This window comes from Jaculus jaculus, chromosome X (genome assembly GCF_020740685.1).
Source record: "Jaculus jaculus isolate mJacJac1 chromosome X, mJacJac1.mat.Y.cur, whole genome shotgun sequence".
Classification (NCBI taxonomy): Eukaryota; Metazoa; Chordata; class Mammalia; order Rodentia; family Dipodidae; genus Jaculus; species Jaculus jaculus.
Genome location: NC_059125.1, coordinates 148,557,687 through 148,787,080, shown reverse-complemented (window position 1 = coordinate 148,787,080; position 229,394 = coordinate 148,557,687). Strand labels below are relative to the sequence as shown.

The 229,394-nt window shown below is 44.5% G+C and overlaps 1 protein-coding gene and 1 non-coding gene across 4 annotated transcripts; both read right to left on the bottom strand.

Moving 5' to 3' along the window:
* Window positions 1-22,748: 22,748 nt before the first annotated feature.
* Mtm1 (myotubularin 1) lies at window positions 22,749-151,789 on the bottom strand. 3 transcript variants are annotated; one of them, XM_004668928.2, is made up of 15 exons: window positions 151,724-151,789; window positions 126,346-126,418; window positions 124,119-124,191; window positions 122,193-122,287; window positions 95,916-96,026; window positions 91,458-91,559; window positions 63,613-63,696; window positions 61,300-61,449; window positions 56,335-56,523; window positions 52,475-52,660; window positions 46,942-47,148; window positions 45,079-45,171; window positions 44,300-44,413; window positions 33,645-33,821; window positions 22,749-24,066 (listed from the first exon to the last, which is right to left on the bottom strand). In XM_004668928.2, the coding sequence occupies exons 2-15, from the start codon at window positions 126,406-126,408 to the stop codon at window positions 23,899-23,901; spliced, it is 1,812 nt and encodes a 603-aa protein (XP_004668985.1). In that variant the 5' UTR covers window positions 126,409-126,418; window positions 151,724-151,789; the 3' UTR covers window positions 22,749-23,898. The 3 variants fall into 3 exon arrangements, with proteins under 3 accessions (XP_004668985.1, XP_044996949.1, XP_044996950.1); XM_045141014.1 differs by having other exon boundaries at window positions 22,749-24,063; XM_045141015.1 differs by lacking the exons at window positions 122,193-122,287; window positions 151,724-151,789 and having other exon boundaries at window positions 126,346-126,358.
* A 68,189-nt stretch (window positions 151,790-219,978) lies between these two features.
* LOC123456844 lies at window positions 219,979-220,082 on the bottom strand. The gene has a single exon (XR_006634721.1). It is a non-coding gene; the product is annotated as a U6 spliceosomal RNA (small nuclear RNA).
* Window positions 220,083-229,394: the final 9,312 nt, after the last annotated feature.

The window sequence follows — 229,394 nt, the reverse complement described above, 5'->3', positions numbered from 1 at the left end:
ACCATCATAAGAGGAGGAAAAGATCATGACATCAAAATAAAAGAGAGACTGATTGAGATGAGGAGCGGATATGATGGAGAATGGAGTTTCAAAGGGGAAAGTGGCGGGGTGGGGGGAGGGTATTACCATGGGATATTTTTTATAATCATGGAAAATGTTAATAAAAATTGAGAAAAAAGTAAAAAAGCATTGTAAGTGGAAAAAGAGCAGCTAGTGGGAGGAAAGAATTTATTTTGACTTATAGTCTTGAAGGGAAACTTCATGGCAGGGGAAACCATGGCATAAGCAGAGGCTGGGCATCACATCTTACTACAGAAGCTGGCAGGAAGAGGAGTGAGCTAACTCTGGTAAGAGAGAGCTCTTGGACTATAAGCACCCCAAACCTTCTCCCCAGTAACATCTCTCCTCCAGTAAGGCTTCACCTCCCAAATTGTCACCAGCTGGGGACCGAGCATGGTGATACACACCTGTATCCCAGCACTCAGGAGGCAGAGGTAGGAGGATCGTCAGTTCTGTGCCAGCCTGGACTGCATTCATAGTGAAATCCTGTGTGGGAAACACATGTGCACACACACACACACACACACACACACACACACACACACACACACACACACTTTCTCTTCTAGTGTTTCTTCAGTGCCCTCTTCTGATAAGACTCCACATTGTGCCAGCTGTCAAGGGAGAAATACCAAGCCTTATTACCTTACTATCAGAGAACCCTTAAGTATCAGCATAATGCTAAATGAGAAAAGGAAGGGCTCTCTGATAGTGGCGTAATAAGGTGAAGAGTAAAGACATTCACTTTTAGGATTAGAAGTTACACTAAGGTCATCACGTTTCTTTACATATTCAGTCCACATTCCACTTGATGGTTGACTTTTCTCTGTAGGATTCTATTAGACACTGCCTGCACAGTGGAGAGGCAAATAAAATTTCATTTTAACAAGTTTAGTCAGGCATGGTGGTGCACACCTTTAATCCCAGCACTGGGGAGGCTGAGGTAGGAGGATCATCATGAATTCGAGGCTACCCTGAGACTAGATAGTGAATTCCAGGTCAGCCTGGGCTACAGAGAGACCCTACATCAAAAAAAAAGTTTAAACTACATTTTTAATATGCTTCTGTCCAAAAGCTCCATGAATACAAGAAGATTTTGCTATGACCTCTACTTAGCGTTGCATTCTGCTCAAGAGGTAGATATTGTCTAAAGCAACCGCGTATAAGCACTTGGTGCTGGACTGGGCACACCAAAGGATAGTTTTAAAATTATTAATGATTTTAAAAGTTTAGGTTTTGGAAAAATTGGGTCCAAAGTTCCAAGTTCTAGCTGCATTCTCAACAGCACGCAGTGTGAGTGTGGTGCACGGGTCACAGGTTATGGGTCAACATCAGTATATCATGAACTCCAGTTCACAACTTATACTGGAGTTCACTCTTTGTGTTGCATACTTCCGTGGGATTTGAAAAACGCCTGATGACGTGTATCTTCATTTACAGTATCACACAGAGAAGTTTCACTGCCCGAAATAAGCCACGTGATCCCATACTCCTCTTATCCTGCCTCCCTCCTCTATCTCCATACTTCCTTCTGTCTCTTCTCCCATTCTTCGTCCCTGACTACCTTTTCAACTTCTTTCTTTTCCTTTCTCTATAGTTTTTTACAAATTTTTGTTCATTTTTATTTATTTATTTGAGAGTGACAGAGAGAGAGGAGAGAGAATGGGCGTGCCAGGGCTTTCAGCCACTGCAAACAAACTCCAGACATGTGTGTCCCCTTGTGCATCTGGCTAACGTGGGTCTTGGGGAATTGAGCCTCGAACCAGGGTCCTTAGGCTTCACAGGCAAGCACTTAACTGCTAAGCCATCTCTCCAGCCCCATAGCCCATTTTCTGATTGGCTTGTTTGATTCCTTATTATTTAACTTTTTGAGTTCTTTGTATATCCTAGATATTAATCCTCTATCAGATATATAGCTGGCGAAGATTTTTTCCCATTCTGTAGGTTGCCTCTTTGCTTTTTTCACTGTGTCCTTTGCAGTGCAAAATCTTTGTAATTTCATGAGGTCCCAGTGATTAATCTGTGGTTTAATTGCCTGAGCAATTGGGGTTGTATTCAGAAAATATTTGCCAAGACCAATATGTTGAAGGGTTTCCCCTACTTTTTCCTCTAGCAGTTTCAGAGTTTCAGGTCTGATGTTAAGGTCTTTAATCCATTTGGACTTAATTCTTGTGCATGGAGAGGAGAAGAATCTGTTTTCATCCTTCTACAGATATATATCCAGTTTTTCCAACACCATTTGCTGAAGAGGCTGTCTTTTCTTTTTTCTTTTTTTGTTTTTTTGAGGTAGGGTCTCACTCTGGTCCAGGCTGACCTGGAATTAACTTTGTCATCTCAGGGTGGCCTTGAACTCATGGCAATCCTCCTACCTCTGCCTCCCAAGTGCTGGGATTAAAGGCGTGCGCCACCACACCCGGCTCGAGGCTGTCTTTTCTCCAATGAGTATTTTTGGCATTCTTATCGAATATCAGGTGGCTATAGCTACCTGAACTTACATCTGTGTCCTCTATTCTGTTCCACTGATCTACATGTCTGTTTTTGTGCCAGTACCATGCTGTTTTTGTTACTATGGCTCTGTAGTATAGGTTAAAATCAGGTATGGTGATACCACCAGCCTTATTTTTGTTGCTCAGTATTATTTTAGATATTCAAGGTTTTTTGTGACTCCAAATGAATTTTTGGATTGTTTTTTCTATATCCATGAAGAATGCCTTTGGAATTTTGATAGGGATTGCATTAAATGTGTAGATTGCTTTTGGTAAGATTGCCATTTTCACAATATTGATTCTTCTAATACAGGAACAAGGGATGTTTCTCCACTTTCTAGTGTCTTCTGCAATTTCTCGCTTGAGTGTTTTAAAGTTCTCATTGTAGAGATTCTTTACTTTCTTGGTTAGGTTTATTACAAGGTACTTTATTTATTTTTTTTTTGATGCAATTGTGAATGGGAGTGATTCTTTGATTTCATCCTCTGTGTTCTTGTTGTTAGCATATATGAAGGCTACTGATTTCTGTGTATTTATTTTGTATCCTGCTACATGGCTGTAGGTTTTGATCAGCTCTAACAGTTTGCTAGTAGAGTCTTTAGGGTCCTTTATGTATAGAATCATATCATCTGCAAATAATGATAACTTGATCTCTTCCTTTCCAATTTGTATCCCTTTTATGTATGTCTCTTGCCTTATTGCTATGGCTAAGACTTCCAAAACTATATTAAATAAAAGTGGGGACAGTGGACACCCTTGTCTTGTTCCTGATTTTAGTGGAAAAGCTTCCAGTTTTTCCCCGTTTAGTAATATGTTGGCTGTAGGCTTGTCATGAATAGCTTTTATTATATTGAGATATGTTCCTTCTATTCCCAGTCTCTGTAGTACTTTTATCATGAAGGGATGTTGGATTTTGTCAAACGCTTTCTCTGCGTCTAATGAGATGATCATGTGATTTTTGTCCTTCAACCCATTTATATAATGTATTACGTTTATAGATTTGCGTATATTGAACCATCCCTGCATCTCTGGGATAAAGCCTACTTGGTCAGGGTGAATGATCTTTTTGATATATTCTTGTATTCTGTTTGCCAATATTTTGTTGAGAATTTTTGCATCTATGTTCATGAGGGAGATTGGTCTGTAATTTTCTTTCTTTTTTTTTTTTAAAAATTTTATTTATTTATTTATTTGAGAGCGACAGACACAAAGAGAAAGACAGTAGAGGGAGAGAGAGAGAATGGGCGCGCCAGGGCTTCCAGCCTCTGCAAACGAACTCCAGACGCGTGCGCCCCCTCGTGCATCTGGCTAACGTGGGACCTGGGGAACCAAGCCTCGAACCGGGGTCCTTAGGCATCACAGGCAAGCGCTTAACAGCTACGCCATCTCTCCAGCCTTGTAATTTTCTTTTATTGTTCTATCTTTGCCTGGTTTTGTTATCAGGGTGATGCTGGCCTCATAAAAGGAGTTTGGTAGAATTCTTTCTTTTTCTATTTCCTGGAAAAGCTTAAGAAGCAATGGTGTTAGCTCTTCCTTGAAGGTCTGGTAAAATTTAGCAGTGAATCCATCTGGGCCTAGGCTTTTTTGAGTTGGGAGATTATTGATAACTGTTCAGATCTCCATGCTTGTTATAGGTCTATTTAAGTGATTAATCTCATCTTGATTTAATTTAGGTAGGTCATATAAATCAAGGAACTAATCCATTTCTTTCAGATTTTCATACTTTGTGGAGTACATGCTTTTATAGTATGTCCCTATGATTTTTTTTTAAGTTTCTCTGGAATCTGTTGTGATGTTGCCATTTTCATCTCTGATTTTATTAATTTGTGTCTCTTCTCTCTTTCTTTTGGTCAGATTTGCTAAGGGTTTATCAATCTTGTTTACCTTTCAAAGAACCAAGTCTTTGTTTAATTAACTCTTTGGATTATTATTTTTTTTTGTTGTTGTTGTTTCTATTTCATTAATTTCTGCCCTAATCCGTATTATTTCTTCCCATCTACTGATTTTTGGTTTGCCTTGTTCTTCTTTTTCCAAGGATTTAAGGTGAAGCATTAGGTCGTTTACTTGCAACATTTCTAATTTCTTAATATAGGCACTTAAGGCTATAAATTTACCTCTTAGAATTGCCTTCATTGTGTCCCAGAGATTTTGGTATGTTGTGTTCTCATTATCATTTGACTCTATAAATGTTTGATTTCCTTCTTGATTTCTTCATTGACCCATTCATCATTCAGTAGTGTATTGTTTAGTTTCCATGATTTTGTGTATGCTCTATAGCCTTTCTTGCTACTGATTTGTAGTTTAAATCCATTGTGGTCAGATAGAATGCAAGGAATTATTTCAATTTTCCTGAATTTGTTAAGATTTGCTTTGTGTCCTAATATATAGTCTATTTTATAGAATGTTCCATGTGCTGCTGAAAAGAATATATATTCTGCAGCATTTGGATGAACTGCCTGTATATATCTGTTTGGTCCATTCCTTCTATGACCTCATTTAGTACAGATGCCTCTCTGTTTTTTTTTTTTTCCCCAGGGATTACCTGTCAGTTGATGAGTGTGGGGTGTTAAAGTCACCCACCACCACTGTGTTTGGTGTTATCTGTGACCTTAGTTCTAATAGTGTTTGTTTGATGAATTTGGGAGCCCCCATGTTAGGTGCATATATGTTTAGGATTGTAATGTCCTCCTGTTGGAATGTGCCCTTAATCAATATAAAGTGACCTTCCTTATCTTTCTTGACTATCATTGGACTGAAGTTTACCTTGTCAGATGTTAGGATAGCAACCCCTGCTTGATTTCTAGGCCCATTTGCTTGAAACACTGGTTTCCAACCTTTCACCCTAAGATAATGTCTATCCTTTGTAGAAAGGTGAGTTTCTTGGAGACAACAAATTGTAGGATCCTGCTTTTTAACCCAGTCTGCAAACCTATGTCTTTTGGTTGGGGAATTGAGGCCGTTGATATTAAGAGATATTATTGAAAGGTGTGTATTTATGTTTGCCTTTTTTTTTTTTTTTGTGGTTCTGGTTCTACCTTTGCTGTCTTGTGTTAATTACTATTTGAGTATTTCTTGTTTTTTTCCAGGTTCCCTATATGTGTGCTTTTCCTTTTCTTCAGAATGGAGGATTCTATCAAGTATTTTCTATACAGCTGGTTTTGTCTTCAAATACTCCTTTAACCTGCTTTTGTCATGGAATGTCCTTATTTTTCCGTCTATTTGAATGGATAGCTTTGCAGGATAAAGTAACCTTGGTTGACCGTTGTTATCTTTCAGAACTTGGAATACATCACTCCAAGCCCTTCTGGCTTTTCAAGTTTTTTTTTGAATAATCTGCTGTAATCCTGATGGGCTTGCCTTTGTAGGTAACTTGATTTTTCTCTCTAACTGCTTTCAACATTTTTTCTTTGGTTTGTGTGTTTGGTAGTTTGATTAAAATATGGCAAGAAGAGGTTCTTTCCAGGTTTTGCCTGGCTGGAGTTCTAAAGGCTTCCTGTATCTGCATTGGCACCTCTTTCCCAATTTGAGGGAAGTTTTCTTCTGTGATTTTGTTGAAGACGCCTACTATGCCTTTGGAGTGGAATTCTTCTCCTTCTACTCTGCCCTGAATTCTTATATTTGATCTTTTCATAGTGTCCCGAATATCTTGAAATTCCCACTCATACTTTTCTATAAGTTTGTCTTTCTCTTTGTTGGACTGTATTAGATCTGCCACCTGGTCTTCTAGCTTAGATATTCTGTCCTCTCCTTCATCCATTCTACTGGTGAGATTTTCTATAGAGTTTTTTATTTCATTAACAGAGTTCTTCATTGCTAGTAATTCTGACTGGTTTTTCTTTATTATTTCTATTTCCTTATTTATGTCTTGTATTGCCTTCTTTATTTCATTAAATTGGTGTCCTGCATCTTCTTTGATTTCCTCTTTGATTCCTTTGATTTGTTCTTTGACTTCTTTGAACATATTTACAATCATTCTTTTGAAATCTTTCTCAGGCATTTCCTCGAAGTTGTTCTCACTGGGGGTCATTTCTGATGCATTAATACTTTTAGGTGGATTTATATTTTCTTGTTTTTTAGTGTTTCTTGTGTTATAATGTATATATTTTTGCATCTTGGATTAAGTTAATGCTTGGATTTTCTAACTTGCTGGGTATTCGTTGTTGTATCAAGTGATTTGATGTTATATATCTTCAGGGTAGAAGCTTAAGGTGTTAGGTGTGGCTCTTAAGGCTCTCAGAGTATCTACAAAGGTGTTCCTAGGGGTTGAGTTTCCCTGCTATGGGAGTATTCAAGTAGGCTGAGTGGAATAAAATATAGATAGATTCTAAAATTTAACTAAACATTGTACACATTCAGTCAAAAACAGCTGCGAGTATTTATGCAAGAGTAGTTATTATAACAACCACATCCTCTATCAACAAAGAGGATAAGATTTCTGGTCTGTTGAGGGATCCAAGTCAGCTTGTGACCAAGTGAGACCCTTCCCTGGTGCAATCCCAATTACCTTTTTGGATGATTTTGGTCTCAGTCAAGTTGCTCGCTGGGTCGTTGGTCTGCTGTTCTGATTTCTGGAGCTGGGCACTGGCTTTTCCTGCGGGGAAAGCCTAGCCTGGCAACTGTGGCCCTGCAGATTGGCATCCCTGCTGCTGGAACTGCTACTGCTGCTGCTGAAGCTGCCGCTGCTGGATCTGTTGTCTCTGCTGCTAATGCTGCCACTGCTGGATCTGTTGCCACTGCTGCTGAAGCTGCTGCTGCTGCTGTAGCTTCCACTGCTGGATCTGCCACTGCTGCCACTGAAGCTGCTGCTACTCGACCCGCCGCTGCTGGGGGCGCTGTTGCCAGTGCCAGAGCCTCTGATGTTGCTGTCGGACTCTGCTCCTGCTTGGTTCCTGCTGTCGGCTCAAGTTGGCGTGGCCGGGTCCTGGGACCAGTGCTCTGTTCGCTGGGGCTGGGCACAGGGGGTGTGGGAGTGTTTGTTTTTAACTATCTGTTTCGGTTAAAAAATTATTAAACTCTATGGTTCTGTTTCCAATGTTTTCAAACACAGGTGATAAAAATTTCTAGGTTAAATGAGTTAGTCTATAAATCAATTGGTACTGTTTTCAAGACTGGTGACAGGTTCTGCCTGTGTTTATAAATGTTAAATATTTAAAATGTGAGATATTTATAAGTATTAGATATTTAAAATATGAGATATGTCTACTTTCTATACCTCATATATAAGGCTTATACTACCATAGTACAAATAAAATTTTAAAGATAGAACAATCAGACTCTCAAGTCTCAATTACAAAAACAAAAGGGGGAATCCTTACCCCCACACTACCAACTAAAAAAGGCATTATTTACCCTAAATATTTTAAATTTTTCTGAAGAAAATAAAAAATTATCCCCTTTCAAAAACATTGGTCCTCATCCGTTACCTACAGTTCTATCTGGGTAAGATGGAGGGACCTATTGACTGGGGCCTGGAGCTGGCTTTGCCTCTGATCTGTGCCTCCCCAGCTGCTTGCAGTACAGTTGCCCATATGACCTTAAAAAATTGCTCAGCCACCTTCCCCATCCCTGTCCAGCTTTCCCCAATGTTTCCTCTGGAACTTGCATTTGGGCCCTGCCTTCCCCTAATAATTCCAGTATACATGTGGTATACATTCATCCTTCCTTTTGTACTTTTAACACAACTGAGTCCAGTGCTCAACACTTCCCACCTTCTGGAATGGTTTATGTTTGTGGAGGCGGGATGGCCTATGACTTTCTGCCCACCAATTGGACAGGCCTTTGTGCCCCAGCCACCTTAATTCCAGATGTAGATATCATTCCTGGAAATGAGGCCCTCCCTATGCCCTCTTTCGATTATATCAGAGGGAGACCTATCTCCAACAACAGCTACATTCCCTGGCTGAGGTAGTCCTACAAAACAGGAGGGGACTAGACCTAATAATGGCCAAAAAGCGAGGCATATGCTTGTTTTTACAGGAAAAATTCTGCTTTTACACCAATAAATCAGAAATCGTCCAGGACAAGATTAAGAGGCTCCAGGAGAACCTGGAGAAGAGATGGTGGGACCTCCAGGACAGCCCACTGTGGATGGGTTTACATGGCTTCTTACCCTACCTCCTCCCTCTACGTGGGCCCCTCCTCCTTCTCCTTCTCACTGTCGGGCCTTGTGTAATTAACAAAAGTACAGAATTCATTCACCAGTGGCTAGAGACAACAAAACTCCATCAGGTTGAGATTCATTACCACAGGATGGCAACTCAGGAATTACGTTCCTCAGATGACCCACTGCCACCTCCTCTGCCCTCCATGTGACCAATGATGGGTAAGATCTCAGACTGACTGAGACAACCTAAGACAGGCCATGGAGTGGGTTCTCAGCGAGCTAAACACATGGTACCCAGTGATGGGTAAGATCCCCAGAAGGGGACAACCTAAGACAGGGGCCATGGTGACTAATGCTCTTACAAAAACAAAAGGGGAGATGTTGGGCCTTGAGAGGCCTGGGTGTGAGGCCTAGTGGAACTTCCTGAGCCTAGCTGAAGTTTGGCATCCTGTCTCTGGCCAGCTAGGACTCAGTAAGACACCTAATGGCTTCTTGCCTGCTTCTTCCATGCAGGAGTTGGAATTATCATTTCAATAGTCACTATTTACTATTGGCCCTTACCTCTCCCCCCATCCTAGAATCCCTGCCTTCGTTCCCTTATATAGGCAACTGCTTATTATATAGGCAACTGCTTGTAACAATAAAGGAAGTTCCTGCTTCAACAAGACTCCCAACTCAGTGTGGTTTTTCTCCGGTGACTAGGAGAGGTTCTGAGTTGTCTGACATCCAACCTCTTCCTCAACCCATTGGGAGGAACCAGCAGACCTGGTCCCTCCCCAACACTCTCTACCAACCAGGGAGGAGCCTGGCACTTATTCCCAGAGAAACACACCCTCCGGGCCCTGCTCCCTCACATTTCAGACATCCTCATTACAATAAGCTCACCACTTGGAAGTGAGGGGGTGAACCTGAAAAAAATTGCTCAGTTTGTACAAGAACAACTCAGGTTGGTACCTGGCCATGCCTCAGCCATCTTTGTGGATTGGATAAATCTGACCCTTTTTCTAAAGACAGCCAATTCTCTAACCTAGGGTGATAGCTTAACACTATACACATTGAAGCCACAGTAAGATGCTTGGCCACACCCATGTATTATAAGCCATTTTTTAGAGGCAGAACTCTCTAGGCCAGGCTGATGAGGAACTTTCTCTATAGCCCTGGGTGGCCTTGACCTCTATGGGATCCTTTGACCTGTTCTTTCTACTGTTTAGTTATAGCCGTAAGGAACAAGCCCTGTGCTCAGATGTGCACAGCAGCATTGTTGGTATCAATTTAAAGCAACAAGCTGAAAATAAGTATCCATCTACAGTGAACAAGTAAGTTATGTTTATTCTCACAACCGAATAATGCACTCAGTGTAAGTGTTCAGGCCACAGCAGTCATCACATGGATGTATTTTTCTAGAATGTTTATAGAAGTCAAAACCAAAGAACATATACAATATTATTCCAGTCATAAGTTCAAAAGAAAACTAAGGCTTGTTTGGGGGTGTATAGATGAGAAAACAGTAATGAAAAGCAAAGAAACCATCATTAAAGAAAAGACTGATGAATAGAAGAATCTTCTCATTCGTTAGAAGGGACACAATGTGTAGGAAATCCAAAGGTAGCTGGTAGTTCTGGATTGCAGTGTCCCAGGCCTGGCAGAAGATAGATGACAGGTACTCAGGAGCCAGTTCTGCACTGTTTGGGGGGCCATATATGAAAGATGTGTTTCAGGGCAGCAATGCTGGAGACATAAAGGCCTGTTTGAGGCTACTATGGTTAGCCAGCTAGAAGACTGACCTGGAGGAGAGACAACTATTGTTGCAGATTCAAAAAAATAATAATAATAATCAGGCATTTGTGACTGGAAAGAGGAAGTCGGATGCTAGCTTGTCCATTTTCCTCAAGATATAACATTTCAGAGCCCTTTAGTTTTTCAGTTAACAACAGGGGTTCTCAGCCTCTAATAGTCTTGTGGTTACTGAGTGACCAGCAGTACCATGTTTGGAAATGGCAAATGTCATCAAAGAATCAAATAGGAACAAAACCAGGGAGGTGGATGGTATTGCCCATGTAGTTGGAGAAAAGTGATGAGCACCAACTCCAGATTTAAAGTGGCAGCCCCAGGGAGAAAAGACCCAGAATGAGATGGGGAAGGGAGAACAGAGGTAAATCATTGCATGGTGGAAGGTAAGAAAGATCATTGCAGCTAGGCATGGTGGCACTCGGGAGGCAGAGTGTGGTGGTTTGATTCAGGTGTCCCCCATAAACTTAGGTGTTGTGAATGCTAGCTCCCCAGCTGATGGATATTTGGGAATTAATGCCTCCTGGAGGGAGTGTATTGTTGGGAGTGGGCTTATGGGTATTAAAGCCAGTTTCCCCATGCCAGTGTTTGGCACACCCTCCTGTTGCTGTGGTCCATCTTCTGTTGGCCAGGGGGTGATGTCCACCCTTTGCTCATGCCATCGTTTCCCCTGCCATCGTGAAGCTTCCCCTCGAGCCTGTAAGCCAAAATAAACCTCTTTTTCCCAGAAGCTACTCTTGGTTGGGTGATTTCTACCAGCAATGTGAACCGGACTGCAACACAGAGGTAGGAGGATTGTTGTGAGTTTGAGGCCAGCCTGAGACTACATAGTGAATTCCAGGTCAGCCTAGGCTAGACAGAGACCCTACCTCGAAAAAAAAGAAAATGACAATTTTTGGGCTGGAGAGATGGCTTAGCAGTTAAGGCACTTGCCTGTGAAGCCTAAGAACCCATGTTCAACTCTCCATTTCCCATGTAAGCCAGACGCACAATGTGACACAAGTGTGCAAGGTCACACATGGACACAAGGGGGCGCACGTGTCTGAAGTTCAATTACAGTGGCTGGAAGCCCTGGCATACCAATTCTCTCTCTTTCTTCATCTCTTGCTCTCATGTTAAAAAAGCCAGTCTGTTGGGCTTGCCTCAAAATAAAAAATACAAATTAAAGCTGGGCATGGTTGCACACACCTTTAATCCCAGCACTCGGGAGGCACAGGTAGGAGGAGCACTGTGAGTTCGAGGGCACCCTGAGACTACATAGTGAATTCCAGGTCAGCCTGAGCCAGAGTGAGACCCTACTTCGAAAAACAACAATTTTTTTTTTTAATTTTAAAAATGATAATTTTTAAATGGGGGCAAAAAGACATATATGATGGAAATAGAAGGGGGAGGATATTTATGGAGAGAAAACGGGAAGAGGGAGTGTGGGAAGAGGAGGGGATGGAAATCAGCCAAAACAAATGATATTCGAAGATATGAGAACTGAAGATTACTTCCTTAAGAAAAGGATCTAAGGGCTGGGGAGATGGCTTAGCAGTTAAGCGCTTGCCTGTGAAGCCTAAGGACCCTGGTTTGAGGCTTGATTCCCCAGGACCCATGTTATCCAGATGTACAAGGGGGTGCGTGCATCTGGCGTTCCTTTGCAGTGGCTGGAGGCCCTGGCACGCCCATTCTCTATCTCTTCCTCTCTCTCTTGCTCTCTCTTTCTCTCCCGCTCTCAAATAAATAAAAATAAACAACAACAATAAAAAAGAATCTTAAAATAAAGGATCCAAGTACAGTGGTGGTTACAACTAATTAATCACAACTAGTTACTGGTTTTGTGGGCTGTAGATACCTCAGTGGCTAAATGTGCTGGTTTGCAAAGACTGCTGGCTTGAGTTCAGTCCCCAGCACCTCTGTGAAGCTGGATGTGAGGTGTTTCACTCCATACTGTGATGGTGGAGGCAGAGCCAGGAGAATTGGAAGCTTGTAGGCCATACCCGTTTACAATGCCAAGAGGCCCTGTCCCATAGAAAGTGTGGCACAGATAGCTCAAGGTTGTTGTCCTCTAACTTCCATAGGCACACTGTGATACACACCCATACATATATGCAAAAAAGCTGAGTTGCTGGAGAGAGAGTTCAGTTGTTAAAGTGCTTGCCTGCAAAGCCTAAGGATATGGGTTTGATTCCCCAGTACCCATGTAAAGCCAGATGCACAAGGGGGCACATGCATCTGCAGTTCATTTGCAAATGTCATAAACTGCAGTGGCTAGAGGCCCTGGCTTGCCCCCACCCCTCTCCTTTCCACTTTCATAAATAAATGATTTTTTTAACTTTAAAAAATGAAGCAAGGGATGAAGAGATGGTTTAGTGGTTGAGCGCTTGCCTGTGAAGCCTAAGGACCCTGGTTAGAGGCTCAATTCTCCAGTACCCACATTAGCCAGATGCACAGGGGTTGCACACATCTGGAGTTTGTTTGCAGTGGCTGGAGGCCACTCTTCTCTTCTCTTCTCTTCTCTTCTCTTCTCTTCTCTTCTCTTCTCTTCTCTTCTCTTCTCTTCTCTTCTCTTCTCTTCTCCTCTCCTCTCCTCTCCTCTCCTCTCCTCTCCTCTCCTCTCCTCTCCTCCTCCTCCTCCTCCTCTCCCTCTCTCTCTCTCTCTCTCTCTCTCTCTCTCTCTGCCTCTTTCTCTCTGTGTCTGTCACTCTCAAATAAATAAATAAAAATAAAAATAAATGAACCAAGTACTTGCCTTTGGAGTTCTAATGAATTAAAGGACAAAAACTAGTCCAGTCAGTCTTAACAGCAGGAAGCCCCTCAGGGTATGTGTGAGAGCAATTTTCATTGATGCAGAAGCCAAATAGTTGTGAATTAAAAGCCCTGGTCAGGAGTCTAGGTCAAGTGACTAAGAAAGCACAAGGCCAAAGGAGCACACAAATTGCGAACCTTCTTTAACAGCACTAAGTTGCAAGGAGCTACAGTGGCCCTTGTTCCAGCCCCCAGGACTAATGAGGCCAGAAGACGAAGAAGCGAGAACACTAGCTCCACTTCCTGCTGCTGTCATCACTCAACAAGTCTCTGTGAGTTCTCACTTTCCCTGTTCCTCCTTTCCCCTTTCTGTCATCTTTGATCCACTGTTCTCTGATCCCCCTATTGTTTCACTTGCCACGCTTGGTTGAAATTCCATGTTGTGTCTTTCTCCCTCACAATGTGTGAAGGCTATAATGCCTTTTTGTCTGCTTCTTGCCCAACAGGGTAACTGGAACATAGTATACATATGATGTGGAATACGAGGAGCCAAGAGGATGACTCAGTGAGGGGTAGATAAGTGTAGGCTGCTCATGGGTGTGTGTGTGTGTGTGTGTGTGTGTGCAAAAGATGGCCTTCAATATTGTAGCAGACAGCTTCAGGTTCACTGAGATGAGCTTCCAGATCAGGCACAGTTATGGAGGAAGGGATATTTATTGAAGCTTACAGAACCAGGGGAAGTTCCATGATGGCAGAAGAAGCTGGCCTGCCTTCACAGGACCAAGCAGAGAGAGAGAGAGAAGTACAAGCCCAAAAGCCAAAAGCCACACAGCATACTTCAGGAACTACAGCTAGGTACACTTTGCAGACCTTTAGATTGAAATCTGAAACCCACCACCACACCTTAAGATCCACCCAGTGACACTGCCTCCAGCCAGGTGGCTGCAGTTGCAAACTACAAACAATAAAAAACGGAATATATTAGTGGCCATCTATTCAAACTACCACAAATATTAACCTTAGGAATGCTAGGGGTTTTGTTTTGTTTTGTTTTGTTTTTGAGATAGGGCCTCTCATTGACATGAAGTTCACCAATAAAGCTAGATCAGTTGGCTAATAAGCTCCAGGGATCCACCTGCTTCCACCTCCCAGCACTGAGATTCCATGTATTCCCCTCCATACCTGTCAACTTTACTTGGGTTCTGGAGATTGAACTCAAGTTCTCATGCTTGTGAAGCAAACACTTTACCAATTGAGTTACTTCCCCAGCCCTTTGGCTAGAATTACCTATAAAGAATGGGGAGAGAGAAGCTGGAGATTATACCAAGAGGTTGGACCTTTGGGAAGAAGAAATGTGTTTGTGGCCCTATATTGAGAGGAAAAAGCCAGTAGAGAGCAAGAAAATCACACAGAGCAATGAGTGCTATTGTCTGATGGAGCAGACCACCACAGTGTGGCCAAGCCAAGTAGCACAGGCCAAGAGGAAATACTGTGGGTTCCTGCAGTGGACCCAGTGTAGCTCCAAATGTCCTTGAAATGGGAAGAATGAGCACTGTGCTGGCTTTGAGATTGGAGGAGCCAAGAGGCAGGAACATTATTTGACAACCCATGATTTTGGCTTAAGCTTGATAGTTATTGATTTTATGTACCACAGAAACTTTTATTGACATAAAACAATTTTATATTTTACCCATGATTTAAATCTGATAAAGTTTAAGTAAGCTATCCTAACATATACCAGGAAGATGAAAGTTATCATTACTGAAATTAAATCACTTAAACCTAAGTGATTAAACCTAGTTATGACCATTCAATAGAATTTGCATAAATAAGACAGAAGCTATTTTTAAAGTTACAATGTTTTTAGGTATGAGTACATCACCTTAGGAAAATAACCACTTCTATGTGAGCCTTTATCTTAGGAATAGTCAAAACCTTGAAGAAAAGAGGAACCTAATTTACTTTACTGAGAGAGTCTTTTGTTAAATTTTTTTTTTTATTTGAGAGAGACAGACAGAGAAAGAAAGAAGGCCACTGCAAACGAACTCCAGATGCGTGCGCCCCTTGTGTATCTGGCTAACGTGGGTACTGGAGAATCAAGCCTTGAACTGGGGTCCTCAGTCTTCACAGGCAAGAGCTTAACCACTAAGCAATCTCTCCAGCCCTTCTGAGAGTCTTAAAGCCAGTTTTATAATCCTAAAATCATAACAAATTAGCATCAGTGACCTGTTAGTGAGGTCTTATCATAAGACTCAGTTTCTCTATTGATTAAAACCTTGGCATCAGGTAAACATTAGATTTAATACAATTAAATGTTTTAATGAAGGGGCCCTTTTCCTGATATACACATTAGGTAAGTCTGATGCTTATCTTATGTAAGGAGTTTGTAATCTGGTCAAATACCTTGACTCAGGTGACCTATTTAACATTTTGTCTAGTGAGAAATTTTATCTAACAGATGTGACTTTAGGTGTTTAAAAGAGAAGAACTAAAGAGAACCACAGTTACATGTTGTACTCCTTTTTCTTTGTCAGAGACAATTGGCCATTTTGTCTTTAGTCAGAGTCTGGGGGACACATGGCTTAAGCTTGCATGGGGTCTGAGATAAAGGGGGTTCCATACATTTTTTTAGAGTCCAGCTTTCCATGAATTTAAGTAGCATATGTTGGAAAGCAAGAGCAAAATGAAATTACAGAGCAGAGAGAAAACCATCCTGACATTTCTTATCCTATTCTGAAGTTGTTTGTTTTTACATAGAAAATTTACCCATTTGTTTATGTTTAACCTGGTTAGACCTCTACTTACATTTGTACTTATGACTTTGTGACCCACCTAGCATAGGCATCATCTGTGGTCTAATGTATGATGAATTTAGATCAAGACTATGTCCCTATATAAAACTTTTAGAGTATTCTTAAGAGTCTGTAAATAGTTGAAAAATCTTTGACTTTAGTCATGGCATTTAGTTTTAGCCTGAAAATTCGTTCCTACATATGCACATCAGTCCATTATAAATTTAACCTTGATTAAACTCTCTGAGCCTGGGCAGCAGGATGCAGCCAGCCCTTATGCCAGTAGCCCAGTTCCAACAAAGTCCTCTGAAGTCTTTCCTTTCCCTTAGAAAGCTCATAAGACGAGTCTTAAAGTTCAATGCTGTCTGCACTTAGCATTCTTAGATTCTCATCAGAATAGTCCATAAAATTTGGCTTACCAGTCCAGAAGAAACCTTCAGTCGTAAGCACCCAGTCCATGCCTATTCCTCCAAAACAAAGGTTCCAAAAGACTAACATCCACATGGTCAGGTTTACCTCAGTCCACTTCTCGGTACCAAGTTCTGGATTAGACAGGTTCAGGTTTGCTGAGATAAACTTCCACACCAGGTACAGTTATGGAGGAAGGGATATTTATTGAAGCTTACAGACCCAGGGGAAGTTCCATAATGGCAGAAAACATTGGCCTGCATTTACGGGAATAAGGAGAGAGAGAGAGAGAGAGGTGGGGGGGGGGAAGCACAAGCCTAAAGGTCAAAAGCCACACAGTGTGTCCAGTAGGGACATATGACCCGCTCAGAAATAAAGCCACAGATGTAGCTTGCTGGGGAACCAAAAGTGAAAGGAAAGAGAAAGAGAATAAAGAGATGTTGACAAGCAAGTACAGGTTACAGAAGCAAAGTTTAGTGCATTAAATATGAAGACTGCTTCATAATTTATGAGGGTATGCTCACCGGCAAATGTACACTGATTGACCTCCTCAACAAGAATGCCTCACATGGGGCACAAGTCTGTCGGATTCCCAGAGATCCCCGATGGGCACCAGATGCCCGGATCCTCTCCGGCAAGTAGGTAGTGCTGAGGAGTGACCAGGCCCACTGGTTCTTACCAAGGGGTTGAGGAAGAAGGGATGGCCGTCGGACGATGCAGAACCTCTCCTAGACACTGGAGAAAAACCACACTGAGTCTGGAGTCTGGTCGAAGCAGGAACTCGCTTTATTGCTACAAACGGTTGCCTATATAATGCTGGGAATGAAGGCGGGGATTATAAGATGGGGAAGAGGTGAGGGCCAATAGTAAACTGTGAATATTGAATTGATAACTCAATTTCCTGAGTGGAAGTAGCAGGCAAGAAGCCTAGCTGAACCTACATGGCCAGAGACAGGTCGCCAAACTTTAGCTAAGCTCAGGAAGGTCTGCTAGGCCTCACTCCCAGGCCTCACAATGGACACAATAAGAGAGAGCAAGAAAGTAGCCTTTAATTGGCTGGAGGAGGACAGCCTCGGAAAGAGCCAAGCCAGCTAATACATAAGGAGAGTCTGCCTCAAATCTCAAATATTCAGAGATTAGAAAATAATCAAGAACCATTGAGAAACACTGGCGTGGACTGCTCCATTACCCTTGTGGCGGGTGATAATTAAGGGTCACACTTTCTGAAAAGTGGAGGGATACTGGACCATGATTAATGACAGAGAGCCTGACAACTCCAGGACTTATAAGAAGCAGAGTTTTCTCTCCACCCAATGACAGAGGCGGGAGGACTCTTGCTTGTGGGTTGAAAGACACTCAGGTAGGTTCTTTAATTGCTTCTTGACGGGTTTTGAATAGGAATTGATATCCTTACCTTGGAACCAAAAAAAATGCCTAGGTCCATGAGACAGGTGATGGCAAAGGAGGCCATCTCTCTTCATAAACAAATGTGGCACCCATTTTGATTCCCTCACCCACCTAAGGGCAAAGAAAAGTATTCGACTTATTGAAGTGTGAGAGAGAAAGAGAAGAGAAAGGGACAAATAGAAGGAATGGACAGAGCACATGCCCTAGACCAAATAAGTGACAACACGTGCATCCCAGGGATTGGAAACGGGGTCCTTTGGCTTCAGAGTCAAAGGCTCTAACCACAAAGCCACTTCCCAGTCCAATGCCTCCTTACCCTTCTCCCTTCCTTTTCCCAGCTAGGCTTGAATTCTAGCACCGGGTGACCTGGGCGGAATTCAGGATGTAGCCACAGGGTGGCTGCAATGGCACGCTCATCCTTTCATCTCTGCTGGCCGTAAAGGTGCCTGCCGTGACTTCAAGCTCCACGTGTTCATGAGAGTCAACTGCTCCGATCATTGAAAAGCAGAGATCAAATGAAAACCATGCAAGATGGGTCAAAGGTTACCAGCAGGCCTAGATGTTTGTCCTTCAACTGGGATACCCTAGAAAGAAATATGTCTGTGGGTTCCATTGGACCCAAAGACATTGCTATCATTTTCTGGCAAGTAAAGCTCTCATTCCAGTGCAATATACAAGCACCTGTTTGGAAAACTGGAGGCGCTTGGGCGCAGTGTCCTCTACAATGTCACCATAAAGCATAGTCACTCCTGCTCGTTGGCTCGTGTGGTGTGTTAAGTACTTACCGTATTTTCCTGGATACCTGCGAACGTTCCTCAGTGAGCGAGGGGCACGTCCGCGATTTTCCAAGACATACCCTACTGGTTCTTCATTCCACCTGCACCCATGGTCGGGTCACGATGGATCCCGGGAGCCTGCGCGTGTGTACACAAGCCCGCAGAGCACGCGTTTGCACCCCGACACTCCCAATTCTTTCTGGCCTGGCTTCAGCAATTTTGCCCTGGGCCTATAAGGCATAAAGCATGGCGATGCTTGCATATGCGTCTTACGTCACTCATGTTTTCTTGGCCCTTTCGCACTCGGGCGACTCCTGTGTGTCTGCTGCCTCAAAGAGACGTCGGTCCTCCTGCTGGACAGGGGCTCAGGACTCACTGGTGGTGCCTCACTTCACCGGTAGGCCGTGCGTGTCCCGTGCGGATGTGACCACTTAGGTCACGTGTGTGGCAGGGCCCCCCTTTCCCTAGCACGCAGAGAGTCCCTGCATCTCGGGGGCCTTCTCTTTGACCGAAAAGCTCCCGATTCCCTAACCTAGGGTGAGAGCGAAGCTAGGTTAGGGAATCGGCTCTCTTCAGAAAAAGGGTCAGATTGATCCAGTCCACAAAGATGGCTGACGCGCGGCCATGTGGCGGCCCGAGGCCTTCTCGTTCGCATGGAGCAATTTTTTCGGGTTCAGCCCCTCACTTCCTAGGGGTGAGCCTACTGTGATGGGGACGTGGGCAATGTGAGGGAGCAGGGCCCTGAGGGTGTGTTTCTGTGGGAATAAGAGAGCTCCGGCCGGTATCCTTGAATTGGCTGAAGGGGGAGCGCGTCCGCGGCTGCCAAGCCAGCCGGCAGGCCAGGAGGGCCCGCCTCCCATGTCAACCATCCCGAGAGCCGAAAGCCGTCGAGAACGCCTGAGTCCACCTCCGTGGACTGCTCGCCTACCCTTGCGCTGGGGATGATTATGTGTCCCCTCTCCTGGAAGGTGCAGGCATGCTGGTCCAGGTGTCCTGAGAGAGAGCGAGCCTGACAGGTGCAGGACTTATGAGGAGCGGAGTTTTCTCTCCAGCCAATGACAGAGGCGGGAGGACTCTTGCTTGTGGTTTGAATGGCACTCAGGCAGGTTCTTGAATTCCTTCGTGACTGGTTTTGAGTGGGAATTGATTTGCTTGCCTTGTGTCCGCCTACAATTCCTAGGTCCACGTGACAGGTGCTGGCCAAGCAGGCCCTCTCTCTCCAGAAACGTGTTTTGAGCACATTATCATACCCTCGCATCCCCTAAAAATTATTTTCCCCTTGTAATTATGAAGTAGAAAGAGAGAGAGAGAGAAGATGAAAGGACATATATAGGGAATGTACATACCATGCCCCCTGTCCCACAAGAATGCCCCCTTTTGTAATGGGCTTGTGGGTGTTCTGTTTCTGTATGTCCGAGGGCTTTGAACTGGTGTACTTTGGCTTTAGAGTCAACAGGTGTAACCACTAATCCTTTTTCTGGTTCCTATGGTTTTTGTGCCTTTTTTTCTTTTCTCTTTCTTTTTCCATGTAGCTTTAGTTCCATTACCAGGTGACCTGGAATTCAGGATGTTGCCACAGGCTGGCTGCAATGTCATGGTAATCCTTTTATCTCTGCTGGCAGTAAGGGTGTCTGCCATGAGTTCAAGCTCCTTGTCTCAACGATACTCAACTCTTCTGATCATTGAAAACCACAGATGAAATGAAAAATATGCAAGATGGGTCAAAGGTTATAATCAGACCTAAATGTGTGCCCTTTAACAATGATACTCTAGAATTAACTATGTATATGACTTCCGTTTGACCCAAAGACATTCGTAGCATTTTCGGGCAAGTAAAGATGTCATTCCAGTGCAATACATAATAACCTGTTTTGAATCCTGAAGACGCTGGGTGCAGTGTCATCTGCAGTGTCACCACAAAGCATAGTCATACCTGCTCTTTTTCTTCCATGTCACATGGGAATTTTTCATGATTTTGAGGAGCAAGTGAGGCCACTACAAATTGTAACTGTTTTTCTAGTGGACCGTGTGTTATGTATGTATTGTATTTTTCTTGACAACTGTGAACTTTCCTCAATGAAGGAGGGGCATGTCCGTGATTTTCCAAGACTTACCCTTCTGGTCCTTCATTCCATCTGCATCCATTGTGGGGTCAGGATGGTTCTTGAGAGCCTGCGAAAGGCTACCCCAACCCTCCGAATACACGTTTGGACCCTGTAACTCCCAATTCTTTCTTACCTGTCTTCAGCAATTTTGAGCTGGACCTGCCTATAAGGCATAAAGAATGGCGATACTTGCGTATTGGTTTTACGTTACTCATATTTTCTTTCCTCTTTCGATCTCGGGTGACTCCTGTGTGTCTAGTGCCTCAAACAGACATTGGTCCTCCTGCTAGAAAGGGGCTCAGGACACAATGGTAGTGTCTCACTTCACCTGTAAGCTCTGCATGTCCCATGCAAATGTGACCACTTAAGTCACATGTGTGTCAGGGGCCTCCTTTCCCTAGCACCCAGAGATTCCCTGGATTGTCATGGCATTCTTTTTGACCTAAAACTCCTTATTCTCTAACCTACACCTTGTCCTTATTGATAGATGTGACTGAATTCCTATAATTTTGCCTACATAGACTCTTTAAGTATTCTTTATTTTTTTTTTAAGTTTTGAGAGGCAGGCAGAGAGGCAGATAGAGAAAACTAGCACACCAGGGGTGCAGCCACTGCAGATGAATTCTAGACGCATGTACCAACTTGTGCATCTGGGTTTTATATGTGTGCTGCGAAATCAAAGCCAGGTTCTTAGGCCTTGCAGGCAAGCATTTTAACTGATGAACCATCTCTGCAGCCCTCTTTAAACATTTTCTACATACTTATAGCATACAATGTTTTTGATATATACATGGTGAAATAAATGCTTATTATATTCAATCCTATCATTTCATAGTCCCTTTTTGACAAAATCTAAAATCTACTAGCAAAACAAGTTCAAATAGATTATCATTAAATATGGTCCTCATAATAAAATATACATTGGAATTCTGGATTTTGCCATTCTCTGTAGTTTGTAAAATTTTTGTTTTTATTTTTACTGTACTGCATGTTGATTTAAAGCTCTAGAATATTTCTGAGTTTCCACAGCTAGGGGTCTCCTTTAATGATCTGAAGAGTTTATGCATCATAACCTCTTCATTGACTAGACTCAGGTATCCTGTGAAGGTGAGGAAGTGCTTCCTGCCCTCCAATTCAGCTGTACATATGAGGTAAGCTGGCATCATCCACCTTTTACTGAAGTCTCTATGTCTAAAGCAATATTGTTAATTGACTGGATTTGTCAACGAACAGTAAATTTAGCTGGCCATTTACCAGTCAAAATGGAAACAAGAGCTGTAAAGATTGCTCAGTGGTTAAAGGCACTTGCTTGTAAAGCCTGATGGCCCAGGTTTGATTCCTCAGTACCCACATAAAGTCAGATGCATAAAGTGGCGCATGTATCAGGAGTTTGTAGTGGTTGCAGGCTCTGGTGCACCCATTTGTCTCTCAAGTAAAACGAAAGTAAAAAAATAACATTAAAAAATTGGAAGCAAGCTGGATATTGCGGCACATGCCTGTAATTCCAGTCCTTGGGAGGTAGCAGCAGGTAGACCAGGAGTTCAAGGTCATCTAATGCATAGTGAGTTTGTGGCCAGCCTGAACTATGAGAGACCCTGCCACAAGCAAGCAAGCAAACAGTCATACCAGGCACATGGAATAGAGCCACAGTGAAGAATAAGCAAATCAGATGGGCACCATACACATCTGAAATATAATCACAATTATATCCATGAACATAAGTGTTAGGTTTTAGATAATATATTTATTACAGCAGGTCTTTAATCATTATTGCCATGAAAATGTTTTCATGGATTTTCACAAAAATTGTTGAACTATTAGTATTAGCTTTTTAAAATGAAGTAACAGTTTGTTAATTTATGAAATATTTACAGTGTTTACAAAAAGCAAGAGTATCTAATAAAATTTTCATACATACAAAATCCATACATTATGCTACTATATTTGAGATGTCTTATTTTGTAGACTATGACATAAAATAATTTACAAAGATATATTTAATCTCTCTTAATTCATTGAAAACAAACCATATTAGCTATAAATAGTTCTTTACAAATCATTGTAAAACATATTAATTGCTTTATCTCTATAGCTTTAGCTTTTACAAATATACTTACTAAATGAATTAGTTCAGATATCAAATAGAACTGTCCATTTAAAATTTCATTTCATATTACAAAACAAAATGAAATGAAATAAAAAACCTGAAAAACAAACTGCCCAGTACTTCAAGTAAAAATTTGTAGAACCAGTTTTTATGCACGCTTGTGGGGGAGGAAAACCCAGCATCATTTAAACTGAGATATAGAAACAAAACACTTTCAAGATCACACTAAAAAATGTACAACTGGGACATTTACTTCAAAGAAGGGTGCTGTAGCCATACCTCAGACATCCCAGATGGGGATCCTACAATTGGCAGGTAAGCTGCACTGACTAGAGCCCTACTTGCGACTACATTCACCGAAGCAGCAGAATGGCCCTGACACCCATACACAGTGCTATACATGGGTCTGCCACAACCGTAGTATGATTCAGAATGTTAGACAAGCTCCAAAGCTCTTAGAAAGTAGAACCAGTAAGTTAAGGAGTAAGGTCAAATTGAACCGGGCCTTAACAGTTTTTAATATAAAAATATGCTTCTCTTGAAAATAATGGGGAACCTTTCATTTTCACAATTTCAAAATAATGAAAAGGCCATTTATACAGCTACTTTTCCTTATGTCACCACTTAGGATGGTAAAAGTTGGCAGTTATTTAAACGCCCTGCATTTGGATTATGCTGAGGAAGCCGAGTGCAATTTGGCTTGTGGCAGTAATCCCCATCTTTCACGTTTGGGTTCATTTTAGATATTCCAAAGCATTGTTATAAGCAGCCAGAGGAAAATCCATTTCACAAACATATTTCCCCCTCGGATTTAAAATAACATTCTGAGGAAGCCCACAAAACACATACTGTGTATGTAGCATTTCTACAGAGGTAAATTCAATTTCATCTTTCCAAAGTGCCTTTTTTGAAAGGTGCCAGGATTTTCCAGAACCTCCTCTTGGCTCCTTCTGATCACAATGCAGACACTGTGGGTTTCTTGTAATATGTATTACAGAAGGCACATATTCAAGAGGCTAAGACAATGTTAGTTTAACTTCTATATGGAGGTGGATGTTTGAATCTACTTTGTATAGATACCCAGAATGAAAGTCAACTATTTCATTTCTTCAGAGCTCAAAGTGCCAGGGGTCCCTTCAGAAGTGAGTCTGCACATGGGACATCATCTGTGAAGGGCTGGAAGGGGAAGTGGGCGGATCAGAAAGCTTGGCCGAGTTGGCGAGCTGCAGTTCCTCCAACCTCTTTATGTAATCATCCCTCAAGGCCAAGAGCTCCATGTAGCGCTGCTCCACTGGATTTGGCTGCTGGAACAAATCACAGAGGTGAGTTATGTTTTACACCAGCCACATCCCCAACGTCTGCCACAGCTGGAGCTTCAGACTCAACCCTCTTATGAAGGATTAACAGAAGTGCTTACGTTCTTCGCATATTGTACCATTGATCTATGGGGAAAAGTGGTCTAAGTACTAGAATACACAGCTAACTGGCCACTGAGAAATGACTACTACACACATTTGGTCATATGCGTAACTTCCTTTCAGTTATTACCAACTTTAGACAAAGCTCCAGGTCCTGGGTTATTGTGCCCATGCCCTCTTTTGAAGACTCTGAAGGACAACTCTTCTCAAGTTTGCATGGGGCCACCCTTCCTATGTACATTTGTGACAATTTACCTACAGTGAATATTAAGAAACAAAATACAGTATGTGGGAGCTGAAGAGATGGCTCAGTAAGAGTGCTTGCTGTGCAAGCAAGAGGCCCTGAGTTCGATCCCCTCATCCACATAAAAAGCTGGGCATGCATGCCTGTAACCCTAGTGCTACAGAGGGAGCAGAGATGGGAGAAGCACTGGACCTCCCTGGTCAGCCAGTCTGACCTAGAAATATAGCTCCAGGTTCAGTGAGAGACTCCATCTTAAGGGAGTTTTCAGATGAGCTGCCAAGGAGGACACTCAATGTTCTCCTGTGCTCTGCGTGGGGCATGTGTGGGATGTGTGTGCATTTGAACATACACCATAATAATACCACATACACCACACTCAGACCACATACAAATGTAAATAAATAAATAAATAAATATTACACATAGTATACATTACCTTATGCCCTGTTAACTTTACATCAGTAGTACCATTCTGTATTTATCATGGTATTTGACCCAACATTCTTGAATTCTATACCTACTGAATCCTACTCATGGAATAAGTGGCCCATCCACCTCCATGCTGACGATTTGCAGCCATTTCTCGGTTCCTCAATGGTACCTTCAGTGCTCTCCCGGCTGTTCTTGTAGGCATATACTCATGTGCACAACTATTTCTCTGAGGACACTTCTTAGGCTCAGAGTCCCTGAGAGGTGGACAGACAACACCACATTCTGCCAATGGCCCTTGAGGCCGGGCCATGACCTCAGGCTCCCATCAGTGATCCCTAGAATTTCTTGTCACTCTATATCACTGAAACTTTGGGGCTTAAAGTTGTTTTTAGCCAAGTTGTGGGCAAAAAAACAAAAAACAAAAAACACCCAACTATATTATGATACATCGTGGTAGTCTGAGACTACACTGCTCTGCCAGCCATTTTTCCATGCACTTATTGGCCATTTAACAAACACCCGAGAGCAGCATCTCCAACAGCCTCTGGCATGGGTATCAATTCTGAGTTTTCCCTTTACAACTTAACCTTCTGGGTCTCTAGAAACCTCTCTGTAAGATATGGAAAACCCTATCTCAGGCCTTACACAGCACTGCTCTGAGAGTGAAGTGAGTCTGTTTCATGGCAGTCTTTCTGAGTGATAAGTGGGGCACTGATGTTGGTCTAAAGACAGAAGTCAAGCTGCAGCAGAACAGGATCCTCCACAGCATGCTTTAAATTTTCTTTAAAAAACATTTTTATTTATTTGCAAGCAGAGAGATATAGGAGAGAGAAGACAGACAGAGAGAATGGGTGGGCCAGGGCCTGCAGCTACTGCAAAGATGTATGAGCTACTTTGTGCATCTGGCTTTACTTGGAACTGAACTCAGATTTTTAGGCTTTGAAGGCAAGTGCCTTAATGGCTGAGCCATTTCTCCAGCCCCATTTTATAAGTTTTTATACCAAAATTATCAACCACACAGTACACATACCTTAAAATGTTCAGCTCAAAGAATCTCTACTGGAGTATATAACGTGGGCAATTACTACCCCAGTCAAGATATACAACCAAAGAGCTTCACAAGAAATTAATGTTCCAAAACCACCAAGGGACAGCTTTCTAGGAAGCTTGAGCAACATATGAAAATAGTAAGAAACAAACAAACGAAAGAAAGCCTATGCAAGTGTCTTCTTTCAGCACATGCAGTAGCTTCCAGAACTGTCCTGCAATCCACCTGCAAAACCTATGAGTGAACGCAAGAAGCTGCTGAAAATCACGCACTGGTGGAGAAGGCTGGATCCCACTTAAGTGTCCAGTCCCGATCAGCGGCAGACACTCACTGGGCTGAGTGAACAGAGAGGATGAGCTGAGGACCTGCGTTCACGTCTCTGTTGACTGCAGACGCTATGGATGCAACATGAGCGCTTTGTGCTCCTGCATTCACGACTTCCCCACCATGGTGTACTGTATGCCCACAAAAATTGTGAGCCAAAAGCATCTCTTCCTTTATTTAATTGCTTGTATCATGTATTTTTTTGTCATAGCAAAACAGTCATAGTTTCTGAGTAGTTGTATCTTTTTTGAGCCTTTTTAATAAAGTTAACTTTATTTTATTTATTTATTTGAAATTGGGGGAACACAGAGAGAGACAGAGACAGAGACAGAGAGAGACAGACAGACACTAGGTACTCCCGGGCCTCCAGCCACTGCAAATGAACTCCAGATGCATGTGCCACAATGTGCATCTACGTAGGACCTGGAGAATCGCACCTGGGTCCTTACACTTTGCAGGCATGCACCTTAACCGGTAAGCCATCTCCCCAGCCCAGTTGTATGTTTTTTGAAGGGGACAAGGAGATACTACTGAACTCACTGCAGGCCAAGGAATGAATCAGCTAAGGGTATGTGCACATGTGACCACTCACACATTGCTATGGGGCTGTTGTGTTCAATTTTACTTGTGTTGTAAGGATCCATGGGTTTGCACAGTATCTTCTAGTCCTCTTCTTCCCATAGCCACTGCTATTTTATTTTATTTATTTTTATTTTTATTTTTCTGAGGTAGGGTCTCACTCTAGCTCAGGCTGACCTGGAATTCACTATGTAGTCTCAGGTCCTACCTCTGCCTCCCGAGTGCTGGGATTAAAGGCGTGCGCCACCACGCCGGGCTCGCCACTGCTATTTTAGAGGGCGATACTGCGGTGTGAGGATCTCAGATCACAATCACTTAGTACAGCTCAGTAAGATTCACTGCTTGGGCTTTCTGTCTTCAACTGAGGGGTCAGCTTCTCTTCAAGGGACTCAGAATCAGTGAACTAGAAACCTAAGTTCATGATGTGAATCTTCCAGCAGGGGGAGACAGACAAACAACAAATGCAGCAATCCTTTGAACTGAAGGCCAGAAAGGGATGAAAAGGAAGAGGGAGAGCAAGGAAAGGTGGTGGATAGGTGGGGTGTTGCTTGCACTCTGACTTGGGTTTACGGAGTGAGGCACACTAAAGAAAGAGGTGACTGCAGGGGGAGGAGGCATGAGGGAGGTGAAGGAAGACAAGGGCTGAAGCAGTGTAGGAGCTGTTGAGACTGCGAGAGAAGAGTAAGGGGCAGAAGGGGGGCCATGCACGGCCTCAGGAGGCACTGTAAATAAGGTCTGGGTCTTGGTCTGGGGGACATGAGCAGCTCCCTGGTCAGCAGGTAGTAGAGAAGTGGTGTAGTAGGATGGTTACTTACAAGGACTGCTGTGGCTATTGCGTTGAGCTCAGACTCAAAGGACACAAGGAGTCCATCTAGAAGTCTCCAGCCATCCTAAAGTGGTGGCAGGAATATGCTGAGGTGTGCTCAGACTCAGTGTTATGTTTGGGTAGCCCAGTGGGTTCTTATGACACACTGGATATGAGGTGGAAGAGCCAAAGGAGCCAAAGGTGACTCTAAGATTTCTGCCTACAGTACCAGGATGTAGAGCAGGAGAGGTGGCTGGGAGAGGAATCTTAGGAGCTCTGTCTACAGTACCAGGATGTAGAGCAAGAGAGGTGGCTGGGAGAGGAATCTTAGGAGCTCGGTCTACAGTACCAGGATGGAGAGCAGGAGAGGTGGCTGGGAGAGGAATCTTAGGAGTTCTGTCTACAGTACCAGGATGGAGAGCAGGAGAGGTGGCTGGGAGAGGACTCTTAGGAGTTCTGTCTACAGTACCAGGATGGAGAGCAGGAGAGGTGGCTGGGAGAGGAATCTTAGGAGCTCTGTCTACAGTACCAGGATGGAGAGCAGGAGAGGTGGCTGGGAGAGGAATCTTAGGAGCTCTGTCTACAGTGCCAGGATGGAGAGCAGGAGAGGTGGCTGGGAGAGGAATCTTAGGAGCTCTGTCTACAGTACCAGGATGGAGAGCAGGAGAGGTGGCTGGGAGAGGAATCTTAGGAGCTCTGTCTACAGTACCAGGATGGAGAGCAGGAGAGGTGGCTGGGAGAGGAATCTTAGGAGCTCTGTCTACAGTACCAGGATGGAGAGCAGGAGAGGTGGCTGGGAGAGGAATCTTAGGAGCTCTGTCTACAGTACCAGGATGGAGAGCAGGAGAGGTAGCTGGGAGAGGAATCTTAGGAGCTCTGTCTGGGCACATCAAGTTTAAAAAAAATTTTTTTTTTTGGTTTTTCGAGGTAGGGTCTCACTCTAGCCCAGGCTAACCTAAAATTCACTCTGTGTTCTCAGGGTGGCCTAGAACTCATGGTGATCATCCTATCTCTGCTTCCCAAATGCTGGGATTAAAGGCATGTGCCACTATGCCTGGCTAAAAAAGTATTTTGATTTGAGAAAGAGAAAGAAAAGAGGCAGATAGTGTGAGTATGACCACTATAAATGAACTCCATATGCATGGGCCACTTTGTGTATCTGGCTGTTCATGGGTATTGGGAACTCAAATTCCAGCCATCAGGCTTTGCAAAGAAGTGCCTTTAACTACTGAGCCATCTCTCCAGCCCACACTTCAAGTTTAATTTTGGGTCCTAATACCATTTCCTGGATGAGCAGTCTAGTTTTCTCCGTGTTTTGATTATTCTTAAATTATCTCTCTTCCATATGAATACTAAAATTTAGAATCAGTTTGGATATTAGAACTGGCATGTGCAATTAGATAAGATAAAGGAATCAGAGGCAATGATTGTTTGTGTAGTGCCATGACTGTATAATTAGAAAACTTGGGGTTTTGAAATTATTAGACATCAAAAAAAGATAAAAAAACAACTAGAAATAAAAAGGATAGTTCAGCTAAGTAAAAAGTATAAGACATATAGGAGTCATCAACTTATAGATGAACAAAAATCACTGAAGGGATATAACAGAAGACTTCATTTGTAACAGCATGTCACAACAAAAATGATAAGAGGGGCTGGAGGGCTGGCTCAGTGGTTAAGGCGCTTTCCTGCAAAGCCTAACAACTTAAGTTCAGTGCCCCAGTACCCATGTAAAACTAGATGCACAAAGTGGCACATACATCTGATATTCGTTTGCAGAGGCTGGAGGCCCTGGTGGGTCTATTCTCTGTCTGTTTCCTTGTATCTCTTTCTGCTCGCAATAAACAAACAAACAAACAAATAAAGTTAAAAAAAAATGAGACAGACAATGTAAAATGAAGCCCAGTGATTTACATGGGAAATGAGCTGTGAAGTTGGTTGTGCTGTCTCAACATGGGACACAGTACAAGTAATAGCATTTTAAGCCTCAAATGTTTTTCATATTCATATGCCTTTGAACTTTTCTACCAGAAGTGACTTAAATACCGTACAGGTCAGACTGCTAATATTTGACCAGCCCTGTTCTCATCCTTTACTTCCTGAGTTTTATGCCCTAGCAAGGATCGATGGACTTTGCTTTTAAGAACACACTAACCCTGCTTTCATCAAGATTAGCTGCTCATTGTGAGGAGGGGCAGTATGTGCTTGCGGATTGTTCAACACCAACAGCATACCACTACGCCATGGATACTGTAGGTGCCCAGTACATATCTGCACACTTTTGAGGTCACACAGGTGAGTGACAGTTTCACTTTAGGAGGTGAAGTCCATTCTACATGACTTGCTGCCAATCTCCCTAGGAAATCCTGCTCAACATAAGCAGGTCTTCACAACCAGCTTCATCCCTGCACACTGCACCCCTCAGCTTACATTACTGGGATGCCTGGTGGGCAGACCCCACCTCTTCCTAATCTCTGTATCCCCCCAGTGCTGGGCCATAGAAAGCAGTCCTTACTGTTCTGTAGATGGCCACATAAAGTGTACACATGAAAACTACATTCAGAAAACCCACATGCTATAAATGCCAACAGATCATAATATAGAACAGTAAGAGCCCCTATTAAACATGAGCATCCATTGGCTTTGGTGTTTAAGGTGCTTGTCTGCAAAGCCAAAGGACCCAGGTTCAATTCCCTAGGACCCACGTTAGCCAGATGCACAAGGTGGCACATGCGTCAGAAGTTTGTTTGCAGAGGCTGGAGGCCTTGGCGTGCCCATTCTCTCTATCTCCCCATCTTCCTCTCTGTCAAATAAAGTAAAATAAAAAACATTTTTAAAAAGTCAAAAAAAAGTAGACTGGGGAACATCTAACTTTAGTCCCAACACCTGAGTTAAATGTCTGCAAATTCTGCCTCATGGTAAATGTGTGGTGGAAGAACAGGCGTATCAGACCGGGCGATGAGTGACCTGACCCCAGGCATTACGTTAGCTGGAGCCCCACGTGTTACAGTTGAATACTTTGGATATCTGGCTTTGTGTATGTAGCACGTGTCTCTGGAACTCTGGAAGGGTTAGAGAATGTCCAGGTAAGAGCTGGTAAACGCATGTCCATAGTGACTCATGCATCCCACCCTCATGTGCACTGTGCCATCACAGCCATTGATAAATAACATAACCTCTCTTCCAGGGTTCTCCATGAATCTAGTATAGAAAACAGCAAGGGAGCAGGGCGTGGTGGTGCATGCCTTTAATCTCAGCATTCGGGAGGTTAAGGCAGAAGGATCCCTGTGAGTTCGAGGCCAGCCTAGGACTACAGAGTGAGTTCTAGGTTATAGAATGAGACACACCCTACCTCGAACCCCTCCCCCCCAAAAAGAAAGAAAGACCTCAAGAAAACTGCAAAGACTCCTCCTTGTAATAAAGTGGGAAGAACCTTATTACTGGAGCCAGAGGATCATGCGTCTGAATCTCATTCTTAGAATATCCTCTGTGTGAGCCTGTGCCTGGATATGTTTTTGGATCTGTCTAAGCCTTAGTTTACATGTGCTTCAATAAGCCTTATCTGGTGATATCTGTAGCACTTATGTGTTTTAAAATAAAATATTTTATTTATTCAAAAAAATGAGCATCCATGTTTTTCCCTGTTTCACTTCCCTAAGCCATAGAATGAGGGATAAACATAATGTAGAAAGTTCCTTCAAACTTGACTTGTCAGCTCAGACAGACAGAACTAACCACACAGAAAATCCCCAAACCAAATGAGTTGTCACAAATCAATATTACTAGTCAAAAATAAATTGCTTGAAATTCCTTGAACTTCAAGAATCTCTCCAAATACAAATGCATGAGAGGAGACTGCTGAATCTGTACAGAAACTGTTGACACTCCATCAGCCCATGTTTAAAACTGTGGCAATTACAGGAAAGGCTTACTTTACAAGACACAGTGCTCATTTATGAGATGCATACATTCACCCATAAGAGCACATAGATGAATACTGCTTCATTTTGGGGTGTGCGTGCACATGTACATGGCCTGTGCACACACATGTGGACACCAGAGGAAGATGTAAGCTATGTTCTACTCTAGTGTTCTCCCTGAGCCCCTTATTTCCTTTAGATAGTTCTCTCACTTAACCCAGACTTTGCACCAATTTTCTTTTTTTTTAAATATATATATATAATTTTATTTGCTTATTTGTCAGAGAAAGAGGAGGAGAGAGAGAAAGTATAGGCGCACCAGGGTCTCCAGCCACTGTAAAGGAACTCCAGACACATGTGCCCCCTTGTGCATCTGGATAATGTGGATCCTGGGGAATTGAACCTGGGTCCCTTGGCTTTGCAGGCAAACGACTTAACCACTAAGCCATCCCTCCAGCCCCCAATTTTCATTTAGACTGGCTAATCACGGAATGCTAGTGACCCTCTTGCTCAACCTACCGTCAGTACTGGGGTTATCACATGTTCACTCATCCCCAGCTGTTTATACGGGTGCTGGGGTTTGAGCTCAGGTTCTCATGCTTGTGCAGCAAGCACTCTTACCCACTGAGTCATCTCCCCAGACCCACATCTTTTGAATCAGAGTCTCACCATGTAGTCCTGGCTGGCCTGAGACTTGCTATGCAAACCGGGTTGGCCTAAACCTTGCAGTGATCCCCCTACCACGGACTCCCCTGGCTTGTAAGATATTTCTTAATTGGAAAAGATATGTATAAGCCTGGCAACATTCCCACTTGCTTTTTTACTTGATATTCTACATGCCAGAGTCACTGTTAATTCCTGCCTGTGCTTCTCAAACCCCCAACGAAACAAGTGAGTGTTCTCAAGCCCCGCAACCTGTCACTTTCCAAAAGAGGATGCTAGCTGGACGTGGCAATTCCCCACAAGAAAGAAGGCACCTAGGATGGCGAGCACAGGGGCTTGTGCGTCTGAGATCCACAGGGCAGCCCCGGGCTGACAGCTGAGGCTCTCAGGAGGCTACCCTGAGAGAACAGAAGGTAAGCACCCATTAAGCAACACTTTACAGAGAGCCACCACAAACACCGAGTATTTACAAGGCTCAGAACCATCAGTGCATGGAGCCCGTCACACATACCCTGGTTTCCTTCTGCTGGTGTTTTTTTTTTTAATAGAGGTAGGGTCTCACTGTGGTCCAGGCTGACCTGGAATTCACTCTGCATTCTCAGGGTGGCCTCAAACTCACGGCAATCCTCCTACCTCTGCCTCCCAAGTGCTGGGATTAAAGGTGCGCTTCACCAAGCCTGGCTTCCTTCCGGTTTTCAGTGAAGGTGGAAGAATGGAAAGCCATTTACTAAATGTGGAATTTGTCATTTCAGCAATCTGTTTCCACTTTTGACTGCCTGACAGAGCTGTTATCTTTCTTTTAGATGCAGAGACTTCAGAAGACAGCACTGACGCCAGCTCGCCATGTTTATGTGCCTGTTTCCTCAGTCCGACCGACTGTTGGTGTAGATCAGCGATACAGTAAAGAATGTTCCCTTCGGTTTCTTTTTCTTTTCTTTTCTTTTCTTTTCTTTTCTTTTCTTTTCTTTTCTTTTCTTTTTTTTTTTTTTTTTTGAGACAGGACCTCATGTATCCCAAGGTGGCCTCAAATTTACAATGTAGCTGAGGCTGGCCTTGAACTCCTGCTTCTGCCTCCCAAGTGCTAGGTGTATCACTACCCCAGGCAAGTGTGTAGAGATCTTTCTACTGTCTTTGTGAGGCACACCACCGCTTCAGGTAAGTAAAGGAAACCCCTGGCTATGGCAACTAAGAAACTTTCTAGAGCTTCAAATCAGCTTACTTTATAGTAGAAAATTACAGCATTCAACTGGCAGAGGGATTTAGCTTAAAAACACATGGTACAGTGATTCAAAATAAGTTAAAATTAGGGTTTTGGTTAAAAGAGAGTCATGTTTTTCCTCAAAATGTAAAAGAAAATAAAAAACAAAAAAAATCATACCAAATATTTCATTAGCACAGATGTAAGCATTTGGTTGACATGGCTGTCTTCCACAGGGCAACTGTACTTACTTGTTGCTTGATTCTGGGATTCCATCGAATGTAGTAATTCACCCAGAGTTCCAAGTGGCGCATACTGGCAACAGGATATAAAACTCGATTGATCTCTTTTGTATAAAAGGGGTTTTTGAAACTTTCTTTATTGCTGTTAATCAGCGACCATACAGAAACTGTTCTTTCCGTGACTTTCTACAGAGGGAGAGAGAAAGCAAGCTAGGTAAACACATGCAGCCATCCTGTAGCCCTTGGCAATATAATTCAACTCACTTGAATGACACATTTACATTATCTTTCGTAATAGCTGGAATGCATCATGGGCCACAGCCATTTACAGATATTTGCATAGATAATGGCCTCACTGGCGAGCCACTATTTACGCTAGAAGATGGGGTGGGGGACAAGATGGAATGCCATTAAATGCAATTTACTGACCGAATAAGACTACTCCCAGCCACAAAACATTATGAGCAGGTGGGGTTGTGTTCTCTTTTTAATGCAGCAAAAAGAAAAAGGAGGAGGTTCCATGGACTTTTTGGATTTGTTATAAATGTGAAATTTTAACCTGTGTCTACTTGATAGCAGGCATTTAGATATAGCTATTTTAATCAACTACCCAGATGTTCAATTTACATCAGAGAAACATCCAGATACTTGAAAACATCTGGATAATTGGCTGTACCAACTTTTCAGTTTTTAACTGGTCTCCATGATCTCATAAAATATTCATACTTTCATTGTTTTTAACTGTAGCTTTTTTCCAAATTTCAATCACAAACCAAGGAAAAACTGAAGCTGAGAAAATTTTAAAAGTACAAGAATCAGGACTGGAGCGATGGCTTAGTAGTTAAGGCACTTGCCTGAAAACCAAAGAACCCAGGTTTGACTCCCCAGGACCCATGTAAGCCATATGCACAATGTAGCACATGTGTCTGGAGCTTGGTTGCAGTGGTTGGAAGCCCTGGCGTGCCCAAACTCTGTCTGTCTCTTTCTCTTTCTAATAAATAAAAGATTAAAAAAATACGAAAAGTAAAAGAATTAAAACTACCTAAGGTGGAATTTAAATGAGTTCCATAAAGAGAAAAAAATATCTGACACTAAAAGCAGAAAACAATGCTCAGAACAAATAACAAAGACATTTTAACATATCTGATCTCATTGATCTCATGTGAATGATTAAGGATAGCACCAGTTTTCCTTCTTTTTTTTAAAGTATATATTTTATGGGGGTGGGGAGAGAATGGGCACATCATGGTGTCCAGCCACTGCAAAAACACTCTGGACACATGCACTACCTTGTGCATCTGGCTTATGTGGGTACTAGGGAATTAAACCTGGGTCGTTAGGCTTCGCAGGCAAGGGCCTTAACCACTAAGCCATTTCTCCAGCCCCAGCCTGTCTTCTTTTAAAGTTGCCTTATAAAGTTCATTTGTACCACTTGGGGGCCAAATCCATACTTCATTGTTTATTTGCACATTTAAACATTTTTTATACATGTACATAGTTTTAGGAGTCAAACAGTTTGACAGTTACAAAAATAGAGCAGTCTCTCACCTCTCCCCAGAAACAACTGTATGATCCCCCCCTTCCCCGCCCAGCTCTTCAGAGGTATAGCTGACATTTATTTCAGGCATACAACATGTTTTTATGGTTAACTTGTTATTTTTAAAATACTGACTGATAGAGACAGACTCTTGCTACATTGCCAGGAGTACAGGTGAGTCCCATTACAGTATGACAACATATTTTGATATATGTATAAATTGTAAATAACTACCACAATCAAGCTAAAGAACCTCATGTAATCGCCACATTTTTAATGTGTGTATGGGCATGCACGTGCCACAGTGCACATATAGGTCAGAGGACAACCTTGGGGTGTTTGTCCTTTTCTTCCACTTTTTTCGTGACAGGGGTCCCTTGTTTTGTTTTGGCTACTTTATGTGTACCAGTCTAACTGGCCTGAGAACTTCCAAATTCTCTTGGCTCCACCTCCCATTGTCCCCAGATTTATGTGGGTACTGGGGAGTTGAACATGAGCTGGCAGGCTTGAGAGTAAGCACCTTTCATCATTGAGCAATCTCTCCCATACGAGTTGCCATTTTCTGAAGGAAGAACATTTGAGATCCATTTAATCAATTTCAATTACAAACTAAATCATAACTGTACTTATAATGCGGCATATTGGGGAATTTATTACTTTTCTTGCTGCTGAGACAAACTGCTGACAAGATGCAACTTAAGGGAGGAAAGACTAATTTGGGCTCAGCCTGAAGAGACAGTCCATCACGGCGAGGAGGGTTTGGTGCTGGGTGCCGCTATGGCAGTAGTGAGGAACAGCTGGTTAAGTCATCGCAGCATTCAAGAGAACAGACCAGAATCAGGGCCAGGCTGTCAACATTAAGGCCCATCGCCAGTGACTCACTTCCTCCAGCTAGGCATCACTCTCTAAAGGGTCCATAGCTTTCCAAAATGGCACTACCATCTGGGAAACGAATGTTCAAACACACGAACCTATAGTGGTCATTTCCTACTCAAACTTTACAGGTCTCCAGGACTGAAGGGGTGTGCCTTCTGACCACCCACTCTTCTTCTGCCCACCCCCAGCAGTTACTCCTTTTACTCTCCATTACTGTAAATTCAACTTCTTTTTAGGTTGTACACAGAAGTAAGACTATATTCAATTGTCCGTCTGTAACTGACATTCCACTCAGCATACTGCCCTCTGGCTCCATGTTACCTGCAATAGTAACAGTTCATTCTTTTTCATTTTGAGGCAGGGTCGCACTGTAGCCTAGGCTGACCTGAAACCCACTCTGTAGCCCCCAGGCTGGCCTTGAATGTGTGACCTTTTATTATTTATTTATTTGGTTTTTCGAGGTAGGGTCTCACTCTGGCCCAGGCTGACCTGGAGTCTGCTATGTAGTCTCAGGGTGGCCTCAAACTCATGGCGATCCTCCTACGTCTGCTTCCCGAGTGCTGGGATTAAAGGCGTGCGCCACCACGCCTGGCAAATGTGTGACTTTTTAAAAGGCTAAATACACAATAGTGGCCTGTCTGCTCTGGGGGAAACCAACTGCTCTAATTGGACTGAAGGCCTGCTCTATGGGAGGGAACATGTGCCTGGTACTGAAAACCTAATCAAAAGCCTATGGCAGGGAAGGCCATGAGTCTTAGGGGTTTAAAGCCTACTCTTGCCTGGATAAATGCATATATTACTCTCACCAAACTGCCCTGAAAGCACCACACTTAATGTTCATATTCATGTATTAATGCTACTCTCACTTCTGGTTAGAGAAGCTTCTCTTTTCAGATGGTGATGACCACTGGGATGACCCAAAAGGCAACACAGTGCTGAGAAGAAGGGATGGAGGAGTGTCCAGCACTGAAGCATCTCTATCACACCCTCCAAGGCTCAGGGTCCATTGAGGAAGAGGTGGCAGAAAGAATGTAAGAGCCAAAGGAAGGGCACCACTCCTTACATGCAACTGTCCAGACAGAAACTGACCTCGATATCCAAGACCTCACAGTGCCTAGCAGTACCCACACAAGACCTTCATAATAGGAGAAAAAGATGATGACATCAGATTAAAACAGAGACTAATGGAGACAGGGAGGGGATATGACGGAGAGCAGAGTTATAAAGGGGAAGGTGGGGGAGGGAAATATCATGGTTTATTGTCTGAAAGTATAGAAGTTTTCAATAAAAAGTATATATTAAAAAAGGCTAAATGCAATTCATTACACAAAGGAGTATATCACATTTACTTTATCTGTTTATCTGTCATTTAAGTTAGTCCTTCCTATCTATAGTCTGGGCTAGTGAGTAGTGTGACATGGATTTTGATTTTCTTCTTCTTTCTTATAGTTCCCATGACTGAATGGAGGGCCTCCAAAGGCTCTACCACAGAGCTTGATGCCTGCTTATTTATTTACTTATTAATTCAATTTTGGAGACAAGGTCTCATATAGCAAAGCTGGCTTCAATTCCTGATCCTCCTGCCTCTACCTTCCAAGTGTTTGGATTTCAGGTGTGTGCCACCATGTCTGGCCCCAGTTCATTTTTCAAGTTATTTTAGTTTTGTTTTTTGAGACATAGTCTTGCTAAGTTACCCAGGCTAGCCCTAAATTCACTCTTTACTCCAGGCAGTTTTTTTTTCTCTAAATTTAATTTTTTTAATCTTTTGTTTTTGAGGCAGGGTTTCACTATAGTGCAGTCTGACCTGGAATTCACTCTGTAGCTTCAGGTTGGCCATAATCTTCCTACCTCAGCCTCTGGGTGCTGGGATTAAAGGTGTGTGCTATCATGCCTGGCTCATTTTTCAAACATTTTATTAACATTTTTCATACATACACAATGTATTTTGATCTTAGTCCCTTCCCATGACTTGCATTGGCTTCTTCTTCTTTTCAACTAGCCCCTCTTCTATTTTGCTGTCGTTTTTGAGATAATATTCATATATATATATATATTAATATCTTTGTTTTTATTTGTGAGCAGAGAGAAAAGAAAGACCGAGATAATGGGTCCACCAGAGCCTCCAGCTGCTGCAAACGAACTCTAAATACATGCATTACGTTGTGCATATGGCTTTATGTGGGTATTGTGGAATGGAATCTGGGTCGTTAGGCTTTGCAGGTAAGCACGTTAACTGCTGAGCCATCTCACCATCCCCTTGTTTTATATTTTTATTGAGAATTTTAATGCATTAACATACTGTAACTTGATCATATTCCTGTCCCATTACTTTGTTTTCCCCTCACTTTCCCCTACCCTTATTCCCCTGAACACCTCCATTTTCCAAGTAGTCCTTCGGTTTTTTTTTTTTTTTTTTTTTTCTGAGGTAGGGTCTCGCTTGCTCTAGTCCAAGCTGACCTGGAATTCACTATGTAGTCTCAGGGGGCCTCAAACTCATAGTGATCCTCCTACCTCTGCCTCCCAGAGTGCTGGGATTAAAGGCGTGCGCCACCACGCCTGGCACTTAGTCCATCTGTTTTGATGTTTCATTCTTTTTGGCTTTTTTGCCCTGTGTCCTCTATGTTAATATGTTGATGGGCTCAAAATTGCACAGGTCTTGTGAGGGTAATACCCACCACTGTGAGGTCAGTAACACACCAGTCAATTCATGTGTGGATGACAATGCCCCAAAGTACTCCTTCCTACCCTGTGGCTCTTACAATCTTTCCACCCCCTCTTCCACAATGTTCCCTGAACCTTGGAGGGCTTGACAGATATATCTCCTTTCATGTTGAGTTCTTGACAGCCTTTTATTTTCTGCTTTTTGGAGTTGGAAGTCTCCTCAGTGTCTCTACCACCATCTCTGTAGAGAAGCTTCTCTGGGTTGCAGTGAGAATAGCACTAATGGTCCTTGTCACCTCTGCTGGCTGCACAGTCCCCGCGTCCTGATCGACGTTGCAGAGATGACTCATCTGGTGCTAAGCAATGGGCTTTCTCTTCTTGTCACCTTGATGTGTTTTGGGTTTCCCCAGTATTCACTGCCAAGGCAGTCTCTTGCCTCAACCTTCTAAGTACGTGGGATTACAAGTCTGTGCCTGCAGCCTAGTAGTGGGATTGCTGGATCATACAGTAGTTCTATTTGTGATACCTTGAGGAACTTCCACACTATCTTCCATAATGTCTGAACCAACTTGTGCTTTTTTTGTAATTTTTTTGAGAGAGGGAGGGAGGGGGGAGAGAGAGTTGGTACACTAGGGCCTCTAGACACTGCAATCGAACTCCAGGCACATGCACCACCTTGTGAGCATGAGCGGCCTTGGGCATTTGTGTCACCTTTTGGAATCTGGAGAGTAGAACATGGGTCCTTAGGCTTTGCAAGCAAGCGCCTTAACCGCCAAGCCATCTTTCCACACCCCCCCCAACTTGTGTTTCTAACTGATTTCTTTGGTACTTATCACAGCTGGGACGTTGTAGGCATTAACCACTGATATCGTCATAAGTGAGATGTCTGTTTCCTCCCGCTCTTGCCACTCCACAAGCTTTCTTTCTGGTACATGTCCTCCATCTACGGCAGACGCTGATTATCTCAGTGGGTAGAAGTTGGGTTCCGATGACTAAGCACATGCTATTTATAGCTGAGCTATGCAGTCTCGGTTTTGTGATTACTTTCCTATTCCTGCACAATTTTTTAAATTTCCCCTTGATTTCATGACTATATTTTGCTTCCTATTCTTGGTATTTACTAGCTCAACCCCATGCTCTTCCCATCAGTGTTTCAAACATCCCTCAAGTCAGAGGGCTCCATGCTGCACAGGTGGCTTCTGGGCCTTATGCCCAGTCTCATGTAGGACCCCTTCTCTGCCTTCCTCTGTATGGGTGCCCTCCCTATGGTAATCCTGCTCTCTTCAGCCACTACCAGAGAAGGGTACAGTGGAGGAGGGTCATCATTCTTGATGCCAAGCATGTGTGAGAAATCTCTGTCTTTAGTATTTTAATTTTTGAATGAGGAGAGAGAATAGATAGTGAAAGACAGAGAATGGGCATACTAGGATCTCCAGCCACTGAAAACAAACTTCAGATGCATGCATCTAGCACATCTGGCATTACGTGGGTACTGGGGAATCAAACCTGAGTCTTTAGGCTTCCCAGGCAAGCACCGTAACTGCTGATCCATCCCTCTAGCCTGAGATCTTTGTTTTTGCCTGTGGTGGTTTGATTCAAGTGTCCCCCATAAACTTAGGTGTTCTGAATGCTAGGTTCCCAGCTGATGGAGATCTGGGAACTAACACCTGCTGGAGGTGGTGTATTGTTCAGGGCGGGCTTATGGGTGTTATAGCCAGTTTCCCCTTGCCAGTGTTTGGCACATTCTCCTACTGCTATTGTCCACCTGATGTTGGCCAGGGGGTGATGTCCACCCTTTCCTCATGCCATCGTTTTCCCCTGCCATTGTGGAGATTCCCCTCGAACCTGTAAGCCAAAATAAACCTCTTTTTTTTTTATCCCACAAGCTGCTCTTGGTTGGGTGATTTCTACCAGGAATGTGAACCTGATTGCAACATTGCCTTCATGTTTAGTTGGCAGTTTTGTAGCTATAGAAAGCTGGCTTGTAGCATTTTCCTTTAAAATTCTCAATATCCTCTTCTACTGACTTCTAACTTCCAATAGTGATATGGAAGCATCCAAAGCTTTCCCGATTTCTGTTTCTTTCAAAAAACTGGTTGAGTACAACCCCAATTGCTCAGGCAATAAAACCACAGATTAATCACTGGGACCTCATGAAATTACAAAGATTTTGCACTGCAAAGGACAGTGCAAAAAGCTAAGAGGCAACCTACAGAATGGGAAAAAATCTTCGCCAGCTATATATCTGATAGAGGATTAATATCTAGGATATACAAAGAACTCAAAAAGTTAAATAATAAGGAATCAAACAAGCCAATCAAAAATGGGCTATGGAGCTAAATAGAGCATTCTCAAAGGAAGAGATACGAATGGCATATAAGCATCTAAAAAAATGTTCTATATCACTAGTCATCAGGGAAATGCAGATTAAAACTACATTGAGATTCCATCTCACTCCTGTCAGATTGGCCACCATCATGAAAACAAATGATCATAAATGTTGGCGGGGATATGGAAAAACAGGAACCCTTCTACACTGCTGGTGGGAATGCAATCTTGTCCAGCCATTGTGGAAAACAGTGTGGAGGTTCCTAAAACAGCTAGAGATTGATCTACCATATGACCCAGCTATAGCACTCCTAGGCATATATCCAAAGGACTCATCTCATTTCCTTAGAAGTACATGCTCAACCATGTTTATTGCTGCTCAATTTATAACAGCTGGGAAATGGAACCAGCCTAGATGTCCCTCAACTGATGAGTGGATAATGAAGATGTGGCACATTTATACAATGGAGTTCTACTCAGCGGTAAAGAAAAATGAAGTTATGAAATTTGCAGAAAAATGGATGGACCTGGAAAGTATTATACTAAGTGAGGTAACCCAGGCCCAGAAAGCCAAGCACCACATGTTCTCTCTCATATGTGGATCCTAGCTACAGATGATTGGGCTTCTGTGTGAGAAGGAAAATACTTAGTAGCAGAGGCCAGTAAGTTAAAAAGGAGACATAAAGGGAAGAGAAAGGAAGGGAGGAGGGTACTTAATAGGTTGATATTGTGTATATGTAAGTACAATGATTGAGATGGGGAGGTAATATGATGGAGAATGGAATTTCAAAGGGGAAAGTGTCAGGGGGGAGGGAGGGAATTACCATGGCATTTTTTTTATAATCATGGAAAATGTTAATAAAAAATTAAAAATAAAAAAAAAGAAAAAAGACATTCTTCTGGCCAAGATGGCGACCGCCTAGCTGCACTCCAGATACCAAGGGGAAAAAAAAAAAGATAGATGCAGATCCTAAGAAGAGAGCTGCCCCAACATACCTCAAAAGGGGCCCAACTGAAACTAAGGACAACTGGCGAAACAAGTAAGGGTGATGTTTTCCTGTGAACCGGATACCAGCACAAAGAGGAAGGAGACCAACGCAGAGAAAAATCAACTCCTACCAAATCAGAGAGCCAGAGCCTCAGAGGCCCCAAACACCTCAGCACTGAAGCAGACCAAAAATGAAGCCAACATGGCTCAGGGAAATTTTGCAGAAGAGGGGGCGGAAAGAATGTCAGAGTCACATGTTGGGTCATGATTTGCAGAGACATTTATCATACCAATAACTGGGGGCTAACTCCACAATGCATGACCCATTTTCATCAACAAGGAGGGTCCAATGGGAGGGGGTAGATCACAGATGAGCCTAAACAATGGTACCAAACTGCCTGTATTTACTGAAAAGGAAACTAATAAATTAAATTAAAAAAAAAAAAGAATTAAGCCAAAAAAAAAAAAACAAAACTGGTTGAGTATTTCTCATCTAACATACTTGGGCCCAGAAGTACTTTGTATTTAAAATTTTTTGTTCAGATTTTGGAATATTTGTGTACACACACACACACACACACACACACACACACACAGTGGGGATAAAATTCATTTATCTATGTCTTACACATATAGCTTGATTTTAATTTGAGACTATATTTTAATGAGCCTGCATTTTCATTTTGCTTTCTTTTTTTTTAAAATTTTTTATTTATTTATTTGAGAGCGACAGACACAGAGAGAAAGACAGATAGAGGGAGAGAGAGAGAATGGGCGCGCCAGGGCTTCCAGCCTCTGCAAACGAACTCCAGACGCGTGCGCCCCCTTGTGCATCTGGCTAACGTGGGACCTGGGGAACCGAGCCTCGAACCGGGGTCCTTAGGCTTCACAGGCAAGCGCTTAACCACTAAGCCATCTCTCCAGCCCATCATTTTGCTTTCTTTTGAGATAGGCTCTTACTATGTAGCCTTGCCTGGCTTCAAACTCACAATCCTGCTTGTGTTTCCCAAATGCTGTGATTACAGGTATAACTAACGGATATGGTTCCCTTTGTGAGTTATTTTGAATACATAATCTAGACATGAAATATCTGGGGCATACATGAATTCTATATTTTATCTTTTGAGGAACTATCAAGCAATTTTTTACATCAGTCATACCGTTTCTATCCCCATTAGCAATTAATGAGCGTTCTATTTCTTCCCATTTCTATTTCACCAGCAGAGATATGATCCTACCTGGATGAAAGGAACTTGGGTCCCACAGCTGTAGGAGTTCCCTAGCTGTTATCCTTTCCTCAGAAGCAGCTTCTGCCAGCATCCTTAGCTCCAGAGTGGGACGAAAGGGAGCTGACTGGCTGATTCTGAACACACCTCTAGGCCATCTTCTTATTTTAAAAACTATTTTACTTATTGACTGATTTATGAGAGAAAGGGAGAAAGAGAGAGAGAGAATGGGTGTGGAAGGGTCTCTAACTGCTGGAAATGAACTCCAAATGCATGCATCACCTTGGGCATCTGGCTTTATGTGGGTATCGGGGAATAGAACGTGGGTCGGGAGGCTTTGTAGGCAAGTACCTTAGCCCCGGAGCCACGTTTCCAGGCCTGTGCCATCTTCTCTTCCCACTTGCTTCCTCCTAATCACCTGGCTGAGTTCATCGTGGAGCAGCCGTGGTCTGTGAAGCAGAACGAGCTGCGTCATGGCTTCTCTACCACTGCTTTGAGATTCGGTTTGCTCCAGTTGAATTATTTGCCACTTATCTTCCAGCTTTCTAGTTTCTAAAATGTTGTGGCTGCGTCCATTTTCTCTTTTCTCCCCTGTTCTCACAGGTGTGTGACCTTTATAAAATCCCCTTTACCAGCAGTTTTATGAAATTTCATGAGGAAGAACTTGCATATTTTTAAATCATTCCTACTACTTGAGGGCAAAAAAAAATCAGTGCTTTACAAGCTCCCATCTTTTTCTTATTGCTCAGCATACTAGACTCACTTTGGCAAATACACACACACACACACACACACACACACACACACCCCGGACTAGTAGGGGCCAGGCAGATGGTTCAGCAGTTAACAATGCTTGCTTTCAAAGCCTTTGGCCTGGGTGTGATTCCCTAGTACCCATATAAAGCCAGATGCACAAAGTGGCACAGGCACCTGGAGTTAGTCTGCAGCAGTGGCAAGAGGCCCTGGCCTGCCCATGGTCAGCCAGCCTCTCTTTCTCTCAACTAACTAAATAACAGTATTTTCAAGGAAGATCAGCAGTTTTGCTCACCTGTCTTTCTCGCATGGCTTCACAGTTGAATAAGAAAGTACCGAATCGGCAACTATACAGATGATCCAAGACTGTAATCAAAAAGCGCTCATTGAACTCAAAAGCTGTAGGGAACTAGACAGAAATGAGAAAGCACAGCGTGAAAACTGGGGCCTCATCTTTCATGGAACTCAAAAGATGCATGGCAGAGTGGGTTCCAGGACTAGGAACTTAGGGCATATTATGATTCACTTTAAGTTTTTTAAAAATATACATACTCATTTGCACACATGTGCATATGTACTGCAGCAAAAATGAGAGAGATGCATGGATGGATGTTAGGAGTGACTAAATGCTGCCATGCCGGACAGCTCAGGAAGGCCAGCAAAGGGTTCTGGTCTACACACACCAGAGCTTATATTTTTGGCATTATCATAGACTGAAATGCTTTAAGAAGTGTCAAGTCAAGAGACCAGTATTCTGGGCTCTCCTGGCCATCCAGGTTCGTGTCATTATTTCAAGTGTGTCCAGGAGAGTGTGTCTGAAAACAACTCCATGTTGTCAGTTCTGCTGACCTCTCCTTAGCAGAGATCACTCTGTTAAGAAACTCAATTTTGTAAACTTTCTGATGGAAAATCCCAGGCAGAAGTAGTGGTAAAATAAAAAATGAATCCCTGTGTGCAACAATGATTCACACATCTTGTTTCATCTCTGTTTCTGTCCTGCATCACTTTGGGGAAAATTTTCAGCTAACGCAATACTTAAGCACTGATTGTCCTTCTAGCCCACAGACCCCTTACCTGCTTTGACATCTGCCACACGCAGTCAATGAACTGGAGAAAAATAGGAGAGCGGTCAGCATCAGCATGGTTTTTATCCCCGTGACCTATTCTCTGGAATGAATTGATGGAGACGACTTGTTTTAATTCACGGATACAAAACCAGAGAAGCAAATAACCTACAAAATGTCACAGTACAACTCCGCAACCTGTCCTCTAAATGCCAAGTTTCTCAGATAGTAAGCTGTATGTGTTTCCATAGAAATACAGATAAATATAGATGATTTCAGAATAATGGAAATTATATAAGCTTTTGGGGCTAGGGGTGCTGCTCAGTGAATAGGGTGCTTGCCTAGCATGCAGGAAGCCCTGCCCTGGGTTTGACTCCTAGCACTGCAGAAACACATCCTTAATTCCAGTACTCAGGAAGTAGAGGCAGGAGGATCCGAAATTGAAGGCCATCTTCAACTAACAGTTTGAGGACAGTCTGAGCTACATGAGACTGTCTCAAAATATATACTTATACATACATACGTATAAATGAACTTTTATGAAAAATTGTGAGAATCAGCAAAGTGTCATCCTCCTACGTGATTGCTGGAATCTGAGGTTCCAGTACAGTAAGTAGCTCTTCCAGCGATGAGGGGACTAACCCCAAAGCTGTAAGACCAGCAGTCACTGGTCATTACCTCCTTTTCAGCCAGGCGTGGTGGCGCACACCTTTAATCCCAGCACTGGGGAGGCAGAGGTAGGAGGATCACTGAGAGCTCGAGACTACATAGTGAATTCCAGGTCAGCTTGAACCAAAGTGAGACCCTACCACGAAAAACCAAAAAAGACCCCTTCTTTTCTTTTAAAGACCAGACAAATCCCAACCCTCACAATATATTCATTTACTAAGCAGGGGTCTTCTATTTGACACTGTTAGTCACACCATTTACAAAATGTGGATGAAGCCCACAGCTGCCCAACAATGATTCTGAAAGTTGGATCTATGATCCTTAGTAAGGATGACCAAGACACTGATTTAAAAACGTTTATCCAAAGAGCACTGGGGAAAAAGACCCAAGAGTATGGACTTTAGCCGGCTCTCTTAATGATTTTGAAAATGCGTTATCAGAGAATAAAAATCCTCACATAAAAGCTTGGCATTTCTAGAAAATACATTTGTCCCTGACAGCTACAATATTAGCTCAGAGAGAACTATTGGCTTGTCTTCCTTGGTTTAGGAAATTTCAAGTTGACCATTTTTCCCCACCCCTTCCAAAACAAAGTTTTGCTTTGTACCCCAGGCTGGTCTGGAACTCATGGTGTAGCTCATGAACTCACAGCAATCCTCCTGTCTCAGCTTCCTGAATTCTGGAGTTATTAAGTGTGTGCCGCCACACACAACTTTAATTCACATGTACAGATTCTACTACTTTTTTGAGACCAGATCTCACTCTATCCCAGGCTGTCGCCCCTGTGCTGGTCTTAAAGGCGTGCACCACCAAGGCTGGCCAGATGACCACTTTCCAGTGAAACTACACACCATGCAGCTGTGTAAGCAGCTGCCTGCCTGACAAGAATGTCATTAGTCCAAGGCATGACACATCCCCAGAACAGTGAAGTTGCAGTGACTGACACTGTTGATTTTTTTGGTTTTTCAAGGTAGGGTCTCAATGTAGCCCAGGCTGACCTGGAATTCACTATGGAGTCTCAGGGTGGCCTCGAACTCATGGTGATCCTCCTACCTCTGCCTCCCAAGTGCTGGGATTAAAGGCGCACACCGCCACGCCCGGCTCTGCTCTTACGATTTTTCATGTCAGTACTGAATGTGCAGTTTGGAAACTCATTTTTTTTTTATTCTAAATGACAGCCACCACAGCTCTAGTGTTTACTTACAGATGCAAATTTATGTCCAAAACTTATCCACTCTTTTTGGACTAGTATTTCGAAGCCCTCAATGCTCCTGTAGAAGCTGTCCAGCATCAGCATGGCCAGGGACGTGAGCTGAGCAGTCCTGTCCCATCCGTCGCTGCAGTGCACGAGCACCGAGCTCTTCCCTGAAGACACCTTGTCGGCCACCTGGATGGCTCCTGTCAGAACGAGCTGGACGAAGGAGACAGGTAAGTAGTAGAGAGCACTGATACTACTGGAATGTGAAAATATGGCTTTAAACCTAGTCAAAGTTAAAGACAAAATCCAACAGAGAGAGAAAACTAGAACAGGAACCTCTGTCTTCAGAGATCCCCTTTGGATGTGCCAAGCTGTTCAAAAGCAAAAGCTGGGCTGGAAGGATGGCTTAGCGGTTAAGGTGCTTGCCTGCAAAGGCAAAGGACCCTGGTTCAATTCCCTAGGACCCATGTTAGCCAGATGCACAAGGGGGCACATGTGTCTGGAGTTTGTTTGCAGTAGCTGGAAGCCCTGGTGCACCCATCCTTCCTCCCTCCCTCTTCCTCTCTTTCTGACTTTAACAAAAGAAAAAGAAAAAGCCAACTGCAGTGCAGTTTTCAGGATCCAGGCATTTAGAGAACTATTTGTAACCATAGAACTCAGGTGTTTACTCACCACAACATTTACCTGGGAAAACTGGCAGTTTGATTAGATTTAGTAATTTCTACAACTGTGCAACTGTCACCACAATCCATTTGTAGAGTACTCATGTCAACCAAAACCTTAGTATGTGCCACTGGTGGTCACTTTCTGCTTCGAGCCTCAGCTTCTGGAAGCCACTGGTTTGCTTTCTGTCTCTACTGGACCCTTACTGTATATACCTAGAATCATGTACTTCATGGCCTCCTGGGCCTGGCTTCTTTCACTTGGTGTTATGTTGTCAAGGTCCCTCCATATTGGAGATTGGGTCATTTTTTCCCATTGAGTGGACTGTTACTTATCCATTTACAGCTGATAAGACATTTGGTGGGTTCTAGTATAAGTTGAATGCAAACAGTAATCCTGTGATTTTTTTTGCATACATATTTTGAAGGGATGTAACATTTTCCTTTCTCTTGGGCAAACATCTATAAGTAAAATGGCTGAATTAAAGCCGGGCATAGTGGCGCACACCTTTAATCCCAGCATTCGGGAGGCAGAGGTAGGGATATTTCCGTGAGTTCAAGGCCACCCTGAGACTCCATAGTGAATTCCAGGTCAGCCTGGGCTAGAGTGAGACCCTACCTCGAAAAAACAAACAAACAAAATGGCTGAATTATGTGGCAAATGTATGTTTAATTTTTTATGTTTGTCTGCATGTGTATGTGCATACTTGAGTATGGGGGATGGTCAACATGCATTCACGTACCTATGTGTATGGAGGCTAGAGGATAGCCTCTGGCATTATTCCTCAAGTTCTGTCTCCTCCTACTTCTGCCTCCTGAGTGCTGGGATGAAAGGTGTGCGCCACCATGCCCGGCTTGTTTACTTCTTTTGGAGATAGGGTCTCACACTAGCCTAGAGCTAGCCAAGTAGCCTAGACTGGCCAGCCAGTGACATCCAGGGATCCACCTGAGTCTGTCTTCCTAGAACCAGGATAATAAGCATACACCACCATGCCCACCTTTTGTACATGGAGGCTGGGATCAAACTCAGGTCCTCAAGCTTGCACAAGTACTTTACTAACTGGGCTTTCTCTCCAGCAGTGAATGCTTAATTCTAAAGGAAACCTGCAAACTGTTTTCAGAAATGGCTATTACTACCTCACATTCCTAGCAGTAGTATATAGGAGGGCCCATAGTTTCCTGTGCTTATTAGCTATCTACATATATTTCATCATTTTGAGTTGATTTTTTTTTTGAGGTAGGGTCTCACTCTAGCCCAGGCTGACCTGGAATTCACTATGGAGTCTCAGGGTGGCCTCGAACTCACGGCGATCCTGCTACCTCTGCCTCCTGAGTGCTGGGATTAAAGGCGTGCGCCACCATGCCTGGCTGAGTTGATATTTTTAAAAAAGTTTTATTCCATGCAGCTTCCAAAATTTGAACAGCTATGCTATAAGACACCTATTTTGGTCATTTTAACTAATAAAAGGAAAAGTCAAGGTACATAAACAATCTGACATATAAAAAAGATTTAAGTATTTTTTCATAAATAACCACGAGAGAGAAGCAGACAATGGACTGCTAAGAAGAAAAGGTTAGAAGACCTAGGTATGGCAGGCCCTCAAATCCTTGTGCAAAACCCAGTGCTCCTGAGATGACTAGGGCAGGTTACGCCTTGAGGCATGCTCAGTATTCTCAATGGGACCCTGTTCTGTCAGAAGAGAGGGCTGTTGAGAAGCAGTATTCACATCCTAGATCACTGTAGCCCAAGTGAATGAGGACAACATCCACCTCAGACACTTCCTTAACAATGAAAAGGATTCAATTTCAGTCAATTACTTTAGAAAATATTAGTGGTTTTCCCATTGAGTATGAATCCTCACAATCATGCTGACAGGAATAGTTGTAATGATCTAATGCAACTAAATCAGACTTTCAAACTCACATCACTGAAAGCAAGTAATCTGATAGGCCTGTGACAGAGGGCAAGGAAGGGCAGACCGCACACGGAGGCGCAGTGGTGGTTCAGAGCACTCCCTAGATCTAGGGACTAATGTCTTAGTACTTTGTAGCTATGCATGCTCATGAATGGTACCTCTACCTTCCCATCTTGGCCTAACAGGCAATCCATTAAGTTCTTTTTTTGTTTATTTGAGGTAGGGTCTCACTGTAGCCCAGGTTGACCTGGAATTGACTCTGTATTCTCAGGGTGGCCTCAAACTCACGGAGATCCTCCTACCTTTGCCTCCCAAGTGCTTGGATTAAAAGCGTGCACCACCATTCCTGGCTTAAGTCCTTTTTTTAAAAAAAAATTATTTAAGTGAGAGAGACAGAGAAAGAGAGAGAGAGAAAAATAATCAGATAGAGAATGGGTGCTCCAGGGCCTATAGCCACTGCAAACAAGCTCCAGATGCATGCGCCACCTTGTGCATCTGGCTTTACATGGGTCCTGGGGAATCAAACTTGAGGTGTTAGGCTTTGCAGGCAAGTGCCTCAACCTCTAAGCTGTATCTCCAGCCCCTCCAATAAGTTCTGACAGTAAGCAGATGCTCAATGAATACTAGCTGCTGGATGTCTGTCGTCCACACAACACAGTACAGTGTCACCTTACAATAGGAAGGAGGACACTGGGGAAGAGTGGCTGAAGAGGACTAGTAAGAAGCATTAGCTCCACACACCATACAACTCTGTCCTCACCATGGTGGGGCTTTGTCAGGTCTGGCAAGCTTCTGGCTACAAAGGGCTTTTTCTGGTTCCTCATACCCAGTGGTAGGACTGTTTTTCACCAGCAACTAATGGTCACACTCCAACACCATCAACAGTTCCCACAGGACTATAAGTTGGAGGGGGAGGCTGACTAATGGTCACCAGAGATAGCCAAGTTCTAACAGCTGGATCCTGTGAACATAATCATTCACAGAAGCAAGAACTTTGCATATATGGTCAAGCTAATAATTGGAAATTATTGGATTTTTAGACAGATGGGCCCCAATTACATGAACCCTGCTAAGGAGGAGGCAGGACAGTGTGACCACAGAGGCAGAGGTTACAGTGACGCAGTCATGGACCAAGAAATGCCAATGGCCGGGAGAAGCTGGAAGAGACAAGAACAGATCTTCCTGATGATTTACCAAGCAAGCACAGTCCAACTGTCCATCCGGTCTATAAGGCCATCTCGAGGCCACACACATCTCTTCTCCTTTGGTTCAATGGCTTGGATTTAACTGCTGTGTGAGAAGCTCTGAGGTGGCTGTTGTTACATATGCCCAGGAGGGCTCCTCAGTCTTCTCACAACAATGACAGTTTCTTTCATTGCTTTTGTATCCTCCTCAATACAAACAAAATCCTAAAACCTGATGGGGGACTTTTAGAACACCTCCTATGTTCCTTCTGCACTTCACGTTTTTCAGGTGCCCTTGCTTCCTAGTTTCCTCACATGTCTGCACACACCTGAGCCACCAAACAAGATGGACTTTCAACCAGTCTCCCTTCTTTCTTTCGGACTCAGAGTAAGAGCTGCCCCAGCTTCCTGTTTCTCTGCTACACATGGTCTCTTTCAATATGAACAAACAGCATTCTACTTTACATGCTGAAGTAACATATTCACTGGAAAAAGGGAGCAAGCAAAAGAAGAAAGAAGAAAATAAAAGTTATTACAGTTCTATTACTCAGAAATAATAGCTAAGATGTTAGCAGATATCTTTCTAAAATCCCCTGTATGCAAACATCTTTCCTAACTGAGCAATTCTTCATGTTATTCGACATCACATTATGAGATCATTTTATTTCTTAAAAATATTTATTTATGTATTTATTTCAGAGTGGGGGTCAGACAGAGAATAAGTATGGGTATACCAGAGCCTCCTGCCACTGCAAACAAATTCCAGATACATGCACCACCTTGTGCATCTGGCGTCATGTGGGTACTGGGGAATCAAATGCAGGCCATCAGGCTTTGCCGGCAAGTGCTTAACTGCTGAGCCATCTCTCCAGTCCTATGGAGGTCTTTCTAAATAATTGCACAACTATAGAGATACAACTTTCCTTGTACATTTAGGTAATTTCCAATATCTTTCATTATTATAAAAATTCTAGTATATGCAAATTTTCAGAACTTGGTGATTATCTCCTTTAAAAACACCTAAATCAATTTCTTCTATGTACAAAATAAACTGAAGCTTCCCTAGACTTGAAAAGCCCTTCTCACAATCACGGGATACTCAACTCTCTCCTCCTTTATTTAAGTTTTCAAAGTAATAGTCTCGATTTCCTTAACTCTCACTTGCATGCTACTGCTAGGCACTCTTGGAAGCCCTGAGTCCTCTGGGACTTCCTCACACAGTTCTTCCAAACATCACTGACTTTCTGCCTAGGCTTTTTTGGCATTCCAACATGTTCTTTTGATCTCTGGATTTCTCTTGCATCTCCTTCACTCTGTTCCACTGCTGCCCTCCTACGCTGAATGAAAAACGGCCAGGTGCCATCCAAGTCCTGTGCTCTTCTCCCTACAGGTACAAGTCCATGAAGCATACCCCCAGCAATGGCTATTTAATGACATGGGCAACTACTCAATAAACCTGCACAGAACTATTTACTGTGGACAAGATTAAGAGATACAGCTGGGCAAACTCTGAAAATAAGCCAGCATGACATTGTAAAATCTTTAATTCAGTTAAACAAATTATTTAAACATATATAAAGCTGTCAAATACAGTCTTCTACTACAAATAGTTTCTCTTCCAGTATTCAATTTTTAAATATTTAAAGAAAGAATTCCATTTCAAGGAACAAGTACTTTCTTTTATACATAAAAATATTATATATATATATATATATACATATATATATATATATATATATATATATATACATACACATATATATTTAAATATACTTGCCTTGATATGTTCTAACCAATGAGTAGACTCCAAACTGGACAGCCAATGAGATTCTTCTACATTGGGATAGACAATGTCTTTCACCTTTTTTAAAGATTCACGCATGACATGAATATTATGAATGTCTAAGAAAGAGAGTTCGGCATTATGATATGCATCATCACTTTCATATCCTCCTCCTGTTGCCTGAGAAACAACAAGATTACAAACAGTCAGTTGGGTTTTCTATTTTATCAGTAACTTACCAAACTATTTCACAAGCCCCTATAATTTAAATAATTGATGTGACTTGACTTCCCATACAACACTAAGCCTCAACACTGGTCATACTTTCAGCTAGAAGAAAAAGTCAGGAATGCTGGCAATTTCCTGGGGCAGAGGACCTCTGAATTCACAAGACAAAAATTTCCTTCCAGATGTTCCATTATTACTGGCTCTTCTACATCTGGAAAGGCAAGAGCAGGTTCTCAAAGGTCTTCTTTCTCTCTCAGTCTCTGGGGAGGGGAGAGGCAGCAACCCTGATTTGGTAGTAGGCACCCCAGTTTTGCAAGGCACTCACATAGCACATAATGCTATAGAGGAAAACAAGTCCTGGAGTCAGGCCGACTCAGGCCCAATAGATCAGTTTCAGTGTCTCCTCTCTATGTGATCTGGGACAAGGCACTTAACTAAGTCTCAGCACCAATGTCCTTGCCTGTAAAATGGGATCTACTCCCTAGTCTCACAGGATAAAAGGAGCCAGAAAACATTAAAACAGCTAACATCAGTCACCATTTGATAAGCCCTAATGATGTCTTCCTTTATAAATTTTATATTTCACAGTGATGCTGCAAGATAGATCTAGTCACATTTTACAAATGAGAGGCCAGAAAATAAGGAGATGGGGTTTAGCCATTCCAAAGCCATGTAAGGAATAAGGGAATTTAAGTATACTTTAATTTTAATGCCCTAAACTTTTATACTTTATCATAACTAGCGTTCTGCTATGAAAACATCAAGAAGAGAGTGCCATACATTGTGGACCCTCAGAGAAGGGAGAAAGATAGTCACCACTTACTGTAGAATGCACAAATCCCCCATCCCCGTGCTAGGCATGGAACCCAGAGCCCCACCCATCCAGAGCATGTGCTCCATCCAGCACAGGTGCATTGAGAGCACTCGCTCAAAGCTTCACACGGCCTTAGGAAGAGGGAAGTGCGACACCTGCCTGGGCTGAACAGGAAGCTGATGGCCTAGGGAACATGCATCATCCCGACAGCACGCATCTCCTTTTCCTGCGTGTCACGGGACAGGAACAGAGCCTTGTAGCTAGGGTTGGAAGAGCCCAAACAGCCAGTGTTTGTTTGTTTGTTTGTTTGTTTTCCTGGCTTTAGTCACTGAGGTTTCCTGTGATGGAAGTAAAACTATCACAGCACTTAACCTCAAATCTGGAGACCTATGCAGCAAGCCACAGGCCGCAGTCTGCAGGGACGCTACGTGAGAAAGCAGATTGAGGCACCAGTATTTCTTTCGAGCTTGCTTTAGATAGCATCAGCACTGAAGTTATAGTAAATGTTCCATTTGCTGTTGATACTGTTGTGTATGCATGTGCACACATGTGTGGAGGCCAGAGGCTGTGTGTTTGTGCATGTATGTGGAGGCCAGAGGCTAAGGGTGTGTGTAATGTGTGTGTGGAGGTTAACATCAGTTAGCTTCCTTAATCCTTCTCTGACTCGTTTTAGTGATAGTGCCTGAGGCAGGGGCTCATTGAACCCAGACCTTACTGATTCAGCGAGTCTAGCTAGCCAGCTTGCCCCAGGGATCCCTGTCTCTGCCTCCCGAGCATGAGGTTACTGGCGGGATGCCATGCCCACCTGGCATTTACGTGGGTGGTGGGATCCCACCCAGTCATCTCCCCAAGCCCAGCTGTTGGTGCTTGTTAAAGACAGAGTCTCACACTGAAGCCCAGGCTGGCACTGAGCTCCCAGCAGTCAGGCAGGAGCCACCGCTCCCATCTTCCCTTTGCTCGTTTTAAAGAGACATTTCTTTCTGCTTGCCCACACCTTGGGGAAGGCCAGAGGTACTGCTGTCTGCCTGCCAATCATTTCTGCCAACCGCAGGCGCAGGCGGGGAGGCGAGGGTTCTTCTGTTTTGCTAGATCTGCGAACCTATACTGTGATGACACATTCACCCTCCCACAGGCAGATGGCCTGCTGTTCTGCATGTGTGGCTGTTACATAATTACGGGGATTTGAGGAGGTGCTTGACACTGAGGCTCCTTTCATAAATAACCGAAAATGACATGTAAAAAACAAAAGGAAAAATACATGTTTTGACCAGTGCCAGTTTTGGGCAAAACCAGACGTTAACACAGTTCCACTTTAATTCAGCACACTGTACTGTCACAAAAATAGAAGCTGCCTGGTGCCAGAGCTCACCAACCCCTGGGTTCTGTTTGTTTAACTCAAAATGATGTCATGTTGCTAGTTACATCTGGGCTTGTGGGTTTCTAAATATCCACATGGGAGCAACAATTAGGGGCAAAAAGAACAGAAGTCAGAAAGGATGAAAATCAATTAGTCAGGCACAGACTGAGCCCCCACCAAAGTTCAATGTCTCCATCTCTGGTTGCTTTTGAAGTCTTCTCTGGTTACTTTTCTTCCACCGAAGCGAGTGGCCCACATTGCTAGTGTGATGTAAAGGCGACAAAGAGAGGGACGCAGCCAGGCTGGGTGCCCTCCTCTCCCTCCTGAGGGCTGCAGATACAGGCCGACTGCTAACATGTCACAACGACATGGGAGAACTGTACTGCCAAAATGAGCTTTAGAGTTCCTATAATGAAGGTATTCATTTCACACCTTTTAATATTTTAAGATATTCTCTCAAAATACTTCATTTTAATGCTACATTATCTATTTCAGGCTAAATAAGTACATGAAAATATTATGTCTTATATTTGTGTTCACTCTGAATTATATATGAAGGAAAATGGGTTCCAAATATATACAATTAATGACAACACTCCAAGATGTTTAGATTTAACTTCCTAAATATTTTCCTTACATTCCTAATAGACTTATCAGTTTAACTTCATGAGTTTTACATGTATGTTTGAAATTATTCCTAAGCAAAACCCCATTATGGTACCTAAGAGATCATCTGAGAGCAGGCAGGGGCAGGGACAGGGGCAGGATTGAGTATGTACGACCGAGAAGCCAGGAGCAGACGGTGACGAGCTCCGGCCCACGTGCACCACAGCTGAGCACCGTCGGCAGGCGGGCTGCATACGGGTTCCACCTCCGAAACGGCTGCCTGTATCTGGGCTGCTTCCCGGATTGCCTTGCTTTCAGGTTTTCATCCTCGGTTCTGAATAATTGAAGATGTCAGATAACTGCCCTTGGATGAGCAAAGCATTAAGGATGACGGAATTTAAGCCTATAGCTGAAGAGAATGAATATGAAAGGCAGAGTCTAGGAGGGAGCAACTCGGGCCAGGCTCACCATGAGCCTTTGGAAACTACCCTGCTAATGACGGGAGAACCAGGACTAACAAAGAGGAAAGGCACGTGTTGCAGCTCTTTCCTATAATCTCGGTAACTGAGAGGCTGAGGCAGGATGATTTCCATGAGTTCCAGACCAGCCCAGGGTACACAGTGAGACCAGGTCTTAACCCCACCCCTACACGGAGAAATCAAAGAGAAGGAAGGCTAGGTCTATATTGATGGCGGGGGGCAGAACCCATGTAAATACTGAGTGGGTGTGGCATGTCACTTGTTTGCAAACATAATTAATTGAAAATTAAAAATCACTCCACATGTTAATATATATCCACTGCACTCCATATATAAACTAGGCTTCCAGCACAACACTGCATCCGCTCACCTTGTTGGCCACTGCGTTTACACTGGGTCTTGCATCATAGATTGTGAGCTTAGAGAGTTGTCTGTTAGTCTCCCTGATCACATCCAGATATTTCTCATCATCTTTGTTTCGCTTGCCACTCATACCGACAAGAGGCTGACTGCAACGCACAATGACCGTCTTGTTTTCCGGGTGGATCCATGACAGCACCTAGGGTTATAGTCCACAAGGATTGAGCCATTAAGTCTCCAGACAACCCCTGTAACTAAAATAATAAAGCACAGGCAATCATGATGAAATGAAAGAGAATAGCTGTTCACTTGGCAATTTTCACTGTGTGACCAGAAAACCATGTTTAACACTTACAACTACTCAAAAATGATCAAAATAGACAGTTGCTCTACCAGGCTTTTCTTAATGGGCACTATGAATCAATGCGTACCTCAAGAAAGGTCCATCACTTAAAGGAAACCAAAAGCTTCTGGTGTTATTTTAATTCAGTAGTTCGCACCGGATTTGTTATCCTATGGGAACACCTTGAATGACAGCTGGGGGGCAAGGGAAATCATCTGTGACACAGCCTCTGCCATCCCATTTCTCCCGCGGACTCAAATCTAATGTAACACAGGAGAAAGAAAACACAAGATCTTGGCCTGCCAAGAGAGCTGCTATACTTCACCGCGAAGCGAGGAGCTGCACAGCCTGTGATAGCTTCCCTGGCCCTTTCCTCAGAATGCGTCTTCTACGGCTGGTCCCCAGTCGAGCTCACATGGCACCCGGCCTCCCCGCTCGCCTGCTGCACATGGGAGCAGAAAGGGAGCCGCTAATGCAGCGTCATGGTACCATGGTAGCCCACAGCTGCCTGCGCACCACGGCCGCTGACCGGCTCAGTGGAAGCCAAAGCCTCAGTAAAGCTTAGGAGAGCGAGGGCGAGACGCAGCATCTAGCGGCGGCATCTAGTGCTCGTTAGCACAGCTGGGTCACCTCGGTGGACAATACTCCTTGGTATTTCAAAATAGCTGCTAGAGAGAATCTGGAGTGCTCCCGACACAAGCAAGTGAAAAATATCTGAAGTGACAGAGAGGCCACTTAGCCTGATCCAAGCAGTGCGTATCATATAAATGAAACGTACTGAAGTTTCACACTGTGCTCCATGCATATGTGCGACACAGAGTTGCATAACTGTTGTGGCCAATTAAAAGAAGCGGGGTGTGTGTGAAGAAAACACGGGAGCTGGGGCAGCGTGCCATGGGTAAGTAACAGTATAGGCTCTCTCCCCAGGCACTGACCTCATGGCCTCTGTGGCTAAACTCTGCTCACAGGTCAGGAGGGGAGAACCACAATGACCTCAGGTGGCTGCTGGAAGGACCAAAGGAACAACGCAGATGTGGGCTTGTGTTAGCTTCTAGAGGCAGGACCCAAAGCCAGGAAAATGAGACCCCAAAGTGATGAAATGCATATAAGAGGAGGAAAAAACCCCACCCATTTGCGCACACTTAATATAAGCCCAAATACTTTGACGTCACTGTAGCCACTCCTGTATGATGGCAAATGACAAACATTGATGTTTATAGAGATGTGTTTATTATGACATTCAGCTTCTGAGAAAAAAAAATCCTATGATAATGAGGATGCACATGCATTCTCACCCATTCTATTTTTTTTCTCACCTATTCTAGACACCAAACACCACAGCAGCCCCAAAGGTCCAAAGGCTCAGACCTCAGGAAGCCCTGGAAAAGGTACTGACCTGCCCCAAAACTTAACCTTGAAATCTGCAGTGTGGGCACCAGACCTGCCTACCTGCCCACCCTCCTTGCCTCAAGAGTGATTAAAAAAAAAAAAAAAACGGGCTGGAGAGCTGGCTTAGCAGTTAAGCGCTTGCCTGTGAAGCCTGAAGACCCCAGTTCGAGTCTCGATTCCCTAGGACCAACGTTAGCCAGATGCACAAGGGGGCACTCGCATCTGGAGTTCATTTGCAGAGGCTGGAGGCCCTGGTGCGCCCATTCTCTCTGCCTCTTTCTCTCTCTATCACTCTCAAATAAATAAATAAACATAAACAAAAAAAAATTAAAAGAAACTCCATGAGATCACCTTTCAGAAAGCAAAATGCTACATATAGGAGAGGTTTACTGTTTGAGAAAGACCTCATCACATTTTAAATTTAAATGAGGCCACAGTGAAGATACTGCCTTCTGCTGGTGCCTGACTTCCACTGGAGCTCTCCTCTCAGCCTGCATGGCAGGAAAAGCCACAGCCGCTTCCCCTCCTAAACGATCCTTGTTAGAGGGGATGGTCTGGCTGTCACAGAGCTGAATTGGTTCAAGTAATGGTACTATTTTCCATGACTGCTATTAAAAAGACATTATATTCCTGTAGAAAAGTTTTCAATAACTAAAAAAGTAATAATATTGAGAATCCATAAGTAATTAGGATGTATATACAAACTAAGTCAGGTAAAAATGTTTATCATCATCTTGTTTATAATAGCAAAAGATTAAGAAGAATCTAGCTATGTCCCCTAGAAAACCAGTATAACCACGGCACGTGTACACACTAGCACAACACTTGCACATTATTTCATTACCCACGAGTGTATGTACAAAAGAACTAGATGTTTCTTACCATCCAGTCATAGTTTTCTGTTTTTGCACAAACTACCCAACACTCAAGTTTCACATAAATGACACACATCTTTTCTGTAAGAAAACTGAGACTTCACTGTCCAGCCTCACGCGGTCAGAAGGCACATCTTATTTGGCTTCATAATGTCTATGAGTAGGTCATTATAAATACACAGAGGTCAGAGATAGCCAGAAGTTCTTTTTCACAGCATGACAAATAAATTGGTGGCCTCACAAAAGGAGGAGGATGCATAACATGACTAGGTAAAAAGTTAAGAAATTCTATTGCTCTACAATGGATTGTCATTCTTTTTTGTTGTTTTTAAACTTGATTTGCAAGCAGAGAGAAGAAATGGGCACACCATGGTCTCTTGCCACTGAGAACAAACTGCAGAGTTATATGCCCCTTGGTGTACCTTGCTTTCTGTGGGTACTGGGGCACTGAGCCTGGGCCATCAGGTTTTTTTTTTTTTTTTTTTTGAGTTAGGGTTTCATTCCAGCCCAGGTTGACCTGGAATTCATATGTAGTCTTAGGCTGGCCTTGAATTCACAGAAATCCTCCTGCCTTTGCCTCCTGAGTGCTGGAAGTAAAGGTGTGCACCACCACTCCCAACTAGTCAGGCTTTTTAAAAAAATTTATTTATTTATTTATTTATTTATTTGAGAGCAACAGACACAGAGAGAAAGACAGATAGAGGAAGAGAGAGAGAATGGGCGCGCCAGGGCTTCCAGCCTCTGCAAACGAACTCCAGACGCGTGCGCCCCCTTGTGCATCTGGCTAACGTGGGACCTGGGGAACCAAGCCTTGAACCGGGGTCCTTAGGCTTCACAGGCAAGCGCTTAATCACTAAGCCATCTCTCCAGCCCTAGTCAGGCTTTTTAAGGAAGTGCCTTTAACCACTGTTCATCTCTCCAGTCCAAGGATTCTTATTTTTGAAGAAATGCAGGGACTACTACATCAAGATGGCAGACTGAGGTTTGTGGTCAGGCTCAGTCTCATTTCTCCTCCTTCATCACATGCCATGAAACACACACGCTTTTGCCACAGCAGATGCTCAATGAATACTGAGCAGACAGTGCACCAAACCCACGCATTTTGCCATAGTCCAGCTCTTCCTTAGGCAAGGCACACTAGCAAGCAAGTGGCTAGAACAGGAGTACAGTTGGTGGCTCTGTCACAGAAAAACATGCCCAGTAGAGCACAAGGAACTCTAGCTTCACAAACAAGTTATAATCTAATAAAATGAGCCAAACAACACATTTTCAAGTACGATGTATAACATGAGGATATGAATAGATACTACTAATCAGAGAAGCAAGAGAATTTAAAACGTGACAATGCATCTTCAGCTGATAAGAATACATAGGTTTCTTACAAACATCCTTTTAAGGTCAAAAATGTATACACTTGGAAGTTAAAGACAAGGTGACATTAAATCTCAATTTCTTCAATATTTGTTTTCTTTTAAATCTTACTGATTTGAAACAAAATCTGATGTATTATTCCAGCCCTTGAGAATTAACAAAGGAGAAAAAAATCTCAATTTTTAGTCAATAAAATTTATGTGCAGAGTAGAAAGTATGACATGTCCCTAAATATTTATCAATTAAAAAGGAACTTTGTGGGCTGGAGAGATGCTTTAGCAATTAAGCTTCTTGCCTGCAAAGCCTAAGGAACCAGGTTTGATTCCCCTGTACCCACATAAGCGAGATGCAGAAGGTGGCACATGTGTCTGGATTTAGTTTGCACTGCCTGGAGTCCCTGGTGTGCCCATTCTCTCTATTTGCCTCTCCCCCCCCCCCGAATAAAGAAAGAAAATATTTTTAAAAAAGTTAAAAAACAGAAAAGGAACTTTGTAAGGCAGGTTCGATGGCATGGCAGGCATAAGGCCTGGAATAATGCATACTTGACTCCAGTTCAATAAGGGTATTGAAACAGCTTGAGAACAGGGCAAAGATAAGTACATCCTAGACATGGTGAGGGAATGTAAAAGCTCGCCCTTAACACTAACAACAGCAGTGTCTTCTTTGCAACACAATTTCTTACATTGTCAAGACCCTGTGGTATGACAAAGAGCCTCTTCTCTTTCCTTCAGGTCTCTGGCTTGTGATGTGACACCTTCACTGGCGCCCACTCTCATTAGCTCTTTAGCAGCCTTCCTTCTGGCCCTGGCTTCTGAGCTCTCGGACGGCAGCTGCTACTTTGGCTTCTCCTGTTTCCCAAAGTGCTTTGCTCCCTGAAGACCTCTGATAATTATTGGTCAGAATGAAATTTCAACAAGAATGCTTCTCTAAATTCCGCGACTACTGTTTGTTTTTGTTTGTTTGTTTTTCCCAGAGCAGTGGGTCACATGGTACTCACAGGAATTCGATTTCGGGATCTGAAAGCTGCAACTCTCCTAAGATCCTCATCTGATGCCCGATAGGGAACCACCAGAAGAGCAGGGTACGTGTCACAGAGTTCATAGCACTTATTAATGAAAGTTATCCTCCAGTGGTGATTGGGCAGGCCCTGCAGGACAAAAGGAAGTTCAAGTGAGCATAGCAAACTTCCCTGCAATGCCAGGGGCCTCTTTCTTCCTTCTAGCATTATGTGCACATGCTTCTTGGACCACAGCATAATGGTCACCTACCTATTCACAATCAAAATGTCAGAGCAATAATCCAGACAATGTGAGAACATGGACAGAACACCAGCATTGTCCACAGCTCTACCTATCTTCTGTAACTCTATCTTCTTCTGAATATAGAGCTTCCTTTGTTTTGAGTCAGCACATTCCTCATTCTTTGTACAGTACAGCTAAACCCAAGTTCCTCTCCCTCCTATGCCAAAGTACGATGAGCAATGTCAACCTGAGTCTACTCGAGGGCAGGAAAGAGAGCTGGCAGCCTCCTCTCCCTGCTCCAACCAGAGAGGATGCTGCAGTCTGCTCCCAAGGGGAAAGAAGATAGGCTCATGAAAAAAAAACCACTGACTGAGGTCAAGGAAACCCCTCAGGGGAGGCTCATTTCGCCACCTCTGATCACTTGTTTAAACCAAGTAGCTGGGGAGCCCCAATCACACTACAGGTGCTCTGAGAAGCAGAGACATTCACATTTCTAACAGACTGCTACTATGACAGGGAGACAAGGCAGACATCCCCCATTTTTATCATCTGCCCATAAAACTGCCTGCAGTCTAGACAAGATCCAGAGGTGGTGGAACATTCTCTCCCCACACTCACAAATGCACAAGACACACATGAACGTGAGCTAGGTGGGTGCTTGCTTAGGGGACAGACATTGTACCTTTGCTTCAGGTTGGCCCTATGTACCATGGACCAAACAGATGTTGAGTCTGATGCTGAGTCCAAATAGAGAGTTTTAAGTCCCATCAGAAAGTTATAAGAAAAAAAGATTGAATATAATGGCAGTCTAAAACAAAATAACTTTAACTGTTCATATGTGCATGCAATCATAAGAACTCAAAATTGAAGCCAACCAGGTTTGTGGCAACGGACAAGGGAGCTAGGGAAGTCTTCTCAAGCCCAGGGATCTGGGATCTTTCTATTCACTCCCATTCCACCCAGCAGCTAGGCTTGAATTGATTCTCAAGGCTCAAACAGTATTTTTCAATTATTTTAAGAGCATGGTAAGAGGAAATATGAAAAATGCCATGCAAAACTCCTAGCTGTCCCACAGATTTGGTTGTAGCAGAGGCCAAATCATGGCTCTTGCTACAAGATATGTCGGCTTGCCTGTGATATTCCACACAAGAATTCAAGAGGAGATCTTTGTCCCTGAAAGTCATAATCAACGTCCTGCTTTTATTATAACAAGTAAACATGTGGGTGAGGACTACGTGAAAGCAACAAAGGCAATAATGATATACATGCATCACTGTGTTTGTGGATATCACTGGTGTAGGGAGGCTTGCATGTGTAAGTTTACTATAAACTAATGAAAAGGCCAGGACCAAACCTTTTGTGTGTTAGTGGGACTTAAAGTCCATCTAAGCATTTTCAGCGCTTTGCTTTTGATTAAGCTACATTAACTTGGTAAATTGTACTGGTGAAGCAGTTTGCGATAGTGCATTTCATAAAAGAAAGAAATTAGTGGACGTTAAAGTCCAATTCTTCTTTTATGTTTGCAGGTCTTGGGGTGGTTTATGGGTGTAGTACTATACTAAGTTGAGCCTCTACATTTATAGTTTATTTTGATGCTTGTTTTGGGGGTTTGGCAAGTTAATCCGATAAACAGTTAAATAAGAACATTATTATAGGAAAATAGTTTCAACTCATTTGAACCAGTAATTCAGAAGGAGTATAGTTTAAATCTAATGGTCAGTAATATTTAAGCTCCCATACACATTGACAGCAAAGTGATATGTAGAGGTTTGGCTTTTCTAGACACTAAATATTTCATAAAGATCAAAAAAATGATGTTCCTTGTATATAGGGAAGGAAACAGAACTTGGCCAATTCACTTTCAATGCAGTTGGAAGAGAGCTACCAAATGCGCTTGTAAGTTACACAGTGCTAGGATTAGCTCTACTTCACAAAAGGTGGATGCTACACAGCCACTAAACCACCTGAAGAGTGGACGTGACTGGTTTTCAGGAAGCACGACCAACGACCTATCATCCCTATGCATGTGTGAGTCAACACATACCAGATGGCACTGTCCATTGACTTACCTGCCTTCTGTATTCGTCCACTGGATTATAAACAGTCCACCCATCCACGTTAAACTTCTCTTCATTTAAAAATGCAAATAATGGCTAGAAAAGGCAAAAGCAAGAAGTTGAATTCAGTGTAAAGCAATTCTATAAATAGCAAGTCCTTTCAGTTTTCACAAAAGAAATTTCACCAGATTTGCTGACCATGAAATTGCAACTGAAACCAAGACAACAAAGCAACAACCATGGAAAATACAGGCCAGCTTCATACTAACTTCTATTTTTAGGAATAACTACTTTTGAACCCTCAAAATTTTCTGTGACTACAAATGTCTCATTTTTTTAAAGATGAAGCCCCCCCCCAAAAAAAAACAAAGCAAAACAAAACAGATTTCTAGTATCATCTGATCATGTTTTTTTGGGGGGGGAGGTTTCAAGGCAAGGTCTCACTCTAGCCCAGGCTGACCTGGAATTCACTCTGCATTCTCAGGGTGGCCTTGAACTCATGGACCTTTTCCTCCCAAATGCTGGGATTAAAGGCATGCGCCACCACACCTGGCTCATCTGATCAGTTTTAAAGCCAGTTAAAGCAAAAAGAAATTTAGGAATGATTACTAAACAGTACACCTGTCTCAAGAGAGTACCGTGACATGTTTAGCTACTTAAAGAGAGATGGGATGTTAGAAAACCCTTAATTAACTGTGCTCTGTGAATTCTGAATCAATGTGCTGGCCTCTGAAATGACAGGGCTCTGCTCTCTCAAGACACTATTGGTAAATTTCCCAGCTTCAAATGCCATCTGTTCCCCAGTGACCACTGCAACTCGGAGCTCTGGAAATGGCTCTCAAGATGCCAACTCCATGGCTCTGCAAGGAACTGAGAGGTATGGGGGAGGGGCGCCCTACTTTGAGGCTAATGCACCTCAAAGCAAACCTCTGGCTCCACCCTCGGCACCACACACGCTTCCCAGTGTTCTCAGTGCAGCCAGCGCAAGCTCCACCCTTCTAGTTGACCACGTGGATGCCTGCCAGCAGTGATGTGACTTGACATGGTGTGTGTCTTTACTATTGGCCCTTCCACATTGCACTTCCTAGACTGCCATCTCCATGCAGGCAGACACTCGTCTTGTGTGTGTCTTTTACACCCAGTAACTACAACAGTGCCTGGCTGTGCTTGGGAAAACACTTATTTGTTGCTGGAATGGCAGTGTGAAACCCTTGAGCCTCTGTCCACCCTGGAAATACTATGGATGGGAGCTTCTTGGTGTCTCCCTCGCCATCCCCTTTCTTCTGCTGCTACTATGAATACTAGTGTACCTTCCCCCCGAATTACAGGCTATTTCTGTAAAAAGCTTTACTTTGGACCAGGTTTTCTATATTTGAATGGCAAGAGAGTTAGGGTCAAAACTAATCACAAATATCCTGGAAAGCACAAATATCCTGTCTCTTGAACTTCCCCTTAGCCAATCACAAGTCTGGAGGTGCTAGGGTCAAGTGCTGTATTCTCCAATGCACTTCATAGCAGGTGGTCATGACACTGAGCACCTAAGTAATTCACCGAGGCTCCAGCCTGCCACGGAACCTAGGGTAAGGCTTAATTAGCCACTGTGGTGGGAAAAAATGAGGTCTGCTAACTGGAGTTAACCTTGGACTTTTGGTGAAAACAAAGCTAGTTTGTTTGGCACACTTCTCTATCCAGAAGCACGAAGTCTGGCACACTGCCCTTTCTGGGTGACAGAGACTCTGAACATCTGATACTACACTGGTCAGGTCCTAAATGTTATGCTGGCGACGCTGCTAGAGATGGCAGGAGGGGCCTGGGGAGATGGTTCAGTGGGTCAAGTTCTTGCAGGGCATGGTGGCACACTCCTTTAATCCCAGCAGTAGTAGGAGGATCGCTGTGAGTTTGAGGCCAGCCTGAGGCTACATAGTGAATTCCAGGTCAGCCTGGGCTAGAGTGAAACTCTACATCGAACTCCTCCCATCCCCCCAAAAAAGCCAGAAGTTCTGGCAGGGTTCTGTAATCCCAGCACAATGGTGCTGGTTGTGAGATGGGATGTAGAGACGGGAGAATTTCCTGGAAGCTTGTGCCAAGGGCAGCAAAACCCAGCAGAGTGAGAATACAGAGCAAGAAACTCTGTCTGAAATGAGACAGGTAAAGACCGACCCAAAAGTTGTCCCGACTTCCATATGCATGCCATGATACACATGCATGCACGTGCATGCTCACACACACATGCACACACACAAATGGCAGACAGGTAGCGTGAGACGTAAGGGTGTACGGTTACTGGCTTGAGAAGAAAGCATAGAATTTGCCTTTGTTTTTTTTTCTTAATTTTTTTTTGTTCATTTTTATTTATTATTTGAGAGTGACAGAGAGAGAAAGAGGCAGATATACATAGAGAGAGATGGGCATGCCAGGGCCTCCAGCCACTGCAAACAAGTTCCAGGTGTGTGCGCCCCCTTATGCACCTGGCTAACGTGGGTCCTGGGGAATCAAGCCTCAAACCGGGGTCCTTAGGCTTCACAGGCAAGTGCCTAACTGCTAAGCCATCTCTCCAGCCCAGTTTTCTTTCTTTTTTAAAAAAATTAATTAATTTAAGAGGGAGGGAAGGGAGAGGAAGAGAGGAAGTTGAGTATGGGCATACCAGTGCCTCGTGCTTTTGCAAATGAACTCCAGACACATGTGCCCTTTTGTGAGGCTGGCTTTACGTGGCTACTGGGAAGCTGAACCAAGGCTTTGCAAGCAAGTGCCTTTAATAGCTGAGCTATCTCTCTAGCCCAGAATTTGCCTTCTGAAAGTAAGCTCCTAAACTCGGAGAAATTGAGTTCCTTTGCTTTTACATCTTCGAATCTTTCCCATGAAACACAGTGAATGTGGAAGCCTTTGACAAACTGCAGCCAAGATAAAGCCTCCTCTACAGTAAAGTCAACTGAAGTCATGCCCAATGCTCACCACGCCAGCAGAACTCTCATGGTAAACTACTATTTCTCCATTGCTGATAGCAAATGAAAATTGCTTATAAGTGTACACGTACAAGCTGTGATCATGACACTAAAGCTCCATGGTCCAAATGAAAATGATGTCTCTAACATGCCTGACTGAAGAGAGCTTATGCTCAAGCAGCATTAAATATGTTTTTAGTATTTTTATTTACTTAATTACCAGGAGAAAGAGAGAAAAAACTATGAATGGGAATGGACAGACCAGGCTCTCTTGCCACTTGAAACAAACTCCAGATGTATGTTCCACTTTGTGCATCTAGCTTTACGTGGGTACTGGGCAACTGAACCTGGGCCAGCAGGCTTTGGAAGTAAAAACCTTTAACTAATGAGCCATCTCCTCAGGCCCATTAAATGTTTTTATGTCATCAGTTTGAGACTGAGACATTTGTCCCCATGACAGCTATACATCAGGTGGCCTTTCTCACAGAATCACTTTTTATTTATTTATTTATTTATTTATTTATTTATTTATTTATTTATTGTTTATTTGAGAGAGAAAGAAACAGGGAGATAGAGAGAATGGGTGTACCAGGGACTCCAGCCACTGCAAAAAATACTCCAGATACATGACTATCTTGTGCATCTGGCTTATAGGAGTACTGGGGAACTGAACCTGGGCAAATGCCTTAACTGCTAAGCCATCTTTCCAGCTCCAAAATCACTTCTACAATGACATCTTACATCGAGAATTAGGTCTAGAAGGAAGAAATGAACTATTACTCTTTACCCCTGAAACATGCCAATGACACTCTGATGGCAGGAATAGCTCTTCATTTACTCTCTTAAATATTTTTTTATTTACGCAAAGAGAGAGAGAGGGTGGGGGAGAGAGAGGGAGAATATGAATGAATACGAATGCCAGGGCCTCTAGCCGCTGCAAATGAACTCCAGACGCGTGCACCACTATGTGCATCTGGCTTATGTGGGTTCTGGGGAAATCAAACCTGGGTCCTTAGGCTTCAAAGCCAAGTACCTTAACTGCTAAGCCATCTCTTCAGGCCCTTTTAATTTGCTCTTGATATATGAGCCAGACTCATACTCCAGATTTTTTTGAAAAACAAAACAAAACAAAACAAAATTTTGGCTCATGTAACTATTAGGTATTTCTCATCATGACTACCATAGAGACACATCATACTGCATCACAGTTCAGGGTGGAACACAGTAGGGCCTGAAACTACCATTTCACCGTCCAAACTAATCATTTTAGAATTGTAGGAAAACGGGTTTTTCAAAAACATTACTAGCTAGAACAAGTGCTTCATACACCACTTGGCTCAAATGAAGTAAGCATTCTCAAAGAATAAATGCTAGTAGTATTTAAAGTGGAATGTACCCGGACTTACTTTTCAAATATTTGAATTTTTCTTTTATTTTTCCTTAAAATTTTAGATAAGAGGGAAAAAGCAAGCATCTCACAACATAAGAAATCAGCAGTGTAACATCAAGGTGGGTCATTATAAAAACCAAAGCAAACACTAAGCATGCATTAAGGCTAACTAGATCCATATACCTGCACATCATTCCTCAAAGGTTCAAAGTTCACTACAAGTGCTAACTTATCACCAGTCCACCTCAAGCTCCATCTGAAAACTGCTTGGACCTGAATGAAGGTCATGAGTTATCTGTCCTAAGGTTTTCACCTGTCATTTATTTTCTCTTCCAGACATTACATTTTTAAGGCTTTGAGTGTTTCAGTACTTAATTAGTGGGCTGATATTTCTAAATAAAAGTGTGGAGGGTCCATTTGGACTCTGTGTCTTTGGGAAGTGGAGTCCCATGGAGGGAACCTAACAGGATGGTCCTAGATAGAGCGGTTTTCATCGCAATCCCAAGCAGAGAGGGCCGTCTGTTCCGTGGGTGCAAGCGACGCCTGCTCTGAGATTTGCCGGACTCCCCAGTGAGGAGGAGGTCGCTCCCTGGACTAATCCCAACTCTTTGCCTATTCAAAGCTCAAGGAGGAGCCAACCTTAGCGGTCAGTTGCTGGTCAGTGTGTTCTCTGTGCTTTCCTTTTGGAAAGTGGCTTTTCCCTACCTAGAGCTCAGTCTCAGAATCACAGTGGGCTTGGGCAGTTTTCCTATCAAGATGCCTACATCCCATCCCATCACCCACCATGAACCAAAATCCCTAGGGGGTGCCTTCCTCCTGCTCTGGTCCTAGAAGGGCATGAAGAATACAGAAGATCCTTGAGGAATCTGTAGTCAAGCTCCTTGAGAAGTTGTTTTACTTTTTACATTAATTTTGATACAATCATAGACTCAGAGGAAGTTGCAAGGAAATGTGAACGGAGAGCCAATGCAGCCTTCAGCCAGTCCCCCCCCCAACATGTCATTACCTTCCTGATTTAAATAGAGCGCTGGGACACAGATCCCAGAAGAGTCACTTTCCAAGGCCCTCCCTGGCTCCTCCCGTGAGCACACTTGCCCTTGTTTTGCTCTATCTTAATACTTGAACACTTCGGCAGCTCTGATATCTCCTAGAGTTAAGAGAGATGCACGGAGACTGGAAAATAGCAATCCTGTGCACTTTTTTTCCAGATTAAAAATAGCATGATGTAACATTTGGAAAATGTTAAAGGACAAAGTTAGATGAAAATCTCTGATTTCACACTAAGCATAAAACCAGCTCTGACATAGGGAATTTAACTTGTCCTTTTAAGTTAGCTACATTTAGCACTGTTATGTCTTGGGGGGGGGCAAAACAACAACAGATCACATGGGGGCAGGGAGACTGCTCCCTGGGTAAAGTTCTTGCCACAAAAGCCTAAGAATCTAAGTTCTGATCCCCAGCGTCCCCAGAAAAGCTGGGAGCGGTGCGATATGCCTGCAATACCAGTGTTGGATAGGTGGAGACAGAAGGACCCCCAATGCTTGTGGACTACCTTGTTTCATTAAATTGGTGAGTTCCAGGCTCAAATACCCTGTTCCAATAAGGTGCAGGATGACTGAAGAAGACACCTGATATCAAACACACATGCATACCTCCACACATATGTGCACACATATGAACACGCATACATACATGCAAGCACACCACACACATGAGAGGAAAAAAACTAATTCTTCACCTAATCAGTCACTGTTTTTAAATGATACCTATGTAAAGATACACTGGATTTTTGAAAAAAAAAAAACAATTTAAGCTAGCATGCAAAGTAACGGGTTTCATCATGAAATTTTCATACCTGCATGCTATTATTTTAGATGATTGGATTTTAAAACCTTACTGAAACCTATAAATGTCAGGTGAGTTTCCTTTGAAGAGGGAAGTCATCTGCCACTGACTCAGGATTCCTCCAATTCATGGCAACCCTCCTGCCTCTATTTCCCAAGTGCTAGAGCAATGGGTGTGTGTGGCCACCATGCTTGGCTGCTGACTTTTTGTTTCATTTGCACAGGAATTCAAGGGATTTTTTTTTCTAATTTAATTTATGGAATTCTTCTCAATTAAAGACATCCATGAAAACTTTGGATGTGCCTTTTAAAGGCACACCAGTACACTCTTCCTCCTCCCTCATGCTTTAGATAACACTTAAGAAACAAGGGGCCCTCAGATAAGAAAACAATGCTTGCATGAAAGTTTGGGGGAGTCTCCAAATTTAAAGAGCCATAGGAGATATTGAAATTTGACAAAGTCTAATTTTTTTTTTTTAGTTTTTCAAGGTAGGGTCTCACTTTGGCTCAGGCTGACCTGGAATTCACTATGTAGTCTCAGGGTGGCCTCGAACTCACAGCGATCCTCCTATCTCTGCCTCCCAAGCGCTGGGATTAAAGGCGTGCGCCACCACGCCCGGCGACAAAGTCTAATTTTAACACTTCAATATTGGATATGCTTTCAGTGGAAGTATGTTGTATCACTGGACATAGTAAGTTCATGGAAAGTAGTTTGATGCAGTTATTAAAAAAAAAATAACCCTGATAAATGTTTTATAGGTCAAAAAGCAGCTAGTGCATAATTTAGCACTTAGGCTTCATTTACATAAATAATTCATACCCTATTTCTACCTATGGCTTCATCCATAATTCTGGGCAAAGGAGCTTAATAGTCCTGATCATAATATTCTTAGGAATATACCTATTTACTTATTCAGAGAGGGAGTGCAGGAGTACATTTGAAATGTCATTTGATACCACTCTTTACAACTTGCCCACAATCACAATCATTTAAAGGCTGACATTTTTCAGGGTTCATCCTCTGAACGTTCTTGTCTTGTAATTCTCTCTCCTGCCAATTGTGACCACATTTGTGAAAATGCCACTGATCATATCCAGGCCAACCAAACACATCTGGCAGGTCAGGTCTGTGGACTCAACTGCCTCCGAGGCCTCCGTAACTGGCTGTCCCAAGGCACTTATGACTTAGCAGATCCCTAGCAGAGCTTGCCACCTCCTCTTCACTGTATCTCACACCTCAGTCACCAAGGAGGCTATCCAGGCTGGGTTCTTACCTATCTATCATCCTTCCACCCTGTCTTTACCCACTCACCAAATACAACTGACTTAGATCATTCAGAAACCCCCTTTCTCCTGCCCTGCCCACTGCCCCATTTTATCACAGACCAAGTGACTAACAAAGTCCCTGCAATGGTCTCTGTCCTCTGATTCTTCCCCCTCACCTACCCACCCTGCGTACTGTGGCCCATGTCATCTGTTATGTTCCTGCTTTTAAATAGTTCTCCTTGCCTTCAGATACAGAGAAACTTCTTGATGGGACAGGTTCTGTAAGTGCTGACTTGCCTTGTCCTACTGCTGTGCCACCTCTCACTACCACCCACACATGCCCTGTGCCCTGAACAACAAAGCCCACGAGGGTCAGTGTGACTGACTGCTTTACATTGCACATGCTCCTTCATGGTCTGGTCAGTACTCCTGTTTGCTTCTCAGGACTCGCCTCCTCCAGGAAGCCTTCCTTTACTTGCCCCATGCATTCTATGTATCAGAAAAAGGTGCTCCTGGGCAGGAGAGATGGCTTAGAGGTTAATCACTTGCCTGTGAAGCCTAAGGATCCCGGTTCGAGGCTCTATTCCCCAGGACCCACGTTAGCCAGATTCACAAGGGGGCGCACGCGTCTGGAGTTCGTTTGCAGTGGCTGGAGGCCCTGACATTCCCTCTCTCTCTCTGTCTCTCTGCCTCTTTCTCTGTATGTCGCTCTCAAATAAGTAAATAAAAATAAACAAAAAATTTAAAAAAAGAAAAAGAAATAGATGCTCATTTGGGACAGAGGGTGAGGATCAGCTCTAGCTCCCCAGGTGTTGTATTCAGGTTCACATTGCTGGTAGAAATCACCCAAAAAAGAGCAGCTTGTGGGTAAAAGAGGTTTGTTTTGGCTTACAGGCTCTAGAGGAAGCTCCATGATGGCAGGGGAATAAGATGGCATGAGCAGAGGGTGGACATCACCCCCTGGCCAACATAAGGTGGATAATAGCAACAGAAGAGCATGCCAAATACTGGCAAGGGGAAACTGGCTTTAACAACCATAAGCGTGCCCCCAATAATACACTGCCTCCAGCAGGCATTAATTTCCAAATCTCCATTGGGACCTAGCATTCAGAACATCTGAGTTTATGGAGAACACCTGGATCAAACCCTCATACCAGGCCTCACCACCATAAAGGCATTCTAGGAAAAAAGAGGAGCAAGAATAGGGTGGCTCCCTCAGACAGAGAAACATAAAACTCCATCAGTTACAAGCTGGGCGTGGGAAACGCATCTGCAATTCCTGCACTTAGTAGGTGGAGGCAGGAGGATCATGAGGTCAAGGACAACCTCGGCTGCACAGAATGTTTGAGGCTAGCCTGGGTGACATGAGACCCTGACTCCCTCCACTCTCACTCCCAGAAAACAAAACCAAACAAAAACCAAAACACGCCTTCAACAGTTCAAACAGTGTTGGGCTGGGGATGTAGCTCGGTGGCATGTCACTTATCTAACACACACAAGGCCCTGGTTGCATCCCTAGCACTGCCAGATCATACACTGAGGGGAGAGACAGTGTTGCTGGCGTACGAACAGAAAACAAACCCAAACTGACTGGGAAAGAACCGGGCAGGGGAACTAAGGATGTATGCATTTCCTGGCAGCCAACTGGTCAATGGCAGTTTTGCAATGACATGGATTCGTGTGTATATTTTAACCCCATATCAATTCTCAACTGTCAAATACTTATAAGAAATCACAAAGTCTTGGAGGAACATGTGATGACTCTTTTATAGCCCTGACTGGGGAAGCCTTTCCTAAGAGGGTTACAAGCTCCAGAAGTTATGAATGGAACACATACAGAAGAGAGCTGCCATCAGAGGCCTGAGAGGCTGTCCATAGGAAGGCCTGCTAAGGGAAGGTGCCCACCATTCCCCAACTGACCATAGTGCTTCCTGCATAAACAGTGTGCCTTGTCCTGAGCCCCTTGCCCTGATCTCTTCCTTGGGAGTGTGGTGTTTGCTACTTGCTGGGCAGTGGGTACCTATGTATCCAGCTCCCGATAAAAAGCGTAACTGAGTTCCTGGGTAGATTCCTTGTTGGTAACACCTTAGATATTTTGCTATAATGTGTTGTGTGGAGACGTACTTCTCATAGGACTCCATGGGATGCTTATGCCTAAAGTGCCCTGACTTTGCTCCATCCATCTCTCCTCTTGGCTGGTTTGGTCTGTGCTCTTGGGCTGTAATAAACCACACCTGTGACAACAACCATATGTTGAGGCCTAGGGGTCCTCCTACTCAGTCAATGCATCTGGCAGGTAGTCTTAGGGACCCCCTAATACAACCACTAAATTCCACCACATATTTAAACTTCCCCATAGCAAAACAACCACAAGTACAGTCCAAGGTGGTTGGCTGCTGAGAATCTTGAAGTTGTACAAGGTCACAGGGGAAAAGATTTGCAAGTCATATTGTAAGTCACTATAGCTATTACACAAGGAGGACCTGTGATTAACAAGGAAAAGACCAGAAAGAAAAACAGGGCTGTTGGTCAAGTGCTTGCCTTCCATGAGGACCTGAGTTTGATCCCCAGAACCCACATAAAAATAAAACTGCCAGGCAAGGTCATATGTTTGTAATCCCAGTGCTGGAGAGCCAGAGACAAGAGGATCCCTGGGGCTTACTGGTCAGAAAGTCTAGCTTAATCGGTAAGTTCCAAGCCAATATGAGAACCTGTCTTCAAAAGAGATGGCTCAGTGATTACAGGTACTTGCCTGCAAAGCCCACTGGCCCAGATTTTATTTCCTAGTACCCACGTAAAGCCAGATGCACAAAATGCTGTATGCGTGTGTAGTTCATTTGCAGCCGCAAGAGGCCCTGGTGCAGCCATACTCATACCCACCATCTTCCCCCTGTGCTCGCAAATAAATAAATATTAAAAATAAACATAAAAGAAGCAGAAGATAGAATAGAAATACAAATAACTCATATCCGAAGCTACTCAAGTTCCCTCAAGATACATACATACAAAATAAATCTACATTTTTTTTACCCATTAAACTGGCAAAGATCAAAAAGTTAGATAACATATACTAATAAAACTGTCAATAAGTTTTTACAGAGTTAGAAGATACTGAGTTGGTATTGTAGTGACCTCCCAATTTGCTAACCTTTGGAACCTTTGTAATGTTACCACATATTGCAAAGAGGAGCTGAGGTTCTAAATGGAATTATGACTGCTAACAGGTAGCTTTAAAACGGGAAGTGTCCTGGGTTGTATGGGCCATAGCGGGCTCAGAGGAGAAGAGGGAAGCTGAGGAGAAGGAAGGGGAGGAGCAAGAGAAATGTAACATGAGAAGGATGCAGCCACTGTCTCTGGCTCTGAAGTGGGAGGAAGGGCCGACAGGACAAGGAACAAAGGCAGCCTCTAGACACCCAAAACACAAGGAACAAGCTTTTCTTCAGAGTCTCCAGAAGGAACGAAGCCCTAGACACCTTAATTTAGTTCAGATGTATTTTTTGAGTTCTGATCTCTATAAATATAATATTAGTGTTTTAGGGTCACTTAGCCTGGTGTAGTTTGTCATAGTAGCAATAGGTAAATAATACACTGGGGAGTCTGCCTAGGAACAGGTACTGTGACCACAGCATAAATTGTTACATTTGCTATCAAGGGGATTTAGCACTAACAGCAATTCAACTTCAAAGTGATTAGCTTAAGAGGCACAAGAACCCACAGAAAGGAATTTGCATGCAGGGCTATTCACTACAGTATTTATATTACATCCTAAGTACCTATCAAGAAAGAACTAGATAAATTACATCAGGGTCAGCAGAAGAGTGGAGAAGCCCATTCACTAGGGAATCTCTATTGGTACGGAAAAGTTCATCACACTAACCTTAGGGCCAAAGGGGCAAGATCTAAGTAAATTGTCTATACAGATTGAGCACTCCTAATCTGAAAATCCAAATCCAAATCCTAAAAACTCCAAAACCTGAAATACTTTTACATACTTTTACATACTATTTACATATGTTTTGAGTTTTGGAGCATTTCAGACTTCAGATCAGAAAAGCAGCAAAATCTAAAGCAAAGTCCTTCATCCCAAGCATTCTGGATAAGGGCTCTTCACGACCCATAGAAACAGAATATCCTTCTTTAAATTGATTTTTGGCACACACGTGTGTGTATAGAGTATCATGGTGTGTAATGTATGTATATGTACATACAGATGCATGTCCTAGGATTGGAGATGTGCACCCGATTGTTTATGTGCATGTTGGAAAATTGAATTCTGATGGGTTAAGGCTCTCTCGGGTCCTCATGCTAACACAGGAAGTGCTCTTATCTGCTAAGCCATCTCCCCTACCCCAGAATTTTTTTTGATGGTCTGGTTGCTAATGATTCCTATTTATTCATTCTATTTACATTATTACATTCACTGGCTCAGTATTTGCTGAGGCCCAGGTAAACAGGGCATTAATGGGAGAAATTCCCCAAAGGAACGAGGTGAAGACCACACAGCTGGGGATCATTTCGAGAGGAAGGCACAGTGGGCAGACAGAACACTGGGCTTACTTCCTAACAGACAGGTCTAGGGGATGCTGACGGTGTTGAAGCTAAGCTGGAAGGATAAGATCAATCTAGACAATGTAACAGTAATGATGATAACAAAAAGGCCAAGAGATAACCAAGCTCTGAGAGTAAAACATAGCCACTGGCAAAATTAATCTCAGTCTCACTGCAAGAATATGGGAGGGTAAAAAAGAAATACAGAGACCTGGGGCCACCCTGTGGAGGAGGCAGCAGTTTACATTCACATTGACAGAGGGGCAGAAGTCTTCGGGGCAAGGGAACGAGACCACCAGGGCTGCACCTGGGCAGCATGAACTGACGGCAGGTCGATGTGCAGGTGGCAAGGGGATAAAAGAGAGGTAGTAATAGACAGGACAGAGCACACTTTGCAAGAGAAGGGAGGAAGGTCTCCACAAGTCAGGCTGGCGAGCAAGGACCCCGTGGATTAGGAAACATGAATGCAATGGTAAATCTTTGGTTGTCGTCTTGACAGGATTTAAAAGCACCATGGAAGCAGATCTCTGGTCATGTCTGTGAGGGAGTTTCTAGACTGTGTAGGCTGAGGTGGGAGAGCCTGCCGGGGCAGCAGTGTTCTGTGGGCCAGGGTCCAGGGTGGTGGAAGGAGGGGAGGCTTGGCTTGGCTTGGCAGCAGCCCTCCTGGCTCTCTGCCTCACTGTGGACTGAATGCATGCAGCTGTGAGGGACTGCAAGCCGACCCGGAAAGCTGACGTGAACCTTCCTCTCCTAAATGGAGAATTTTCTCCAGCAATAGAAAGTAGCCACTGCAATTAAGGAACAAAGAAAGTTCTCACAGCATTGATTTTAGACGTGAAATGAGTAACAGGAGGAAGAGAGGATGGCATTATACAGGACCAAGGAACACAGGGGTGGTACATTTTTTTTTTTTCAGGGAGAGAGAGAGAATGGGTGCGCCAGGGCTTCCAGCCTCTGCAAACGAACTCCAGACGCGTGCGCCCCCTTGTGCATCTGGCTAACGTGGGACCTGGGGAACCGAGCCTCGAACCGGGGTCCTTAGGCTTCACAGGCAAGCGCTTAACTGCTCAGCCATCTCTCCAGCCCAGGGGTGGTACATTTTGAGAGATATGAGAGAACCATTTTAAACAAGCATTTAGGAGTCACTGAAAGCTACTTAGGAGCAATGGGAAAATATGATGCTATAAACTTGCAAATCCTGCTTAGAAAGGCAACGTTGGTACATAGCAAAAGATTATCAAGCAAACAGGAGAACAACTTTTCAAAAAAAATTCATATTTTGATGGAAGAAGGCAGCAGAGGAGAGAGCAAAGTAGACAGCGCAAGAAAGAAAGCAAGAGATCTACATCTTAGAAGCTGCAGGGAAAGTTAAATTTCAAGAAGAGGAGAGGTATCTGCAAATGCGATGGTCTACCTGGATGGTATCATGAAACTTCGGCTGAAACACCCCCAAAACTAAATCCAACAGAAGCAGTTTTTTAAATGCACTAATGGGGCTGGAAAGATGGCTTAGCCATTAAGGCGCTTGCCTATGAAACCCAAAGATCCCGGTTCGATTCTCTAGAACCCATGTAAGCCAAATACACAAGGGGGCACATGCGTCTGGAGTTCGTTTACAGTAGCTGAAGGCCCCAGTGTGCCCATTCTCTCCCTCTCTCTTTCTCTGTATCAAATAAGCAAAATATATTTTTAAATGCACTAATGAGCCTATGAGGGAGGAATAAGTACCTAGAAATCCCAAAGTAGCTGCCAGCATAAATACTTTGGAGCATCCACAGTTTCCATGGCTTCTAGGGGTACAGGACATGGGACACAAAGTTTTGCACCCACCCAAGATGGAGTCCGATTGGAAGACTTCTTCAAGGAAGCCTGGTTTTCCCAGTGCTACCACACACGCAGAGAGCAAATGGGAAATTACCACCTATGGGCTCCTGGAGAGTTCCCTTGCCTGGACTATGGGTGCTGAGTTAGTGGAAGGGATAAATCTCTACCTCATTCCCACTGGGAATCCACAGCCACAGACCATCCTTTTAAAAGTTTCTCGCCCAGGGATGGAGAGATGGCTTAGCGGTTAAGCGCTTGCCTGTCAGGCCTAAGGACCCCCGTTTGAGGCTCGATTCTCCAGGACCCTCGTTAGCCAGATGCGCAAGGGGCACTCACGTCTGGAGTTCCTTTGCAGTGGCTAGAGGCCCTGGCGTGCCCATTCTCTTATCTGTCTATCTGCCTCTTTCTCTCTCTGTCGGTTGCTCTCAAATTAAAAAAAAAAAAAAAAGTTTCTAGCCCAATCATACCAGGTACCCAAAACATCAAGTGGAGAATTAATTCATAATCTTTCCAAGACGCTCGGCCGAAGCAAACCAAGTCCTTAATGCTGGCAGCCTCAGAGTACTCCCTCCACAGGTAACATACCAAACACACCAGGTGCCTAAACTCTAAGCCAGCCTTTTTACAGAAAAGCAACCAAAGGCTTCGTGTGTTGCAATTGTCAGACAGCTACTATATGCTACACTTATGTGCTTAAACACATTAAAGATGGGATGGAAAATATGAGTCAAGAGGAAGAGATTATAAATACTGGCCAAACAAATCTGAAAGAGAATCAAATCAAACTTCCATCACTGAAAAACTAGAACAATGGAAAGAAAATCACAGCAGATAAAAACCACCTGTGCCTGAAGTAGAAGCTAAAAGTAGAATGACCCAATCTGTATCTCAGAAGTCAAGGACATGTCTTCCCAACTAATATTTTTTATTTTATTTTGTTGGGTTTTTTCTTTGAGGTAGGGTCTCATTCTAGCCTAGGCTGACCTGGTATTCACTCTGTAGTCGCAGGGTGGCCTTGAACTCACGGAGCTCCTCCTACCTCTGCCTACCGAGTGCTGGGATGAAAGGTGTGTGTCACCACGCCCAGCTCCAGCTATTATTTTTGTGTGGTGTGTGGTATGTGGTATGTGTGGTGCACACACATGCATGTGTTGATGTGATGCCTTGTGTGCTCACCTATGGTGCCCAGAGATAAGTGTTGGGTGTCCCCTACATCTCTCACACATCTATTTTTTCCCCTATGACAGACTTACTGATCCTGGAGCTTGTCCTTTGAGAGCTCTAATGATTCTCCTATCTCCACTCCCTATGTGATTGGTTGTTCCTGTGGGTTCTAGAGATTCAAACTTGAGTGGTCCTTTCAAATAGTGTGTACAGGAAGTGCATATAACAGCTCAGCCATCTCTCCAGCTCCAACTGAGACTCTTTATGTTTTATAAATACTCTTTTATAACAGCTACTTGTGGTGCTTTGAATATAATACCCCACATAGGCACCTGTGTTTGAACTCTTGGTTCCCAGCAGAGTGGTGCTAGGGGAGGCTGTGAAACTTTTAGGAGATAGAGCCTTGCTGAAGGAAGTGTGACAACGGGCGCGGGCAAGCCTTAAGGTGTTATAACAGTCCTACTGACTGTTCTCCTTCTACATCCTCCATGCAGATCTGCCAACATAATGCTGGCTTCCTGCTCCTGCCATGCCCCCACCCAGGCCACCACCATGATGGACACCACCCTCTGGAACTGTAAGCTGAAATAAATTCTTCCCTAAGCTGTTTCTGTTCAGATATTTTCTCCCAGCAATGATGAAAGTAACTGATACAATACTCATTACCAAGACGACACAACTCTGGAAAGGGAAGGGGTAGCTGGAGTGAAATGAGTACACAGTTGAAGGGGAGAAAGACCTAAAAGGCTTCTAGGTTTTCTAACTTCACTTTCAAAAAATAGTTCTGCTTGGGCTGGAACGATGGCTTAATGGTTAAGGCACTTGCCTGCAAGCCTAAGGACCCAGATTTGATTCCCCAGGACCTGCGTAAGCCAGATGCACAGTGGCACATGTGTCTGGAGTTCATTTGCAGTGGCTGGAGGCCCTAGTGCACCCATTCTATCTGCTTTGCCGACCCCCCCCCCCCGCCTCAGATAAAATAAATAAACCAAATATAAAAAAGTTCCACTTGAGTAGGAGGGCCATAGGTGTGACGACCCTGAAGTGAGTGGATGCTGATGAGGCTTACGTGGGTGAGGAATTCAGTGCTTCTGAACACACAGCAATGCTGCGGGGGGGGGGGGTGCAACAAGTTGGGACACCAATTCCAGGAGACAAGCAGTGCGGAGAATGACCCAGCGCGATACAAGGGTTAGGGTATATGGCAGTAGATAGGGAAAAGATCAAAGCAAAGGAAGGACCAAGTCTTGGAGGAATGAAGAAGAAATACTAAAAAGCACTTTTAGGTCCTCAGCCAATTTTATTGTTTGTTCAAGAAAAAATAGTGGCAAAAAAAAACAACCTAGAAAACTCAGATATACTTTACAGTATTTAAGCAACATCTAGGATGCATATGTGTGGGGGCTCTTCTAAGTTCCCTCAGAAAATGAAATATTTCCTTTTATCTGTTGATTCTGTAATCAGCCTACAAAGTAAGGGTCCACTAAATTTTGCTTCATTAAAAATTTGAATTTAAAAGTACTTATCTATTTCTGAGTTGAGAACAATGGCAGAGAAGAAAAATCTTCATGTGAATTTCCTACCCATGGAATCAGTTGTCTCTCAAATGATCAAACCTCACTGTGTGAATTCTCTATCCATGGGATCAGTTATGTCCCTGAAATGATCAAAACTCCTCCTATGAATTCCCTACCCATGGATCAGTTATGGCTCTCAAATGATCAAACCTCACCATGTGAATTCCCTACCCATGGGATCTGTTATGGCTCTCAAACCATCAAAACTCCCGTGGGTTAATTCCATACTCATGGGATCAATTATGTCTTCAAATGATCATATCTCCATGTGTTAATTCTCTACCCATGAGATCAGTTATGTCTGTCAAATGATCATATCTCCCTGTGTGAATTCCCTACCCATGGGATCAGTTATGGCTCTCAAATGATCATATTTCCTATTGTGAATTCTCTACCCATGGGATCATTTGTGCCCCTCAAATGATCACGAGGATGCGCACATGTATAACTCACTTCACTAATTTTAATCATTGCTTAAAAATGAAACTTTATTTGACAAAATCCAACATCCCTTCATGATAAAAGTCCTACAGAGACTGGGAATAGAAGGAACATATCTCAATATAATAAAGGCTATTTATGACAAGCCTACAGCCAACATATTACTAAATGGGGAAAAACTGGAAGCTTTTCCACTAAAATCAGGAACAAGACAAGGGTGTCCACTGTCCCCACTTTTATTTAATATAGTTTTGGAAGTCTTAGCCATAGCAATAAGGCAAGAGACACACATAAAAGGGATACAAATTGGAAAGGAAGAAATCAAGTTATCATTATTTGCAGATGACATGATTCTATACATAAAGGACCCTAGAGACTCTACTAGCAAGCTGTTAGAGCTGATCAAAACCTACAGCAATGTAGCAGGTTACAAAATAAATACACAGAAATCAGTAGCCTTCATATATGCTAACAACAAACACACAGAGGATGAAATCAGAGAATCACTCCCATTCAAAATTGCATCAAAAAAAATAAAATACCTTGGAATAAACCTAACCAAGGAAGTAAAGAATCTATACAATGAGAACTTTAAAACACTCAAGCGAGAAAATGCAGAAGACACTAGAAAGTGGAGAAACATCCCTTGTTCCTGGATTGGAAGAATCAATATTGTGAAAATGGCAATCTTACCTAAAGCAATCTACACATTTAATGCAATCCCTATCAAAATTCCAAAGGCTTTCTTCATGGAAATAGAAAAAACAATCCAAAAATTCATTTGGAATCACAAAAAACCTCGAATATCTAAAATAATACTGAGCAACAAAAAAGAGGCTGGTGGTATCACCATACCTGATTTTAACCTATACTACAGAGCCATAGTAACAAAAACAGCATGGTACTGGCACAAAAACAGACATGTAGATCAGTGGAACAGAATAGAGGACCCAGATGTAAGCCCAAGTAGCTATAGCCACCTGATATTCGATAAAAATGCCAAAAATACTCATTGGAGAAGAGACAGCCTCTTCAGCAAATGGTGTTTTGAAAACTGGATAAATATCTGCAGAAGGATGAAAATAGATTCTTCTCTCTCGCCATGCACAAGAATTAAGTCCAAATGGATTAAAGACCTTAACATCAGACCGGAAACTTTGAAACTGCTAGAGGAAAAAGTAGGGGAAACCCTTCAACATATTGGTCTTGGCAAAGACTTTCTGAATACAACCCCAATTGCTCAGGCAATAAAACCACAGATTAACCACTGGGACCTAATGAAATTACAAAGATTTTGCACCGCAAAGGACACAGTGAAAAAAGCAAAGAGGCAACCTACAGAATGGGAAAAAAATCTTCGCCAGCTATATATCTGATAGAGGATTAATATCTAGGATATACAAAGAACTCAAAAAGTTAAATAATAAGGAATCAAACAAGCCAATCAAAAAATGGGCTATGGAGCTAAATAGAGAGTTCTCAAAGGAAGAAATACGAATGGCATATAAGCATCTAAAAAAATGTTCTACGTCACTAGTCATCAGGGAAATGCAGATTAAAACTACATTGAGATTCCATCTCACTCCTGTCAGATTGGCCACCATCATGAAAACAAATGATCATAAATGTTGGCGGGGATGTGGAAAAAAAAGGAACCCTTCTTCACTGCTGGTGGGAATGCAATCTGGTCCAGCCATTGTGGAAAACAGTGTGGAGGTTCTTAAAACAGCTAGAGATTGATTTACCATATGACCCAGCTATAGCGCTCCTAGGCATATATCCAAAGGACTCATCTCATTTCCTTAGAAGTACATGCTCAACCATGTTTATTGCTGCTCAATTTATAATAGCTGGGAAATGGAACCAGCCTAGATGTCCCTCAACAGATGAGTGGATAATGAAGATGTGGTACATTTATACAATGGAGTTCTACTCAGCGGTAAAGAAAAATGAAGTTATGAAATTTGCAGAAAAATGGATGGACCTGGAAAGTATTATACTAAGTCAGGTAACCCAGGCCCAGAAAGCCAAGCGCCACATGTTCTCTCTCATATGGGGATCCTAGCTACAGATGACTGGGCTTCTGCGTGAGAATGAAAATACTTAGTAGCAGAGGCCAGTAAGTTGAAAAGGAGACATAAAGGGTGGAGAAAGGAAGGGAGGAGGATACTTAATAGGTTGATATTGTATATATGTAATTACAAGGATTGTAATGGGGAGGTAATATGATGGAGAATGGAATTTCAAACGGGAAAGTGTGGGGGTGGGGAGGGAGGGAATTACCATGGGATATATTTTATAATCATGAAAAATGTTAATAAAAATTAAAAAAAAAATGAAACTTTGTGTACATGATGTATCCATATGAAGTTTTGTTTTTGAGCCATGGTCTCATTCTAGCTTAGGCTGACCTGGGACTCAAGGCTAGACTGGCCTTTAACTCATAATCATCTTCCTATCTCAGCTTTCTGAATGCTAGGATGAAAGGTGTGTGCCACCTACCACATTTGGTACAGATAGATAGATAGATAGATAGATAGATAGATAGATAGATAGACAGACTGACCATCGATAAATCTATCACCATCTTTATAAGTCAGCATATTTGGAATAGGACATGAGTCAGAAATCATCTGGGGCTTAGGCCACATGACAAGGTTTGATATAATCAAATTCAGGCAACAATAGATGAGCCACAACACATGATGAATCTATACAAAGTTTCTACCTAATAATAAAAAGAGGAAAAATAAATGAGCCTAATTTGATCATATCCCATTGCACACACTGCTTTCCATAAGTATATATAATTACTATGTGTAAACTGAAAATACAATTTGTATTTCAAAAAGCTATGGGGGGGCCTACAGGGATTGCTTAGAGGTTAAGGCATATGCCTGCAAAGCCAAAGGACCCTGGTTCAATTCCCCAGGACCCACGTTAGCCAGATGCACAAGGGGGCACACGTGTCTGGAGTTCGTCTGCAGTGGCTGGAGGTCCTGGTGTACCCATTCTCTCTCTTTCTCTCTCCCTCTTTCTCTGTCAAATAAATGAATGAATATATACATTTATTTATTTTTTAAAAAGCTATGGGCTAGGGAGAAGGTTCAGAATTTTAAAGGCGCTTGATTGCAAAGCCTGCCAGCTAGGGCTCAATTACCCACCTAAAGCCAAATAAAGGGGCAGATGTGTCTGGAGATGGCTTGCAGTATCAGAAGGCCATGGAATAACCATATTCATTTTTTCTCTGTCTCAAATAAATACAAATGTTTTTAAAAGAGGCTCTGGCATACTCATCCTCTCTCTCAACTAAATAAAATATTTTTAAAAGAAAGAACAAGCTAGGCAAGGTGGCTAGCATGCTCTGAGTTCTCACAGCCAGTACATGCCACAGTGTAGGGCATATGGTGGGCTGGAACAGTACCATCACTGCTCTCTTCATTGGTTACTGTGTCTAGGTTGACCACAAGGGGAAGGGTGACCCCCAACTTTAAGAACAGGCTTCAACAATGAAGCTTATCAAGGAGAGAGTTGGGCTTTCCACTTATCTGACCCTAAAATTTTTAGAACATCTTCCTTGAAGAGCTACAGCTTCGTAAAGAGTTGTTAGCTCCAGGTAAGTATGAGACGGGTGGGGACCACCTGACCATGCAGCTGCTCTGTGTGTGTGTGTGTGTGCATGCGTGCGCACACGTGTGTGTACGTGTGCGTGCAGCAGATGTTACAGGTGTTAGCACATCCTCCCTCATCCAGCGTTCCAGAAGTTATTCATCAAGCTTCCAACCATTCATCAGAGAATTTTAAGTGCTCAGAGACTGGCTGAAGATGGTGTGGAACATGACTGATATAAACAAAATAAAATCTCAATTAAAATGATTTTTAAAATTCTTGTTTACATACTGAGTATGCCCATAACTAATTAAAAAATTTCTTCGCTTGGAGGCTGAGAAGTTGGGGGGAGAGAACATATGCTTGCTATGAACCGTCTCACACTGAAATCTACCAAAATCAATGTTGACTTTGTGTAGATCTATTTGCCCATTTATTTTTCCCAGTATATTTTGATAGAGCTTTTCATTTTATAAGCACATTGTGAGGGCTGGAGAGATGGTATAGCGGTTAAGCGTTTGCCTGTGAAGCCTAAGGACCCCAGTTCGAGGCTCAGTTCCCCAGGCCCCACGTTAGCCAGATGCACAAGGGGGCGCACGCGTCTGGAGTTCGTTTGCAGAGGCTGGAAGCCCTGGCGCGCCCATTCTCTCTCTCTCCCTCTATCTGTCTTTCTCTCTGTGTCTGTTGCTCTCAAATTAATTAATTAATTAATTAATTAATTAAAAATTTAAACACATTGTGAGTTACCAAAGTTTCATAAAAAGAAGGCAAGAGGACATAAGCAGTAGAGACTATGAAAACCCAAGGCAATGACCAGTGGGGCCAGGCTGTGGATGTCCAGAAGGCCCTATTTAAAGGCACTGCTCCCCTCCTTGGTGGCAGTGTGTCGCACTATGCTTGCCACAGCAAAAGCTGGGCAGGCCTGCGGCCTCTCTCCTGAAATGCAAGCTGGTCAGTGCAACTCTCCTCCCCTGTGCTTACTTCAACAGACACAAGATGGTCAGATGTCCCACTGTTCCAAACCCAAACAAAAGCTGCAAAGTCAAGACATCCACCAGCCCATAGAGAAACAAACAAAAAATTCTGTGATGCTCAAGCTTCGTGTCACAAAACCTGGGAAGTGCAGAGCGAGCCATGCTCCCCTGAAAGCAGGAAGCTGGTGCAGGCTCAGAAAATGCAGAGAGAAAAATGGAAGCGATTTTGTGAGGATTTTTTTCATTACATAGTATACTTTCCCATATTCTGCATTTCTAGCTCCCATACTTTCTGTACTAATCCTGTGAAGACCTGCAGTGCATCCTTTAGCAAAGTACAACCCATCGCTTGTGTTAATACTGCGAATCTTTATATAGCATCTTTCTGTTAAGGGCTTAAAGTTCACCACATATTAGCACAATGCCTTTATTAAAGTCTGGGGGGAATGTGTTGTGCTAACCATCCTTATTCCTTCCACCTGCTGGGAAAATGGTGGGCTAATAACAGAACAGCTAACATTTATTGGGCACTTACTGAGTGCCAGGCAGTGTTATAAGCACTTTACATTTAATCTTCACAAGAACCCTATGGAGCAGGGACAGTTATTATCCCATTATGTATGAGAAAACTAAAGCATATAAATATTATGTGAATGCCTAGGTCACCAAGCAGAGAAGGGCCTCAACCAGATTCTGACATAAGTCATTTACCTCCATATCCCATGCCAGTTATGCCATACAGAAAGGGTTCTGCAAACAAGACCCCTTTCAGGTCTCCCCATCAGTAGCTGCTATGAGCCCCAGTATGTACATCTTGGGACTCACTTCTTCCTTCTAGCTCTAGACTTCCCTTATATAGGTATGCATCCTTTGAATTTATACATAAGCTCAAAACCCTCACTTAAGTTTCAGGAAAATCCATAGATGCCTATAGTCCTAGCGATAGAATTGAGCTGGGCGTGGTGTCACATGCTTTTAATCCCAGCACTAGGGAGACAGAGGTAGGAGGATGACTGTGAATTGAAGGCCAGCCTGAGCTACAGTGAGACCCTACCTCAAAAAAACTGAGTTTATTGATGCTGACCTTAACTTATCCTGTACCCATCTGAACACTACCTATATATTCTTTCATTACCTAAACGGTGTTTTTCAAACTTTCGGGGTTGTGATGAAGAGTAAACAGTGAGCTGGCACACTAGGACCCAGACACAGCCACAGACACACCCCTGGGAAAAACTGCATCATCCAACCGTCCTTACTCGTGCATGGATCACACTCTTCAGAGTTTCTATTCTGTTTCATCTACAGGGAGGGGCTGTTTCGCAAATAGCGTGATGATTTTATGACACGGGGAATGACTATATAGTTTTAGGTGGGAGTCTAATAAACTATTTCTGACTTTTCCGTCTGAGAACGAAACCCACCAAGCAATAAAGGAACTCCGTGGAAGCACTGTGCCGCTGAATGGGCGTTACGCTCCCGATGAGCGGGTTCTGCAGTGCTGTCGGGCTTTGTTCATGGGTACACAACTCAGTTTCTGCCTTAAACTGACTACCACAACATAAGAAGGGTTACAAAGTGCTTAGAGAACTACTGTCTACCTACAACTAACTAGTGTTGGGCTTCATGTGATTTGTGAGAATGCAGCACAATGTCTAGTGTTTGGAAAGCAAAGATAAAACAAGAAAAGGAATGTCTTGGCAGAAAAGGAAAGTGTTATCTAAAAAGCACGCGCAGACATAATATAGGAACAATCGAGTTCACGGTTTGGGGCGGTCTCTGTGCTGCTCAAGTTGAGCAAGTTGGGTGGTAAAAATACTAATGGGCACAGGAAGCAAAAGAGAGCCAAACTGCTGTTCTGAAGTAAGCAAGCCCACTCACAGTTGATCCATGATGCTGCCGGCTTTGCAGGCCCGCTCTCTCGTCCTCTGGACACGGTTACCCGCATACGACAGCAAGTTTACCTCAGACCCCCAGTGGTGATAAAAGAGAATCTGCACTGGTTTAACAGTTTTGCTATTATTATTATCAGAGTGCTGTTTGTGATGCAGGAGCCCTTTGTCTTGCTCACTGTAATCGGGCTTAGATTTCACTTCCAGGAAATCCCTTTTTGGCACACTCTTACATTCCCCACTGTGGCAGTTTGGAAACTTTCCTTTCCTCCCTGTCTCACAGGAGTAATTATCCCTTCTCCTTTCCAAAACTGCCCGACAAATGGGGCTTGAGCCCTTCCCCTCTGCTTTCTCCAGGATCCTATTCTAGAAAAGATCCTGTTCTCTTGTGTGAAAAGCTAATTTCCTTTCGCTGTCCACAGGTATAGTCATTTACTTTTCTCAAATGCTAAAGGAGAAAAAAAACATTCGTCCCTGGATGTGGCTTCGACTCCATTTTCTTTTTTCTTTCTTTTTTTTTTTTTTTTTTTTTACTTTTAACCATCTAGCCTTCCTTTAAACTCCTACAAACTGGATGATGTCCCCTCCACACTGAGATCATTTTCCTGACTTTATAAAAGCTCAACAAGCTCACAGCAGGCACTGGCAGAGGCACTGGGCATACAAAGATAATGAAAGAAGGCTTCTCCTCCCTTCCCTTTTCTTCCACCTGTTTCCCCAAAGGAAATCCTTTTCTGACTTCCTTGCTCTGTCAACAGCACCCCACCCTTCTCATCAATTGAGAAGAAAGGCAAATTCATCCCTCGTCCCCATCCCTTTGAACCACACTTCTGCTCAGTCTGTGGAATCTCTTGTCCAGCCCTCTCCACTCACGCCCGGGTCTTTGGCGCATCTCCCCGCCGTCACTGGCTGTCCTCCGCAGCCTGCTGTGCATAGGGCTGTCTACATCAGATCACGTCCTTCGGCACCCTCAGCAGGACTCTGTTGCTTCCTAAGGCCCAAGTTCTCCATCGGATGACCCCAAATCTCCTCCCTTGCTGCCAGCTTTCCCTCCTCTGAGTTGAGGGTCAGGGCTTGCCTCTGATGTGAAACCCACCTCTTCTGCCTGCCTGGCCCATTGGAAACTATATCCATCCTTCAAGGCTCAACACTAATCAACTCCATGCAGGCTTTTCCAACCTCGAGGTTGAGAGCAGGACTAGACTTAGAAGCGTGGAGCAAATGAAGCCATCGCGGCACCACGGATAACATGAGCATGCAGAGGGGTGAGGGGGACACTCACAGCACGTTTTCACTGAAAGAAGAGGTGGAGGCAAGGTCAAGGTGATGCAAGGACTGAGAAGCTGAGGCTTGAAGGAAGGAGTTTAATTCTACTGACTACTTGGCAGAGAGCAAATTGAATGAATATGGAAAGGAGACACTGGATTTGGCCAGGAGAAGGACAAGCACTCCAGGGAGCTAGCAATAAAGCCGGATAATGGCATGGGCTGGAGGAATGGAGAAGGTGGAGATGAAGATAGGCTCCAATAATTGTTCCAGAAATCTGGCTTTCAAGTAACAGATATAATAACAGTTTAAGGACAAAGTTGGCCCAACACTTTGTTTTGAAGGGAACAAACCCTAAAAGAGACAGATGATGTCAAAGAAAGGATGATGTCAAAGGATGGCTGGTCACTCAAGATTTTTTAAATGATACATAAGGGCCTCATCTTCCCCAAATCTGCTGTGAATTGTTCCTTAAATTTTGGATAATGGAGAATCAGATATGCATAAACCAAGATAAAATGCATTTCACTCTCACATTCATAATAATGTTAAACTACTCAGCAGCAAATAACCTGATGTGATGCTCACACAAGTGCAGTAGTGATACACAGGCCTGGTAGGAAACCAACTGCTCTTGATTTGAGCTAACTGATCTGCTCAGTGGAATGGATCCCAAAGTTAGAGCTGGAAATCAAGTCAGAAACCCATCTAACATACAAAGGTTACCCCATTTATCTGGTACTAACTTCTTTCTCTTTTGGAGAATCTGCTTCTCTTTTTCAGATGAATGCAGATCCTAAGGAGAGAGCACCCCCATCACACCTCAAAAGGGGCCCAGCTGAAACTAAGAATAAGTGGTAAACAAGCAAGAGTGCTGCTGTCTTGGTGAACCTGGTACCAGCACCAAGGGTGAAGAAGATTGGCACAGAGAACACTCAACTCCTATCAAACCAGACATCCAGAGACACAGAGGCTCCCAAGACCTCATCACTGAAGCAGACCTAAAATGAACCCAACATGGTTCAGGGAAATTTACGGAAGGGGGGCAGAAAGAATGTCAGAGCCACATATTGGGTCATGATACACAGAGACATTGCTTCTTACTCATAACTGATGGCTAACTCCACAATGCATGACCCATATTCCCCTACAAGGAGAGTCCCTGTGGAAGGGGGAAGGACAGGGAGGAGGCTAATGATGGTACCAACTTGACTGTATACACTGAGTACAAAATTAATTTTAAAAAAGTTTTAAAAAATTTCTTCTTTGGGCTGGAGAGATGGATTAGTGGCTAAGGCACTAGTCTGTGAAGCTTAAGGACCCAGGTTCAATTCCTCAGTGCCCATGTAAGCCAGATACACAAAGTGGCACATGCGTCTAGAGTTGGTCTGCAGTGGCTGGAGGTTCTGGTTCTGCCTCTCTGTCTCTCCAAATAATAAATAAAATATATTTAAAAAAAACGCTTCTTTATCCTAATAAAGTTAAAAAACATTCAATATATGTAATAATTTAAATCACACATTTAATCAGAAATGTAGAAAACAGGATCAATGGTATGGTTGCTAAGCATTTCTTTTCATCTGTGACCAAGAGCAGTCTATAAAGTACCCATCACGATCCTAATGGCCACAGCACGTGAAAAAGGCTCTTCCTTTCTACCACATGTAAAAGTCCTGCAACTCAAACAACTGTGGGGAGATCCACACAGAGAAAAGCCTTGCCTCAAGAGAAAACAAAACACTCACACACACACACACACACACGAAAACCCTCAGACCTTTATTGCAAAAAATACCATGACAATAACCAGAAAGGAAGACGAACTTAATTCAAGACAGCTCTTCTACTGTATCCCTCTTTCCACACTCAGTTCAGCCTGTGGCATCATACCCTCTACCAAAGGAAAGCTGTTTACATAAGGAAGTTTTCCCTTGGGTAAAGTGCTTGCTGTGTAAAGAAGACCTGAGTTCAGATAACCAGAACCCACATAAAGTCTGGGGGTGGTGGATTCCATCTCGTGTCTGTAATTCCAGTGCTTAGGGAGGCAGGGACAAGCACTTGTTGGATAGCTTGTCTAGCTGAATCAGTAAACTCTGAGTTCAATGAGAAGCCCCGTCTCAATAAGTAAGATGGAGAGTAACTGAGACACACACCTGCACGTGTGAGCCCACATGCACGTCCATGCATGCACAGCGCACACACAAGAAAGAACTTTCGTTGAAAGTCAACCAGAGGAGGAGAAGGGAAAGAAGGCACAATCAAGGCATGGCAGGAAGAAAGCAGGGCACGGTGGTGCTCACCTGCAACCCCAGCACTGAGGAGGTGGTGGCAGGAGGACCCTGAGCTTAAGGCCAACCTGTGCTACATAATGACTTCCTGGCCAGCCTGGGCTATATAGTAAGCCACTGCCCTCTCTACCCAAAAGATCAAGAAAGACTTTGAAGAGTGATCCTCATGGAAAGATGTAGCTCAGTCATGTGATAAAAGTAACTTATCCCAACAGGCTGGTGAAAAGGAAGAAAACAATTTGGTTGATATAAAATTGATTAAGTTATAGATGACTACGAATGAAAGGCCTAATAGGTCCATCCTGCAAATACGTACTAAATGCTACCAAATGACATTTGAAATGTTCCTTTTTGACAAAGTGATCCTGCCCTGTTGAGTTGATGGCTGTGATGCCTCTACAGCATGTCTGTATTGTAGAAGTGCATTTGCTTAAATGGCATTTCGAATCAGAGGATCTGTTCCTGTTTACAAATGGAGCCCTGCGCCTGGCACACATTGCTAGGGTTCAAATGAAAAACAGCGTGCTCCAGGAAGAGACCTCTTGGCACTGTGCTAAGCCACCCCATCTTCTCATTGTCCCAGCATGTGTTTGGAAGGGCCAGGGAGCACCAGAAGCTTTTGGGCGCATGCAGGGCTCCCGCCAGCCTCCTGCTCGCCCCAGGCCAGTAGCGGGAAGACCCAGTGCCTCTGGAAGGGACTAAATGATACTTAAGCTGTGCCACACAAGGAAACGTGAAGGCAGTGATAAATGAAAGCAGCCCAGCCCATGGGCAACCCTCAGAGACGCAGCCCTCAAGAACCATCCAGTGCTTAAGAGAAGCCAAACTTCACCTGGTTGTGTGCCAGAGGAAAGGCGTGTCTTGTGAGGATCTCAAACATGTCTCTTCTGCTGTGGCCTTCCTGCTTCAAGGCGAACCTCAGATTCCGCATATCCTGGAGTCAAAGACAAAGTTGAGGGTTCAGGCTCTCAAGTCAAGTCATATTAACTAGTAAAAAAAAAAAAATCTCTGTTCAAGTAAGGGAGAAGATTCACTTACCTAAAAGGGCAATTAAATCTAGACTAGCAGGAAAATTGCTTTCTTTCATATGATATTTTGAAATCTCTAGTTAATATATCTCCTGAAAATAATCCCACTGTAGCCATGAAAGTGAAGAAAAAGTAACTAGTAACCAGAAAAGACACAGCTAATAATGATTCAGTAAGAAGAAAAAACAAACATTTCTTTGCATGTTATCTGTGTCTATCTTCACTGGATTCCAAGGTTTGGTCAATTATAAGGCTGTATTTTAGTCATATACCTTTTCAAATAGTACCTGCTATCATGTATTATTTCAACACTATTAAACAAATCATTAAAATACAAATGCTTGGGCTGGAGGGATGGCTTAGCGGTTAAGGCACTAGCTTGCAAAGCTAAAGGACCCAGGTTCGATTCCCCAGAACCCACATAAGCCAGATGCACAAGGTGGTGAGTTCATTTGCTGTGGCTGAAGACCCTGACATGCCCATTCTCTCTCTCTCTCTCTTTCTTTGCCTCTTTCTCTCTCAAATATCAATTTACACACACATACACATACACACATATAAATATAAATATATAAAATACAAATGCTCTCTCCCTATACTCCCATACAAGCCATGTAAGTAATAAACTTTTACTATTCTATGTTTCTTTCACAAAGTTCATTAATGTGCTCCCTACTAGATGTAACTTTACTTTCAGGAATGATAAATTAATGATCAAAACCAGATTTTAATGGTAGCTTTCAATACACATGTCTTTAATAGGCAAGAAAGACTTAAACTGAATTAAAATGAAATAAGGTTTTCTAATGCCTATTTGTATTATAGTATTCCACCTTATTTTTAAGATGAGGGATATTTTAGGTTGCCTCTTTCAAACAATCAACTATAGACCCAAGAACTATCACAGAAGTGAGCTAGACTCAATGCCTGCCCTCCTGCATATCACAATATTCACATTCTTCATTCCAAAAGGTAAGTGAAGTAGGAAAAAAAGACTATAATGTCTTTCATGAGCGACCTGTGATTGGTCACTCTGTATACAGATGGCATCTACTAAGCCTTGCCAGCTCCAGGATTCTATACTTTCTCTTTTGCTTGTTGAAGTTTTGTGGGGTGAGGATGGAAGCTCAGGCCTCACACATGCCACGTGAGCACTCTATCCCTGAGCTTTGAAACCTCCAGTTCAATAACCCATTTACATCAGGTCCCAGAGATACTGGGGTTTTAGTTGTTGGTCATGATACAATGGTATTATCAAGTGAAAGAAAAGCCCCAATCGCTGGGATTAGATAATGAACAGGCTTTACAAGCAGTCACAGGTACAACACTGGACAGCTGCAGACTGTGAGCACTCAAGAACCTAACAGCCAGGGGTCACTGGTAACTCCGAAGCATCATTCTCATAACCACCTTGCCAGTAATGAGGCTGTTTTCAAACAAATATTTATCACCATCCACTGTGATTCAAGTATGTGCATTTTGTGTGGCAAGGCACCACTGATTTCAAGAAACATTCTGGTTTTTGATTCAGATGTAAAGAATATTTTTGTGTTTTGCATGTGTGTGTACATGTGTTTATGCTTGTTTTCATGTATGTCCATGTGGTAGCCAGAGGTCAATATCTTAATTTTGGAAACAGAGCCTTGTACTAGAACTTGGAGGTCACGGATTTGGCTAGACAAGTTAGCCAGCAAGACACAGGGACCCTCCTGTCTCCTCCTTCCCAGCACTGGCATTACAAGCACAGACACACACCATCATGGCCAGTTTTCACATGAGTTCTGGGAATCTTAACGTAGGTCCTCATGCTTACATGCTCATAGTCCCTTTTGCAAGTGAGCCATCTTATTTCTTGCCAGCAAGAAACTTGAAATGGAAAAGGCAAAGGCCTCACAGGCAGTAGATCATCAAATCTGTAACGGCAACAGGTGTAGACACTAACTGGCAGACTGATGGTCTCCTCTGGGTTTGACTCATCAGGAAAGGGTGCCTGGCAAAGACCCTTTTGTTGTGAAAGTCTCCCCATCAATTTCTCAGCGATTATCAACTGCCTTTGCAGTACTAATTCTAAAGTGTGACTGCCCATTTCAAAATACCACACTGTCTTTAAACAGAGTATGTGGGAGTGAGGACAAAGAGAGAGAAGGCCCTGAGGCAGTAGAGTTTTGATTTCTTTTTACAGATGCTTTGTGGTCCACAGGTGCCGGCATGGGGCCTACAGGGAATTAATTCCATATCCACAGCTACCTCCTCTCATGCTGCCACTCGAGGTCCTGTGCTGAGAGCCATCTGTAAACATGCTACTGGAAGGCAGGGCCACCCCCTCCCCCATGCACGGCTGTGTGAGGAGGAAAGCGCAGGGGCACTGTGATGGCTGACAGCACGCGCGAGCACAAGGATGGCACGCAGAACGGCTCGGGTTCCATCCGGGTTCTTCTGCTGGCTCCTCAGCCACGCCCAGGCCAGCTGTGTCACTTCGTGAAGACCTCATCTCCCTGGCCACACAGAATGAAAGGCTTGGCCTGGCCAGGGCTCAGGAAACTTTGGCCCAGGTCACTGTGTGTATAGTCCCGAAGTCAAGAATTCTATTTTAGGGCTGGGGAAATGGCTCAGTGGGTAAATCTTCTGCTATGTAAGTCTGATAAGCTGAGTTCAGATCCCTAGAAGCCATATAAAGCCAGATGTATAACACAGGTGTCTACATCCCTAGCACACCTACAGGGAGAAGGGAGGTGGAGACAGGAGAGTCCTAGTGCTTCCCTGGCACACACAGCTGGGAACAAGAGACACTTCCTCAAAATTAGGTCACAGGTGGGAACGTACAATATAGGTTGTCCTCTAACTTTCACACATGTGCTGTGGCACACATGCACCCACCACATTCACACATGAACATATACATGATACATATGCACCCAATAAAAATTCTGAAATTTAAAAATCTCTTTTTTAACACTTGAAATGCCCAAACACAAAGGAGAATATGTAATGTGTCCACAGTCTAAAATATTTGACAATGGGCCCTTTACAGAGAAAACTCGCTGACCCCTGACTAACATGATGGCTGACAAGTCACGTGGGACACTTGAGAAAAGTATTGTAACCTTGATCTTGCCCTTCAGATATTACCTTACAGTTGGATATGGGATAGCACTTAGAGATCTACATTTTTCAAAAGTTTCCCAGATGATCTTGAGGTATATGTAGGTTTGAGAAGTATACGTGTGTGTGTGTGTGTGTGTGTGTGTGTGTGTGTGTGTGTGTGTGTGTAGTTCTTCTAATACTCAATGCCTAGAAAGCAGAAGACTATTGTTTACAGTGTGGTTAGCTCATCATACTTGGAGTTTGTATTTGCACTCACTGGGCCACCTTAGCAAAGCTCCCTAACTCTTCTGAGCCTCAGGCTCCCTGTCTACACTCAGTCCCTTTCAGAGAGTCATGCTGAATGCAGAATACAAGCCCCTATGTGCATTCAGATGGACACACATGTTCCATAAATGGCTACCATAATAACTGGCGAAAGTTTATTACTATGAGCTGTTTTTCCCATTCACCATACTAAAGCAAGAAACTTGTCCACTACTGCAGAAAATGAAGCGAAACATACAAAGGCTATTGCAGGCAAGGATATGTCCTGTCCAGATGAGGGAAAGGTCTCTTCTACTCTTCTTTCCTTTCACAGTATGAAGGTGTCTAGCTAGTGATATATGATACCATAAAGAGCTCTAAGAATAGTCCTACCCTGTGATTCAACCATTCTACTCCTGAGAACTTACAGCTGTCACTCAACAAGAGGGAGGAACTATGTGCGTGAAGATGTTTGGTGGAGCCAGGGGCGGCTAGCAGGGAGATTATCAGCCCACTCAGTGGAACAGGTGCACAGCTAGTAAGACAAATACGGTATCTTGACCACTGGAAGAAGACTGAGAGAAATTCTACGTGTTGATTATGGAACTTCCCCTGGATCTGTACGCTTCAATAAATCCCTTCCTCCATAAAAAAAAAGAAAGAATTTTTGTCTATGAAGTTCTCTTCTGACTCAGTAAAGCTAATTAAATGGTCCTGACAAGAGTGGGTCCCCTCCCTGTGTGGGAAATTTTTCCCAAGGCACTTTGAAATGCCAAACCATAAGGGAAGAAGAATTTCTAGGACTTGAGGTTAACAAGAGATTCTGAGTTATGTTAAGGTCACATTAACTTTCTACTATCATTCAACATCAATGTATTTTTTTTCTTTGTGCAAGAAACTACTAAATCTCTTACTTTACAAGTAATATCTAGACCATAGGAATTTTCGCCTCTACTTGTCGCGCCTCCCATTTTTTCAATTCTTGAGATCACACCCAGAGGAACATCAAGTATTAGAGCAGAATCCTGTAAAGGACAAAAGCACAAACGTCAGTATTTCTGTCAGCATAATGAAAACATCAGAAACATGGAAAAATGACCATAAACTTTCAAGTTGCTTAGCTCTTTTACTGCGTTATGAGCAAGAGCAGGATATAGATCACACACGAAAGAGAAAGCATTGGAACAGTCATGTAAGCAGTCAAGAAGCACCCCAACACATTTTGCCTTGTGCAAGGCCTAGGGGACAGAGCTTTGAATTTCGGAGGCCTGGGGATGCACCGCCTCAGCCAGGAGCTTCTCTCCTGCAAGGTACTGCCTCCCAGCCAGTTCCTTCCCTGTTCTTCAAACACTTCCTCTACGTTGGGGTCCCAGGCTTTTTTCTCAAAGTATTCTTTTGCCTCGAATGAGCTATGTCTCCTACCTATCAAAATTCTCCACATGGCTTCTAAAGCCGTGTTTCCCAATTAGGTCGATCAAGAACACCTTCTTCCCTTAAGGAGGCACTTAGGTCAGCCTCTGCCTAGTCCTCCTGCTTCTCTTTATCGTGTGACCACAAATTGACTCTTATTTCCCCATTAGAAGCCAAGCACGTGGAAGGGGTCCCAAAGCAGAGGGGCGCATGCACAGCAATGCTTCTCCAGTGCCAGCTAGCCAAGGTTGGGTGCGAGGAGCCCGTAGGACGCTGACATGATGGAATGACGTTGGGGAAGTAGCACCCAGTCCTTACAAGATAATCACAGCAGCTGCCACATGCAGATACCTCACCCGCGCCACATGGGCCATTCTTTAACATATTTTATTTTTATTAATTTATTTATTTGACAGAGAAAGAGGAAGAAAGAGAGAATGAATGGGCATGCTAGGGCCTCCAGCCACTACAGAGGACCTCCAGACACATGTGCCCCCTTGTGCAGCTGGGTAACGTGGGTCCTGGGGAATCGAACCTGCATCCTTGGGCTTTACAGGTGAACTCCTTAACCGCCAAGCCATCCCTCCAGCCCCACACGAGTCCTTCTTGAACAGGCCACTCTCTTGTGTTATCCTCACAGCCATCCCAGGTCATGTGGGAATTGGGATTTAGAGAGGCTTCAGTCTCTTGCTTAGGAAAATGGAGCAGGGCCGGGATTCAAGCCAAAAACCAAAAGGGCACACACCAGAGCTCTAAAACCAGTTCTACCCAGTACCCGACCATTTCACTCCTGTGAACTTACAGCTGTCTTCAACACAAAGGAAAAATTATGTGTATGTGGATGCCCAGTGGAGCCAGAGGCGGCTAGCATGGAGGAGACTTTTGGTGAACTCAGTTAGCAAGACAATCATGGTACCTGGAGAAATCAGTGTTATGTGGAAAAGGCAACTCTCAAAACGCACTGTGACTCTAATAACATAAAACATATGCTACATGGATGAAAGTATTGAAGGACAAGGCTTTTTAACCTCAAGTACACTTAATGGTGTGCTTGATGGCTGGCAATAAGGAATAAAATTGGTTCTTCTTTTAGCTATAATATTTTATTTTTATTTAAGAGACAGAGTGAGTGAGAGGGAGTGTGTGGGTGTTCTAGGAGCTCTTGTCACTGAAAACAAATTCCAGACACATGTGTAACTTTGTGAAATTGTCTTTACGTGGGCACTGGGGAATTAAACCCTGGCCAGCAGGCTTTGCAAGCAAGCAACTTTCACCACTGACCCATCTCTTCAGCCCAAGGAGAGTTTTTATGAGTAGTTCAATGCTTGTTCTTTGAAAATATCCTTTTGTGGGGTACAAAGTAAGAAGTCCTCCTTTATAAAAAAACTTTTTTTTTTAAGCTGGATGTTACAGTTTAAATAATGGCCCCCAATATATTCAGTTTTTTATTTGTTTGTAGTTTGCATCTGCAGCCACCTGGAGGTGGTTTGACTGAGTGGATCTTAAGGTGTGGTGGTGTTTTGAGATCTCAATCTAAACATATGCTAATGGATGGAGGCCAGGAGAGAGTCAGTCCCCAGACAGTCAGCGCATCTAGAAGGTGCTACATGGGCGACTGGGGGAAATGACCAATATCAGTCCAAGCAATTCATGGTCCAACCTACATAGCAGCAAATAACCTGTTGTGATGTCCACACAAGTGCAACAGTGGCACACAGCCATGGTGGGGAACCAACTGCTCTTGATTCGGCTAACTAACCCCCTCAGTGGTATGGGACCCATAGCTGGAACTGGGAAACAGGTCAGAACCATATCCAAACATAAACCCACTCTCCAATATCAAGTTACCATCAATCATGGGCTACAAGAGGGCCTACACCTATTAAACTCTCTATAAAAAAAGTAAGGGTTATCTCATTTGACCTGGTGCTAACTTACTCTCCGTTGGAGAATCTGCTTCTCTTTTTCAGATAGATGCAGATCCTAAGGAGAGAGCCACCCCATCATACCTCAAAAGGGCCCTGGCTGAAACTAAGGAAAATTGGTGAAACAAGTAAGGGTGCTGTTTTCCTGATGAACTGGATACCAGCACAAGGGGGAAGGAGACCAACACAGAGAATAATCAACTCCTACCAAATCAGACAGCCAGAGCCCCAGAGGCCCCCAACACCTCAGCACTGAAGCAGACCAACAATGAACCCAACATGGCTCAGGGAAATTTTGCAGAAGAGGGGGCGGAAAGAATGTCAGAGTCACATGTTGGGTCATGATATACAGAGACATTTATCAAACCAATAACTGTGGGCTAACCCCACAATGCACGACCCATATACCTCAACAAGGAGGGGCCAATGGGGAGGGGGTAGGTCATGGATGAGCCTAATAATGGTACCAAACTGTCTGTACTTGCAGAATAGAAAACTAATTTTAAAAAATAATAATAAAGTGATAAAAAAATAAACAAAAATTTTTTTAAAAAAATTTAAAAAATGTGAAAAAAAAAAGATATGCTAAGTGTGCCTAGCTGGAGTTCCTGAAGTGTGCGGTGGCTTTTGGCTTTAGGCTTGTGCTTCTCTCTCCACTTGGACCTGTGAAGGCAGGCCAACTTTTTCTGCCATTATGGAACTTCCCTTGGGTCTGTAAGCTTCAATAAATATCCCTTCCTCCATAACTGTGCCTGGTCTGGAAGTTTATCTCAGCAAACCTGAAGTTGTCTGCTACACTGGGCATGGTGGCACATACCTTTGATCCCAGCACTCAAGAGATAGATGTAGGAGGATCATTATGAGTTTGAGGCCACCCTTAGACTACATAGTGAATTCCAGGTCAACTTGGGCTAGAACAAAACCTAACCACAAAATAACAAAAAAAAATGTTTTAATTTTTTTTTTTGAGAGACAGCAATAAAAAGAAAGAGAATGTATGTGTGGACACACATGACAAGGCCTCTTGCCACTGTAAACAAACTCCAGATGCATGCACCATGTTGTGTGTCTGGCTTAGGGTGGGTCCTGGAAAATCAAACCTGGGCCAGTAGGCATTGTAAGCAAATGCCTTTAATCACTGAACCATCCCCTGGCCCATTAGGTCCTTCTCCTTAAAACACAATAAAGGAACTAAATATTCCTTCAAAAAATTCAATTTATGTCATGAGTTACCCAGAAATTCAAAAAGTATAAGACTGGTTACACTCATGCCATGGAACTGAGGATATATGTAAGCTATCTGGAAAAATTTTAGGGCCACTAACCAGAATAACTAAAACCAATCTCATAAAGTCATATGCTGTGTGATTTCATTTATGTATCATGTCTTTGTTGTGCACATGTATGTGTGTATGTTCAGGTGTGTGAGTGTATATGCACACATGCCAGGGCATGCACGTGGAGGTCAAAAGACAACTTTGGGGTGTTGGTCATTACTTTCCCCTTGTTTGAAGGAGGGTCCCCTATTGTCTACTGTGATGCGTTTGCCAGGCTGGCGGGCCTGCAAGCCTCTATGCAAATCTTCTCTCGGCTTCTCTTCTCAAGCCCGGTGCACGCTAGAGTGACAGCCACTAGCACTACAGCATCTGGCTTTTTATTTTTAAAAATGTTTTATTTATTTATTTGAGAGAGAGAGAGAGAGAGAGAGAGATAGAGAGAGAGAGAGAGAGAGGGAGGGAGGGAGGGAGGGAGGGAGAGAAAGAGACAGGGAGAGAGAATGGGCGCACCAGGGCCTCCAGCCACTGCAAATGAACTCCAGATGCATGCGCCCCTTGTGCATCTGGCTGACGTGGGTCCTGGGGAACCGAGCCGGGATCCTTTGGCTTTGCAGGCAAGCGCCTTAACCACTAAGCCATCTCTCCAGCCCGGCATTTAAGTGGGCTCTGAGGATCCCGACTCAGGTACTCAAGCCTGCATGACAAATGCTTTCTCCACTCAATCACCTCCCTAGCCCACCTTCCTTTTTGATTTGTTTGTCTGAAACAGGGTCTCAGCTTGTTGTCCAAGTTAGTCTTGACCTGAGACTACAAGCATGCACCCCACAGATGACTATGTAACATTCTTGAAATGGTGAAACAGTAGAGAAGGAGCAGAGAGAAGTGGATGTCAGACGAGGGGAGGAGAGGATAAGGATGAAAGAGTTCTTTTGTGGTGATGTAATAGCTCCAAAAGGTCACTGTTGAGGAAGGTCACTTGGCATCCAATGCCACAGAAGGTACATATTAAAACATCAAAAATGAATATGTAAAAACACTGGTGGCTGCTGAGATAGCTCAGTTGGTAAATTATGTGTGGTGAAAGAATGAAGACTTGAGTTTGATCTTCAGAAGCAATTTTTTTTTTTTAAGTCAGGCATGATGGCATAAATTTGTGATCCTAGTGTTGGGAGTTGGAGAAAGCAGGAGCTGTGGGGCTTGTTGGCCAACCAGGAGAGCCTAGTCACTGAGCTGCAGGTCTAGTGAGACCCGTTCTCAAAAAGAGGTGGACAAGCAGAGCGTGGTGGCGCACGCCTTTAATCCCAGCACTCGGTAGGCAGAGGTAGGAGGCTTGCCGTGAGTTCGAGGCCAGCCTGAGACTAAATAGTAAATTCAAGGTCAGCCTGAGCTAGAGTGAAACCCTACCTCGAAAAACTTTTTTAAAAAAGGGGGGGAGGTGGACAATACCTGAGAAATGATACTTGAAGTTATACTCTGGTTGCCGCATGCCCATGCCTATACACTTTCACTTCTTTGTATGTGAACGTGCGCACGCACGCGCACACACACACACACACACACAAATATATATAAACTAGTAATATCCAAGTGCTGCTTAACTTTATTGTGTCAAGCAACTTTCTGGCTGATAAAGCACTGCACTTATTGCGGGTAGCTGAAAGATAGGTACACAAGACCACTGTGTTCTGTTTGCACAAGTCCTTATAAGTTTGAAAACAAAGTCAAAAACTTCAAGTACAGATATCATGTAGAGGGAAAATGTCCATGGTCTTAACATGGACAAAACTGGTTCAAATCGGAGTTTGTTGTTTGTTAGCTGAAGGACTCAGACAACTCACTGCTCTCTGTTGGCCACAGTTTCATGTACAGCCGTGAACATTTGAGACAATGATTTAAAGGACCTGGCCCAGTGCCTAGTGATGGTAGCCAGAGAACAATGGACATTATTATAATCATTATCAATATCATGATCCTAAAGAAAAGCTTGGAATTTGGAGGACGTTGAGTGTGCTCTGCAAACACAGCCATCAGTATGCTTAAGCAAGCATCTGACACCTATCAGCAGGCATTCTGGCTGTTGCTATGGGCCGAGCCACGACATATCACCACATCACTGAAATCAAATGCCCAGAGAAACCCACTACTTAGTAACATATATTGCTGAACTTTGCAATGTATTTCCTTCTCTCTTTGGCCTAGTTATTTAAAAACCATATTATCAGGCAGTGTGTTATTATGCTGAGATTTTACTGCAATTTCTGAGAGAACCTGTTAAGTGTATTCTTAAGTGTGAAACTTACACCTAAGTCCATATACTAGATGCTGTATGAAAAGTCTGACACTGTACTATGAAAATGGAAGAAGTACTTTAAAAAGTGGGCAAAGGAGGGCTGGAGAGAAGGCTCAGCAGTAAAGGCACTTATTGCAGTTAGGTTCACATGGCTGGTAGAAATCACCTGACCAAGAGCAGCTTGTGGGATAAAAAAGAGGTTTACTTTGGCTTACAAGCTCGAGGGGAAGCTCCACGTTGGCAGGGAAAATAATGGAATGAGCAAAGGGTGGACATCACCCCCTGGCCAACATAAGGAGGACAATAGCAATAGGAGAGTGTGCCAAACACTGGCTGTAACACCCATAAGACCACCCCAACAATACACTGCCTCCAGGAGGTGTTAATTCCCAAATCTCCATCAGCTGGGAACCTAGCATTCAGAACAACTAAGTTAATGGGTGACACCTGAATCAAACCACCACAGTACTTGTCTGCAAAGCCTAATGACTCAGGTTAGATTCCCCAGTACCCATGTAAAGTCAGATGCACAAAGTGGCACATAATCTGGAGTTTGTTTACTGCAGTGGCTAGAGGCCCTGGTGCATCCATATTCATTCTCTCTCTCTCTTCCCCCTTGCAAATAAATGAAATACTTTTAAGGTGGGCAGGCAGGGCACACACCTTTAATACCAGCACTCAGGAGGCAGAGGTAAGAGGATCACCAAGAGTTCAAGGCCACCCTGAGACTACATAGTAAACTCCAGGTCAGCCTGGGCTAGAGTGAGACCCTACCTCAAAAAACAGAAAAACAAAGAACAAAACAAACGAACAAAAAAAAAGTGGGCAGAACAGAAGCCATAGATTGTTATTGGAAAAATTTCAGGGCCGGGGGTTGGATACCTTGCAGCAAGTTGTCCACCCCCAAAATTACAGGCTATTACCAAGGCTCTTGGTTGCCCATAAGAACTAGATGGCAAAACCCTACTGCTGAAGACTCCACATGCTTGGGCTTCAGGTCACACAGAAATCAAGCTGGACCTGAGCTAGAAGCCTTCTCTCCTGTTGACGAGCCATCAGGATACTGGAAAGACCTATGCAGCCTATTGGGGGAGAAGTCATTAACAGTGTTAACTAGCAGTGGATCCTGTAAGCTTTATGGATGGCCAGGCAGGGCAAATGTACCAACTGGTTCAATAGTGGAATGTTTGTTATAGGGGAAAACCTACTGCTCTCTGACTGGACTTGAGACCTGCTCCGGGGGAGGGAATATGTGTTTGGTACTGACTTGGTACTCACTGTCAAAAGACGTCTATAGTTAGGGAGATCATAAGCCCTACAGGGAAAACTTCTACAGTTGTCTGGCTAAATGGATCCATTATGGCCACCAAACCGCCCTGTGAATATTGATGTTTATACGCACATATTAATGCTACTCTCACTTAGGGTTAGAGAAGCTTCTCTTTTTCACATGGCAGTGATCACTGGGGAGCCTCAAAACTCAAAATGCTGAGAAGTGACAGTGGAGTGTTCAGCACTAAGTGAGACATCTCTGTCCCACCCTCCAAGGCTCGGGGACCACTAGGGAAGAGGAGGCAGAAGGAATGTGAGTGCCAAAGGCAGGACTGCTTACAGCGCTGTCCTCCAGACACAGAATGGCCTGGCTAGCCATGACCTCGCAGCGCTGACACTGCCTACACAAGACCATCACAACAGGAAGAAAAACTGACAGCATCAAAATAGAAGAGGGACAGGCATGGTAACCCACCTTTAATCCCAGGAGGCAGAGGTAGAAGGATCACTGTGAGTTCGAGGCCACCCCGAGGCTACATAGTGAATTCCTGGTCAGCCTGGGCTAGAGTGAGACCCTACGTTGAAAAAAGAAATAGAAGAGAGATGAGTTGGAAAGAAAGAAATCAGTGGAGGGGTTTTAGGAAGGGAAAGGGGGGTGGAAATGAAGGAATTGTGATTATAGTGTATTGTCTATATTTATGGAAGTTGTTAATAAAAACTTCTTTTTAAAAATATTTTTATTTGGGCTGGGGAAATGGCTTAGTGGTTAAGGTGTTTGCCTGCAAAGCCTTAGGACCCCGGATTAATTCCCCAGGACCCAGGTAAGCCAGATGCACAAGGGGGCGCATGTGTCTGGAATTCGTTTGCAGTGGCTGGAGACCCTGGCATGCCCATTCTCTCTCCCTCTCTGCCTATTTCTCTCTTTCAACTCAATAAATAAATTATTTATATATATATATATATATATATATATATATATATATATATATATACACACACACACACACACATACATATATATATAAAATATCTTATTTATTTATTTATTTATAAGCAGAGAGAGAAAACTGAGATAAAGAGAGAATAGGCACATCAGGACTTCCAACTACTGCAAACTTCAGGTACATGTGCCACATTGTGCATCCATCTTTATGTGGGTACATCTTATGTGGGGATGTGCATACATCTTATGTGGGGAATTGAAACCAGGTCATCATGCTTTGCGGGCAAGCACCTTAACCACTTAGCCATCTCTCTAGCCCAATAAGCATTTTTTAAGGGCTGGAGAGCTAGTTTAATGGTCAAGGCACTTGCTGGCAAAGCCAAAGGATCCAGGTTTGATTCCACAGCACCTATGTAAAGCCAGATGCACAAAATTTCACATGCATCTGGACCCTATTTGCAGTGGCTAGAGGCCCTGGCACACCCATTCTCATCCTTTCTCTGCACCCCCCACCCCATCTGCCTCTTTCTCTCTCATAAATAAATATATAACAAATAAATACATATTTAAAAAAGATTTTTAGGCTGAGTATGGTGGCTTACTCCATTAATCATAGTACTCAGGAGGCAGAGGCAGGCGGATCACTGTGAGTTCAAGGCCAGCCTGGGACTACAAAGTGTGTTCCAGGTCAGCCTGAACTAGACTGAGACTAACTCATAAAGATCAAAAAAGGGGCTGGAGATAGATGGCTTAGCAGTTAAGGCACTTGCTGGCAAAGCCAAAGGACCCAGGTTCGATTCATCAGTATCCATGTAAAAGTCAAATCCACAAGGTGGTGCATGCATCTGGAGTTTGTTTGTAATGGCTAGAGGCCCTGGAATTCCCATTCTGCTCACCCCAACCTGGTCAAATAAGTAAATAAAATAAAAAAAATAACGACCAAAAAGTTTTTTTTTTTTGAGGGGAAGGATTTATTTATTTACTTTATTCATTTACTTGTCTATTGTGTGGCTGGTTTTTGAAGACAGGGTCTCTCTGTAGCCTGGAACACACTCTATATCCCAGGCTAGCCTCAAAGTCAGTGTGACCCGCCCATGCCAGCCTCCCATGTGCTGGGCTCACAGGTGTGCACCTCCATGCCCAGCTATGACAGGAGACACTGCTGCTCTCTGTTCCATATAGATGAAATTCTACAGAGCAGGCCAACACTAAGCAGTTGAAAGTGGGGCAGTGAGAAGCAGCAGGCAGCTTCTGACTACAGGCTAATGAGGCTGTTTGCCATGTTCTTCCTGAAAGACATGTTCTCGATCTGATAATTCAGCAGGCCTAACAGGAAGACCCAAGAATAGGAAAATCAGCCAAACTCTCTGGAAACCTGAGTCATCACTAACTAAATATCATTAAATATTGAAAGCATCTCAAAGGTCCGTTCTAACTGACAACTCTGTGCCTCTCTACCTCTAAGTATCCAAAATCGTCATTGAGAAAGAAGCAAAAACAGCACATCATTCTCCCTCTTGTGTATGCTTAGTAACAGGAATGGAACTGGGTCCTGTGAAGATCAACTACAGAGTCAGTCATCTGTATCTCGGGGCCTTATCTGAGAGATAAGACACAGGTGACAACGTAACATGATGCCACGTGGCATAAGCAGCATCCCCAGAGCAGAATGGGAGGTCCAAGAAGGGCAAGCTGTACCTTACTGCTGAACCTTGGGAAAGACCCGTGGCAATGGCCTCATTGAAGGATGGAATGGCAGTGGTTGGAGGTTGGCCTTTCAGAAACACCTCACAGTTGCCATCATGTGAGAAAGCCCAGGGCTTCTGAGAAAACCCAAGTGGCCCAGGTTTAAGAGCAGGCACACAGAATTCCCGGGGGAGCAGGGGCCAGGGCTGGCTCAAGGTGAGAAGAGGAGTACTGTGACCCACTGATGCCTCGAGCAGCATGGAGCACTGTGGGCTAGCAAGAAGAGGGCCACCCGTAATCCTCAGCGTCACAGAAGCAAACGCTTGAGTGCAAGTGAGGAACTAGACAGTGTGAGGGCAGAGAAGGTTGAGGGAGATGACAGAGGAGGAGCCAAAGATGACCGAGTTCGGCCCAGATCTCTGGGGTGGGCTATGGCATCGGCACCAAATGATGTGAAGAAGGCTGGCAGGGGTTAGAGAAAAGATGAACAAAGACGACATTAGATGCACTGGTTTAACCATACGGTAAATACTGCCCTACTGCAGACATTCAGACGTGAGCTGCAAATACAGACCTGAGAGGGACCTGCAAGAAGGCTCATATTCAGACAAGCCAGACCAAAGCCAAAAAACCACGTCCTCCCCTTCACAAGTTTCTTATCATGGTGGCAGGTACACTGTAACCACAGTTGCCAAAGCTGCAAAGCTAGGTATCATCTTTAACAATCTTGTCTCTGTTACCCTCAGTCAACTTTATTCCAGTTCTGCCCGAAGCTCCTCTGGACCACTGTACCAGCCACTGTACTGGTGCCAGTGCACCCAATATTGCTCGCCTTGGGACCTGCCTTGACAGAGCAGCCAGAGCCGTGCCCCAGAAAAGCATCGTGGAAGCCATCATTCTGCTTACTCTCTTTCAGAAGTTTCTCATCGCTGAACTCTGAAACTCCAAAATCTTTAAAAAATATTTTTGTTAATTTATTTATTTGAGAGAGAGAAAGAGAGGAGAATGGGCATACCAGGCCCTCTAGCCACTGCAAACATGCATGTGTCACTTTGGGCATGTAGCTTTATGTCAGTCCTAGAGAATCAAACCTGGGTCCTTTGGCTTTGTAGGCAAGAGCCTTAACCACTAAGCCATCCCTCCAGCCCTCAAAACCTTTTGCGGGGAGTTCTTCCCGGTAGGGTCTTGCTCTAGCCCAGGCTGACCTGGATTTCATTCTGTAACCCACAGTAACCCTCCTACCTCTGCTCCTCATATGCTGGAATTAAAGGCATGAACCACCACACCTGGCTTCCTTAAAATTCTATTTTTTAACTTTTTGGTTTTGCAAGGTAGGGTCTTACTTTAGCTCAGGCTGACCTGGAATTCACTATGTAGTCTCAGGGTGGCCTCAAACTCACAGCAAGCCTTCCACTTCTGCCTCCCAAGGGCTGAGTTTAAAGGCATGTGCCACACCTCACTGTCCTCAAAATATTTTTAAAAATCTTTTCATTGGGCTGGAGGGATTGCTTAGCGGTTAAGGTGCTTGTCTGCAAAGCCAAGGGACCCAGATTCAATTCCCCAGTACCCATGTAAGCCAGATGTAGAAGGGAGCACATGCATCTGGAGTTCATTTGGAGTGGCTAGAGGCCCTGGTGCACCCATTCTCTATCTCCTCTTTCTCTCTCTCTCTGTCTCTCTGCTTGCAAATAAATAAATGAAATGAAAATTTTAAAAATCTTTTTCATTTTATTTAAAAGTAGGGAAAGAGAGAGAGTAAATGAGCTTGCCAGGGCCTCTTGCTACCACAAACAGACTTCCTGATGCCTGAGCCACTTTGCATATCTAGCTTTGTGTTGGTACCAAAGAATTGAACCCAGGGTGTCAGGTTTAGCAAGCAAGTGCCTTTAACCACTGTGCCATCTCTCCAGCCCTGAAAACGCAAATTCTGAGGGCGCTGAAGAAGAAGACGTTGATCAATACATACAAATTTTCAGTTAGGTGAAGGAAGACATTCAGACCTATTGTATAGCATGGGGACTGCAGTCAGTACCAGCACACTGGCCTCCTGCAAAGTGGTTAAGAGAGCAGATCCAAACTGCACTATGGAGTGAGACGTGGCTCAAAACTAACTGAGGAACTCAAATCCAAGACCTAGGTTACCCGACCACACCCACCTCTGCTGTCTTATCTGTTGCCCATTCCCAACCCCATCACCCCGCCATCTTTCCATGCTCCTTGCGACAGCAGGTCCTTCCACACGCTGCTCTCACATCTCCTCTGCCCTCCCTAGCCCTTCCGGCCTCTCATTTCAGTCTTCAGACCACAGGCCAAGCAACATCTTTTCTGGACATGCCCCAGGCACCTCAGACTCCTGCACACCTGCATTATGCACAGGAGCACTTGATCACAGCTTGGTATTTGTAATTCATTCACTTTTCCCTCCTGCCCCATCATTGGGTTTTTTTTGTTGTTTGTTTGGTTGGTTTTTGGTCTTTTTGGTTTTTCGAGATAGGGTCTGACTCCAGCCCAGGCTGACCTGGAATTCACTATGTAGTCTCAGGGTGGCCTTGAACTCATGGCGATCCTCCTACCTCTGCCACCCCAGTGCTGGGATTAAAGGTGAGCACCATCACGCCCGGCCCTCACTTCTTTTTCAGCTGTCAATTGCTTCCAATTCTGTGGCTTGATTCCCATTTTTTCCTTTTTCACACGTAAGAAATTTGAGGGCCCATGGTGTGCCAGGCACTGTGTCACTTGACACTCCTCAAAAGGCAAAAGTCAGCTATGGAGACGAGCCAAAACTGCAGAGTGAAGGGCGAGGAAGGAGGAGGGCCCACTATGAACCACCTCAGGGAACCGACAAAGCTGAGACTCAACTGCAGCCTTCGGAGCTCAGCAGAGAGCAGCAGTTTCCATAGTGAACAGAAGGAGTCCAAGGGCAGGAAGCGGAAGCAGCATGTTGGGACTAATACTTAAAGAAATATGGCAAAGAAGAGGAGGAAAACAGGCAAGAGTAAGAAAATGTTGTAAAAGAAAGAGATGTGAGTAGTTTTGCACAGTGACGGGAGTGTGAAAATGATGAAACTCACCAATGTGGCACACAGAGAGACTGGCCACATGCCAAGACTGCAGAGTAGGTGAAGGGACGAGGGTAAGAAAGAGTCAAGAGGAGAGATTCACTTGGGAAAAGAGGCATGTATGGGAATGAAAAAAAAAAAAAAACATGGGCAAACCAGATTCGCCTGGGTAGGCAGAGGGCAACTGACAGGGTCTCAGAGAGGCTGACATCAACAGAATAGGAGACAAATCAACTAGAGTACGGAGTGCGCTGTGTGGGGAAGCGGCTCAGCGGTTCAAAGTGCTTGCTTACGAAGCCTGTTGGCTCAGGTTCAATTCCGCAGTACCTACATTTGATGGTTAAGGTGCTGTCAACTTGATCTGTTTAGTAATCCACACACATCCCTTTCGGGTGGGTCCCCAAGGTAGCTTCCAGGAGAATTATCTGAAGGAGGAAGTCCTTCCCCCAGAGCAGGGGCCCTGCTCAGAGGGGACTTCATATAAGGAAGCTCTGGGTGAAAAGAATTCCTTCTTCCTTCCTTCCACTTGGCTGTCGGAGCTGCTTGCTGCCTTCCAGCATGGATTGAAGACCTGTGTGGACTGAAGACCAGCGTCAACTGAAGACCCACGTGGATTGAAACCCAGCGGCTCCTCAGGAAGCCTCCAGGCCTTTGATGGTCCACCTGATGTTGGCCAGGGTATGATGTCCACCCTCTTCACACGCTGTCATTTTACCTGCCATAGTGGAGCTTTCCCCTCAAACCTGTAAGCCAAAATAAACTTCTTTTTTCCCCCACAAGCTGCTCTCAGTTGGGTGATTTCTACCAGCAATGCGAACCTGACTGCAACACTACATAATGCCAGATGCACAAAGTGGCACATGCATCTGGAGTTCATTTGTAGTGGTAAGAGGCCCTGGCATATCCTTCTCATATTCATATTCTCTCTCCTCCCCTCAAATAAATAAACTGAAATACTTTAAGGGGTTGAAGACATGGCTCAGAAGACTAAGTTCAAGGACAGAGGCTAGGGAGATGGCTTGGCGGATAAGAACACTTGCTGCACAAGTATGAGGACCTGAGTTTGATCCCCAGCACCCACATAAAAAGTCGGCTGTGGTTGCACACACCTGTAGTCCCAACACTGAGAGAGGCTGAGATGGGAGGGTCATTAGGGCTCCCTGGTCAGCCACTCTAACAAAATAATTGTAACAACAACGAAGATGACAATGCATGAACTCCAGGAAGAGTGAAAGACCCTGGTTCAAGGAAAGAAGATAGAAGAGCAACAGAGGAGAACATCTGACAGTCTCCTTTGGCTTCTGCACACCTCCACATGTATGCACACATGTACATATGACACACACACACACACACACACACACACACACACACACCACATAGTAAATACATACATATACAATAAAAGATCAAGGATCTTTTATCTATCGCCTTGATACACAGTGCGTTCAAGGTCACCCTAGACTACATAACACATTGTCTCAAAAAGCCAAAAAGGCCAGGCATGGTGGCGCATGCCTTTAATATTAGCACTTGGGAAGCAGAGGTAGGAGGACTGCTGTGAGTTCAAGTCCAGCCTTGGACTGGAGAGTGAGTTTCAGGTCAGCCTGGGCTAAAGTGAGAACATACCTTGAAAAGACCAAAAAAAAAAAAATTAAAGGCAAAAAGGGAGAAAAGAGTATGGAATAGGAGAAAGATGAGTCACTAAGGTGGTAAGGGTGTGACAAGAAGTCAATCTGTAAACCTGAACATGATTTGGTAAATCTATGACAAGACTTCCAACACCAGGACTCAGCAACCTACAGATCTGGTCAATAGCCTGGAAGAAGGAGCAAGAGAGTGCTGGCTGCTAACAGCCCCAGGGATTCATGCATGCTAGGCAAGTGTTCTACTACTGACTCACCCATACCCTGAGTACTCTGAAATCAAGAGGAATATATATGTTTTTGAAGCCAGGTCTCATACTAGCCTGGGCTTCCTTGGAATTCACTCTGTAGCTCCAGGCTGGCCTTGAACTCATACTGATTCTCCTACCTCAGCCTCCTGACGTTGGGGTTAGAGGAGTGTGCCACCACACATGGCTCCAAAAGGGATTTGTGAACCTGAAAATGGCATTCACTTTGTAGTAGCAAGAGGGCATGACATGAGACTGCAGAAAAAAAATATCCATACAGGTCAAGAACTCCTTATCCAAAATGCTCGGGGCCAGAAGGGATCCCAATTTGGAAGTGGTGTGGTTTTGTGATATCTGTATAAATTTTATTGGTTGAGTATCCACAATCTGAGAACCCAGAACGTGAATTACTCCAAAATCCAAATATTTCTGAGCTTCATGTTGGATCCCAGAATGTTTTACATCTTAGATTTGAGATATGCAATCTATAGCTGTAGATGATCACATTTGTGGACCACTAGGATGTTTATTATTATACCCTGTTCACCATTGCTTTTCAGCCTTTAAAATGAAAAGAGGTACCAGGTGTGATGGCTCATACCTATAATCTCCGCATTTGAAGGCTGTGGTTGGAGGATTGCTGCAAATTCTAAGGCTACATAGTGAGCCCCAGGTCAATCTTAACTATAGTGAGAGACCCTGTCTCAAAAAAGAAGGTGAATAACAATAAACAGGGCTGGAGAGATGGCTTCATGATTAAGACGTTTGCCTGAGAAGCCTAAGGACCCAGGTTGGATACCCTAGTACTCACATAAACCAGAGGCACAGGGCAGCACAAGCGACTGGAGTTCATTTGCAGTGGCTGGAGGCCCTGGCTATACCTATTCTCTCTCTGTCTGTCTGTCTGTCTGTCTGTCTCTCTCTCTCTCTCTCTAATAAATAACCAAAATGTTAAAAAAAAAAAAAACTAAGCTAATCAAAGAAAAGGTGTCACAAATTTCACTGGAACAAAGAACTTTTTGAAAAATATTTTATTTTTATTTGAGTGAAAAAGGGCAGGAGGGGGAAGGGAGGGAGGGAGGGAGGATGAATATGGATGCACCAGGGCCTCCAGCTGCTGTTAACAAACTCCAGACACACCCACTACCTTGTGCATCTGGTTTCTGTGGATCCTGGGGAATGGAATCTGGGTACTATGGCTTTGTAGACAAGCACCTTACCAATAATCAATCTTCCAGCCCCAAAGAACTTTTAAAAAGGATAATTTTGGAGATTTGAATAGTTTGCACTTAAAAGTGCTTTTTTGCAAAGCCTGCTAACCCTGGTTCGATTCCCCAGCACCACATAAAGCCAGATGGGGGAATTGTTTGCAGAAGCAAGAGAGCCTGGTATATACAAGTGTGTGTGCGCGCACACACACATTCAAATATGTTTTTAAAGGCCAATCTTAGGCTGGAGGGATGGCTTGTCAGTTAAGATGCTTGCTTGCAAGGACAAAGGAGCCGGGTTTAACTCTCCAGGTCACACATAAGCCAGATGCACAAGGTGGCACATGCAGAGTTCATTTGCAGTGGCTAAAGGCCCTGGTGTGCCCATTCTCTATCTGCCTCTCTCTCTCAAATAAATAAAATAAAGACTAAAAGAAAAGGTCAATCTTAACCCTTCGGCGCAGTTTTGGAAGAGAAAAATATTGGAGGAATCACTTTTTGCTTATGCTTACAACGAAATGGGCTGCACTTTCCTCTAGGTAATGATATGCATTTAACTTAAAAAAGCCAATAACAGGGTTGGAGAGGTTGCTCAGTGGTTAAAGCCTCTTGCTTGCAAAGCCTGATGACCTGAGTTCAATTTTCCAGTATCCACATAAAGCCAGATGTACAAAGTGGCATATGAATCTAGAGTTCATTTGCAGTTGCAGGAGGCCCTGGCACACCCATATTTTCTGAATGTCTATCTGTCTGTCTGTCTCTCTCAAATAAATACGTTTTAAAAAATGAAACGCCAACAGCGGGAGGTAACTTTTGCACACCCTCCTTGGGACACCAGAGCTTACAACTTCAATGGCAGCTAAGGAGAGAGATAAAAGAACCCAAGAAGGTAAAGCAGACAGACTACATGGTCCTAGGTTCATGGAAGTGCCGCTGCTGACAGTGAGCTACTCTGTGCTCTGCTTATATTGAAGTTCACCAAAAGAACCACAGAACTGAACAGGATTCAAGGATCTTTAGGTAACAATTAGCAGAAAGAGCTGATTCACTGAGCCCCTGGGTGGTAGCTTACACCTTTAATTCTAGCCCTAGGGAAGCTGAGGTTGGAGGATCACCATGAGTTCAAGGCCCAGCCTGGGTCAGCATGAGTCTTTGCCTTCAATCCACCTAATGGTCGCCCCCACCCCGCAAAAAAAAAAAAAAAGCTGGGTGTGATGGCACATGCCTTTACTCCCAGCAGTTGGGAGGCAGAGGTAGGAGGATTGTCATGAGTTCAAGGCCATCCTGACACTGCATAGTGAATTCCAGGCCAGCCTGGACTAGAGTGAACCCCTACCTGGCAAAACAAATAAACAAACAGAAAAACAATGTAAGACAGACAGAAAGGAAGAGAGGGAAGGAAAGAGGGAAAAATAAAGGAAGAAAGAACCTATTTACTAGTCAGGAGCAGTGGTACGTAACAACTTCCACTCCCTTCCCTGGTGTTCAACTGCTAGCCTTTGTCAGGACTCAGTTCAAGCCCCACCCCCTTTGTCGCTGGGGGGGGTAGTTCAGGGCCAGCCTGGGCTACATGATAAGGCCTCCCATATTAAAAAAGAAGAAAGAAAGAATTGGATCACTATGGTAGCATATTTTCGAGAAAAGCCATGGCAGAGATGTCCCCTTGATCTAACCACGGAAAAAAGTGCTGACTTAGCAGACGACAAGCACTGTCTACCCAACACGCGTCTCGTATCGCCAGCAGTCTTAACCTTGAGCCAAACTCCTCTGCCACGGGTAACGATCTGCTCATTGGGAGGCCTCCTTCAGTTTCTAACTCATCTCTGCTCTTCTTTTCTAGTTTCAAAAAGAACGGGGGATGTCTTTGAGTAGGAACTACCACCTTTCCAACAGCAGTCATTCCTGGTGTAAAGGGGGAAGAAGGGACAGGATTTCTTCAACTGGGCGGTAGATCTTTATAAATGTTCCACAGGAAACACTTCATGACAATGTTTAGATGGGCTGGGGGTCAGGGTGGGGACAGGGTGGGATGGACGTGTGTTTGCGTGGAAGAAGGCCTGAAGAGTAGCATGGGTCTGGTTTAGGAGCAGTGATGGGAGGTCAGGAGAGTCAGTGTGGGGTGGGATGGGTACACAGGAGACAGAAGGCAAAGAGGCATACTAGGAAGATACTAGGTGCAGCTTGTGGGCCCTATGCTTCCAGCTGAGGCATCTGCAAAGGCAGAGCTCTGAGCAAGGGACTGAGAAGACGGCAAGGATAGCTTAGAAAGCTAGAAAGAGGGCAGTGAGGGATTGTGATGGCTCAGGGACCAAGTCTGGTGAGAAGCCCACCCAGAGGGTAAGGCACTGGACTAGAACTGATGGGACAACTCTGAGGACGGGAAAAGAGAAAGGGAACCAGGATGCACAGGTTCTTCCTGGTGAAAGAATGGAAATGGCTCCTTGAGGAAAATCAAGACCACCCAATGAAGGACTTGGGGGAGGGCAGGGAGTTAAATAACGTCATCGTGGCCATGCCTCCGAGTTCTCGGGTGGAAAGTCGAGGGATATCCACCAGGCAGTAAGATGGCAGAACTGGGTGCTCAAGAAGAGGTCAACACAGCAGAAGAGGGGCAGCAAATGAACCCACGGAGGCTCTGCTTGGACCTGCTCACTAGGCTCTGACAGGCAAATGAATGGAAAGGGACCAGGAAATCTTATGGAATGTTGTCAACACAGAATTCTGTCTGTAGAGAGGTGACTGAGGGCACTGTGGCGAGGACACACGACGGGGCTTCGTGAGTCCTAGGAGCTGCTGTCTACTGTGAGGATGGCAGGGGCAGACTGGACTCCCTTCTCACAAAAAGTCTGCTCAAGGCCACCAGTCACCCCAGCATCCCTGTCCTCTCCTCACCCACACTACCTTACTACTGCATCGCTCCTTCTCGCAGCCCTCCCTGCGATCCTGTTCTCCTCAGGCTCCTGCCACGGCCTCCTCGCAGGACAGGAGCTCGCGCTGGGCCTCAGGTCGCAGTGTTTTCTCCTCTGGCTCGCCGTTCTCTCCACACTGTGGACAGGGGTTCCTGTCGCTGAGGTTTTTCAACTGAGCCCATGTTCCTTTCTAGACTAGACACTATTCCCAGAGAATCCCATGGACTAGATGGTTTTTGTTAGGTCAGGACAAAAATGGAGTCAGAGCAGGAGGGTGACAGAGACACAAGGAAGCGGGTCATCCACGTTCCTCAAGGAACCACCTGGCCATCATCCCTTCCTGGCCTAACAACGGCCCAGGTCCAGGTTTCCTGCCCCCTTATCTCTCAGGACACCTGGTCACTGTCCTGGTCTCACACCCTAGCTATCTGAAATGTCGCCTTCCCCCAACTGAAGAGCCCTATACAGCCTGCAGTCTGTGATCTCGAAGTTGACGGTGCTCTGCTCTCGAGAGTCAGTCCTGGCAGCTCGCGTTTTCCCCAAGAAAAGCTTCCACCTTTGCCTCAGAGTGGTCTCCGTGCTCTTGCTCACTCCCAAACCTTACAGTTGTCACTATCTTCAATAGGCTATTAACCTCAGCCAGCCTTGTTTCCAACTGAGTCAGAACCGTTTCTACCTCAAAGCTGTACAGTCCTAAGACCACTGGGCTTTACCTACAACACACGCCCTTCTCCTATAACACCTTTTTCAATGGTATCTCTGGTTCCTCAAAAAAAAAAAAAAAAACCAAAACTGTGCGAGTACTCTCAGATTCTCCCAAATGCTCATGGTAGCTTCCTTCTTCCTATCTACACCACAGCTTCATTTGACTCTTCTTATGTACCTGGAAACTGAGGTCACCTGGCTCCCAGTGGCTCTTCCTGTCTCTAGTCTCCCCGCCCCCAGCTCATCACCCGTGCTGCAGCAGGCATTCTGGGTCTGAAAAGCACATGTGGAGGGATAGGCTGCCATACAGCATGCACACTGCTCAAGTAGGACTTCTTTTTTATTTTTTTGGTTTTTCGAGGTAGGTCTCACTGTAGCCCAGGCTGACCTGGAATTCACTATGGAGTCTCAGGGTGGCCTAGAACTCACGGCGATCCTCCTACCTCTGCCTCCCGAGTGCTGGGGATAAAGGCGTGCGCCACCATGCCCGGCTCTCAAGTAAGACTTCTGAGCTCAAGGCTCCCTCTTCTTGCAGCCTTACCTCCTTCTGGCCCCACCCCTCCCTGCTTGGCCCTATCCCACAGATCACTGAATCACCTCCAGCACAGATGCCTGTACATTGCCACAGAAAAGCACCACATGGCTATGAGAACCCTCTATCTGCCAGGCCCCTCCTACCCTCCTGTCAACTGCTAGCCATTTGTCAGACTCTGTTCAAACCCCTCTAAAACATTCTATGACTTATTACACTGGGGTAACCACCTGCGCCCTTATCACCTCAGCATTGTGAATACCACTGTGGGCTATGTCACATTTCACCCAGTCACCCTTCTTGAGATCTCATGAGGAAAGCTGTGGATTATTCACCTATCTTAGCAGTAGATTCACCATGGTGCACAGAGAATAGTTCTACATTGAAGACCTGGGTGTGTGAATGAAAAAGAGGTTAAGTTGCCTTTCTCATCCACTGTGGCGTCTGAATCCAACGTGTTTCTGCCTGAAAATGTGGGAGCAGTCTTCTCTGTGCTAGTATCCTGGTTAAACAATGTCACATGCCTACAGCCACCCCGATGTGGTCACATTATTAACCTACTATTAACCTACCGCCAAGCTCCTTGACACCCTCACGGTTGAAAGTTAGCTAAGGGACTTCTGAACTCCAGAGCTAAAGGTATTCTGTGGTCAAATCACTGAGGCCTGTGCCAAGGTCTTTGCTCTTTGGGGAGCTCCAGCAATACAGGAACCTGGGTCCACTCACTAAATGCACTTTTCCTGAGTGCCTGCTGTCTCTGGATGCTATGCAAGTGAGGCTGCAAGGATCAAAAGGACTCAGCATTTGCTAAGGACACAGACACAGCAGCAAGCCATGAGGCAGAATTCATTCATTGGCTGAGCATTTTCACTGCCCCAGGCTTCATGCTGAGACTGGGAACACTGCAAGCAAGCAGAGGAGAAACAAGACAAACCAAAAATACCAGAGTACACCAAAGAAAGACTGGCCATGGAAGAAGGGTATTGTATCAGAAGCAGCAATAGTGGTGGGGGAGGTGGACAGATGGCTCAGTAGGTCTATTTCCCTATACCCATGTAAAGCCAGATGCTCAAAGAGGTATATGCACCTGGGGTGCATTTGCAGTGTCTGGAGACCCTGGTGTGTCCATTCTCTCTGTCTCTCTCTTTCCCTCCCTCTCTCTGCTTGCAAATAAATAAATAAAAAGTCAGCAGCCTGGGATTACAGAGTGAGCTCCAGGTCAGCCTGGGCTAGAGACCCTATCTCAAACAAAACAAAACAAAACAAAAACAGAAAGAGGGCTGGAGAGATGGCTTAGTGGTTAAGCGCTTGCCTGTGAAGCCTAAGGACCCCGGTTCGAGGCTCGGTTCCCCAGGTCCCACGTTAGCCAGATGCACAAGGGGGCGTACGCGTCTGGAGTTCGTTTGCAGAGGCTGGAAGCCCTGGCGCGCCCATTCTCTCTCTCTCCCTCTACCTGTCTTTCTGTGTCTGTTGCTCTCAAATAAATAAATAATTAATTAATTAAAAACAAAAACAGAAAGAACAGGTTTATGGTTAAATCTCAGAACTCAGGAGGCAGACATAGGAGGATCACCATGAATTTGAGGCCAGCCTGAGACTACACAGTGAATTCCAAATCAACCTAAGCTAGAGTGAGACCGTACTCTCAAAAACAAAGCAAAATAAAAACACAAAGTAGCAAAAGTGGCTGCAGAAAGGTACCACCTGCAAAGCCTGAGGAAGGAGCTGCAGGGAAGATGGAGAAAGCTCCAGAAGAAAGAAAAAAAAGTCTGACATTTTGTTTCTTTATTTTCAAGCTAGGGCCTCACTCATTCCAAGATGACCTGGAACTCAGTCTGCAGTCTCAGGCTGGCCTCACAGTGCTCTTCCTCTCTCTGCCTCCTAAGAGCAGGAATTAAGGGCCTGTGCCACCGTGCATGGAAGGACAGGACTTAGGACATAGAACTGCTTTTGAAAGGGGAATCTGGTTTTATGGAGAACACAAAATGCAGGACGGGAAACAGGAAGTGTTAGGAATGCGAGTTGAGGCTGAAGATGGCAGAAGGCTTCTAGACCATGCAAAGGAGGAGTGGCTTCTATGACGTGGGACAAGAAGGCAGTGGGAGCTTTGGGGCAATGGGCAGGACAGATTGTGGAGGCCACTGCACACGGAGACCACTGTGGCCATCTAAGGATATCACCAATTATCCCAGCTTTTACGCCTACAAAATGGGACAGCCAACTTCAAAATCAGACCACACACATCGTTACCCCACTGCAGTGTTCACACTCCCAAAGAAGCAGGTGCCCACTTTAAACTGTGAGTGAGATGACAACTCTTTGTCATACCTACTCAAAGGTTTCTACACTGTGCAGCAGCCTCGACCACCAATGTTATTGGGACTTAAAAAGAAAGACAATGGCATTTTAGACTCAACGGTAATCACTGAAATGGCATTCTTTACATATTTTCTGTTGCTAGCTGTTTCTCTGTACACTTGACACTGCATCCAAATGCTTCAAAAGTTTATATAACAAAAAACTATAGAAATGATCCCTGAGGGATGGAAGCATTTGGGGGGAGGGGAACAGGAGGTCAGAGGGAAATATACCCAAAACCCAATTCAAAATCAATCAGCATGATAGAAACCTTCCTCCTGTACATCAGAAGAAAAGATATTACCCTCAATAGGAGCATGGAGGGATGATCTGGTAAGAAGGGCCCTGGAGAGGGTGGGATGAGGCCTAACTGTAAAACACTTGGCTCTGGCTGGTAACTCCTAGTAGCATCCATTAGTTACAACCTAGATTGAGTTGTTGATTAGAGGGATCTATGAGGTCCCCAAAATAAGACAGGCTTCTGTCAAAGCACTTGATTACCTGCCTGAAGTAAAATGTAAGGCACTAGTGCTGAAGATATCACATGCTGCCAGTGCAAAACATTGACAGATCCCACTGAATCTGAAAGGAAGCCAGTTCACAGACGATAAGCCTGTATCGTGCTGAAAAGCGCTATATGAGTTGCTGGGGGAAAATGGCCAACAATGTTGTGGGCAACCAGCCTGACAAGATGGACACATCCGTGTAATAGTGGCACCCAGCATAGGTGGGTAACCAATGGCTCTCTGATTAGCTAAGAGATCCACTGAGTGGATAGGAACCCATAGCTGGAACTGGGAACCAAGTCAATCCTATGGAAACCAAGAGTATGGATTCCACTGAGAAGCTCCCACTAGCCTTTGTCAAGAGTGAGGCTGCATCCATCAAAATCTCTCTAAATTAACAACTCTTTTCCCCTTTAACCTATCCTGATCTCAATCTCCATTGGAGAATCTGTTTTTATTTTTCAGAAAACAGCAAGAACCAAGAACAACAAGACAAGAATAGAGAGTGGACTCCCTGGCAGGAGATGAACCACCCCTCACACATCAGCTAGCGTCCCAAGGAAACCACTGAGGAAATGGCTAAATGAGTCAGAGTGCTGCTTCCATGGCAAGACTGACAACCTGGGCCAGAAAGATGGAGATAGACACTGAGGACACTCAAAACACACCAAAGCAGAAATCCAGAAGCTGCTGAGAGCTCGACACTAAAGCAGACTTAAAGCACACCCACCATGGCTCAGGGAGTTTTGCAGAAGAGGGGGAGGAAAGAATGTAAGAACCACAGGGTGGAAGGGAACAGCCAGAGACATTGCCTCCCCCCACCACAATGACTGTCTGCTCATAACTCACAACCCCATGGTGAACAACAACAATCCCACTAAGGAGGGCCCTCGGTGGGGTGGGAACAGGGAGGAGGAAATGATGGTACCAACATATGATGTGTCCATATAAAGTTTCTACTTAATTAAAAAAAGTTTATGTAATACTTCAGAGATGAGAAGAAAATTAGTAGTCAGTGTCGAATGGGCATTTCATTCATGTATTCCATGGCCACCCCTACCCTAAAAGGTGCCATCTGAAAACAAAGGAAGTAAATCCTGCCCATGGTTTCTCAGTTGGAAAAGTAGCGTGTGCTCGCTGGAGAACTACCAGCGCACACACAAAAGAACACAAAGCACGTGCAGGTGTGCTGCCATGTCCCCAAACTGAAACTGTCATGTGTCCTTCTGGCCTCCTTTCTAGAGAGACTTTTTCTTGTTCAATGCAGTTGAAAAACTCCATTGTAGAGGTGATCTTGTCAAGCCTCCAGGTTGAATAGTTTTCCCATTTCATCATCAGGGACAATGTGAAATAGAAGCAGGCATGCGTGGCTAGTCAACAAGCCAAGAGCTCTCAGGTGAAAGCAACTGTGACACTGCTTGATTCTAAATTTTCACCAATCTCATATATTTGCAGGAAGTCTTAATCTCTCCCAATATGACCTGTGAGCTGTTCAAACCAAGACTAATCACAGCACTACAGAAAAGCACTCCGATAACCAAAGACAGCTGTCATGTCCCCTCAGCCTTCTGTAGACTAAAGATTGACATTTATTTCAATTATTTCTCTTATCTTAGTCCCTTCTTTAGCCTGCTTCTCTGTGAACTCTCTATTTTTTCAATGTGCCTTTTAAAATGTAGCACCTTGATTTGAAGCCATCACTAAGATAGGACTACAGTCTTATTTTCTTTGATCATTATATTTTCTAACTTACCCTATAGGCATATTAATTTCTTAATCAGTCATATCCAGTTACCAGTTCAAAAAGGCTTAGATATCTATTAAAGCAGACCATCTTCAGCCACTAATGGTACAATCAAGTTCTACTAAGTAAATGCTATCTAATTTAAATTTACATTAGTAGTTATACCCCAATATCTGGACAACTTAAGATCATTTCAAACCTACAGATAGCACACTGGCTAGTGCGCTGCTTCGCACATAGCAAGCCATGCACTACATTAGGGACACTGGAGAAGACACTCGGCACAGCAAGATGTTATCGGCACAGCAAGATGTTAGCGGTCACTCTTCCCGGCCAGCATGAAGCTTTTAATACGCAGTCTTCGAACTCCACCTGAACACACCACCACCATTCAGGCCATACTTTACCAGGGATTGTGTTATGCCCTGACTCCATGAAACAAAGTCAATGTCACTTCCAATCATTTTTTCTATGCTTAAATCATCTGTTTAAAAATGACCTTTTAAAATGACAAATTGCCAAGGGTTTATATCCACTGTTGTTATTTCCAGAACCTTCTTTCCCATTCTGGAAAACTAAAACATTCAATTCATGTCTAGTCTTACTTAGAAGTTTGAATTGATTCATCAATAAAATGGCCACTTGTGGGCTTTTGCTGCAGGGCCCAATCCATGTAACCATCCCTGTGAGCACTGTGCGTTACAGAGCCCGCAGGAAGCTGTGGTGGCTAGACGAGTACGTGCCCACAGCTAAGGCAACAGGGATAAGAAACACAAGAGCAGTGAAAACCCATCCCTCTTCCATTACATTCTCCTGCGACAGGCATAGTGGCTACTGACTCTCTCTTCTCTTCTGAGGTGTCCACATCATTCCACATCATTGTTCTCCCAATGGAACCTTCCCTGAAATGTCGCAGCAAGTATTTCATTGCCATAGGTTGGATCAACACATGTGGCAGTCAGCCATACCACAGTCATCCTAGTTTTATACTGTAGCCTAGTGTTTGTAACAGGACAACTGGAACATTCTAGAGGGTATAACATAACCGGCAACTCTCACCAGCTATCTCCACTACAATGCTGTAGAAAATTCATCTGTGCCTGGGCCATGGGCCCAGACATCCGGAATCTGGGGTCATCCTGCTTATGAAGCTCTACAAGTGGTTTTCGCTGTGCTGCTGGTCAAGAAGCACCATTCACCAAACTAACATGTCCAAACCAGCAACTCATTACAATTACCAGGCTCTCCCCGCTATTAGGGATAAACCTTATTCCGAAAATTTATTTACGTTGCCTACATAAACAGGTGTTAGTGTGAAATGAGCTTTGCAGAAGCAAACAATTAAAGAGTTGAGAAGCAAATATATCCCCCATGTTAATCTGATCCATAGTCAATCTTGCAAGGTAGAAGAGAAACAGTTTAGCATCATTTTTAACAGTTAGGGTCATCTGTATGGTCTTATATTCTACTTACCGCTTCCAAACTTCTTAAATAAAGACGATAATTTGTGATGTAAACTCTTCCCTTAATGGGGCCATTGAAAGGACATATGTAAATAACTTCTTTGTCTAGTAAGATAAAAAAAGTACCCTAAAATAATGGAAATATAGACCAAAATACACAACAAATGGTACTGACTTAATATAAACTATCTGGCTACGAATAACTACCATCAACATTACTGAGAGGGTTGAAAGCCACCCTGGCAATGTTTCCACATCACCATACTAGGCTGAGTCAGGGCAGTGGGGAACAAGCGATGCATCCCTCAGTTTGGCCCCAGTGCTGTTGCCATCTGAGATGAGAGAGGTGACAAGAGGTGGAGAACAGAAGTGAATGAGGACACCGCTACTGCTACTCTCTGGGAACTGTAAGAGTTATGTGAGCTGTGTCGAGAAGAGGACGGCGATCCACATAGGGCAGTCTTGTGAACTAACCACTACGCTGGGTGCTGTTTGCCAGCCTCCAATCACACAAATAGCATGATTTCTTCTTCTGTATTTTTGACCCAGGGTCCTGCTCTGGATCCCTGCTTGAACTTGAACTCATGATCCTCCTGCCACAGCCTCTTAAGTGCTTGGATTATATGATGCCTGGCTATTTTTATTTTGATTGAGGTATTTTTAAAAAATAAATGTGAATGGTAGAGATCTGTCTATAGACTAATCTTTCTCTCCTAATAATCTAGAGAAGAGTTGAGTTATACTTATTTCAAAAACTTATGGGATAATAATAAAAGTATATGGCCAAGAGAATACTATTATCTTTGATAGACTCAAACATAAAGAGAAACTAAATTACAAGTTAATTACAATAAACATTTATCTTTCAAGGAAAACCTTGAATGTGTTAGAGACTTAAAATTTTTAAATGACTTTGAAATTCCTTTTGCCTTAGATGCCAAATGAAAAACATTCGGTAAGGACACTTCATGCCAGTTCAGTTAGTGACTACCTCAGTTCGGGTTGGGTCACTGATATCAAGTACCAAAACAACATATATGCAGACCACCAAAAGGAAAACATCTTTGTACGTATCCAGAAATTGGGATGGACACATCTTACTGTTTTAGTTTCAAGATGAGAATTCAAAGTGCAGATCCGAGGATAGAGTGCTTTCTCACAGTTCTCATAGGACACGGCAATTCCAAAGGCACTTTGCCTAGGACCTTCATCTACTTAGCACCATGGTTTAGTCACTTGGTTAATACACTGCAAAGGTTCACTGAAACAATGATAACTATTGGCTTCAAATGCATTGACATGTGAGGGGAGGGTATGAACCCTAACATAAAATTTGAATGTGTACCACATCAGTACTCAGCTTAGAACCTGTAAGATACCTCCATGTTCTTAAGCCAGAATGACCTGACCCCAACAAAGCAGGTACTTTCCTCTTAACATGAATTTGCTATGAAAAAACAAGACAGCAAAATTTTACCTCAGTCTTACTAACTTCTGTTTTCTGCCCAGTGAAAGCTTTCTGAAGCCAATAGGATCTTCTATTGCATCAAAGAGAAGAGTATTTAAACTTCTAAGTTTATCATTTTGAAGCATACATCATAGACTAGAAACCTTAATAATAATTTCATTCTTAGAATCTTAAACCATGAGAGGATAAACCTCTAAATTAGAGGTTTTCAGGAGATGATCCATGGTTTCCCCCTAAATACTCCTCTTGGGTATGGGGACAGGACCACCACCATCTTTGTGAACACAGAGCTCTTGACAGACCTCTGCTCAGGAAAGAAACGCAGCGTCCGTGCTGGGTTAACACTTCAAACAAAGCTAGCCTATCTGTTGTCCTCTCTGCCTTGTACGGGTGAGGAGGACTGAGCCGCCTGCCCCTTGCTGCATGGCTTCTCCCGTTCTGCACCCCAGTGCAGTAGAGAGTCCTTACCAGTAATTAGTGTTTCTCCTGGCAGTCGAGGAACACACTCACTGAGATCCCGACCGACTGCATCTTGAGACATCTGCAAACAAAAATGGACGGTGTTACCTTTGCACGGTTGTCCAGCCGCCCAGAAAGCAGCAGCTAGAGCTATGCCTCTCAAAGCACAATCGCAGGGTTAGTGTTTGAGGAAATTAGAAGACACTCCAAACTGAAAAGGGGAATCTGGGATGAAAGTGTATTTCAATTTTTATATTAAAATAGGTATGCTCGTTTTGACATGCTTTATTAATAAAATGTATTTCAGTGTCAAAAAGGAAGTGAAGCCGGGCATGGTGGTGCACGCCTTTAATCCCAGCACTTGGGAGGCAGAGGTAGGAGGATCACTGTGAGTTCAAGGCCACCTTGAGACTACAGAGTGAATTGCAGGTCAGCCTGAGCTAGAGTGAGACCCTACCTTGAAAAACCAAAAAAAAAAAAAAAAAAAAAAAAAGGAAATGTAGGTCAGTGGTACAGAGATTATCTAGCATATGTGAAGTCCCGGGCTCGATCCTCACAGCAGAAAGGAGACCAGGCTGAAATGGCAGCAGCACTGGCCAGCTAGGTCAGCTCCTAGTCTGCAGCTAAATCATGTGAACTAAGATTCAGCACCTTAAAGCAAACATCTTTCAGGAAAATGAGAAAGCGTAAAGAGGAAGTGAGTGCATCTCGACACATGTATGCTGCTGTGGCTTTGATCTTATGCAACATTCAGTCACCTTTCATGAAGAGGAAAAAAGGGCTACTTCCTGCCAGTGGGCCTTAACTAGACAACAGATCAGTAAGTAGCCAGAATGTTAGTGCAGCGGCAGCAAACACGTGCTGTGACATCTGCTTTCTGGTTTTACGAGCTCCTTCCCGACTTTACATTTCCTTATCGCAGGTAGGAGAAAGAATGGTCCAACAGAGGCTTTGTCAGCACAGCAGGACCCACAGAAACATCTGAGCCGATTCTTCTTTTCTAGAGGGAGTCCCACACAGGTACCTCACCCAATCATCACTTCAGCAGCTCTGACAGAAAGGCCACGTATGACCCAGTAAAGCTGAGGCAAGACAGAGACAAAATAGCCCCAAATTCAAGGCCAGCATGGGCCACGGAGGCAGCAAGCAAAAAACCCCCAAACTCTGAATATCTGTGTTTCAAAAGCAAAGCAAAGTATTATAAATAAATGGCTGGAATAAGTTAAAAGAGACTTATGTATTACAAAGTCTTAGTTATCATAATATAAGGAACACTTATATATCAGCGAGAATCTTCCCAAGGCAAACAGACAAGACACAGCAGTCACTTCACAAAACAGGAATGGACAACCAACTAGCTTTAAAAGTGAAATAAAAGGTTAACCCTGTCAGTAACCAAGGTATGAAAATGAAAAGATAGCCACCCTTCTGATTGTCTGAATACCCTTACACACTGTGGGGCAGGGATATGAATTAACCTTTCTGGTGGATCATCTTAAAGCCTTGAGCAGCTATGAATAAAACTTATTGTAAATACACCTCTTACTTTCAATATATGTTCCGAAATCCCCTTCTAATTGTGAAATTTTCCCCTGGTTATTTTTGAAGTATTTTCTGTCAAAGGATTTTTTTTTTTTTTTGGTTATACAACTCTTTTAGCATTGTGCCAATGTTTAAGAAGGTGGAGCAGCCTGCCCAGTGGGCCTTGGCCTCTCAATATCTCCTCCTCTTGCAGAAAGCTTTCTGGGACAGAAGACTGCCTTATATCTGAATGTAAGGTCTGGATGCAACTCATGAACAAAGGTTCTCAAAAGTGCCACATGTGGTGGCGCACGCCTTTAACCCCAGCACTCGGGAGGCAGAGGTAGGAGGATCACCGTGAGTTGGAGGCCACCCTGAGACTACAGAGTGAATTCCAGGTCAGCCTGGGCTAGAGAGAGACCCTATCTCAAAAAACAAAACATACAAACAAAAGTTCTCAAAAATGTAGCTACATGAAAAAATTTACAAAGACCACACTCACTTAACACATGTAGGATATTCTATTTAAAGTGTTTCTGAAATAAGGTGGCATACTAAATAAAACCACATGTCTCAATATATTTATACAGTATGAATGCACAATGAAATCTATGACTTAATAAACCCTACCAGTAGCCTAATATACAAATATGAAGAGAGAAGTACAGAGAGGAGAGAGAGGGGCAGGAAAGGCAAATGTGAAAACTGAACTTACCCTCTTAACAGATTCATTCTCCAAGGAGTGTGAGTTATACTTAGAAGTTGATGCAGAAGCCATACTGGAAACTCTACCAAAGAAGACAACATTCTCTATTAACTGACTTTACATGGCTATTTCAGGTACGAGAGCAAAGACAAACACTTCAGCAAGAGCAGTCAGGGCCACTGGCAGCCTGATTTCATACTAGGCCCAGCATAGTGGAAACACAAAGAACTGCCCAGGGCCCATGCAATACCAGGAAGCACTGCAGGGAAAGTCCTTGTAAGACAGGGTTTAAATGTATCACATTCTTAGCCTTAGGGTTGGTAGGTAGAGGTTGGAGGTGTGTCAACAGTTTTATCAAAAAGGTAAGAGGATGCTTGTCAGATGTAGCACCAGATAAGAATGAGCATTGAGGGCCATGTATGGCAGTTCACATCTGTGGCCCAGCAGCTGGGAAGCCAGGCGGGGAAGGAGGGGGGGGAGGACTATTAGGTCAAGCCTGCCCAGATTCCATAGTAAAATCTTGTCTCAAAAAAGCACTCGGGAGGCAGAGGTAGGAGGACGGTTGTGAGTTGGAGGCCATCCTGAGACTCCATAGTGACTTCCAGGTCAACCTGAGCCAAAGTGAGACCCCACCCTACCTCCAAAAAACAAAAAGCAAAAGAACTTAAGCCGGGAGTGGTGGTGCATGCTTTGAATCCCAGCACTTGGGAGGCAGATGTGGGTGGATTTCCGTGAGTTCAAGGCCACCCTGAGACTACATAGTGAATTCCACGTCAGCCTGGGCTAGAGTGAAACCCTATCTCGGAAAAGGAAAAAAAAAAGGGGGGGGGTTTGGGGAACACAGAACAGGAAATGGAAGCTAAATACTAGAGGGGAACTCAACAGATGATGTCACACATATTCCAGGAAATGATGTCCATAGTGCCTATGCTGTCAACTTAAAAAGAGAAAACAAAACAAAACAAACAAAAATACCCTCTAGTGTTACCAATGTCTGACAAACCTCAAACTTCCACACTTCTTTTTAAAGATAATTTTGAGGCAGCTAAGCAGAATGATAAAAGGGTAAATCAATGTACACTGCGCTGGGTTCCCTTCAAGAATTCTGTTTTATCCAAACTGAAGCAGTTGAATATGGTCTGGGCTTGACTGAAACCAAATTAATAAGATTTTATTTAATCAGTACTTCCTTTTTTTTTGAGGTAGGATCTCACTCTAGCCCAGGTTGATATAGAATTCACTCTGTAGTCCCAGGCTGGCCTCAAACTCACAGTGATCCTCCTACCCCTGCCTCCCGAGTACTGGGATTAAAGGTGTGGGCCACCACACCAGGCTTAATCAGTATTTTCTAGGGAAAATATGTATTTCACTTAAATCATGCATATTGCTCAAGATTCAGATTTGCATGAAAACTCACATTCAGAGCATCCACAGCACATTTTTTTTTGTTTTGTTTTTTGAGTTAGGGTTTCACTCTAGCTCAGGCTGTCCTGGAATTAACTATGTAGTCTCAGGGTGGCCTCGAACTCATGGCAATCCTCCTACCTCTGCCTCCCGAGTGCTGGGATTTAAGGTGTACACCACCATGCCCAGCTTCACAGCACGTTCTTAATGTAGTTAAATATCTAAATTTGTGAAGACTATGCAGCAACTGGACACAAGCAGTACTTCGGTTATCTTAGGTACCAACTTTAATTGCAAACAAGGATGAAGTCAGTAGGAGGGAAGCCATATTCAGAGCACCCACAGCACCGTTTCAATGTAGATATCTCAGTTTGTGAAGATTATGCAGCAACTGGAAATAAGCAAACCTTTGGTTATCTTAGCTATCAACATTAATGACGAATAGGGATGAAGTCACTAGGAGGGAAGCCATATCTGTGGCCATCCCTAGGATCTTTTGGCCAGGCTCAATGAAAAGCAAAGTCACTCACTCCCTCACAAAGCACAGTATGAAGAATACCCAAAATACTACAGTAGAAAACAAAGTGATTTGATGGTTGGATGGTGCTGGTCACCATTCTTAAGAAGGTCTGAGAGGGTTGGAGAGAAGGCTCAGTGGTTAAGGCATTTGCCTGCAAAGCTTAAGGTGTCAGGTTCGATTGCCCAGTACTCATGTAAAGCCAGATGCATAAAGTGGTGCGTGTGTCTGGAGCTCGTTTGCAGTGGCAGAGGCCCTGGCATGCCCATTCTCTCCCTCCCTCCCTCCCTCCCTCTTTCTTTCTCTCTCTCATAAATAAATAAATAAAATCTTTTAAGTGAATGGTCTAAGAGAGGTGACTAAAATGGAGAAAAAGGCAACCAGCAGGATGAAGAGCAGAGAGATGGAGTGGTGAAGCAACCTTGCAATATTAGGGCAGAAGTTAGCTCAACAAGCCCAAAGCTGGTGTCCATTTGGTGCATGGCTTTATCCTGGCACACAATGGCATTCTTACTCTCTAATATGGATTAATAAGTGATTATATGGAAAATACACACTATCATGAAGCATCATGATGGGGCCAACTTTAATACTGCTTGACCAAACCCCACAACACTAGAACTAGGAGTTATCACTGAAGCTTAAACATGAACTCTTAGCTGGGCATCATGGACCATGCCTGTATCACCAGCTGCTTGGGAGGCACTTCAGGAGGAGGTCTTGAGTCTAGGAGTTTTGGGCCACTCTAGGCAACAGTGAGATTGAGAAGAGAAGAAAAAAAGAGGAAAACAGGTGAATAATAAAGGCAAAATATTCTAACAGAAAGAGGGAGCCAAGTTAAGAAAAATAACATACCCAAAAGTCCAAAGATGTAGGGTCAACCTAAACTTAAAATAACTTCCAAAAGATTAATGAGGGCTGGAGAAGATGGCTTAACAGTTAAGGCATTTTTCTGCAAAGCCAAAGGACCCCAGTTCAATTTCCCAGGACCGACATAAGCCTGATGCACAAGGTGGCACATGCATCTGGAGTTTGTTTGCAGTGGCTGGAGGCCCTGGCAAGCCCATTCTCTCTCTCTCATATAAATAAAATATATTTTAAAAAGATTAATGAATAGCTACCAAATGAATTAAATTCAGACAAAATAATAAGATGCTTTAGAAAACATCTCTAACCATAAATTCCAGTCTTACAAAATAATTACTTTTAGAGATAGAAAAAGGGATACAATGAACTACATAAAGCAGGTTGGCTGCGTTTTCCCTGAAATTATTTTTCAGTATTTATTTGAGAGGGGGAAAAAAAGGTACAGAAAGAGAGAGGGAGAAAGAGAGAGAGAATGGACACATCAGAGCTTCCATCCAATGCAAACAACTCCAGTCACAAGTGCCACCTTGTGTATCTGGCTTACATGGGTACTGGGAAATCAAACCAGGGTCCTTAGGGTTCACAGGCAAGCGCTTTAACTGCTAAGGTATCTCTCCAGCCCTGAAATGACTCTTTTAACTAAACAAAACTGTATTGGGGAGGGTTTTCAGCTACAGACATGAAATTTGTTTTTAGTCATATAACACTTGATTTTTTTTTTTTCAAGGTAGGGTCGCACTGTAGCCCAGGATGACTTGGAACTTGCTCTGTAGTCCTAGGCTGGCTTTGAACTCACAGCACTCCTTCTACCTCTGCCTCTGAAGTGCTGGAATTACAAGTATGCACTACTATGCCAAGCTAAAGTTTTATTATATAGTGTGGTGGTTCAATTCAGGTGTTCCCCATAAACTTGGGTGTTCCCATGTGATGGAGATTTGGGAATTAACACCTCCTGGAGGGAGTGTATTGTTGGGGGCGGGCTTATGGGTGTTATAGCCAGTTTCCCCATGCCAGTGTTTGGGACACTCTCTTGTTCCTGTCGCTCACTTATGTGGACCAGGCAGTGATGTCCACCCTCTCCTCATTCTATAGTTTCTCTCCTCTGCCATCGTGGAGCTTCCTCTCCAGTCTATAAGCCAAAATAAACCTCTTTTTCCCACAAGCTGCTCTTGGTTGGGTGATTTCTACCAGTAATTCAAACCTGACTGCAACAGTAAAGTGGTACCGAGGAATGGGATGGCTGCTAGACACCTGTTTGGCTTTGGCCTTTTGGAGCTGATTTTCAAGAGGAATGTACAAGGATTTGAAACCTTCGCCTAAAAGATGCCTTGAAGTGTTGTAAGAACAGCTTGATGGACTATTCTGGTCAGAGTTGAAAGGCCTGAATGCAGTAAGAACTGTGGACTGTGAGGTTTGGCTTATGAGGGTGAGAAAGAGCTTTGCCTGGACTGGGCTGGCAGTTTGTGTGAGAAGCTTGCTATTATGCCCATGTCCTGGGAAGTTGTTCAGGGTTGCTTTGTGTAGAAATGAACTGGTGTGGGCAGAGGGATATGGCACAGAAAGAAAAATCTCTAGGTGAACTGCTGTCCGTTCAGCTGCAATTGAGAGATTACAACCTTTGAGATTGGGCCAGCTGACCTGTACTGGGGCAACAGGAAGAATGTGGACTCTTTGGAAGGGCCTGAGTGCTCAAGGAGTGTCCTGTTCTAGAAAGTCTGTTTTATTACAACCCCCCCCCCCCCCAATTAACAAACTGGCACCCTACCTGGTATTGTGGAATATAAAGAGGGGATCACTGAATTTGCAACACGGTCTTGTGTTTTGGAAATGGCCACGGGCAGTGTGAAGCAGGTTTGCTGGATGCCTGCATGGAGACCCATGGGGCCATGAGGATGAACTGTGGCTTGCAGTGGAGACCCAGTGGAGATGCCAGGACCATGAGATGGCTGCTAAGGAAAGATGCTGGCTCCGGTGAAGTTTTCCAGGATGGTGAGTAGCCTAGCTGGAGGGGCAGAATTGGAATGCCAGAGACTTGTTGCTGGAGATTTGTCACTGACTACAGTTGTTGGACTTAGAGCTACAGAATTTGATGTTTGCCCTGGTTGCCTGGTTGTTTTAAATTCTGTATTGGTTGAATATTTCTTTGCTATGCCCAATGCAATATTTTTTGGTTTTTCGAGGTAGGGTTTCACTGCAGCCCAGGCTGACCTGGAATTCACTATGTAGTCTCAAGGTGGCCTTGAACTCACGGTGATCCTCCTACCTCTGCCTCCCGAGTGCTGGGAGTAAAGGCGTGTGCCACCATGACCCACCAATGCAATCTTTTGCAGTGCGAATGTTTACTCTGTGCCACTATGGGCTTTGGGGGATTTTTTGGTATTATGGCTCAGTTAGAAGATCTTGGTTATGGGGATGTATGAACATCATTGGAATTGATAAAAACTATGGAGACTTTTAAAGTTGGATGAATGCATCGTGTGTAGATATCAGTTTATGGGGGCCAGGGGCAGAATGTAGTGGTTTGATTCAGGTGTTCCCCGTAACTTAGGTGTTCTGAATTCTAGATTCTCATCTGATGGAGATTTGGGAATTAACGCCTCCTGGTGGGAGTGTATTGTTGGGGGCGGGCTTATGGGTGTTATAGCCAGTTTTCTCTTGCCAGTATTGGGCACATTCTCATGTTACTATTGGCTACCTTATATTGGCCAGGGGGTAATGTCCACCCTCTGCTCATGTCATCATTTTCTCCTGCCATCGTGGAGCTTCGCCTCAAGCCTGTAAGGCAAAACAACCCTCTTTTCCCACAAACTGCTCTTGGTTGGGTGATTTCTACCAGCAATGAGAACCCGATTGCAAAATATACATATATATGTATATTAGTTTTTTAAAACTTAAAAAAATATTTTATTATTTATTTATTTGACAGAGGAAGAGAATGGGCATGCCAGGGCTTCCAGCCACTGCAAATGAACTCCAGATGCTTGTGCCTCCTTGTGCATCTGGCTAACGTGGGTCCTGGGGAATTGAACCTGGGTCCTTTGACTTTGCAGGCAAATGCCTTAACCGCTAAGCCCTCCCTCTAGCCCTTTAACTTTTTTATTGACAACTTATATAATTATAGACGATAACCTATAGTAATTCCCTCCATCCCCCCACTTTCCCCTTTGTAACTCCATTCTCCATCATACATTTTCCCCTCTCAATCAGTCTCTTTTATTTTGATGTCATGATCTTTTACCTCCTATTATGATAGTCTTGTATAGGTAGAGGCAGGCACTGTGAGGTCACGGATATCCAGGCCATTTTGTGTCTGGAGGAGCACATTGTAAAGAGTCCTACCCTTCCTGTGGCTCTTTTTCATATGTCACTTTAATATCCAATATGTCAATTTTTAAGTTTTTTAAATTATTTATTTGCAAGCAGAGACAGACAGACAGACATAGAGACAGAGACAGAATGGGCATTCCAGGGCCTCTAACTGCTGCAAACGAACTCCAGATGTATGAGTCCCTTTTGTGCATCTGGCTTTAATGTGAGTAGTGATTGAAGTGAACTCTGGTAGTTAAGTTTGGTAGGCAAGCGCCTTAACTGCTGAGCCATCTCTCCAGCCCCAATACGTCAACCTGGGTCAACCAGAGTCCTTTCCATCTGGGGAAAATGTCTTCCAAGTGGCCTCTTGAAAGAAAGCAGGTGAGGTGTGGGACTGGTCCTAATCTCAGTAAAGGAGGCGGTTCAGAGAAAGATACACAATTAAAAGAACTCAACTCACCCAGCCAGTCAGTCCTGGGAGTGTCTGGCCCCTTTAAATAAGACTATTTGAGGTGTTTATATATATATATATAATAAAGCAGAATTTTAAGTCACAGTAACCAGCTCTCCGTCTTGTCTCCCCGACTCTCCCTCGGTCTAGCATTTAGCACGTTTCACACAGCACTGGTGGTTACTGTTCACCTCCGCCCACTGGGATAGGAACTTCCCCAGTAAGGTGAGCCCCATTAGCACACAAGCCACAGTGGACAGAGAATTGTCTTTTATTTACAACTATACTTGCAGCACCTTGCAGCAGTGTTTGGCATTTCATAGGTACTTAATAGTTATTTGCTAAATAAATTAATAAACCAATAAAGATTTGGCCAAGGAACTTGACACCACTTGCCCAGTATTTCACCTAAGCCAGGAACCCCTGCAAACTTATTAAAATCAAAAGGTAGCTGGGCGTGGTGGCGCACACCTTTAATCCCAACACTTGGGAGGCAAAGGTAGGAAGACTGCCATGAGTTCAAAACCACCCTAAGACTACATAGTCAATTCCAGGTCAGCATGGGCTAGAGTGAGATCCTACCTCGGAAAAACAAAAACAAAACTCAAAAGGTTAAACAGGAGCTGGGCGTGGTGGCACACGCCTTTCTCCCAGCACTTGGGAGGCAGAGGTAGGAGGATCGTCATGAGTTCGAGGCCACCTTGAGACTATATAGTGAATTCCAGGTCAGCCTTGGCTAGAGTGAGACCCTATCTTGAAACAACAATAAAAGACCTAATCAAGTTGTCCTGGGTTCTGGACAGCAGACCTGCAATGTTATCGTATGCCACTTCAAAACGCTTTGCACCAGAGAACTGGAACAGTTTTATCCTCCACTATAGACTTCTCCAGAAACTTAAGTATAAAAAGCGCACTGTTTTCTCCAGACTCAAGTTGCTGGGTTTTTTTTTTTTTTTTTTTTTGCCTCTCTGGTTAATAGAAAAAAAATACACAAAACATCTGGAGCAGGCCCAACCAGAAACCCTTAACACATGTGGGCCACCTTTACCCTTAGTGACAAATCTAAAAGCAGCCGAATTAAAAAGCCATTTTGACCTTGGCCACACAGGGCCTTTGCCAACACCATGGAAGCACAGGGCAGTTTAGTCTCCAGCCACCTGGTCTGCCATCGGCGGCTCTTGCTGACCGGTTTTGCTGAACTTCCTTGTATGCAAACAGGCCAGCGGCAAGAAGTACGCGGGGTGGGGGGTCTCTCCACTCGGCCCCAGCCATGTGATTTATTACTTTGCCCTGGCATTTACATGGATTCGGATGTACTCTTTCCCCAGGCTCCCTGCTGCCTGGAGAGACCTGTGCAATCCTAGAACCTGACTGCTGAAGCCTGTCAGCAAGGGAGTCGGGAATGAGCAGCCCGAGTTCTGAACTCCTGGCATTTGGCGTTGGCTCTCCTTACTTGGAAGTCAACTTTGAAAACAAATGCCAAGAACGCAGGGCAGTAGTGGTCACTACCATCAGACCCAGTACTCCCTTGTCTTGAAACAGACTCAGTGAAGCCAGGAGGTGGTGTCAACTTCATAACTGTTATGTTAAACTTTTACTTTTCTCCTACTATTATCATTTTATTTAAAATCAACGGATGAAATAATAGGTTTCATGATGGCATCTTCATAAATAATGTGTCAATATACTTTCAATTCCACCCTCACTGGCCTTCCCCTAGTTAGGCTCCCCTTCTCCACTATCAATATACTGCCCTAACTCCAGCACAAAGAAGAAATAAAAGGACAATGATTTTTAATAAAATAATGCCTTTTTTCTGAAGTAGCCCACTCAAATTCTTCCCCTCGTTTCCAGTTTGGCCTCTAGGGGGAGCGTCACCCCCACGAGGACCACTCTCAGGAGTTAGGTTCTATCTATTCATGAGAGGCAGACATGCATGATTTACTAGATCCAACTAGTCTCGCCTTTCACATTAGTCACTCTGTCCCTAGGCTACCTAGGAGGCAAGAAAATGAAAACAGACCTCACTTTTTGTCTACTTGCTGGACAAAAGAAATGTCTGACCTCCGGCCACTCTGAGCCCACGGAGACGATCAATTTAGTCAGCCCACATGAAAAGAAATATAACCTGTAACAGAGGGCGTGCAATTCATTTTCATCCATTTTCTTCTGAGCGTGGGGTTGGCCAGTTTCCTACGAGGGACCACATAGCAAACAGTGCAGGCTCTGGGGGCCGTGCATCTCTGCTGCAAGGGCCCAGGGCAGCCGGGCAGCAGCCACACGGCGACACAGAAATGAGGGAGTATGCTGGGCTACTGGGACATTTCATTCATGGAAACAGGCTGTCACTCCCTGCTTTAACCTATCAAGTTATTTCCAAATGAACTTTCTTCAGCCAAAGCAAATGATAATTATGACCTTTCACCGAACTGTAAGTTATTAGTCCAACCATTCAGAAATTGTGAAAATGCCACAATGCTCAGCTGCAAAATGGTGTGATACGGTTGAGGAAAAGATCATTATAATCAGAAATTTGGGTTTCCAATTCTGTCATCTGATAGAAATGGTCGTGCAACAATGCACAAAGTACAGCTCCTTGTCTGTAAAAGGGACATGATGCCATGGGCCTCACGGAGCCGCAGAGGAGAGCACGTAGCAAAGGTGCTCACGTGCCGGTTCACTGCCACTAAGGAGGCTTTCCATGAACTCTCAAGTCACTCCTCAAACCGCCGCTAATCCCAGGCTGTCCATAAACAGTCTCCGACTGCCTAAGTATTCTGCGTGCATTTTCTAACCTGCTCAACCTAATGTCCCTATGGCTCTGAGCAGCCTTAAGGCAGCTGACCTGAAAAGTATTCCAACTTCCAAATACACACACACACACACACACACACACACACACACACACACACACCACCTTACCTTCCTAACCCAGAGAAACTTCCCTTGGGATTCCTAATGGAGATTTCAACTCATTCCCTTCTGTCTAATTCAAGTCACCTAGAAATGCTTACTTTAAGAAACTTCTAGCCTAACTCCTCAACTACATGTCATATTGTCCAGAGATACACATGAAACTCATCCATGAGAGTGGCTTCATATGCCTTTGCCCCTTTGAACCCAGAGGTTAGAGTTATTTAGCATGGTCTTTAGAAATTATAAAATGTTAGAGTATCTCACTTAGAAATCAATTGCTTTGGGCCAGGCAAGGTGGCGCGTGCCTTTAATCCCAGCACTCAGGAGGTACAGGTGGGAGGATCATCATGAGTTCTAGGCCACCCTGAGACTCCATAGTAAATTCTAGGTCAGCCTGGGCTAGAGTGAGACCATACCTCGAAAAACCAATAAAATCCATTGCTTTTAATTCATCTAAAAAATACAAAACATACCTTTACTTCTTTAAAAACAGCACAGACTTTTGTTTAAAATCAATGTCAAAAAGTTCCAGTTGAGCCAGGTGTGGTGGTACACACCTTTAATCCCAGCACTCGAGAGGCTGAGGTAGGAGAATCCCTGAGTTCAAAGCCAGTGTGAACTATAAGAGCAAGTTTCAGGTCATCACGGGCTAGAGTAAGACCTTGCTTCAAAAACAATTTTGAATCATTTTTTTCAGTGTCTATCATGAACTGGGGCTAATCCATCCACCCCGTTTCGTGGTCCCCTTATGACAAATGATACATCTTCAAGACAGCTGATTGGCTTTAGTGGCCTGAGCTGTGGTGGGCAACTTTAGAAAACATCAAAGTTCAAACAGGTATGGCAAATATATGATTAAAAAGTCAATGACTGTCAGGTTATTTTTCAATGTAAAAAAAAAAAAAAGACAGATGTTTAAATAGATATTTAATCTACAAAAGGGGTAGATATTTAAATAGATCAGTTAAATCACCAATGGATTTTATAACAGTCAAATACCTGCCAGTAAACAGAGTTTTAAAATAGAGCAAGATCAAGTTCCCACCCACCTGCCAACTCCAAAACTCAGGAACCCAGCTAATCGGCTCCATGACAAAAAAAATTCTTTTGTTGATTTTTTTTTGAAATTATTTATTTATTTATTTGAGAGCGACAGACACAGAGAGAAAGACAGATAGAGGGGGAGAGAGAGAATGGGCGCGCCAGGGCTTCCAGCTTCTGCAAACGAACTATAGACGCGTGCGCCCCCTTGTGCATCTGGCTAACGTGGGACCTGGGGAACCAAGCCTCGAACCTGGGCCCTTAGGCTTCACAGGCAAGCGCTTAACCGCTAGGCCATCTCTCTAGCCCCTTTTGTTGATTTTTTTTCCACAGTTAGAACTTCTCTCCAAAAGTGTATGTTAACTTTATAAGTAGGAGTTATAGCCTTATAATTGTTTAGGCAAAACCTGTAAAGAGCCCGAGGTATCATAGGAATAAAGGGACCCGTTTATAACATCGCATTCCATTCCAGGAATCTGCTCAATTGAAAAGAGTGCACACGTTGGGCTGCGATGCAAAGCGTTATTCCTATTTTCTGTTATGAGCACAGTTTGGGCACACAGAGCCCAGTGGAGAGTACCATCCTCACAAGTTCCAGTGCTCCCCTCAGCATCGTTGCCCAATTGTTATGGCCTAGAGCCAAATGCTGAATTCTCACTCGAAGATTAACACGACTGAGGATATTTGTTACAGGCACTATGGTCTCTAAAGTTATTCCCAAAGAAGAGTTCTACAAATGAGCATAATTTTGAATTGGCGCTTCCTTACCATACTGTACAGAGCAGTCTGGGGAATGCAGTCTAGTGTCTCTTAGTTGATGAAAATGCTGAGCTTGATCCATCATACTCAGTCCTCACTTTGAAGTGCAGCTACCTTGGAGGTTAGCAGAGATCACAAGTAGAAACAGTAGCTTGTCCAACAGACAGTTGTCATAGCAGAAGAGTATCAAAAGGGAGTCTCCAAAGACTGACTTAATAAAGACCTTGGGAAACTCAGAAAGGCTTGTAGTGACCCAGAGAGAAAGGATAATGGTCATCCTACTTGGGGAGCTCCCCATTATTCCAGTCTTAAATATAAGCCAACATTGATCACCACCACAGAAGAAAGTGAAGGGAATGAACTTGTATTTCTAGAACTTGGTATCACTGGCAGAGAAGAGATCTCACGGATGTGGAAGAAATATTCTAAGGAAAAAGGACATTTTTATTTTTAAAGCAAGAACATGAAGAGAAGTGTGCCATCAGAATAAAAAAGGATGAGGGCTCAAGAGTTGCGTCAATGGTTAAGGTGACTGCCTACAAAACCTAACAACCACAGTACATAAACCCAAATGCACAAAGTGGTGCATGCATCTAGAGTTTGTTTGCAATGGCTGGAGGCCCCAGTGTGCCCATTCTCTTTGACTCTCTTCTTTTTCTCTCTGCTTGCGAGTAAATAAATAAAAGTTATAGAAAAGGAAGGCAGGTGTGGTGGCACACGCCTTTAATCCCAGCACTCAGGAGACAGAGGTAGGAGGATTGCCATGAGTTCAAGGCCACCATGAGAATACAGATTGAGTTCCAGGTCAGCCTGGACTAGAGTGAGACCATACCTTGAAGAACCAAAAATAATAATAGTAATAATAATAAAGTTATAGAAAAGGATGTAAAACTCCAGTTCTGGAACAAAGATATACACTGCAATAAAGGCTGCTCCTCAGCTGAATGAAAAGAGTTCCCAAATTCAGATGCAAATTATGTTATCAACAGTAAAAGTTAAGGGTGTGAAGTGGTGGTTGGGAATAAGTATAGGTGTGGTGACATGGTTTTCTGGGCTATCCATGACATCTTTGTGGAAACTGCATCTGAGACATGACTCCTATAAATATAATTCAACATCCAATCACAATTGTAAAAAATGTTCATGGGTGTGGTGGTGGCGCACACCTTTAATTCCAGCACTTGGGAGGCAGAGGTAGGAGGATCACTGTGAGTTCAAGGCCACCACATGCATTTAACCCTTTTTGGAAATCTTAAGAAAATAGGCATAATATATGGTATATAGACAGAAATAAAACTACATGATCATGGATGTGAAAATCCCAAAACAGTATAGAACGGCTACTGAAATATAAGCAAGTTGGGTAAGGTTGCATGACACACAAGGTCAATATAAGAAAAATAATTGTACTTGTAGCCAAATAAACAGACAAAAAGTATTAAAATGCCAGTTGCCATAACAGGAAAAAAAAAAAGGAATTTGGGGGGATACACTTGGCAAAATTGGGTGTAAGAGCCATCTACTGACAAACAACAAGGCACCATTGAGAGAAATGGTTAAAGGGTCAGAAGACTCGGGACGGTCCTGTTGATATTGATCTGTAAAGTTAATACAACTCTTTTAAAAATCAACATTTCTATTTATTTATTTGAGAGAGTGAAAGAGAAAGATCGAAAGAGGGAAAATGAGCATGCCAGGGTCTCCAGCCACTTCAAATGAACTCCAGATGTATGTGCCACCTTGTGTATCTGGCTTATGTGGGTCCTGGGGATTCGAACCAGGGTCCTTTGGCTTTGCAGGCAAACGCCCCTTAACCACTAAGCCATCTCTCCAGCACACAACTCTTATCAAAAATCTCAATGGTGATCCGGGCGTGGTTGCACAAGCCTTTAATCCCAGCACCTGGGAGGCAGAAGTAGGAGGATCACTGTGAGTTCGAGGCCACCCTGAGACTACATGTACATTTCAGGTCAGCCTGGGCTAAAGCGAGACCCTGCCTCACACATGCCCATGAGGGGGCGCACAGGTCTGGAGTTCATTCACAGCTACTGAAAGGCCTTGGCATGCCCATTCTGTCTCTCAAGAAAAAAAAAAAAAAAGCCCCCCCCCAAAAGTGTGCATTGTAGAAATAGAATTCTAACTTGTTTTTTTCAAGGTAGGGTCTCACTCTAACCCAGGCTGACCTAGAACTCACTCTGTAGTTCCAGACTAGCCTCAAACTCAGTGATTCTCCTACCTCTGCCTCTCAAGTGCTGAGATTAAAGACATGTGCCACCATGCCCAGCAATTCTAACTTTTTTGTGGAAAGGCAAAGGACCAAGAGCAGTTAAAATAATCTTTAAAAATGTTGAAGTTAGCCAGGCATGGTGGCGCACGCCTCTAATCCCAGCACTTGTGAGGCAGAGGTAGGAGGATCTCCATGAGTTTGAAGCCACCCTGAGACTCCATAGTGAATTCTGGGTCAGCCTGGGCTACAGTGAAACCCTACCTCAGAGGGAAAAATGTTGAAGCACTTTCACTCACAAATTTCCAGACATATAACTTGGGAATCAAGACAGTGTAGTGTAAGGATAGACACACAGAGATCAATGAAAAACAGACTTCATAATTAGGCCCATCATTGGAAGTTCCTAGCAATGCTGAAATGACTTTTTACAAAGGTACCAGTGTGATTTGGCAGAGAAAATCATAGTGGTTTCTATAAATGATGCAGGAAATTTGATGTCCACATGGAGGGAAAAATGAACTTTGACCCCCTTCCTCTCATACAAAAATAACTTTAAACAGAACATAGCTGTATTTGTTTTCTATTGCTGCAGAATAACTTTAGTAGCTGAAATAACACAGATTGATTATGTTTTGTTTTGTTGGTCAGGAGACTGAGGGAAGAGTAGCTGGGTTCTGGGCTCAGGGTTGTGCAAGGCTGCAATCAAGGTAGCGGCCAGGCAGCATTCTCACCTGGAGGCTCCCTCAGTGGTTGGCAGAACTCATTTCCCTGAGGCTGTATGGTTGAGGGCCTTGGCATTTTGCTAGCTGGAGGCTGTGGGCAGTTCTTACAGATCAGCCACAGTTCATGCCCTCAGCATGTCTGCTCACATCCACAAGGCAAGAAAAAGACTCTCATCTCTGGCTGGTACTTTGCCAGGATCATATACCCTTTGATTATTTCAAGACCAATCACTTTGACCTTAATTACATCTATAGGATCCTTACTTTGTTTCATATTCTCTTGGCTGGAAATAACTTGATAGTCCCACCTACCTCAAAGCAAGGGGATACATGCAGTGTGAGCACTAGGGGCTGGAAATCAAGAGGGGTACCCTATGCTCTATCTGCCATCACAGATCTAAACATAGAAGCTAAAACAGGACTGGGCATGGTGGCACATGTCTTTAATCTCAGCTCTGGGGCATCTGAGGTAGGAGGATTGCTGTGAGTTTGCCAGCCTGGGGCTATAGAGTGAGCTCCAGGTCAGCCTGGGCTAGAGTAAGACCCTAGATTGACAACAACAAAAACTGGCCAGAACTACAAAAAGTTCTTAAGGGTAATGTGGGAAAATGTGAACTTAGAATGAACAAAGATTCCCTAGAAGGCAAAATAAAACAATGGGGGAGAGTAAACAGCACAAAACTAGAAATCTCTGACACATTTAAAAGATGAAAGGTAAAACACAGGCCGAGGGGAAAGTCTCTACAAAATCACAAACCCGATGAAACATTTGTATATGAAACATTTGCAATCGGAGACACTGACAATATGATTCAGTAAGACCCTGGCGAACAGATCTGGGTAGATGCTTCACCAAAGATAACCTGAATGGCTGATAAACACATATTCACGACCATCAGCCACTATGAAAATGGAAATTAAAACCACAATGAGATACCATCACACACCAACTCAATTTAAAAAGACAGGTAATAAGCCAGGGCATGTTGTGGCACTCCTTTAATCCCAGCACTCAGGAAGCAGAGGTAAGTGGATCGCTGTGAGTTTGAGGCCACCCTGAGACTCCATAGTGTATTCCAGGTCAGCCTGGGCTTAGAACAAGACCCTACCTCGAAAAACCAAAAAGAAAAAAAAAAAGGACAGGTAATAACAATTGTTAATGAGGACGTAGCCATGGTGGGAAAGTCATGTGGTACAATGGCACAGCCACTGCACTGCAGGCAAGGTTGACAGCTTCTTGTAAAGTTAAGCATGCATGACACACCGCCCAACAATGCCTTGCCAGAATATAGAAGGCAAATGAAACATCAACCAGTGAATCATCTAGCCATACTCAGGAGCAGTATAGTGACAGAAAGTCAGGGAGGTGCTGACACCCAGCAAAAGCAAACCACCACCAGATGCCAAAACCCCCTATCTTCAGTTTGAAAGAACTGTTAGGATTCCCTCCACATTCTTGCTGTGAGGTTAGGAATCAGACTTGTGAACTTAAAGGGAAACTTCAAAGTAGCTCACAGCTGAACACATTCATTACAATGGAAATTAGAATATCCTAAAATGGAATAAAAAGGAAAATACTACATTTTGAAGCATGCAGGCAACAGAAGAAAATGGAGAGGGGATTTCTGGCCCACAGAGAGCCTGCAGTGTGTAAAGTACACTTTCCTGTAACAAAGGGGGAAATGTGAGTGCATACATGTGTTTGTGCTTGCTCAAATGTGCAAAAGAAGAAAAGGAAAGAACTAATAAGACGGATTTTCTATGGGGCAGATGAACAGAAATAAGAGTTTTCTTGCTATAAATTTGATTTAAAAATCACTGAAAGTTTCAACTCATGAAATTGATCAAAAAACTTGAAAGAACAGAAACAAGCATGAATGTAATCATATTACAAGTTGGTTCCATGAATGCACCTGAAATATTGTTAAGACTAATCAAGAAAACAGTGGCAACTGGGCATGCTGATGTGTACCTTTCATGGCAGTACATAGATGATTGTGATGGGAAAATCAGGAGTTCAGGGCCAGCCTTGGCTACATAGTACGTTTGAGACCAGTCTGGGCTACATGAGATTTTGCCTCAAAGAAAAAAGGAGAAAGGGGAGAAGAGAAGGAAGGAGGAGACAGAGGGAAAGGAGAAAGCCACTAGACTACAGAAATAGCAGACCTCAAGTGGTCCTTTCATCTTCCAGCAAGTTCTATTAACATTCAAGGAATTGATAAACTCCAACTTTACACATACTTCCAAAGAAGAGGGAAAAAAATCACCCAACTCACTTTATAAAGCTAAGCATAATCATATTACTAAAGTACAAGGAAACTGAAGACAAATCTCACTGACAGATATAGATACTAACATTCTGCCAATGAAATGCAACAGTCAATAAAGATCATAGGGGCTGGGGCAACAGCTCAGCACTTAAAAGGTGCTTGCTACTAAAGTCTGCCATCCTGGGTTTGATTGCCCAGTGCCCACATAAAGCCCAAAGCATAAAGTGGCACATGCATCTGGAGTTTGTTAGCACTGGCAAAAGTCCCTGGGATGCCCATAATCACTCTCTCTCTCACTCACTCTCTTGCTCTCTCTCTCTCTTGCTTGCAAAGATCGCAAACATATCAGGGTTTATCTCACCCATACAAACTAGCTAACCCCGCAGTTCTATTAGAAAATCCCTTCAAACAGTCCATGCCATCAACAAGTTCCAGGAACTGTGTGCACACTTACCCCATATGAAGGTACAAAAGGGTTGGCTAATATTGAGCATCCATTACGACCCCCCAAAATGTACATTCAAAGCGCATTTACACAGCACCTAAAGTCAACTCAATCCTTGCTGATGAAATGGTGAGAACCCGCGACTTCTCAAACAGAGATGGATCCTGGGCTCCAGCCCAGACCTGCTGAATCAGAAGCTCCAGGCATGGCGCCAGGGAGCTTGTAGTGCTGCAGCAGCTCCTCAGGTGATGCTGGTGCCATTGGCTAGTCAGGGTGCTCCCCTGCCTTGTCCCACACCCACTGCGGCAGAGCCTGTGTTGGCACCAGTCTGGGTGACTCACACCAGGGAGGCTGCGCTCAGCCGCAGTCGCCACCTCCCAGGTAGCACTGCTGAACACAGGGGGCATGACTGGCACATCGGGAAGGGTGAGCTGGTGGGAAGTCAAGGCTTGGCCGCCCGGTGGGGTGGGACAAAGTCTGGGCACCGATGCTTCTGAAGTGAGAGCCTTGGGACTCTATGGATCCTGGCACACAGAGCCAAGACTGACAGCCCAGAGTCATTAAACCCGCAGGGCTGTGGGTGGGGCTCGGGCAGCAGGTATTTAAACCTCCCCAGGTGGGTCTAATGAGCAGCCAGTGTGGTAAGCCACCAGTGTGGGCTCTTCTATTTACTCTGCATCCTCTCTGAAGAGCTAGGGAATAGGTATCTGCCTCTTTGACGTCCTCCCGAGAAAAAAGCATGCATTCCCCACACGTACCGGCAGCACCGTCCTCCTTCCTTTCTCTCTTTCTTTCTCTTTGGAGACAGGGTCTTACTATGTAGCCCTGGTTGGCCTCAAACTCACACTCCTCCTGCCTTAACCCCCAAGGGCTGGGATTACAGGTGTGCCACAACACCTGGCTCCAAGAGCGTCCTTTGAAGACTGATATGGGCAAGACTCCTCGTAGTCCCCAGAGCTGCACAAACCGGCAGCAGTGGCTCTGAAACCAGGAGTCAGACTTAGGCCTAAGTCAGAACCCTGCAGGGACATGAACAATGCCAACCTCAAAGCGATGTGGTAAGGACTCAAAGGAGACATTATGTAAAAGCAACGGGCTAAGGGCTTGGCAAAGATGATGCCTAGCATGAATGTAAGTTATTACTGAGGCAGCTGGTCAGGCACTGACAGCCAATCTGATGAAATCATCAGCAAAGCAAAGCCAAAAGGTATCTCTCAAAGCCCTGCTGTCCCACAACGCAGCGACATGTGAGACAGGGCTAGTCCACATGGAGACTCACTGTCAACAAAATCCAGAAAGGGTTTCCAAACACAGGGAGTTCATGAGTTATGCTGAGTATATACAGATTTAACAGTATTTCTGCATCTTACATCAAAATATGCTAAAACTGATTTCATCTGTTCAGTTTGTTTGATTGTGGCTACTAAGAAATTTTAAATTACACATATGGTAAGGATTTTCCTTCCACTGGTCGACGCTATTTCAACAACTTGGGAAGCCAGGGCGTGACTGGGTATTCTTAGATCAATAAGCTTTCTGGGAGTTTAATTTGCATACGAGCCCAGGGGACGCAGGGAACCAGAGCCACTGATGGAGTATTCTGCAGTGCTTCTCACTCGGTGTGCGGTTCTGCATTGCTCCCAAGCTCCTTGGTGGCTGCCACGGGTGAGCGCAGCCAGGCGATCTTTGTCAACAAAGAGGAACTGTTTGATGACACAGAAGTGATGGGAACCACTGGGGAGATTATGACAGTTGAAAGTAGGAAGAAAGGAAATGTCCAGCGAGATTAGACTCAGCCTCAACTTTACACTTGATCTTGGCCGAAAGGCCAAACAGCAAGACACCATCAGCCTCTACCTTCAAAAGCACCCTACGGGGCTGGAGAGATGGCTTAGTGGTTAAGGCGCTCACCTTCAAAGTCAAAGGACCCAGGTTCAATTCCCAGGACCCGTGTTAGCCAGATGCACAAGGGGCACAAGCGTCTGGAGTTCGTTTGCAGTGGCTGGAGGCCTTGGCATGCCCATTCTCTCTCTCTCTCTCTCTCTCTCTGTGTGTGTGTGTGTGTGTGTGTGTGTGTGTGTGTGTATGTCAAATAAATAAATAAAAATATTTTTCAAAAGCACCCTATGTACTGGCCCTGGCACACCCATTCTCCCTCCCTCCCTCTCTCCCCCTCTGCCTCCCTCTTTCTCTGTCAAATAAAGAAAGAAAAATAAAATATTTTTTAAAAAGCACCCTATGTACTCAGCGAGAGGGGGACAATGCCACAGGCCTTCTACATAGTGAGGTAAGACATATGGTTTCTCTGTCACACCTCCATCCACTGAGAGCCAGGAACCTCAAAATGGAACCTTGAGTACTAGTCACACAGCCAGGGAAAAGCAGCGCCCGCCCTTCTGAGGTGTCCCTGAAGCCAGAGCAAAGTTTCCTTCTTGTTGTTACCCAGGAACAGAAGTAACTAGGAGGTGTACTTTGCATCATGGCCAGGGGTCACTCTCACACAGGTCCCTTTCTTATTTGAGTAAAACAGTAGCGGTTACTTCAGGCCTGAAGGAATTAAGTGAAGTCTCTGTTCTCTTAAATCCTTCACCTGAGAAATCTCAGGGCCATAAACGAGTTTCAAAGTCAGCCGAGGGAATTTAAAGCACCACCACTCAGTGTGAAGAATGTCCTTTATTACCCACCTCTGCCCCAGTAGCTCCCATGAAGGGGAGGGAGGACGGAGGTGGAGCAGCCCATTCCATTTTGAGAGGCTCAGGAAATAGTGCTTCCTATTCATCAACACTTCAGGGGTGGGGATGTCCAAATCCAGCAACCGTTCAATACTGAAGAATGGGGCACCACTGTGCTTTGTCAAGGCTTGCACAATGGGATAAGAGCTAATTAATTTTTTTAACCAGTGGACGGAACGCAAATACCAATTTGCCTTTCTTACAATATTTAAAAGGCCTCTACTTCCTACAATGCACTTTTTAATAAAAGTCCAGGCATATTTATACAACAACAAACAAAATTACTGTTCATTTTATGGAAAGCAAAGGTACATCAACAGACTAGTGCTTTTTTTAATAGAGTGAGCATGAGAAACCTATAAAATGTATGCAGTATGTAAAAATTTGGTATTTTAAGTTTCATTGAAGGGATCATAATTACTAACAAAAGATGGTAATGCTAATTAATTTTCTTTTTTACTTTCAATTATCGCCCTTCAACTTCCCTCATCCCTTTTCCCACCCCAACATACTAGCAACCAAAGCAAAACCAAACCTGTCCTCCCACAGCTCAAAAGGAGGGCCAAAGCCACGCATGAAAGCTCTCCCATCTGGGAATTCAAAGACCTTTTTCATTCAACTGCTAAATGACCCCAGGTCAAAAGCTCCAAGGAACATGATCTGCAGAGTGCACAATGATTAAACATGCCACCATGGTCAAGCACTCCTTCCAGGCCAGTTTAAATCAACAATGTTTACTAAAGACCTACCGTGGGCTCTGGGCCCGGTCACCCAGAAAACAAATCTCAGATCTCACCTCAGTGCTCCTTACCACAACCTCAAACGATGAAAACACACTGAAATATGAAGGACAATTCAAGAAACAACAAATGAGCCATGCGTGGTGGCACAGGCCTCTCATCTCAGAGGCAGAAGTAGGTGTATTGCTATGAGTTCAAAGCCAGCCTGGGACTACAAGAGTGAGTTAGTTGTCAGCCTGGGCTAGAGGGAGACCCTTCCTCAAGGAAATAAAGAGAAAGAAAGAAACAACAAACTAATAGAAGTCTTGTGGAGTCATTTCAAGAGAGTGGGAAACAAATTCATATGACAAGGAGACTCAGTACTTTATGAGTATGGAAAGTGATGTTGACTGGGGAGCAATCACAAATTCCTGAATCTCTTTGCCAGATCATAATGGCTTTTTATCCTAATGTGGGAGCATAAGTATCTAGCCCAGGCCTGCCCAGCTGAGGAGCTGTGGCCTGGTCTTGATTGCCCAAAGGAAAGATTCCCATGCTCAGGAAAGCAGCAGAAAAAAAAAAAAAAAACCCTGACACAGGAGTCACTTTGATATCACTCTGCAATGGTTGGACTGTAAGCTCTCAAAAAGCATGCCAATGACCTCTAGTGCATTGGAGCAAGGGAATAAAACACTGCATGCCTCAATGATGTCAGATGAGGGAGATAGAGACAGAGGCCACACCTTCTGCTCCAGGACAGAGATGAGCCAAGAAGAGGAAGGCAGGCTGCCCTGTTATGCCAGTTCTCTAAATAGCCATGGCTTATATAACACGTTAGCTCTATCACACAAATGGAAGAGCCCCCAGCAACAAGGTAAAACAGCTTTCCCAGAGGCACAGAATTAAGGAGAACCAAGATCTGAACCTACCTCTAGAATCCAAATGCAGGAAGCTTCTAGCACCTTCCACAGACAACTGGCTTGGTTACCATCTCCTACTTCTCTGGGACAAATGACAAGAAAGTACTTGTGCACAATGCTAATTTTCTAATAATGAGATGCTTCCACAGTCTTCAAAAGGATGAGATTACTGGGGTACTCACTATGGGAAATTTCACTGGCAACATGTCCAGTGAGAGACCATCGTCTAATAGCAAAACAGAGGACTGGCAGCCCTCTCCTGTTCTGTTTTTGTTTGTGGTAACAAGCAAAATATGGCTCCAAGTACACCCGTGGTCCAAACAGCAAAGGTAATTTAGTACTGCAAGTGAGGATCCAGCTGCCAATGCCACCTGAAATTAAAGGCTCCCACCAACAGTGAAAGGCAGAGAAATTTCTAGAAAATCCAGCTTATTGGCTTTCCAGCAGTTCATTAGGACACGGTTAGGAACTTTTTATTTTATTTTATCTATATGGAGAGAGAGAGAGAGAGAGACAGAGAGAGAGAGAGAGGGAGGGAGGGAGGGAGGGAGGGAGGGAGGGAGGGAGACTGGGCATGCCAAGGCCTCTGACCACCGAAAATGAACTCCATATACATGTAGCACTTTGTGCATCTTGCTTTTACACAGGTACTGGGGAATTGAACCAGAGTCGTTAGACTTTGCAGGCAAGTGCCTTAACTGCTGAGCCATCTCTCCAGACCCAAGGAACTTTTTTTTTTTTTTATGAAGTGTTCAAAGTTGGGTGTGGTGGTGCATGCCTAGAATCCTACTACTTGGAAAGCTGAGCCACTAGGACTGTTTTGAGTTTGGGGCCAACCTGGACTACACAGGGTTTTATAGGCCAGCCTCGGCTATGGAGTGAGATTCTGTCTGAAAATGTAAACAGCAGAGAACAGAACAGAAAAGAACAGAATAGAAAAGTGTTCCAAATGGTTCAAGGTGGGGCTGTAGAGGTGGCTCAGTGGTTAAAGGTGCTTGCTTCCATATTGTTAGTCACTAACGGTCATTTTCCTCAAGAGCCTACCAAGTGCAAGGATATTCCTTTTTTACATGTTTATTTATTCATTTATTTGATAGAAAGAGTGGGGGGGTGGATGGAGGGAGGGAGGGAGAGAATGGGAGTACCAGGGCCTCCTGTCACTGCAAACAAACTCCAGACACATGTGCCACTCTGTGCTTTACATTGGTTCTGGGAAATTGAACCCGGGGCAGTCAGGTTTTGCAAGCAAGATCCTTTAACCACTGAGAAATTTCCTCAGCCCTGTGCAAGAATATTCTAAGCACTAAATACAAATGATCTGCTCAGAAATCCCAACATCCAAACTTTTTTTTTATAAGAGAGTCTTATTATTGTTTTGATTTTTCAGATACAGAACTTGAGGCACAGGGGTAAGTAACATGCCCAAAGTCACTCCAAAGTCCATTCCTTGTAGGCAAAAGACAATCCCTGCTTTCTCCCCTATCTGTCAAAAAGAAATAAATGAAAGAAGGTAGAAGAAAAAGAAAGTAGAACTTCCTAGAAGTCAGACAGAGGGAAGGGAAATCACCAGGGAATAATGATTCTTCATCCTGTTACAAAGTACACTAAACCTTAGAAATAACTAGAAACTGTGCCCTTGTAATCATCAGTTAAAAATGCCAGCTCCTTATTTTGGAACTTTCAATGAAAGCTAGAACCACATGGTTTCTAAAGTTACAACATTTTGTTCAGCCTCTTCTCATGCTGGAGCAATAATATTAAGCATACTCTTGGGCTGGAGAGATGGCTTAGCAGTTAAGGCATTTGCCTGCAAAGCCAAAGGACCTCGGTTCGATTCCCCAGTACCCATGTAAGCCAGATGAACAAGGAAGCGCATATGTCTGGAGTTTGTCTGCAGTGCCTGGCATGCCCATTCTCTCCCCCCTTCTCTCTGTCTCTTTCTCCCTTGCAAATAAATAAATAAATACATAAAAGAGTACTTGGTAAGCTTAGTCATTTTCAGAACCCTTAAAACTTGTGCTGAAAGCACTGAGCATACCGTAGGAATATGGGAAGAGCAGCACTAAACACATGCACTTTCACCGTGAGCTCTCATGCACACCACTTTCTTAGTGAACGCGCTGCCCACCTTGCAGCATGTGGCCTTTTCTACTCTGCAGCCATTTCCAGCCCCCCCCCCCCCACACAGAGATAACAGGTTCACAGTACAAACCAGCAGGTAAGAAGAGAACCCCTTGGTAAGTGAACCTGAGAGCGCAATGGACAGAGGCCTGAAATCACCAAGCAATACTGACTTCACGAGAGCCATGGACAGAAACAGCAAGTGACCTGAAAACCACCTGGGGGCGGGGGCATGATGACTCCCTAGGATCTCTTGGATTCAGACAGATTTAGGTAAAAAAAATATGTTGGCTTGAGGAAGTACAGGATGACTATGTAAAACTACAGCTCAAGCTCTAATTTGCCAACCTGTTCTACTGGCATGACATGCGTTCTGAAATTTTAATTTATAATCAAAGTGTTTATAAAAGTGCTCACATAAACTCCAGGAGGCTTCATCAGAGGTACTCCCTGCTGTCTTCCCAGTGCTTAGGACAGACGCCACTGGCACAACATGGGTGGTAGTCAATGAATGAAGGTTAACTGCTGGAAACTGCACAAACAGAAGTGAGACCTTCAAGGTAAGGGTCTACCATCCAGGGTGAGTGGTAGAGCCAGCACCACCAGTTTGGATCTCCTCCATGGTATGAGATCTCTTAAGCCTAGATTTGATTTTGTAAAACAGACTAAAGTCATTTGAAGTGAAACTTGATCAATATACAGACCCTGACCACAATATGCATTGGATGAGAGCAAAATGTGCCTATCAAGTAAAAAAGCCTGGCTGTCTCCTTTGGCTAGCAAACATTTTTTTTTTTTTAAACAGGCAAGCACCTGAACCACTAATCCATCTCTTCACCCCCATCTAAGTTATCTTTTTTTATTTTTATTTATTTATTTTTTTTGTTTTGTTTTTCCGAGGTGGGGTCTCACTCTAGCTCAGGCTGACCTGAAAATTACTATGTGTAGCAAACTGGTTCTGAAGGAAATCTGACATAGCTTGAAGTATATAGCTCAACACTAAGGTAGACGATACTTCACCAAGAATAAAACTAAGCTCTGCTGGAGAAAAATCAACCCTCCTGAAGACCAGGCTTGTGATATTAGTTTTGCATTAGATTACCTGAAGTCTGTGTCACACTCTGGGCCTAGTTACTCCGACGGGGAAACAAATGAACTATGCGAATGTCAAGGTCCCAGTCAATTTTACAATGCTATGATTCCGCTCTTGAGAAGATCCGGTTTAAAAAGCAGTCACTACCCACTTCATCGCATACCTTGTATGTGTCTACAAATCCCATAACAACTTTTTGTACGAGATCCACATCATTTTTGCTTAGGCAAATAACTAAAATTAGTTTTCACTTCCTGAGCGCGAGACAGTGAAGGGAGGCAACCCGGCCAAAGGCGCTCACTATAGCCCGAGCATACTTCCGAGTGCGTATCAGGGAACTAACCGTTCCTTGTCGGATCTTCCCTCAACTGTTGCAAACACAGATAACGTCTCGCGAGCGACACAGAAACACTGCCCAGAGCGCGGGTCAAGGACCCGAGGGGGATGCGGCGGGCGCCCACGTCGCGCGGACCGCCAGAGCAAGGAGCAGCCCCGGGGCGCGTCGCGGGGGACGCAGAGCGGCCCGATCGCCTCCCTGGGACTGGTAGGCAAAGTACAGGAGGTGGCAGCGGCGACGTCCCTTATCCCGCCCCACCAGCCGCGATTCGCATCCCGACCTTCGCCCGCCGCCAGCCGGGGACCCAGGGCCAGGAGCCCCGGCGACAGCCAGAGGCACCTGCCCGCTGCTCCCCGGCCTCAGCCCTGCCCCGCGGGGACAGCCAACCCCACCCCCACCCCCGCGGGGGCGGCGAGGGCCCGCGCGACCCGCCGGCCAGGGGAGTCCCCACTTCCTCCTTCCAGCCCTCCCCCTACCCCGTGTCGGGTCCCCGCGGCGCTCGGCTCAGTGCCAGGCCAGCCGAGAGCGCGCACCCACCTCCGGCTCGGAGCGCCTCCGCCGTTGCCAGGCTGCTCAGCTCCCGGGCCCGGCTCCGCCCCCTGCGGCCCGCCCCCGGCCACTCCCCGCCCCCGGCCGCCCGCCCCCACGTGCCCATTGGTGGGACGCGGCACGTGACATGGGTGGGGCGGGAGGAAGCTTCAGGGTGGACCTAGGTAGGCTTTCCAAGGGGCCGGGCTCTCGGTACATAAGGCTGCTGGGAAAGCCTCTTTGAAAGGTCTGCGGCCGGCCGTAGAGGCAGCTGGGAATTGTAGTTGACAATATGGTGCTGGGAATGGGCTTGGCCAAGATGACAGAGGCCAGCCCTGAAAGGGAAGTTGGAGTCAGAGGACAGCGGAAGCCGCTGCGAAGAGTGGTCCCAGGACTTCGGTACTAAGGGGAGCATCCAGAAAGGCGTTGTAGGCCAAACTTGAACAGATGTCAGTCACTAAGTTGAACGACTACTGAATACAGAGTTGCCTGCATGAAGTTGAAACATTACAAAGGAAATAGAAAAGAAAAAAAAAAATAAAACACCGATTCCGGTGCAACATCTGCAATTTCCAAACCCATAATAGTAGCTGGTGGTGTATTCATACTATCCCAGCACATTTCCTAGAACGCTGTTGAGCCAGGGAAATAAACAGCTCAAAATCCATTCTGCTGTTTGAGCGTTGTGTCAGATGATCGTTCACACAGTAAGTAGAAAGAGAAAGGGAAAAAAGAAGGAAGACAAATTTAAGAAGACAATTCAGTGGTTGATCAAATAAAACCATCAGGCACATAGCAGGATGTGCAGGTCTTGTACTGCCTATTAATTATACACGAGCACTTCAAGTAAATAGGATTGCTTTAGCACAATCTGTTTTTCCTCCTCTATGTGTAATTCTCCAGCACCTAAAACCATTTGTTATTTGTGTGTTTATGTGTGTGTATGTGTACATGATATCAGTCTAAGACACACATATATTCATATATGATTATAGATTTTAGCCTCAATTGTACTTTATTTTTTTATTTAGTTTTGGTTTTACGAGGTAGGGTTTTACTCTAGCCCAGGCTGACCTGGAATTCACCATGTTCTCTCAGGGTAGCCTTGAACTCAAGGCAATCCTCCTACCTCTGCCTCCTAAATTGCTGGAATTAAAGGTGTGTGCCACAACGCCCAGCTAGCCTCAATTTTTGCTGTTTCTGTTACTTACTGCTCACTTGTGGTCCAGGAGTTGAAGAGATAGCTCAGTCAGTAACATGTTTGCCTTGCAAGCATGAGAAGCCAAGTTTGATCCCCAGAACTCATGTCAAAAGTGTCACATACTTGTAACCCCAGAAATGAGGAGGCAGAGGCAGGAGGATCCCCACAGGTCACTGGCCAGTCAGTCTAACCTACTTGGTGGATTCAGGCCAATAAGAGACCCTGTCTCAAAACAGGGAGCTTTGCCTGAGGATGACCCCTGAGGTTGTCCTAGGGCTTACACACACAGCTGCATCCACCCCCCACCCCCCCACATGTGCACACTCACATACACACATGAACATGCATGCACATCAAAAGTGTGGTCTATAATCCCAGCACTCTAGAAGCTGAGCTAGGAGGATTGCTGGGAGTTTGAGACTAGCCTGGGGCTAGGAACTGAGTTCCAGGTCATCCTGGGCTACAGTGAAACCCTCCCTTGAAAGAAACAAAATGTGATTCAAAAATGCTAAGTGGGCCGGGCATAGTGGTGCACGCCTTTAATCCCAGCACTCGGGAGGCAGAGGTAGGAGGATCGCCATGAGTTTGAGGCCACCCTGAGACTACAGAGTTAATTCCAGGTCAGCCTGGACCAGAGTGAGACCCTACCTCGAAAAACAAACAAACAAAAAAATGTTAAATGGAGAGCCGGGCGTGGAGGTGCATACCTTTAATCCCAGCACCTGGGAGACAGAGGTAGGAGTATTGCCATGATTTCAAGGCCACCCTGGGACTACAGAGTGAATTCCAGGTCAGCCTGGGCTAGAGTGAGACCATACCTTGGAAAAAAAAAATGCTAAATGGAAATAAGTAATTGTTTTTTTTAATTTCACACCATTGTGAGATGGTGGAATTTCTCACTATACAGCTCCATCCCACCTGAAAGATGAATCATTTATTTGTCCTGCATATCCGTGCTGTGTATGCCACCTGCCTGTTAGGCATGTAGTTACTATCTTAGCTATCAGGTTGACTGTCAGGCTACCACACTGCTTGTGTTCATGTAACCCTTATTCCAATTAACCATCTGAATGCCCAAATAATTACATTTCTCATTTTATTCTATTTTATTACTAGCTATCATTGCTAATTAACTGTGCTTAATTCATAAATTCAACTTCATCATAGTTATAGTCACACATTATACTATTAGGGTTTCAAGCATCTTTTGGGGGATGTCCTACAAGCTGTTTCTCAAGAATAAGAGACTACTGTGGAAACGTGTATGTGTGCATGTGCGTGAGTATGCCTGTATATGTGAGATGATTTGAGAGCCCAGCTTTCTTAGATGAGTTCCAATGCCACCCCTTCTGCTAGCCACTTCTCCCAGAGTGCTCGGTCTCGCTCTGCTTTCCAAGTTCGGATCGAGTTGTGGGGAGCAACTTTCTATACTCTGGACATTCAACTGTTTTTCTCTAGCCCTTTCCACTTACTCCATTCTCATGGATTGGTCAGCCTCCTGGACAGAAGGCACAATAACACTTGTTTGGGCCAGGCTTCCAGAAGCAGCCCAGAGCCCTTTTCATTGCACTGCATCTTCATTGCCTTGCATGTCTTCGCTGCCAACTCCTTTCCACAGACTGCACACTGCTTTGAATCACATTCACATTTGTGCTGGGTTTCAAAGCATGTTCATTGAATTTACACGCCAGGGAGGCTCCCTGGTGGCTGCTGAATAGCCACATTCCCAATGTCTGGGAATCTTGACACACAGAGGGATGGAAGGAAATAAGGATGGGAAGAGAGGGTGCGGCTGCTTGACCTGACCTAACTGTCCAAGAACAAGGCTAAACCCTTTGCTCAAGCTGGGGGCCCAAGGTGTGGAATTTACAGATAGTCCTTAGCAGAAAAGATTTCTCCAGATTCCATGTGAGTCCAGCTCAGCCTAGACTCACCTGTGGAAGGATGAGATCCAACCAGACAGGGACAGTAGAGAAGACTTGCCTCTGGGCTGGGGAATGAGACAATGACCTCTGCCTTGCCTGTGTCAGAGCAAAGGAATGGAGATCAAAGGGGCAAATAGTTGTGGCCACACTTTGAAAAGCCTAAACATTGTGTGTTACAGAAGAGTCACAGCCTTTCCCTCAGAGAAGTCACTATGTTCTTGACCGAGTCCTTCCCTCCTCCGTCCAGGCTGGTGCAAAATTTGAAAGTACACATATGCACCTACATATGTGCACCATTCTTCAGGATTCTCTGCATTATATACACACACTACACACACTCACACAGAGGCAGGGGGTTGTAGGGAGATGCCTTGTCTCCCCATCTGGGACACCTGGATAATCAGAAGAACAATCAGTGCATAACATGTTTGTTCAGACACAGCATTAGACACCTCTTCCCTTCTAGGCTTCATCCAGTCCACTTAAGTGGGGAAGTGGAGTAGTCAGGGGTTGTGAATGCCACTCTCAATTCCTACTCCCTGCCCTCCATAGGCCCTGATGGAGGAATGTGGAGAAAATGAGGGACATCCTTATAAAGGAAGGAGAAGGCTTACCTGTGGGCCATAAGGGCCCTAGCAGAATGTACTTGGAATCAGGAAGTGATTCAGGTCCCAGCAATTCTAGAGGTAGGCTGCTATCCTAAGAAAAGCCACTTTACCTCTCAGGTCACTAGATGCTTCCTCTGAATAAAGGTCCTTAGGCACGTTCCAGAGTTATTGTGTCCTTGCCTAGCCACGATAAATAAGTGTGTATTCAGGCGGCAGTGTTCCCAAGCTGCCAGTATGTTGGTGGGAGAGGGCATGAGGGTAAGCCTCTGGACATTTGGTTGGTATCAAATCAACTGGTTGGTTCAAATCCTTAGTTTTTCCTGTTTGATGTGTGATTCTGGGCAAGTAATATTCTATAAATCTTGGTTTCCTCATCTGTGAAGTGAGAGTGTTCATATCTGCTTCATGAGCTTGTTGTAAGTGACCAACAGAATGCCCTGGGGGTCACTGCTGTCTACAGGAGCAAAGCCAAGCCCCTCTTTTCCACCTTCCTCTCCCCACCACAATTAAAATGCAGCCTTGGGGCTGGAGAGATGGCTTAGTGACTAAGTACTTGCCTGTGAAGCCTAAGGACCCCGGTTCGAGGCTTGGTTCCCCAGGTCCCACGTTAGCCAGATGCACAAGGGGGCGCACGCGTCTGGAGTTCGTTTGCAGTGGCTGGAGGCCCTGGCACATCCATTCTCTCTCTCTCTCTCTCTCTCCCTCTCTGTCTGTTGCTTTCAAATAAATAAATTTTAAAAATGCAGCCTTGGCAGAATGGTGCCACCACATGAGAAAACTATTCAGTAGATGAGAAAGTTGAATGAATATAACTGAACAATGCCACTCCTAGGCAACTATCCAGGAGACACAGAAGCACAAATTCACACGAGACTTGTATTCAAGGTGTGGACCCAACATAGATGTTCATTAACAGAAAAATGGATGGAGAAAATGTATACATACAGAATGGAGGTCTATTCAGCAAACTGAAATTATGGCATTTGCAAGTAAATGGGTAGAACTGGAGATCATCATGTCAGATGAAATAAACCAGACTAATAAAAACATTGTGCTTTCTCTCATATGTAGAATCTAGATTTTGTTTGTTTACATAGATGGGTATAAATTCAAGTGCTCTACAACTGAGCTACACCATCAGCTCCTTATTACATCTTGAAATAGACCAAACTACAGTGATAGAAACCAGATTTGTAGTTTATTGAGGTCACAAGCCAAAATATATGGGAGAGAATTGATTCTAAGGGTAAGAGGAAAATTCAGGGTGTGGTGGTTTGATTCAGGTGTCCCCATAAACTTAGGTGTTCTGATTGCTAGGTTCCCAGCTGATGGATATTGGGAATTAATGCCTTCTGGGGGCAGTGTATTATTGGGGGCGGGCTTATGGGTGTTATAGCCAGTCTCCCCATGCCAGTGTTTGGCACACTCTCCTATTCCTGTTGTCTACCTGATGTTGGCCAGGAAGTGGTGTCCATTTTTGCTCATGACCATGCTTTCCCCTGCCATGATAGAGCTTCCCCTTGAGCCTGTAAGCCAAAATAAACCTCTTTTTTTCCCCACAAGCTGCTCTTGGTTGGGTGATTTCTACCAGCAATGCGGACCTGACTACAACATAGGGAGTGATGGAACTGATCTATATCTTGATTGTAATGGCAAATATGTAACTGTGTACAACTGTCAAATCTTATTAAACTGTAAATGTGACAAGCATAAGTAAATTTCCTTGTGGATATGTTATACTTTATTTTTTTTCTCAATTTTTATTAACATTTTCCATGATTATAGAAAATATCCTATGATAATACCCTCCCCCCACTTTCCCCTCTGAAACTCCATTCTCCATCATATCCCCACACCTCTCAATCAGTCTTTTATTTTGATGTCATGATCTTTTCCTCCTCTTATGATAGTTTTGTGTAGGTAGTGTCAGGCACTGTGAGGTCATGCATATCCAGGCCATTTTGGGTCTGGAGGAGCACATTGTAAGGAGTCCTATCTTTCCTTTGGCTCTTACGTTCTTTCTGCCACCTCTTCCGCATTAGACCCTGAGCCTTGGAAGGTGTGATTGAGAGGATATATTATACTTTAATAGAGGTAAAGTTGTGTAGGAAATTGCTGTGAGTTCAAGGCCAGCCTGAGTTACATAGTGAACTCCATGTTAGCCAGGGCTAGAGTGAGACCCTACCTTGAAAAACCAATAAAAATATAAAGGTAAGGTTAAAGTGACAGAGGAGTGCTCAGCACTGAAATATCTCTATCACTCTATTCACTCTATAGTGAATCCCAGGTCAGCCTGGGCTAGAGTGAGACCCTACCTTGAAAAGCCAATAAATAAATAAATAAATAAATTAATAAAAGAGAGATTGACTGAGAGGGGGAGGGGATATGATGGAGAATGGAGTTTCAAAGGGGAAAGTGTGGGGAGGGAGGGAATTACCATGGGATATTGTTTACAATCATGGAAGTTGTCCATAAAAAATAAATAAATAAAGGTAAGGTTAAAGCATGGGTGGACATATGGGTGTAGGAAGGCTTTGAGACTACCCAGAATTATCAGTCTCATTTTTTTGCTTTTCTGTCTGTTTGTTTAGGGGTGTAGGCCTTAAAAACCAAAGGACTATGAAGTTTGCCCTTCACCCTCATGGGCCCCAGGGCCCAGGAGTTTCTCTCTCCAGGTCCCTGAACAACAAGACTGGTTGTGTCACTTAAAGATGAGAGTCCTGTTGCTTCTTGCAACTTTTCCACTTCTGCACTCTCACAGAACTCAGTGTCGAGATGAGGCTTCTTCAGAGAGGACTGGCTGGGAGCAGTAGGTCCTATTTCCCCAGGTGCTGGATAGAAGCTTAAACCAACTAATGAATGGTCTATGACTAGGAAAACATCACAAAGATACAAATTCAGGTTCTTTGACCCTAGGGATTCTTGGATTTAGGGGCAGGACATTCAGGGCTAATTATTATGACATCACTTTGTTTCCAAGGAAACATCTCTAGGGACTTTGTGGTCTATGTCATGTTAAAAAGAAAATAACCCAAAGGTCAGTCGCAAATCAAAATAAAGCCACTCCAAGACCCCCCTTGCTCTGTGCTTCAGATAGTAAGGGGTATTTTGTGGTTGTTGTTTTCTGGTGTTGGAGATCAAAAACAGGACCTCGCATATGCTGACCAAGTGCTTTGCCACTTGTGAGACAGTCTCCATATGTATCTTGACTTTGAAATCAAATTGACCTTGACATCGAAGCCATCTGCCTCCCAAGTGCTGAGATTACAGGCATTACAGGTTAAGGTGGGTGTTTTTGTTATTGGTTTTTTTCTTTTATCTGTTTCTTAAATTATTTTTTTTGAGGAAGTCTCACGAGGGAATGTTTTGATATAGCCAAACGTGTTTTACTCAAAACAGATTTCAAAGACCTTTATCTTTTTATCATATTTGTTTCATGATGATGTGAGTAGTGTGCTATTTATTACTTAAACACAGAAATATTTGAAGATGCAAGATTAAAATCAAAGGAAAGGTGGAGAAAGCCTTACTCTGAAGCCTTGTGTTGTTGCAGGTAAACCCCAGTACCAGGCATGGGTTTTACCCCCAGTGAGTTTTGGTCAGGGAGGCTCCTGAGATCTCTGAACAATGAATACAGGCTGTTAGGCCAAGTGTGGTGGCGTGTAGAGGATCGCCATGAGTTCGAGGCCACCCTGAGACTACATAGTGAATTCCAGGTCAGCCTGAGCTACAGTGAGACCCTACCTTGAAAAGCCAAAAAAGTAAAATAAAAATAAATAAATATAGGCTGTTGCCAATGTCCTTGGTTACCCATCTGAAGGAAATGGTAAGACTCTATTGCTTAAGATACCACATGCTGACAAGTCATCAACATTCTTAACAAGCAGAGGATTCTGCAAGCAACAAAATCAACCATCCAGGCAAAATGTGTTCATGGGTGCAGTAGAAGTGTACATGGGTATAGTAGTAGTGTACAAGTTATGGGAATAACCAATTACTCTCTGATTGGATTTGAGGCCAGCTCATTGGGAGGGAACGCAAGCCTGGTACTGAAAATCTAGTCAAAAGTCTATGGCTTGGAAGGACACAGGCCCTAGAAGGAAGCTACCACAGTTCTTGGGCTACTTGGATACACTGAGCCCATCAAATTCTCTTAAATGTATGTGTTTATACCCATTGATTAATGTTGTTCCCACTTGTGGTTAGAGAAGCTTCATTTTATAGATGACAGTGAATATTGGGGAGACCCAAGACTCATCAAAGTGACAAGAAGAGTCATCTCTACCACAGCTACCAGGGCTCTGGGAACACTGCAGAGGAGGTGGCAGAAAGAAGGAGTGCTGCTCTCACTGATGGCCAGAGAAGCTTCTCTATGGAGAAGGCAGTAGACACTGAGGAGACTCAAAACTCAACAAAGCTGAAATTAAGAGGCTACTGAGAGCTCAACACTAAAGGAAACATCTCTTTCATGCCCTATAAAACCCAGGGAACATTGTGGAAGAGAGAGCAGAAAGAATGTAAAAGTCACAAGGTACAAAGGAGTACTTCAGAGCACTGCCCTCTGGACATGAATTGACTGCGTTCATGACCTCAAAGTGCTTGTCACTACCCACACAAGACTTGACCAATTCTGAGCCCATGAAAATGTGGACACAGAGATAAAGAAGGACAGAAAAAATGAGGCATTATGACAGCAAAATGACTACTTGGAAAGGGGAGAGTGCTCAATGGAATAGGGGTGATGGTGGGGAACAAAAGAAAGTAATAGGACAGCAATATGATCAAATTTCATATGTTCACTTATTGAATATATATTTTTGGTTTTTCAAGGTAGGGTCTTGCTCTAGGACAGGCTGGTCTGAAATTCACTGTAGTCTCAGGGTGGCCTCAAACTCATGGTGATCCTCCTACCTCTGCCTCCCGAGTGCTGGGATTAAAGGCATGAGTCACCATGCCCATTGAAGCTACAAAAAAGTGGAAAGGCATCTCAGATTCTTGGATTGAAAAACTCAATATTGTTAAGATGTTCATACTACCCAAAGTGATCTGCAAATTCATAGCAAACACTATCAAAATTTCAATTTGTTGGGCTGGAAAGATGGCTTACTGGTTAAGCGCTTGCCTGTGAAGCCTAAGGACCCTGGTTCGAGGCTTGATTCCCCAGGACCCATGTTAGCCAGATGCACAAGGGGGTGCACGTGTCTGGAGTTCGTTTGCAGTGGCTGGAGGCCCTGGTGCGCCCATTCTCTCTCTCTGCCTCTTTCTCTCTGTCTGTTGCTCTCAAAGAAATAAATAAAAATTAAAAAAAAAACATTTCAATTTGTTTTAATACAGTATGGTGGCTCACACCATTATTATTTTTATTTTATATTTTTGAGAGAGGGAGAGAGAGAGAAAGAGGCAGATAGAAAGGGAGAATAGGCATGCCAGGGCCTTCAGCCATTGCAGACAAAGTCCAGATGCATATGCTACCTTGTGAATCTGGCTTACATGGGTCTTGTAGAATTGAACCTGGGTCTTTAAATTTGCAGGTAAGTGCCTCAGACACTAAGCCATTTCTCCAGACTTTTTTTTTTTTTTTTGAAGAAATAGAAGAATCCATTATGGAAGTTCTAAGACTCAAAGAGCCAAAATTACATTGAAAAAGAACAAAGCTAGAGAAACTATACTTCCTAATTTCAAGATTTATTACAAAACCACAATAATCAAGACAGCATGATTTGAGCATAAAGACAGTCATATATACTAGTGAAATAGAATTAAACACCCGGAAATAAGCCCTCCAATGTATGGTCAAATGATTTTAGACAAGAGTGCTAAGACCATTCAATGTTTGCAAAAGTAGATATTGACATGTAAAAGAAGGAAATTGGACCCAACCTTCTATTGTGATGGAAAATTAACTCAAAATGGATAAAAGACCTACATAAGAGCAAAAACAAAACTTAGAAGAATACTTAGGGGAAATGTTTTATTTTCTCTTATTTATTTAACAGAGAAATAGAAAGATGCAGGGAGGGGAGAGAGAATGGATGCACCAGGGCCTTCAGCCACTGTAAACGAACTCCAGATGCATGTGCCCCCTTGTGCATCTGGCTTATGTGGGTCCTGAGGGATCAAACTTAGGTTCTTTGGCTTCAAAGGCAAGCACCTTAACTGCTAAGCCATCTCTCCAGCCCAGAAAAAGATTTTATTTTTTAAAATTATTTATTTATTTGCAGGCAGAGAGAGAGACCGACAGAAGAGAAAGAGAAAGAGAGAGAATGGGCACTCTATGGCTTCCAGCCCCTGCAAACAAACTCCAGATGTATGTGTCTCTGTGCATCTGGCTTTACAAACCCAGGTCATGCAGGCAAGAATCATATTTGCTGAGCCATCTTCCCAGCCGGGAAAATTTTTGACACAGGACTTGGTAGTGGTTTCTTTCTAGGATACAAAAATGCAGCAACAAAAGTAGAAACTCAGGGCTGGGGAGATGGCTTAGTGGGTGAGATTGCTTGCTGTATAAGCATAAGGACCTGAGAGGGCACTCTGAGTTCGATTTTCCAGCACCCATGTAAAATCCTGGCCATGGCCATTCACTTCTGTAACCACAGTCCTGTGAGGAGTGGAGACCAGAGAATTGTTGGGTCTAGCTGGTCACTTGCTGATTAGCCATTCTGACAGAAGAAACAACATCAACAACAAAACAAACAAAAAGTGGCACCTCCAAGTTGAATGAGAGACTGTCTCAAGGAAACACATTGATAAGCAACAAGAGGATACCCCATAATTTCATGTGCATATACCACACCACACAAACTGCACACATATATTCCAAAAAAGTTAAAATCTCCTTTCCATTAGAGGAAACAATAAACAGAGGTAAAAGGCAACCTAAGAGGCAAGAGCTCAGTATTACTAATCATTAGTCATTAGAGAAATGCATATCCAATGGCACTTCCAGGCACAGGCTGGAGTCTTTAGGAGAGGGACCTGAACTTCCAGGCATGGCTAAGGATCCCCAGGCTACAGGAGGCCACTCCTTCTCCAAACCCAACACGCCTGCCCAGAGCCCTGTGACCTTTGGCCAGTTGCCTAGGAAACTCCTTATCAGTCTTCACAATCCATCCCCCTGAGACTCTAGATCACCTGACCAACACCCAGCCATTGCCTACCTGCTAGAATGAATGTCCTCATATGCTAATTAGGCATCAGAAATGAACTTGGTACGTCCAATCCTCTTAGGATCCTCCCCCACCCTCAGATGCTTATAAACCCATTTCACTGACAATAAACTGAGAGCGCTGTTCACACCAAAACTCCTCCCGAAAGTCTTTTACTTTCATGTGCTCACCCACCCCCGTTTCCTGGGCATCTACAGGGGACTGCTGACGGCCCCAGAACAAGAACCCAGAAACCCACAAAATGATGTAGCTTCTATGTGCACTCTGGAATGCCTCAATACAGATTTATTGATCACAGCAGATATGAGGGATGTTAATAGTGCAGAGGCATGTGAAGGGATAACAGAGGGTGTATGGAAATTCATTGTTCTTTCTTCTTAATTTTGCCGTGAATTTAAATTTGCTTTAAAAAATAAAATCATGAGCTGGACGTGGTGATAGACACTTTTAATTCCAGCACTCAGGAGGAAGAGGTAGGAGGATCACCGTGAGTTAGAGGCCACCCTGAGAATGCATAGTGAATTCCAGGTCAGCCTGGACTAGAATGAAACCCTACCTCGAAAAACCAAAATCATCATCATCATCTTAATAAATAATAGCATGGAAATGTAGCTCAGTTGTCAGACTGCTTGCCTAGAATGTAGAAAGCCCTAGGTTCAATCTCCAGCACTACGTAAACTAGATGGAGGAAGGAGAATCAAAAGTTCAATCTTGACTACTGTTGCAGTCGGGTTCGCATTGCTGGTAGAACTCACCCACCAAGAGTAGCTTGTGGGAAAAAGAGGTTTATTTTGGCTTAAACGGCTCTAGGAGAAGCTCCACGATGGCAGAGAAAATGATGGCATGAGCAGAGGGTGGACATTACCCGCTGGCCAACATAAGGTGGACAATAGCAACAGGAGAGTGTGCCAAACACTGGCATGGGGAAACTGGCTTTAACACCCATAAGCCCGCCCCCAACAATACACTGCCTCTAGGAAGCATTAATTTCCAGTTGTCATTAGCTGGGAACCTAGCATCCAGAACACCTAAGTTTATGGGGAACACCTGAATTAAACTACCACATTCTGCCCCTGGCCCCCATAAACTAATAACCATTCATGATGTAAAATGCAATGCATTCATCCAACTTTAAAAGTCCCCATTTTTTAATCAATTCCAATGATGTTCAAACATCCCCATAGCCCAAGATCTTTTAACTGAGCCATAATACCAAAAAATATCCCCCCCCCAAACCCATAATGGCTCAGAATAAACATTCACACAGCAAAAGATGGCATTGGGCATAGTAAAGAAATAGTCAACCAATACAAGATTTAAAACAAACAGGGCAAACATCAAACTCTGTAGCTTCAAGTCCAACAACTCTAGCCAGTGACAAATCTCCAAGTCCAGTAATTCTAACTAGCAACAAGTCTCTGGCATTCCAATTCTGCCCCTCCAGCTAGGCTACTCACAGTCCTGGAAAACTTCATCTGGGGCTGGCAGCTTTCCTTAGCAGCCATCTTGTGGTCTTGGCATCTCCACTGCATTCCATGGTTCATCCTCATGGCCCCATGGGGTCTCCATGCAGGCATCCAGTAAACCTGCTTCACACTGTCCATGGCCATTTCTAAAACACAAGACCGTGTTGCAAACTCAGTGACCCTCTCTTTCCTGCATTTCTTATACTCAACAATACCAGGTAGGTGCCAATTTGTTAATCTGGTTGGGGGGGGTGGATAAAGCAGACTTTGAAGAACAGGACACTCCTTGAGCACTCAGGCCCCTTCCAAAGAGTCTACATTCTTCCTGTTACCCCAGTGCAGGTAGCTGGCCCAACCTCAAAGGTTGTAATCTCTCAATTGCAGCTGAATAGGCAGAAGTTCACACAAAGATTTTTCTTTCTGTGCATATCCCTCTGCTCAGACCAGTTTATTTCTACACAGAGCAACCCTGCACAACTTCTCAGGACATGGGCATAACAGCAAGCTTTTCACTCAAACTGCTAGCCCAGTCCAGGCAAAGCTCTTTCTCACCTTCATAAGCCAAACCTCACAGTCCATAGTTCTTACTGCATTCAGGTCTTTCAGCTCTGACCAGAATAGTCCATCAAGCTGTACTTACAGCACCGCAAGGTGTCTCATAGGCGAAGGTTTCAAATCCTCCCACATTCCTCTTGAAAATCAGCTCCAAAAGGCCAAAGCCACACAGTCAGGTGTCTGGCAGCAATCCCACTCCTTGCTACCACTTTACTGTTGCAGTCAGGTTCACATTGCTGGCAGAAATCACCCAAGCAAGAGCAGCTTCTGGGAAAAAGAGGTTTATTCTGTCTTACTGGCTTGAGAAGCTCCACGATGGCAGGGAAAATGATGGCATGAGCAGAGGGTGGACATCACCTCATGTCCAACATCAGGTGAACAATAGCAACAGGAGAGTGTGCCAAATACTCGCAAGGGAAAACTGGGTATAACACCCATGAGGCCGTCCCCAACAATACACTGCTTCTAGGAAGCGTTAATTTCCAATTGCCATCAGCTGGGAACCTAGCGTCCAGAACACCTAAGTTTATGGGGGACACCTGAATCAAACCATCACCATCATATAGGGAATTTGAGGTCATCCTAGGCTAGATACTGTTTTCTCAAAACATTAAAATGAACAGGGCTGGATAGATGGCTTAGCAGTTAAGCGCTTGCCTGTGAAGCCTAAGGACCCTGGTTTGAGGCTCGATTCCCCAGGACCCACGTTAGCCAGATGCACAAGGGGGCTCACACATCTGGGGTTTGTTTGCAGTGGCTGAAGGCTCTGGCACGCCCATTCTCTCTCCCTCTCTCCCTCTGCCTCTTTCTCTCTCTGTCGCTCTCACATAAATAAGAATAAACGATTTAAAAAAAAACATTAAAATGAAGGTCACAACTATGTTAGTTGAACAACTGTAATCCTAGCACTTTGTTTTTTAAATTTTATTTTTATTTTTATTTATTTGAGAGTGACCGACAGAGAAAGGAAGAGGCAGAGAGAGAGAGAGAATGGGCGCGCCAGGGCCTCCAGCCACTGCAAACGAACTCCAGACGCATGTGCCCCCTCGTGCATCTGGCTAACATGGGTCCTGGGGAATCAAGCCTCGAACTGGGGTCCTTAGGCTTCACAGGCAAGCGCTTAACCACTAAGCTATCTCTCCAGCCCAGTCCCAGCACTTTTGAGGCTGAAGCAGGAGGGTTTCAATGAGTTTGAGGACAGCCTGGGCTACAAAGGAAGACCTTGTTTTAAAAAATAAAGATAAAATTCATTTTAAACTGTGCACATGAGATACTACTTCACATGAATTAGGATGGCTACTATGAAGAAAAGAAACAAAAACAAACCCAGAACGTTATAAATGCTAATGAGGATGAAGAGGAGCTAGATGTCATCTGCAGTCCTCATGGGAGCATATTTGTCACCACTGCTGTAGAGAGCAGTATGATAGCTCCTAAAACACTCAGTATGGCCTTTCACATGTTCCCACCAGGATTTAAAGCTGGTCACAGAGAAGTGTTTATTTTTTATTTATAAAATATTTTAGGGCTAGAGAGATGGCCTAGCGATTAAGGCACTTGCCTGCAAAGCCAAAGGACCTCGGTTCGATTCCCTAGGACCCATGTAAGCCAGATAAACAAGGTAGCACATGCATCTGAAGTTCATTTGCAGTAGCTGGAGGCCCTGGTGCAGCCATTCTCTCTCTCCCAGTCTCTGCCTCTCTCTCTCTTTCAAATAAATAAATAAATAGAATTTTTAAAATATTTGATTTTGTTGTCATATTTTGCAAGAACATACCTTTAGCCATTGAGCCATCTCCCCAGCTCCTGACACAGAGGTGTTTATACATGGTGATTTTAGCAGCCAAAAGGGAAAGCTCCTCAACTGTCTATTGCCCAACAGAGAAATGGGTCAATAAAATGTGGTAAATTAATACAGTGCAGTGAAAGTCTTTAAGAGGAAGAAAATTCTGACACATGCTACAACATGGTTGGCCTTTAAGGACATTATGCTAAATGTAATAAAACTAATTACAAAAATGCAGATAATATATGATTCTTATGAGGGACCTAGGGTCAAATGCATAGACATGAATTGTTAGAATCATGGTTTTTCAGGGGCTTGGGCAGGGGCAAGAGGGCTGTTTAGTAAGTCGAGAGTTCAGTTTTACAAGATGAAGAGAGTTTTGAATATGAATTACCCATACTTAAAATGGTTTGAATGGTGTAGTTTGTGTTATGTGTAGTTTAGCACAGTTATAAAGAAAAGGATCCGGGCTGGAGGGATGGCTTAGTGGTTTAAGGCATTTGCCTGCAAATCCAAAGGACCCAAGTTTCATTCCTCAGGACCCACATTAGCCAAATGCACAGGGGGGTGCACATATCTGAGTTCATTTGCAGTGGCTGGAGGCCCTGGCGCGCCCATTTTCTCTGTCTCCTGCTCTCTCTCTCCCTCTCTGTCAAATACATACATACGTACATACATAAAATATTTTAAAAAAGGATCCAATCTTCCAAAGTAGCTGGAGCTAGAGAGGACAAACCACCAGACTCATTGACAATGTTCTCTGTGGTTGGTCTCAGACGCGGTCTTGCCTTTCATGGTCAGCGTCTATCCAGGACAGCGGTCTCATGTCCTGCTTCTGAATCAAAGCCTCTGCACAAGAAGCCCAACGTAACTAGGGCCCCAGTCCAAGGCAACTAGAAGAAGGGGAGCAAAATCATGCAAGCTGCGTGTGGTAGTGCAGGCCTGTCATCCAGCTCTCAGCAGGCTGAGGCAGGAGGATCGTGAGTTTCAAACTAGCCTTGACTTCATAATGAGACCCTGTCTACACACACACCCCACTACCACCACCACCAGCAACAACAACAACAACAACAACAAACAACACTATGTAGTCTTAGGGTAGCCATTGCAGAAGAGGTGGCAGAAAGAATGTAAGAGCCGAAGGAAGGGCACCACTCCTTACATGCAACTGTCCAGACAGAAACTGGCCTCGATATCCAAGACCTCACAGTGCCTAGCAACACCTACACAAGACCTTCATAATAGGACAAAAAGATGATAACATCAAATTAAAAGAGAGACTAATGGAGAGAGGGAGGGTATGTGACAGAGGGCAAAGTTATGAAGGGGAAGGTGGGGGAGGGGAGGGAAATACCATGCTTTGTTGTAAGTATAGAAGTTGTCAATAAAATATATATATATATATATATATATATATATATATATATACATACATACACAACAAAAAGAGTACATATTTTCCAAATTATGTGCTACCCTTTGTTTAACTGTTAGAACCTCATGGAAGTTGTGAAGGGGTGATTCTCCCCCAACTCCACTCTCTATTCTGGAGAGATATCCCAGGACAATGCTGAAGGTTCATGCAAGGGAGCAGAACGGCATGGGATTGCTCTAGAAACTGCCTCCTGAGTATCTCACTGAGGGTGACCCCGAATTCCAATCCTCCTGCCTCTAACCCCCCCACCCCCAGTGCTGGGACTACAGGAGTGAGTGCTTTTGATTTGCAAACCCTGATGGCTAACTAAAAAGAGCATGGTGGTCCATGCCTTTAATCCCAGCAGAGGTAGAAGGATCACCCTGAGTTCGAGGCCACTTTGAGACTACATAGTGAATTCCAGGTCAGCCTGAGCTAGAGTGAGAGCCTACCTCATAAAAAAAAAAAAAAATGGGAACAAAGGGGAGCAAATTTTCATTTGCTTACTAGCCATTTGTATATCATCTTTGGGGAAAAGTCTCATAAACTCTTTGCCCATTGTGTTAAGCTAGGTAATATTTCAATTATTGAGTTCTAAGAATTCTTTTTGTTTATATTTGGAAGGAGGGAGGTGGGCATGCCAGGACTTCTCACTACTGCAAATGAACTTCACATGCATTTGCTACTTTGTGCATCTGGCTTTCTGTGGGTAGTGGGGAATGGAATCGGGACCATGAGGCCCTGCTCACAAGTGCCGTTAACCATTGAACCATCTCTCGGGTCCAGAATTCTTTATATATTTTAGCTCCAAGTCCATTATCAGATATTTTGTTTGTAAAAACTTCCATCTCATTCTGTGGATTATATTATTTTCACTTTCTGGATGGTTTCTGTGGAAATAAGAGGGTTCTTTTTTCTTCATTTTGCTGAAGTCCAATTTATCTATTTTCTTATTTTATCTCTGTGCATTTCATGCCATACTGCAGTAACCATTGTCAAATCCAAGGTCATGAATATTTACTATTATGTTTTCCCCTAGTAGTTATACATATAGTGTTAGCCCTTACATGTAGGTCAATAATCCATCTTGAGGTCATTTTTGTGTCTGATATAATGGAGGGGTCTAACTTCATATTTTACACGTGGATAATTGGAGGCTCAACAACATTTGTTGACAAAAACTATTTTCTCATTTGAAATGGTCTTTTCAACAATATTTAAGTGACAAGAACGTCAAAGCAAAACCAAAACTTTTAGAAGAGAACTTAGGGGAGAAGGTTTTTGACATGGGAGTTGGTACTGGCATTGCAAGTGAGTGTGTGCATGTTCAGTTAGAGGACAGAAGATAAGTTCAAGTGTTTTCTCTAAGGTACGCCACCCACTGTTATGTTTGCTTGCTTTGAGACAGGGCTTTTCATTGGCCTGAAGCTTGCAAATTAGGCAAAACTGGCTGGCTATCTCATTCCAGTGTCCTCCTCTCCAGCACTGGGACTAAAACCTCATACTACCATGCTTGGTTTGTCTATTTTTATTTATTTATTTCAGAGAGGGAGAGGGAGAAGGAGAGAGAGAGAGAGAAAGCATGCCAGGGTCTCTAACCACTGCAAACAAACCCCAGACACATGCTCCGCCATGTGCATCTGGCTTATGTGGTTTCTGGGGAATCAAAGCTGGGTCCTTAGGCTTTCCAGGCAAGTACCTTAACCACTAAGCCATCTCTCTAGCCCATGCTTGGTTTTGAAAATGTGAGTTCTGGGGATGGAACACAGGTTCTCATGCTCCCGAGGAAAGCATTTTACTGACTGGCCTATATCCCTAGTCTCCTCATTTTCTTTTTCTTTCTTTTGTTTGGTTTTTCGAGGTAGGGTCTCAGTCTAGCCTAGGCTGACCTGGAATTCACTATGTAGTCTCAGGGTGGCCTCAAACTCACAGGGCTCCTCCTACCTCTGCCTCCTGAGTGCTGGGATTAAAGGAATGTGCCACCATGCCCAGAATTTTTCTTTTCTTTTAATTTTGTTTTTCAAGGTAGCGTCTTGCTCTAGCCCAAGCTGACCTGGAATTGTAGCCTCATGTTGGCCTCGAACTCACGGTGATCCTCCTACCTCTGCCTCCCAAGTGCTGGGCTTAAAGGTGTGCACCACCATGCCAGGCTTTCATGTTTACTTTTTATTTTAAGACAAGGTTTCATTAAGTTGCCAAGAATGGTCTCAAACTTGTAATCCTTCTGCCTTAGACTCTTTTTTAAATTTTTTTTGTTTATTTTTATTTATTTATGAGAGAATGGGCGTGCCAGGGCCTCCAGCCACTGCAAACGAACTCCAGACGCGTGCGCCCCCTTGTGCATCTGGATAACGTGGGTCCTGGGGAGCCGAGCCTCAAACCGGGGTCCTTAGGCTTAACAGGCAAGCGCTTAAACCACTAAGCCATCTCCCCAGCCCCTGCCTTAGACTCTTGATTGGCTGGGATTATAGACCTAGACCACCAAGCCCAAGCACTTTGATTTGCTCTTATCCAGTCCACACATTGTCCTCAAAAGAAAAATAGAAAAGTGACCATCCCTCTTCGATCTATATGGAAACCCAGAGAAGCTGTGTGTAGTTTAAGGTAAAGGTAATTGTGCTATGGTTAGCGCCATTGAGACCAGAGTCCCAGATTTTGACTATCAACCCAAGCAAGTGTTCCTAGGCAGCATACTTCTCTCTTTAAAAAAAAAAAGATTGAGGCTGACAGAAAGCTGGAAGAAGCCATTCTACATGTAGTTCAATGGAAGAAAGAGATACCACCAGTGAAGATACTCAACAGTGGACACTGCAAGCCTTATATTTGGCCAGCCAGGCCAAATGAGTCAACGGGTGCAATAGTGGCACGTCTGTCATGGTGGAAACCAACTGCCCTCCAACTGGACGGGAGGCCCACTCCATGGGAGGGAATACATCCCTGATACTGAAAACTCAAAACAGCAGTAGTCATGAGCCCTAGGGGTGTAATGTCTGCTGATGTCTGGATAAGTGTATATACTATACTTATCAAACTGCCCAGTAAGTACTTTTCTTAATAGTTATACCCTTATATTAATGCTACTCTCACTTTGGGTAGAGAATCTTCTCTTTTCAGATGGCAGTGACCTTGGGATGACTCAGAAGGTATCATAGTGCTGGAAAGAAGTGACTGGAGTACTGAGTAACATCACGATCACACCTTCCAAGGCTCAGGGTCTAATGTGGAAGAGGTGATGGAAAGAATGTAAGAGCCAAAGTAAGGGTAGGACTCCTTACAACATGCTCTTACAGACACAAAATGGCTTGCATATCCATGACCTCACCGTGCCTGACACTACCTACACAAGGCCATCATAAGAGGAGGAAAAGATCATGACATCAAAATAAAAGAGAGACTGATTGAGATGGGGAGGGGATATGATGGAGAGTGGAGTTTCAAAGGGGAAAGTGTAGGGGGGAGGGTATTACCATGGGATATTTTTTATAATCATGGAAAATGTTAATAGAAATTGAGAAAAAAAAGATTGAGGGCTGGAGAGATATCTTAGTGGTTACAATGCTTGCCTGTAAACCCAAAGAACCCAGGTTTGATTCCCTAGGATTGTGAAAAGCCATATACACAAGGTGGTACATACATCTGGAGTTTGTTTGCAGCAAAGGCCCTGGCGTGCCCATTGTCTCTCTCTCTCTCTGCCTTTTATTTTTTTCTCTCTGAAATAAGTAAATGAAAATAGAATTAAATAAAGAGATTGAGTATTCATGAGTCCTTGAGTTGAATCTCCAATGCAGCACGACTTTGTACATATGCATAATGAAAAATATTGTTCACCCATAAAATGTAATGCAATTCCTATCATTGTGGAAACATGAATGGAACTAAAGATCATTACATTAAGTGTAATATACTAGATACAGTCAAATCCCACATGATCTTGCTCATATATGACATCCACAAATGTTGAACTCAGTTGGGCATGGAGGCACACACCTTCAGGTGGCTGAGGTAGGCAGCCCACCAAGAGTTCAATGCCAGCCTGGGACATGGAGCGAGTTCCAGGTTAGTCTGGGCTAGAGTTAAAGCCTGCTTCAAAAGAATAGAAAGAAAAACTGAACTCAGAGAAGTGGAGAACATAAATATGATGAGATCCTGAAGGTGAGGGACATATTGGTCAAAAAATCAACACACACAGTCTAGGTGTGGTGGCGGATGTCTTTACTCCCAGCAATCGGGAGGCAGAGGTAGGAGGATCCCCATGAGTTCAAGGCCACCCTGAGACTACATAGAGAGTTCCAGGTCAACCTGGGCTAGAGGGAGACCCTATCTTGAAACACCAAAACACCCTCCCCAACAATCAACACATTAATATCTGGGAAAACAAAAGTATGAGATTGTAGACATACTAGTTGCCCTTTTCAGATCAAAGTGGCCACCAGGGTTCCTTTCCCATCCTACCTAGTTGGTAGAGGCACTGTGGGACCTGTGCTATCTGGAGTAAATGCAAGTCTCTCCTAAACCACCCTGGGCTGCACAGGAAGAGCTATTAGTCGGACCCTTCTCTAATGACTTGCCTGAAGTCATCTGGATTAGAGGTACAGATGGGCTGTTTCAATGCCTTCCCACAAACTGCAGCTGTTGTTGAATAGCAGTCTACTATAAGTACATGACTTCTCTGTCAGGGTAAAATAGTCACTCTGACATGCTGCTATTGTCCCAATCATGTTTATTGTCCAGGAGTACTCCCTACAAGGTTTCCCTTCAGGGGCAAAAGTAAATATGGTATTCTTTTTGAACTCAGTCTTGTTCAGCCTAGTGAATTACATTTTTTTTTGATATAGGGTCTTGCTAATTAGCTCAGGATGGACTCAAACTCACAGCAATTCTCCTGCTCCATCCTCCCAAGTGCTAGGATGATAGACATGTGTTGCCACACCCAGCTTTTACATTCTTATATTTAACCAAATACAATCTCAATAATTGGGTATTTATAACCTTGGTTGTTCTAGACATCAGCAAAGGTTCTAAAGGGCATAGGCAGAGATAAGACAGCCAAGACAAGCAAGGCATGACTTCTTTTTTTTTTTTTTTTTTTGAGGTAGGGTCTCTCTCTAGCCCAGGCTGACCTGGAATTTACTATGTAGCCTCAGGGTGGCCTCGAACTCATGGCGATCCTCCTACCTCTGCCTCCCGAGTGCTGGGATTAAAGGCGTGCGCCACCACGCCCGGCTTAAGGCATGACTTCTTTATAGGAAGGGAAAGCACCTAAGCTAATGTCTGTGAGGCTTCTTCACTCAAATTTGGTGAAGCTTTATTGTGTTCTGGCAAATAGACTCGTCCCCCTAACTTCCCTGGCCCTGGTAAGAAAGGAATAATAAATTGACATAGTGTATACAAGCCATCAAATAGCTTATCATAGCCTAGGCTATTTCCTGAGCTAGTGAGAAGTTCAAGGGACATCTCCCAAGAAGGCAGAGTTGAATTGGTGTGATAAGCACCGTAGACTGGAGTTGTACAGGTTGCCGTGGAAGTCGGAGGGCACGAATGAATTCCTTGGTGAGGTAGGGTATGTGTCATAGTGATAGTGATGTTTGGGGTGGGTTTTGGCTAAAGAGAAGGAGATTAGCAGGGATAAAAGGAGAGGGGATTCAGGCATGGAAACACACACATTTAATCCCAGCACCCTAGGAGGCTGACGTAGGAGGATAGCTGTGAGTTCAAGGCCAGTCTGAAACCACAGAGTGAGTTCCTGGTCAGCCTAGGCTAGAGTGTGACCCTGCTTTGAAAGAAAAAAGGAGGAAGGCTCCCTCTAAACTGGGGTAAACACAGACAAAAGCTACAGTAACCACAGATTCGTATATGTATATATGTGTGTGTGTCTAGTATATATATATATGTACATATATATGTACTAGATACATGAGGATATCTTTGCTAGTGCACCTGTGAGAAGCAGAGGCTGTCCCCCATCACTTGGATATGTGTGTTCCCTCACAAATGCTTGTAATGGTGAGTGTGCAAGAAGTATTTAGGGAACAAACCAGTGAGCGCATGGGATTGTGAATGGGAGGCCTGGTGCATGGGAGGGGAAGGTGGAGGCCTGTATTTGAGTGGTTTAAGAGAGGGAAATGAATTCACTCCCAGTTCTGGAGGCCTGGGATCAGGTGAAGGTGTCAGCGGGGCCATGCTCCCTCTCAAGGCCACTCTCCTAGCTTTTGATAGCTTCATGCTTTATGGTGGCATGACTCCTATCTGCACATAGCAACATCGCTGTATTATGTGTCTCCCTGTTCAAATCTCTCCCTATGTGTAAGAGCAACTATCAGGTTGGATTATGACCACATTAGTACTTGAACATTAGAAAAGAGCCTATGGGCTGGTGAAGTGGCGCCATGGTTAAAGGTGCTCGCTTTCAAAGCCTGACAGCCCAGGTTCAATTTCCCTAGTATTCACATACAGCCCAATGTACAAAGTGGCACATGTGTCTGAAATTTGTTTGTACTGGCAAGAGGCCCTGGGGCATCCACACTTTCTCTCTCTCCCAAATCAATCAATCAACCATAAATAAATATATATATATGTATATGTATATGTATATACATACATATATATATATGTATGTATATATATGTACTGAGAAAGGAAAATAGGGCTGTAGAGATGGCTTAGCAGTTAAGGCATTTGCCTGCAAAGCCAAAAGAGGGAGGCTTGATTCCTCAGGACCCATGTAAGCCACATGCACAAGGGGGTGCACACATCTGGAGTTCGTTTGCAGGGGTAGAGGCCCTGGTGCACCCATTCTTTCACTGTCTTCTATCTCTCTCTGCTTGCAAATAAATAAATATAAATTTTTAAAAAAATTACTCATTTAAAAAAAGGAAAGTAGCTGGGTGTGGTGGCACACGCCTTTAATCCCGGCACTCGGGAGGCAGAGGAAGGAGGATCACAATGAGTTCGAGACCACCCTGAGACTCCATTGTGAACTCCAGGTCAGCCTGAGCTAGAGTGAGACCCTACCTCAAAACAAACAAAGGGACAAAGAAACAAAAAAGGAAAATAGTCTATTTTCAAATAAGGTCAAATTCACAGGTTAGATGCAATGCAACCCTTATCAGTGACATAAAGCAGAGTTATATCTGCGAGAGAATGATCCATTTGAAGGTCACAGGCAGATGCTGGTAAACTGAAACCCAGCAGGAGCTGTTTTGAAATGCTAACCCTGAGAGCCCAGCCCTTTGCCATGGCTCAATTAGACATAAACAGGGCTTTTCTTTTTTCTCCCCACAGTTACACAAATACCTTTTTAGTATTTCATTTGCCTTTTTTAAAATCAAAGAAAGAAAAACATGCATCCTGTAAACAATCAGATCCCTTCAGTTGAAAGGTATTTCCTTACTCTCAAAACATTTTTCCTACCCCACCTTGTAAGATAACAATTATTGTCTCTATCGGAATCCAGTTAGGGGGTTGGAGAGATTGCTCAGCGGTTAAAGGCACTTGCTTGAAAAGCCTGATGCCCAGGTTTGATTCCCTAGTACCCATGTAAAGTAAGATACACAAAGAGGACATGCATCTGGAGTTTGGTTGCAGTGGCAGGAGGCTCTGGCACACCCCTTTCCTCTCTCTCTCATCTTACAAGCAAATAATTTAACACAAAATGGTCTCTACTCAGAGATCCAAAGATCCTTGTGCTTTCTTTTTAAAAAATATTTTATTTTTATTCATTTATTTGAGACAGTGAGGGAGGGAGAGAATGGGCACACCAAGTCTTCCAGCCACTGCAAATGGACTTCAGATGCATGTGCCACCTTATGCATCTGTCTTACATGGGTCCTGGGGGAATGGAACCTGGGTCCTTCGGCTTTGCGTTCAAGTGCCTTAACCAGTAATGTTTTTAGCTGCTGGGCATGATGATACACACCTTTAATCCCAGCACTTGAAAGGCTGAGGTAGGAGGATTGCTATGAGTTTGAGTCTGGCCTGGGCTACAGCTCCAGGTCATTCTGGGCTCAAATGAGACTGTACCTGGAAAAAAAATTAAAAAAAAATAGAATGCAGTTAGGCTGCTTTTTATGGTGGAGTAAAAGGCTGTTTAATTAGAAGGAGATAATGCTAAAGGTGGTTGTCATTGCCTTGATACTGTGATTGAAGTAACACTAATACTTGGCCATCTCATTTGCTTTTGATTTTTTTTCGTGTTTTTTTTTTTTTTTCCTCACTGTAGCTCAGGCTGACCTAGAATTCTGTCGTCCCAGGCTGGCCTCGCACTCACAATGATCCTCTTACCTCTGCCTTCTGAGTGCTAAGATTAAAGGTGTGCATCACCACACCTGGCCTCATTTGCTTTTGATTCTCATCTCCAACAAGGGTTTCCATGTGGTTATCTGGAACTAGGGTGCAATAGTGCCCCAGGAAGTGCCCTAGAGCTAACCCAGACTAGCTGTACATGGTCAGATCCTCTCAGATAAGGCACAGCAAGTCTGTTTTTTAATTTTTCTCAATCAACAATATCCTGATGAATATTATCTGTGCCATTTTAAGTTACTATAATAAAATATTTAAGGCTAAATACTTTCTTTAAAAAAAAAAAAGGTTTGGGTTGGAGAGATGGCTTAGCGGTTAAGCGCTTGCCTGTGAAGCCTAAGGACCCCGGTTCGAGGCTCGGTTCCCCAGGTCCCACGTTAGCCAGATGCACAAGGGGGCGCACGCGTCTGGAGTTCGTTTGCAGAGGCTGGAAGCCCTGGCGCGCCCATTCTCTCTCTCTCCCTCTATCTGTCTTTCTCTCTGTGTCTGTAGCTCTCAAATAAATAAATTTTAAAAAATTAAAAAAAAAAAAGGTTTAGCGAGCATGGTGTCACAAGTCCACAATCCCAGAATGTGGCAAATAGGGGCACAGGGCCCCAGTGTTGAAGGTCAGCTTTGGCTCCATGAAACTCTGTTTCAAAAGTGAAAACATAAAGAAAAAGGCTGCAGTAATGGCTTAGCCAGTAAAGTGTTTGCCGTGCAAGCATGAGGATTTGATTTTGATCCCCAGAACCCATATAATTGTCATGATGTGTGTTTGTAATCCCAGAACTGAGGAGGTGGAGACAGGCAGATCCCTGGAGTTAGTTGGCTCATCAGTCTAGCCCAATTGATGAGCTCCAGGTTAATGTGCACCTGCACACATGAACACACACACGCTGCAGAACCTCCCTGGCTGCTCCACTCCTTGTTGCTGATGTGTTCTGCGGAGGGTGAACTTCAACAGCCCTCCAGTCACTGCAGCCCGCCTCCAGCAGCTGCCACCTCTTTTTCTGCACTGATGGCCATATCTGTGGCCTATAGGAAACCTAGATACACTACAAAGAATGCCTTGACTCTGGGCACTGGGCCTTCCAAATGCTATGAAGAACATGTATAAAAGCAACCAAGGGGCCGGAGAGGTGGCTTAGCGGTTAAGGCATTTGCCTTCAAAGCCAAAGGACCCAGGTTCGATTCCCTAGGACTCATGTAAGCCAGATGCACAGGGGGCACATGTATCTGGAGTTTGTTTGTAGTGTCTACAGGCCCTGGAGTACCCATTCTCTCTCTATGTCTGTCTCTCTTCAATCTCTCTCTCTGCTTGCTCATAAATAAACAAAAATTAAAAAAAAAAAAGCAACCAGGAAGCCGGATGTGGTGGCACATGCCTTTAATCCCAGCATTTGAGTGGCAGAGGTAGGAGTATCACCATGAGTTTGAGGCCACCCAGAGACTTAATTCCAGGTCAACCTGAGCTAGAATGAGACCCTTCATTGAAAAACCGGAAAAAATAAACAAACAACCACCACCAGGATCTGGGGCTATAGCTTGGTTGGTAGAGGGCTTGCTCAGCATGCACATAGGTATGGGTCAGATCCAGATTTGCATAAACCCAATACTGTGGTATGTGTCTGCCATCCCAGCCCTCAGGAGGAGGATTCAGGAGGATCAAGAGTTCAAAGTCATTGGGTGTGGTGGCACACGCCTTTAATCCCAGCACTTGGGAGGCAGAGGTAGGAAGATCACTGAGAGTTCAAGGCCACCCTGAGACTACATAGCTAATTCCAGGCCAGCCTGGACCACAGTGAGATCCTACCTCGAAAAACAAACAAATAAACAAACAAAAAAAAAGAGTTCAAAGTCATCTTTAGCTACATAGAGTTAGTTCCAAGATATCCAGGGCTAGGTGAGACACTGTCTCCATTTTTTAAAAAAGCAAGAACTTTGTGAAATTTCTTTCTTAAAAAATTTGTTTATTATTTATTTATTTATTTGAGAGCAACAGACAGAGAGAGAAAGAGGCAGAGAGAGAGGGAAAGAGACAGTGACAGAGAGAGAGAGAGAGAGAGAGAGAGAGAGAGAATGGGCGCGCCAGGGCTTCCAGCCACTGCAGATGAATTCCAGATGCATGTGCCCCTTTGTGCATCTGGCTAACGTGGGTCCGGGGGAATCGAGCCTCGAACTGGGGTCCTTAGGCTTCACAGGCAAGTGCTTAACCGCTAAGTCATCTCTCTCCAGCCCAAACTTATTTCTTATTTATAGTGATTAGCATGTTTTTGGGGGCCAAAATAAGCCCTGAATTTCTGTGGACTGTGTATACTTTGCATGCACACAGCCCATTGATGACCCTTGATGTCCCCTTCTACCCACTTTTGATGATTCTGTTGGTTAGATAGCTGCTGGATATGGGATGTGGAAGGTGTAGCTGTGGCGTTACAGATGCCGGCTGGTTCTCAGTGGACAAGTCCCAGCATGGGACAGGGCCTTCCTGGTTTGCACTGTTCTCCCTAGGCGATGCTCCTAGGGAAAGCCTGACAGGGAAAAGATGTTGAGACCTGGGACTGCAAGAACTACCCAGAAAGAGCTCAGCCTCTGACAGTGGTTCCTGAGGTTCACACTTGTTCCTCGGGAGCCCAAAGTTCTTGGGAGAACCTCCTCTGCTGACCCTTGGCTAGGCTCTCGTTCTTTTTTTTTTTTTTTTTTTGGTTTTATAAGGTAGGGTCTCACTCTGGCCCAGGCTAACCTGGAATTCACTCTGTAGTCTCAGAGTGGCCTCAAACTCATGGTGACCCTCCTACCTCTGCCTCCCGAGTGCTGGGATTAAAGGCGTGCGCCACCATGCCCAACTAAGGCTCTAGTTCTTGACTCTCCTTTGCCTTTGAGCTCTTCACTCTTTATCCCCATGTGCAGGAAAACAGGCAACCATTGGAAAAAACAGTCAGCCAGATAAAATAATGAGCAATCCAGTCCCTCAGAGAGTTCTCTGGGCACTGTCCATAGGAAGTAGGTCCTGAGATTCTTTTCCTTCCCTTCTTTTTCCTTCCCTTTCCTTCTTCCTTTCCCTTCCCTTTCTTTTCTCTTATTGTTTTGTTGTTTTATGTGTGTGGAAAGTATGAATGTGTATATGTGTTCATATGCGTGCGGATGTGTAGAGGCCAGAAGTTGATGTCTTCCTCAGTTTCTCTCCACCTTTTATGAGACAGGGCCTCTCACTGAGGCAAGAGCTCACAGATTCTGCCAGCCTAGCTAGCCAACAAGCCTGGAACATTGTCCTGCATCTGCCTCCCTAGTACTGAGATTATAAGTGTGCTATCACACCCGGCCTTTTAGATATGGGTGCTAAGGATCTGAACTTGTCTTCCTGCTGACCAGCTGAGTCATCTCCCCACACTTCTCTTTTTCGCTCTTAATACTTTTGTTTGTTTGCAAGGAGAGAGAGTGAGAATGGCTCACCAGGGCCTCTAGACACTGCAAACAAAGTCCGGATGCATGTGCCACTCTGTGCGTCTGGCTTTACATGGGCACTGGGGAATTGAACCTGGATTGTTAGGCTCTTTATGCAAGTGCCTTAACCACAGAGCAATCTCTTCAGTCCATTCTCTCTCTCTTTTGTTGATACAGAATTTTGCTATGTATCTCAGGCTGGCCTCAAACTTGAACAATCCTTCTGCCTCCACTTGCTGAATCCTGGGAATCCCTTTTCAGTCATTTCTAGACAGCCTCTAGCCCTTACTCGTTATTATTTGTGTGTGGATATCATTCTACTCACTTGACCCCCTTCCCTTCTAGAAGCTTCCACTTTTTTTTTTTTTTTTGAGGTACTGTCTCACTCTAGCCCCAGCTGACCTGGAATTCACTATGTAGTCTCAGGGTGGCCTCGAACTCATGGTGATTCTCCTACCTCTGCCTCCCGAGTGCTGGTATTAAAGGCGTGTGCCACCATGCCTGATCTTAGAAGCTTCCACTTGCATCACACAGGCCCACATCAATCAGGTTTGAGCAAAGAAAACAATAGACACACATTTCTTACTCAGAAGTCAAAACTCTTTTTCATCTGTTGGAATCTAACTTATAGGATTCTGCTCTTTCTAGACGAATTCACCTCTCAGTCCATTCCCATGCTTCACCCCACAAAATTGCCAGTATTAAAAATAAAATAATTAAAAATAAAAGCAAGCTGGGCATAGTGGCGCACGCCTTTAATCCTAGCACTTGGGAGGTAGGAGGATCGCTGTGAGTTTGAGGCCACCCTGAGACTCCTTAGTGAATGCCAGGTTAGCCTGGGCTAATGCGAAACCCTACCTTGAAAAACCAATAAGTAAATAAATAAGTAAGTAAATAAAATAAAAGGACAATGCTGGGTGTGGTGGCATTCGCTTTTAATCCTAGCACTTGGGAGGCAGAGGGAGGAGGATCACTGTGAGTTTGAGGCCAGCCTGAGACTACATAGTGAATTCCAGGTCAGCCTGGACTAGACTGAGACCCTACCTCAAAAAACCAAAAATAGTTAATTAATTAATTAATTAAATAAAACAAAAGCACAGCATACCCAGTTGCATATGAATACTATTTAGCCAATGCATTTTTTTTTAGTATAAACTCTGTGTAATATGGGCTGTACTTATACCCAAACTGACTTGCTATCTGTAATTCAGATCTAAGTGGGTACTGAGTGTTTAACTTGGCAGCTCAGTTCTCTCGCCCAGCCCAGTGATTTCCAGGATGGACAGCAAGTCCGATGTCCAGCCATGCTGGAGACCAATGAAACCAACCAGCTGTGATGGCTGCAGCCATGGGAGAGCTTTCCTGCCCTTCGCTGCTCTCTTTCTCTCCCTGGCACAGGCCTCATTGGCTTCCAGTGTAATTATGGGTTTTCACATCTTATCCCCCATGGAGCTTTGAGCTTTCTGAGTGCTGGGACAAGGACTGCTGCACCCAGCAGAATTCCACACCCTGGAGGGGAGAAGTCAGACCTGTTATTTGTGTGTGTGTGTGTGTGTGTGTATGTGTGTGTGTGTGTGTGTGTGTGTGTGTGTGTGTGTGTGTGTTTGGAAAAGGGTCTCATGTATTCCAGGCTTGCCTTGGGACATGCTATGTAGCCAAGGGTGAACTTATGATCCTTCTCTCTTCACCTCCTGAATTATAGGATGACAGTGAGAGCCACCACACTTTGTTAATATGGTGCTGGTGATCAAACCTAGGGCTTTCTTATTTTTAAATTTTATTTATTTATTTGAGAGAGCAAGACAGGGAAAGAGGCAAACAGAGAGAGAGGGAGGGAGGGAGGGGGGGGAGAATGGGCGTGCCATGGCCTCCAGTCACTACAAATGAACTTCAGATGTACGGACCCCCTTATGCATCTGGCTTACGTGGGTCCTGGGGAATCAAACTGAGGTCCTTTGGCTTTGCAGGCAATTGCCTCAACTGCTAAGCCATGTGCCCATCTCCAAATCTAGGGCTTTCTAGGCGAGCACTCTACCAACTGAGCCCCAGCCCCAGCCCAGAAATGTCTTGATGAGCAAACACACATGTAAATAAATGAGCAAATGCTCAGATTGTGTAGGCGCAAAAGGATTTGACTTGTGTAAAGAAGCCCTGGCTAGTTTTGCTCTATCCATTGGAATAGTGGGTCCCTACAGGGCCCCCTATCCACTTTCCATAGCCCAGTGCAGCCCCCCAGCTGGTCTTCATCTCAGGCAGAGGCTGAGTTGAGCAGGGGGAGGAGCCATCAGGAGACAGGGGTTCACTTAGAAGGGAAACACGGCATCTGGGGTGATGGCAGAAACACACAGCAGCCTAGGCTCACAGCCAAGTGGAACAAGTGGCTGGAGAGGGCGAGGCAGGGAAGGTGTAACTGTGAAGTCAGCGAGGCGGCGTCGGCAGGAAGAGCAGTCCCAGGGAGTGACCAGAGTCCAGATTTTCTCTATGTAAGGACAGATGGGAGAGTCACTGCACAGGAGCTGCTGCTGCTGCTGCTGTGTGTGTGTGTGTGTGTGTGTGTGTGTGTGTGTGTGTGTGTGTGTGATCTGTGAGGATTCCAAGAATCCCTCACACAGCAGCAGTTCAGTGACCTTCTTGGACAGGCAGCCAAGTACGTGACAGACCCAGCCAGTGGGTAGGTGGTGAAGTACAGAGTCAAGGGGACAGAGGAAAGGCGGAACCTCCAGCCCTGCTGGAATGGGTAAGGGTTTGGGGACTCTCAGGCCAGGAGGAAGGGCTCTGGGGACTCTGCCCTGCCACTGCGACTTGCCTGGCACCAAGCGCTGCCGGGGAGGGCCAGAGCTTTCTGCTGGCCACTGTGTGGGTGGGAGCCTAGAGGGAGGTGACTGCCAGGAACCAGGCTTCCTGTGAAGCCAATTGCAGAGGGAACAGGACACTCCCTCAGAAGCTGGCCGGGGACTTCTAGGACAGAGACCATCTCTGCTTAGGCTGCCACTGGCCAACGCTCTACAGTCTCTCCCTTTCCAAGATGGATTCTGACCAGCCATCAGCTCCGAAGACCTCTCCATACCCCCTCTCCCATGCCTGGTGCTCGAAAGAGTGGCAGGAGGATTAGCTAAAGCCTGAGTGATGGCTAGAGAGAAGGTCCCAGGTTGGTTCACCATCCCCACAGGATCATTTCATCACCTCCCACACCCCACTCAGGACCTGACCTCACTGCTCAAAGGTAGTTTGCAAGCATTTGTTGTTGAAGACAAAAATGGATGAATGAATGAAACCTGACAGTTGTTGCTCATGGTGAGGTTTGGTCCTTTGGGGGACAGCTAACTGTAGGTGTCTCCATCTGGTGGTGTGTGGCAATTCTCTCCCCCAGTGCCCTAGAAGGGGAAGCTTGTCTTCTAGAGACAAAATGTGGTATGAACACGCCACACTACTGCAGAGCCTGCTGGGGGAATACGTCTGAGCTGTGTGGTAAGACAAACCTCCCACTTGTCCAGATGCATCGTCCTTGCACACCGCCAGGCTGGGCCACAGCTCCTGTGCTGGCCACACCGGAGCAAGCCTTTCCTCCTCGCCGCGCAGCTTCAGCCTTCCTCCTCAAGATGGTCCCAGTGCCTTGTAAGGCGGTTATAACCTCTGGGCCCTTCCAACTTCTTGGAGTCTGAGAAACCTAGGTTGAAACCAACCCACCCCTTCTTAGCTTATGTTCCTCCTGACCCCATTCGCTGGACCTTAGGAAATGGGAAGACCCCAGTGGCTAGGGGTGATGAGGCCTATGTGCAACGACACATACTCGGATCTAACACAGATGGTTTTTGTCAAAGGGCAAACTTCCTGCTCCAGAGTGATAGGGGCTGTGTCTTCTTGCTGTGTCCCTCTCTGGTGTCCTGCATCAGGTGCTCTGGGAAACTGTTGAATGGGCTACTGCTGTATAGCTCTGCATTGCTTGACCAGGAATGCTCCTCAAACTGGGAGGGCAGAGCTTGCAGGCTGCTGCTGGTGTCCAGGAAAAGAGGCAGGCAGGGCCTGACAGTGTGAGGAATGCTCTTAGCTTTGGGCTTGGAGTGGGATCCACCCCTTCATCTGACTTCCTGGCCCTGGTGCTTGGCTATCTCCTTGTTCCAGCAATATCCACAACATGGTCACTTCGGGCAGTGTTAGCAGAGCTGCAAAGAGCTCAGGCAAGCTTTGCCTCCTTCCCCCAGCTTTCCTAGTAACCCAGATTCTTGGCCAGACACTGGTCAGACTATGCCTAGGCTGGCTGATGTGAGGTTTTCAGCTTTAGCAAATAAAGATATAGGATGCCTACTTCAATTTGATTGTCTGTTAACCAACAAATTGTTCACAGTATAAGTACGCTCCATGAAATCTTTGGAACATACTTCCACTACGAGATTATTCGTTGTTTATCCAGAGAACAAATATAACTGAACTCCCTGCCTTTTCTCTGGCAAGCCTACTTGGAGCTTGTCCAGCTGCTGGGGATTGCAAGGGAATCAACCTTGGAGATGGAGTAGGAGGGAGCTGATCCCTCCAAAAGCGCTCAGCATCGATTTAGAACAATGGCATTGGCTGTTTTGTTTTTCTTTGCATTGAAAATGAGCATTCCATGAAACTCAAAAGTAAAGGGAACTGTGAGTTCCAGTTCTCTGTCTCACTTCACTGATAGGATCCAGAAGGTATTTCTTTGATGCTTCTATCTTTGTTCCCTGTCCTTTTTTTTTCTACAGTGCTTCTTTGAGTGCTTGCTACCTACTACCCTGTGTCCCATTTGGATGAGATGTGTGGTGGCCATTTGCTATTCCCAGTACAAAGGCCACTTAGTCAAATCGCCCGAGGGACTTGACTGAGGGAAGAGCTAGCTTAGCTTAATAGACCGACTTCCCAATTTCTGTTTCCCACATTACACAGCCTCTAGTCCTCAAAAGGACTCTGACAGGTTGTGTTATCCTTTTCATTGTACAGATGGGTACCTGAGGCCCAGCCGGGGGAAAGTCTTGTACAGAGTCATACAGTAAGTAAGTGAGGGGTGGGGTTCCGGTTCCAACTCCGCTCTCGGAATCTGCCTGCTGAATCCTGTGCCAGAGTGTGGTGCAAGCCTTGCTGTGGGCCTCGGTTTCTCCATTCATCAATTGAGGGGGATAGACAAGGCGATGCCTAGGGGTGAAGCAGTCATAGCGTTCCATGTCCTGTCTCTTTCTTCCCTGGGGAAATTTGGACAGGGCTCACCAGATCCCTCCTGGACCCAGGAGCTCAGGCAGAGTTCAGTGCCCTCCTGTGGGTTCCCTGTACCCTGTCTGTCCCTCGGCACATCTGTCTCCCTCCTTGGGCTGGAAATATTGCATCTTGTCAACCCAGAATGCATTTCTCCCAGCTCTTTACATGACTCATTCATTAATTACTTCCACGTCTCAGCTTTAATGTACTTCCTTGGAAAGGCCTTTATTGACCTCTTTGAGTTAAAATTAACCCCTACTTCACACTGATTATTTTCTTCCAACATGTACATAGCACTGATTGCTATCAAAATCAAGTAATGCGTTTGTTTTTCATTGAAATGAAATTCACAGAGTATAAAGTGCTTGCTCTGCAAGTGTGAGTACCTGAGTTCTAAACTCCAGCACCCATGTACAAAGCTTACCAGAAATGCAGAGATTCTAATTTCTCACACCCTTGACAGCATTTTTATATTATATGTCATTCTGCTTATATAATCCAAGCAGCTATGTTAGTGATAGCTCGTTATGGTATTCATTTTGATTTTCCCTTGTGCCTCCATCTTGAATGGGGCTCCATGAGATCAGGGGCCATTTATAGTCTGTTTAGAAGGGCTCGATCCCCAGTGTCTAGTTCCTGGTACATTGTAGGTCCTTCACACATAGAGGTTGTATCGGTGCTTGACTGGGTGTGTTCTCACTGAATTTTTGGCTCCTGGCCCTGGTCCCATCAGGATGTCAGGATGACCCAAAGGGTATGATTTCAGGCATGTGGATGGGGGGGGGGCAATGCAGCAGTCCAATAGCAAGCCAGGCTGAAACAGCATCATGAACATTGCTTTCCCCTCAGTGGCTCTCTCTGGGGTGCCCCTTGCAAGGTTTCACCCAGCCTGGCATCCCCTCCCATTAACCACTTGGGATTTAGATACAAGGCTCTGCACTATCAAGCCTGGGGATGGATCCTTTTCAATGGGTCTCAGTTGTTCATAGCCATGGAGGTGAGGGGTTACCCCCACTGCCTGGAGGGGAAGGGGAAGCCTTGGTGGGGTATGGTGGTACTGGGGCTTACAACCAGCTTGGTGTGCCTCTTTGATGATGGGATATGGTGGAGCCTGTAGGCTGAATATCCTGAGTCTGTGGAACTATGCTCCCCAGGCATGGTAGCAGACATTGTATTGCTACATATTCTCCCGGCTTTCCCAAAGCAGCCCCCAACAGAAATCTTGGGTGTTGTGTGACCCCCATGAATCCATTCATAAGTATAAACCCCAAAGACTTGAAACAGTTATTCAACCAAACTCACCAACATCCATAGCAGCACTATTCACAGTCACTAGGAGGAGGAAAGGCCACCGAATGAGTGGAATATGCTATCATCACACAATGGGACAATCTTCAATTGCAAAGGAATGATGTCTACTGCAATGTGGATGCATCTCAAAACATTAGCCTGTGTGAAAAAATCCAGACACAGAAGGCAACATTATGATCCACCTGTAGGAAATGGGCCAGAATTGGAAATCTAGAGAAAGGGAATGGTTAGAGGGCAGGGTGCAGTGGGGTGACTGCTTCACAGGTATGGGGGTGGGGGGGCTTTTGAATGCTATTGTGTTTGTACTAAATGCCACTGAGTTACTCACTTTAAATGGTGAATTTTATGTCATGTATATTTACTTCATTTTGTATTTGCACAGCCTCCTCAAGGCTAAGTTTCAGGTGAAGACAGAAAATGGTAGGTAGCTTCACATGAGGAATCGTTGGGCCTTGGCATAGGGCCCTCCTGTCCTTCTCCAGTATCTTCCTTTGGCATTCTCCCTCTTGAGGTGGTTTACAAAATCAATACCATTGTTTGTACTCCTCCCAAGTCAGTGTTCAGAAATTATGGGACAAGTGATTCCTGTGTCCTTTCACACCTGAATGATCCCTAAGAGCCCAGTGGCATCTTAGAGACTGTATTAGTCAGGGTTCCCTAGAGGAATAGAACTGATAGAATGAATTGTATTAAAAAGGGCAAATTTCTTGGGCTAGCTTACAGCAGTCAACTAAAAGCATTCTGCAGACTTGAGAGTCAAGGAACCTGGAGGCTGCTCAGTCCATGTAGCTGGGTGCCTTAGCAGTTGCAATCCAGCACTGAAGGCCTGAAGGCTTCCTGGAGAACCCCTGGTCTTCAGTCCACGCTGAAAGGCACAGCGAACTTGGTTCCAATGGCCAAGAAGGGCAGGCAAGCAGGATCGACTGTGCAAGTGAAGGTACTCACCCATATGCTACACAGGCAGCCAGGCAGCCAGGCAGGTGGGAGGAAGGGACTCTTCAACCAGAGCTTCCTTATGTAAAGCCCCCCTCCAGGAGGGCCGCCCACTCGGGGGGCATAGCTCACTCTGGGGAAAGGACTTCCTTCTTCAGTCAGTCCTTCCTGGAAGCAACCTCAGAGACTCACTCAAGAGGAATGTCTGTGAATTCCTAAACAGAGCAAGTTGACAATACAACCTAACCATCACAGAAATGGCCTTGAAGCTGCCCCTTCTGACTGGCTCAGGACAACAGGGACCTACTCAGGCCAGATCTGTTTGGATTCTGGAACTCTGCTTGAAATCCAATTTGGAAGCATGTAGAGACTAACTCATATACTAGTTAATAGAGCCTTTAATCACCTTGCGATGCCAGAGATCTTTCTAGTGCACAGATCCCAATATACCTGCTCCTGTTTAAAACTCTCCTAGCTCTCTCCATGGATTTTATGATCAAATGCAAGCACCCTAGCCCACACTGGAGAGTACTTGTGGATCCCCAGTCCCTCCCACCCAGTGGGGAAGCAGAGGCTGCCCTTGCTAACCCTGGCCGTGGAGCCCAAGGAGCCTTGAGGGAATACAAGGCTTCTAAGGGGTGATACCTGTTGCTCATGTATGATCCAGGGCAGGAGGCTGGGCCCTGAGACCAGAGCAGGTGTGCTTCAGGCCGGTGCTGAGCTGTCCACTGCAGGCTAGCTTTTGCTTTGGAACATCTTCAAATTGCCAATGAGGGCCTCTTACACTGCTGCTGACCCCGCCCCAGGGAGCCTTTCCTGATTTTTGTCCATCTCACCTTTGTCCATCACCTCAGCTTGTAATGCCTGTATTTCCCCCTAACTTCTTGTTTTTGTTGTGAGGCAGGTTACATATAGTAGCCCAGGCTCGCCTCGAAATTGTGCTGATCTTCCTGCCTCTGCCTCCTGAGTACTGTGTAGCAACACAACTGATTCTTATGTCCATTTTTAAAATTGTCAACTTTTAAATCTAACAAAGTTATGAGCTCATAGCAGGAAATCCAAACATGGGTTGACCCAACTATTGACAAGCTCCCAAGGTATTTTTTCTTTTCTTTTCTTTTTTAAAAGCAGGGGAAGAGAGAGGAGAGAGAATAGGTGCACCAGGGCCTCCAGCCACTGCAAACAAACTCCAGATGTGGGTGTCCCCTTGTGCAGCTGGCTCACATGGGTCCTGGGGAATTGAACTTGGGTCCTTTGGCTTTGTAGGCAAGTGCCTGAACCTCTAAGCCATCTCTCCAGCCCTTCCAAGGGATTTTTTTCATCCACAGAGTTAATCAAAAGACTAATGTCACAATGGCTGCATCATTTCTGGTTTAATTGCGCTGGACAAGAGAGCTAGTCTTGATAGTCTTGATACTCCCACTGTTACCTTCTCATCCTTGCATCAGTGACAGGGAAATGCCATGTGTTGTTCTGCATAACACACATAACTAACTATGGGTCACCAGGCCTGGTCCCTGTCTACACCCTCAGGCCAATTCAAGCAATTCTTTCTCAGGGCTTCCCCAGCACCCCCATGCCGGACCCATGTTTCCTCTGTCACGCTGCTACTGCCACTGTTTGGTCATTGAGGTATTTTTACTGTCAGCTCTTGGACGAGAGGGTCTGCTATGGGGCCTCTGTTGTCTCTGGGTGGGACCAGAAGACCTGCTTCTCAATAGCCTCTGACTGATGTGCACAGAGCGATTGGGCAGAGCAACAGGGGCAAGACTGGGGCTCAGGGAAGACATTGGCACTTTTTGTTTGCTTGTTTTTGAGGTGTGGTCTCACTCCAGTCCAGGCTGACCTGGAATTCACTATGCAGTCTCAGGCTAGCCTCAAACTCACAGTGATCCTCCCATCTCTGCCTTCCAGGTGCTGAAATGAAAGGTGTATGCCACCACACCGGCTCCTCCCACTGGTACTTTAAAAAAATATTTTATTTCTTTGCAAGCAGACAAAGATAGAGAGGAGAGAGAGAGAGAGAGAGAGAGAGAGAGAGAGAGAGAGAGAGAGAGAGAGGGAGGGAGGGGATGGGCACTCCAGGGCCTCCAGCTTCTGCAAATGAATTTCAAATGCATGCTCCACTGTGCGTCTGGCTTTATGCGGGCACTGGGGAACCGAAACCAGGTCATGAATCCTTGCAAGCAGGGACCTCACCAGTGGTACTTTTTCTTTCTTTCTTTCTTTTCTTTTCTTTTCTTTTCTTTTTTTTTTTTGAGGTGGGGTCTCACTCTAGCTCAGGCTGACATGGATCTCTTTCTGTAGTCTCAGGGTGGCTCGAACTCACAGCAATCCTTCTAGCTCTGCCTCCCAAGTGCTGGAATTAAAGGTGTGTGCAACCACTCCTGGCCTACCAGTGGTACTTTTTATTTATTTTTATTTTTAATTTTTTTTTTATTTTAGTGGTACTTTTTAAAATGGAAATTTAACAAGGGAAGTCATGAACTAACAGGAACATAGCAGGAAGCCCAGAGATAGGGTATGTCCAACTATTGCCAAGCCCTTTTTTTCCAGCCTAACCTTACTGACAAATAGTGTTCATCTGTTCCTCTGTGGTACTTGAAGGGAGGCTTGCCTAGCCTGGCTTTCATCAAAGTGAGCCATTATAACTGTCTCATGAGGGCAGAGATCCCATCCATTGTCTCTAGTCCTTGATGTAGTGCCCAACTCAGAGTAGCTGCTCAAAAGATGCTTATCATATTAGGATAGATGGATAAAAGGATCCATGGATGGTTAGATGGATGGGTGGGTAGATGAATGGATGGGTGAATAGTTGGGAGTGTGATAGTTAATGCTGATTGTCAATTTGACAGGATCTAGAATCATCTAGGAGATAAACCTCTGGGCATGCCTTTGAGGGAATTGCTAGATTAGATTAATTTAGTTGGGAAGACACACCCTAACTATGGGTGCCACCATTCCATTCCATGGGTAGGGGTCCCCGACTGAATCAAAAGGATAGAGGGGGCTGGAGAGATGGCTCAGTGGTTAAGGTGCTTGTCTGCAAAGCTTGACGACCTGAGTTCAATTCCCCAGTACCAGTGTCAAGTCAGATGCACAAAGTAGCACATGTATCTGGAGTTCATTTGCAATGCTGGAGGCTCTGGCATGCCCATTCTCTCTGTCTCTCTTCTCTCTCTCTCTCCTTGCAAGTCAATAAATAAAATATATTTTTCTGGGCTGGAGAGATGGCTTAGTGGTTAAGGGCTTGCGTGTGAAGCCTAAGGACCCCAGTTCGAGACTCGATTCCCCAGGACCCACGTTAGCCAGATGATGCACAAGAGGGCGCACGTGTCTGGAGTTCGTTGGCAGTGGCTGAAGGCCCTGGCACGCCCATTCTTTCTCTCTGCCACTTTCGCTGTCGCTTTCAAATAAATAAATAAATAAAAATAAACCAAAATTTTCACTTATAAAAAAATATTTTTCTACTTTGTTTTTATTTATTTATTTGAGTGGGGGCAGAAAGAAAGAGAGAGAGAGAGAGAGAGCCCAGATCTCTAGCCACTGCAAACAAACTCCAGAGGCATGAGCCCCCTGGTGTATCTGGCTTACGTGGCTTCTGGGGAATTGAACCAAGGTCCTTTGGCTTTGCAAGCAAATGCCTTGACTGCTAAGCCATCTCTCCAGCCCAATAAGTCAACATTCATCACTCTGTTTCCTGACTGCGAACAGCTGCTTCACGTTCCTGCTGCTATGCCTTCCTTTCAGGATGGGACTGCGCCTTTAAACCCCCTGAACCAAAATAAACTCTTTCTTCCTTTGGTTGCTTTTGTCAGATGTTTTGCACAGAGATGAGAAAAAGTGACTAGTGTGGGAAGGAATTGGGGCAACAAAGGGTAGGTTGGGAAATGGCAGGCAAAAGTATAAAAAGATGGACTTACATTCCAAACAGGTAGAGTATTCTATGTGAAAACTCCCAGTGGGAGCAGGGTATATTTGTGTGTGAATACCAGAACAGCCTAAAGTTTCAGCACCTTCCTCCCAGTGGGCAGCCTGAGCAGCGGCTACAGAGAGCCATAGGCCAGCCAGCTGGGCACCGACTAAGTGGCACCAATCCTCCCTCCCTCCCTCCTTTCCTTCCTCTCTCCCTCCCTTCTTCTTGGTGGCCTTTCCTGCCCACTGACTTCACTTTTCTGCTCCTGTGTGTCCTTGTCTCACCATCTAGATTTGACACACGCGCTGGAGCCTTTGGTCTGGTTATTAATAATACTCAAGGGTCATGCTACTAGTGCTTGCTCCAGGAGCACTTTCCCTGTGCCAGGTCCTGGATCTCCTTCCAGCTACTAGCTCCTTCCGACCTAGTAATTATCCCCATGCCCAAAGGGGCTTTGGTTGGGGATGCAGGTAGTGAGATCCCACCTGAGGGATTCCTGCTTCCTTGTTATGCCAAGGGAGGTAGAACCTTCACTGAGACCTATGACAAGGTGCAGTGAAGTGCCAAAGCCCTGGATCCCTCTTTTGAAGGAATGCGTAGGCAAAGTCCCCGTAGACAAATGGTTACAATGGAACTGCTCAGGCTGGTATCCGGGGCCTGGCCTCCTCTCCTCCCCATCTCCTGCCTGGGCTTGAATTGTAGCTCCACCACTTAGAAGCCTGGAGCCCTGAGCCAGTCGGTCACCTTAGCTCTCAAAGCTCCACTTGTGTGTATCAGAAACGAGATGGAGTGAGAGTCCTCACCTCCCAGGATTCTGCCCTACTGAGGTGTGAGTTGCCCATGCACAGGAAGTGCTTGCCTTTTGCCTGGCCCCTGGCTGTTGCTCAATGGGCTCCTCAGGTACTCTCCTGCCTTCGCAGTAACTCTCAGAATATAAGCCCACTAGTTCTACAGATTGGCTAACCATTTCCCAACCTATCTTTTATTGTCCTAGTTCCTTTTCTATCTATTCACCTGTGCATCTGTCTGTCTGTTCATCTATACAGCCATCCATGAATCTATGCATGCATCCACCCATCCATTTCTTCCTGTGACAAACATCTGTTGAGCACCAACTATGCACCAGGTGCTACACTGGGAACTTGAGGCAGTGGCTGAAATTTCTGCCCTTGTGGAGCAGTTATGATCATTTAGTGTCAGGAGAGCTGGACAGAGCAATGCCCCATGTGAGCACTGCAAGGTAAACCTATTCACATATCCCCAAGAGGCTACTGAACAGAGAACCAGAAGCCTTACCCTGTGTTCCCTGGGTTTGTGCAGAGGAGGCTCTGGGGCACTCAAGAATGCTTCTAGGTGGAGGCAAGAGATTGGATACCAGTTTTCTGTCCACTTTCCATACCAGACTCCCTGGGCTTCTGTTGGATACTTCAGCCATTCAGTCACGGGATGGGCATGGTTCTGGATATTTCTTAGCCCAGGAAAACCTCTTAGGGGCACTGAGCTTAAAAACTCTCTCCCCACCATGAACCAAAAGTGTCTCTCTGATTATCAGCCATTACAACCAGGATCTCATGTGTACAGAAATCACTTGCTAGGAGCATGACCTGTAACTTTATGGGACTTTCCAGGCCATGTTGGGTTTACCAACCTACTCTGCCATAAACATGGGTGTGGGGCGAGGTGAACGTCTCACCACAGGGACAATTATACCCCCTTGTTTCCTGATGGTTCTTTCAGTCTGAGCTATGAGGTGCCTGCCATGGTAAACAGAGCTGATATGTTTATAGGTGGCTTCCTGTAGGATGCCAGGCCTACCAGCCTTGCAGAGATGCTTGGAGATCCTCAGCTAAAGTGGATTCTCTATAAAATCTCAACAGAGCCAGTCATGTTGACACACACCTTTAATCCCAGCACTCTGGAGGCTGAGCTAGGAGGATCACCTTGAGTTCAAGGCCAGCCTGGGACTACAAAGTGAGTTCCAGGTCAGTATGGGCTAGAGTGATACTCTGTCTCTAACCACTCCCCCAGAAAAATCCCAAACAAACCAACCAACAAACACCCCAAACCTTTACTGAGTCTGGTGCACAGGTCTGTAATCATGGCTACTCTGGAGGCTGAGGCAGGAAGGTGAAAAGTCCAAGGTCAACCAGAGCTACAGAGTGAGCCCTTACCTCCCCATAGCCTTGAGTCCTTCTCTCAAATAAAAGGTAAAAGCCTAGGCAGATAGATTAGTGGTAGAGTGCCTCCCTCCCATGCATAAGACCCTAGATTCTATCCACAGCACCTCAAAAAGAAAAGAAAGGAAGAGAAAAGAAAAGAAAAGAAAAGAAAAGAAGAATTTTTAGCATCCCCAAAGGAGCCTGTGCTCCAGCTCCCTCTGGGACGCTCCTTCCTCCACACACTCCTGTGGTCTCCCACGCCTGGTCACTTCCTTTAGAAGCAGTATCCCTCCCTGTCCCCTCCTCCTCTGACAAGGTTTGGCCTCTAACCTTGTGGTCTCCTAGTTCTTTGAGTTTGCCTAGCCACTGCACTCACCCTGTGAATCTTTCCTGCTGTCCTGCACAAGTCCTGGCCACACAGCAAATGTTCCAGGGAATGAATGCATTAGTAACCTCTGTCAAGAATATCAAGGTCAGGAGAGGTGAGTCATGCCCAAACTCCCAATGCCTGTGGTCTCATAGGCAGGGCTCATCACCAGGCATGAGCAGCCTGGAGGGGCCAGAGCTGCTACCTGACAGAGCTATGCAGGGCGCTGAACCCTCTCCAGTGCAAGGGGCCCGTAGCAGGGTATGGGGCAGGCTGGATGAGCATGCGCCCCTGCTAGGATGGGAGCGAGCGAGCATGGGGTAAAGCACGCCTTGATCCGAGGATAGTGTGCTCACCTCCTGTTCCCCGGGGGAAGGGGAAGTGATGAACATGTATTAGTGTGGAATGGCATCCTGGTAGAATGCCAGGCTTCTCCCAGCTGGGATCCTTATATAGCCTTGACTCCTCTTCCTGGAGGATTAATTTTACTCAAAATTTTGAGGAAAAGTTAAATAACATAAAGAATAGTTCATTACATTCAAACAAACATGGGTCTGTTCTGTATGCAAACACCATCTGGAATTTTTAGCTAGAGTAGAAGGACAGCGTTGGGGCTGGGGATGTGTCTCTGCGATAGAGGGTTTGCCAAGTAGAAGCATGGCTCTGGGTTCCAACGCCAGCACCAACAAACAGAACAAAACAAAACAAAACAGACAAAAGGAAAAAGAAAAGAAGGCCCATGCCCCAGGATGTCTCAGGGTCTCATCTCAACTCTTCTTTTCGCCCTGGCCCAGGCTGCCCTGGATTCATGATGTAGTGAATGTATTTAGAGCCTGGCCTCTAACTCAGGGCAATCCTCCTACCTCGGCCTCCTGAGTGCTGGGATTCAAGGCGTGCGCCTCCACATCCAGCTCATCTCATTCTTCTCAGTGACAGGGCAGGGAAAGAAGCTGCCCTTCTTGGCTGGTAGGTCATGGGTATTTTTTAAAAATTTTTTTTTATTATTTTATTTGTTTATTTATTTGACAGAGAAAGAGGGACAGAGAAAGAGAGAGAATGGGCATACCAGGGCCTCCAGCCACTGCAAACGAACTCCAGACATGTGTGCCCCCTTGTGCATCTGGCTTACATGGGTCCTGAGGAATCAAACCTGGGTCCTTTGGCTTTGCAGGCAAATGCCTTAACTGCTAAGCCATCCCTCCAGCCCTAGGCCATGGGCATTTTCGACCCTCCCTCCCCCACCCTAGGAAAGGGAGGCCAACCCCTGCACTGAATGTACTTAGCCAGGAACCATGATTCCCTCCAGCTTCCTGTTAGCCACAGCGGAAGTGCACGGGCCTCTAGGCCTCTGTGGAGGAGAGGCAGCAGGGGCAAGGTCCTCCCAGAACGCTAGTGTGGACACTGCATGCTGATGGGCCTTTGCCACTTTGGGAGAAACCCTCTTCCCCTCCTGTCCCTAGCCACCTCAGCTTCTGGGTCAGCCTTCCCTGGCCTGGCCTCTCCACGACCTCAAGAGATGGGCGCATTGCATGGAACAGCCCATTCTGATCAGCTGGCCAAACTCTAGAGGCTGGTGCTGTTCGTCTGCTCTGGCTGCCATAACCAAGTACCACAAACTGGGGATTCAACCACAGAGCTCCATTGGCCCCAGTTCTGGAAGCCAGGGGTCTGCAATGAAGCTATTGGCAGGGGTGGTTCACTCAGAGAGCTGTGCCGCATGACCGCCATCCTCACATGGGCATCTGACTCTGTCAAAAGTTTTCCTTCAGTGTGGTCTTATCCTACCAACTAATTTTATCTGAAAGAACTTATTTCCAAATAACTCCATGTTCTGAGGCACTGGGAGGCTGGAGCATCACTTTATCACTTTATATGTTTGTTTTTGTTTTGTTTTCTTTTTTGGACTCAGGGTCTTGTTCTTAGCTCAGGCTGACATGAAACTAACTCTGTAGTTCTAGACTGGCCTTAAGCTCCTGTCAGTCCTCCTAGCCCAGCCTCCTGAGTGCTGCGATGAAGCCATACGTAGTTTGTATGTTTTTATGCAGGGGGCACAATTCACCCAGTATCAGAGGTGCAAGGCAAGTTGAAGTCCACATGCGGGCAAAGGCTTGCTTTTAGTTCAGCACACCGGCGCTGTTCAGATTCCGTCACCGTGCCTGTCTGCACCAGCCACCTGGAGCCCCTTGACTAGGGCCACTGATAATGTTTCACAAGCCTTGACCCCATTTCCTGTAAACTTCCTTCCCACTCCCCTGGTCAAGTCCAAAGTCATTTTGAGCTGAGAGTCCGAAACGTTGTGTCCTAGCCTTTCTCCCAGGAGGAAGCCGGAGGATCCCTATGCTGGTGACCCCCATGATCAATTCCCAGGAGCCCCAAATGCCCTGACTGGCACCCAGGTTCCACTCTTCCTGCATTTCCTCCGTGGCATTCCTTGGACTGAGAAAGATTTCATTCCAGCCTAGTGTCTGGTTCGTCGGCCGCCGGCCTCCAGCTTGTGTCTTGAAGAATGAGCGCTTTGGGGAGCGTGTGGAGGGAGCCTCATTTGGCACAGCCACGTCAGTCAGAGCCCGGGTTCTATTATTGCCTTTTCTGCGTGCTAAGCGTGCGCTTATTTTAGGCCCCTCTCAGGGAAGTGTGCTCCCATTGAATTCTTTTCAGCCACACTTTCACACTGCACTAACCTATTTCTAGTTAACAGTTGGAGCACTGAAGTCCCTTGATTAGAATAATCAATTCAGTATCAAGAAACAGCCTCCCCAGGAAAGCAGAATCCAGCCAAGTGCCCAGATGCTAAAAAAATACAGGCAGCTCCCCTGCTCCAGCCACACCCGCCCAGCCCTCAGCAGAGCTGCGTGAGTGTGCAGCGGTGCTCCAATCCGCAGGGCCCGGTGTGCTGCACAATGAAACGCACTTTGATCCAACGCTTCTAAGGACTTATGACAGGAGGCACAGTAGCTAGCTCCAGGGGTTCCAGCAATTTGCCAGCATTTGCAGTGATCCTGGCGGTGATTAAGGACAATCAGGAGTGTGTGTCAGTAAGATGCTAATGGCTGACACTCACGGAGAACTGAGAACATGTTAGGCTTGGCCTGGCTGTTTTCCCTACAGCATGGAATCCCACTTGATCCCCACAGTCACTCTCTGGGGACAACCTCATTATTAGGCCATGTGGTGATTTGATTCAGGTGTCCCCCGTAAACATGGGTGTTGTGAATGCTAGGCTCCCAGCTGATGGCGACTTGGAAATTACTGCCTCCTGGAGGCGGTGTATTGTTGGGGGCAGGCTTATGGGTGTTATAGCCAGTGTCCCCTTGTCAGTGTTTGGCACAGTCTCCTGTTGCTATTGTCCATCTGATGTTGGCCAGGAGGTGATGTCCACCCTCTGCTCATGCCACCATTTTCCCCTGCCATCTTGGAGCTTCCCCTTGAGTCTGGAAGCCACAATAAACCCTTTTACCCACAAGCGGCTCTTGGTCAGGTGTTTGATGGCAGCAATGTGGGCCTGACTGCAACAGGCCACTTGACACATCTGTCGATGAAGCTTAGCCCTCATGCAGCTAGTGAGTGGCAGCAGTGAGATTCGAATCTAGCAGCGTGGCCCCAGAATTGTACAAGAGAAACACTGTCCAGAGCAAACGTGTCACCAACAGAGGCAAGGAAGGATGGCATCAAATCCTGATGCATAGGGAGGGAAGGAAACCTAGTCAAGTGCCAGGAGCAAGGTGGAGACACTCCCAGTGCAACTTGCAGGGCTGGAAGAGGCCTTGATGGAGGGCCTCTGAGGCTGGTTTGATAGGAAACCCCCTTGGTGGGGGGTTCATGCTTCCAAAGGGCCCTTCTGGCTCCAAGAAGACCTGCGGTGACCCAGCTGCCAGACGATTGGCAGTGGTGGCAGGAGCCTGGAGGAGGAAAGCTTGCAACAGAGGACCAGCTGTCCCCTTCCTGGATGGGTGGGTCATGGTCTTGTCCCAACCCTTGGGTCTCCCCTGAAACCAGAGACAGAGTTTCTGATAGCACAGCAGGAGCTCTCCACTGTCCCCAGCTCAACTGAGTGACATGACCCTGAGAAACCAGGGCATCTGAGGAGGAGTACCACCATGAGGGTTCCCACACCTTGGCCTCTGTGAGTCCTCAGCTACTCTGCCATCTCCCTTTAATTTTATTTTATGTCATTATTGTAAAATGCACACAACTGGAATCTACCATTTTTTTAAAAAAAATATTTATTTATTTATTTATTTGCAAGGGGAGAGAGAGAATGCCAGCCACTGCAAATGAACTCCAGATGCATGTGCCCCTTGTGCATCTGGCTTACGTGGGTCCTGGGGAATTGAACCTAGGTCCTTTGGCTTTGCAGGCAAATGCCTTCACCACTAAGCCATTTCTCTAGCCCTAGAACCTACCAATTTAACACCATTTACAATTCAGGGACATTCAGAACATTCTGAATATTGTATAATTATTACCACTAAGCACAGAACACTTTGATAAATGAATGGATGTACAAATGTGGTATATTCACAGAGTGAATTCCAGGTCAGCCTGGGCTAGAGTTAGACCCTACTTCGAAAAACCAAAAACCCACCCCCCCCCAAAAAAAGGGTGATAAGTCCCAAAGTATCAGGACAAATATGCTTGGCATTTTGATCAATAGACATGATATTTTTTTTCATATTCATAAGACTGGATGACATTACTAAGGCATACATATAGCTAGAAAAGGACCAAGGATGGAGCTGGGCTCCACCTCAACGTTTAGAGTGCGAGGAGAAGAGCTAGCAGATGACCCTGAGAGGCAGCAGCCAAGGAGGAAAACGGGAGCCGACGGTACTGGGTGCATGTGTGGGGCTGATGGTGGAGATGGTGAGGGGGGACTGCCACCAAACTGAACAAAGCCACTTTTTCCTTAAGCCTGTTCCATTGCTTGACTCCATTCCTTCCTCCAGCTCCAGTCCCATCCCTCCGTGTCAATCCGTTGGCTGTCTTCACTTGACACCTTCCACTCAGCCCTCTTCTTACCAGAGTCAGCCCTATGACTTCAATATTTTACCCAAGCACCTCGGGTTGTATGTATGTTACCACATCCAATGGAGAGTCTCCATCTTTTGCTCTGACAGAGGTTTACTACCTAGTCCAGGCTGTCCTTGAACACCCAACACTCCACTTGCCTCAGCCTCCTGAGGTAGGGGATTATAAGCACATGCCATCACACCTATTTTACTTTAACCTTGTTGCAGCCAGGTTCGTGTTACTGGTAGAAATCGCCCACCCAAGAGCAGCTTTTGGGAAAAAAGAGGTTTACTTTGGTTTGTAGGCCTGAGGGGAAGCTACATGATGGCAGGGGAAAACGATGGCATGAGCAGAGGATGGACATCACCCCCTGGCCAACATAAGGTGGACAATAGCAACAGGAGAGTGTGCTAAATACTACCAAGGGGACACAGGCTATAACACCCATAAGCCCGCCCCCAACAACACACTGCCTCCAGGAGGCATTAATTGCCAAATCTCCATCAGCTGGGAACCTAGCATTCAGAACACCTGAGTTTATGGGAGACACCTGAGTCAAACCACCACACACCTCATGACAGTATCTGAATCCAAACTTTCGACCTTTTCTTTCTATAATATAGCACTCTCCCTGCTTTCTTCCTGTCCTCTCTGGACATCTGTTCCTCTCCTCTCTTGGCCTCTTCCTCATCTGGTCATTAGATGTGAAGAGGTCAAAGCTCCTTTATAGATTATCTCCCTCTCTCTCTCTCTCTCTCTCTCTCTCTCTCTCTCTCTCTCTCTCTCGTGTGTGTCTGTGTGTATGTAGAGGCCAGAGGGTGACATTGGATGTCTTCATTAGTTTCTCTCCATTGTATTTTTTGAGATTGAGTCTCTTGCATAACCAGGAACTTGTAGTTTCAGCCAGATAAGCCAGCCAACAAACCCCAGGGATTCCCCTGTTCCCCTGTCTTTGCCTTTCCAGCACTTCACAGGTACATGACACCATAGCTGGCTTTTAAGTGGGGACTGAGGATTTGAACTCACATCCTCATACTTGTGTGGCAAGCACTTTACCCACTGAGCCAGCTCCACAGATTTCTCCTCCTTCTTTTACTTCTTTCTGGAGGCAAGGCCATCTTTACCTGGTTTTAATCAGCACTGTGATAACTCCCAAATTGTTACCTGCCTCTGAGCACAAAGCCTGTAAAGTTAACCTGACATCTCATCTGCAACTTTGCTCTGGTACATAAGGCAACATATGGCCCAAAGAAAACATATCATCTTCCCAAAACCTGACCACTTTCAGTATTGTATATCTGGGTGGATGGAGTCCAACTTCCATGTTTTTAAAAATTATTTATTTATTTTTGATGGGGGGAGCTGGAGAGATGGCTTAGTGGTTAAGCGCTTGCCTGTGAACCTTAAGGACCCCAGTTCAAGGCTTGATTCCCCAGGACTCATGTTAGCCAGATGCACAAGGGGGCGCACGTGTCTGGAGTTTGTTTGCAGTGGCTGGAGGTCCTGGTGCTCCTATCTTCTCTCTCTCTATCTGCCTTTTTCTCTGTCTGTCGCTCTCAAATAAATAAATAAAGATGAACAAAAAATTTTCAAAGTTTATTTATATTTTGAAATATATTTTATATATTTGAGGAAGAGAGAGATAGGCAGAGAGAGAATGGGCACACAAGGGCCTCCAGCCACTGCAAATGAGCTCCAGATGCATGTGCCACCTTGTGCATCTGGCTAACGCAGATCCTGGAGAATCGAACCTGGGTCCTTTGGCTTTGCAGCAAACATCTTACCCTCTAAACCGTCTCTCCAGCCCCCCTTTTAAACATATTGTTATTTATTTATTTGCAAGGAGAGGGAGAGATGGAGAGAGAGAATGAATGAATGGGCATGTCAGGGAAATGCCCATTCATTTCCACTGCAAACAAACTGCAGACGCATGAGCCATGTTGTGTATCTGGCTTTACTTTAACCATTACTACATGAGTAGTAATGAATCAGACCTAGGCCATAAGGCTTTGCAAGCAAGCGCCTTGAACTGTTGAGCCATCGTTCTAGCCCTTCCATGCATTTTTAAAAGTTTTTTTGTTTATTTTTATTTATTTATTTGAGAGTGACAGAGAGAGAAAGAGGCAGATAGATAGAGAATGGGCACACCAGGGCTTCCAGCCACTGTAAACGAACTCCAGACGCGTGTGCCCCTTTATGCATCTGGCTAACGTGGGTCCTGTAGAATTGGGCCTCGAACCAGGATCCTTAGGCTTCATAGGCAAGCGCTTAACCGCTAAGCCATCTCTCCAGCCCATCCATGCATTTTTTTGCAAGCAGCATTGTGCATTTTTCTTTCAACGTGGTGGCTATTGGCTCAGAAGTTTAAATCACATGGGTATTTGTGCACATGCACATTTAATCATGTGAGTAATAGCTGTGCTATGTTTGTTTTTCTCATCGATCTCTCTTAAAGCCGTCTGCTTCACCTCCACTCTTCTTCCTCAAGGCACCAGCGTCTGTCTCTGATGAGGACCACTCATGGACAGAATTCCATTTTCGTATAGCGATTTGATTATGTTACTCCTGGTTTAAATCACTTCCCAGGCTTCCAGTGGCCTTTAAGATAAAGCCCAAACTTCTTGCAATGGCCTTCCTGACCCTGCATTGTCGGAGTCTGCCTCAGCTTACATTGTATTCAACCATATTGGCCTTCCTCCGTCTCCTTCACTGTTCATGGTCCTTCTCACCATAGGACTTTTGGACATGCTGGTCCCCAAAGAGTTCTGGATGTTGATCCCTCTTGAATTCCCCCTTACCCTTCAGATCATGATTCACGTGGTTGCTTCCACGGCGCGTCTTCATGGACCTGCTCCTGTACACTGGTCAGGTCTCCTCGATGTACGTTACTTCACATCTGCACCAGCGTTCAAACCAATGCTTTCAAGTGCGTTCTGGGGAGTACTTTGTGTGCAGTTTATCCCCCCCCCCCCGAAGTAGACTGCAAGCTTAGTGAGGGTGGGAGCCATGTCGGCTTGCTCACATGTCACTCTAGCATCTAGCACAGTGCTTTGCCTGGCCATTAGCTGTGGTTGTATGCAGTTCTTGAATTTTACATGGTTACACACAGCACTCAGATTATGTACATTATGTATTCACACATAATTGCCCAGACTCAAGCTTAGCCACAAATGTGTATATGCACACATACTTAAACTCAAACTTAAACTTCTGAGCCAATTGCCACTAACTTGATAGAAAAGAAAGTTGGAGAAGAATATCTCAGGCTTGACAATGTGGTCTGAAGATCCAGGTTGTTTTCTTCACCTATGAAGAAGCTGTCTGTGGACTGGAGAGATTGCTGAGTGGTTAGGGTGCTTGCCTGCAAAGCCTAAGAACCTGGGTTTTATTCCCCAGTACCCACGTAAAGCCACATGCACAAGGCAGTGCATACATCTGGAGTTCATTTGCAGGCTAAAGACCCTGGCATGCCCATTCTCTCTGTCTGTCTCTTTTACTCAAATAAAGAAAATATTTAAATAATTAAAAATTATTTGTTAGAAACAGAAGCTATCTGCTTCTTTCTCCTCTTATTAACTTTTTAAAACTATTTTAACTTTATTTTTATTTATTTATTTGAGAGTGGCAGACAGGCAGAAAGAGGGAGAGAGAGGGAGATAGAGAGAGAGAATGGGTGTGCCACGGCCTCCAGCCACTGTGAGTCATCTCCAAATGCTCTTACCCCCTTGTGCATCTGGCTTATGTGGGTCCTGGAGAGTCGAACTGGGATCCTTTGGCTTTGTAGGCAAACACCTTAACCGCTAAGTCATCTCTCCAGCCCCCTCCTCTTGTTAACTTTGAACTGACTCAGGTTTGTGGGCCATTCTCCTTTTGGTTGGTACTGTTTACTCCAGGCTCCAGGAGCAGCAAGGTCTTTTTACGTTGTCTTCCATGCCAAGCTTGGCTTGCCGAGCCCCACCACAGCTCCACAGTTTTATTTTTTTTCAAGGCAGTGTCTCACTCTAGCCCAGACTGACCTGGAATTCACTGTGGAGTCTCAGGATGACCTTGAACTCACAGCGATCCTCCTACCTCTGCCTTCTGGGTGCTAGGATTAAGGCATGTACCATCATGCCTGGCTCAGAGTTTTTTGTTTTGTTTTGTTTTGTTTTTGAGGTAGGGTCTCACTCTAGCCCAGGCTGACCTGGAATTCACTCTGTAGTCTCAGAGTGGCCTTGAACTCAAAGTGATCCCCCACCTCTGCCTCCCAAGTGCTGGGATTAAAGGCCTGGGCCACCACGCCTGGCCTCACAGTTGTTTTTTTAACTAGTTTACAAAGTAGCAGATTTCTTTATGTCATTTTCATAATACCTAGTTTTGGATGACCTTCCTACAGATTATTTAAAATTTTTTAACTGTTTTATCCCCTTGCCCCAGCTCCTGTTGCCCTGGGGGCTTCCCCAGAGAGTTTTTTAATGGTAGATTTATGAAGGATGTCCTATTTCTCTTTCTTTAGGGATTGAGGTAGGTCCTAGTATTGCTGCTAGAAGGATTTATTCCCCTTGAGAATATGGGGTCATGAAGAAAGCAGTGTCTCAACATCACCGGCTTCTCTCTAGGCCCTTATTTTGCCTCTGTAGAGAGAGGTGAGGCTAGCCAGTTCCTGTTTTCCAGGACTCTCAGATCGCCATGTCACACACATGCCGGCAAACATACAAGTTTGCTGTCCCTCCAGCTGTTCCTCTGTCGCCCACAGACCCACACATGTGTGCTTTCTCCAACCTCGTTTCTTTTGGTTCCACAGTGTCACTCTCTGATGAATAAGCCGATGTTTGCAGGAACCCTACCTCACCAGTTATAGTTTGGAATCACAAAACGTGACAGATCACTTTGGAATCCAGACTTTGCCATTTTTCAGCCATGTGACATTTTCAAGTTGCTAAATGTCTGTGTCCCATTGTTTCCTCTGCAAAATGAGATGTGTTGAGTATTAACAGAGATCGTGTTAGCCAAGGGAGGCACCTAGGCTTAGCATGTAGTTCAAGAAGACGCTCCTTCCCCGTAGCTAGACAGTGGACATTCTCAGAAGCCTGGGGTCACTGTTCAGCATTATGAAGTGATGGGCTTTGAACGTTTGCTTCTTGAAGTCGACCTTCCTCATTGAAGAACCCTGACCTGACCTTAGATTCCCAGTAGCACCCACCAGAGAGGGACAGATCTATGACTCACAACAGAGCCTCCAGCCTTCTTATGCACCATGGGGGCCTGTGCTCAGCAGAGACATGTACAAGATCAAGAAGAAGCCACAACATGCCTGCCGGGAAGATGTGACCGAGGGGCTTTGCTGTGTGCTGCCTGCCTGCTTGCCTCTGGCTCCTGCAGCCCAGGCTTGAGAGACTGTGGAAAGCTTCTCAAGCCACCCATGCCATGTTCCCGACTCTGCTTTTGTTCTCTGCCCAGCCCTGAGTCGCTGGTCCCTGGCACCCACCAACCCCAGTCCAGCTCAGTACTACACATGAAGACTTCCGAAGAGAGGCCCCAGCCTTTGTTAGACTCTGTGGGATTCTCCCTTCTCCTTCTCACAGATGCTGTGTGGGACTCTCTTGCTGGACTCCTACCCAGCAGGCAGGTAGTGCTGAAGAAGGACCGGGCCTGCTGGTTCCCCCAAGGGGTTGAGGAGAAGGGTGGACGTCGGATGACCCAGAACCTCTCCTAGTCACCAGAGAAAAACCACACTGAGTCAGGAGTCTTGTGGACGCAGGAACTCACGGGAACTTGCTTTATTGTTACAAACAGTTGCCTATATCATGCTGGGGACGAAGGCGGGGATTTTAGGATGGGGAAGAGGTAAGGGCCAATAATAAACTGTGACTATTGAAATGATAATTCCAACTCCTGTGCGGAAGTATCAGGCAAGAAGCCATTAGGCGTCCTGCTAAGTCCGGCAAACTTTAGCTAGGCTCAGGAAGTTCCACTAGGCCTCACGCCCGGGCCTTTCAGGGCCCAACACTCTCTCATGATCAAAAACAATTGCAAGGGGGAAAAAAAAGCCAGAAAACTGTCCCAGAGATCTTGAGGAGGCTGACAGAGAGACACAATTTTCCATTGCATCTTACCAGGCACCCATTACAAATGTTCAGCTTGAAAGCTTGGGATATGGCTCAGTCGATAAAGAGCTTGTCTTGCTTTGGTTGCTTGGGAATATGGCTGTCATATCTTCACAACATTTCAAGGCCCACAAAGATCATCAAAGGCTGGTCAACTTCTGGGGCAAAGAGTAGATGCACTCATTTGCAGAGAAGCCCTTCTAGAGGTTATCTAGAGTTGCTGCCTGTTTTTGGTGTTGTAACATCCTGTTATCTTATCTTGTTATTGCGTGCTGTGCTGTGGGTCAGGGACACGTACTCCACACTGTAATCTTTCTTACAAAGTATTTTAGGGCTGGAGGGATAATTTAGTTGTTAAGGCACTTGCCTGTGAAGCCTAAGGACCCAGGTTCGACTCCTCAGAACACACGTAAGCTAGATGCACATGGTGGTGCACACCCTCTGGAGTTTGTTTGCACTAGCTAGAGGCCCTGGCATGTCCATTTTTTTTCTCTCTCATTCACTCATAAATAAACATATAAATTAAAAATATTTTAAAGAGAGAGAATGAATATGGGCATGCCAGGGCCTCCTGATACTGCACACAAACTTCGGACGCACGTGTCACTTTGTGCACTTTTTTTACATGGGTTACTAGGGATTCAAAGCCAGGCTGTCAGGCTTGTAAGCAACCACTTTAACCACTGAGCATTTCTCTCTAGCCACCCACACTGTGATCTTAGAACTGTCTGTGAGGGTTGGGGCAGGAGACAAAGGGCCAGCCCCATTGGCTCAGTGCAAGACTTCATTTTTATCTAGTTGTAATGCCACTGGGCAAGGACACTTAACAGCCCAGAGCCGGGTGTGTATGGGAGGAGGCCTAAAGCAGCTTTGTCATGGTTCTTACTGTGGAGCCTTCAACTGGAGAGCCGACAGCCCAGAACCATCCTGAAGGGAGGCAGAAGTTACAGATGGTTAAGGTGGTTGATTTTTATTGTCAGCATTACAAGATTTGGAGTCGCCATGTAAACTCGCTTGTGGTATGTCAATGAAGGTGTTCCTAAAAAGGTTGACTGAGGAAAGAAAACCCAGTCTGATGTGGGCAGCCTCATCCCTTATGCTGGCCAGCTGAGCATCGGCATACAGTGCTCTCTGCTTCCTGACTGTCTTCTCATGCTCTGTCGCTGTGCCTTCCCAGTCATGATGGACTATGTCCCCTAGAACTGCGAGCCAAAATAAACCCTTTTTTCCTTACATGTTTTTTTAATTTTAAAGGTCCTTTTGTCACAGCAATGAGAAAGGTACTTAATTAATAGAGGGGTCTTCTGTGCAGTTGTTTGTTGGCTGAGCCGATGCCGTTAAGGGTCCCTGCCCTATTGCAGTCACTCCAGGTGTGGTGGGCTTACATGGAAGATGTTCTGCAGGCTGAAGTTCTAGGCCTAGTCATGCAACTCCTTCACCTTGCAGTGGGGCAAGGCAGGGACCCTCCTGCCTCAGTTTAGCCGCACCAAGGCATGTTTGGTGAACAATTTGGCAGGGTCTCTGCCCACTCCCTTTCTAGGAACGTGTGTAGCCTGACACAGTGTACATGACCATGTTTTTGTTTAATGTCTCCTATAGATTGGGATGATTCTGGAGCTTTTTTGTTAATGAAGGAGTGGTGGCCACCACTGTGAATGTAACTTTTCTATTTAGCAGCAGCACGACCCACAGGTAGACATCCTGAGCAGAAGAAGGCAAGCGGTAGTGGCCCCCTCTGCCCGTGCCTATGCCTGGGAGAGTAAGAGATGTGGACAATGTCTTTTGCTATTCCAAAGATAGACAGACTGTCCAGTGACTAAGAGTAGGGGATGGGAGCCTAATCCACATTTATCAGCTCCATGACCTTGGGCAAGCCACTCTTCAATTCTGAGCACCATCTTCTTCTTGATTGAAATGACATTGACACCATAGGACTTTCCCTGAGTGTTAGCAAGAGAAGAGGCTCCTAGCTTGGAATCTGGGCTATACCAAGTGCTTGGCTGGTGATCTGAATTTGTATCCATTATATGGGCTGTTTATTCATGATCTGTAGTAGCTCTGTCCTTGCTCATAAGTTGCCCCTGTGTGGAAGAGGGCAGCAATTTTATTCTTGCTTATTGATGGTGCCAAGGTTTCATGGGGGTCTCCTTTTAAAGTCAATCTGAGCTGAGCATGGTGGCACAAGGCTTTAAACCCAGAACTTTGGAGAAAGAGAAAGAGGACTGCAGTAAATTCGAGGACACTCTGAGGCTATATAATGAATTCCAGGTCTGGGCTAGAGTTAAACCCTACCTCAAAAAAAAAACAAAACCAAAAATGAACAAATGAAGCACTCTGAGTCCAATGTGGCCCTTACCTGTCTGCTTTCCAAGACAGCATCCCTGGAAGTCTCGGGTCTTCAACAGCCTCATAATCGTTGCTGAGCATCATAGAGCCATCATCCTGGATATGGCATAGAGACAAGAGCAACCTGTGATGGTTAATCTCTGATTGTCAGCTTGACAGGACTTACAGTCAGCATGGAAATCAACCTCTGGAGAGAGAGAGAAAACATGGCAGGAGCAGAAATAAAGAGTTGAAGCAAAGTTTCCACTACCTCAGGAAAAACTTGGTCTTTGTTCTTAAGTCTTATTCCCCTGACCTATGTGGCTGGAGAGTGAGCCCAAAACCTTGTTTATGCTAGGCAAGTGCTCTATCACCTAGCTGCATCCCCGGCCCTGTTCCGAAAGTCTTCTTCTTTTTTTTTTTTTTTTGGTTTTTTAGGTAGGGTCTCACTCTAGTCCAGGCTGACCTGGAATTCACTATGGAGTCTCAGGGTGGCCTCCAACTCATGGCGATCCTCCTACCTCTGCCTCCCGAGTGCTGGGATTAAAGGCGTGCACCACCATGCCTGGCTCCCAAAAGTCTTCTTAACTGGTGGCTGAGGCCCACACCATTGAGGATTAGTGACTTCCTTTACTTAAAGGCGATTTATAGTAGATGCTAACCACAGCAACAACGTAGCTTTACAGCACAGAGACTAGTGTTGATGAAATGACTGGTAACTAGAGCCTGTTTCCTGACCCTCACAGCAAGCCAAGCCAAGACTTTTCTCAGTAATTAAAGCATGGCTTTCAGGACTAACGTCTGTTCATGGACACAAAAGAGCTATTTTGGGTGTCAAAGGCTGACTCTATCTTCTTTGTTATATTCTTCCTATGGCCATTTTAATCTTCCATTTGATTGTGAAGGTGGTAGGCAATGTTGCCTTGGGAACATTATGGACAGCTTATCCCTGACAAGAAAATGTAAGTAAGAAAAACACTTTAATAAATTTTTACCGATACCTTTTGCTCAAGGAAGGGTATCGTGTCTTCACAATTACAAATCAAGGTCCCCTTTGTAAATATCACACACAAAAGGTGGGGGCAGAGCTTTGTATCCAGGCTTGGTAATGACACACAGACTGTTGGAGGCAGCAGGAACGACAAAGCTGAGAAAGATATGGGAGGAGCAGGAAGAGCCATAGGCAGAGCAAGAGGCAGGCCATCAGTCCTAGGATCCTCCCATAGGGATGGGCTGGTGGTTTAAGGAGGTGAGTTTCAGAGAACCAGCTGCAAGAGTAGGTGAGAGAGCTACTCAATTCCTGTTTTTTTTCTCATCCAAAAGATAATTTCAAAAGATCCAGCTAGTGCCCTCAGGAGGGCATGGCCACCCAAGGAAGAGGGGAAGGGTAGAGGGTGCTTTGTAAGGGCTGCTGGCTTCCTTAGCTTATAGTGAGGTGTTCCTGGAAGTTTAGAAGTGGAAGCAAGAGAGAAAGAGGACCATGAGGCCATCTGTCAATAGAAAGCTGGCCTTCCATTGCAGCAAGGGTGCAAAAGGGTTTCCAAGCCATATGATCAGCAGAGCCTCCCACAACCCACATCACCCTCTTTTCTCCCACAGGCCTCTGAGCCTCGAAATGGTGCCCTTGCCAAACCAGGGCTCCAATCTGATACCTTGCATCCCTGCAGGCAAGCCAGAGGCAGGGCATAAGGTGCTTGGACTCTGTATTCAATTCCCCTCCGGAACGGACTTGTTCAGTGTGTCCAACTCCTGACAAGGCGGGGACTACAGAAGACGCAAGCTGGGCTCACCAAATTGTTCTAGAACAATTGACCTTCTATTTGTTGCATGTGTATACGTGTGCATATATGCATGCATTTCATATGTGTGTGGAACCACATGTACATGTGCATATGTATGCATGTAAATGTATATGTAGGGACCTTTCTCAATCATTGTCCACCTTATTTATTTTTTTATTTACTTTTCTTTCTCAAGTAGGGTCTCACTCTAGTTCAAGCTGACCTGGAACTCACTCTGTAGCCCAGGCTGGCCTCAAACTCACAGTGATCCTCCTACTTCAGCCTCTTGAGTGCTATGATGGAAGGTGTGCACCACCATACTCTGTCTCACCTTAGGTTTTGTGTCGGGGGTCTTTCATTAAAGCCAGAGCTCACCATTTAGGCCATACAAGCTAGCCAGAAAACTGAAGTACTCCTCCTGTCTCCATCTCCTTGGCACTGAGACCCTCAGACCTGCTGGGTTTTCCTGTGAATTCTGGGGATCCAAACTCAGGGCTTCATGTCCTCACATCCTCATGCTTGGGTGAAGAGCACTTGACTGATTGAGTGATCTTTCCAGCTTTCCAAAAAGAATTGACTGATTTTAAAGTCCAGAAATGAGTCAAATTCTAAAACAAGTGAACTTTTGTATCTGAGTTCTTTCATTTAACACAATGAGTTCAAGGTCTCTCCAAGTTGTAGCATATTCCATTGCCTAGTTGGAAAAGGTCTTCTCCATCCATCTCTCATTCATCTCACATGGATGTTTGGGTTGTCTCCACTTGGGACTCTTTTTTCTCCATTTTTATTAACATATTCCCTGACTATAAAAAATATCCCATGGTAATACCCTCCCCCCCAACTTTCCCCTTTGAAATTCCATTCTCCATCATATCCCCTCCCCATCTCAATCAGTCTCTCCTTTATTTTGATGTCATGGTCTTTTCCTCCTCTTATGATGGTCTTGTGTAGGTAGTGTCAGGCACTATGAGGTCATGGATATCCAGGCCATTTTGTGTCTGGAGGAGCACATTGTAAGGAGTCCTACCCTTCCTTTGGCTCTTACATTCTTTCTGCCACCTCGTCCGCATTAGACCCTGAGCCTTGGAAGGTGTGATAGAGATGTTACTCAGTACTCCAGTCACTTCTTTGCAGCACTATGATACCTTCTGAGTCGTTCCAAGGTCACTGCCATCTGAAAAGAGAAGATTCTCTACCGAAAGTGAGAGTAGCATTAATATAAGGGTATAAATATTAAGAGAAGTGCTTAGTGGGCAGTTTGATGAGCATAGTATATACACTTATCCAGACATCAGCAGATGTTACACCCCAGGGCTCATGACTACCCCTGTTTTAAGTTTTCAGTATCAGGGATGTATTCCCTTCCATGGAGCTGGCCTCCAGTCCAATTAGAGGGCAGTTGGTTTCCACCATGACAGAGGTGCCACTATTGCACCCGTTGGCTCATTTGGCCTGGCTGGCCAATTATAAGGCTTGCAGTGTCCACTGTTGAGTATCTTCACTGGTGGTATCTTTTTCTCTCACTGAACTGCATGTAGAATGGCTTCTTTCAGCTTTCTGTTAGCTGGTCTATATGGAGGAGATTATCAGCTCAGCTCCAGCAGGATTTCTCAGTGGCCTTGCAACCCAAGTATGTGGAGTCTTCAGCAACAGGGTCTTACCATCTACTTCTGGTGGGAAACCATCCACTTGGGACTCTTATGAGTCATGCTGTTGTGAATATTCCTGCAGGGATTTGGGCATAGACATTTGCTTGCATTTCCCTTGGCTTTATAACCTGGGGTGTCCCTTGTCACTCTATCTGCAATCTTTGGAGGAAAGTATTTGCTCTTCTTACTTGTCACAACAGCTCTATGAGATGATTCTTTCATTTTCTCCATTTGGCAGATGGGACCATAGAGGCACTGAGAGGCAGAATGCTTTGCCAGTCTGTACAAGGCCCCATAGCTAACAGGTATTGGAGCTATGGGTTGAGCCCAGGGAACCTGGCACTGGAGTTCCAGTGCTTAATAGCTGACCTGTGCCACCCCTTGGCTCACAGTCTGTTTTCAAGTCCCGTGGGGCTCTGAGAGAGCTGGGTCTTTGCCTGTTGCCTGACTCCACACTTGCTGCTTCCTCCCACCACTCTTTGAAGGCCAGGGCAGTCAATGGGCCAAGTCAGCTCACTTTGTCTCCAGAGGAGCTTTACAGCATTGGGGGGGAGGGGTGTAGGGCTTGGACAGGCAGCATGCAAGGCCACCAGGGCTCTGGAGGACATTTTTAAAGGGTCACACGTCTCTGTTCTTCTTCTTTTTTTTTGTATTTAAAGTAGCAATTTTATTTGAATTAAAATTATTTACAAAAACCCAAAGACATACTTCATGAAACTGGTACAAACTATTTTTTTTTCCTGCCGTGTGCTTTTGCTCCAAAGCTCACAGCTGAGAAATACTGTATAAAATAAAAATAGGATTGGATTCAGAAAAGTACTCTAATGTTCTAGTTTCCAATTGGTAGTATTTACAGAAATATTTACAATGGAAAAAAAGGTTACCTTAAAACTTTAGTTAATTTGCAAGTCAGCCTCAAGTACCCTAAAATGAGAGTTCTCTGAGGGTTAAAAACACACAAATGCACTGCAGTAGGTGAGGTGGTATCTTCCTACCGCTCCCACCTCACCAAACTCTGCATATCTATCAGTGCTTGACAATTAGTTATTTTAAGAACAAAACAAAACTGTTAAACACTGAGGTAAATCAATTCTCAAATGATCACCAGTGTAACAGAAAAATGTAGTTCGCCCTGATTGATCTCTCATCCAAATGTTTACTATTCTTTACCATCCTCCACAACTCAAATTCACCAAAACCTCTGTACATCTCTGTTCTTATTGTTGGCTACATTATTGAGTGTGAGAGATTGGTGTGTCACCTGCAAAGTGAAGCTGGCCAGAGAAGAGAAATGGCAACACTGTATCTTCCTCCCTTCATTTCTTCCCATTTCTTTCTTTCTCTTCTCTCTTTTCTCCTCCCTCCCTCCATCTCTCCCTTCCTTCCTTCCTTCTTTTCTCGTTTGTTCCCTCTCTCCTTCCTTCCTTCCTTCCTTCCTTCCTTCCTTCCTTCCTTCCTTCCTCCCTCCCTCCCTCCCTCCCTCCCTCCCTCCCTCCCTCCCTCCCTCCCTCCCTCCCTCCCTCCCTCCCTCTTTCTTTCTTTCTTTCTTTCTTTCTTTCTTTCTTTCTTTCTTTCTTTCTTTCTTTCTTTCTTTCTTTCTTTCTTTCTTCTTTATCTACCTCCCTTCCTTCATCCCCCTCTTTCTTTCTTCTTTGTCTTTCTTTTCTTCCAGTCAGGATCTCATGTAGCCCAGACTGTCCTTAAACCGACTATGTACCTGAGGATGACCTTGAACTTCTGATCTACCTGCCTCCATTCCCTGAGTTCTGGGAGTACAGGTGCATGCCCGTGGCTTTATGCAGTGCTAGTGACTGAACCTGAGGCTTCATGTAAACTAGGCCAGCATAGCAACTGAGCCAAAGTCCCACCACTCCATTTCTATGTGCACGTGCTTCATGTCATTGATGAAGCTATCCACATACCCCATGCGCTGCATGCTCCCTGGGATTACCCTCATGTTCAGTGCCAAGCTTCTGCAGACACTCCTGTCTATGGGAGGTGTATGTCAATCCACTTTCCTTCCTCACAGTTCAAGAACATATGAGAGAGGGCGCTGGGTGGGTTAGGCATGCACTCTGGAAAGTGTGAAGCAATGAACAGGAGAGGGAGGTTTGCTCTTTAGAGGGTCTTGGATGTATATGGGTTCCTGTGATACACTCTTTGTAAGCAATACAGATTTTTTTTTTTGAGGTAGGGTCTCACTCTGGCCCAGGCTGACCTGGGATTCACTATGGAGTCTCAGAGTGGCCTCCAACTCACAGTGATCCTCCTACCTCTGCCTCCCGAGTGCTGGGATTAAAAGTGTGCGCCACCACACCTGGCTAGAAAAACAGGGTTTTAATGGCAAGTTCCTTTAAAAACTTATTTTGTGCTAAAATGGAAGGAATTTTTTTTTCAAGGTTGGGTCTCACTCTAGTTCAGGCTGACCTGGAATTCACTGTGTAGTCTCAGGGTGGCCTCGAACTCATGGCGATCCCCCTACCTCTGTCTCCTGAGAGCTGGGATTTAAGGTGTGCGCCACCACACCTGGCAGGGAAAATGGAAGGAATTTTATGAAGTGGAAAAATTTCACTTTATTACAGTCATGTTTTACCTAAATAAGACAGTGTAAAATCTCCAATATTTATGTCCACATTCTAACCTCAACAATCTCTTTTTTAAAAATTTTTTTTTAATTTATTTATTTGAGAGTGACAGACACAGGGAGAAAGGCAGATAGAGGGAGAGAGAGAGAGGATGGGCGCGCCAGGGCTTCCAGCCACTGCAAACGAACTCCAGATGCGTGCGCCCCCTTGTGCATCTGGCTAACGTGGGACCTGGGGAACCGAGCCTCGAACTGGGGTCCTTAGGCTTCACAGGCAAGTGCTTAACCACTAAGCCATCTCTCCAGCCCCTAACCTCAACAATCTCTTGCTTCATACTTTTTGTGTGTTATGGGTGTGTTGTATGTGTTATGTGTGCATGCATGTTTGTATGTGTATGGACACTTTGTGTGTGTGTGTGTGTATGTGTGTGTGTGTTTATGTTGTGGAGGCCAGAGGTTGGTGCTAAGTGTCTTCCTCTTTTGCTCTGTACCTTAATATTATTTTTGAATATGAACATTTTTATTTTATTATATTTTTAGATTATTTTTATTTTAGAGAGACACAGAGAGAGGAACACAGGAGAGCGAGGGAGAATTGGCATGCCAGGTCCTCAGCCACTGCATTAGAATGCCAGATGCTTACGCCACCTAGTGGGCATGTGTGATCTTATGCTTGCCTCACCTTTGTGAATCTGGCTAATGTGGGATCTGGACAGTCAAATCTGGGTCCTTAGGCTTCTCAAGCAAGCGCCTTAACTACTAAGCCATCTCTCCAACCCTTTTAGATGCATTTTTATTGAGAATTTATTGCACAAACCTATTGGTCATAACCCCATCAGGTTATATTATTATGTTTTCTCTTCCCCACCCCCTTCCACTGAGAATCCTCCTCAGTGGGATTATGGGTATGCCTTATATATATATATATATTTTGAGATACAATCACTTAACTGAACCTAGGACTCACCTATTTAACTAGGATAGCTAGAATCAAGTCTTGGAGATACTTGTTTCTATATCCCCAGTATTGAGGTTATAGGCACCCACCACCACACTAGCAGTATGAGTTCAGTGTCAGAGCTCAAGGTGCCTGGGTGGTCTCTACATCACTCCCAGGGTAGAATACTCATAGCAGCACTGATCAAAGCTGGTGGATATGCCTGCTATGCAAGTGTCATTGTAGTGAATGAACAGCGGTGCTCCCTTTCACTTTAATAACTGTTAGTGGATCAATGAGCAAGACCAATATGGAGCATCATAAGACTTCAGGTACTTAGGAATAGACAGGATATGAGCTGGGTCAGGATGGGAACTAGTATTAACTTTGAAAAAGATGGAGGTGGCAAAAGTGTGTGGGAGAGAGGAAAGTTGAGATCCTGTTAGCATCCATAGATTTTAGAGGTTGTTAAGGTGGTATAGAAGGTTGTAGTTACAGAGTATAAAGAGAAGGGGATAAGGAGGAGAGAATGTGGAGAAAGGGTTGAAAAGAGAGGGAAAGTGTATGTACTATGCATGAAAAGATTAGTAGGGAGATCACAATAGAAGAGTGGATGGAAAAATACAGAATAATCCTAAAACCTAACTAAGCAATATATAAGCACAAACAAAACCATCATGGAATACATATTTAAGAGTGGATATTAAAAATAAGAGGTACCAGGCTGGGCGTGGAGGTGCACGTCTTTAATCCCAGCACTGGGGAGGCAGAGATAGGAGGATTGCCATGAGTTCGAAAGGCCACCCTGAGACTACATAGTGAATTCCAGGTCAGCCTGGGCTAGCGCAAGACCCTACCTCGAAAAAAACAAAAGAGGCACCAAAAGATAAAAACAGAATTTAAAATGACCAAACCTTAACCCTACCATGCAACTTAAAAAGGTAAAGTCTACTAAACATATATCAAATCTAAAAAGTCAGAATTTTTGCTTTGTCAGGATGGGTTTTGAATTCTTTCTCACCCTGTGATATTTCCTTTAGCAACCTGCCCTGATAAGAGAGGGGCAATTAGCACTTCTAGTTTAAGCCTATATAATATGATTTGGGGTATGCATCGGCCCAATGGAGATCAGCCCAGTTACCTTTCAGAGTGAGTTTCTATGTCACCTATGATGAGCTGTGAAGACAGTTCCCTCCTTGGTGCACTCTTGTTTCCATGGACAGGGCTGGTCTCAGTGCTGTGTTGGGGAGCGGGGACCTTTGGCTGTCTGCAGTCTCCAGTGTACCCTGTACTGGCTTATGGGAGAGGTGAGGTTGTGAATGTTGCCTGGAGGTATTTTTGTGGAGTTTGGCTGGTCCCCTCCTTCAGGGTCTTCTGATTTTACAAGGCGGGTAGAAGCCTTGCTCCACAGTTTTCAAGGCATGCACTGGGGCTGGCAGGGCAGGACAGCTGTAAGGGAGGAGAAACACTGCCCAGTAGCTGGCCGGAGCTGATCCCAGCGATTAGCAAGAGCTCCCGCTTGCCTTTCTGCAGAGATCTCACCTGGCTTAATAAGTTTCTTTCCAGATCTTGTCTCTTGCTGAGAAAGAGCATAGTGTATGTTCTCTTGCCTCTTCTCCCCCAACTCCCCGGAATTGTTTGGTAAGGCTCCTATTCCTTCATCTTGTCCAGAAGTCCTGCTTCATACCAAGTCTCATTTCACTATTGACTTTGGAATTGATAACACATGATGTGCCAAAGAATGATAAGCCTGTGAAAAGGAATGGAATGCATTAAAATCCTTTCTTTGAAACTTCAAAAAGTATTTTTATCTCTTTATTTACAAGGGAAGAGAGAGAGAGAATGAGAGAGAGAAAATGGGCATACCAAGGCCTCTAGCCATTGTAAAGGAACTCAAGAAGCATGGGACATTTTGTTCATCTGGGCTTATATGGGTACTTAGGAATTGAACTCATGTTGCCAGGCTATGCAAGCAACACTTTTAACCACAGAGAAATCTCTCCAGCCATATTTATTAACAATCTCCACACATGCACAGTACACCATGATCATAATCCCCTGCCAGCCACTCTCCTTTCTCCTCCTCCCTACCCCCTTTCTTTCAATCTCTTTTTCTATCTAGTTCCTGTTCTGGTTTGATATCCATTTAAAAATATTTTTAATTTTTAATTTATTTGAGCAAAAGAAGGAGAATGGAACTATGGGCATGTTAGGGCCTCTTACTGTATCTTACTTGACATGGATAATATGAAATCAAACCCAGGCTGGCAGGCTTTGAAAGCAAGTGCCTGTAACCTCAGAGCCATCTCCCTAGCTCTGATGTCATCCCTTCCTGTTCTATAGGCCTTGTGTGCTGGTGTCAGCCTCTGTTAGGTCATGAATGCCAGCTAATCAAGGAGGAGGCTTCCAGCTCAGCTCCAGCTTGGTTTCTGAGTGACCTGTGCCCCAAGCATGTGGAGTCTTCAGCAATAGAGTCTTGTCATCTAATTCCAGTGGGCAACCAAGATTTTTAGCGATAGTCTATGTTGTTTTGGTAACATCAAGGACCTCCCTGGCCAACACCTCACTGTAAGGTATCCCACCTCCCCATGCCAGTTTTCTCTATAGCTTCATTTTTTGAATTTTAATTTTTTTTATTTATGGAATTTTCAAATACAATGTATTTTTATTAATTCCGATCATTTTCCCCTCTTCCCTTATTTTTTTAAGAAAAATGAAGTTTATAGTACCCATAATTACATCCAACAGGACTGTCTTAGTATATTTAGTTATCCTTTTTCCTTGAATATACACATGGGTTCTTTTTTAACATTTTTATTAGATATGGACATATTTTGTAAACAACACATGTTGGTACCATCCTTTCCCTCTTCCCTGCCCCTCTGCCCCTTTTCTGAAGATGCCTTCTTCATTGGGGATGCAGATCAACCACATGGGGATTGTGGGTCATGTATTATGCTGGGGGGAGGAGGCAATGTCTCTGTGAAAAATGTCCCAACTTGTGGCTCTAACAATTTTTCTGCTTCCTCTTTTGTAAAATTCCCTGAGCCATGCTGGGAGCATTTAAAGGCTACTTCAGTGATGGGCACTTAGTAGCCTCTGGATCTCTGGTTTGGTGAGTGTTGAGTGTTCTCAGTGTCTCTATCACCCTTGTGCTGATATTAGCTTAGCTAAGAAAGTAGCATTCTTTCTCATTTCCCTAGTTCTTCTGTGGTCTCAGCTGGGGCCCGGGGTGGAGTGAGCTGGGTTGTTTAACTCCTCAGGTTCAGCTCCTGTCTGAAAAAGAGTAGGAGATTCTCTAACAGAGACTGAAGTCAGCACTGGTTAAATGGGATGACCATTATTAATTTAGAGAGAATTAAAAGGGTATAGACTCTCTTATAGTCTAAGGTTAACAGGAGCTAGAAATGGAAAGCAGAATCATTATCTGGATATGATTTTGACTTGTTTCCCAGTTCCAGATATGGTTTCCTTTCCACTGAGCAGATCTGTTAGCCAATCCAAGAGCAGGTGGTTACCCACCATGGCTGTGGCCACTGTCACACTTGTGTGAGCATCACATCAGGTTGTTTGCTTCTGAGTCACTTAGACTTTGAGTTGCTTGGACAGATGTTGGCCACTTTTCCCCAGTAGCTCATGTAGCGCCTTCCAGCACTAGATGAGCTAATTGTCTGGGGCCTGTCTCTCCTGCAGATTCCAACCAGGTCTCTCCATGGTCCATGCCAGCAGCATTTGGTGTCTTCAGCAGTAGGATCTTACCATTAACATCTGGTGAGTAATCATGTGTTCGGACAGAGTCTGTCTTGTTTTGGGAGATCTAGTAGGTATCTCTGATCAACAGCTCATTGCGGATGTAGACTGCATCCTGGTATAGGGAATTACAGGCCAACACCAAGGGAAGAGAAAAAATAAAAAGAAAAAGCCAGAGAAGAAAGAAAAACAGAAGAAATTTGAGGTTAGGTTTCATCTTACTCACTCTAGGGCCCTTCAATTCAGGTGCTCCTTCTAAGGTCCTCTTGAGGGTTCCACCTTTTAGTCTGACTTCCAGGATATAGAATTCTATGGTACCAGTTCAATTTGGGTTCATTTTTTGTCCCTCCATCCTGTCCTTTCCCCCAAGCCCTACCCTGTCTATTGTCCAAGCCTCAAGATGCTATTCAGTTATGTCACCAAGTCGGGCTGATCCAGGTTAGGAACCGCACATGAATGAGACCATGCGACAGTTGTCTTTCTGTGATTGTGTGAGTTCACTTAGAATGATCTCTTCCAAGTTCAACCATTTTCTACAAATTTCAATGTGTCATTTTCTTCTTACTGTTGAATAGAATTCCATTGTGTAGATATATCACATCTTGGTTATCCATTCTTCCAATGATGGGCACCTGGCTTGATTCCAGTTTTTAGCTATTATGAATTGAGCAGCTATAAACATGGTTGAGCAAATATCTCTGAAATGAGATGTGGAACTTTTAGGGTAAATGCCCAGTAAGGGAATAACAGGGTCTGTTGATAACTGTATATTCTTCTTTTTCAGGAGTCTCCATATTGATTTCCACAGTGGTTGTACCAGCTTTCATTTCCACCAACACTGAATGAGTGTTCCTATTTCTTCACAGCCTCACCCACATTTGTTCTCATTTGATTTTTTAATGTTTTCTGTCCTTACTGGGGTAAGGTGGAATCTCATAGTTGTTTTAGTTTGCATTTCCCTAATGGTTAGTGATGTTGAATATTTTCTTAAGTGTGTGTTAGCCATTTGTAATTCTTCCTCTGAGAACTCCCTATTTAGTTCTCTGCCCCACTTATGGAGTGTGTTGCTTGATATTTTATTGTTTAGTTTTTTGTGTTCTTTGTAGATTCTAGATATTAGGCTTCTGTCAGTGGCATAGCTGGCAAAGATTTTCTCCCATTCAGTGGGTAGTCTATTAGCTCTGCTTATGGTATGTGTGTCTGTGCAAAAGCTTTTTAGCTTCATGAGATCTTATTGGTTGAGTGCTTGTTTAATTTCCTTGGCTACTGGGGTTTTGTTCAGGAAGTCTTTTCCCAGTCCTATATCATGGAGAGTGGCTCCTATTTTTTCTCCAAGTAGTTTAAGGGTTTCAGGCCTTATGTTGGGGTCTTTAATCCATTTGGACTTGATTTTTATGTATGGCAAAATGAGTGGGTCTAATTTCATTCTTCTACATATGGTCATCTAATTTGTCCAACACCATTTGTTGAAGATGCCCTTTTCTCCAGCCTATATTATTGGTACCTTTATCAAAGATCAAGTAGCTGTAGTTGCTTGACCTAAGGTCTGAGCCTTCAATTCTGTTCCATTGGTCTATGTTTCCATTTTTATTCCAGCACCATGCTGTTTTTGTCACCATGGCTTTGTAATATAGCTTTAGATCAGGTATGGTGTTACCACCAGAGGTGTTTCTTTTGCTGTGGATATATTTGTATATCCTAGGCCTTTTGCCATTCCATATGCATTTTGAGATCATTTTTTCAATCTCTGTGAAGAGTGATGCTGGTATTTTTATTGGTATTGCATTAAATCTGTATATTGCTTTTGGGAGAATTGCCATTTTCACAATATTAATTGTACCTATTCAGGAGCATGAGAGGGCTTCCCATTTCTCAAGTCTCCCACTATTTCTTTCTTGAGTGTTTTTATGCTTTCATTATATAGGTCTTTCACATCCTTTGTTAGTGTTATTCCAAGGTATTTATTTTTTTTGTTGTTGCTGTTGAAAATGGGTCAGCCTCACTGATTTCTTTCTCTGTATGTTTGTCTTTTGCATATAGAAAAGGTACTGATTTTTGTGCATTGATTTTGTATCCTGCCCTTTGCTGAAGGAATTTATCACCTTTAGAAGATTTCTTCTTTTTTTCTAATAATAATTTCTTTTCTTTTTTTTTTCTTTTCCTTCGAGGTAGGGCATCACTCTAGCTCAGGCTGACCTGGAATTCACTATGTAGTCTCAGGGTGGTCTTGAACTCATGGTGATCCTCCTACCTCTGCCTTGCGAATGCTGGGATTAAAGGTGTGCACCACCATGCCCCACACCTTTAGAAGTTTTGAGATGGAGATTTTGGGTCACTTATATATAGGATCATGTCATCTGCAAATAGAGCTAACTTGTCTTCTTCCTCCAGGACACAGATAAAAATATGGAACGCTTCCTGGATTTGCATGTCATCCTTGCCCAGGGGCCATACTAATCTCTGTATCATTCCAATTTTAGTATATGTGCTGCCAAAGTGAGCACTCTCCCCCTATTTTTAAATTTTTATTTTATATATTATAACAGGTTGTACTCTTTTATCCCCACACCTCTACTCCCATTTCCCTTGGGGCCCTCTGAGTGGGGTTATGATACTTACTGTGGGTACATGAAGGCCTCAGTTAGTCCCTGTGGAGTAGTGTGGTATAGAGGACTGTGCTCAGGGTTTTCCTACCCATTTTGTGGCTCTTATAAGTTTTCTTCCCCCTCTACTCCAATGTTCCTTGAGCCAAGGCAGACTTGCTAGCAGTCTGATTTAATGTTGAGCTGTCTGTACTCTATGGATTTCTGTTTTCACAACTGTCCCCCCACTTTTTTTCCTTTTTTTGATATTTTATTTATTTATGTGAGAGACAGTGGAAGATGGAGAGAGAGAGGGGTGGGGAATGGGCACACCAGGGCCTCTAGCTACTGCAAACAAACTTCAAATGCACACACCACCTTGTGCATCTGGCTTATGTGGGTACTGGGGAATAGAACCTGGGTCCTTAGGCTTCCCAGGCAAGCACTTTAACCACTAAGTCATCTCTCCAGCCCTTCTTTTTTGTTGTTGCTTGAGGTAGGGTCTACCTCTATCCCAGGATGTCTTAGAATTTGCTATGTAGTCTCAGGCTGGCCTTGAACTTACAATGATCCTTCTACCTCAGCCTCCCAAGTGCTAGGGTTAAAGGCGTGAACCACCATGCCCCCCCCCCTTTATTTTTCTTCCTTCTGTTTACATGCCACAAATTCTATTACAGTTCTGTCATGTCAAAAGCCAAAGCTGAGCTGGGCATGATGGTGCACACTTTTAATTTCACCATCAGAGTGATTTCTAGTTTAGAAGGCTAGAGTAAGACTCTTTTCTTGGAAAGAAAAACCTGGTCTCAATTCGGGAGGTTAACATTCTGATTTCTAGGCCCTTGGTCCCTCACTAAATGTTTGAAGTTAGAGCCCAGGGAAGTTAGATTTTTCAAAACTCTCCCAGTGGTCTAATGCCCAAATCAAAGGGGAAATTGTCCTGAGAAATGCTAAACTGCCTCTAAGAAAGTCGCATGTGTTTGTGAATGAGAGAGGCCTGTTTCCTTTGCTTCATCTCCACGCGTTGCATTTGGGCCAATCTGATGAATGACGTTGCACAGTGTCATTGCACTTTATTGCCATTCCTTGGTTGGGGCAAGGGGATCTGTGTCTTCATAGGCAGTTTGTATTATTATTTCCTCCTCCTCTTCTCCTTATTTCTCTTCCTTCCCTCCTCTTTCTCCTCCTTATTCATTCCTCTTCTTCCTCTCTTCCTCCTTTCCCTTTATCTCAGTTCTGGAAATGGAAACAGAATCTTCCATACGCTCAGCAAGTGCTTTACCACTCAGCTACGTTGGCCGCCCTGGAGTTCTTCTGTTAATTGGCTATTCAGGTCCTTTTCAATTTCTTCCTCCTTGGGTGGTTCCTTTTATTCTTGTTGACTTGAAAAAACCCAACTTAAAAAAAATTTATTTATTTATTTGAGAGAGAGAGGAAGAAGGAGGAGGAGGAGAGAGAAAGAGAGAATGGGTGCGCCAGGGCCTCCAGCCACTGCAAACAAACTCCAGACACATGAGCCCCCTTGTGCATCTGGCTTACGTGGGTCCTGGGGCATCGAACCAGGTAGGCTTCAAAGGCAAATGCCTTAACTGCTAAGCCATTTCCCTAGCCCCCATAACTCAACTTTTTATGTAGTACATGCAGAAGAATAACTGTCAAGTTAAATAATATACCTAACAAGATGAAAATAGAAACATTTCTAAACAATTTAGGAAAATTTGAGAATGCATGGATAATTTAGGTGATTACTGAATGCAAACTTAGTCTCTGGTCTTTTTCTTCAACAACAAACCACTAAATTTGTATTTTCAATGTACCTCTGTAGTTATGAAAATTACTTCTCTTGGTATTTTACTGTGAAAATTTTCAGAAAAGTTTGAACAAATGCTTATAGAGCCACATCCTGCATTCTACAATTAACATACTACTCTACATCTGACTTTCTACAGTTTCTTCCATCCATCCATCCACCCATCCATTCATCATCTTTGTATATTTCATGTGCTTCAAAGTATGGAGCAGACATCCACATATTCCGCTCATAAGCACTACAATAGAGTTCAATATTTGTTTAAGATTCATCTATTATAAGTGAAACTTAAAGGGACATGTCCAGATCTTACATAAGCCATTCTCTGAGTTTTAGCAAATACATATAACCATGTAACCAGCATCTTTATAAAGATACAGAACCTATTATCACTCCAGAAAGCTCTTTTTAAAATAAGAATCTTTTAAAAGTTTACATAACCCCTCCTAACACCCTTCTTTGTCTCATCTCCCCCTCCCCTCCACTGAACCCCTACTTCTTTCCCATTATTCCTTCTTCTATATTGATGTCTTTTTTGCTCTCCTCCATAATCCATGACAACCTGTTGATGGGCCCAATATTATGCAAGTCTTTTGCAGGTAATGACAGCCACTGTGAAATCATGGCTACAACAAACACTTTGCGTTTGGAAGACAGCATTCCAAAACACTCCTCACCATCCTTTGACTCTTACATTCCTTCTGCCACCTCTTCCACTATAGTCTCCAAGCCATTGTAGGATGTGAAAGAAATGTCTCACTAAGTAATAAACTTAACTGTCACTTCTCAGCACTTTGACAGGTTTTGAGTGTCCTTAGAAGCCACTGCCATCGGAAAAGAAAAGCTTCTATAATCAAAAATGAGAGCAGCACTAATATATGGACATAAACACAAGTATTTCAGGGCAATTTGGTAGGCATTATACATCCATGTGGACAAATAACAGAAGTAGGCTGTCCCTTCCCCAGGGCTTACGACCAACTCAATTATAGGCTTTTGACTAAGTTTTCAGTATCACTCCTGTGGAGTGAGTCTCAAATCCAATTAAAGAACAGTTGGTTACCTCTATGACAGACATGCCACTATTTCACTAGTGAGTGCATCTTGCCTAGGTGGCCAGTTGTGTAGCTTGCAAGGTCTTCTGATGATGGTTAAGACTGCTGATGACTTTTCTCCCCCAGCAGGCTGCATATCACTTTCCATTGCTATGTCCACTAGTCAAGAGAGTAGGCTTCCAGCTTTATCTCTCATTCTTTCTCTCTCTCTCTGTCTCTCTTTAGACACCTTTTGTGCATGAATAGCACTGCAGTGTATGACTATGTGACAGTTTGTTTATACATGCTCTTATTGATAGACACCTGTTTGCAATTTGGATCTGTTATAAATAAAATTGCCACTGCATTCTTGTGCTCATTCTCTGACAATCCACTATTTTTATTTTTACATATTAGGGAAATTAACGTTTGATGCCATATATTATGATTTTTTATTTTTTAAATATTTTTATTTACTTGCAAACAGAGGGGAGAGAGAGAGAGAGAGAGAGAGAGAGAGAGAGAGAGAGAGAGAGGGAGGGAGGGAGGGAGGGAGGGAGGGAGAGAGAGAGAGAGAGAGAGAGAGAAAGAGAGAGAGAGAGAGAGGGAATGTGTATGGCTACACCATGGTCTCTTGTAGCTGCAGAGGAACTTCAGATGCCTTCACGACTTTGTGCATCTGGCTTTATGTAAGTACTGGGGAATTTAACCTGGGTTGGCAGGCTTTGAAAACTGGTGTCCTTAACTGCTGAGCCATCTCCCTAGCCAATGCTGTTATTTTTGACATAAATTTGTCATTTATCATTTCACTTTATAATATATTTTTCTTTGTGCAAATTTGTTAAATTTTGTCAGTCTTTTCCATAGTGGCTTTGGGGTGTATATCAAAATTGGAAAAGCTTGATCTACCCTGATATGATAAAAATATCCACACTTGTTTTATTACACAGATTTGATGTATTGGATTTTCCATGTTGACTTTGAAACTGCTGATTTTTGAAACTTTGAAACTGGCAGATTTGTTGCTTAAATGGCTAGTGGTGGAACACAGCAGTAAGCCGGCACTTGGGAAGCCAAGGCAGGAGAGATCACACGCTTGAGGTCAGCCCGGGCTACCCAGTGAGACCTTCTCTTTTAAAAATGTTAATATTTAAATCAACTTGGCCTGAAACTCACAGAAATCCTCCTTATTCTTATTCTCCTGAGTGCTGGGATTAAAGGCAGGCACCACCACACCCGGCTTAGAACCAATTTTTGATTTTTTTTTTTGCATGCGTATATATGTAGCATGCAGTGTGTATGTTCCTATGCGTGTACTGTAGATGGGCATGCACATGTACACATGTGCATCAAGGTCAGAGAGCAGCCTTGGGTTGTCTTTCCTTTGGCATACTGCCCACCTCTTTGAGCTCACCTGTCTCTGCCTCCCAGCTCTGGAACTACAGGTGTGTGTGCCATGCTGAGCATTTTTGTGACATGGGTTCTGGGGATTGAACTCAGGTCCTCATGCTTGCATGGCAAACACTTTACTGCCTGAAGTATCTCTCCAGCCTGTGAGTTTTCTTTTTACAGAAATGTTCTGCCTTTTCTTGTTTGGTTGAATCTCTAGATGAATAATTGGAACTTACATGATCAGATCAGAAAGTAAACCCCCACCTAGGATTTTCCTTGTGGTCACAGAGACAGTGTGGATTCATCCGGAGGTGAAATACCATCCTTCTTGTATAGAACATGGGTGAAGGAAAAACAAAGATCAGTGCTGATGTCCCAGTTCTGGACTCGGTGACCGAGGAGACCTGGAGCACCAGGAGTGGAACAGCAAACCTGATGTCTGTCTCCCATGGATCGAGGTGCTTAGGTGCAAGGGGTTATGGGGACTTTGGGTTGGCACCCCTAACTGGAGATGTCTCACAGAAGTCCACAGGAAAACATGGGCAGAGGCCTTCCTGATTGTCCTCCCTCCCTCCTTCCACATGACCCTGGAACTGACCCAAGACAGCCTTCTGGCCGCTGTGTGATGTGAGCCTGCATCTCTCTGCCCCTCTTTGGCCTATCCCCTTGTTGCCCATTGGCTTTCTTTCCGTTCCTCTGGGAATTTGTACTTGCTGTTTCTTCAGCCTGGAACATCCTGAGTATAATTCAGTGCATGGCTTAGCTTGGGCCTGTACTTTCATCTCAGCTCAAAGCCAGGTGCCATGGTACATTTCTGTAGCCCAGGATGTTGAGAGGTAGATGCAGGAGGATCAGGAGTTCAAGGCCATCTTTGGCTTCATAGTGAATTTGAAGCCAGTGTGGGACACATGAGATGCTGTTTTAAAAACAAACAAAAGGGCTGGAGAGATGGCTTAGCTGTTAAGGCACTTGCCTACAAAGTCTAAGGACCCAAGTTCAATTCTCCAGGTTCCATATAAGCCAGATGCACAAGGTGGCACATGAGTCTGGAGCTCATTTGTAGTGGTTAGAGGCCCTGGTGTGCCCATTCTCTCTCTCTTACCCACACTCTGTCCCAAATAAATAAATAAATAAATAAAATATTTTCTTTTTAATTTTTAATTTATTTATTTGAGAGCGACAGACACAGAGAGAAAGACAGATAGAGGAAGAGAGAGAGAATGGGTGCGCCAGGGCTTCCAGCCTCTGCAAACGAACTCCAGACGCGTGCGCCCCCTTATGCATCTGGCTAACGTGGGACCTGGGGAACCAAGCCTCGAACCGGGGTCCTTAGGCTTCACAGGCAAGCGCTTAACCGCTAAGCCATCTCTCCAGCCCAAATGAAATATTAAAAAAAAATAATAATGACAAAAATCTCAGCTAAAATGTCATCCTTTCAGAGGTATACTTTATCTAAAGTAGAATGCTCCTGACTTCCTACCAGATTCAGCAAATTCAGGTCCCTGCTCTGTGGTGGTTTGAAACAGGTGTTACCAATAAATGCATGTGTTCTGAATTGTTGGTTCCCAGCTGCTGGCAACTTGGGAGGTGGAGCCTTATGGGAGGACGTGTGTTGCTGGGGGTGAATCTTGAGGTTTATTACCCCCTAGTTTGCCAGTTGACTCTATGAGATAAGGGATCACGTTTTTCTGTTTGTCAGTGCCTGATACAGGCATGTACATTAATTCAGTTCACTCTCCAGCTGCTGTTTGGCAACTGCAGTGGCAGAAGTGATGTCCAGTTTCTGCTTATGCCATTCTTTCCCCTGTCATCATGGAGCTTCCCCTCAACACTGAAAGCCCCCCAAATCAAAAATCAACAAACAAACAAACAAACAAACAAACAAACAAGGGCTGGACGGCTAGCTTAGTGGTTAAGGTGCTTTCCTGCAAAACGAAAGGACCTAGGTTCCATTCCCCAGGACCCACGTAAGCCAGATGCATAACGTGGCACATGCGTCTGGAGTTTGTTTGCAGTGTCTGGAGCCCTGATGTACCCATTCTTGTTCTCTCTCTCTCTCGCAAATAAATAAAAATAAAATATAAAAAGTATTTAAAAATTTAAAACAGACAAAAAAATTAAAACAGGGCTGGAGAGATGGCTTAGCAGTTAAGCGCTTGCCTGTGAAGCCTAAGGACCCCGGTTCGAGGACCCAAGTTAGCCAGATGCACAAGGGGGTGCACATGTCTGGAGTTCGTTTGCAGTGTTTGGAGGCCCTGGTGCGCCCATCCTCTCTCTCTCTCTCATCCTCTTTCTCTGTCTGTCGCTGTCAAATAAATAAATAAAAATAAAACAAAAAAATTAAAACAGACAAACAAATAAACACAAACATTCTTCCCATCAGCTGCTTTTGGTCGGGTGCCTTATCCAGTGATGAGCACAACTGCCCCCCATACCTCATTAACACAATTGATTATTATTCTATTGGTAATATATTATATACTCCTATCCCGTTTGATGGGTAATTTTGTGTGTCAACTCGTTCTGGTGGCCAATTCATAATTTGTATCCTACACTGTTGCTATGAAGGTATTTGCTTTGAAGTTGGGATGGACACCTATAATTATATGAATTTAAGCAAAGGAGATTATCTGGAAAGTGTGGGTGCAATGAGCTGCAAGGACGTAGGAGCAAAATAGATTTCCTTAGAAATGAGGCAGTACTCCTGCAGGCTGCAGCATCAGCTCCTCTTTCCTTCCAGATGGACTGTTCCATGGATTCTGGATTTGCCTAGCCAGTTACCCACCCCTAGCCCGTGTGTGTGTGTGTGTGTGTGTGTGTGTGTGTGTGTGTGTGTGCGCACACACACACACATGCATGCATGTGCACATGTGTATAATTACCCACTGGTTCTGTTTGTCTACTATAATCCTGATATATGGATCCAACCACCAGTTGACTTCGTGAGATCAGAGATCATGTTTTTCTGTCTGTCAATGCCTGATACCGGCATGTACATTATGAGGAATGCATTGGAAGCTATCAACCGCTACACCAATGATCTCAGGGAATAACTTGTAGCTGGGGGTGCTGGTGTGGAGCTCTACACCAGGCAGGATGACCACAGGCTCTTCCAGGAGATGTTCCAGCAGCCTCCAAACTTCCACCTTCTGAGGAGTGGTCTGCATTGTCAACTTGATTGGACCTGAAATCACCTAGAAGACAAACCTCTGGTGTTGTCCGTGAGGGAGTTTTTAGATTAGCTTAATCAAGGTGGGAGGACTCACCCTAACCATGGGTGACACCATCGGATGGCCTGGGGTCCTGGTCTGAGTGGGTGCTGCACAGGTGAGTGAGAGCACTGCGTCTAGAATGGTGGGAGCACATACTTCCCAGAAGGAACAAACTGGGACAAATGTCTACCCGCAGGGATGAGGCAGGAGCCCGAGATGCCAGGTGAAACACTTCTGGGGAGCAGTGAGGCCAGGTGGGGCTCAGGTGCTATGGGCCCATCTTGGCTCAGCCTTGAGTTTGCTCATGTAGTTGGCTTGGGAAGTTAGACTCTCCGGGAATTTAAGATGGAACCAACTCTGGGCCACTTGTTTTTGTTTTGTTTTTTCTAGGTAGGGTGTCACTCTACCTAAGGCAGACCTGGAACTCAGTATGTAGTCTCAGGGTGGCCTCGAACTCACGTCAATCCTCCTACCTCTGCCTCCCAAGTGCTGGGATTAAAGGCCTGCGCCACCATGCCCAGCTTAGGGCCACTTTTATTTTGGGTGTCAGAGGACTAGCAGAGATGAAGGAGGACAGCTATGATCCATGAGGCTGAGATGGCTGCCACTGGGGTTGCTGGGAAGGGGGTGAACAGAACATCTCTCTGCCAGGTTCTGAGCAACAGTCACTGGGCTAGTGGCCCATCATGGACAGCAAAGTGCCAAGGGCTTCCTGGTACAGTGCTTTTGTAGCCAAGGGCCCACAGAGAGGGCACACAGGACAGCTGGGCTGGAGTGTTCCTGTGGGGTCCTGAGGTGAAGCTGGGCCTGCTTGATTCCTGGTGTGGATGAGACACTTGAGGCAGAAGGAAAGTTCTCACAGGGCATGGTGATTGGCTATAATAAGGCACCTCCATTGCCAGGGCCTAAGAGGAATGTTAAGCATCAGGGGCATATGGGAGCAGAGGGCTGAGACTTTTGGATAAAGACAGTTTCTCGGACCCTTCTGAGCATCTACTGGGGAGACGACTCCATCCCTAGGGACTTTTAACCTTACTTACAGCATTGAGAGTTCTGAGTGTGGGCATTGTCCTAGAGCACTTGAAGAGTCTGTGGGACATGACAGGCCCACCTCACAGCTCACTTAAAAATGTTTTATTATTTCTGTGTGTGTGTGCATTACAGAAGCCTACGATGACTTCTGGATTTTTATGTGGGGCCTGGGGATTGAACTCAGGTCCTCCTGCTTGAAGAGTGAACACTTTATCCACTGACCCATCTCTCTAGCCTTGGTGTGTTCATGCCAACTAGTTTCCTCCCTCCCTTTGTGGAGATATCGTTTCATTTGTGAACTCCTGCTGTCTTCTGGCTAGGTCCTGAATATGTGGTAGGAGAATCAAAGGTTTCATTAGGGACCCCTTCAAAGGAGGCGAATATCAGGTGAAGCACTTTCCTGTCATGATGGAGGTGGCTGGAGGGCACAGAACATGGGAGTCCCCGTGGCTTTTTTTTTTTTTTTTTTTTTTTTGCAGCTGTTTAAACTGGAAAGGTTCACTGGGTAAAGTTGTCAGCTGCAAATGCTAGTCAGGGAGGGGTGGAAGGAGAAGAGACGTGGCAGGAAAGGCCTCCTGGACTGCTAGGGTTGGACAGCAGGTGAAGAGTTAAAGGGATCGGGCTGGAACTCCTGGGGGCATGGCTCCTCGGAGGAGGTGGGACTCTTAAGAGGGGGTGGGGCATATCACAGTGATGCCTCTTTCTACTGGTATCTTGGACCTGGAGGGAAGGCACTTTGACCTTTCCCTTCCCCTAG

Excerpts from the sequence above, each read along its gene's own strand:
- Mtm1 (XM_004668928.2), bottom strand. The coding sequence starts at position 126,408 with ATGGCTTCTGCATCAACTTCTAAGTATAACTCACACTCCTTGGAGAAT. Across the intron at positions 122,288-124,118 it reads AGGAGAAACACTAATTACTG|ACAAAGAAGTTATTTACATA; the intron begins GTAAGGACTCTC and ends TTATCTTACTAG. Across the intron at positions 45,172-46,941 it reads TTGGACATAAATTTGCATCT|AGAATAGGTCACGGGGATAA; the intron begins GTAAGTAAACAC and ends AATTCATTCCAG.